The 288,358-nt window shown below is 36.9% G+C and overlaps 2 protein-coding genes and 2 long non-coding RNA genes across 8 annotated transcripts; 2 read left to right on the top strand and 2 right to left on the bottom strand.

Annotated features, from left to right (window-relative positions):
- Nucleotides 1–10,616: 10,616 nt before the first annotated feature.
- On the bottom strand, nucleotides 10,617–48,482 carry PJA2 (praja ring finger ubiquitin ligase 2). Of its 2 annotated transcripts, XM_062600080.1 has the most exons (11): nucleotides 48,435–48,482; nucleotides 35,235–35,341; nucleotides 34,562–34,773; nucleotides 30,899–31,099; nucleotides 27,709–28,768; nucleotides 23,303–23,488; nucleotides 21,551–21,736; nucleotides 20,112–20,223; nucleotides 13,169–13,283; nucleotides 12,702–12,823; nucleotides 10,617–11,339 (listed from the first exon to the last, which is right to left on the bottom strand). In XM_062600080.1, the coding sequence occupies exons 4-11, from the start codon at nucleotides 31,095–31,097 to the stop codon at nucleotides 11,208–11,210; spliced, it is 2,112 nt and encodes a 703-aa protein (XP_062456064.1). In that variant the 5' UTR covers nucleotides 31,098–31,099; nucleotides 34,562–34,773; nucleotides 35,235–35,341; nucleotides 48,435–48,482; the 3' UTR covers nucleotides 10,617–11,207. The 2 variants fall into 2 exon arrangements, with proteins under 2 accessions (XP_062456064.1, XP_062456065.1); XM_062600081.1 differs by lacking the exon at nucleotides 35,235–35,341 and having other exon boundaries at nucleotides 48,435–48,453.
- Nucleotides 48,483–59,162: 10,680 nt separating this feature from the next.
- LOC134153758 (uncharacterized) lies at nucleotides 59,163–94,236 on the top strand. 3 transcript variants are annotated; one of them, XR_009961218.1, is made up of 5 exons: nucleotides 59,163–59,575; nucleotides 59,689–59,808; nucleotides 61,211–61,307; nucleotides 64,388–64,524; nucleotides 92,152–94,236. It is a non-coding gene; the product is annotated as an uncharacterized LOC134153758 (long non-coding RNA). The 3 variants fall into 3 exon arrangements; XR_009961217.1 differs by lacking the exon at nucleotides 64,388–64,524; XR_009961216.1 differs by lacking the exon at nucleotides 92,152–94,236 and having other exon boundaries at nucleotides 64,388–67,564.
- On the bottom strand, nucleotides 63,682–141,833 carry LOC134153759 (uncharacterized). 2 transcript variants are annotated; one of them, XR_009961219.1, is made up of 6 exons: nucleotides 141,413–141,833; nucleotides 137,973–138,083; nucleotides 83,495–83,605; nucleotides 65,489–65,597; nucleotides 64,583–64,679; nucleotides 63,682–64,430 (listed from the first exon to the last, which is right to left on the bottom strand). It is a non-coding gene; the product is annotated as an uncharacterized LOC134153759 (long non-coding RNA). The 2 variants fall into 2 exon arrangements; XR_009961220.1 differs by lacking the exon at nucleotides 64,583–64,679.
- Nucleotides 141,834–142,475: 642 nt separating this feature from the next.
- Nucleotides 142,476–269,301, top strand: MAN2A1 (mannosidase alpha class 2A member 1). Its single transcript, XM_062600171.1, has 22 exons — nucleotides 142,476–142,628; nucleotides 155,532–155,792; nucleotides 165,958–166,102; nucleotides 177,340–177,511; nucleotides 179,288–179,415; nucleotides 180,964–181,137; nucleotides 185,195–185,381; nucleotides 191,668–191,845; nucleotides 198,317–198,519; nucleotides 204,583–204,768; nucleotides 206,195–206,309; nucleotides 209,664–209,731; nucleotides 227,825–227,990; nucleotides 229,326–229,562; nucleotides 229,677–229,799; nucleotides 237,305–237,419; nucleotides 240,420–240,553; nucleotides 241,588–241,729; nucleotides 246,058–246,191; nucleotides 261,495–261,689; nucleotides 265,452–265,562; nucleotides 266,444–269,301. Exons 1-22 carry the CDS (start codon nucleotides 142,494–142,496, stop codon nucleotides 266,594–266,596), a joined length of 3,462 nt encoding a protein of 1,153 aa, XP_062456155.1. The 5' UTR covers nucleotides 142,476–142,493; the 3' UTR covers nucleotides 266,597–269,301.
- The last annotated feature ends 19,057 nt before the right edge of the window (nucleotides 269,302–288,358 follow it).

The raw sequence follows: 288,358 nt of genomic DNA, 5'->3' as shown, positions 1-288,358 counted from the left end.
TAATTTATTAACATAATTTCTCAAAATATGTGTATACATGTGTGAAAGACAATTGCATTTAATAATTCTGATATGTAATGTTCATAAGAAATTGAATAGCCACCAATTTCTTAAATGATATCTCTACCGTGACTATGGTGGTTTGATTTTTATTTTTTTAGTACACAAAGTAAATAATCTGAGACACGTAAACACTGGTCACATTTAAAAAAATCTTAGTAACTCACAGTCAAGACATTCTAAGGCTGGATTGCAAACCTCGAGCATGTAACACTCTCCACCCCTCATTTGGTTTTCTTGGTAGCACAGAAAAAATGCAAATACTTGCGAGCAGATAAGCCTCTTTGCAATGAATATGTATTTTAGGATTTAAAACTGAACTTTCATAACATCTTTCAGCAACTTCTGCAATTCTACATCCTCTTATGATATTCCACAAAATTAGTCATTACCTCATATATCAATGGGGCATACATAGGAAGAACAAGAGATTTACTGTTGCTTGCAAGAAATACAGACAAAGGCTCAGCAACTTTTTTGCTCTTTCACTGCTCCATCTCAAAAAAAAAAAAAAAAAAGTAATTATCTGGATGAGGATCTATGTTACTTAACAGCAATGGTCTTCTGCGGTTAGGGATTGCAAATATATACTTGCATTTTATGCATGGAACAAGTGGCAAGGATTTTGAAGAATTAGATCTTCAAAACTTAGTTTGTGTCAAGCTAAAAGAGCTTTTGATAAAAATCATCAATGATAGCTCAAAGTTGCATGAGATTATTTCTAATTGCAAGGCAATATAAATGCATTTTTAAGAGATCTTTTTGTCAACCTAATGTAATATCAGCTCATAGTTTTTCAAAAACTTCTGCAATATTTGAGGTATTTTCACTTAGATAACACAGATGCTGAAAGGTTTTACAATTCCTCTTCTGATGAGCCAGAAATTTGCTGTCTGTTGTACATAATTGTAATTCTAATTTTAAAGGCAGGTTACTACTGGAAACAACTTTATTCAGATATTGTAATTTAATCTGGACCTGTGGTATTATCGTATCACTTAGTAGTCAGACTATTATGTGATGAGTGTTAAAATTATGCATCACAAACTATGGAAACCTGTTAATAAGCATCGTATTGAAGGAATATATATCCTTCTATATTCCTATATATCCTTTTTTTTTCTTTTAGAAAAAGTGTCCAAAATTCTTCTGATGAATTGCCACCATGCACTATAGTATCCTCCCTTAAGTTGCCATCTTCTGTTGCTCTAGAAGAGTTGGGATTAGCTAGCATCATCTAATATGTTCCAGAATGCAGTGTCACAAGGCAAGTAGTATGTTATTAATACACATTAGCAGATCACACTAATTTTCTGATAGCTTCAAAATACAGGTGGTGAGTGGGAAGAAATATAGCCATCTGCCTCAGAAGTGTAATGTCATGCATAACAAAGGATAGAAGGCTAGAAAAATAGCTAGAAAAACCCCCAGAAAAACAAAAAACCACCACTGCATAGCAAGTATAAGCCCCAAAAGGATGAAAAAAGAATTTATAACTGTTTAGAAATTTAATTGATATTTAAAGCAGCCTGAAGGAGCTGTGATATCTCCAGACAGAAACCCTTTGAGATGACGTGCCTCCTATGCACTGTATTAGATTGCCTTCAGCATCTCGCAGGGCACATACGCATCCTTCTCTTTCCTTCCTCCCCAAATGATTATTCCTCTCAAGCAGAAGAAGTCTCTGACGAGTCAAGTAAGATTTAGACCCAAAGAGTTTGGAACGTGTCACGGTGATAGTGTGCCACATTTCCCAGAGAGCTCAGAGCGCTGTGGTGCAGCTAGCGGCGTCCACGGAGCTCGAGCCGGGACAGGACTGGAAAAAGCACCACCGTGTAGCCTGCTCCTCTTTTGGCTCCCTTCCCCCCTCTCACTCGCAATTCCAGTTGGTCTTCACTGAAGGTAGGTTGCTTAGATTCATTGAAAAGGCTACGTTTCCTCTGCTCCCACTTCTCCTCTTCCACTGCCCCCTTTCAGAAGAAAACTGCACGAAGTGAAAGGACATGAAGGGCATTTCTTCATCGAAAGTTAAAAAAGCAGGAAATTCAAAACTTGAAAAGCTGAAAGCAGAAAACTTGCTGGGTTTTGTCTCACAGGGAGAAACAGCACTGAAAATGGACTGGGGCTCCCATGCCAGAAACAAGTACTGACAAAGATGATCTGGTTTTTTTGCATCACTTTCCTGTTTAAATGATACTATTCATTCTTATCCCAAATGCTCACAGTTCACTAACAAGCTCTTTATGTAGCTCTTGTTTTTATGTGTGATTTTATATTTGCTTTGAGTTGGTCTGATCTTTCATATTGCCAGAAAAAAAAAGGTGCTATGTTAAAAGATGCAATGAATTTGAAAAAGTAATTACAATGTTATATTGCTTAGTGCATAAAGTTGAAGAAATGCCTGGAGATACTCAGTTGCACAATATAATGTCTATAAATATAGGAAGTGCACTGAGGTGAGTCTCCTGTTTTGAACTCATACGTGTTTATTTTGAATTTCTCCTCATGCGTATCTAGTTTGCACTACCCTTGTGCAGAGTCTAGAAAGATAGGAAGAAAAATAAAAATTTAAGAGAACAGAAAAAGATAAATGGAGTCAGACAGATATTATGGAAAAGGAACCTGACAGAAACCCTCCTTTTTCTAGAAGTATCTCAAGAAACAAATGTAATGTACATAACATTACCTAAATAAAGACAGATTTATGTGCTTCACTGCAGATGAAAGAATGCTATAAAACCAGATCTTAGACTGAAAAATCAAAATTAAAATGACAATAAAAACAGAGGAAAGGGAAGGTCATTAATGTTAGTTTTGACACCAAATGCTGTCAGTTTATGTTTTCTTTCCCCAGATTTACCTCACTCTGATTTCTTTTTTTCTATTTAAATCCTTATTAACAGGCAGATAGAACAACGTATCTCACTATAAGCAGAGCAAAACCTACATATGAACAGTACCAAGTTTGTTATCTGGAACTAGCTTTCTTACCAGTACTGATTTTTATCTCTCCTTATTGCTCTCAGGCAAATAAGATGCATGGCATTATAAAATATGACTCTGAATTTATGAGCACTTACCTATAAGCTTATACTTTGTGTGTTGTTGAGTCAGTGTATTGCAGAGTATTCTCCTCTGCGAATGTTTTCAAGATTTAGACTTAGACTTAAGCATAACACAGGGAAAGTAATAACAACGCAGAAGCAAGGACTGATAAGATTATGATATTGCTTTGGTGAATCACACCAAACCTTGGAGATTCACATTTTTGAAACTACTTTGATTTATGAATTTCTATCGTTGCTAGAGGTCACAAGAGCAGATTCAAAAAAAGTAAAGTTGTGCTAGCCAAAAATGAATTTCCTTTCTTTGACACGATTCTTCTGTTTCCATCCACGCTGTTTTTTTTTTTTGTTTTTTTTTTTTCCCTACATAACTTCACTTTCTCACAAAGCTTTCTAGGGGGGAAAAAAAAGCTACATTTCTAGCTACTTAGCACTCAAACAATTAAAAATTCAGCATTTGGAATCCAGAGTCTCCAGGGTCAAAATAACTGATATAATTAATCAGGATGAAACCACTTTGTTAAATCTAATCTTTAAAGCAAAATTTTCTTCTTTCTCATGTTAACTTGTGATTCGAAGGCCTGTAAAGCAGATGAGGACAGACATACCTAAAGAACTGGTTCTATACAGGGTACAATGCATCTCACAACAACAGCTTAGGAGGACCCCATTTACTGCTAACAAGAACATCTTCCTTAACTAGCAAGTCAAAAAAAAGCACTTTAAAACAACATCCACCTACTAGCAAACTAACTAGCATATGCAAACAGTATTTTCAAATCTGTGTCAATGTTTCTGCAGCTAGTATCTTCCTACTGTAAAATTAAAGCAACATTAGAAAAGCATTTTGTGTATTTCTATTTTTAGGAAGAGGAAGGAATTTCACTTGCAGTCAGTGAAGCTTCTCTAACTACGGACAGATATCATTTTCCATGTTAGCAGGGCACAGTTACTCAAATTACAATGTAGTACTTTGTTTTAATTTTTTTTAATTCAGTAGTTTTCCTATCTCAGAGCTATCCACTACCAGCTGCTGCCTATTATTAATCAGTGTTGTCATTGTTTTCAATTTAAAAAACCTGACACAAAATACCCAACCTTAAAACTTAGAAAGTTTAGTCCTTCGCACCATATTAAGTATAACTGACTTCCTTGAGGCCTTTTTTAATGCTTCTGTTTAGCAAGCTGAAGGCAATTTTGTTTCACGCCTAAAAAATGAGCTTACTTTTATCTTGGTATAAAGATTGTTAAAGAAACATTGGACTGGAATCTTTTTATATTATCATGCCTTTATGTTATCTATTAATTCTTTACATCCACTTGAAAGCCTTTCCTGATGCCTCTAGAGGGCAAAAGGACTTTGATAAAAATGAAAGTCTTTATATTTTATCCTTCGCATTTCAGCCTAAGATGCCATTAAACCCTCATACTTATTTATTAGTAACTATCATTAGTTGTTTTGTCTGTCATTATATCATAATATTTCATAATGATAGACATATCACAATACATGCCTCACAGCTAGAGAGGAAACAAAACCCAATTATGAAGAATTTTAGGACATACCAAATCTGTAAGTATAGATTTTGTTTATCAGCATATGAAGAATAAAAGCATATTCTCCACAAAGAGATACTTCTTCTCTTGCCAAAATAATCATGCACCTTAGCTGTCTGCATGCGCCATATCAACAGTACTCAAGGACCACACAGCCAATGCATTTTCCTTTCTCTTTACCACTGAGAATGCCCTAAAGCATACATGAACACAAAACACGGGATAGAGTGCAGATTTCAAAAACAAGCAGATAGAATAGATTTTCAAGAACTCCAATTACTGTTTTTTCTTCCACCTTGGACAGCATCCAGGATAGAATACCTATAACAACAACGCTCAAATCACAGTATCAATTCAGCTGTGCGCTCACAAAGTTACTCTGTCACCACTGGGAGAGTGCCCTGCTAAAAAGAGAGCGTGAAACGGATTGCTAGTTGCATACATTTTTTTGAAATCATAAATGTAGCCCTGCTGCTGCTGCTTTAAAATGCGTCATTTATGGCAACAGTCTTAAATTAATTCACTGAAACACAATGGGCCTTTTCAGGATTGATGTCTTTGCAAGTTCAAAGCAAAAGATAATGCATCTGGAAATACACTTTGGGAGAGTATATGGAAATTACATCCATAAAGAATACATCATTCTCTCAGCAAAATATCCTCCTCTCCCTCCCCCTAAAATCATCTGACAGATTTTACTTTCAAAGCCAGAAAATTTTTTTAACATAATTCATATGCAACTTCAGAAAGAATATGGGTGAATGAGTTGATTTTTGCACAGAAATTTCAGGTGAACTTTTCTATTTGAAATACAGTGCATACGAGGAATCTGACATGACCTCATATTGCAGCCTTAACCTCCCTTGGTTCTGAGAAGCACCAAATTTAATTTTGAATAGTTTGGACAGGATTTAAATGGCAAGGTAGCACAATTTCCAGCAACAGACAGTGCCTCTTCAGGATTCCTGAACACGGATTTAATCTTCAGGATTAGTTCATATCTGTTAAGGCTACAGGAAGATGATCATCGCCTAGTTTTACCTCCTGTGTAACACTGGGCAATGAGCCTTATCCACTAGTATCTGCCAGCTGATCTCAAATTCCCTAGGAAAAAGACAACCACAATCATGCCTCAGTTTAAAGTAGGCTCTCGGTTTTCAATAAAACATCATTAAATTTGCTTCTACAAGAAGAGAAGCACAAAATTAGTACTTTCAAGGTAAAAGAACAGTCATGCAATGAAAGACACTATCTGGGGTGGGTGATCCTCTTCCTGGCTTTCTGAACAAGAATAAACTTACCAAAATAATATCATACCCCCATAAGTGACTACAGTTGCATCTTGTTAGTGGGTGAGAGCTTAAATAAATCTTCTCCATCTTTAACAACTAAAAAACTACAAACTGTAATTACATCCATAAGCTCTACAAATGTTTCCAATGATTAATATCAATTTTCACCTTTGAATTCCCTTCCTATTAAAATGGTGATGTACATGTTTCCACAAAATCTGAGTCTGCCATTAAGCCAGCCAGCCATTCCTGTCACACATCACTGAAAGGCTTGAGCAAACTCTTTGTTTAGCAGAGCTGTTTTCATGATTACCTAAATACTGGACTACAATCAACCCAAACGTAAGCAACAGAGACAGCTTGCTTGCTCTACTCACGTCGAGGAAAGAGCCCAGTTAGAAACCCCCTCGGTTTCTCCCTACAGCATAATATGGCTGCAACATATGAAAAGGTAATTCCCTTCTCTCAAGGCAGTCACTACACTCTTAACTGTAGCAATGAAGGGCAGCTATTTTCTTCTGGGACTTTTCTCTGGTGTCCTCGTCTATTCTCCCACCACCAGCTTTCAGGTTTGTAAATGCAGCTCAAGGCCTTTGCCACTTTTTTGCCTTTTCCTAGCAGCTGACAAGCCACATGAAGTGGCCAGTTTTCCCCGCTGCAGGGAAAACAGAAAAAGCTACATTTGGTGGGATGATGTTATAGTGAGGAAGGAGTGGGCATCTGCTGGTCCTGGAGCACAGCTGGAAGCTGGCTGAAGAGATCTGCAGAAAGGGGTAGGAGAAAGAGAGACCTATAAAAGAAATTCCTGTTCCCTTCAGTTTGCAGCTCCCTAGAATTCCACTGTTCTGCTTCTGGGAAGTCTGGAAAGCTTTCTCTGAACACGGATGCACTGGAACTGTATTTTGAGAGAGAATGACATAGCAATATCACGCACATGGAAAGCAAGCGACAGATTTACTTTAGGCGGAGAGTATGAAAATTGAAGGGAAGCGTTAGTGTCCCAGCAGCAGCACACGCTGAGGCTGTGATGCTATCAAACAAGCATCAGAGCTAATATCGCACTAAGTGCCAAACGAGATGTGAAATCAGTGGCCCGCAGTTCTGAAACAGCCCTGACTGATGAACTCATCAAGCAGACAAAAAATTGCCTGCGCCAAAAGAATTTCAGCTCAACACTTGCACTGCAAACCAAGGACAGAAAACTGGTGTCAGCTAGCAGGAAAAGAACGTGAAGAAATAAGCTGAGGAAATAAACTTCTTCAGACCCAACTCCCTGCTGTTTGTCTTGGCAGAGCCAGCGGAGAGCCAAATCCAACATTTCAAAGTCAAAGCAGAAGGAACACCACATTGAGTGATGTTGGCTTACCAGCACCTCAAAAGGCTACCGGACTTGTGAAGTCCCCTTTATCTCAGGCAAGAAACTAGAAGTCCAGACTGGAATCCAGCTAGCACTGATTTCTTTCCAGAAAACCACTTCCAGTTGCTCTGTTGCATGGACTTACCTTATATCTGCTTCCTGAGCATTCATTTAAACATCTGCTACAAGGGACAGGGAATGCAGAATTCAACTTATTGCATGACACTTCTGAAAGACAGTATAAAGTTTTCAAAAGTTTAAGCATCCTGTTAAAAATATTCTTGGTATAAACAGCTTATATGGCTTATAAGTAGTTATTTTTGTAGAAATAAACTGCATTTTACAGCTATTGTACATCAATGAAAAAGCAAATTTTTTTTTCTAGGTGTTCAATCAAGCATAAAATAAGGAAACACGGGGGAAAAATGCAGCTTTCTGTATTATATAGCAACGATGGAGTTGTTAGAGTTCTGAGTGTTAACAAACAGCTTTCTGAATCTTAACAGAAATCCTAAGACATATATGGTCCTGAGAACTTACTGAACTACCCTTCTGACCTAAGGGGAGGTTCCTTTCCTGTTAGATTACCTGCTTTCTGTATGGCTAAGAAAGAAAATTTGCTGCCTGTGTGTTAAATAGCTAAAGCAAATAATTTACCCTTTTATCCTTTTAGGCTGTCTTTCAAAATGTGCCAGAATCTCTAAACACACCTCAGTTGAATATAGGGGTAAGGAGGAAACAAAAATTAAAAACACTATGTTTTTTCTCACGAAAAAAGAAATGGCATTTTAGCTCTGGAATGAAAATGTTTTATTGAAATGTTAAAATGCATTCAGCTTACATCTTGCAGTTAGTTAAAAAAAAAATACTTTTTGCACAATGAATTTTATATTACTGAACTACCATTCAAAATAGGTTACTCTTCCATCCAATTTTTTGATTTTTTTTATTAGACTACTAAGTTAGAAGTCTCCAATATACTGATGCATGCAGAGATAACACAAACCTCTAAAAGAAACAAGCCTTTTTTACTCCCCATTTTTATTTCTTTTTTTCTGTTGAATGTTTTCTTTTTACCTAATGTTTGTTCTCTTTGAACATAGAAGAAAATTAACTTGTATTGTTCAAGAAGAAAACAATATTTTGCAGGGCCTTTTCGAGAACCAGGCACATTTTAATCAAACAATTTTAGATTAAAAGCAGGAACCACAGAATCTGCATGGCAATCTGGTATGACATAATTTACCAAAAAAATTAAATAAATCACAACAAACATGGACAGTGGATTCTCATTTGACTCGCCCTATTTTGTGCCATACACTTTGACTTAAAATCTTCTGGGTATGGTCCAGCACATGCTTTTTCAGATCGCTTGTTAGAGAGATCTTTCATTTGTTGAGAAGCCATGGAAGAAGATCTGCCAACAAGACCTTTATATCCAAGTTAAAAAAAAAAAAAAAAAAAAAAAAAAAAAAAAAAAAAAGCCCAAACACTCTTCTTTGAGACAACCATCTACCAGCTTTTTAGAAACAGAAAGCAGCAAGAGCTGAGGCCAGCAACACATAGCAAAGGAAGCAAAAGCCCAACAAAAGCTGCTTCAGCTCTTGAAGTTACCAGTTAAGTATGGAATCAAAAATTTAAAAAACTAGCAAGAGTGTTTCCAAATCTTGCCACAGAGGTTAAAGTAATTCTCTTTATAAAATACTGTTAGGAGATTAATGAAGGCAATCATTGTACTGTTCCAGAGAGAAACTGTATAGTAACGGCTGGCTAAAGTATCTGCGACAGCATTTGCTGCAGATGGGACCTACTGAAGAACAGAACTGCCCTACTAGCAAGCTTAATACTACCAAGCAATGTAGTCCAACCTTCTGCTATTTTTTCCTGCAAGGGATACGAATATCTTAATTCCTGCCTTCTCTTAAATCTACATATATCCCAGGATTCCACATAGACCTTGGATCAACTTTAAATTTTGACTGCATTCCTATTTTATTGTCTTGAGCAGCTGGTAGCCACAGATCAAGTACTTTATGACTCCACAGCAGTGGATGGTAGCAAAGATGTGGAAAAATACTGTTTTAGCATCAACTTCACCAATGAGTAACATATGCCCAGGAGCGTATGTTGCTTGTCACATTTCCCAAAGTCCTTCTGAGGCCTATTTCAGGGAAATGTGATGCAATGTTTTCCCACAGAAGAATAACCTATAAGGAGCTGTGCTAACCACATCTGCCACTTCTCACCAGTATCCTACTGTTTTGGTTTCCTTAGACACCAAAGTGTGGAATTACCTAATTGAAAACCCTCAGGAGTAGACTCATGTCAACTACCATCAATTCTTTGTTCTGCTCCAGTCCACAAGTTACACTGCAAAACAAGTCATGCAATTCAATATGCTCCTCCAAAATGAGTACTGTTTATCTTCTACTGCTGTTCAAAAGAACACAGGAATATTTGTAAAGGAATGAGATACTATGGTAGCAGCCATAATCATAATTGAGTAGCTGAAGAATCGCTACAAGAAGACAATTTAATTAATCACTTTTCCTTTTCAAGAGCTTAATTCAACTCTTAGTTACTGGAAAAACTGGAAAAAAAATGTTTTAGTAGGGTTTAGATTTGACCCTACATACACTGTTCTCATACAGCAACACTGTAGGAATCGCTTATCTATCCAGTGACCACAGAAAAGCTTTTGAGCAGCCATTAGTACACATATACACATCCGAATCTAAAATTCCTGTCCTGTAAGATTAACTTCAGTATGTGCAAAAACTTTAAGAGACATGAAATTATTTATAGAAACACATTTTAGAAACTACAGTCTTTTTTACTCTAAAATATTAAATGTAGCACAGCCCATTACAACCAGTGGAAATACTAAAAATATTCATTTTTATATTTCTGAAGTAAGTTTATCCTAATAACCAGTTTATTCCACCGCCATTTTCCTCTGCTGGCCTTGAGGAATCTTGTGACAACGTATTTCTCAATTAAGTGCACAAAGTTCTTACTACAGTTTTCAGACTTAAGACTCCAAAAGCCTAAAAATATTTTAACTATATCTGCATTAGGAAAACATCTCCACCTCAATATAAAAAAAAGAAAAAAACAAGAAAAGAATGTTAGAGTTGATCAGCAGAATGGAATTTCAACAAAAACTGAAGGAACCAGGTGTTCAGCTTTTATGGATTCAACTTCCTCGACAGGATATATGCTTAAAAATGATGCTAGCAATTATGAAAAGCCCAAACTGTCATGTCACCAGCAGTTTAACAGCACTTCTGACATCTGGAAAAAGTTTATTATGGAATAAATTCATAAGAAATATTGTTCCTTTATGCAATTTATTTCCAGTGAAACCAAATTCTGCTACTGCTGTGATCACAGAACATCTTCACATTTGATGCAAATATGAGAGATCAATTACAAAGTCACTCAGTGGCACTAACTTTGACAAAAACAAACAGTTTGGTTATACAATGTAAAACAGGTTATAAGCATAACTTTAATAATGCTCCAACTGCACTGCAGTTGCAAGAACTTGAACACATAAAGTGCCACATTAATTATCTTTTTGGACAAATTTATCATAATACAAGCTTTAGATATTATGGTTAACAGCAACATTCTACTGCAAAAAAAGGGTGCACATTTTTCCAACTTTCAGTTTGAAAATTTCAGTTATTGTTGTAAACCTAAATAGTTTAGAAAGTCTTACATCTTCTTTCTAAACTAAAATATATACTATATATATATATATATATATATAATATTTTACAGATAATATTTTATATTTAACTGTTTTCACATTGTAATTAAACAGGAGAAATTTACATTTTTATTTTGGTGGCCAAGACTTCGTTTCAGACCCTAGTTTGGAGTTCCTGTCGCACTGTGAACAGACGATGAGGAATCATGATCAGACAGAAAGGAGGCAGTGGCAGCTGCTGCTTCAGAAAGCATGGGTGCAAGCACATGACGACAAACAGGACATGTTCCCGACTGCAGAAAAAGAAAAAACAGGTAACTTTCACAGTTTGCACACAATTCCAAGTAAAAAAGATAAAGGTTTTGATTTACAAAGTATACCACATCTTAACAACAGCGCTACCTCAAGGTTAGATTTTGCTGAAGGAGCTTACTTGAATAGAGCTAAGAAACTTAATGTCATCACAAATGAAAGCAGCATTTTGCTTTTACATCACCCTCATCCTTAGTTACACAAAAGAAACATCATGCCCTTTACAAAGAGATAGGCTCTCTTCAAAAAAATAGTTTTTACAAGTGGGAGCTTTTTTTGAAGCAAGGAATAAATATAAACTAGGTACAGCCCAAAAGTAATATGAAATATTTTTCCTAGTAATTACGAAGCTTTGTCCTAGTTTTCAGCAAGAACAGTTACTACTATGACAGTAGAAAAATGCAAGACACACAACGCAAATAATACAAAGATAGAAATAACGCTATGAACGTAAAAAATGTTAAAACTCCCACCAACAACCATGCTGCAGGAGATCTAATCTTACTCCCCTGATCTGAATGAATAATCTTTCTCCTGTACCTCTGGAAGAAATGGCACATGAAACCTTAGTACTCTTCTAAAAGCTATTTAACAGCTATCAAATCTAGACTCATACTATATGTAAAGCTGAGTGCAAGAAGGAATTAAAAATACTAGTTAATCAATCCAGGTCTGTTACTCTAGCTTCAGTTCAAGCCTTTCTAACACATTTTGAAAAAAAAAACAGTAACTACAGGTGATAAAAATGAAGCCTAATTCAGTGTAGATTTCACAGAGGTAAGCTTTCTAAACTCCTCTGCCAGCACTCTAGCAGGTGTTTCTGTTCTCCTGCCTGTTCTCCACCATAAACAGACCTGGCAACTGGCACACGTTCTGGCAAAACACATTCTCGGTTTCTCTCAGAGAAAAATCAAGTCATCGTCTTTACTTCAGATATGAGTAAAGAAAACTTCTCTTTTTAACGAATTACAATTCATTATTACTGAACGCAGACCATGGAGTTTTCCCAAAAATGTTCTCCACCTCATTCAAGGAGAATGAAAAAAGCCTAAACCCTAAAACCAGGGTTCTCCTTACACAAATGAAAAGCATTCAGTTATTCAGTTTATTTATACCTACATATAATAAGCATACCTAACAACCAGGTTATTCCCTTTCAGGTTAGTACAGATAAAAATTACTTTCCTGACTTCAAATAGATTTTGGTTCCACAAACCATAAACATAATTTAACCTGTTTTTTAATAATATTTCAACCACATTTTTAAAAAGTTATAAACTGTCACTACCAGAAAAAAAAATGCTCAGAAAAAAAAAAAAAAAAAAAAAACTCGTAGTACTTACCTTCTGTAACCAAAGAGTTACACAAGGCTTGTGAAAGAAATGATGACAGGGTAGCTCTGTTATGATTTCATCTTTTACATATTCACTGCAACAAATAGCACAGCACTGGTCTTGGCCAACAGCTACGAAGAAGAAAAAGCTTTTTTATTATTATTTATATCTAAGATGAACTGAAATCAAATCAATGTATACTAACAATATCACAGAATCATAGAATATCAATAATGAATCATAGAATATCAATAATGATAAAATACAAATGACACCTACTCCATTAAAAATTAGTCTTCCAAACTGACTTAAACTTATACTCACAGACTGATTCAAGATGCAAAGGCTTACGAACATACCTCTTAGAACAGCATTGTCAGCTGCACAATAAGTGTACTTAAATACTTATCTATGCTGTTACAGAAAGTTAAAGTTGTTCTTTTAAACTTTGCAGAAATTAACTGTTTTTTCCATACCATTGTGGTCATCTGTGACAATAATCTGTGGCAGGCAGTCTATACTTTCTTTACTTGCTGGTGGATGAGCCTGTTCAACATCAACAGCCAGAGACTCCAAATGTGCCAGAGCAGTCTGAAAGGAGAGACCAAGTTCTTTTACTCACAAATGAACATTTCACATAAAAACAAACAAACAAACAAAAAACAAACAAACAAAAAAAGGAAACCAGGTCCAATCATATTACTTTCTCAAACAGAAGACTGAAGTGAGTTACATCCATCAGACTAGCCATTATATCATTTTTATCTTTGTGAGGAATGAGCTGAAACTCAAAGTCAAAACATTAACTGTTTGTTTTCTAATCTTTCTTAAAAAAAAAAAAAAAATCAGGTCAAAGTTGCAATTTATTCTCTAATGAACAGTTGCTCATACTATAAAGTGACAGGATAAAGTGGTCTGAAAAAAATACATTTAGAGAAGGCAGCAAGTCACAATCTAATGAAGCTTGTAAATACCAAAACTGTCATTACATTTCACTTTCTGAACATGAAAGCTTCATTGATGTTTTTTCTGGCTTCAGCTACAACATCACCTAGATGCTTAACTTTTCATTAAGTACCTGAGCTACACTGTCAATATAAATTTTCAGGGGAAAAAAAAAAAAAAAAAAAAAAAAAAAGTTTGGTCCACATAGGTCATTATACAGATAAGAAACATCTAAGGCATAGGGCTCTGTGAGAAGCTGTCACCTGCTTGAAACTTAAACTTAAGATCTTGATCATACAGAATGATTAAGAATCCAATGCCACAGCAAGCAGAATTGATGCCTAGATTATACGTTTGATCATACGAGAGGACCTAAAAGTAAAAAAAACCTTCAGTAAAAAATCACAACGCAGCAAATGTAACCAATCTGAACTCTAAGAAATGTAGGAGATGCACCTGGCTGTGTACTAGAAACACAAATTGAAACTGAAGAGCCAAAAAAACAGAAGCATTGAGTTCATATCCTGAATGAACTATATTCATACTCCTCATGAACTACTTCCTGTTCTAACCAATGTGCACTTTATTTATTCTAATGGCCAAAAAAAGCTTCTGTTGAGAAGTTTCAGATAACATGTTATTTTTGTAATCTTTGGGGAAAATATAAAGGACATTCCACCATCTAGTAACTAAAAAACCCCTACATATATACATATATATATATATATATATATATACACACACACATATATATATATACACTAGAGAAACATTTGATTACACATAAACCCCTTCAGTATTTTTCCCCATGATTTTTGGAGAAAGTTGTTTGAACGCTAGCCTGAGAATACGTCTGCACCCCTGGTGCGGTGGTACGGCAGCTCAGGCCGCCTTCCCACGACGGTTGTAACCCAGCAGCTCTACACCTGCGGTCCAGGATTTTGTGGCAGCGCAGAGATCAGCATGAGCTAGCAGACAAATATTTACAGGTTCTGCTAAGCTCACTTCTAGCACGAGTATTCTCATCTGTAAATCAGATGGTTTAAAAGTAACCATGTTACTTTTAACCATTTAAAGTAACTTTTAACCATTACAAAAGTTATCCATGGTGCAACATAGAAGTCTACTTGCAAGATAAATGCATTTCTCAAATTTAACAGCTTAAACTCAGTTAAGTCTTCTACAATAGACAATATTGCCCTAGTGACATTTAGCATTTACAATAGTATTCCTACCGCTGTGACGGACTGAGAGTAATTTGTAGGTTAAAAAAAAAAGACTGTTTAATTAGATCAGTTGCTTCAGCTGGTACTAGATAAGCTCTTGGGCACACAAAAGGTTACAAGATTACCTACAAACCCACAAAATATTATTCTACAAACCTCTGTGTCTATTTGCAGTATTAGTACTCTAAGACAGAAAATAGCAATATTTACAAAAGCATTGTGCTGTTTGCTTTTGAAAACAACATAAAAGAAACATCAGAGAAAAGAAGCCTCACAATGACTCCAGAGCTTGAAACCACATCTCTAAATCCAAAGCAGACCGAAGAAATGTCCATTCCACAACTCTGGCGTCAAGGTTTTTGAGATACCTTTACTATCATCCTCCTAATTACATGCGGTGACTGCTTATTGTTCCACGTACCACAAACTCAGTGCTGGATACAACTAAAACCAGGTTTTAAGTTCCTTAAATCTGTGAATCAGCACAGGGAATATCTATAAACAAACTCACTAACACTGCAAAGGCACCTGAGCTATTTTAGACTCCTACTGAGGTAACCAAACATTCCCAGTAAGTAATATCCTTAAAACAAATTGAAGTAGACAAAAGTCTCACACAGATGTTATTACATTTTCAGAACAGAAGCTACTTTAATAGGATCCCAGTGTCTTACAGAAAATAGCCGCTTCTTGTCCCCTCCAAATATCACAGTTAACTGTGACAAATTTGTCGTCTGTCTCTCACAGAGAGAAGATGCACCTGAATTTTGGAAGCACTATGTCACATCCCTTTCAAGAGTTGCACAGCTATAGCAAATTGGTTTTACTGGATAGAGAAATTTTTTGAAAGATCTCTGAGCTATAACAAATTGAATAAAATCATAGTCATTAGACAGGCTTTTAAGGATACTGTAGTTAAACTCAACCCAATCTGTTCCTCAAATCAAAATAATACTTACTAAAGCTAGTCAAAGTCTAGATTTCTATGTTACTAAACCTCTGGTGCAGAAGTACTTCTCATTGCCAGGAAGCAAACCGGTTACTTTTTAAACCTGAAGCCAAAGGAGAGGCCTGTCATACCCATAAAGCAGAACCAGACCAAGCAAGGTTTAATACCTTCTTGCCTTAAACCCAAACCTAAATACTAAAGTAGTGTAACTGGCAACTGCATTTTGTAACACTGTAACACCCGTGATAACATAACAAGCAACAACTATTCTCTAACAGAGGCAAGCATAAACATATAAATAATACAAAATCATAAAGGAGCAAAGAGGCTGGTGGTAGGGTTGTTCAAATAGGGTAAAGGGAAATGTGAAATCTGTAAGGCAAGTGCAAAAGATGTAGAACAAGCAGGAGAGGTGGCTAGTGAAACCAAATAGTCCTGCAGAATAAGCAACAAAAAGCCCTGAGAAAACCAGAACAAGCCCTGGTCCCCAAAATAAGATGAACTTTGTCAATGGCAGATGAAATTACTCTTTTTTTTTTCTTTCTTTCTTTTTTTTTTGGGGGGGGGGGGGTGGTGGTGTAGGGAGATGAGTATAAAACTCAATAATGCACTCAAAACTCAAAACTGCAATAATGAAGGGGAAGAGAAAAGACAGCTCACTTCAGTTCCAGCTTCCCCCAAAGTGCTCTCAAGCCTGATCACCTTGACCTTACTCCCTGGGATACTCTCCCTGCAATCTATACCTCCCTATTGAAACATGGACACATTTGGCTGCAACGAACCACAGCACAAAAATTTCCATCCTACAAACATTTTCTACGCTCCCTATAAATAGATGATCAGGATCTGCATTTTTCTAGTAGACAGAGAAGGTATTTTCAGGAATTTGTCTCTTATCTGAACTTAAAAAGACTCAAGTTTAGTTTGCTCTTGGCATCCTAAAATAAAACATTTTCTTAAAAATTTTATTTTTTCCTGAAAATGCTGTATTCCACATATCTGAGCAAGCATAGTGACCACAGTAGCAAAGATGAGGAAAGGCTTTGTAACATTATGACATATTTAAGTCATTTACTGTTCCTCTGAAAGATATTAGACTTTCAGGTTTGTAGAAAAGACTTTTACATCTTCATTCACAATTGGACAAACAGGGAAATTTTTAGTTAAAAGTTCGTCTGAAAGCAGTTCCAAGAACACAAGTTTCTAGTCCATGTTAAACCAGCGCGTAACAGGGCCACAGCATAAGTTATTAAAGCAGTGTTGTCGTATATATGGCATTAGCCATTCGTAATTCCTATTTTCAAGTAGGAAATATATTCTAATCCTGTCTACATCTTGCTGTGGTTGCTAAAAACATGTTCTCAGGGAAAAAAAGAATCAAGACGAATCCTAGACAGATGTCACCAGGCCTATTTTGGCCAGTTTTTCTCAACTTCCAGGAACACTTACAAGACTGCCTAAAAGAAATGCTGGATAATCCTTGCTCTTATTTTCTGAGCAATTGTAGCAGTTGCCTTCAACCTGATGATGGGTGCTCTATCTGTTCTGTTTGGGATGTGGGATGGGAACAAACATTTACAATCCTTACTCAAAACTTGTGCTGTTCATTTAGTCACATGTGTCCCTTTTATTACAGTTACTCTTTCTGCCATTTCTAAAAGGCAAGAATTACTAGGAAAACAATATTCCTAACAGCTTTCCAAGAGCATGCAGGCAGATACGGACATCAGTATACCTAAAAGGTAAAGCATAGAAACCTGAAATATCCAACAAGCACCAGAAAATAACTTTTTCTTGATGCATTCTGTAAGCAAACATAATAAAAGCCAATCTTTTAAACAGCAAGACAGTAGGTAATAACCCTCAATAGAAAGGATTTTAATTCACCTTAATCAGATTGGCGAAGTACAAAGAGCATAGCACTGATAAATACAAATTAAAATGATACCTTATATTGCTGTGTTCTAGAGGAGCAGATATATGAATCAGCTATCATATCTGACATCTAGCTGTTACATGCACCACTGATGTTTTGAAATTTCTTTCTGGGTATTTATTTACTGTCAACAACACAGAAATTAACAGACAGACAGCATCAATGCTCTTTCAGAAAGAGAGGTGGGAATGAAGTACCTCTGGACCAAACTGCAGCACTCAGGAAGGATCTACGGAAGCACGGCATCGATGGATCTCCCCATAACAACTCAGGTCTTGACACTGCTTATAAAGTAGCTCTTTACTGCTGACTAATTCCAGTTATGCCAGACTTCCTTGTCCATCATAAGTTTCAGACATCCAAGTGTGAATTTCAAACACTAATACTGGTTAGAAGAATTGGCTTTCCCTCTTGTACAATATCTATAGTAACTGGATGTAACCTGTACCATACTTGAAGAATAACTAACACCTTTGTGGCTATCTATCTGCTTGCTAAGTGGTTCAATAACACTCAGTTCCTGGTGACATTAATGTAATTACAGTGGCTTCTCTGTCAGCCATGCATATAATCACCTAGGATTGCTTTTACAGGTCAGCCTGACAAGAGTCTGCACATTTCATCTGGCAGAATAACTAGAGGCTTTTGTTACACAGCAGTGAGGAAAAAAAAAAAAAAAAAAAAAAAAACAAAAAAAAACCACAGAGCCTTAACACCCTTAGTCTCCTATTCATGTGTTAACATACAGATTCAAAAAAGAAAAAATGGGATTAGATTCCTCTCTCTACCCAGAACCTCTTGCTCTGGTGCAAAGGAGAAGGTGAACTGCTTCTGTAGTTCTGTCCCTTCTGTTGGGGTGAGCGAAACTGTAGCTATGAAAAGGGCATGGAATTTTTCCTATACAATTTCAAAATACTGGTTTTGTAATAAAGGTACCAATAGACCTCTTACACATTAAGAAGCAGTTTTGAAGTGTTTTCAGATGAGCAATGATCAGATCTTACATAGTTGGAGAAGACCCTTGGGACTTGCTCTTAAATAATGCTGACCTCCTATACCCCTTGGGGGAAGTAGGAGGGCTAGAAAACGAATCTTTGAATTTGATTCCTTTTCCCCTTAGAAAATGCTCATAAAGTTTATTTACAATTTTCCATCAAATCATTAACCTCCCAGATAGCCATGAGAAAAACAAAAAAAGATCTATGATTGTTCTACTGACAGTCAGCTTTAGAAAAAAATTTAAGAAGTCCTTGGTACCACGCCTGTGAGCACACTAGGACGTATAGTCTGCTCTGATCATCCCTTTAAGAGCTAATAATCAAGCAGCGGTGCCCTTCAAGTTATGTCATTTATGTATGAAACACTCAAGATAACTGTTGCAACACCGTATTATATACCTACACACCAGTTAACTCGTATTTTGGTAAATATCCTGCAGGAGAGGTTTCTGGCAATGCAAGAATTGTCAAGTCTCATCAAACTGAGTTCCACCTAGCTCCATACTCAGTGTGAGAGTGGCCAGTACCAGGCAATCCATGAAAAAGAAAAAAAAATATGAAAAACTATAGTAGTTCTTAATAACAAAAGCTGATTTATCTGAAGTTAGACAGATGAAATGAGATTTATCAAAGCCACGTTAAGTAAGAAGAAATGCTTTAAAAAAGTGAGAGAGAGAGAGAGAGAGAGAGAGAGAGTCAAGACAATCAAATCCAAACCAGTCTTGTATCAAGGAATAAAAAGATGAAACTTCTGTTCTATTTATATTTTTACAAAAACAAGTTGGGATAATCTCGGGACACAGATCCAGGTGCAAGCGAACATTATTTTGTTATGTAGGGAGTTAAGGATTAAATTCTTTAGAATAACTTAAATGGCACATGTTTATACTGGTAGAAATGAATATCTCTTTTCTAAGAGAAAATAAATATCGTATTCTAAAAACATTTGTGCTGATCAACGACATCTTGCACTATATCATTTAAAAGAATTTTAACATTTATTTTCAAGCTCACAAACCTGAAAGTTCAAGCTGAAATGAATGGGAAAGTCATTTTTTTCTGATTCTTGGTCAACTCCTGAATAAGGATTCAGTAATGAAAGCCTATGTCACAACATCACTGACACAATACCACTGAGAATATGTAGACTATTCTTATGTACTGCTGTAAAGCTGACTGGAATAAGACGTAAGCTCTTTTGTATTTAATGTTAACATATAAAAGATTTATTTTAATAATTAAATTAAAAAGGAGTCTATCTGAAATTCACAATGACTTGAATATTTGGCTATTAAAAAAAATCAACAAAATCTTAGTGTGCTTTGGTCTTATTTTACACAGAAGTCAATCATTATATTTTAATACCTCCATAGCTTGTGCTAAGCGTTCCTCTAACGCCATATATGTGAGAAATTGAGGGTCCACATATGAAATGGCTTGAGCAACTCCTAGGCCATCCCCAAATTCATCGAGTAGTCTGAAAAATATAAATTAGGTAATACAGTCTTCATTTCAGAGTTACTATTAACAACAGAAGGGCTGGATACATTAATTATTGTGTGTAATCTAACATCACCAGTAACATGTGTACTCTTAGAGGTGACATTCACAGCAAGTTTTTACTGTTAACTGCTTCAGAATAAAGGTCCGTGCAGTTACAGGAGTTTAGCCAATAAATTTCACATACATGTTATTAAGCTACTTTTAAAATTAGCATTAAGATTTTAGTTATGGTTTACAGCTCTTAGCTTAGCAGAAGCTGTAAATTCTGTTTTCAACATTCAGAGATCAAATTTCAAAATAGGCACAAGCAAAATCATGTACATATCTGTATATGCTGAGCAGACAAAACTTAACAGCCTGTTAGAGAAGTTTCTTCCTTCCCATTCTGATCACTTAAGAAAGTTTGCTGAGCCTAGCCTCCAGAACCAAAAACTGCCATTTGTCCATACCCTACTAAGAACCCTCCAATTTCCTTCGTAGCTTGTTGCAATAGTTAATTGCGTTGCACTGCAAGAATATGTACCCTTCTTTCAGCTTAAGCTTCCATGCATTACTCCTTGTTATGCTCTTTGTAAATATACCAAAGAGACTGGCATATTCTCCTTACTAAGGTACTTCTACACTGTAATTTAATTATTTTTAATAAGCATAAGCTTTAAGTCTCTCACTGGAAAGCATTCTCTCCAGCTCACATTAACATTCACTTTAAAATAAACACACTTTACTATTCTAGGATCAAGCTGTGCAAGTGGCTCTGCAATCCTCCTGCTGCTTGGAGGAATTTTCTAATAATTATCTTACAATATTCTTCAATAATCTAATAAAAGAAAATCAAGTGAAATATTCAAAATTATGGCAATATTAGGTTTCCACTTGGCATTACAAACACAGATAAAAGGGGTTTTATAAAGTCTAACTTACACCAATGGCAATGGAGGAAAAGTTACAAAATACCACCGACTTAAATGCTGATTACATTCATATTGCTATACTTTTATTATACTTCCACCATATTTAGCAGCCTGAAAATGAATTGAAAAATACACCTAATATCTCTGAAGTAACCATTCAGTATACCAGAATCTCCACCAATCACAGGCTGATTTAGTGAATTTATGTCCTTTTTCTCTTGTTAGAAGAAACACAGCACTTTAGCTTAAAACCTTATAATGTAGGATTACCAGTCCCTGAAGCAAGTGATACTGATGAACATCCACATCCCAATGTGTAACATAAAAATCAAACCAAAAAATAACTAAAAACCCCTCTGAAATCAAACCAGGAAACTATCACAGGCATACCTCCACTCCACATCCAGGTCTTCACTCATGCTGGAGTCATCCTCAAGGTTGTTGTTCCCATCCAACATAAAGAAGCCAGGATGCACAAAATGACTAACTGGATCATCTTCCTCATCACTGCTACTTTCTATTTCTTCATGGTACTGTAACCAAGGAATCTCTCCTTCCTCCAAAGGAGTCTGTTCCCTTCAAATAAATAAATAGATGAATGAAAAGCTAAAACTAGAAATTTGGAAGAATTTGCAGCTTCATAAAAGAACAGAAGCTAAACATATTACAACAAGAGCTGCAGCTGTATGTTTCTCAGACTACAAAGCCCTGGATTCTCAACTCAGCATTTGTTGTAAAAAACAAGAAATAGCTAGTTGTGTCAGCAGACCCATCCAGACCCAGAATCTTGTGACCCCATGGTTCTGTGGCAAAAGTGTTTGTCTAATGTTCAAGACCAGTGGTACAGTGAACAGCTTTCTTTGTGTTTCCCTTAGCATGTCTGTCAGGGCTAGCAACTTTGGTACTAAAGATTATCTTATTCCTGAAATTGTTAAAAAGAAAGGCTCTCCTGACAGTCTGAAAAGGCTTTCCAAAGGGAAGGGAAGCTCGGCTTCAAAGCAAAGAGATATGATTAGTGGAAAAAAAAGCTATATACATGAGAAAAAAAAAGAAAGATTCTTTTCCTTCCTGGATTTTCTAGAACAGCACAAGTCACCTGGATGTTTCTTACCACAGGTCTGCAAGACCCACTTTTCATAATGGAGGGCAAATAAACAGGAACCACATCAGAAATAGGTATACTTGCAGCTTGTTCAAATTAAAGAATGCTGAAGAGCAGACAGCTCTCCTACTGTTGTTCTGAAGCAGATGGATTTTTATAATGTTTTCATAAAGCCATGCTAATTCTTCAAAACTCAAGGAGACAATGATACAGACAAGGTAATGACACAGATTTGGACTGCTTGGTGTTAGCTAACTGTCTGCCTTAGTGTGAAAGAAGCAGACAGAAAGAAGCAGCATGACTTACTGCTAAATAAAGCCCCCAATTAAGAACACAAGTTTGATAATAGATGCTTAGAAAAAAAATCCCTTTACCTTATCCTTAGTTACTTCTATATACAAAGCTTGCCTTCCAACCAAGGCAGAAGTAATTAAAACAATGAACATCTGGAAAAATGAAATGAAAATAAAAAAATAAAAGAATGAAAAACTGAGACGAAAGCTTTCAGCAAGGAATTCCTTCTTCAAGTTTACTATAATCAATGATAGAGCTGCAGAAATACCTAAACAAAAGAGCGGCAGTCCCATTCACTAAAATATGAGAATCAAGGAAGCAAACAGAAAAAAAAAGCTTTGCACAGCGTACAAAGTAGTATCAGAAGATGAGTAGTGTATGTCTGTGGCTTAAAAAAGGACCGCTATTTACAATTCACCTGTATGTAAACAATATTGTAGCTAGTCTTGCTTTTAAGAGTAAACCCAGCCTACTAACCTACTGCTTTTTCTTATTATTAGAATGCCAACACTCTGAGTAGCTCTACTTCTTTCATAAAATAGTCAGCATTGTTGGCATGACATAACATTTTTCCCTATTCTAAATATTGGAAACTAGTGCGATTGTTCTGATGTAGGCAAATGATTATTGCTACTATAATAATTATTTTTAGAAGGGGTATTACCTCTCTATAGCGTTTTGCTGACACCATGCTACTGCTGATGTTACTATTTAATAGGAAGTAATTTAATGAAATACAGCCATACCCTCCTTGGAAACAGAAGTCTGTGTTCTCTTCTTCTAGGCCACTGCTGTTGCTCTGCACTTCAGGCTCATGTTCCTCCCTGCCTGGGAGAGTCTCCCAGCTCTCATCGCTGGAGGACTGGTCTTTATCGGTAGCAGCCAAATACGCAGGCAGAGACGCAGACCATTCTCCATCACTGCACTCCGAGCTGCAATTTAAACAAGGCAATGCAGTGTCAATTTGATCTGCTACTTTTCTGTGAACATAGCTCTCAACATGACTACGATAGATTCATTTTTTACTATTCTTTTTTTTTTTTTTTTTTTTTTTTTTTAACAGGGTAAGTATATAATTCAAAATTCACTCTTAAAAAAGAATCACGCCCATTCTACTTAGCAAAAAGGTTTTGCTCTCTTCCCTTCACATTTGCAGAGTACATGAAATACCTCAGGAATATAAGCCAAGACCAACTATACCATCACTCTGCAAAAAGAAAATAATACCAGTGACCCAAGAAGTGCCTGACAAACATAGCAAATATTGGTCTTCTCTCTTGGACAAACAAAACTTTGTAAGCAAGAGCCCTTATAACTTCTCAGCTATATACAGTGCTAATTTTTTAAAAATCAGACAAAGATACAACTGATGAATTACTGAAAAATTACTCAATTCACTAGCCCAAAAGGATGAATAGCAGAGGGGTTTTCAGAAGGAATTCATTTTTTCAGTTCCACCACAAGGTAGAAAAGAGCAGTAAATAATAAACTATGGGCAGCTTTAAAACAACAGTGATGCTAGCAGAATCTCCAGAAGAAACACAAACTTACCCATTGCTACCTTTGCTAATACACTTAGAAGACTCATTCAATACTAGCAGTGACAGAAGACACCTAGCAAAATAGAGCAGAGTCAACCAGCTATGTCCCTTCAAAAAGTTACAGGAAAAAATGGGTAAGTGAATGGAAAACACGCTTGATAGAGCACATCTTACTAATAACACAGCAATCCAGCACACCTGCAGCTCAGAATTTTTAATCTGGTAAAACCAATAAATCAGTGTGTATCAATGTTCTCACCTCTCCACCTTCAAACCCATTTTAAAGAAAAATCTCTCCTCCTGTGTAATGTTACAAACACATGCCAATAGAACTTGCTGTTTAATGATTTACCAGTACTTTTGAGAAATTGCATATTGTACACTTCAAGTTTTATAAGAATAAGGAAGATAAAGGTCAAAGATCTTTTGGAAATATTTTAATTTGAAACAGGAATATTTTTTTTCTTACAATTTTGAGGACTAGGGAAGGTGAAGGAAATGAGAATATACATGTCCTTGGGTCATTTCAAAGGAATTTCTTTTTTCTGTTAAAAAAGAAATCCTGATATTTTAATAGGTGAGACAGTCAGTACTGTCTAGTATATATGCTGTTCAATCCATCCTGTACATCACCAACTAAAGTTGAATCACTACCTTTTTAAAAAAACAAAAAAACAAAAAAACAAAAAGCCACTTTTTTTAAAGGCTATTCAAATATGCTATAAGATTAGCTCAGAGATTCACATTTCTTCATTTTACTTTTCCCTATCTTATAGCCCACTTATGATTTCCAATGCAGATTTTAATACAAACAACACTCCTATGTTGATAGTTAAATTTTCTCTAATATTCTGCCTTTAAAGTTCTGGCAATAAAGTTTATATAGATACAATGATTTGAAACAGTAAAGAGAATATATCTTAAGCCATTAATCCTGTACAAAGCAAGAACACTGAAAATACATATTTCAAAATGTACAATTTAATGGGGTCTAATTCTGCAGAGATACAGAACTTCATGTAATGGTTAGCGAGTTACAGACTTCCCACTTGCCAAAAGCACATGGTATTTCCTTAGCATCTGCACAAGGATTTTCCGGGAACAGTCCCTCCCCAGCTGAACTGGCCTGTACTTAGCTCCTTCAATTTAGTATCAAAGTAGATGAGGCAGTAATGGACGTGTTCCTCATCCATCACCCCAATCTGGGGAGCAACCACAACCCCTCGACCTCAGAGCAAATGTAGTTCTAACAACCACGTAAGACTCCTCACAGAGCTTTTTATTACATGCCAGCATCATAAGAGCTGGGCATTTCCTCACAGCAAAAAATGTGTAGTGGAGGCCCATGCTTCAGCAACCAGTAAAGTCAATTTTTCTCTGGGTTGGAAACAGGAGCAAGTAGAGTCACAGGATGCAGCATATGACAATTCTATTCTTCATGCAGCAATAGATATATATTTTTTTAAATGTGCAAATAATGACTAAACATTCAAACATATAACTTCATCTTTTGAGAACAGAAAAGCTTGTATTAGCCCTTTTTAGAGAGTAAACATTGACATGTACTTCATAAGGGTGTATCTTTTGAAGATTTAGAATATGAATTATATTTTTAAAGCTAAATCTGCAGGTGACAAAAACTTAATGCTTCCTGTTTAGTGGTTCTTTTATTTCTACCACAAAGAGCATAATCATTTTCAGATACATAAGCTATATTTCTCTTTTTTATCATTTGTCAGCAATCCATTACTTTGCATCATGGGAGCCAATGCTCTGGTTGCCTCCATTGCCTTTTAAATTTCCAGTGCAGCATTTCATCAGAAAAAAAATAAGTTAAACAGTAATAAAAACTTTTTAAAAGCAAACACTATGAGGAAGAAAAGGATTCTTCTAAAGTCCACCTACAGCTTTAATAAGGAAAAAAAAAAAAATCTACTAACCCATTTTACAAGGCCTTGAAGATTTTGCTTTCTCGTAATTGGGACTCTGCAATATTTTAATATCAAGATTTTATGAGGATTAATTTTCACACTGTACACTCCACAAAAGCAGTGGAAATAATGTAATAAGCAGGTTAAACTGTAAAGCATAATAGCAAAAAAAAAAAAAAAAAAAAAAAAAAAAAAGGCACATCAACATCCAGCTCAAGTTGGTCAAAATGCAGTGGAAACACAATCAACAAGGACAATGAAAGGCAAAGAGAAGAAAAAAATGCAGAAATTTAAACTAAACAACCACAAAAACTACTGCAATTGCCATGAATTAACATAAAGTTCATACAATCATACAAATTAGTTCATCTTTTGGATAGAGAGCCCAAAAGGGGACAAGCCTGATGCTGCCCCAGGGATCCACACTATAGCCAAGTAGATCTGAAACTGTGTTCATTCAGAGTTATTTTGGAAACATCTGCTATTCCAAAGAACTTCCATTAAAAACAGGATTATAGATGATCCAATCAAATTATTCTTCAGAGACGATGAAGAATAATTTCTTTTACAAAGTGTGAACGCAAGAATATAGGTAGGCTGACATGCATAATATTGAGATCTGAAAGCAAATAAGAAATTCTGAAAATAACAGTTCTTGAGGAGAATCTGTAATTTGCCAAAAAATCAAGCTGAGCAAGTTTTCCCTCTCTTCTGCATCCTCTCATTAAAAATATTAGTATTAGTTTGCATTACTAGATAATACACATAGATAAATACTAGAGTATTAGTGTGCTCTAACCCTAAACAAAATGAATTTTTTTTTTTTTTTTTTTTAGCAATTAGATAGCAGGCTCCCTGTGTATCAGGTTTTCACTGTATTTTTAAAAAGCTGCTTTGGCATCCCCAGCTCAGAAGCACTACAGACCACGAGTATTCTACTAATATAACATTTGAAAATAAAATAATGAAAAAAAAATGGTGACAAATGGCAATTTAAAAATCCTTACTTTTTTCCCCTCTCAGGTATTACGCCTACATTTTTGTTTAGCTTCAGATAACACTTCTATGGACTCCTACATTTTTTAATGCTCATTAAAATGTCTGAAGCAGTAAAATGGACATAAATATTTCCATATAACTATATTTTAAAGTTTCACTCATAGTCTAAGATATTTCTCTATAATGAACTTTCTTGAAAACAAGATGCTGTATATAACTACCAGGTTGTTGTATCATATAAAACAGACTTCAGAGTGAAAGTTGAAGTTCCAGATGACAAGAAGGTATGCTCGCACAACTACATCTGTACACAGTAATACTACAAGACAGTAACATTACATCTATATGGAAGTACTAGCAATCAGCATTCCAGTAACAACCTAATCCTTCCCTTCTCCAATTCCTATGAACCAAATTTCAGTGGTTTTGTTCAGAGAAGACAGACATAAAAATCATGACAGTGGATCAGAAAAATGTAAAGTACAATTTATTTTGATTGACTTGGGGAGGGATGAAGGAGAAGAGGAGAGAGGAAAAGTTAGCATTTTGTTATATAATCATATTCTGAAATTGCTTAATTTTTTTTTACTATGTCCCATACCATTTGCCAGCAAATTTTTTGGATTAGCATTTTATTTTACACATAAAATATGTAATACAGACAAAAGTGTCAAATCTTACCTGTCTTCATCTTTGTGGGACATTGAGAAGTGTCTGCTGCAGTCTTCAAACTCATCCCAGAAAGTGTTATCATCTAACACAGTTTTCCTTTCCTGAGCAGTCACATTTTTCCGTAGGTCTATTTTTGCATTTTTCTGTGCATCTTCATAGTCTCTTGGGTCAAAGAACATACTGGAACTCATTTTTTCTTTGCTGTTCTTCAAGGCACACTCTGCATGGCCATGATGGACTTCAGCAATTTCACTTCGCCTCCTAGAACTGCTCTTCTCTTCATCATCATTAGCGAGAAGCTTCTTCCTATCCAACTGATTTGTAGGATTTTGTTTTCTAATTTTGGGTCTCACTACCAGTTCAGGTGAATTCTCTTGATCAGTCTTTCCATCACTGACATTTAATTCATTACAAATAGGGGTCCTGATTCCAACATCCACTATATCTTTTGTCTGTTGTGTTTCACAACTGGCAATACTCAGGTTATTTTTCAGTATAGTCTGATCTTCAGCAGAAGATATTTTAAATGTCCGGTTGTTTTGATGGGCCAAATCTGAATCTCTGTTAGAACATTTCATTAAAGGCACTGGTCCCACTTCTTCACAACATTCCCTAGAAACACTGTGGTTAAGACTGGATAACCGGGACTGTAAGTCAGAAAAAGACCCTACACCTTTTTCTAACTCAGAAAGCATGTTATCTAGTGTTTCCTGAAATACACCTGCTTCTTCTTTTGCCAAGGAAAGATTACCTTGGCCATCATCATCCTCTCCATCACTGCTATCTGGCTCATAAGAGTCAATGTTTACAAAAGCAATTCCATTCTGGCTATTCAAATCACTACACTCTCCAGAAGCATATTCTGCAAGGTCCTCAGAAATTTTATCAGGATTCATAATGTTCCCTGAGATTTGGTTGCCTTCCAGACTGTAAGAGACTAGAGAAAATGAAGTGTTCGTCTCAAAAGTTTGGCTCGATACAGTTCGACAAACCGGTGCTCCAGTTCCAACATTTTCTAACAAAGGCTCATCCGATAAACCAGAACAAACTTGAACCAATGGACTGGAACCTTTATAGAAAGTTGTAAGAAAGAATACATTGGAACAATCAAACACAATAGCAATGTTCTCATTTCCAACATCTGCTCACGAAAAAAAGAAAAGTAATTTATTGGGCAATTTGATAGAGACATTTGGCAGAGATGCACTGATTCTTTGCTAATATATTACGTTATCATTTTTATAAACTAAGCCCATATAAACAGATTAAATGATTTAGCTCAGCCTGTGATAGCAGCAGCAAGAAATATTAAGGAAGGAACATGTTCAAGAGCAGTATCTCTAAGTAGTTTATATGAAAAGGAGTCTAAGATGAGAAAAGAAAACTTGAAAAAATGCTAAAAGATTAAAAAAGCTGCACCATTTCTTTCCATAACATAAAAATCAGACTACCCATTCAATAACTGGCTGAACTGTACCCTCCTGCCACAGTCCGATAAAGCCATTTATTGATACTGTAAATTACATACTAATAGCACTATATTTTGTACCTGTCGCTATGAATGCGACTCCTTATAAGGAGAAAATAATAACAGAAACGAATGTAGAATTTACAGTTGGCAGTTACTATCACTGCAAACTCAGTTTGCTTATTTTACAGTGGAATCTCTTGCATAAAGGGACAATAAATATCAAATCCAGCAAGAAGAGTTAAAAACGTACAGATTGCACAAAATTAATGCTTAGTGCAAGTCACCTGTTTACTCCTAATCCAAATTGTTTCCAAAAACACAATAGCTTGCTGAACTTGATGTAACTACTTATAAATTGGAGGCTGATATTAAGATATTTGAGAAATTTTTAATCACAAGAGAACAAAAGTTCTGAGCAGAAAAAAATTGAGATATGCAGGATAAATGAAGGCATTCCATAACACATATTTTAAAGAACAGCCAGAGGTAGGGAACCATATAAAATGAGTGTTCCATGTTTAAAAATAGCACCACAACCACAATAAAGCAAACAGTTTGCTAAGTGAACATCCCAAACAAATTCTTCAAATACACCTGGAAAACAGTGGTTGCATGGAGGATGTGTACATCATGACTGAAAACGGCTACACAGATAACTACTGCAGACCAAACCTTTGCTTCAAATTCAGCTTTTACTCTCATCTAAATGGTTAATCCATGTCTAGGTTGGTAAATTGATGGCACCGAACTTCGTAAACAAAAAACACGAGCTGTGCCTTTCAGCACTAGAAGTCTGGTTTGTAGAAGACAATATTGTGACATTACAAACACTTTATCTGATAAAAGTTGAGATAAGTTTTTTCTACCCATGTTCTGTGATTGTTTACACATATAAAAGATGTCACGTCAATTAGGAAGGAAATACGCAGAACATTTTGGTCAGTACCCACTCAGCAGAAAATAAGAATCAACTTGGAGGAAAAAATAATAATACAGCTGAGGAAGGAGGAATAATCAATCCAAAAACATTTCTCTCAAAATCTGGAAAGCTGTGATTAAAAAACACCCTCATACAAAGAGACTGGACTGTTTATAATCCAACAGGCCATTTTGTGTCCCTGTACAAAATTATTCTTTGAAAGCTAGAGTTCTAAAAAGACAGTTGAAATTAAAATTTAATGTTCAACATTCACAAAAAAAAAAAAAAAAAAAAAAGGAAGAAAGAAAGAAAAAAGGGAAATGGTAGATATAAACCAAAAAGAGATAATCTTTAAGAGGTTATATAGGATTCCTGCTCTAGCTTAACTAAGGTTGACAAAAGTACCTCAGAGAAAAACGTAGTGCACGATACGTAAAATATTTAGCAGCCTAGTTCTATTAGAACGTTAGAATAGGCATTTTCTTCCAAATGGGAATATGAAAGATTCATTTGATTTGAAGACAAAATAAAAAGAATTCTACAATGTTATAATTATTTAGCTGGTTAGGACATACTAAGTCTTTCAGGCATCTACTTCTTCAAGCAAAATTAAACAGCCTAAGATATTTCCTACTTTAATTTGCCTTCATGTGGCATTTCATTTTATGAAACTATCTGAAATGAAGTTTGCACGTATTAACTTACGTGACTATTCTCTTTTCCCTTCTACACCATTTTCTACACATCTCCCGCTCCCAAGCATCTCAGTCTGCAATTATATGGCACATAACACAAAGATATGCACGTACACAAAGACTTCTCTTTCTGAACATCGTCCAGCTCTAATCCTTCGCATTCTCCACCGAGTTGGTGTCCATTCCTGTCTTGGCTGGTCAAAGATGGTCTAAAACTGACATAAGCATGTCTTCTTCCATATCTTCTACCCGTAATAGTCTGATAGCCTCCTGCCGGTTTGGGCCAGGCAGGTTTGCCAGCTTCTTGACCCATTGCTACATGAGATGATAAAAAACAAACAAACAAAAAAGACAAAAAAAGTGTATTAGACAACAGTATCTCTTTAAAATTCACCTCCCCCCAACAATTCGATACAATTTTTAAAGCAAGGAATTTCCCAATTCTCTTCAGTAATGCTTTCAGATTCACTGACTTACAATTACTAAGAATCTGAAGTGCTCTGGGCTTAAATGGTATGAAAGTACATAATAATTGAAACTTTCCTCTGTAATAATCAGCCACTAACCACTGATTTCGTCTTCATCCTAACATGTTTGTAATAAGTAACAATAAAATAAAATATTGATTTAAAATAATGTTATTATTTTAAAACAATATTGAAAATAATCTTAAAATAACCTTGTTATTTTAAAATAATTATCTTAAAATATTTTTAAGATAAATTTTGGATGACACACAATCATTCTTTGAATGCGACACTCTTCATGGTGTGGGTCTGACATGCTACATATGGCAGCTTGCAATAAACTTTTGAAATAGTATAATGGGAAAAAGCCTCAGGATAATGCAGTGCAAGTCAGCTGGCCCTAGCTAGCTTATTTCTGTGACGGTAAAAGTACAATTAATCAAAGGTATGTTGCCAAACAAAAAATTCCAAGTGCCAAGGACCAATGTTTTATTCTTTACCTTTAGGAATATCCTCAGGCATGTCCATACAAGGTAATAACCCATGTATTGCTCCTATTACTGTAACAACATCCCATATTAACGGATCTTAATGCTTTTACCAAGAAAACACCAGGCAAAAATCACAAGAAAATTTGAAAAAGAGTGGGGGAGAGCTGCCAATACTGTAATGAAGAAAGATTATATTCCAGTGTTAATATCTGCTATAAATAAGCCAATACAAGAGTTCATGTCCAAAAGTTGTTGCTTGTGCAAATGCAATTAGAAGTTCAGTTTTTCAGATGTTCAGTGGCTTTTCTGTGTTCCTCTATGTCACTTTTAAACTTTACTAGATAGAGAATTAATATAGTAGTTTTATTACTTTTGAAAGTCACTGAACTGTGAAAAGTACAACCTAAAGCCAAGGAAAGTAAAGTTTGCAACTATGAACCCACAGCTTTCTGAAATTCAGGAAAATGAAAGGGAAGCTTTATTTTGCCTGGCTGTTAAACTGATCCTTTCACTACTTTTTAAGAGTGAATATTTATATACAAAAATGCCACTGATCAGCAGTTTCTTTACGCACCTTTGAACAGCATATCCACAATAACATGCGGACTGTCAAGAAAGGCACAACTGAATATGTACCAACTCTCTAAGAGTTTTTAATTTCTTTTTTGAAAACTAGCATCTCTGCTGAAGTTGGCATTTTGCATTTGACTGACATACAGGAAACCAACTTTGTTGTTTCCTGTTTAACACAAACCATTAAAAAATAGAAGGAAAAAATAAATGAAGTTTTTTTCTCAGGGCTGTGCTCAACAGAAATTGCATGATCTCTTAAAGTTTTAACTAAAAAAGCAAATAAAAAAACACTTATTGTACATTACAGCTTCTATTACAAGATACAATCTTAACAGCTTCAGGCACAAAAAACCTCCTACAAGAAAGCTTACAGAACCTGGCACAGCAATTTTGAAAATGTTTGCTAGAAATCTGCAGAGTGGACGTTCTAGAGGGAAAGTCTCAATACCTTCTGCCTGATCTTCCCTATATAAAAAATTGTTTATGTAAGCAAATCTCAAATCCTAAACTGAGCATAGGGTGCTCAAAATGGGGTGAGAAGAAACAGATATACTGCCTCTCTTCCCAATACTGTAACATGACATAAAGAAGCATGAACAGTGGAATGAGAAACAGTGGAAAGTGTAGGGCCAAAGAAAGAATACAGGCATCCAGGGAAAGCATTAAAAAAAACCCCAAAACTTGTTTTTTTGGCCTGATATAGGAAAAAAAATGCAGTAAATCAAACAAATTCATGTGTAAAATAAAATAACTGCAAAAGAGTCTAAAACATTACTGTTTCATTCCCACGTAAACTGACAGCAGCAATGAAGACATTTGCTATGTTTAAAAGTAAAAATCTCTCAAACATTTACAATTCAATTACTTAAAACTGTTATGTTTAAGTAAAGTAGAACACGAGTAGTGTTTTATCTAACATTGCCAAATTCACTTCTGTGATCATTAGCCAAATTATAATAAACTGTTACACATATTTTCTCTTATATCTCATCATGTTATATGTATTGCTCTAAATCTACCCTAAAACGTGCAATTCCAGTCATCTCTCATTTCCACTGCTCTTCGCACACCGGGAAGCTCTGCAAGCACAGCCCCCTTCCATGAACCCTGCAGGAGTCCAAATGTGTCCTTCACTACCTGCAGTTTGGTTATACTGTCTATTTGCACAGACCTGGGGTTCAACTCAATAGAACCTTTGCAGAAAAAAATAAACTAAAAATAGGTATCAGGGGCTTCTTCTCTCATGCAGTTTCAGATCATTTACATATAACCTTCATTTAGTATCTTGCCACATATTTGTCCATACTTGTCCAGCCCACATTAAACTACAGAAGCTAAAATTGGCAATTCACATTTAACTATACTATTCTTGCAATATTTTTCAAGTGCTGCTCCTTAAAAATATGAAGACTCTGCATCATCTTTGCCAAGAAACGGTCCTGCAATTAATGAAAAAAAAAAGTGTGTGTGTGTGTGTGTGCGCACGCGGAGGGGGGGAACAGAGTGGAGAAATTTTGACAATCAATTTTTTAAGTTACCCGGTGCATATTCTTACTAAATCAACCAATAAGTCATGTTTTTTCAAGCAAGCTCAGTCAATTCTTATCACACGGCTAGTTAGCAGACTGCCAGAGGCAGTTGACAAATAAAGTTGTCAATAAAGCAACAACATCCAAACAACTCTCAGAGCAGAATCTGACAGTTCAAACAAGTAAATCAGGACAGCAATAGAAATATTTGTCCTCAAAGATGCTGATACAACCAGTTGAAACAAAAAAAGGTAAAAATACAATTGCTTATACAATCCTTAATTTTAGTTTGTTCTCCAAACATGAGTATTGTTCACAAACAAATATAATAGATGTTCACTCAAGAGAGTCCAACTCACTAAATCTGAAAGTGTTATTTTTCAAATTGAGGTTTTCAGCATGCAAAGACTTTAAGGCAGGTGTGCAATGCACTACAGCTTTTTGTTCCAAATAAATCTTTCACATATAGACTACCTCATCTTGTAGTCAATTGCTTTAAAAAGATATTATGCAGCTATGTGCACTAAAAAAAAGCTCTGAATTTTTCTGCCGAGGAGGATTTATTAGATCTTTTTTTTTTTTTTTTTTTAAGAAAAAAAAGGTTCAACTTCTAGCAAAAGTTTAAATAGCACATTTGGATTAATAGAGACTTGAATTTTTATCCAGATACAAATCTCAAAATAAGAGAAGGAGCCACAAATCTGTTTGCCTACGTGCCTTAAGTGAGCAAAGTTTTGCCTCCTAAATCCAGAGGCCAGGCTACACGCAGTCGTTCAGGCAACCGTGTTCCCGCCGCATGTGAGACCCTCTCTCAGTTCTTTCTCCCTGGCTAACGCGTGCTGAGGAGCGGGCATTGCTCTACATGACAAGCAGTTCAGCAGGCCTGTCCAAACCACGCTCAACACCCGCTGGGAGGTAGAGAGCAGCTCCTAGAAGGCACAAAGCATAAGGCATAGGTTAAGCAGAGCCAGGCCTGGCCCCGGCCTTTCTGAGGCAACGCCATAATCACTGATGCACAGCACCATACTTCCTCTTTATCTCTACATATATTGCACTGTGGTTTCAGCTCCCTAGAGCCAGTAGCCTATAGGCTATAATGTCTAAAGCTTGGGAATTTAGGCTCAAATCCATTTGACTTGTATAACCAACTTGTCCCCTCGCTGGCCAAAAGAAAACATTTTTCTAGAAGTAGCCACATTAATATTAAAGGTTAACTGTAAATGTACATATACAAATGTTCACAGTTCACTGCTATAGCACAGATATTCATAGCTGATTCATTAACTTGATCACAATCCTATATATAAATCTCAAGTCTTTTTAATTTATAGATCCAGATTTAGGACCACTACATTCTCCTGTGCAGCAGTTGGTTAGTCCTCTGTCTTACCTCCAGTCCTCAAACAACGTCCACCTAAATCCTGACACCTGCACTTACTCTTCTCCTCATGATCTTTGATTCTCCTCTGTTCTCTTAATTCCTTCACATTCTAGAAACTAGAAAGAAGAAAAATAGTTTTCCAGGATCAAGAAATGTACACTTTATGTCTATGATACTTCTCAAATGATTAACCACCACCTGCACCAAAATAAGGTATCATTACAACCTCCACCTAACTTTTGAACGGGGCAGCTTGACTGCATCATACTTGGATAGCATCACTTCATCTGAGCAGCACAGAGTCTAGCCCATAGAAGCAATGGTGAAAATAACATTAGAAGAGCCCGATCTGGGAATAGAGACATCAAAAGGTCTAACTACTGGCTTTCCTCTATTGATATATATCCTGGCCACAGAATCCCTTAGTAACTTATGGACCTACCAAACTTTAATTAAGAAAATGAATGTACACTAACTACACAGAGAGCCTGTTATACACACTGTTCTCTCTGCAATTACAAAACATAATTGTGGATAATAGAGAAGACTTGCGAGGGTGGAGGCAGGACAACTCACAGGTTCAAGTCTGCAAATAATTAGTATTCAAATTAAAGACTAGATTTTGAAAAGACTCAAGGGTTCCATTTAGATACCTAATTAATGGTCAAGAGACTGCAAAGATCTCTTTGTAACACTTTTGGCTAGATGTAATCTTAAAGACTGGGCACTTGCTTTTTCTGATTAAAAAAAATCCCTTTTTAAAAAAAGTCTAATTTTTAAATGTCCAATTTAATTTCTTGTTATCATTCACAAATACAGTCACCTCCTAGGGCTATTATATGTGGACTATATTACATAATGGGAGGGCAGGTGGGTGTAGAGAGGGAGGGAGAGTGGAGAAGTGCCAAGCCTATATAAGGGAAAGGGAAGAAGCAGTGTAAAGTGTTGTCCATCCAAATTCACAGCTCCCTTGAAAGTGCAACTGCCCTGCAACACCAGCCCCTCCTTTACCCAGTCTCTTCATTTCCCACCTCAGGGGCTTTTCTCTATTTGAACTTTGAGGGTTTAACCAGAGGAAGAGCAGAACACACTTGTCTAGCATCTTATTTGATCCAAATCAACTGTCCACATGCATAACCTTGGCTCATAGCACCTGTGAATATGTTACGAATTAGATTAACACTCATTTATTGAAGCCCACAATGGTCAGAATTTTCTTTCCTGTAAGTGTTTCAAGGTTAATCAAGTCATCCCATATCTTCTTGCTGAAGAGCCCTTTCAGTGAGGATTAAATGGAAAAAGTAACTAAGAATCCAGACATGCTAAATTCAAGCCTGTACTCTATAATCACTAAACTATGTGGCTTCACCAATTTCTCCTGCTACATGTAACCCATTGCCTCGCCTCCACCAACTCAACAGTTTATTTCCATTAATCTTTGTTTGCTGAAGTGTCCAACTTTTCAAGGCATGTAACAGCACTGAGCAAAAGAATCTAAACTTTTTCTTACTTTTTTTTTTTTTTTTTTTTTTTGCTTAGCCTATAGTATGTCATACATGCAGTAAGGAAAATAAAAAATACAAATCCTTACTAGAATTGGTTCAATGTACTTAGCTTCACTCTTACAATGGGCTGATAAAAATAAAATCTATGTTTAAACAAATCATGTTTGAATTGCTACCTATTTCTACTTCAGAGGTGTAACTTCCTTCCCACTGGCCTTTAACATTTACCTTCCCATTACCGTCATCATTGAGCAACAGTACAAAAACGTGCATCTTTTACTCATAAAAAGCTGCAGATGCAGAACAGTTAAAGATATTAGAGCCTATTTTCAGCTCAGAATTGTGGATTGGTTGATGTCAGCTGCATGTTCAGACGACAAAACACACTTGCAAAATTCTACGGTTGGTTCATTTTTAGGGGAAAATTTTGGCTCCATTAATACTTTGAAAGACATGGAGAGATTCTCCAAAAGCATTTCATAAGAAAAAGAAATAAAGAAGAGTTTTTTTGACTAAGTGAGCCGGGGAGTAAACTACAGCATAAAAGAACCATAGCTGGTTTTCCTATTTAAAGAAAAAAAAAATAACGCCCTGCTACACTGACAGTTTTATCATACTAAAAGCAGGCAGAGAAGAAATCATTGTCACTTTTCACTGGCTTTTCCCTGTTCCCAGTCTTCTCGCTTCATGTCAAAATTCCCCAAGCACTTGTTACTGTGACAGCTCCCAGGGGTGACCATTATGATTGATCAAGACAAAATACACCACATTGCCTCCAAGAGCAGAAAGCCAAACATATATACCATGAAAAGGGGTGATTACATGATTTTTCACTGATTTGCAGCACTTTGTAATTAAAGAAACTACTGAAGTATCTAACCTAAACATCATCCACTCTTTACATCCCAATTCAACTATGTTATCTCTAAATTAAGCATAGTAATTGAGATTTAACAAAGAAAAACTATCTTGTGTTTTTGTCTTACTAAAATTGCAAAACCAAAACCCAGTATTAGCTAGCTGTAACTTGAGGACATGTAAAGATGGAGTAACTGCCACATTTCCTCAATAATTTTTTTGACAGTTAATCACTTTGTTAAAACAAAAAGAAAACCAAATCAAACCAAACAAAAAAGTCCTAAATCCAGGCTTAATTTTACATTCAAATTTGCCTGTTCTCAGATTCCAGCTATTCAGTGTACTAGAAAATGGAATAACAAAATCAAGAACATTTTAATGGCCACTATTTGCTGCTACAAAATGTATTTAATGTTTTTTTTAGAAAAGCAGTGACCTTCAAATGTGTCTGTATGAAAATATTTTCTTCAGTTCTTTAATAATTCATATTTTTGCCATACTTTCTCAATTTTTTCCAACATCCTTAAAAAAAAAAAAACAAACACATACATATTCAGGTCTCAATCTTACCAACACTTGTAGTAAAGAAGTAAAAACAATCTCCCCATTCCTACCGAGTGCTCTTTTTCCTGTCACATCTATTAACTACAGAAGCCATTTGCTGCCACAATGTAAGAACAGGAACTCATGCTCAAGATTTTAAAAGGAAACCCACGTAATACTGACACAGTTACTGTTTTCCACCTTACAGTCTTAAAAGGTTTACTTATGTTCTGAGAAGTATAACTATGTATTTATACTAGAAAGTATTTTGTTCAAATTGATGAAACTTAAAAACAGTTCAGGTTCTTGATACCCTCTCCTTCACCCAGCTAGTTCTGAGCCACCATTAAAGCATACTCCAAACAGTCCAGACAGAATCAGGTAAAAGAATCTTTACATTATCTCTGAAACTACACCAACCAATACCCTGCATCTGTACCCAATATTCCAGAACTCCTTCTTTCCTGGAGGTATTTTTGGAAGTCTCCAAGAGCAAATGAATTAAAAAGAAATTCGAATTAGCATAGAGAACTTCCAGTTTTGTAAGCATCAGTGCTCAGGAAGGTGGAGAGACTGCCAGTCTCCTTTGACAGGAGAAAGGCATGAAATAAGAGAAGTATTTCAATAATTTATAACAGCATATCTTTGCCATCATTTCCCTCCTCCCCCCACTATAGGCAGATTAACATCAAAATTCTTGGTATGTTTTATTATATTCACAAACTTCAAACTACATGTCCTGGCAGATTTGCACTAAGAACAATGACTCTTCAGTTAGAAGTTACCTTCATTGACCGAGATTTACCTAAGCCTTGGGGAACAATACTATAAGTAAATTAAATATTTTTCTAAGAAATATGATTTACTGATTTGAAAGTTCCTTCTCAAAAGCCTTTGGTCGAGCAGTGACTTTAGATCGCTCACTGGGTTATTTGAGAACCAAATATTGGTTCTTTCCATAAGTAGTATCAGCTCAGATGTATATTAACAAATGGCGTAGGCTTCATGGATTTATTTTTCAGACTTTACTTACTGCCTTTTTGTAAACCTTCCAGGTTATTCTGTAGTCTCCTTTAAGCATATGAATGCTTAAGGTCAATGCTTTTACTATAGCTCCTTACCTTTGCTTCAGGCTGAAAATAGCTTCTAGTCCAAGCTTAATAAGCTGGCAGGCTGGCCTTCCACTGAATTCATTTTAAATGAAAATAACCCCCCCTCTGGTGGTTTTTTTTTTTTTTTTTTTTTTTTTTTTTTTTTTCTGGTTTATCTCCCTGATTACAGAAACTACTTCATTATGACTGAAACAGCAGCTGGTTGCATCTTAGAGCAGAGTGCCTGATCTAGGTCTCTGGAACCTAAAAAGCTCTAAGCAGCCTTTCAGCAAACACAAACCATGTATTCTCCATCGAGGGCCTAGCTTCAGAAGCACAGCACAGACATTTTGAGATATCTGAATGTCTTTGTGGAGAAACAAGATGCTTGTTATCGCCTTGCCCACTTGAACTACAAAGATAATTCTGTGTTTAACATTATCTAGAGACCTAATAAAACTACTAATCACATAAAATTTGTACTTTATGAACTTGAAAATCATTGCTAGGCTCTTCACATTTAGAAGGGTGTTATTAAAGGGCAGGCTAACATGGATGACACTGTTGTGGGTGTTCACTACAGGCCCCCTGATGAGGGAGAGGAAGTGGAAGAGGCCTTCTACAGACCACTGGAAGCAGCCTCACAATCACAGGGCCTGGTTCTCATGGGGGACTCCAGCCACCCTGATATCTGTGAGAAAGACAACACAGCTGGGCACAAGCAGTACAGGAGACTCCTGCAGAGCATCGATGATAACTTTTTGAAATAGGTGGTGGAGGAGCCAAGAAGGAAAGGTGTATGGCTGGACCTTGTATTAACAAACAAGGAAGGACTGGTTGGAGATGTGAAAGCTGAGGACAGCTGTGGCTGCAGGGACCATGAGACAGTGGAGTTCAAGATCCTGCAAGGAAAAAGCAGGGCAATAAGTAAGATCACAACCCTGGACTTTAGCAGAGCAAATTCAGCCTCCTCAGGGACTTGGAGGAATCCCATGGGTTAGGGCCCTAGAAGGAAGGTGGATTCCAAGAGAGCTGGTTAATATTCAAGCATCACTTCCTCCGAGCTCAAGAGCAGTACATCCCTATGAGTAAGAAGTCAAGCAAAGGGGGTAGGAGACCTGCCTGGATGAGCAAGGAGCTCCTGGCAAAACTCAAACAGAAAAACGAAGTATCCAGAACGTGAGAAAAGGGACAGGGCACTTAGGGGAAGATAGAAACATTGTCAGAGTATATACGGATGCGATGAATAAGATTAAGGTCCGTTTGGAATTAAGGGATGTCAAGGACAAGAAGGGCTTGAAATACATCAGTAGCAAGAGGAAGACTAGGGAAACGTGGACCCGCTGCTGAATGGGATGGGTGCCCTGGTGATGAAGGATACAGAGAAGGCAGAGTTACTGAATGCCTTCTCTGCTTCAGTCTTTACTGCTGAGGCCAGCCCTAAGGAATCCCAGGTCCTTGAGACAAGAGAGAAAGTCTCTTGACTCTTGAAACAAGAGAGAAGACCTTCTCTTGGTCAAGAAGGATTGGGTTAGAGACCACTATACATACACATTTAGTATCAGCACATTTATACTTACCACATGCTACTGGCCCACTCCTATCTATTTTGAAATAACCAGAGTCAATGCTAGTGACAACAAAGTAACCATACCAGGTGGTCCTATGCCCTTGCACACACCCCCATTCCCATGCCCTTCCAGCCCTGTTCCCTAGAGCAAGGGCACACTATCTACACTATCTGCCTTTCAGCTCCAGCAGGAAGGCAAAGAAGTTAGAATCAGACTGTGCTTCTCCCTCTCCCTCCAGCCAGGCTGGAAATCACAGTTGCAGCACACACTAGAAACCAGGGAAAAGAAGGTGGTTGTGTATTTCTGGGGCTGAGGAGGTGGTGAGGGATTTGGTTCCAGTGCACCCTCCTACTGCAATTTTAATCATGGGCTAAAGTCCCAATCTCCAAAGAATATCAAACCCTAGATTAGTAGTAAGAGATTGTTCTTTGAAGAAGAGAGAAGGAGGTGAAAGCAATATGAGATCTCCAAACAGATCCCATCTCCCCCAAATTAAACAGCGTTTTAATGCTTAACTATAGTGTTTGAAGCCATACTGATTTATTTACTCACTAGTTGTGCCTTAAAATGAGTAATTATTCAGCAGTCAACACTTCAAAAGATAGAAATTCTGACATGCTGCTTCAAGGAAAAAAAAAAGTTTCCTATTCCATCAGAAGAAGTCTGAAGGATAAATTTGAAATAGGTTTGTTGTTTCTGTTTCTTCTTACTCATGAATACAATTTGTCTTACGTAGCTCAAGGCCATAAACATACTGAAGTGCCAGACTCCATTAACTTAGCTGACACTTCTGGTCTGCCTGAAAAGGTAATAAACAAATATAAAAACAGTTACTAATAACAAACAAATAAAAAGGTTCTCCACTTCCACTCATGTATATTTTAACATGCAACTCCCTCATTCTCAAAACCAAAATCTCTACAAAATATTCTGATAAGAAACTGAATCTCTTTCCAAATACCCGAAAAAAAGGAACAAACATCGATAGGTATTTAAACCAGCTTCCTTTCAGTTCAATACTAAACACAACTTCCATTTTTAATTTATGTAGGTATTTCTCCCACAGTTTTGTAGTTATGTTTACAGCACAAAATGCACATAGAAAACTTAAGTTCTAGGAACTAGGGAAAAAAAAAGAACTGACATATTTCCATCTAATAAGGCACAAATATAAAAAGCTAAATTTTCACATTTATTAGTGCATTAGTCAATATGCAAGTTAGAAAGACGACTATCAATATTCCGGGCATTGTTTGCATATCCCAATCTCAATTAATGACCTACTATAATCAGCAAATATAGTCACAACTCTATCCAAATCATGAGAGATTTTACCAAAGACTTCAAAGCGAACAGGTGCTGGCACCACATAAATGATTATCAGTTCAAATATATGCAGGAAAGAACTTAAACATTTTCCTTGAATGAAATATGTTAAAACAAATCAGAGCAATTAATATTTAGTAACATCCCTAAGAAAAGAAGAAAAAGATTTCCTTCGAGCCCAAAACTTCTTGTAAGTTGAGCCCAGGCAGCATCTCTCATGTAGAGGTATCTGATCAAGCGAGCTGGACAAACCAACATCTTGACACAGCCCCTCTCTATCTGTGAACGTCCCTCTACAGTTCAAGATCACACACGGTTCCTTGCTCTTCATCAAGCCTCCTATCCCTAACACGGGTTCGCAGAAAACACCTACACCGCGGTCTGCCACCTGTCCAACTCAGCCAAAGAGCCACGGTTGGGAGGACTTGCTCTGACGCAGCTTCAGCAGTGGATGCAACAGCCAGCAGTCAAGCTGTAAACTAGACTGAGTGAACTTACTCAGCTTTACCAAATCCGCTTCTTTGAGGGGCTAGTCCTATTTTTGTTTTCTAAAGCTAGATCAGCTCACTGGATAGCTGCATTAGCACAACCAAGGCAGTGGAACAGAGCCAAAAGCAAGCAGCCAGAGGCAGGATTCACTATGCAAACTCTGCTGACAGCCCCTGCATCCCTGAACCACAGACTCGTTCTTCACTCAGCACTGATCTGTCATTATTCTGGTGCTGATTTTTCGCTATCCTCCTATCACTTAGCAGCTCTAACCTCATATTAAGCTTCCGCATTATTTCTGCACTGACTTAATCTGATTTTAGTCTCTTCTTCCTAACTCTCTTTACTTTCTTGCACAAAACTGAAAATTGTTTAAATGCATCATTCTCCTCTACCTTGACCTTGACTCTACCTTGACTTAGGTAGGACAGGAAAATCTGTCCTATGAACTGTCAGCTCTGGCTTACCATAATAATTGCTCTTCCAGTTTTTATTCTGAGGAATATCTATGGCAGAAATTCTACAACAAGTCTCAGTTCAACAGAGAGGGAAGGTTAAATAACTGAAGTACTAAAAGCCTTTAATGTACTGTGTGTATGCAATATGTATTGACCAATTAAGAACAAGACCCATCTTCCCTCACTTTCCCTCAGAAAACAAGCCTTACAACTTTAAAAATAAAAAGGCTAACATAATTTTGCCAATGACCCTTATATGATGTGTTCTGTTAATACAGAAAACTACTAAAGATTGACCATCCTCCACCAAAACTTCCTATCTTTCTCCTTTCCCAATAACAAAATCTTTCTGTCTAAACATTTGTACTAAATTAAGGGCATGGAAGTAGTAATTTTTAACCAACTTCCTTTTAAAAGACATTCAGAAATTTCATCCTTATTTTCAGTAAAAGGTATACTTGTAGACTATCTACCTCCTTTCTTCCTCCCACTCTGATTACTACTCTACCAAAGAAACAAAAATAAAACCCCCCCAAATCTTTGTTTGCTCTTTTCCCTTTGCCTATTTTATTCATATTCTGGTTTTCATTTTCAATTTGAATTACTTTCTAGAGAATGACACATTTTCTTAAAGCCTAAGATGGCAAATAGAATTGAGTACTATAGAAAAGTTCAGTCATTTTATTTAGTTCAGTATGCAAGGTTCCATTCTATTTCTGCCAGTGCAAATGACCTAAACCTACTTCAAGATGTTAGAACAGTCACTTCCTTACCCTTGATAAATTCAGCAAATACTAGATGATAACATAATTTCAAAGTGGAAGTTCAGGTACTTTTAAGTACTCTTGCATGATAAAGAGATACAACGAAGCAAAAGATCACATCCAAGGACTTTGTAATTCATTATTCTCTCTCTCATCTTAAAATGTTAACCCAAAACATGTAATTAACTCTCAACCCCAACCAAAGAGTATGTTTTTTAAGATTTTTTTTCCTGAATAACAGTGAAAACTCACTGCTTTAAACACCTTTGTAAATATTATTTTTATATTGAATACAACAATAACAAAAGCCCCACCTCTGATCAGAGTGACAGACCAGAGGGCATCTATGACATTTAAGGACTGGGCCTCCAAGAATTTTAAAGCTTAGGAACAGGAAATAAAGTGATTTTAACATACCTGGGAGGAAAATGAGACAATTCCCAAAAGAGACATGCAAGATATTATTATGGGTAAAAATAAAGAACTGAGCAAATTACCAAAGGGGGAATAATCGGCTATGGTTGCTCTGCAGAAGGGCAGCTTAGGATTATACTGGACCATAAACCAAACACAAGAAATACTTCCACTCCCTTGTGTCAAAAGGCAACAGAGTGAGTTGCATTACAGTGAAGCCTACAAGACATGCAAGGAAACCCTTTTACTCCATTTGAGATTGTTGAAATTGGATCTAGAATAGCGCATACAGTTCCGAGTACCTTACTTTAGAAAAGAACAGTCTTAAATTGCAGCAAGGAAGATTTCCTCGGCATTTGGAAATTACACTGCAGAGATGTTTCTATCTGTAAGAATACCGTATCATTTAAACAGATTGCCTGGAAAGGCTGAAGAATCTCAGTCAGTGAAGCAGCCCACAGAATGGGATCCTAACAAACATGCAGCAGGAGAGTCATTGCAACTCGAGGTTGGTAGAAGGAAAAAGCTGGGTAACTTTAGGAGGACCCTCTCAGCTCTATTTTTGATGATTTAATTGTTCCCTAAACTAGCCCAATAGAATTTAATGATTTAAATGCTATAAGAAATCACATCAATTTTACTAGATGCAGCACAAACACTTGAATTTTTATCATCTCCTTTTAAAAACAACAATCTTTAGTTTTAAACCTCTTATTCCAATCTTGGAAACGCCATACAGGTCTATTACCTAGCAATTTAAATTACTCTTGTAGATCTCTGACTCAAAGAACTACTTAGTGTGTTTAGCTATTTTAACATATTTTGAAGGAAAAAGTGCTTTGATTTGCATTGCATATGTTTATCTACCATTTCAAATGGACAATGAAGTGTTTTCACTTCAACATTTTAGCAACAGACCCTAGCAAAGTCAGTGCTACAGCTAGCTGAACACACTAAGAAACCTAATTTATTTCTGTTTTCTGTGGTATTTTCTTACTGCAAATCAATATAAGACAATTTTTAAACCAAATACCTTTATACATTTTTTAAAAAAAATTACAGTATCACTTCTAAAATCAATTGCCCAACTTTTTTTGAAGCTATATTACCTAGCTACAAATACCTTATTTACCAAATACGTGATACAGATTCACCTATTATAAAGCCACTAACAAAGCAGGCCCATTTGGGGTTTTAACAATTTTTTAAAAATCATTTGAGTTATGGAAACTTATCCCTTGATTTTGTTAGAAATTTCACCTCTGATACCTGGCTGACAGGGAAGACTATTTTGGTGTAACTGATTATCAAGTAATCTCCTGAGCAAAATTCAAGACTACCGTCTACCACCAGGATCAGTACCCTTTCGCTGTATTCTTATTTTTCCAGAGTATCAACCAGCTGTCCCATTCCATACCAAATACAGTTATCATTGTATTATTCTTTTCCGCACAATATCTAGCACAGATAGATTGTAGATGTTAGAGCAAAACTCATGGGAGGTTTTTAGCATCTAGAAAACTTTTGGTACATGCTCTAATAATTGCACACAAATATGAAAAGAATATACACATATATGCAAACTGGAATTCTTTTAGCTTCATAGTCACACATTTAATTAGCTTAAACACTGCATAAGGGGCTAGTATCAAAACACCATACTTGAAGTTTATCAAATTTGAAAAGCTACTATAAAACTACTTAGAATGATCAACACCATAGGCAGCAGGGCCACTAAATATTTCCCTCCACTATGACACAAGCATTTAGCCACATGCTCCATCATCTTTGCAGTGCATTCAACTCATTACTAAAAGCTTGTTAGCAATTACCTCAATTTCCAATATAAGCAAGTAACAACGTGTTTCACAAATGCCACAAAAATAACCAAGCAGATGTGGCCTTTAAGGGAAGAAAGGTTCTTGCAAGAGCTACTGCATTTCACACTTCAGCAGCTCAAGTAAGTGCCCATGCCCATATATTAAATGGGTAAGCCATTACTCCAAACACTTCAGGACATTCCTGTGATAAACAGCATAAAGTTGTTTCATTCAAGTTAAGGCTATCAAAGACCACAGAAGTCAAAGTTTCAGACTTCAGACTTTCTGGTTGTGCTCAGGTTAATGTGTCAGGTCAGGATATTCAAAACACCATGTGCCTGCTGACACTATGAGCAGACCGCCAGGCCTAGCTAGCTTTCCCTTCCCACTACATTTTGGGCTTACCTATTTTTATCACTCATTAACATATCAGTGAAAACACAAATTAGAACAAATTTATTCCTGATACTTTTGGTTTGTTCAAAATATTACTTAGAAATACTATGATAAACCTTTATTGAAATATAAATCTTGTGCTCACAACTTCAATTACATTTGCAGCTCCAATTATCTCAGATGTCAAATAAACACTACTTACACTGCAAACTATCAGCCAGAGACTGTCTTTCTTAAAAATGTATTGTGCTGAGTACAATGAGTCTGTGGCCTCTACTGCTGTAGAACACAGTAATAATTTTTGTTTCATTCAAGCCTACAAAGGCATAAGAGACAAAGAACCAAACCAAACACAAGCCAGCAAGTACTACAGATTACATATGAGAGAAAGTACTTTCTAAAAATGGTAACAATGTCAGCTTAACTTTCCATTGCTAATATCCATCACAGTACTTACTGAATTAATCTAGTACATCATATCAATATTTTTCAATTGCTACGCTAAATTGCTTTTTACAGAAGTAAATATTTTCATGGGAGCAGCTAACCAACCAGGGCAATAATTCATAAACCTGTCCTATTTTGATGAAGATTTGATCTAGCAAGAACTTCTGCATGCTACTTTCATTGACTTGTAATTCACTGAATTAGCAATGAAAAAGAAAAAATAGACAAAAAAAATCACAAAAAGTGAAGCAAGTCTATTCTTACAGAAAGTTAAGTTTGATATGTAAGGCTTCCAAGATAAAGTTTCCTGATCTTATGTTTCAATGCCATTTCAAACGCATGATTTTCTAAACAATTTTTCCAGACACTTTCTTTAGTAGATGAGCGAGAGTGGGAAATCAATTCTGTGCAAGTCTGACACAGCTACAAATAAATACTCATCGCATACATATGCTTCAGGATGCCAGATACAGATGTAAATATGCACGTCTCTTAAATGAAAGTCACCTCCATAAAGTATGTATTCTTCATGACTTGTGTATTAGCAGAGAACAGTAACAGAATCTGAAAGCTCTTTATTGCTGTAGGATATCATTTATTTTTCCTAGACACAGTGTAGCATAATGTTTTCAAGAACTGTTCCCTTAAATCATGTAAGGATGCATACACATATGAGTGCAAATCAAGAACCACACCGAAACAAGTGTCAGAATATACTTAGAGTATAGACAAAGGCCCTAAACACACAAGTCCCTAAGTGTCCAAGGTGTCGATAAAGTACTCAGTATCGCAGTTATGATACCAGCTAGGCTTTTTATATCTTTCTGCACTATGAATATTCACACATTATGTAACAGCTATCTTCATAACAAAATGTTAATTCACTTTCAGCATCTAGCCAAGCGTCTTGAACACATCCGCAGTGCACAATACCTCCAAAGATCTTAGTTACACTGCAGTCAGCTCAACTGGACTGTGCCTATCCAAAGACAAGTCAGTTCAAGGGAACACACAAAAGGTGCAGTGTTAAAGTGCACGAACCAAACACCCGCAGGGCTAGTCTCATCCATGCACAAAACCCCTTCTGAGGGGTATAACTATAGGCTAGTACGTTTTCACTTCAGTATCTAAATTACACGTTTTTGGTGACATGTCTTAACAAAGCTCTGGAGGAGAGAGCAGATTCCTGTGGCCAAAGGGAGATTCAGATTCACCCCGTCCCCGAGAACGGCGGCGAGCCTGCTCCCGGCTCCTCTGGGCCGCCTCTGCCCCGGCCAAGGGGTGCCGTGGGGGCCCCCCAGGGGGCTCAGGCCAGGTGGGCCGCCACGCCCACCGCTCTGCTGCCAGGGCTGCTCCCGCCGGGCAGCCCAGCGCCGCGCGGCCCCCACCAGCCACCTCCACCCGCGCCGCGGGCAGCTCCCCCTCCGCCCCGGCAACCCGAGCCGCCTCCCCGCGGCTGCGGCAGAGGAAGGACCGCCGGGCCCCGGCTCACGCCGAGCGCCGCTCCGTGCCTGCGCGCCCACCTACCGCCTCGCCCCGCGCCGCCCCCCGCCACCGTCTGCGCCGGGCCGCGACCGCCACCCCCGGCCCGCAGGGGCCCGGCCCGGCCCGCGCCGCCAGCCCGCCCCGCAGGGCAGACCCAACCCGGCGGCTCGCGCGAGCCCCGGGCCCGCCCGCAGTCGGGGGCCGTGGCGAGGCCCGGCCCGGCCCGGCCCCAGCTGCTGCCCCCTCCCCGGGGCCGGGGCCGGGGCCGGGGCCGGGGCCGGGCCGGGCCCCCCGCGCGGGGCCCGCACTCACCCCTCCCGAGCCCGTCTCGCCCGCCTCCCCGCGGCGCGGCCCGGCTCCCCGCAACCGCCCCGCGGACGCCGGCCGAGCCAATCCTGTCTCGCTACGACACCGGCCGGCAGCCAATGCTCGGCCACGGTGAAGGCGGAGCGGCCAATCCCGGCCGGCCGGGGGCGGGAACGAGGCCAGGGCCGCGCCCTCCCGCCGGCGGGCGCTGAGGCGGTGCCGCCGCGGCGCGGCTGCCCCTCGCCCGGCGGGGCCTCCCCGCGGCCCACTGGCCCTGCGGCCTTGCTGGGCGCAGCGCGGCCGCGCCGCCGCCTGCGGAGCCGCGGAGAGCGGGCGCGGGCAGGGCCTGGGCCCGGGCGCGGGCCGAGCCGCGCAGGGCGGGCTGCGCCGCGCCGTGCCGCGCCGCGCCCGAGGTGCCCGCCGGGCTGCACGGCTCGGGGAGGTAGTTCCTCTGCACGTGTCACCGCACCGCGTTTTACCTCCGCGACAGTAAAGGCTGGGCCGTGGTGGTGCTTCGCCGGGCTCAGAAAGGCTGATGCGCGGACGCGGTGGTTTGAAGGGCAGAAGTACAGTTAGCCGCACGTACTCCCCGCGCCAGGCACGTGCAAGGGAACCCGAGGAGAGACACCTCCTCGGCGGCAGGTTGTATCCGTCTCTGAGATGCCCAGGGACACATCTTTTAGTTCGCCAATGCTTGTTACCACCATAAACCACTGCTGAGCTGAGCCGACCTGTTTGCTCACCTGCAGTGACATTTGTGGATTTCAGTTTTCTGGTGTTTGTTGTTGTTGTTGCTGAATAAGTTACTGTTAGCCTTTTAATCATTTAATCATGTGAGTTCATCCCTGGGCTGGTAATTTTTATCTCGGTTTAAAAGGCAATTTTACCATTCAGAGACAGGCAGAGAGCAGTTTTACATTTTGCAGTGGAAAAATGGGGAAGAGTGACATACAGGACAAAGATTTACACACAACACGGTGATATACATTGTACCAAAGAGGGAGATAAGCAAAAAGACATATCCTGTACAGAGCAAACAAAGACAGAGATAGAGCAAGGCAGAGGGAATGTTCTATGTGTACAGAAAGCAGGAAGACAAAGCCATAGTAATTTGGATACAGATGTGGCAAAGACTACACCAAGGCCAGGGAAAACGTGCTGCAGTCTGCCTAAAGCGGTGAAGCTTAGTTCAACTATTATGTTTATAAACCTTGAATATTTTTTTTTTATCAATTTGATTATTTCATTCCTCAGACAAATGTCTCATCAACTTTGTTTAGAATATTTTAACTAGCACACAATTATATTATTCAACACTTGTGTCAGCATAAGCATCCTTGCACACTGTTCCAATAACAAACAGAATAAGTACAAAAAGAACTGAAATAAAAAGTATTCCATATACTGGCATATCAGATATCCTGGATATACAGATATCCTGGCATGTTTGTAACTACAACCAAACTATTTTACTCATCCACTATTTTTCACTGTTTTGTACATGCAATACGGGCAAAACATAGTTAGAAATGAATCATTTACAAACAATGACATCTACTAGTTGAAACATAAACCCTAAGACTGAGAACAAACTTCAGCCCCAAGGAAGAAAAATAAGTTAATCTGTGAACACTGAACCTGACAAAATTTGGTTTCTATGAACGTATCCCACACTACTACTACTACTACTACCTAACAGCAATAATCCCTGGTCACCCATGTTCTTGCGGCCCTTTCCCTCCTGTCTTACAGTATCAGTTCAGTTCTTGCTCCTTGACTCCTCTGTCCTTCCTGTAAAATTTCCTGTAATTCTTTTCCATGTCTCTCCCTTCGTTTCAAGTGAAATGAGAGACAAAATACATTGTATAGAGCTTTATATGTGCTAATAGTTTAGCGAGTATGTGCATGCCAACTGCTAGCCAGGAAACCACATAAAACAGTTAACTGTAGAGTTCATGCTCAAAAGTGCTAATTTTGCTCCTTCCTCTGCATAACTGCCAATTTTCACAAAAATTAGAGCGATCTAATTAGCACTGAGTTCCCTCCTCCTGTCATTTTTTTGTTAAAAATACCTAAAGGTTCAAAGGTATTAGGAAGGAATGCTGCTAGCTATTTAGGCAGACAGACTGATTTGGACAGACAGTCCAAATTCAGGTATTTTGAGAGAACATGAGTTGTTCACGAAGACCAAGATAGGTTTGCAGATTGCCTCTACATGTGGTAGAGCCTGCATATCTCAGCAGAGGATACAGCTCTTCAAGTTAGGCTCATGTTGCAAATTACCCTGTATGGAGCCTTCCCCAACGCACCCACACATTAACATAAAAGGAAACAGGAGAAATCAGCTACCCGAAGGTAAAATTAATCTCTGAATATTTTTGGTGTAGCAACCCAGTGCTCCATGAAAATGTAAGAGTTTTGTCATATACTGCCATTGTGCAAACATCAGAGTTTGTAGCCTCTGTTGCCGAACAAGAGCAAATTCTTCCTGAAACTTTACTTTATTGATTGCTGCTTATATTTCACTAAAGACATAATCCAAAAATCTATCAAGCCTAACAGTTTATTTCTAATGAGTTTAAAGTGGTAAAATACGGCACCTCCACATCAAAGCATAGACTCTATCATTATTACTGCATTCAAAAAACTAAATAATATGGCAGATATAAAAATAAAAATATTTTTCATGTGAACAATATATAGTATATTTAAGGGAGAGGCATTTACAATACACATTCTGTTTTGCAATCTACTTTGTAGTATTTTTAATACGGGTAATATTCAGATCAAACTTTTCTCAGGAACCAAACTAGCTGGATGTATTGAAGCCCTATAAGAATATATCAAGGAGTATGACCTCTTTTCCTGGTTTTAAATTATTAGATTTTATAACGAGAGGAGTATTACAATCATCAGGTCCATTCTCTTTTATGGAAAAATTCAGTTAAAAGTACAAAAGAGTACTGAAAGGCTGTGATGGAAAAAAAAAATACAATAACTGATGTTTCTAAAACAACATTCTATTGAAAACCAGTAATAAGCTATCATACTTGTGTACACCCTTAGTCTATAAGTTTTGTCCAACAGTTCTCAAGGATTTTCTCTTTTTCCAGATGTTTAGTATTCTGGCAGCATGCATGAGTGATAGATTCAATTGAAACTACTGATGTATGTTAGGAAATATCACATATGTCCACATTTGCAATATGTTTGGTGACTTCTGTCTATTTCTGAGCAGATGGGATCTTATGTGTACTTCATAGCAGAGCTAATGTTTCTGAGAAGCATCAGAACTATTGTACACGTACTCTACAAGTGATTTGTTCTAGCACAGTAAGTCAGATGCATCGCCAAAACTCTAGATTTACAACAAAACAAGCTGCAATAACACAAGTAACAACATGAACTGCAGAATCTAAAAAAATATTTCAGATGGTTATAAATAAAGTATGGTGAGCTCTAATTAAAAACATAGAAGTTAATATAATTCCCATCATACTAAAATTCACCTGCCACTCAAGAAACCATTCAGTTTAAAAAAAAATGAAGGCAGAAAATGTTACATCAGTTAAAATTTTTTTATGACAGAGTATAAACTTACCCTAGGGAACTCATTGCTACAAGGTAGCATTATTACTAAGTATTACTATTTATAAGTACTGTTAGGAACAAGAGTTCAGCTGAATGCTGAGATGTTTATATAGACTGTTAATATTTAGGATTATAGTGGCAGAAGTAACAGATGCAGCCCAACACTTATGGAAAGAAGGATTATGAATCTGTGCTTTGAATTTGAGCAGGTAAAATAATTTTTAATCAATTACGATGATTTCTTAAGAAATCTAAAGTTTCCTTTCTCAAGATGAGTCAGGAGAACATCCTTTGTCAGGAAAGCACTTAAACAGATGCTTCAATGTCTGCATGCAAACAAGGCAATGGCTGCTAGCTCCCTAGATTCTTGTATTTCTTACACTTACGGTCAGCTTTGGAAATTGCTCCCTATACCTCCTTTCTAAATGACAGTATGTTTAAACAGAAGCAGCCAACTATTTCTGACATAAAAGTAAAACTGTTTAAAGACAATTAATTGCCTTCACACCTACTCTTCACCTTTAGCAGTTACAGCTGTACCTTTGAACTTGCTACATCCTAGGCATGCCATATGTTTTTAAAAATGTGTATGAAAGATGCTATATAAAGAGAGGTAAAAGCTTGTAACCAAGCAAAGCCAATTCCTCATCCCCCCTTCCCCCTGCCTCCAACTATTATAACTGAATTATAACATGATAAAATGCTGACTATGCATCCTGTAAGCACAGCAAAAATGGGCCATGCTGACCCCAGCCACCACCTCTGGCCCTGATCCTGACTTGCTGCTCCACATCCTGGCTCACCTTCTGTTGCAGTCTTGGTACATTGTTTTGGCAAAAATAAGCATTTTTAAAGTTTAAGACCAGCAATTTTTCATTTCTTTCAAAAGTTCAGAGACAAATAAATAAGTTGAATCTGTCAGGAGCCTAAAAAGTTAAGATGCCTGCTGTGTTAGCATTCTAAGTATCATGGTAATGATTAAATTAAAAAATAAATCTTGGACTAGTCAAGAAGAAAGTGGTATAACTTTGAAAAGCTCTATATCTCCTCAAAAGCTCAGCAGAAGTGTCTTCTGAATTTGCATGGTGTAAGAAATTTTGCTGCTCTGAGAAGATTACCATTCCCCAACAGAGATAATGGAAAAGGTGGCCATGTCTCAGAAACTCTGCCCACTCGGCATTTAGTTTAAACCATCAGAAAAGGGAGCTTGCCTTAGCCTCTTAGTGATCTGTCAGATGTATTTATAAATATTGACCCAAATACTGGTCTCAGTTGCAGAGATGCAGGTTCAAGAATAGACAATGTTGATACTTATTTATTTCTGACAATTATTTTAGCAAATACAATATGATCTTGGCTGTTATATTTGTGTAACTAAGAGCAAACTCTGGACTACTGTATTTTTCCAAGTTCCAAATGATTCTTTCAGCCTTTAATATTAACACTCTTGAACACACAACTGCTCAAGGTACTTCGTTCCCTTTTTCAAAATAATAAAAAAAATCTGACTTCAGAGAAGGCAGGTCTTTAAAACACTCCTTCAGTTACTAGATGCTATGGGAAAAGATTGAGTTCTAAACTGGAAATCATATGAATGAATCATATAGTTGCTGCGACCTTGTCTTTCAAACCCTTATGTGTAATAACAGTTCAAAAATTACTAGAAAAAATATCACTTTGAAATAAATACCACCCTTTGTGATATCACCCTTAGTGGGGACTTACATATGTGTGTCAACAGAGGGTTTTTTTTCCCTGAATAGGGTGAACTGAACTTTTTTTAGTTCATACTCCTTCGTTATGTTAAAAAATCCCTAGCTACAATGACACGGCTTTGTAGGGTTTTGATTCTACTTCTCATTACTTCAGCATGTTTTTCTTACTAATTTAGACACCATAAACAATTTTTTTAAATATGTCATCAATCACATGTACTAGATCCTGTCCTGACAAAGAGTGATAAACCCATATTAGATGATAACTACATCTATGGTAATCTCACACGTAAATGTTGTGCTAAACATTTTCAGACAAGCTAAAGTTACTGGTGTCTGTCCCTTTACCACCAGAATATCTACTTCTAACAGATTTTGGGCCTTCCTAACTTAGTCTGATTTTAAGAAAAACTGCACAGCCAATCTGCATCCTTACCCAGCAGTCTTCATACGAACACCTAAATAGGAATTTAGATGTCTCCTAATATACGGTCATTTGTAGAGTGGCTTGTGCCACCACATAGAAATTACAACAGCTGTCTAACACTGCTGTCATTGCTGCACAGAAAGGGTCACAGGGTCCTTCTTACTTAACACTTACTTAACACAGAGTGAACATATACTGGATACTCTGGACTAAGTTTTGGACAAAGTTTACAATCCTGGAGTGCTGGAAACAAAAATGAAGTAGATGGTTTTCCTTTGGTATTTTTTTTATCCCTTTATATCAAAGTAAGTGTAAGTATTAAAGAATACTGGACTGAAGCTGTCTAGAGTTAATCACTTAGCATTAGTAGCTAAATTTACTGAAGCCTGAGAGTACCACCAAGGCTGCAGCCAAGGTCACAGCCAAGGCCAGCTGGTACCTGCTTTTACAGAACAAAGAAATATTTTAACCATCACGTGTAACTGTCCCAGAGATAACCAAGACAAGCCCCTCCCAGCAACAGAGAGCACCAATGGACCATAGGGAAAATGAGTAAAGGAAATTGCAGATTGGTTAACAGGAGTCAGACTACGGGGAACGGGGTTTTGTGAGCGGGTTGTAACAGGTTAGGTAGAGCTAAGAATCAGTGGGGTAAGCCCCTCTTCAGAGGCATCCAGTCCAAGCTGCAATTACTGCACATGTACCATTAAAACTTATTTCACTCTGATTTGGATTCAAATTTCTGTCTCAGTGGAAACCTAGGGTTGGACCCTGTTGCGGTAGCCACCGAGCCTAATTTTCCGTAACAGTTAGGAAGATAAATATTGTTGTAACGAAAACTAATTCATGAAAAGGGTAACATCTGACAGTTGTCAGACACAGCTTTATTAAAAAGTGAACCGATTCAAAAACTGATACTGCCTACCTAGTATGATTTAAAATATCCAAGTCAGTGCTCAAATATATCATATCTGTATCTGATTTCCTAATGAATCAGACTACGTGTCTGAGTGCCTCACAGGTTTTAAGATTCTACAGGTTTCATAGGCAGTAAGCAGGACAGAGACCGCACTGAGAAAAGCCCATCCCAAGTCAGAGAAAACTCACATTACTTCAGTATCAGTTCCCTAATCCACAGGAGGCCAGACCTATAACTCTTCTCTTAATGGAACAACTGATTTTAAAATGGTGCAAACAATATAATTAACAAAGAATCTGAAAATTCAGACTGTAAACCTTTTGAATTAAGAAGAATGACATAATCCATTTGCTAGAGATTGATTTTTTCACCACTGAAAATGTGTATAGAAGTTGTTACAGGAATTATCTTGCTATTTATCTTAATTTTGTCTCACAAGCAGCACCTGTAATATTTTAATCAATGTAACCAGCAAACTAGCTGCAAATTTGCCTAATCTTGGGAAAAAAAAAGAGTAATTGATTTTTATATAGTCATTTTATATGTCACCTTGAAAATACTAAACTGCATATACATATTGACCTATATCCAATCAAGCCATCTTGTTATGTTCACTGATAATCAACTACACTATTGATTCGCTAGATACATCCATATACTCCAGAAACTGACTGCGGTAATATCTTTTATGTATAAAACTTAAGGAGATCATTGAATAAATTTGAAAGTTCTGCGTAACTTCTACCACCCTTTCAGAACATACTGGGAAAGCCAAGATTTTTTTAAACTCCATTACACATTTCAAACTAATTTGCTTCTTAGCAAAGAAAGTAGAATACATACGCAGTCTGAATTTTTCATATTTAGTGAGCTCATAATCCTCCTTGGTCAGTCAGATTGCTTATTCAAACTAAGTGAGTTAACAAGGAAAAAAACCACAATTATCTCAAAGCAATTGCTCTATTATGCAAAATTGCGGTCAACATTCTCTGTCCCTTTTTACTACTTCCCCACACTTTCAAATAAAATGTGTATATTTTCTCAATAACAATATTTTAATATATCATCTAGAAACTGAACAGTGAAAGAATGTCTTAATTGTAGTAACATCTTACCTAATTTCAAATAGGGAGGAAAAAAAAAGTCTACCAACAACCCTTCTACCCTTATAAGCATATAAGCTAAGAAAATTTCCCCTTACCAAATATACAGGAATGCTAGAATTAGCGGTCAGCTCTGATTAAGAAGTCGCACCAAAGGACAGATTTGAAGAGACGGCAGTCAGTCCTGTATGCCCTAGAGATAACACTAAGGAATGAAATCCAATACAATTGTCCATCAGAATAGAAAATAGATACGGTAGTACAAGTCTGGCTACCTGTCCTCAAAAGGAAGGCTTTAGAGGCAAACTAACCAACAATCCCACTGAAGACTGGCTTGCAGAATTGCCCACATCTTACTGTTTTTATTAAAATAAGTCATACAAAATATTGCAACCTACAATCTTACTATCTGTAAATACTCTACAAATTTCAGAAGGTCACTAATCCATGCATACCTAGAAAAATGAAGTCCATTTTTACAAAAAGAATTATAATAAAATTATGCATCTCAGAATATTTTCAAATCTTCCTAATTAAACTTGGAGTATCATTCCAGAAGGAAACCCTGGGGATCTACCTTGCCTGTAGAAACTCTAAGTCCTATCAGCAATTCCTTACACAGCTAAAAAAAGGAACTGGCATTCTGAATGGCTTGCAAATCAATGTGTGAGGTTTTTTTTCCCCTAACTTTTAGGGGTTTTATTGTACAAAATGTTAAAAAATGATACTGTATGTTTTTGAAAAAGAAAAAAGTTGAACATTGCTTTCCAAAATGATTGAAATTTAACATTTTCATTTTATGAAACCAATACCTTACATACTAATTTCTAAGTTGATCTTTCCTGAATGGAGAAATTTCTTGTGGAGGTTTTCACTTTGAAAAACTAGTATCTTTTCAATAGAGATCACTTTCAAGCATCTCTGATTGGCAAACATACACAAACCAGGAACTTCTTTGAGCTGTAAGAATCTGAAAATGTGACAGCACCAATGCAAATATTCATTATCTATTAATATCTATTATGTGGTTACTATTTTTCAGACAAAACAAAACAAAAGTTTGTCCCTATCCTGATGGGTTCACAGTCTAAACATATTGAGTCATGTAAAGAGAAAGCTTGCAGTATAAAAGAAGAATGTCAGCTCTTGACTGGTCACAAATGCTCAACAAAAAGTTACAGAAATACAGATATTTTTCAAGGAATTCGTTATGTAATGTATTCCTACAACTTGCCACTAATGGTCAGGTAGCTTCCTGCAGATATTAGTTCAAACTGCAGCCAATCATAATGCCAGAATATTCCCTCCTTTGCTCCTACTACAGATCTGTACAGAATTGAGAACCGAATTGCACCACTCTTTAATGGGCCTGTTAGCCAGCTATGTCAAGGGTCCCAGCAGAGTCTTTACATGCACGTTACCACTGCCACTTCCAAGAAGGAATGCTAATACTAAACAAAGGATAAAGCTAATTATCTCATGCAGCCTATGGATTATCATGATGTTCAGCTATTAAATGAGACAAACCTGAGAGTTTCCTGTCAAACGTGAAAACCCTTAGTAGCAGATACAGTTCTTAGGACTTAAGTTGTAAAGATGCAGAAACAATTTCAGCCGGCTACCTCCTAAATTGATTCTCTAAAGAGGCAACTTTAGTCAGTGTAAAACTACAGACATCTTTGCCTCAAGAGAAGAATAACCACATCTGGACACCTTAATATAGCTCAAGTTCAGAAAAGCTGACCTGTGGGTAAAGCTACACTGCAATCCCAGGACAAGGCGAATTAACCCTTGTGGAGCTCCCAGCTGCCATGGTTAGACCACAACCACCTGAACCAGCTAATTTAAAACTAGCTGAGGTATCTCCAAATCGCACTGTGGCTGTTTTCATGGCTTCTGCTGTACAACTCCTACTGCAGTGTGAAAGTAAGGTATGATGGTTAATCTCTAAATTGGGCTTCTGACTATTTAATACTTGAATTATACTTAAATCTTGAAAAACCCAACCCCACAAAGCCATCTAAGCACATAAAGAAAAGGCAACATTTTTACAATTTAAATGGCAAAGCTCAGACAAGGTGCAAGTCTCAGCCAAGACAAGGAAAATTGCTTTACATAGCAAGGGTCATTTAGTCAGAAAATGAAAAAAAACCAATGGCTGGGAACTTAAAGAACATTAAATTTGTCATTAATGAACATGATCGCGCCAGTGTAATGCAGGTCTCCGGCCTGGCCTCAGCCCTTCCTGGAGAGGCCGAAGTGGAAGCGGCCCGACCGCATGCCCGAAGCTCACCGCGAAGACTGTGCCGGGGCCGGCCGGCTCGGCGAAGCGACATGCGTGCTGCCACTCCCGACGGCGCTTGGCGGCTGCGGCGGGGCTAGGCGCCCCCATCTCCAGGAGGGCTGAGCGCGGCTGCCGCCGCCGGCGGAGGCGCTGATGCTCGCGGCCGAGGCCGCCGCCCGCCGCCCGCCGCCCGCGCGGGGTGCCGAGAGCGGGCGCGCCGCGCTGAGCGCCCCTGCGCCGCGCTGAGCGGCCCCCGCTCGGCAGCAGTCCCGCGCACAGCCCGCCCGCCCGCCAGGCGGCGCCGCTGCCGGGCGCCGGCGGCCGTTGGGCGGCGGCCGTTGGACAGGCGGCGCCGCCCCCCGCGAGGGGAAGCGGGCGGGTGGGGGCGGCTGCTGCCGCGGCCGTTACCGCGGTATAGTGATGTCCTCCCTCAAGGGGGCGAAGCGGGGGAGAGAAACTCATGGTGACCTCTAGAAGAACGGGGCGCGCGGGCATAACGGGGCGTCCCAAGAGGATATCGCCTCCGTGCCTTCGCGCTTGTCCCTCGGGGCGGTGGGGCGCCAGGAGCCCCCGGTCAGCCCCTGTGCGCGGTGCCGGCGCTGCTCGGGAGGGGGCCGGCGGGGGCGCGGAGGGCGGCGCCATGTTGGCAGCGCGGCGGCAGGGCGAAGCGTCCGCGCCGGCGTCCGTCAGCACCGCGCTGCGCGTCCTCGTCGGCGCTTACTGAGAGGAGCTTTCCAAAAGATAGAGAACAACTGCTAACAGTAGTTTTGTAGAAAAAGAAGAAAGCAAGAAAAGAGCGAAGGATAGAGGAAAAAGAAGAACTCTTTCGAGTGTTTAGGTATTTACGTAAAAAAGACAGCGCCCCCCCCCCCAAGGAGCTGATCATTTGTAAGCTGTATCCTTTTCTTCTTGTGGTGGTGAAATTTTTCTTTTTCTGTATTGTGATTTTAGGGGTACTGGCTGATACAATGCCAGGAAAAATGCTGCTAATGAAGAAATTTCTGTTCTGGAGCTTCACCTTCAAAGGGCATCATGTTTCTACAATTTCTTCAAGGGCAGGATTTGGAAAATGTAATTTATTCCAATAAATTTTTTTGGGAGCCAGAGAGTGGCCAAAGTATTATGATACAAACAGTTTAGTATGCAGTAGTTTCATGACACTACAGTGATTTAGCTGCCTTTTTTTGCTCTGAGAGCTGGGAATACTGTATCAGTCAACCAACTCATACGCTACGTCACAATTTAAAGAGGATTTCACATACAGATTACAGCTGTTTGTGTACCACATAAATATCTAACATAAGCAGTTTATATCAGAATTAGAACTGCTATTGAAGAACTAGGTGTTTGGATAATTCTGTGACTATCAAGTAGGTCAAGTTTACAATAGCTGGAACACATCATGGAGAGGAAATCCATGACGTGTTTGACTGCATGGATGTTTGTACTGCTGAGCTAGCAAAGGCAGTAACAATAGTGCGTGATGTCAGTTGTTATCTCTAAGGCTCCTGCAGTAATCCAATACTGTAATTGCTGTGGGATTGGGACATATGGTTAAAACCCATAAAGGCAACACTCCATAAGGTCAGCAGACACATGGCTAAAAGGCCAAAAAGTCAGTATGCTGGGAAGTCTGTAAACCTGGAAGCTGAAAATAAAATAAGTATCTGGTGTTTCCAAGAAGAGAGAACAGCCCTTTCTATAAGAGCAATTAGAAGCATCTTATTTCAAAAACTTTTTTGGTTTTTTGTTTTTTAATGTAGAACAAAGTTTTCGTATAATTCTTGAGCGGTAAATGTCGTTAAAGAAACAAAACAAAACACCAATCTTCTGAAGAGTGAGAGCTAGAAAGTAATTGCTTAGCTGTAGGACATACCTTAAGCCATTGCGTATTTATGCTGTTTCCAGGTTTCTTACTTCTGGATACTCCAAAGTACTTGACTTTGTGGGATGCACACAGTGAAAACATCTTTATTCAGAAGTATTGGGACTACTGTGTAAAATAGGAATGTACATAATATCCCAAAGTGATACTTTATATATAAATTTCTGCAATATATACCATATACTATGTATCATTACTGTATTCAGTGTGGAATGTTTTCTCCTTGGACTGGGAGAAAGACAAAGCATTTTAATCACAAGCAGTGCTTTGAGATGGAGGAACTTTTTGCTGAAGTGGCTGGCAGATGGCTCTGCACAGTACTCTGCTCATTTCACAGCTATCAAACCTGTCCATACCATCCACATTCTCCAAAAGTTGACTATTTTTTTACTGGGAGCACAGGTCAGGTAACAGCTGTGGTTCTCAGTGCTGCCACTATTCTGGAAGTCATAAATTACAGTCTGTAAATTACTGCTATCTGTAATGGACAAATGGATAGGAGTTAGAATGAATCAAGAAAGCAACAAAGTGCTGTCCTAAGATTCAGTGATTCAGTCCCTAATTGCCCTATGGATGTTTAATCTACAGGCATTCTCTTGACCATTTGGTTCCCACTGGGATTGCGTCTGTTCAGGACACACACGGGAGTGTATATGGCAAGTTTTTCCACAGAGAACCTCCAAGGGTAAGTTATTTTTTGAGTATTTTAGCCAGGAACAAAATGAAAGAGAATCACCTTCTTGGAGCAATTTTCTGTTTTACAGGACTACGGTTAAAGTAAAATTGCACTGTAAGTTAATCTCCAGTAGTTTGGTGATGTTTTGTATTATACCAGTGTTAGATGCAGTGCTATCTTCGAAAGAAAACACACCAGTAGCAATTCTTGTACTCATACTTTGCTACAGACATGGTCTAACAAATTCTCAGTTCCTAATACATTAAAAAGTCTTTTCTAACTTCTGTACTCATTTCATCATGGAAATATCCTCCTACTGGTATAGTTAGATTAATTCCCTCTAAATAATACTGCTCTGTTTAGGAATAGGAATAGTGGCAATTGCAAGCTAATAAGCTATTCATATTCTCAACTCCACAAATACATGAGGAATGATAGATTTTTAAAACTGTTGCTGCTGGCATCAGTTCTGCAGAATGAACACTATCTTTAATATTGGGGGAGTTAGTAGGACTTGCTTCAGGACTCTATATTTGATTTTGTAAATAAGATTTGCTTCCATTTTAGGTGAACATTAAGGAAAGGTAAGTGATGAAAGAGAAAACAGCATTATCTACTATTTGCTGCTGAAAAGGGGCATTTCATTTTCAGTCCTTGCAATAGGGATGTCCTTATGACTCAGCACCATTATGCTGGAAATAACTATAAAATTTTAAGCAGTGTGTGTGAAACACTGTTATGTTTATCAGAAATAGGCTTAACAAAATTATTGTCCTACAACAAATACAAAATTTAGCTTGTCCTTAATCTACTATAAACCTAACTTTTAAAGGAGGGCTATAAAAAAAATCAAAACAACCTGGGTTGTTTTGATATACTTCTGCTTGAAGAAAGAGTTGTGACCTGCGTTCTGTAGGAAGTGCACATATAACTGCAAAATTCTTTGCAGAAATAAACCCAATTATATAAAGATTAATATTTCACCTTTGTAATAACAGAAATTTTTTTGAGAAAGGTTTAGTTTAATCAGATAAAGGAGTTGAGTGATATCATACTTCAAAATATAAGGATTGTTAGCTTTTCAAAAAAGTTTTTAAAGTAATCTTAAGTAATTCCATTCCATTTCTCAGTATGTGTTAGCGAAACAGTTGCAAAGGGCTTATTTCCCCATGGATTTCCTGAAAATTATGCAATTTTTAAAGATATAGAACCTCCTCAAAAGAATATAAAAAACACAGGGTATACCATCATCATTTAGGCAGTCTGACAATTTGCAGCGCATTTGCTTATTTCTTTTCAACTAAGCTACAAGGTTACATTTAGACAAGAAAGAAATGTGTACAAGTAGGCTTGTGCCACTTATGGCTTCAGAAGATACAGAACAACATGTAAAAGTTACATTGGAAACTTAGAAGGCCTTTGACTAACTTCGCACATAGCCAAAGAAGATCAGGTTGTGCCGTAAGCTAGGAAGTTTCTTTGTTCATTTCATTTATTATTGATATTTTATTTATATGTGTATCACCTGTTGTACCAGTGTCTCTTCTAATTAGTGTACTCTAAAAATCTGCAGGAATGAAGCTTGGAGAGCAATTTTTTTCTCCCTCAAATGGTATTTCCTTTGTTAAGCCACCTAATTAAGCCCATCAGCTTGTAGGTAGTTTGTGAAATACATTTATCAAACGTTTATGAAATATAACCAACCTGAATGTGTTAAGAAAATTAAGGTCCTACACACTAAACCTATATATGTTCAAAAAACTGACTTTATAGTTTTGAAATATTTGAAAAACTATATGGAATTTGAAAAAAAATTGAGGTATACTTACACTATTATGTGTTATAGAGATGCCTAAATGAGCTTTATATGAGCCAACTTGGATATCTGAGGCAAGGCAGCTGAAGCCAAGCTTCAGATGGCCAATTTCCCTTTAAGAAATCTATTTAAAATGGACTCTGATAACTACACTTTTTCTTAGTTGAAAGATTTTTTTCAATTATGCCATTTTTTTTCAAATACTTGCTGCAGGAGTTTTTTTTTCTTTTTTTTTTCTTTTTTTTTTTTTCTTTTGAAGCAATTGATATTAACTTCTGTCAGAGCATGGCAGTTCCAGTGGAAAAGAACCACTTCTAATTTTTGTGTGTATCGAGGGCATTTGAGGTTATTATAATGCAACCTTAGAGAAAAAATAAACATTTTTCTGGTCCAGACAGAAGATGAGCTGAAATCGTTCACTGAGGTCAGATGTCATATAAGAGCTCTGACAAAACAAAATAGTATTTCATATGGTTCCTCACATTTTGCTTCTTATTTTTTTCTGTCATTATAAAAAAAGCACTGTACTTGGTCACTTGGTCTTTTTTTTTTTTAATAATCCTTCAGACAAGAAACACAATTATTCCATCTGGTGTATTGCAAGCACTTTAGAAAAAGTGATGCAAATTGTGATGTATCTCAAAAAAAAAAAAAAAAAAAAAAAAACTATGTAAATTACATAAGCACATGCACACATGCAAATCCTAGTTCATATCCCAAACAAGCTTATTCAGCACTCCAGCTGTCAGTGTGACAGTAGTTAAAACTCACATTAAACAAGAAACTTTATTTTAAAAGATGATGTCCTCTCTCCTCTATGAACCATTCTGTCCTTTCTCCATGCTTTCCTGCAGGACTTCTCTTTAGAGTTTTCCTGTCCTTTTCCTTATAGTTTCTTGGCACAGATATAAAAAGTACATAAATCTTCACCTACACTTGCTCCCTCAAAGGTGAATTGTAGGAATAGGAGTGACCTTCCAAAAGCAATGTGAGGGTCAACTCTCTCCATTAGTATTATTACATCCAAAGGTAGCATGAAAAAGAACACAAGGTAAACTTATTCAAAGTATTGTGTTTTGCCACCTGGCCCAGGAAGCCCACCAGACATTGGTGCTGTCTCTTGAAGGAGTGCATGTGCTGGATCACCTGAAGTAAAGATGTCATACAGCGCTCTGTACTAGCTGGGCAGATAGTATAATTGCTGTGTGCTCGGATATGAGGCAGTAGCTGAATGTGGAGTCCCTGGCTGCATTTCTTATTTTTTGCTGAGCAGGTCAGACGTTCATTTGATGATGCTGTAGTCTGCATTTCCAGTACTATGGGCACAGAAGAAAGATAATCATGTATTTCAAGGTTGGCAACAGAAGAGGAAAATATCAGAAACAATGCTGGATTTCTACTAGTTAGATGGTATGTAACAGACATTCACAAACATTCACATCCAAGTGACTTTAGCATTTCTTCTCACCTTTGGCTTTCCTCAGTTGTTGCAAGGGATCTCTTCTGGAATTTCCATTATCCACTAATCCTCTACACTTGGATTGCCTGTCAGCTGCTGCTGCCTCCTTAATACATTTAAGAGAGAAGTTTGACATTTGAACTAGTAGCTATGGTTGCAGGCAATCTGCTTTGTTCTTGGTCTAAAGGAGCCACAAATTAAGACAGCTTTGCAGCATCTGGATAAGCATTGTCTTTCCCTTATATGGAACATTCATCTTTACTGTGACCACATTTACTGGCTGCTGAACACATTGCGAATTTGCATGGATCAGGTGAAAATCTTTTGCCTTATTTATCTGTTCAAGGGATATTGTCTCACCCTTTGCACCCATATCTTATCCCTACTGTAATACTGGCTTGTGATGAGCATACAGACCCTTTACTTTTACACAAGTATGTACACAAAATGATCTTTTGAAATCATTCAGGCAATGGATATGTATCATGAATACTAGGTCTGAGTGTTTCTAACTACTTAAGATTTCTCTAAATTTGAGTGCAGAGTGTGCATCACTGAAAAAAACTAAAAGAGCAGTAAAATATTATATAATACTGGTTTTAACTCCTTTCTTATTAGTACCAATTTAGGTACCTCGTTTTGATCTTTCATTGAAATAAGCATGGACACCATATGGTTTAGTGAGCAAATAGTTTTGTTCCTTAACTGAACATAGGACCTTAAAGATTTTATAGAGCTAAAAGCAAAAGAAGAAAGGATATTTCATACAGTATCATAAGTTAAGAGAATGAAACACTGGTTTAAGTGACAGGAAACAGAAAAGGGGAGCAAGCATCTTTTAAGCATGCTTAGATATTAAGGTGATGTGAACTGTGCAAAAATTTCAAAAAGTGTTCCTTCTGTCCACACACTTACCCTTGAATTCCCATGCCTAATGCATGGCTACTTTTAAAATCTTGCTCCTCCTCTCCAGTCTTTGCTGAAATCTTTCCAGTATTAATTTCTGCAAATGTCCTGTCCTCATCTGAAATATAATCACACCCACCACATAAACAGGAATTATAGCCAGTTGAAACCTCAGAAGTCATGCTGTTATGAGAGATAGGTAACTTGGAAATAAGAAACAAGTCACAAATCACTGCTCTTTTTTTATGCCAACATCTTTCCATGGATCTTGAATAATTACACAACTGATGGAATTCATTCTGCCTTTCTGCCTGGACAGGCAAATTCTGCACCTAGCAGACTCCAAAGGTGTTTTTGTGCATTCAAACTCTAGAGTCTGTGCAGTCCTCGGGGGAGAATTTGAATGCTAACAGACATACATTAATGAATTAGGTTGTAGCCATCAGACTTCCATTTCACTTTAAAAGCCTAATTCTGTGTTTGTTTTTCCACTGACTGCTATGGAATTTTTGAGAGCAATGAGATGTATTTCAATTCCGTTTTTTTTCTTCTTGGCTTCATGGTGACACCTTTTTAATTCATGCTATTTTTCTACATATCTACATCAATATCATCAAATACATAATTTGGTCTTTTGTGTTGGTCTGTGTTGGTATGTTCATTTCTGTCTTGGATACCAAGTCAGGAGTTAGGTAATCTGATTTTTCGAGGATCCTGTTCCTGTAAGCAATGTGTATAATATTCTCTGGCACATTTTGACAAGGAATGCAAAGTACAACAAGGAATTTCTAATAAAATAACTTACTGCTTAATATTAAAATTTACTCTGTATGAGATTTACAGAACTCCTAGGTATACTCAAATTTTCTTGAATAAATCGTTGATAAAATAAGTAATCTCTTATATGAAAAAATGCCTGAATGTCGAGTGGGGAAACAGAAGCCTTATTTCACTAGGGTGTATCCAGATTGGTCTATATCTTACACTTAAGTTTATTAAGAATTATTCACAGAGTTACTGTTGTATTTAATGCTGATAACAAGCTTAATCCAGAATGAATTGAGAAAATGCACTTATAATTTCCATACCTACCTTATTGTCCTTAATTTGAATTGCAACCATTAGTTACGTCATATACAGTTTAAGAATTGAAATGATACCACCAAATCTTGTGGAAGAATATACATCAAAATATGCCATGAATATAATTCATTAGATTTTACAGGACAGCAAGGGGTATGTGTGAGTGTGTGTGCACAATCTGCCAAAGCTAAAAAAACAACTGCTTGATGAGTTTTTCTTCCTTTGTACCAGCCTACCCACTGAGCTGGTAATTATTCTTGCTTTTTATCTAATCATTAAAAGATAGAAAACAATCTTTTTTCAGCTCTTCTCCCTCACAAATCACAGATAGGCCATTAGAAAATCTCTGTATTCTGAATCCATTTTTAATTTTTCCCTATCCTTCACAATTTAAAATATTTTAGACAAATAATTACTGCTACTGAAGAAATAACACTATTTTCATGAGATAGATGGACTGATCTGCTCTTTCATGCTCTTAGACACAAGTCTGAATCAAAATCCATGGAAGTTAATAGAAGAATCTTGTGTTTTGAATCAAAGTGTGTCAGGAAGGTATTAATGAATAAGTGGCTAATCACTCAATTCCCTCAAATGGAACAAGTTCATTATACAAATAACATTGAAAGGGGTAATGACAACTCATTTTAGATTCATAACTGTGACATTTAATAAAATATGATTTTACAAATCACAAAGCTTGAATTTCAAAAGAGCCTACCTGAGTTGGAAGACTAAATCCCATTGAATTTCCATTTAAAAATATATTTCTAGAGTGCTTTGGTATGGACATTCTTTATTTATAAATCATCTTGAGTATATAAAATTTGTGTAAATATATACTGGAACATGTATACTTGAATGGAATGAATGTATTATAAGCTCTTCAAAACAAAGACTGTTTCTTTTCTGTATAGTTGTACAGGGCTCAATATTATCAGGACCCTCAAGCTCATTACACAAAAATAGTAACAGTAGTACAGGAATAATAATACTGTATTCTAAGACAAAATATTATATTTCTTCAAAATTTTATATTTTATATTTTACTAAATAAAATGTAAAGAATGTATCGATTGTATAAGACATATATCTTATTAATATATGTTCCAACAATTATTTTAGAATTAAATGCAATTCATTATTATTCCATTTAAATTGAAAAATGCCTGTGTGGCAGAAAACAACACAGGTATTTTTTGGCGATTTAAGAACTAATTCAGAAGAAAAATGATGTTGTGCATAGTTCAAAGTACTAAGAATCTGAGTGCCCCTGCTCCCAAAACACTGATTCAAGATGGTATTTTAGATGTGCATGCTTGCAGAATGTACTTATTTTTGGTTTCTCCTTGCAATATGAATGGAAATGGGAAAAAAAAGTGCTGTGGAATATTAAGAGAGTTTTATAACAACACAGATAAATGAAATGAAATAAAAAGAAATGTTTAGGAGAGAAAGGGGAAAAAAAAGAGGAAGGGGGAAGAGCAAAAGAGAGAAAGGTAGAAGGAGAGATGTACAGAAAAGGAAGAAAGCAAAACCGACTTAGTCCTTAGGATAAAGATTACTGTCTGAAGATTCTTCCAGACTATATCAGTCGGTAATGTATTATCCTTCTTATTTGACCTTTATCTCATGCAGCTATTGAAATCTTGCAGATTGTTACTGCCAGAATTTTTAAACACCTCTTGGGTTTGTCACAGACGTGTCTGTCTTACAGTAACCAATCATCATTCCTCCCATAGAAAATCAGTATTTTTCTTTAGTTGCCTACAAATCTTACAGTAATCAAATTTGATTTATCCTATTTAGATTGTTTGTATTTGGAAGATACTGAAAAAGCATTTCCAAAGTCTGTTAACAACACTGTCACAGTAACATCCTCTCTCCATTAAATCAGGATTGAATTGGTATTGCTAACATTCAAAGTTTCCTTAGAACATCTTGATTAAAAATAAATCGATTAATATCTTAATGACCAGTCATCACTTTTGAAGTAGAATTACGAACATTTTGCAATATTATACATCTAAAATAATGCCAAACCTGAACAACAGAATTAAAAGCCAGAATGAAATGAGTCATGAAGAAATGCTGAGAAAGAACAAAGCAAGCAACGTCCAGAAAGGAATCCAAGGAAACCACATGATTTGAAACAAAAGGAAAACTAACTGGGTAATGGAAGGCATGCTGTGCAGAACAAGCAAATACAAACAGCATAGAATAATGTACAGAAATGACTGAAGTAGGGTATAAAATACAAGAAAAGGGTTAATGAGGCAGACAGAAAAATGGGGTCCTGAAGTGCCTAATAATAATAATGAAAGGGGAGAAAGAAATGGAAGAATGGTATGGCTAAAGCAAATGTGTTGCACAAAACCCATAGTTTCACTGTTTTTACTTTGACATTTCTTTAAAATAATGGGAGTTTTGTCTAGGAGTCTAAACTTAGGCTGAGGTACAAATAAGGTTGAAAAAAAAGATCTCTTGCATCCTGTTACCCTTATGTAAAAGGAATCCAAAAGGAATATTGAGCTCTATCAATCTGAGAGCACCCACATTGCAGAAGTGTAGAATTATACAAGCATTTTTTTAACTGCTTTCTGTTGACAGTGTAGCATCAAGGCATCTGTTTGACATGAGAGAAGGATAAGGAGGAGGATGTAGAATAGTAAAAAAAAAAGGCATATTAAAGAGCTGTTCGGAGAAGCAGAATGCTACCAGGCTATTTTGAACAGCAGTTGCATTTTTCCAAACTGACTTCTAGAAAAATGGTGTCAAGCATATTTCTCACCAGCCCAGATTGCAAGAAAAATCAGCAGGCTCCAGCAGAATGATGGCTATAAAAGGTGTAAGGAAGTGGCCAAATAGACCCTGGAAGTTTATAAATTGCTGGCATGAAAATAATGAATGATTAATTGCAGAAGCTTTAACACAGATTTAGAAGACATAGGACAAGAATTTTGGGGGAAAATTAAAATCTTCAATCAATGATAAACAGGTCACTGAATCCAGTAGAAATTTTATACTTTAGTCCCCATTTTTGTTGTCCATGAATTTTTAGCAAATTCAAACTTTGAGTTACTCTATGGGCCAGTGCTTTTAAAGTAATAGGTTAGAACCTGCAGCAGTACAGATCTGCTAGGCCTAAGGCTATTAACATATTCACATAGACTGATGTAGATGTCAGCACTTCGTGATTTATCTCTTCTTAGAGAAGGGTCTAGAATGACCAGCTAGGCAGAAAATGAAGAAGCAAGTATTGGTAAGAGTCATGTTAACATCCTGATGACAGTGAAGAAATAAAAGAGCAAGTCTTTGTTTTATTTCTTTATTGCTAATGATAGAGGTTACTCTGAAGGAAAAGTGAGACATATGTCCCTGGGACGTGGTCTGGACTGGCAAGGTGCATGGCCAAGCATGCAGAGCTCAGGCAGAAAATGAGGGCCTGAGCTTGAAATTATGCTAACATGAATGTTTTGAAAGGCTAAAAAGGTATCCGAAATAAAGAAGTAAAGGGCCAAGAAGAAGGCACCTGCTGCAAAGATAAAGGCAGCTGTTCGGGCATGGTCTGAGATATCTGAGGAAGGTCAACAGCATTTTCATAGCTGGATAGTGTGGAGATCCCTTGAGAGACCACCTGTGAATGAAAGAAATGGAATCCCTGTCATACGTCATCAGCTTTTAGGTAAATGCATGGGGCATTGCTTTTCTTACCCTCTAGTTGTGTCTTAGCATGGCCAGAATTTTACATTGTCACATCCTCAGTATTTGAGTCATGATCTGTGATCCAAAATGATTCCTCTCAATAATGGAGGAAATAGTTCTACCGTTTCATTTTTTAAAAAAACTATGACTATACAGAATCCACAGTGGGAATAGTATGTTTTATTGTAGGACTAATCTGCAAGTATCCCTTCAGAACTGCACATCCAAATGGATCATTACATCTATCCATTATCACATGCAAGTACTAAATGTGCCATTAACACAGCTGTAGCAAACCTAAGTTTCATAAGAATGAAGCCGAGAATAAGCAGCCAGAGTCTATGTTGCCACTAGCAAAGCCAATGAAAACAAAAAATGGTAGACTGGAAAAGCTGTTCTTTTCTGAAAGTCTTAGTGGAACTGATTTCATGTTTAAATTTCCCTCTCTTCATTTTAATTCTATTGTTTTTCATTAATGGAGATTATTTATAATATTTGTAACAAACTTTGAGGATCTTTTCATTCAAATTAACTAAATCTATCACTTACAGTCACGATCGTTCTTTGTGGAAGTGCAACATTTTTTGTTAATATCAAACACTCCAAATGCTTTGTAACTTCAAGTAGGCAGTATGTATCACTTGGCTGTTCAGTTTATAATGCAGGCTCATTACCATACTTATTATTGTGAATTACAGAAGTTGCTTGGCTGGCCTTCATTAACCATCTGGCAGTTAAACACTGATTTGTGTTTATAAAGTTAATTTTACAGAAGCACCTGAACATCCACTGGAAAGGTGGCTGTAATCTGCTTCTCAGTATTTCTGCTAAACCTCAATGACTGTTCCAAATGCATATTTTGCTTTACCTTTATTATTTTATTCATATACATGGATAACATCATGCAATTGCATGCATACAATAACAGAAAGAATATATTTTCCTTCTTCTGCTATCTATTCAGCAAAATGATTGTTTTCTCTGTCTGAGTCAGAGGCTGATTTTCTGAGGCCTTGACCAGTATTAGCTTTTCAGAATATGCTTTTCACAAGCCAGTAGTTTGGTCCCAAAACTTTACAGCTTGGCTTTACTGCTTCAGATAAGTTTGCAATTTTCTTTTTTAAGTAGCTTCTGAAACATTTGGGAAAATACATTTCAAAAAGTACAATATTTCAGTAATTCCATTCTAGTGCTCATAAGGCACTAGAATCTAGTCCTAAAGGATCTAAAGAAGAATTAATGCAGACTGGAAATAACTTCTTTTTCCCTTTGACTTCTGTAAGATTGCTTTTCCTTCTATGAATTGATCATTCACAATCTTAAGTGGAAATAAAATCATTTATAATTACTCCATTATCATTATCAAATATGTTAAATCATCAAGGTTTCCAAACAGCCATTTTTAAATATTACGAAGATATATTATAAATATTGTATTATGTTAAAAGCTCAAAAACCTCTGTAATGTCAGAATCACTCTCTAAAACTCTTGGGAAATCTATTAACCTCAAATTACAATGTCTGCATCTTCAACAGTCTTTATCATTTTCAGTTGTATATTTCTTCACATTATTTGCCTGAGCCTAGAGACTAATATTTTTTCATCAGCTTTTCCAGCTGAATGGTTGCTTTACCTAACTCATGGCCTTGTGCTTCTGTGCCATTAACAAAATTCAACCTAGCAAAGACAATGTATATAGTTCCCTCTGGACAGCAAAGCGCCATATGATGAAACTCAGATGAATCATTCGTTCCTGAAGGTTTCCACAAAAGAGGACCCTGAACAGGCTCTATGTGACCAAGAAAAGTCATAGATCCATTTAGCCACTTTTCAGCACAAGTTAATGAACTGAGATACCAGAGCCCCATGGAATTGGGACAGACAATTCAGGGAACAAGCTGGGCCTTGAGGCAGGCTAGATTCAAGGAAAGTTTTATATGCCTAAGGTGAGACTTAAAGTGGGGGGAAGTTAAGTGCCTAAATCTAAAATTAGGGTAATGAAAAGTGATCCTGAACTGCTGCCTAATCCTGGATGAACCTAATGGCAAGAAGCTGCTTACCTTCGGACTGTGACACAGATGCTTCAAACAGTGCCTCTGACATACCTGTGGCTGCCCTTTACAGACCAATCCAGGACAAATTCTCAGAGCCGTTTCAGAGCACTCACACTATTCTGAAATGATCCATGGTGTTCTGTTTTCATATTAAGTTCTGCTCACAGCCTCAAAAGATGTAAACACACGTTATGTCTTTCTTAAGAGTTTGCCATGTATAGGTTGCTGCGATTAGACAAGAAGACAGTAGGGAAAACTGCTGAAGTTGTGCCACTGTGCAGCAGAAAGTGAGACAGACATGTACCATTACATAAAATAGAAGTTGGAGAACTCATATGGGAACATAGCTTCAGGTCTTTTCTCACAAGATGTCTCGCTGAGGCTATCCTATAAAAGGCTCACAGCCAAACCCTCTCAGCACACGCACACAACAAACACACACACTTCCTAAGTTTGTGTTTAGAAAAGAAAAGATAGAGCCCTCCTAAGAGCTTTTAAAGAAGGACCACTGGCATCCTTCAGGAGCTGATCCTAGCCAAAGGTGGTGCCTCTGCAGGTCAGGATATCATTTTCATCAATGACCTCAGCATATCCCGTTGATCAGCTCTGTGTAGCTCCCTGATCAGTGCATTGTCTATTTTTGAATCCAAGTCTCCCCTCAAGCTGAACATAGACTTGCATGCGTGACAATGGATTCTGGATTTCATTCCCAGGGTCAGACAGCTAACCTAGCTTCTACTTCGCCGAGTTACTAACAGTAAGAATGGTTTCTTTTTCCATAGTGCAAACACTTTCTCCATTCATTTCCCCTTCCCCTTCCCCTTCCCCTTCCCCTTCCCCTTCCCCTTCCCCTTCCCCTTCCCCTTCCCTTCCCTTCCCTTCCCTTCCCTTCCCTTCCCTTCCCTTCCCTTCCCTTCCCTTCCCCCTTCCCTTCCCCCTTCCCTTCCCTTCCCTTCCCTTCCCTTCCCTTCCCTTCCCTTCCCTTCCCTTCCCTTCCCTTCCCTTCCCTTCCCTTCCCTTCCCTTCCCTTCCCTTCCCTTCCCTTCCCTTCCCTTCCCTTCTTCCATTTCCGTCTCCTAAATAGCACACGGGGATACATTTGAGGCATGTATTTCTAGAGCAGAATGCTGTCCAAAGGAACAAAAGGAGAGTGTGAAGCTATCAGCATAAAAGGCTTATTGTAATGGTGTATCAGAGAGCAGTGGTTCAATAGTAAATCATATACTTGGTATATATGAGAAGTAGGTAAATTCTATATTGACCATGTTTAAAGAAGATAAACTTCACTTGTCTGTATTTTCCCTTAACTACACTATCAAGTAAATGTAACCATTTTTCCACTGGGAACATGCAATTTATCTAGGAAGTTACTGATTGATTACTTTGGCCTGAACCTACAAGGTAAATGAAATAGATATTCAAACATTAGGCTGCTATAGTCAGACTATCAGTACTGTCGGGAAGGCTGACAGTAAAGTAATCATAATATAATTAAATAGTGTACTGCAGACACCCTACAAAAGCTTCTTTTTAAATTACATTACCATTGAGATGCTATATTAGTGATCTCAGTAGATTTACTCTATTAACTAGGATTAGGACCACTGCTAGAATCGTTATGTAAGAGTAAATGATAAGACTAGTATGTTAGTTGAGAACCTGTAAACAAACCCTGGGTTTTCTGACACTTAGTAAGTTGTCTAGGACTCTGAGCTCCTCATCAAGGAATACTATTCACCATCCTCACCAAAGGTGACTAGGAATTTGTTCCTAATGAGTACAGAAAGGTCTACAAAATCTGTGTGAACTTATTTTAATTTTTAGAAAATAGCTATAAGTGTTCTGTAGACATTTGACTGATAAAATCAAGCTCTAATGTTTAATCTTATCTTTACACTGACACCTCCCCACAAATATTGTTCACTAAAAATAATTATTCTGTGCAGATGCTGCCTGCCTCTTAGGCATTTTTTATAGTATTTTAATTCTCATGCTCTGTTCTAAGAAATCCGCTAGAGGCTATTGACTATAAAGATGCTACTGGCAGGGAGCAGCAGGAGCAAGCTGCTCTGCAAGGGCAGGGCCCATCCCACAGCCCAGTGGGGCGAGCAGGCAGGCCTGGCGCTGGTAGTGGGATCAGCCGGGAATGCAGATCGCCAGAGAGGCTGCAGTAATTGGGGAGGGGCGGGCAAATCCGGCCGGTGGCTCAGGGTCCAGATCAGCAAGGTCTGTGGCTGGGCACGGCACTGCTGCCGCCCAGCTCAGGCGGAAGGCAAGGGCTCAGCTTCAATGTGTCCTGAGACTGAAGCGAGAGGCCCCACTTCTCACAGCTCTTTCTTGTGCTGCTCTGTCTCGGCAGTGACAGCCAGCCCGCACCATAGCGCAGCACCGCTGGCCTTGAGCACGGGCAGCCCCAGCCCTGCGCCGGGGACGTGCAGGGTCCCGCAGCTGCCCCTGGCTCAGAAGTCTCCAAAGCCAAAACTGTTGGAGGCCTAGAGAGCCTTTAGGGCAAATGTCAGTATATGGCTCTGATTGTATACCCTTCTCCAGGTGTCTGCTTTTGGCCTCCATTAGAGGTCAGATAATGGTCCAGATGAGCCCTGAGAGATCCATTATGGCTGGTTTTTATGTCCTTGTGCGTCAGTGCTTTCTGCATACAGAAGGGAACTGTGCTTATTTCTTACTTAAATAACATAATTTTAACTAAAGCTTTCATTATCTACTTTCTGATTTTAAGTTCCCTCTTGTTAGATTCTACTGACAGCAGGAATAATACAAAGAGCATACTTCCTGGATTCACTGTTTGTCAAAATTATCTTATTTAAAATAAGGCTAAATATAATCAGTTCATTGCAATAGACAGAATAGATTTCCTTTCACAATAACATATAATGATTTTTTTGTGCAAGCTTCATTATTTTTTAGCCCTTGTTCTGCCTTGAGATTCTCAGAAGTCAATGTTTCAAATAAAAGATTCCAGCTATTTGCTGAACTAATACAATTAAACTTAGAGGTTAATAGGTCTTCAAATTGTGATGGAATCAATTAGCTATGCTATTCCTTTGGGTAAATTGTCAGTATGATAGAAGCACACTGATAGAAAATAGAGAATTGTTTGCTTAAATGAAAATATGCTTCTCCATCTTGTATTATTATTAGTAGTGCTAGTCATAGCTGTGGAGTAGTAGTAGTAATTATTGTAGGAGTAGGTGTATTTATTTAACAACAATTGAAAAATCAGCTTACATGTAGTCAGTGGTGACATACGATTTCAGACCAGCAAACAGCTAACCTATAATGAGGATTGCCATAACATTCTGTCTAAATTACTCTGTTTCTCTTAATACAATATTCATTATTTCTTAAGTCTTCTTAAATATAATACAAATTTTCATATAATCAGCACTGAACAATTATTAATTTAAGCACCTTTGAAACATGAATTGCCATTTGGAATAACTATAGCATTTTCCAAAGAATTAAGCCCCTAATGTAGGAATACACAGAACTTTCAATTACATTTTATAGTGCCTATTGCAAACCATTTTGTTCTACTAGAAAATCACATTCATTTCTGAACTGTACTGGCTCTTTTATTGATCTTTATTGCTTTAGTCACTGCTACCATACCCCTCCCCACCTTGTTTAACAGCCAATATCAGCATAGCCCTCTCCTTTGAAAGAAGCCATTGTATTTTATCAGAGGTTAAGGCTGTTTTTGTATAAACAGTTGTTACTACTTCTGTAAAACTTGCTTGTTTGGAGCCTGACCAGTCGTGCACATATTTGATCTGAAGCATGCATACATTTTCCATGAAACATTGTTATTGCATGGATAAACTTCAAATTAATTTAACTATTACGCTGTGCAGCTGCATATTGTGAGTAGCTGATATAAGCCAGTAATCACTGGCTCAGCGCTACTCAGTGTATTTTGGAATATCTTTTTTTGACAATATTTGTGAGTCATTAGAGCAAATATCTGTGGAGAGATACTTTTGACTAGGTGCCTTAGTCTTTGCCTCAACTGTTGATTTATACAATGCTTTTCATGCTGTCTTGGCTGCAAGTTCTTGGAGAATGGCTATTTATTTATATCTTTTATGTAAGCAGTAGCGGAGGAGCAATCCCCGGAGAACAGTATTATCACTGCTGAGTGAGATTTGCCTTTGCATAATTACCTATGTGTTCTTCTTTTTGGATACACTCGTTCTGTTTAATTTTGCATTGCTGGCCAACAGCAGTTAAAAGACTAGTGGTGTGTTGTGTAGTCACTGTGCTGGCTGTGCACAGAATTCCCACTGAGTCACAAAAGCTGTCGCTCAGCGTTTTAAAATCTTATCTTGGTCTTGCCATGGCACCACTAGCTTTGTGTGCACTTCATTTGCTCATATTCCAAATGAACTTCATGCTGTTGAAAGTCAGGAGGTTAACTTCCACCTCCAATATGTGAGCATATCTCAGAATGAATCACTCAGAAGTGCACTGGATTGCAGAATAGAGACCGTACAGCAAAAGTTTGAACCAGGTCATCTGTAGGAAAGAGTTTCATTTGTTTGAGTTATAGATAACTAGTGACTATGGCAGGAGTATAGATCACAAGTTGCACTGCTTTTTCTAGCTTTTTTTAAAATCTATTTAGCAAAATATATATATGTATGTGGTAATCCAATTTTAATCTAGCATTCCTTTCAGTTATCTGAATGTAATATGATTATAGTGGGCATTGTTATCTTCAGACAAATTATTCCATCTTTTTTGGATGTTTTGCAAATTACATACATATACTTAATGTACTTCATCATTATGTTATACAACCTTTGATCAAATATAGAGCCAGCTGAAACTAAATTGCATCAGAAAACTTTCCATAATTACACAAGACAGTATACTTAGATATCTCATGCATTATAAAATGAGTGACTCTTTTGCAGCTCAGTAGATTGGACTGGCCTTTAGGTTTCATTTACAATAATGATGCAGAATGCAGTAATTAACTTGCAGAGCCTGTCCTGAATATACAGTTGGAAGTATCTGCGCTATTTTGAGGAAAGCAGATTTAAAGGGAAGAGAGCATGGAAAAGGGCACATTCATTTTTCTGTCATGTTTTGATAGCCCAAAATATCCAGTGAGATTGCTTTTGTATATGGACAAATACATTTACACTTAAGAAAGTCTGCCATATGGATGCTGAATAGTTGGGAAAGGACATCTGTCGATACACTATTTCAACAGATTAATAACTACTTTTTCTTACCAGTGCTATTTCATAGTAGTGGTATGAGAAGCTAATTTTCAAAGTTTTCTATAAACTTCTTAAGTTCAGCTTTCACTTTCAAAGCTGTATTTCTTGAGTTTTTCATTTTTTTTATCTGGGAAAAGGTTTTATGAGTGCCAAGATCCAGTATTTTAATACCTCTCCCCCTCCCCCCAGCAGATCTGTCTTGAAGCTTGATTTTGCAAGGTACAGAGGAATATGGTGGCCCTGAACCAACAAAATTCTTAAACACATGCTAAACTGTCACTAAACCAATGGGATATTAATTTGTTTAAGTGCTCTGCCAAAAAGAGACCTTTTGTGGAAACAGAATTTGAATGCAGCATTATTGGTAACAATTTAATTCCATCTTCTTTTACTTATACAAAAAGTTTTATTTACTCACCATATTGTCTATCCTCCTGCAAAAAAGTCATTAAAAGCTTGTTTTTACAGATTGTTTAAGTAATGATATGAGTAATGAGACAATAAAAAACAAGAGCTACACATATCACCATCCACTCTTGAGAGCATAAGAGATAATTAGAAAACCTTGAAACTTTGAAAATGGTGAAAACTGAACTAAAAGACAGAAACTGCCACCGAAATAAGGCATTTTTTTGTGTGGATAGCTGTCAGAGACAGTGAACTCAACATGTACTAACAATGGATGGTGATTATGATGATAGTATATTTCTTTAAGTGTCATCCGCAGTCATGAGAGCACAGATAAGCACTCCAAGAGTCATTTAACTGAGGAAAAAACTATTTAAAGTCTTCAGTCCTCTTATTCACTGTTTTGCTGAATATGGGGTAGATCAGATTCCAGTGATGGCCCTGGGACAAAACCAATCGGGTTGTTTGTTGAAAATTTTCCATTTGAACTAGGACAATGGGTACAAAGAAAAGAAAGAGGCAGGTGTGGGAAAAGCTCTGGTTACCTGTGACCTAAGGAAAACAGCTCACTTGCTGTGGTTATGGATTGATAATCTACTTTGGTGAGGAGAAGTTAAAAGGTAATCTATTTCTCACAAATTTAAAATAAAATAGTGCTAGAATTTGCTTCTATCCTGGGACACTCAAATATAACAATGTGCTGAACCCAATAGGTTGATGTAGCTTAGAAAATAAAATATTCTGATTTTATTGAATTGAAAATTACTAACTCAGTAGAACCACTGTTTTTGTGCTGCATTAGAATTTTTCCTGCAAGCCATCACCAGCCAATTACTCACCCTCACCTGGCCCTGATACCAAAGACTTATCTCTCCTTTCCTCCAAGTACTAATGACCATCACATCTTTCCTTTTGCTAATAAGCTAAAAAGTTCCTTTGCTTCTTTATGTCAGCAAGTGCCTCTCTTTTTCCAGTAGTCTAACTGACTAAAGGAACTAGTTTAAATTCATAGCAGTTGTCCCCTGCCTGAAGAGAAACCTGTTGTTTCTCTTTTAGACTTGAAGAATGGATATATGCCTGGTAGCCTGTTTTCTGCAACAGTGTCAGTAAAATACAGGATATAACCTCTCCCAGCTAGTCCACAGGGACTTTAAAACTCTTTCCAGTACACTTGCTGAATTATGAGCGTTGTGCCTGTAAGACACAGATGGACACTTGCATTGTTTGTTTTTAGAATTATTGCTGTGTCTAATGGCAGTCAGTCACTGGGCAGACACTGTCTGCACTGACAGATAGATGAGAAAGCTTAAAAAATTGTATAGACATTAATATTGTTATGGGTAGCAAGAACCTGTCAACTCACTGTATTTGGAGACATGTTGCTAAAAAAATGGCCAGCATGAGAATCATAAAGCCATTTGGCCATGTAAACCAGGAGATAAACCGTCGCAAACAGATTTTTATGTTTAGCAGTCACACATCCATTATAAAATATGGAGGTCTCATTTGTGGTTGGTCAACAGCATTAGTTGTACAGAGCTTATGTTTTTAAGATTCCTGTACAAGGCAAAGACTATTAATCTAATTATTTTTTTAAAACGAAATATTACAAAGCCTTCAATTGATGTAAAACATATTCTTCAAAAAAGGCAACAATAAGCATCTTGATTTACTGTTCGAAAGGAACTGAAGGCTAAAAAAAGGAAAAACACATTAAAAAGTAGCCTCCATGTTGTAGCCAAATGCATTCTGTAACACTTTGTGGCTCTTGCTTTTCATAGCCAACAAACTAGGTATGTAAACCATTCACTATAAAAATAGCTTATCATATGAGTGATTGGACCAATTACAAACATTAGAAAGTCATGGCCACAGTTTTTTTTCCTGCTTTTTACTGGGAAATCCTGTTCTACCAGTCTATCGTTAAGAAGATTTATTATGCTACATTTTAATTCCAAAAGTAATTAAAAGGAAAGCAGAGCTCTTGTGTCATGCCCTTCACTTCTTTTAGTTCTTATATGAGGGTAAGGGCTACTACTTTTTTTTTTTTTTTTTTTTAATTTTCTTCTGCTAATCATAACCCAAATAGCAGTACACTTAAAGCCGTACTTTGAAACCTAGTTGGCTAAGAATTCCAAATCTGCACTGTATTTTTATAACAGTCTGTATGTACAGACTGTATAACAGTCTTTTCCATGAATGTGCTTAGAACTCAAATATTTGCACATGCAAATCTAGTAAATCTAGTAACTGCCTGAGCAAATATGAGCACAGTAATGAAACTTCCCATGAGCTTTCTTAAGAAAATTTGACATAAGAAACTTATCCAAGTCTAACTTTAGGTTACAAAATACTTAAAATCCATAAAGACCAAAATCAACACTGTGTTACACTTATTCAGAGGCTTTATTGATAGGTATTGGTATTCACTATTGTATTATTTATCATATATTTAATTGTTATACATTCGAGTGAATAGTATATTATTGTCTCACTAGTGCCCAGTCACATTCTCCTTATTATTCCATACAGACCAGTCCTTTTCCAGTCTTCTCAGATCTTTCCCTTCCTCTTCTCCAGCTACCCTTGAGCCTTGCCCTGTACTCTTAGCCTATTTCCACCTCATCTGTGAAAAGCTTTTGATTCTGCTGCTAGCAGAAGGAAAGAGGAAATTCAGCAGATCAGGCATGCACCTCTCAGCCTCTTTAAAAATACTGACAGCCTTCCCTTTCTCCTTCCCTTTCCTTTCTCCTGGGGGTGGCAGGCAACTATTAACCAGTTCATATTTTTGTCTCCTTCAAGTGTGTGGGCCCTTTCACTAAAGAACCTGCATACTTCCAGGAGTTTTGGAAATACAGGAGAAGAGAAGGTAGTAACTTTGCATGACTGACTCTCTACTGATCAATAAGCATCATGTGTTTAGCAAGCTTTAGGCTTGTAGCCAGAACTGCTAATAGTCCTTTTGGTATTCCACAAATACCAGAACTTCTGAAACATCATGTTGAAAGATGCCATATTCTGAAACAGTATGGCCCAGAAGACTGGTGAGCTATTGCTTGTATGTCCCAAACTGATAAACAGCACAGATTCTAGGTGATAAATGTGACATGATATTTTATGTACTGCAAACTGACAATATTGCTGTAATGAGGAATGACATATTTTTAACATCCTACAATTCCTCAGGGCTAACTCCCTAACAGTGATATTCGCAACATGTGACATAACCAATATTCCTTCTGGTAGACAGAAAACCTTGCTGTTACAAGTCAGGAATTCCTGGCAATTGGATGATTAGCACTTAAGCTGATGTGCTAGCACTGATGTCCACAGAATGAGTTCCTTGTTTGGATTAGGGTGGGGAATACAGAGGGGGGAGGAAAATAACCCATGTGTGTGTGTGTGTGTGTGCGCGTGTGCGCACGCGCACGAGTGTGTGCACATATGACTGTGTCTAGAGGGATTCATTCAGTCACAAAAAATTCTCATATGTTCAAGTTATTTAAAACATGTATTTTCTTAATAGTCTACAGAAAGTACAGTAGCCAACACTACAAGAATCCTGCATGGTAATCAGCCATGGAAGTTTTTGATTTCTTATTTTTGAACAAGTCATTTAATCATTAAGGTGTTTTGTTTGAATAAAAATGATTTTTGCAAGCATAATCAGAAAAGGCTATAGGGTACTTAATTACTATTATTACTATTATTTCCTGCTATTGTATTTATATATAGTAATACTAGAAATATGTAGAAATAAGGATGAAGACTCTCTTATGTTAGACAGCTCTATATTAGTCATTAGGTCCTTTATTTACACTATGCTTGGACTAGTCCTACTAGCATTTACAACATAACAGTGTCTGTTAGATGTTACAGATTCACAACAGGATTTTGAATTGATATGGTTAAGACTCTGAAGAAAATTAATCTCTTTTATTGCAAAGACATTTATGCTTGCTTGTAATAATTCTTGAATCTGACTGGAAAGAAGACTAACAAGGGCATCTGAAGTTAAAAAAATTGTTATGATGTGGTTTCATTTTTCCTCCTTAGCTTCTGATATACTGATAGAAAAGTAACTTGCCTTAAGAAAAGATCACAGACTATGCAAATAAAGTTATGAAACATCCAGCCCTGCATGTATTTATAGTTTTATATTCTGCAAAGCATATTTCTAGAGAGCTCCTAAAAAGCAAGGGAAATATCAGTGAGTACACCACTTGATACTACCACATCTTGGGTAGTAATCAGCCAGGGCTTTTTGTCATTTCTTATTTTGTGAACAGGCTACTTAATGATAGAAGTATTTTAAACAAAAGTTTTAACAAAGATGTTGACAGACACTTCCCATATTAATATATGTATGCATACAGATGTATAGCTACACATATTTATAGATGTACAGGTATGTGTATGCGTATGTTTTTGAATATAAAGAGGAGACTACACAAACACAAATGTTTGCATCCTATATATGGGTCTGTAGCGTTCGTTCATAGTCATGTATGAACTCTTGATTTGGGTGTTTTCCTAATCAAAATGTTTGTTTTTAATTTACAGAGAAGGCACTAAAAATAATTTCAGAAATAATCTTACAAACTTTTTATAACTTGAATAATTTTATAATCATACTTTAGACCATGACCCTGAAAAACTTTTACATCTGTGAAGTCTACTGAAGAACTGAATGATAAATATACTGCACATTGGAGACAGAAGAGCTACGAACTCTTCAAATGCTTTGACTGTAAAGTGATTTGTCAGAAACAATAAAAGACTTAAATATGTCATCCAACATGAAGCCGTTGCTCTCTGGGTGAACTTTTCTAAAAATCACACTTAGATTGTGCTAAATTAATCCATGGGATTTCAAGAAAATAACACTAGAGGTGAATATGACCTGGTGTATCTAAAGCTGTGATTTACCCAAGCCCCTAAACATACAGTCTTGAGACTCATACTGTCAATTTTCAAAATCAAAAAATTTTTAACACTGTTTCTGATAGTTAACTGAAGTTAAATATGTTATGAAAGAGAAAATACAGATAACCAAAAGCTTTTCTTGGTAAGTGCAAGGATGTAATGCTTTATTTTTTACGTTATTTTAGATAATGTAATAATCATTTATGTTCCTTTATTCACAAAAATAACTTTATATATATATGTATGTATGTATAATTTTATATGATAAAAAGTTAGTTCAACAGTTCTGTTTAATTATGTTAGATTTGGACACATTTCCTCTTATTTCCTAAACTTCAAGTGCTCAAATCTACACAAAGAAAACTTCTCTTTCCCTGGAAGTTTCTGGCTTCCTGACTTGCAAAGCATCAGAGGCAGGGACCATATGCTTGGGAATTATCACTGTGTAGTTGTCCTGTTCTTCTATGTTTCTCTAGACATCTGCTATAAGCCACTGCCTCAGACAGGATACTGGGTTAAATGGGCAGGATACTTTGGTCTGATTCATTATGACTGTTCTAATTTTATGTTATCATAGTCCATTTGAACTCACCTGAGCCCACATAGAGTATAGCTCTTCAGGGAGACAGTTGCAGTTAATTACTCCATTTCATGCAGATCTGGGGGAAATTAGACTTGCCGAAGTGAGTTTTAACTTGAACCACTGCAAGAAAAGGCAGTAACAGAATCTATTACTCATTGCATTGTCACACTCCAGTATTCTTCCTCAATATCAGAGGATTCATAGAGGCCATGTCCTTTTGACAAGCTTAATGAGAACTGTGTGAGCAAAAAGACGGTGATTTCTCTTCAGTTTATGTCTGTCTAGTTCAGAAGGTTGGACTTAATAAGTCAAAGTTCCATAGTATATCCTTAACAGCTGAAAAATATATTCCTTACTCTTCTAAAATATACCCATATTTCCTTACTTTATACTTGTAGATATGTGATTATATTTCTGAAAACATTTTCCTAACATTCTATCAGCAATAAGTGATTACTTTTATTTTTTTTTATAAATGCTTTCAGAAGCCCCAGTCATGACTTCATTACTATGGGCATAGTACACATCCTAGATATTTTGCCTTTGCTACACCGAACCTACTTTTGATGGGAAGTCCCTCTAAAGCTAATGGGGCTTCTTGTGGGTTAAGGCACTGTTCACTGTGAAGAGAAGCACTGATCTGAGAATACTATGGATAGAAATAGGAATGCAAGCAAATGAAAAAAAAATTTGAAGATTATACAAAGTGATTATTAAAATTAGATAAAGTTTGTGGATCTGCCATCATAAATTGACTGACATTGTACAAACTTTGCAGGAATTGTAAACCTAAATGAAAACCTATACATTTAGCTTTGCATAGGAGTAAGAAGTTTGGGGGGAATTTGTATTCATATTCTTGCACAAATAATAGAAAGTAACCATCATCATTATCAGGTAGGAGTATGGTTGAAAAGAGTGGTCAATCTTGAAGTCTGTCAACAAAAGACATGTATGAAAGTACATGAACAATAGTTCTTGCAAAATAAGTAACTGAAGATGTCGCACACTAGGTAGGCATTTGTGTTCAAATGCTAGTTAGGTAGGTATTGATTTGTGTGTTCAAAGCTGTAATTCTTATCCAATTTTGACATATGTATCCTGATGTCTACCTGCTAAAAATTGATTCTTAAAGATTATTTCAGAAAAACCATCAAACAGTGTCTTGGTCCATAGAATCATATGGCTAGAACATGCTGAACTCTCCATTTTATACTTATCTTTTCTGTGGGAATTTCTCATGAGTGCAGGATACAGTACAATAGTTCTTTAAAAATAACCTTGTAGTTCTGCCAAAAGAGAAGGAAGAATAAATGCTGTGAGAGACAGAGGAACTAGCTATAGAAGCAGGGTTATATCTGCCCAGTATATTCTACTGGTAAGCCTAAAGACTATCCAGTCCTATGTCCAGAAGGCATAAGGGCTGTCATCTCCATCTCCAGACAGACATATGGATGGCAGCACTCTGAAGAATATGGTTAAATCCTTTTTCCTTTTATAAACCTTGCAGTAATCCTACTTGAACTCAAAGAAATAATGTCAAAGCACACTTCGCTAAAAGACCCGTTTTGTAAAACAGATTTTTACAAACTCTCAAAGAAGGAAAAATGTTTCCTTGTCATTTTTGCTTTCTTTCATTTCTTACTAGGGTTAGGACTGATTCTTGCAAACATGACCCTTTGCAATGTTCACATCCTAGCTAATACAACTCTGTACTGGCATACAAAAATGTGATGGAACTATTTGTTAATAATAGTTACTAGAAAATAACTATCAGCTTAGTGGCTATAACCACCTTCATTATTTAGATTAAAAAAAAATACAGAATACATTCAGGAAGGATAAACAACATGCACTTTGAATTTTTACTTTTATTCCAGTTTTACAATCTGAAGTACTTCTGTTATCACACGAACTACCAGGCTCCAAGAGAACATGAAATACATGACAACCAATTTTATAGAAAAAAGGAAGACGAAAAACAAAGAAACTCAATGTTCTATTCCTATGTAAGTCTGAGAATTCCAAAATCTCAGAAGTTATGCATTCCTACACTTGAACTGGAGCTGGTGAGCCAAGAGTCTTTGATTAACCAGTGAAGAGAAAGCAGGCTCGCACAAAATACTTAAACGTTCAGGCCCTGAGATTGCATCTCTCCAGCTACCTCTGGTTTGCTCTTGCTGGAATAGAAAATTCTATTCTCTTCTATGAAAGCTAAAGGTACATATTTTCTAGAGAAAAGAGAGCCATCTGCATTACATTTTTGCATGGAATTAGTTGCAATTTATTGTAGAATAACAGCTTTTAAGGTACTTTTTAATAAACTGACATACAGGAACTATGCTAAGATTAGGCACAAGTCTTATCATTATTTATATAAAACAGCTGGCGCACACAAACTGCTGTAAGTCCCATGTTTGGGATATTTGTGATCCTAAAAGAGCAAATCTCTTTCAACATGTTTACTTAGAAGAACTGATCATGAACCCAAGTTGCTTAGGACAAAAGGCCCAGTGAAATTAAAGGGAAAGCACAGCAGTTAGATTCTATTTACATTTCAAACCGAAAAGGAATCCACAAAGGATTATCAAAGCATTATGCCATGTAGGTGGAAATATTTTATGCATGCAGATGGTCTATGGTACTTGGCTTGTTATTACAGAGAAAACAGGTAGTTACATAATGATATCTTATATAAACATGTTGTTGTTTAATCATTTACAGTTGTTCTGCTTTCTTCTGTCACTATAATGCATCAGTTAAAAAATACATTTAAGCAACAGGTCAATTCAGTCATTGAGTAAATTCTGTCCTACTATCTGAAGTATTCAGTACTTAGGAAATATTTTCTGAAGCTGTTAAAAAATGAAAACGTTATTACATTCTCCAAGGGAGATATTACAATTTCCTAAACAGGTATGTTGCATAGAGCCTGAACTCAAAATAAGATGTGGATCTTTCTAAAAATAGTACGGTTAGGACGTAGTGAGGTACATATACAAACTCCTTCCTGTAGCAGTCACCTATACTCCATATCTGATAAAGAGTATATTACCCAGATATTTCCGTTACCCACTAACTGATGATGATAAATATCTCATTCTGAAATGCTAACTATTAACCTGTTGGTATAATAATGATTTGGGGATAATGTTGGCATTCGCTTCCCTTCAATTCTAAGCAGTCTTGGGAATATTTTTTCACTATAAAGCTGTGTTTATAATTCCTTCTCATTGACTAATTGTAGTCTGCGCACTGAAAGAATAATATGTGTATGGTCTTCTCTTACTTGTTTTGATGCAACAACAGGGGAAGACTTAGGGGAAAAAGGAAGAGTGTGAATGTTGTAACTTTGCAAACTCTCCATCTTATAGGCCAGTCTTGTGATTTCTGCAGTTCTAGTGCTTGTAGGAAAGAAGTCTTTCTGCTTTGCCCTACACTATTGAGTATATTAAAGACCTAGAAGCTCTTACCCAGCTAGAGTTTCTAACATTGTTGGTGGGGAGGCAGAGAGGAGGGGTGGTCTAGCCATTAAAGAGAAATGTTGTAAGAACAACACAACACAAATACAGTCTGATTCTTATCACAAATACTGAATTAATCATTCTAAGCCACTTGGCACTAATATGCAAGAAGACTACATTCAGCTTTAGTGAGAAAAAGGGAAAGCTGAGGGGAAAGAATGGTGAAATAATATTTTATAATTACCCTTCCCAAAGAAAGAGACAATAATGAAAGAAGGTAATTAGGTCACTAATTCCACTCGCATCAAACCTACAGTTATTTATTTTTTATAAATTATTTCAAATATTCTGTCATCTACCATACACATTCCTCTTCGCTCCATATAAAATATATGGAGCTCCATATAAAGTACATGGATTCAGCTCCATATAAAGATTATGAAACCACATAGCATGTGATATAGAGAGCTCCTCAAAGCAGATGGAGAAGGACCATGGAGAATCTCCCATATGTAAAGGAAATACTCATGTAAAATTCACTATAGAGGGCAGGGTGATTTATGAGGAGACTGAAGCTTTTCTATTGACACATCCCCTGCTGAGCAGGGAGGTTGGACTAGATGATCTCCAGAGGTCCCTTCCAACCTTACTGATTCTATGATTCTATGATCCCATGATCCTATGAGGCACATGCTCTGCATCACCTGATGTGAAGGTGACTGCACCAGATTTCATCCCTTCTATCAGCATTCTGGCTTTGTCGCCACTTAGTTTGTTCTCTCATCTCTGGAGAGAAGTGTGTTAACTAGAATGTCTTTCCGAGGTGGTATTTTTTGTTCTTTCTGTTTCTTGTATTTTTAAAAGTTGACATAACAGAATTCCCCATTTTCAAACAAATCTTTCTCAAACTGATAATTTGCAAGTATTATTATTATTGCTTATACATATACCATTTCTGCATTCTCCTCTGATTTCATGTGTGTGGTAGTCTTGATCTTTTCATGCCACAGCTCTAAAGTTATATCTTCCCTGTTATCTGACTGAACATCTATTTATCTTTAGACATCTAAATTTGCCTATAATCTTCTTTTGTTTTACTCTGTGTAAGTTGCTGTGTGGTACATATCCTTTAGTTATCTTAATACTAGTGCAAGAGAGACATGAACATGCCCATTTGTATAATGCTACTGTATATTTGTATATTTGTATAATATCATGGAGCTAAGTGGTTTCTGCAGTAACTGTTAGAAAATAAGATTTGTTTGACTCATTTTTATCATCTCTATTCTATGAAGTTACTGTAATAATAATAATTTCCACAGATTTGGATTATTTCTAAATTATTTTCTATTATTTCTATTTACTGTGTTACTTTATATACATATACAATTCCTTTAGCTATGTTTCTGAGTTCATCTACTATAGGCAATGCTTAAAATCTATCATTAAAAAAACTTAAAATCCTAATCCCATAAAGACTTTGAAATTCAGATATATTTTTTCCACAAAGCACTCAGGCATGAATGACAAAATGTAACAATTCAATTTATTTTTGTATAATGACATTCATACAAAATTTCATAAAATGCTTCTGAGAGACAAGTGTAATAGCAAGATAAGACCTTGCAGAACTGACAACAGTGACTTTGGTGCAGGCAGAAAGTGACAATGAAGTGCTGCGATAGATTAGAGAGAAATGAAAGTTAAAATATAAAAGAGAGAAGTGAGCATTTTGTAGTTGAGTGAATGGAGTAATTATTATCAGGAGGAAATAAACAACTGGAGAAGGCGAGTGTGGTCCATGTTACCTGTGGCTGATATGAACAGACAGTTAAGGGGGATATAAAAAAAGGAAAGTGGCAAAAGGGCCACAAAGAAAGTGCAGTCCCATGCAGTCACAGGAGGACCAAGAAGAAACCAAGACAAGGGAACTAGATGGCTATTGATTGCCAAGACTGATATGGAGGAAATTGGTAGGGAATTTTGTATTAAGAAGGGAAAATGTGTATTTGTTGTGAAGACAGGAAATTCCCTGTGATATGCCACTCTTCGAAAGAAGAGTGATGTAGCTTCAATAGTATGAACTCTTTAAATTTAGGGATTAATTTAGGATAAATTAAGATAGAAACTACTGAAATACTGAAATATACTACTGACAGAAATACAAACCTAGCCCTGTGATGAGAGAGGATTGTTGTTCTCAAAATAATTATGTTCAAGGATTTAGGACAGAGGAGGAAGAAAGGGGGAGCAGAAAGGGGATGCAATCACGGCTGTAATCTGCATGAGGAAGTCTCAGAAATTCTTGACTGGAATTTGCTGGCTGAGGTTTATAAGTGGCACAGGCAGGTATGAAATTGCATGAATTATAGCACTGCAATAATATAAGAAGGGCAAAAAAAGCCAGAGTTGATAGGCAGAGAAAGTGCTCTTAGAAGCATGAATGAAAACAATGGAAAAGGACCTCTGGAAGAGCTCAGGAAGGAAGAAAATATCAAGAAGAGTTTTTAAAGCTTATGATAGTCAGTAATGAAAAAAAAAGTGTAACTCTTGGAGAAAAGTGTGTTAGAAGTGATGGAAAAAAAGAGAAGAAAAAAAGAACTTCTGGAACTGAAGGAACAGAAAGTGAGTTGTCCAGGCCCTCTGGAGATACAGTGATGAAGGAGGTGCAGAGATGGCTGACTGCTTAACAGTGGAGTTTCATGAGGAACAGAAGCAAGAGGTGGAAATGAAAGATATGCACATTATTTTGTGTATCAACCATTCTGGAGAAAAGTGATTACCACTAGTATATACTTTATTTAATCTTTGTATCTAGAATATGTTTCACAGATTTTTATATATGTCTGCTTTTTGGTATATGGATTTACTTCTTGAAACAGAGCGGATTTCCCCCACTGTGGTGAAGTGGGGTGTTTGGATACACATGCAATGCATATTTATGTGTTCACTTATCTGAAAATATTGTAGCTTGTTTTGCAAGATAATGTACTGAAATCCAGCATATCCATTTCAAAAGATGGAATTTGTCAAATTAGAATTATATAAATGCACACTAGACAAAAACAAACATTCTGTATCAAAATGATCTCAAAATATAATGGAATAGATGATTACAGTTTAGCTTTCATTACTTCTTAATATTTGTAGCATACCCTTAAAATTTGTGTGCAATATTTTGCAAATATAATACCATTCCAGAACTAGATTGTAATCTCTTTAATTACATGAATACTTCCATTGATTTATATGAGATAGTTCATATAAATAACCATTAAGAAATGCTTGTCTATTCCCCATGCTCACATTCTAGCTTCTAGTTTTATAAGGTTATGGTAGTATAAAGTGTTTGATATTAAATCTTCACTGACAAATGAGGAGAAGGTTTATTTTATTGACCAAATTTCAATGTGTGCAGATTAATAAAGTATGACTTAGTGGGTTCCATGTCATGTGTGCATGGGAGCAGGGAGAATTTATGTAATTGTGTAAGGGGGATGCTGTGCTCTGAACAAGTTTATGAGTCCTCATCAAGTGGAAATGCATAAGTTATGAGCTTCTCTTTAAAATACTGCTATTTGCAGTTGTAAAAATGGCCAACTTCCCTGACTGTATGAGTTTCATACCCTATATTCTGGAGAGCTGAGACAGATAAGGGTCCAGAGCTGCTATTGAGGGGGACCTACACAGGCTGGAAGAATGGGCTAACAGGAACCTTATGAGACATTCATCATGGCTGACTCTGCTGTGGGCAGGATGTTGGCCTAGACATCTCCTGAGGTCTGTTCCAGACTGAATGTTTTGTGATTCTGTGATTCTTGATGGCTCCCAAGTGGCCACTGCTCCACTAAGAAGGGAGGTTGGTCAGGATGTGTACCTGCATCCTAGGGAATCTACATGAAAGATATCAGCAGCTCTTTATTGCTCATTTTTTGCCATAAAGAAGGATGTGGATTACCTAACAGCCTCACATCACGATTCATCCTATGCAATAGCCCTGGTGTGACTGACACCACTGCATTGATTAAGAGCCACAGCCTTGCTATCTCCGTGCTACAGCTTATCATACAAATGAAAGAAAATATGTAGTAGTTGAGATGGAAAGACTTGTGCATCTTCTATAGTGCAAAAAGAGGGAGGGGAATACAGTTTTTCAAAAACTACTTAATGATGTGAGAAGCATGGAGGCTGAACATTGTCCCTCAGTCAGAGAAACATAAAGCTGGATAACTGGTATGGCGGGAGAAAAGATCACAAGCCTGGGACCAATGTGTATTCTGGGCCCAAGCCTGTAAAACTTCTATTAGCAATATGACAAGGCTTTATGTCACCATTTCCTAGGGGAAATGTCCTAGTTATACTCACCAACAGACAAGACGGTGCAGTAAATTAGTTACTGTTCTGCCTTCGGCTTTGTTAATTTTACTTTGCCTTTTTGAACTAGGATCCAAAGGTGGCACTAAAAAGTAGGGGGGAATTTATTATCGCTTAAAAACAACAATAATACACCACAAGTGTTAACAAGCTTTGCAATTCAAAGGAAGCAGTACCATTATGTTTCTCTTCTATTGACTCTTTCACGGCTCTTTTTTATTTTGCTCCCATCAACCTTGTACAGTGCACAGGGAGGTGGGAAAAGGAGTAAAGAAAAGAAACCACTGAAGATGATTAAAAATTTAGACACAGGTATGATGACAGCAAAGTGAAAATATTATTGAAGAGGTGATAGGAAAACTTAGCAAAACCAGCAAAGGAATTAGAAAGTGATTTAAGAGGTAAAATAAAGAATCATTAAGTTTACAACAGCTGTGCATTCTCAAAAGATGATCTTGGAATATATATAGCCTAGACACTAGAGTTCAGATTCTTTTATCAACACTGCATATATCATTATCGTTTCTGTGCTTTTTATCAGTTGACATGAGGGGTATGGCAACTCCCTCATTCTTTGTCATAAAAAATCCGAATTCTAGGTGATCTGTAGAAGTACAAGAAAGGTCATAGTATATAGCTGCATAGAACATAGCCTGAGAAAACACAAGTATTTAATGCTAGCAATTGATGCTTCTTCTTGGTGCTTGTCTATATTACTAAACTCTTGTCTATTCAAAAACAATGTTTAGAATTTGTAAGGTAGGTGGCTATATAAATACCTGAACTTGTATTTAAGCACTTAATCCCCCTTGATTTTCTGCTTTCTAGATAAGAGGAGAATGCTCCTGAGGATCTTTGTTGGAAGAAGTGATTTGGGGAAGAAAATAGAGAGGAATGTTGTTTGACTAACTGGAAGACAAAGGTTACAACTGGAAAAACTTTGGATGAGATTTCAACCATCAAATTGTACTTATGAAATAAGTATGTGGAAGCCATGCCCAGAAAGACTCCTTACATTTCTCATACTTTTTTGGTACATGCTATTACCATGTTTTAAGAGATACCTGTTTTAAGGAATAACTGAAAAATAAAGCATAGCTATTAATCTTACCAATATTAAATTAAGATTCCTGTCTCCTTGGACAGGAATATGCTTCAAGTACTCTTTTCCAAACTAGCTGATGTGAAAATAATGTGAATCTATGAATGAGATAGTTTGATGTTGTTGCCTGGTGGTTTCATAAGAAGCAGTGACAGTGCAAAATAAAATACAGCTCAGAATAAAAAGTAGGTAAAAGTTTTGCCTGGCAACTAGTGATGTTGTCTGGCCCAGATCACATTTTTTTAATCTATTAAGAGAGGATATAAGGATTCTGTAAATCATGGCAGAGCCTCATGTGGAAAATACCTGTTCAAGGGCTGCACACATTTCTTTATAAAAAATGGATGTTCCTCCTTTCTGGTTGATGTAAAACATAATTGGGATACTATTGACCGCCATGAGCTGAGGGCAGTCCTCTTATTATTGCAAAGGGTTAATCAAGTTCCTAAGTCTCTATTAGCTGTAGGAATCAAAAGCATAGGTTAACTTTTAAGTTCCCTGTGCTAAAATGAAGGTATCCGTGACCAGTGGATAGTAATGGTAGAGAAGCAGAAGCTCCTCTGCAGCGTGCTAGCAGATCCTTATACCAAGTGAATGCCAGGAATTCTGGAGAGATGGCAGCCTTATGATTTATGGATGTTCGCTGAGCAGATACACAAATTTCAGAACTGTTTCATACTCTGTACAGTTATTTTAACTAACACTGTATGTTTGATGAACTATTTATACCTTGTGATTGATACTGAAATCAGATCCTGTGCCAGATCTCAGGCACAGGTGACCTTCCCCTTTTATGCCCTGTGAGGGAAGGCCCAAGGGCATCTAGAGCTCAACATTTTCTTCACAGACTATAGCTGGCCAAATAGGTACAAGCATGAATGCCTGGGGCACCTGGGCACCAAGAATATAGACTATACATGGACAAGCCCCTTCATAGCCACCAGAGTGGCTCTTACGAGCAAGCAATAAAACAGCTTAAAACATCGTTGCAATATTCATGCAACCAAGAGCTAACAAACCAAAGAAATAATGGAAACATACATTAAGATAAGCCTATGGCAAACCTCAGCTGCACTGTTAAAGAGCTCTTATTCAATTCAGTCCCAACTGCTACTCTAGTGGGCTTGCGTGAAATAGTACTTACTCTCTGCTTGCTATATGGTGTACTACCAACATTCCAATTTCCAAATATATAACATTGAAAATAGCATCAGTATTAACAAAAAATGCTGCTCTATGCATCATTCAAAATTGGTAAAACATGATGGGATATAAATAAAATATGCTCTCCAGCATATTTAGTAGACTGAAGAACAGTCTCAGAGCATACCAGCAGGCACAGTAAAAAACCTATTAATAAGTTCTGATCAATTTTGCCCTCTCAAGTAAAATGTGATTCTTGCTCCAGTGGAGCATTTCCTGGAAAGAAGTTAATACAACACTCTTTGCCAGAAAAAGTTACACTGTAATGAATAGAAAATGTTTCAACAGTAATCCAGTTACTCAATGATTTTTAGTTAAAAATTGGAATAATCAATTCAAGGAAAATCTCTGCCCATTTTCTTTTATTATAGTTAATGGTTAAGCTAGAGCTGTTATTTAGTCATTCTAAATAATATGTCTGAAGACCACTACATGAATAAAATTATACAAAAAGAACTGATTAATTGTGTACCTCTTCCTGCTTTCATAATCTTTGTCAAGTGAATGGAATAATTTGTGCCATTTGTATTTCTTATTAAAGTATTTGTCATTAGAATGAGGTGTCAGGAAGCATTAAGACTGTCTCAAATTTTATGAATTAAAATAATGTGCCAAATTGTTGTGACCTTTTTAATATTCTGTATTTTCCTCTTTTCTGTGGTGTTCCTCTCTTTCTCTGCCTGTCTTCTCCATTCTGTTATGGAAAAGATGAACTTAGAGGCAAAGTATGAAGAAACGAGAGGAACAAAACAGTATTTCTCATGAAAATAATTCAAAAATGAGAATGGCCATCTAGCGTGATGTGATATTGCAAGGTGTAGACCTTGCATCAAAATGAGGTTACAGATACGTCAACAGCACTGATAGATCGATATTGCGCAGCACAGTGCTGTAAGAATAGACTGTAATTAGGAGGTAGAACTAGTTGCCATAGGATGTGAAGGGTACACAGAAATATTGCACATTTATATACCTATCAAGTCTATAGTACAGTTATAAAAATGATTGCTAGCAAATTTTAGAAAGGTTAAAAAATCTCTTTCTTTGAGGTTTAAACTAGTGTCTGTTTCTCTATGAGAAATTAGGATGAGATCTTTGGGGAGGTAATTTATCTCACACTGGCTCAGTAAAAGATTCTTTTGCATTGAAGTACCTGGTACATGCCAGTCTGGGAGACAATATTAGATATCTGAACTCTAGTTTTAATTCCCACATGCAGCTAACAGGAAAGTAGAGCGTCTATCACTGCAGCTGAGTCAAACTGCATACATACAGATCGCAGCCCATCCATGACACTATTAAGAGTAAAAAGATCTGAACAAGTGGCATAGTAGATTATGTAACTGCTAACAGTATTTCTTTAATTTATATATAATTTAAAATACAGCCTGAAAACTGACAATATGCTTGTCTCACCTGTCCTTTCCTTCACAGATGGATGACGATGGAACGAGATCATAAGTATGCTTAATACAATTTAAAGCTTCTTGATTAAAAAATACATTAGCTGACTGACAGCAAGATGCTCTAGCAAATTCCAAATATTTCCATCTACTCTTTAGACATCAGAATGGGCTTTTCCTACAATATGGATAGTACAAGAGATACAAACCTACTATTTCAAAGGAAATACAAAGAACTCCTATACTTTAGCTAATATCATCAAGGTATTTATTAGAACAAAATATTAACTATGGCTCCATTCTAGTGGTCCAGACTGGATGACTGAGCTGAAATCATTTTAAGCTTGTGTTTTGAATCAGTCTCACAATGAGAGCTGAATGAGCTGAACACCATTTTTTCATATTCAGCATGAGAAAACTTGCAATTGATACCATAAGCCCACTTCATCATGTTCTTCTTGATGGCCACCATAACAGGTTACTTAAATGGTCACAATTAGCATTTATCATGTGTTATCATGAATCTGTATCACAAGTCTCCCACAGTAGGAGAAAGATGATACATACAAGACTAAGAGTAGCTAGACGACTGATGCCTAGTCCTGAAGTATACAAACAACTTGAAATAAGATAAAACAGTCTAATGGGAACAGTAAAACTGCAAAGTATAGGGTATCACCATGCTGAGAAAAGCAAGATTTGAAGTGTTCTCTCTGCCCTGACAGCAGAGCAAGGCAAAGGGCAGGAGTATGATTAATGGTGTATAAATGGAGTCGACTGATGGATAAGGGAAGAAGAGGTGCATGAGATTCTCTGTTTCATAGGAGAGAAAATGAAAGCAAGTGTTGGGAAGCCTTTGAGTACACTGTTATTGTGCCTTTCTCCCTTGCAGATTAGATATATAACAGTTTTTGTTACTCTTCAAAGCAAAATTTTTACATAGCTCTATTAATTCTCCTTCCCCGTCTGCTGAATCTCCTTTAATTTTACAATATGCTGTTTGAATCGTACATACTAAATACACTAAAAGCAGACTAAATAACTACCAATATGTTTATCTAAATTAAATGGAAATATTTAAAAAAGAAAAGAATTAAAAATTAAATGCAAAAATATTTCCATCTATGTTAAGGCCTAAAACTACTAGAACCTGGACAATCTCTTTTAATAGATTATATTATATGGTACATCTATGACCTTCCCTAAATATGAAAGTTAAAGGCTGCATAACTATATAAATTACTGCATTAACTATTTACTTAATTATTATTTATTTATATTACTGCATTAAATATTGCATTAACTCAAACTTATGAATGTATCCCAGCATAATATATTTCCTGAGAATCTATATTGTTTTCAATATTTCCAGTGCAGCAAATATTGGCATTTGTTTCTCATCAAAACCTAATCTTTTTGGATCCTCATGTGTAGAAAATGTTCTGCCAGTACTTTTGCTCTAGTTAACCCAACATCTTCATGTTAGCATTTTCAGAATTCTTGTTTTCTACTTCTAGACTACGAAATGAAGAGCTATGCTCTTGCCACAAGGGCACAGCACTGACTCCTGTTCCATGTGCCCACCAGGACCTACAGATCCTTCTCTGCAGAGCTGCTCCCTACCCAGTCAGTCCCCAATCCCTGTTGCGTTGGGTTATTCCACGATACATGTAAAACTTAGTATTTTTCTTTATTGAACTTTACAGATTTCTTTTTGGTCCTCCATTCCTGCAGTTTGGCTAACAGAATACTCTAGGAGACTGTACAAAAAGCCTTGCTTAAATAAAGATAATGGCATCCACTTTTCTCCGCTTGTACACAGAGCCAGACATTTCAGACTAGGAGGCGATCAGCTTGGTCAAGCACAAATTCCACTTTGCAAATCCATACTGACTGTTCCCAACCACTTTTTTGTCCTTTTTTTGTCCTTCTTGTGCTTGAAAATGGATTCCAGGACAACTTGCTCCATAATACTTCCATGAACTAAGGTGAGAGGACTTGTTCTGTTGTCTCCCAGATCCTCCTGCTTGCCTTTTTCCAGTTATTGGCTCTTTTTCAATCTTTTTTTTATTAGTTTAGTTTTTAAAAGGCAGCTTTCTTTTTAAAATGTATTCATTTCCAGTGGCTTTTTTAGACTAACATAAACAAAATACTTTTGGTTAATTTAAATTAAATTCCAATTTCAATCCAAATGTAACTTGACCCAGTGTCCGAATATTATAAAAAAAATAATAAGGACATGATAAAGAATATGAGAACGTAATAAATATAGGTGAATTGCTGATCATTTTCTAGACAATGAAAAAATGAAAATTGTGAATAAATATCTACAAAGCTAATCATTTAATTAAATAATTATAGATATAAGTTGTCCTAATTTTTTAGCAAAGAAAGACACTGATTGATTGTAAAGGTTAAGTTTCCTTGCAAAACTGTATGTTTTAATGTTTGTATGAGTCAATGAGAACAAAGAGCTATTTAGGACAATTAGTAAAGTACAAGTGCAGAACTTGATTGTACAAAAGTTTCTTGTTTGTTGTTATAAATGAATGTTACAATGAATGATTTCAATTTTTTGCTTAATCAGCAGCACACCAAGTAAGCATCTGCTTCAATTTGTTTAGCAGAAGATAGTTTCTCTGCATTCTTTATCACATCTCATATTTGCATCTATTTCCTTCTCTGTTTACAGCTTCTCATTGTAGGGATGTCCAGAGTAATGCCCATATCCTTGTGAGTTAATGCAGTTAATTTAGACTTAATACATATAAGTAGTTTATTTTTTCCCCTTCTGTGTACATTATTGTTGCATTTATCATCACTGAACTGCCTCTGTCCTTTTTATTTCCAGTCCACTTTATAGTCCCCATGAAATATCTTACGGTCTTCTCTGACTTAACTAAATAATTTTGTTACCTCACTATCTCTATACTGAACAAAATCAGGATTTAATATAGATCTGCTTTTATGTTTCTGTTATAAAGAAGAGTTGCCTTTTATTTTTTACTGTCTTATCTCTTTCCTACCTAGCTTTTGTTCAAGATAGTAATTTGTATTTCTTCTCCTGACTACTTAGTTTCTTTACTATTCATTTGTGAGAGATCTTGTTAATTTACTTCTAAAAATGTAAGTTAATTATGTTAACTGTGCTTTTATTCAATTTTGACACATTTAAATTGTTTCAATAGGTTAGTGAAAAGTATCTGGAAATACTGGATTAGTTACTTCTTATATCATAATTGCCCAGTCATTCTGATGATAGTCTATTTTAAAGTTACTTCAGTCTGTTTCCCTAGAACCTATGTCCTATGTACCTATGCACAAGCATAAGTTTCTGTATCTTGAGCAAACGATTAACTCTGTTACTACTGTTCTTCATCATTATGCATATAACAGAGACAAAAATGATTCATCACTATTTTTTTTCCAGAGACTCTTATTTATGATCACAATCATATTTTAGCATATTTTAGCACCAGTGGTTTATGTAGATGTGGCTGTGGAAGGGATAGGTTGGCCTATTCCTATGTTCCCAACATTGGTAGAGACACAGAAGTAATTATAAACAAACTTGGCATGGACATTGATCTTTTTATAACCTACTTTCAGATTTGCTGAAATTTTAGATTTACAATATTCTAGATTCATTATAAAATGTAGACCATCATAGCTACAATATTTGTACAGAGAATGTTGTGATAATATATGTAGTCAGAATTTGTCATAGCCATGTTGCAAGTAATGAAAACCATAGAATCATAGAATCTGTAAGGTTGGAAGGGACCTATGGAGATCATCTAGTCCAACCTCCCTGCTCAAGCAGGGTCACCTAGAGCATGGTAGACAGGATCGCATCCAGGCAGGCCTTGAAGATCTCCAGAGAAGGAGACTCCACAGCCTCTCTGGGCAACCTGTGCCAGTGCTCCATCACTCTCACAGGGAAGAAATTCCCCCTCACGCTCAGGCAGAACTGCCTGTGCTTCAGTTTCTGCCCATTGCCTCTTGTCCTGTCACATGGGACAACTGAAAAGAGTTTGTCCCCGTCCCCCTGACACCCTCCCTTCAGGTACTTGTACACATTGATAAGATCCCCCCTCAGTCTGCTCTTCCCCAGGCTGAAGAGGCCCAGCTCTCGCCCTGTTCCTCACAGGGCAGGTGCTCCAGCCCTCTGATCATCCTCGTAGCCCTACGCTGGACTCTCTCCAGTAGCTCCAGGTCTCTCTCGTACTGGGGAGCCCACAACTGGACACAGTACTCGAGGTGAGGCCTCACCAGGGCTGAGAAAAGGGTCGGGATCACCTCCCTCGACTTGCAGGCAACACTCTTCCCAATGCACCCCAGGATAACATTGGCTTTCTTGGCCACAAGGGCACAGTGCTGGCTCAGGGTCAACTTGTCATCCACCAGCACTCCAGATTCCTTCTCTGCAGAGCTGCTCTCCAGCAGGTCAGCCCCCAGCTTGTACTGGTGCCAAGGGTTATTTCTCCCTAGGTGCAGGACTCTGAACTCGCCCTTGTTGAACCTCAGGAGGTTCCTCTCCGCCCAGCTCTCCAGCCCAGACAAGTCTCTCTGAAAGGTAGTACAGCCCTCTGGTGTGTCAGCCACTCCTCCCAGCTTGGTATCATCAGCAAACTTGCTGAGGAGGCACTCTGTCCCCTCATCCAGGTCATTGATGAAGAGGTTGAACAGGATGGGACCCAGTACTGAGCCCGGGAGGACGCCAGTAGCCACAAGCCTCCAACTAGACTCCACGCCACTGATGACGACCCTCTGAGCTCTGCCTTTCAGCCAGTTCTCAATCCACCTCTCAATCCTGTCTAACCCACACTTCCTGAGCTTCTCTAGGAGGATGTTATGGGAGACAGTGTCAAAAGCCTTGCTGAAGTCAAGGTACACAACATCCACTGCTCTCCCCTCATGTACCCAGCCAGTCATTCCATCAGAGAAGGCTATCGGATTGGTCAAGCAGCATTTCCCCTTGGTGAATCCATGCTGGCTACTCATGATCACCTTCTTTTCCTCCATGTGTCTGGAGATGACATCCAGAATGAGCTGTTCCATCACCTTTCCAGAGATGGAGGTGAGGCTGACAAGCCTATAGCTGCCTGGGTCCTCCTTCTTGCCCTTCTTGAAGACTGGAGTGACACTGGCTTTCTTCCAGTCCTCAGGCACCTCTCCAGTTCTCCAGGACCTTTCAGAGATGGTGGAGAGCGGCCTGGCAACAACATCCGCCAGCTCCCTCACTACCCGTGGGGGCATCCCATCCGGGCCCATGGATTTGTGGATGTCTAGCTTGCCCAGAAGGTCTCTAATCCTATCCTCCTCAACCAAAAGAAAGTCTTCCCTTCTCCAGACCTTCTCCCTCACATCCAGGCTGCAGGATTCATGGGGGCTGCCCTTAGCAGTGAAGACTGAAGCACAGAAGGCATTCAGTAATTCTGCCTTCTCTGCATCCCTTGTCCCCCAGGGCCCCCGCCCCAGTCAGTAGCGCGCCCACATTTTCCCTAGTCCTCCTCTTGCTGCTGATGTATTTGAAGAAGCCCTTCCTGTTGTCCTTGACATTCCTTGCCAGACTCAGTTCCAACTGGGCCTTAGCCTTCCTCCCCGCATCTCCACATACTCTGACTGTATTCCTATAATTCTCCAAAACTTGACTGAATTATCATTCTAAATGAATGCAGATCATAACTTTAGATCACATTTAAACTGTCAGATTTATGTATGTTTGCAAGTGTGTACATATACAGGTAAAATTTTTATTTAAAATTTCAATAATTTTAAATAACATTAACAACCAATACATTTATAATTATTTTTGCATACTTTCATGTAGCCAAAATTAGCTACATGTAAAAAATGACAGAACTTAGACAGAGCCAAGTATTCATTTTTAAGATACTATTTTAATATATGAAAATAAAATACTACAATCTTATTTCTGCTATATTTAGGAAACAGTTTCCTAGTTGTTGTCATTACTATACTAAGATCAATGTTAACATCATATCTATTTTTAGAATACTGGCTACTAATTAATCATATTAAAAAAAAACTAAATTGGGAAAAGTAAATATTAAGAACTGATAGGCAGATCTTGAAAGTGGGCTTAAGACATCTTATGTGCATGCAATTTGCATGTTTCTTTCTTTCAAGGAAAAATGTGTGTCAATGAAACATATAAACTCTTGTGGAGAATCTGAGACCTACCATGATGAAACTCACTAACTAGTATTTTAAACATCTACTTTATTCACTCTTATTGATTTCTTTAGCATTTGTCTTTCAGTATGTCTATTTTGCTTGATTCCCTTTCAAATGTTGCCCTAGGGGAAACTGACTATGCAAATCTGCTGTTTCTTTGATGTTGTTATCTTTTTGTTTATGTGGAATGTACCTAATGTATCCTTTCCCTAAATACAGTAGAAACAAACAGCAACAGAAGAAAAAGTCCATATTAATAATATTTCTTTCCTTGTTGTCAATAGCCTTAAATAGGGATCTTTATAGTGATAATGTAATGACATCTAGAATAATAACAGGACATCATGTGAAACTGAATTGTATACAGCTTCAACTCCCTTGCAACAGCTGAGTCTTCACCTAGGAAACTACAGCCTGAATCCCTTTGGTTGTAGTTCTCCCCAAATAAACATTTGAATCATCAGGTTCCCCATGTGACCTAATGGTTATTACTACATAAAAAAGTATTTATTTTTGCTCATTCCCCTCAAATTTAATCTACCTATAAGCTATGTCCAGCTCTGTGACTCATGGCTGCAATTAACATTTTCCAGTATAAAAGTAGCATGCAACATATTACATGATTTTATGCTTTTATGCTTGAAAGAAAAATCCAATTACTGAAAATATCATCAGAGGAATGTATCTTTTCATTTTCTTTTTTTTTTTTAGATTTACTGAATGATTAACACTTATATATGAATGCTAGTGATCCTAAAGCTGTATTTTTATCACTTACTAGTCCTGTTTTAGAACATACACCAGTGAGATGGGCCAAATTAGGAACCACTTCAGTTAGGTGTAGCCACACCTTTGTGAAACAGTCACTGAGGAAGGAAATACTTTGGATTTTTAACTGAGAAGATTAAACAACAAAGAGTAGAAACTCTGAAAGTGGACTTGAAAGTCTCTGACACTCATTAGTAAGCTTTTAAAATAATCCAATATTTTCTGTGCCATTTGTCTGCAGAGAATGATTTCCCAATTTCTCATTATGTATGAATGCCAGTGCACTGTGCAGCTCCAATGCACAGTTGATTAATAAGGTCTGAATTAGAAACTGAGAGCTTTCCTTTTCTTAGCATCTACTGCAATTTTCCCTAAACAAGATATTCTTTGCACATTTTCTATGAACTAGAAAATAGAAGCTACTGGAATAGAACCTATGAATTTTATCATGTGAAGCCCTGATCACTGGCCTTCAACAGCTTTTTACAAATATTATGCATTAGATTTTTAATAGTTCATATTAGATTCTACTAAACAGTATAAAATATTTTAGAAAATTATATTCATTTTCTAGAGAGACTTTTTTCAGCAGATACTGAATAACTGTATATTCAGAAAAGCATTTTGGTTTCAGAAAGATAAATCTTGGCTTTATCTGAATTATGAAAAAAGCAACTCAGTATCTTTCCAGTGTCACAATGTCATCAATCCAGTGGGACTGAATTTTTTTTCACACAGTGATTAAAGCTGTGAATTTCAAACTAATTAAGAAATTATTTTTGCTGGTTACAAATTACACAATCATCTTCTTTCCACCATTGCAGCCGTGCTTTTGCATGTGTACTTAAATCTTTATCCAAATATATTTTTATGAGCATATTTCCATAAGCATATTCTGGGATATTCATTAACTCTCCCATATAAAAGCTTGTGTCAAGGTTTACAATATATATTTTTCAGATTCCTCCTTTTTTACTAGTTGTAGCAGCTGATCTTATGATAGTACCTAGTCTGGTACTTCCAGCTGTTTCATCTTTAAGCACATAAAATTTTTGATTCAATCAACTTCACAAAAAGCAAGCTTAAAACTGTAACAGCCCAACCAGGCCAGCACATAAAATAAAGTGGAAGTAAATGAACAGGGTATTATCCATCCATGTCATCAAATGAACCTATAGGGAAAGAAGAATTTGGGGGATCACAGACTCACAGAAAAGTTTGTTGGAAGAACCTATAGAGATCACTAAGTCTCCTTCCCTGCTAGAAGCAAGATTATTGTGAACAAAGAATCAGGTCAGCTGTGATTTGTCTGGTTGACTTTGGAAAATTTAAGGATGCAGGTTTCTCAGTCTCTCTAGATACCCCATTCCAGTGCTGCATTGCTCTCTCAGTGAAGAAATTTATCCTAATGTCACACAGAACTTCCAAGTTGCAAATAGTGACTGTTGCTCCTTGTTTTTCTGTCTGCCACTGTAGGGAAAATTTTGGTTCTCTCATCTTTAAAGCATCTTTTCAGGTAGCTGCAGGCAGCTATTAGCTTGCCTCTTAACCTTTGCCAATTTAAACAAGCCCAGCTCTCTCAATTGTTCCTCCTTGGTCATATACTATAGGCCAATTTGGAAGCTCTCCAGTGGACTCCCTTGAGTCCTTTTTTCAAGAGAGATGCTGAGAAACTTCTCAACAAGGGGCCCAAATCGCTCACAGTATGCTAGCTGCAGCCTCACCTGAGCAAAGTAGAAGAGAACTTCCATTGATCTGCTGGACCAGGCTCTTCCAGGATGTGGTGACATTTTTTGTATTTGCAAAGACAGTACACTGCTTGTTCATATTCAACTCGGTATCTGTTGTAACTGCCAGGAACCTTTTCACCTGGACTACAACTCAACGAGCTCGTTCGCAGTCTTCACTGATGAAAGAGGTTATTCTGTCCTGGGTACAGATTGTTGCCCTTCTACTTGTTTAACCAATCAATTTTTGGCCCAATCCTTAAGTTTCTCAAGGTGCATCTGGAATGAAGCTCTACTGTTTGTTTTGTTAGCCATTTCCCCTAATGTAGTATCATCCACAAATTTGTTGATGATGCATCCTACCTCTTATCCAGGGCTCTGATGAAGTTTTTAACAATATGGACCTCAGTACAGACTGCTGGCTGAGCAGGTATTCCAGCCAGATACCAACCTACTGATTATTTCCCTTTGAGCCTGGTTGTCCAGCCAATTTCCAATCTATCTAACACTCTGTTTGTCCCGTCTATCCTAACTCAGTTTCCAGATGAGAATGCTGTGGAAGATAGTGTCAAAAGCATTACTAAATTCAAGATGTATTACATCCACTACTCTTCCTTCATCCACCTAGCCAGTCCTTGCAATGAAAAATTACTGTATTAGATCAGCTGTTCCCACAGATAAGAGAGTTACTGCAATAGTTTGGAAACTGGCAAAGAAGACTGACTACTGAACTTTGCAACTGATCTTTGGACCATATGAGGATACAATACATTAATGATGTAGCCAAGTAAGTGCTAATCAGTGTGGTTAAATAAAAACCCTTAAATAACAAGGAGTTTGGAATCAGCTGCAGAGATGCTTCACCAAAGACATATCTTCCAAAAATACTGCAGTACAACTTGGGATCTGGGCAACTGGTTAACTACTTGAATCATTTTCTTTGTGTCTTCATTTATTATGACTGTAAGATGTGTAATTCATTTTAATGCACCTTTCTGTATGCTATTCCCACAGCTATATATTCCCTGGTTGTCTCTAACATTAACTGCTTAAACCAGGTGGTCCACAGTTGTTATTAAACTAAAATATATGGGAACAAAAAATCATTTTAAAGTATTACTACCTTGCAGGCTTTCAGGTAGATACACGATATTAGAGCAAAAAGGGGAAGATGCACAACACATTTTGATGTGTAATCTAACATTCCTGATGGCTTAACAGCCATCATTTTCTGTAATACCACTAAGAATAGGGAAAACAGACCTCTCTGTTGTTGAATAATCCAGGTTTCTGATATACTTAAATCTGTTTGTTGGATTTACCATAGACTGAGTTAACAGAAAAGGCTGAGTATGTTAAGTCTGAAAGTTATTTCTAAAATTAGATAAAAAATCAAATCAGCTACAAGGTAAAAAAATATCCTTTCTACTCTACCTAAATATATGGGCCCAGACTTTTCTGGGTATCAATATCTTCTCCTCAAGATGCTGAGGAAATACTTTTCCCATATTAATTTGTTCATCTAGTTCAAACTAAAGACAGTTCTTTCACAATTGCAACAGCAACTGGGAATTTAAATGACAAACAAACTTTTTTCCTTTCCCAACACATATGATGAAGGTGCAAAGATTTGTTAGTTTTAAAATCTTTTGGGGAATACGGACTGTTTCTGTTCAATAACTATAGGTAATAATTTGTTTTCATTGTATCAGTCTAATATACAACCTGTTAGGATATTAGATGTCTATGTTATATAGATTACTTGTAAAGGCATCTTCATCATTAATGTAAGTAAAAATGTTGCTTTATGCACATTTAAAATTCCACCTCATTTTCTACATTTCCATATTTTATCCAAAAAAAGCGCGTCTTAAACAAAGACAAGTAACCTACCGTTCATTAGGAAAGTAGAAGGGAAAAATTTTCTAATTAATAAAACAAGAAAGTTTAAATGTAGATAAAATTTATGTTAAATTGTATAGTTGCTTAGACAAATTTTACAGATTGCTGTTGATAATAAAAAGTATCATATATAGTATAAAGCCTATACAAGCTGTAAACAAGCTGCACAAGAGGTTTAACAATTAATGAGAATCAGTCTTTTTTTGTGAAAGTAACTATGAAGCACACGTGAAAAACAAGATAATAAGGTTCATTAAAGCAAGATTTCCTGTTTACTGATTTAAACTACTATTAAAATGATTCAAATTGCTCCACCTTGCTTCTTTCCTTACCAGGTTCTGCTATTACCATTGCAAATATGGGGAGCAATAAGTGCTCAATATATATTTCTTAAACTCCTGTGAGATTTCCTGGAGGCTATTTGAAAGTCCTACTACATTTCAAACTTAAAATAACTAATTATTGCTGTAACCAAGGAAAAATACAGCTAGAAAAAATGATTTGTCTCATGGACCAGGAACACATGGAAAGAATAAGCTTTTGGCCTTTGATTGGGAACTCTTAAGCAGAGCAAGAAAGAAGTCGCAACTGTGGAGTATCACAGATGTGTTACCAACTCCTACCCCTGCTCTGTCTATGTCACTTTGACAAACAGTCAAAAAGACATTGTACAATACTGGAATTTGGCAACTTCTCACTCCTTTTTTCTTTTTTGCTTCCGTTGTTCATTTCAGTTGAATTCCTTGCTATTTATTAAGATGAGTACATTCTAGCTGACAGCTCAATCCAGCTCTTCAAAGGAAGGCTAGGTTCTCTATTGATACTGCAGATGTTCACAAAATATTTCACCTTATTCTAAAGAAAATTCAAAGGTTATTTTTCTTTACTGTTGTGAGCAATCTACTGAACCTCCCATCTTGCAAGGTGATCATATCCCCTCAAAGCAGCTTATGATTGCACTTGCCAGAATTAAACTCACCTTGGATATGACTTTCATTCCAGGTGGTAAGCTAGGTCTTAGCTTTCCCTCAGGGTAAACATATTGTCCTGACTTTTATTTAGCAAAGAGGTAATAGATTAAATTCTTCAGCTTGCAGTGTTTACTTATTTACAGAAGAGCGTGAATGGAGCAAAGCAAAGTGTAGAATTTTTAACAAGGGTGGCTTATACAGACACTCAGCATTGTGGCCACTGACCTCTCAAAGCATTAGCAGCATGCCAGGCACATAATTGCTTAGAGGTAAGTGCTACATGCATTTTAGGTACCTGTAATTACTCAGATGTGTGACTGAAGAGAAATGGACTTTTTCCAAGGGATAACAGAAAGGGAAGGGATGCAAATACCACAGGCTTTCTGTAAGTGGAGACATTTGAAGACATAGTGATTCCCAGAAGAACTAAAGGCTCTTCATGCCTCGAGCCTAGCACACCCTCTCCAGCTCAGCTCTAGTGGCTGTGCTGATATAAGCATTTCTGTTTGTCTCAGGTGTGCACTTTTGAAGTGTATGTTCCAATTGTCCCACTTAACCATGCTCTGGTTCACACTGCAGAGTGCACACACTGGATCCGTTTCTGATGAAGCTAAAGCAGAGGTGCAGTCCAGGACAGCAGCTTGCGTAGTGCAACAGCTAACAGGTACTCAGACCACCACTAATCTGAAGTAAAACCCTCTCAAATGCATATAGAGTAAAGTGAAGATAGGAAAATACATTTAAATTTTCTTAAACAATCAAGATCATGATGCAAATCCTGTATCACTGATATGCTTGTATATTTTCATATTTACTTTATTCCCTTGAGTCAAAGGTTACAATTTACTCAGGAAAAAAAATACCAATTCAATCTTTAAACCCCTGTTGCATTAAAAATACCAAATCTCCCCAAATTATTACCAGATCCTACATGTAGCCATTCAGATTTCATTGCTTTGGCTATGAAATACATCAAAGGAACACTCATTTTTATTTGTTCTTTTTATTTAGTGCACAGAGGACTAGCTGGGATTTTCATTACATGCTTAATACTCCATTGTGTCATGTTCCTTTGGTAGCTGATTAGTCAGGATGTTTTAACTGTGCATTCCTTTTAGCTGTGAATGTTCATTATCAGTATGTTAAATATTTGATTGTGTTGGTATTACATATGCAGTAGACCCTTAATACAACACAAAAAGCAGTTATAAAGCACATTATTCTAGGCAAGTTTGACAGAGACAGAGGAATAGGCAGTCCTTAAATCATATTGACATAAGTCCAGTTATCTATAACAGAAACTTAAATTAGTGTTTAAATACAAAACACATATTCAGGTGGACAAGTTGATGAACAAGTGCTTTAATTTTATTAAATATATAAGTTTAATTGAGAAATATAGCCACGGGATTGCAGTCTCAAGGACAAAATAATGGTTTATATGATTTTAGTTTTCACAGAATTTTGCTGAAATTATAAAATTACTGTAACCAATATGCAGTATGATGTAAAACATAAGAAAACCACACTGATTTCACAGGGTTACTTCATTATTTTTTGTTATAAATATCAGTGTTATCATATACTAAAGATCAAAAGTCAAAAGCATATGGTTGATTTATATTGCAGTGTAGCACCTTTTACATGATCAGAAACAAATACAACAAATACGTTCTCCCTGTAAAGAAAGTAGAAAAAGTATGTCCACAAATAGTGTGGTTTTCATCTGTTAGTCTTTTGTTTGATCTGATTTCAGATTTCCAGTTTTCTGGAGCAATTTTCTGGATTGAAGGTAACCCCAAGAGTCATTTTAGATTTTGCATATAGGAAATATGATGTGGCAATTTTGCCTCTTAAGTTTTGTGTAGAAATTTATTTTTATGTTACAATTTACCTTACAGATTTTTACTTTTTATAGCAAAAAATTGTGCACTCAAATGCTTTGTTTTTAACTTACAAAATTGAAATGATCGGAACACTTCAGCATAATATCCATATAAACAATGCTTAAAAAGAAGCAAAAATCAATTCTATACATTAATATTCTTTGTGTATATTAATTCAAAATTAAATAATTCAACATTGTTCATTAAAATCAAAATTTCAAGTGTCTAGTTAAAAATCAGAGCTATAAAGTATATACTTGATCAAATAAAATTTAAAAAATTCTTGAAAGAATCACAGAGTGGCACAGGTTTGTTTCCCAAACAGAAAAAAAGTACTGTCCTATGTTCAGCTACTGAAATAAAAAACACTGGTAAGTTTCTTGACCAATTTATCATGCTCAGGGAAAGATTTTAAGTGTAAATATGAGCACACTTTTGTGCATGGATTGCCGAAGGCTCTGATATTTAACTAATAATATAATCAGTAATTGATAACGTATTAGTCAATTATTAAAAATAATATTATAATATTTTACTCTTGAGCATATCTATATCTATCTATCAGGCAACATGAGCTCTTTATTTGATGGAGAGCAGTATTATTAATCAGTGCTTTTCACAGTCGGAAACATAGCAGGCATTGGTAAGAAGACTAGATTGTCATTCTAATTCCTGTGTAGCATAGCTGAATTTCAGTGAAAAAAATCAAATTAAAAATTAATAGAGTAATAGAAAATATTTCATGCTTATTTTACACTAATCATTAAGTATATTTATTTTATTTTCAGACTTAATTTTCTACAATAAATCACAGCTTTAGATAGGTATATGTAGAGAGCAAAATGCCAAGTAGAGTTTACAAGCATTAGCAAAAATCTATTAGATTTTAATTCAAACAATACCATGATACATATGGTCCATATGAAATAAGCAATGTAGCCTGACTTTTTATAGATATAATCTAGTAACTTTTTATAAAAGACGTATCACATAATAGGTTGGATACATTCTTACTCTGTGGGTCATAATCCAAAAGATATTAAGTTGATTAATTTACGGAGTGTTCTAGTTCTTTAATTCCAGAAGTTAACAAAGGTCTTTTCCGAAATGGGCCGCTTTGACAATCCCACTGTGAAATAAAGCTTGGTTTGAACCAACCGTACGTCAGCTGTGGATGTACATGTTCTCTGCAGGATGTGTTGCTCACACTACTGAAACTGTGTCTTCATGAGGCCCTTAAGGATTTTTAAATATGGTGATTTATCAAACAGGGCAACAAAAATTTGCATGCATGCACACAGTTATGAAGTAGTCACATGAAAGAACTAAAACAAAATCAACAGTGAAGTGGGAGAGTTTCCAGACAATATTGTGCTTTACTTTAGAGTAGAGTACATGATCAATTGAAATACCACAAAGACAGTGCCCAGCAGCTACCTGACAGCCTGACCAGAACCGTTACTTCTGCTCCAGACTGTATACCCTCTCCTTATCAGGTCCTTGTCCTCTCAAAGGAGCATTTCTTTTGCTTAAATTTAACAGATAGGAATGAGCGGCACTGTGAAAAAATGTTCTGACAGTCCCTATTAAGCTGTGCCTAGGCTATCAACTCCACAGTCCACAACCTGGCATCAATCCATCTCACAGATCTTGATAAACCAGGCCAAAGTAGAGTGGAAATAAGGCCACGACAATAAGCTTGAGAGGTGATTGACATCATGAGTGACAGCAAAGAGGCTGGGAGGGCAGGAAACACAATAGTAATGGGAGACTTAAATTACTCCCCTGTAGTTTGAATAGATGTCCTATCAGGCCATGAAGCTGAGAGCAAATCCTTAGGTACCATCAGTGACAGTTTTGTGGAACAGTTAGACAGGAAATCTCAATAGGAGAAGTAACATCTGAGCTTGTCCAGAGCAGTATGCAAGACCTTGTTCATAACGCTACTATAAAATGCTACAGTGAACACAGGGTACTCACACTCAATATCCTTCGCAGAATCTACTAAATGAAAAAATTCTATGCTTAATTTCAAAGAGAAGAAATTACATAAAAATGAGATTTATTAAAAAAGGATACATTAAAAATCTTTTCAAGTGACATACAATTTAAAAACAACATAATGGAGGCTCAGACCAAATGCTTACTACTTATCAGAAAAAGACTTTAGAAAGACCATAAGAAGGCCTGCATGGCTGAACAACAGAGGTAGTTACGTATTCATACACGAAAAGCAGAAAGGATTTTAAGTTCTTGTAAGTTCAAGGTAAGAACATAAGATAGGTCATGAAAGAACTTAAGAAATAACTTGCAAAACTAATAATAGGCAGAGGATTAGTAGATGAGGTTACAGAACATATGAGCAAAATGGACCAAAAAGGACAATAACAGATTGCCAGGACCAGATGGTATTCACTCATCAGGTTCCACAAGGACAAAAGGAACTGCCAGCCACACAAAGCAACCTCTTGCTTAACACTGCCTCTACTGGAAGGACTGGAAGGCAGAACAAAAAGATATGTACATGGATATATCTAACATTGGGGAAGACTCAACACAGCTTTGTAAAGAGAATTCATGCTTCACAAAACTACTGAAGTTCTCTGAAGGTACTAAGGGTCAAAAGGAGATGGAAGTTCTAGCATCACAGGCACTTAAAGGAAGCAAGCTGTCATAAAAGAAAAAGGAGGACTTGCACACAGTTAGAAGGTAGGAAACTAAAGGTTAGAATAAATGCTTAGTTTTCACAGATGCAAAATGGAAATCCTTCTTCATACATCATTCACTTAAGCTTGCAGAACTTACTGCACCAGAATATTGCACATAATAAAAATCTCCTTGAGTTCAAAAAGCTATTAGAAAAATCTGTAATACTTAGATATACTTGCAGTTTGGGCAAAATCTCTCTTGTTTTAGAAATGCAAATAAAAAAACCTGTTTCAAAAATCAGACTTCACATGGATAGAGCTTCTGAGTTTCCATATCCATAAAATGGGACTACGAGGCTGAGGGAAGTGAAGGATATGAAGATTAATTATTTACTGTTTACACAGTACTTAGAAGATTTTAAGTGCTCGATTTGAAACAGACCAACAACAACAACAAAAAGAATTTTATAATGATGTTTTTCTTAATAAGTTTATGAATTCTTTATGGGCTTCAATCAGTGCTCATCTTTGCCTAGCAATCAAATTCAGATGCAATTAGTGACAAATCTTATCTTCCTAGAGCCATCAAAAACTCTAATGGGATTTTTGTATGTCTACGAAGTCAAGAACAATACCTCATTTTTTTGAAAGATCATAGATTTTTCTTGAGATTTCATATTCATATGTAACTACCTTTCAAGATCAGATATTCCATGCTCTTCAAAAGAAGTAAGACTTCATGAAAGAAGGAAAAATTAAAAGGTCTAGATGACCAGCAAGAAGCAGCAAAGCAAAATCAGTACTGATCAGACAATGCACTCTTGCTTTCTCACTTTACATGCTGAAGCATATAGGAGCCAGGGCTCGGGCTCATTGAACTGAGGAGAAGGCATTCACCAAGAAAGTTCCAAACTGTTGGTCAGATTACACTTTAAAAGGGTTGCCATCTAGGCTACGGTCTTTTTGGAGAAGATGATTTCAGCAGCACAGGCTGCTCCGTCAGCGTAACGCCTGTACATGTGCATGGTGAGGTGGTCAGAACACCAGGTACTTTCATCACAGTCTCTAAATGTGAGGAGATGGCTGGAAATACCTTTCTTCTTATGAGTAAGTGCAGTCAGCACTGATAGACTGAAGCTATCCACAGGGGGAATCCACAAATCTGGTCCTTGCAGCTCTTATGACTGCACTAGACTGCAAAGGATGCTCCTTCTGTCTTCACAGAGCTTTGCAAGGGGCAGGAACATCCAATCAAATGAGAAAATTGTAGAATTTCTAGGGAATAGTAAATAGCCTGAAATTTGAGGTATAACGCAATAGATTCTATATAAGGATTAAAATCTTCTCTCCCTTCTTTTTGTAATCCATCAAGATGAAAGATTAACAGTACTCAACTGTACAACTAAAAGGATTCAAAAAATGTCTATTTTACTATTTTTCCAATGAGAAAATAGTAATTTTCTAAATTTCTCATTGAGAAATTGTTTTTTCCGTATGCAAAAACAACAGAAGTGTGACAATACTATATGCTGAGAACAATTAGCTTCACACTTTCTTACTTGTTTAAGGTGGCTGAATCAATATTTGAAATGAAAGAAAGAATTCTAAGTCCTAAATAGGTCATCACCTAAATACCAGGTCTTGTAACTAAGGAGCTGAGGGAAAAATCATGTTTAGAATGATAAATATTGAAAAATGTGTAAAGATGCTCAATTGTTTGCACAGAGTCAATATCACTGAGGCAAAGTGCACATAGAAGATTTATGGGACTGTAGTAGGAAGTTAAACCTAAATTGATTCAACAAATTACTGCACATAAGGACAAGTTGAATAATTTAAAAGATCAGTATGAATAATTTGAGTAATTGAAGGGTACAGAAGAAAAGTGTTGCATACGTTAACGTTTATTGTGTATCTATTTAGTGAATATCTTGAAGCAAGAACTGTTGAATTAAAGTATGAATATCAGATATATTTAGGTATATAAGATGGGGAAGGACAAAAAGCAGGGGCAATAGTTTCCATCTTGCTATCTGAAAATTGTGCTGCACATTTCTAATATTCAGTCTAAACATTTGAAGAAGAATCCGGTTAATACAATTACAGTAGGGTTAAGTCCCTTACTATTTTTCATGTTACTTCCGTGCAATGAAAGAAACTTGGTAAATATAAACAAATAAATGCGCTGGGATGAAAGCTTATCTGAATTTAAAAACTGTTGTACTCAAACCAGGTACTAGTATAATTTTAGTAGCAAAGATGTACAAAAATCTATTCTAACAATGAATACACTATTTTTTGTAAAAATGGAAATTACTCATGTGTATTTTAGGATTCAACTGCAGAATGGGAAAAAGAAAAGGAACAAAATGAGACCCATTAAAAAAATATTCCTTTTTTCCTCAGGAACTGAAAAGACATCTATAACGCTTAGGAAAACATTCATTTTGATTATTATGGATTTTAGAAAATATTTAAAAACTATGGTTTACTGTTATAAAGTGGTACTTAGTTAGGTCCAAACTTTATATTAGCAATGATTGCTTCTTTTTTCTAATGTTATTTCTTCAGGATTAGCTAAAGGCCATGTAGGATGGACTGCTGTAGCATAGGCACACTCAGATTGACTTAAATCATTGATGTATGTGGGTTTTGCACTCAAACAAACAGCTAATTCAGGGTTTGTTGTATATCCTTATCATAATTTAAGGGCTAAAATCATCACTTCTGTCAAAATGGTCAGAAGGAAGAAAATGTTGTGGTCATGAAATAAGGGAAAAATCAAGTCAAATTGTCATTCCCAATTCCTACTACACTCTGGAGATAACTCTACATGGAATTTGTATGTGCTGCAATCTTAGTTTTAGGAAAGGGCAAATAATTAGGAAGTTTTATGACAATAGAAAATCCCCAAATGCAGGCTGATGTACAGTGAAAATGGTCCATTACAAAGAGCTGTAGGTGGGCTACAGCAGTTACTCTGTTTAATCAAAATAATGAAAACCAAGCAAACTACAAGCCTGTGGACTTGACTACATTATTTGGAAGATAATAGAAACAATGAAAAAGTTAAAAAAATGTATACAAAAAGCTTCAGTCCTCAATAGGAATATACTAATGCAGATTTTGAATGGAATCTTGTTCTTTGCAGATGTAATAGTCCACACAGGCACATCTGTTCATGTACCACTACGCTCTAATTTATTAATGAACATTTATTACAAATTCCTGAAGGGGAAGAAAAGATGTCTCACTGTTGCGCTTGAATTCTTTAATTATCTTGCTGATTTAGTGAAAAATGTCTATCTATAATTCATTAAAGCATTTGATTCCATACTTAAGAACAGAATCATATTCAACAAATACCAGAATACAACACAGAAAGGTAGAACAAATTGAATTAAAATACAAATAATTGAAATGACATACAGTAAAAGATATGTCTACAGTATCTTTAGAGGGCAACTTGAAGGTTGTCTACCAGACTAGAGTCACAGTTCATGCAGACAGCAAAGCTGTGATAATTATCCTGAATATATCCAAAAAGCACCTTTGAGAGCAAGCTCGACTCTGAATATACTGAGCATACTACACAGGTTAACGAACTTCCAGGCATGTTCATACAGTCTGTCCAAAGGCTAGACTTCCAAGCAGCTGTGTGTATAGGTGGCAAATGACAGGCAGAACACATACAGACACCCATAGTGTGTCAATAAAATGCAATAAACAATTCAGGATTGGGAGAAACAATAAGCTTGAATTATTTGCTATAATTTGTTCTTTCTGATAATTAATAATATCTTAATCTTATAAAACTCATTAGTCAACCTCAGAGCACTTTAGAGTAGAGGCCGGTATCTATATGGTGACATGAGAAGAAACTGAAGCTGAAGAGAAGCGAACTGAGTTGCTGCAGGCACTGGGCAGGCTGGCAGCAAAGCTCTGCAGAGTCCCTTTTCCCAGATTGGCCTCCTGTTCTGCAGCCACGAGGAAGGCAACAAAGTACAGATGTAGCCTGAGAGGCCTCTGGACTAGGCTCCACACACTCACTGACAGAAAACAGTAGGAATGTAGTGATAAAAATAATTCTTCACAGAAATAATTTGGCAAGCCATGTGCTAGCCCAGAAGGAATTCTTTTACAAATCCATTTTCACTAGTACAGCAAAAAAGAGAAAAAATAGAGTTAAAAAACACAGTTAAATTCATGTTTTTTTATGACATCTGTTTTAGAAAAGACTGAGAAAGCCAACTTTTAAAAGATGTTTGGGGTAAATTTTATTTTCCACGAACAGTATTTCTACATGAAAATGCTTTGTTTCTAAAGAAGTTACACAGAGTAAGAATTCTACAGTCTAAATAGGGCAGTCAGGACTCAGCACTTCAGGGTGAAATGTTAGTTATTTCTTTGGACATCTGTCCCCTGCTTGCAAAGCTTCTTTTTCCACAAAAACATGTCTCTATTGGGAATCCATTATTCAAGATGCTCCCTGGACATGGTGGCATGTCTACATGGAGTAGACAACGATATCCATCTTTAATAACATTTATCTCCCTGAATGTCCTTTCAGTTTGACCTCTCCTCCCTGCTGTTTGGCCAATCTCCACTCCTTTTGCCTTTCTGGCCTACCATGCAGGGAAAAAGAAAATAACTGCGTTGAGGAGGTGGAGATAGTAATTTCTCTGAAAATTGAACCTCTTTGATGTCATTATACAAAAGCTATATAACTGGCTCTCCCAATGATCTTCTGTCATGAAAAGATAGCTTTCCAAATGTGCTCTTGCTTTAAAATAAGCCATGTAAGGACATTAATATATTATTGCTTTACTAAAGATAGGTTAAAGGTTGTGAGAGAAAGCAATAAAAAGAAAGAAAATCACAAACAAGACTGAAACATACCAGATGCCTTTTTAAATTAAGCAGAACAAAATGCCACCTGAGCAGCTTTTTAATGTATTGTTTTGTACTTTGGTATTGTAGGACATGCAAGGTACATTTCAACTGTAAGTGAATTTCATTAGTTTTATTATATCTCATTAATATTCTTTTTGCAGGTTTCTTTGTGGACATAAATAACCTCAAAGTGCATATGTAATTTCAAATGTACCCAGATTCACTGATAACGCTATGTTGAGCTTAACCACTAAATAAAGAAGAGAACCAAGCTTCTGAAAATTATACAAGGCTTAAAAGCTGATAAAATAGCTCATGCAGCCCAGTGTAGAGAAGTGTAAGATAACGAGACAAGGTGTTAGAAACAATCACATCTTACACACTAAAATGATGTATGGTTCAGAACTTGAAACGAAGAGACTATTTAAGAGATTCTGATGGTAATTAAGACTGTATTTTTACAATTTTACATGTTTACTTCCAGCTCTTTTTAGTTTTTTTGAAAACACATGAAGAACATGGGCCAAGATCACATTCCATAAATAAGATCAAAGACTAGGTATGAAAACATTGGATCTAAGTGCTCGATTATTCATTTAGTTTTCTTTCACTGGATGAAACAATTTCCAGATTCATTTGAAACTGCACAGTCTGCTCCAGCAGCAACAAGACATGAATTTGCCCTCAAAAAAGTGTAACGGACTTGATCCTTCAAAAGTCATTAAATCTGACCTAGTAAAAGGAGGGAATATTTCTAGTGTGCTTGTCATAATTTCAAAGTAACTTTTGATTCTACAGCTGTACAATTGGTATTGTGGTAAAAATATCCACTATGCTCAGCTATTGTTACTATTTATATTGTCCCTCTTAGGAGTCCTAGTCATGAACCAGACTCAGTTTGTCATGCACTAGATAAACACCCGTGTAAACTGCAAATGTTCTATTAGAGTACATTTAATTTAACTGTGTACTTTTCAATGATGAGGAAGGCCTGAAGATAACTCATTTTTTTATCAAATAAGAAATGCTGCTGCAATACTGCCAGTGCTCTTTGCCTCAGAGTGAAGTTATACAAGACAGATGAAATGATTTAACATTCTGAGGGGAAGAAGTCCTGTTACCTCTCCCTCCTGCCTCTACTTCCTATGCCCAAGCTCTTGGCCAGAGGCTCTTCCGGGGGGTAGTCACTTGATGATTAGAACTGTTTTTTGTTGTTTTGGGAAACTGAACTGGCATAGCACAGGGTGGAGAAGTGCCAGAGGTGGCACAAGGTGGGTGCAAGGGAAGGAAGGATGCAGCCAGAATCAGGGTGGGGAACAGCTGAGTGTGGAAAATTGTTCCATTGCCTCAGGCCATACTGGATAACTGCACTCAAAGTCTATTTTCCAGTTTTTGTGTGCAAGAGTTTGTATGTACCAAAGAAATGTGATGCTGCACAATATCAGAGAATACATGGCAATATTATACCTCCTGATAAAAAATAAAGTTTCTTAATAAAAGGGTCTCAAGTATTAGTGCTTCTGCTAGAGCAGGCTGCCCTGTTCCCTTGGGGGCGCTGGGATGGGCCTGGGCTGCCAGGCCCATGGGGCTGCCCCATGGGGAGCTCCCATGGATACTGGTCCCCTAGAGCAGCCAACCTCACAGCATCCTGACAGACAGCTCCCCGAGCCTGCCTGTCTTTGCTGCTTCTTTCTCCTTCTCACATATGCTGCATGGTTCCTGGCTTGTCCCACGCCCTGCAGCCTGAGGCGTTTCCAGCCTGAACACCTACTTAACTTTCAGTAAGGGATCTCCGCATATCCACAGTTCCGTACTGGCTCTGTGCGCACTCTCAGTGCAGCCTGTTCCCTCTGGCACAATGGAAACGTGGTATGATTTATGTGGCTGCTGGAGATGGAAGAATTTTCAGCACTGACAGACATGGAGAGAAAGAAACAGGAAAGGAGAGGCAAAAGGATGATTTTTTACAGGGTTTCCCATGTCTCCCACACTCAGAATACATTTCAGCTTGATAAACTTTACCATGCACTTTGGTATTTATTAGATGAGAACAGGAATAAGATTAGAATTCATATTTGTTGTGGCAGGTGTTTAAAGTCATGTAAATCCAGGTGAATTCTCCTTTTATAATTTAATACAAGATTATGCCTGAATGCACAGCTTACATTGAATCACCCAGACTTGTTGCATGGTGACCTATCACAGTTTTGAATATCTGGGAGGGGACCTGACAAACTGCCTGAGAGTACAAGAAAAATAAGCAAACGGGTATAGAATGGATCTGCAAGTGGGTTCACTGCAGAATGCATCAAGACATTGACTACTCAACTTAAAAATATTGGCAGCTTTATATTTTGAAGAAAATGTGAAGAAAGATCAAAAGAATATACTTTCATAGATTTATTAGACATGTTAAAAAAGGGGGCAGATTGAAGATCAACTTTGAAATACAGACAAATAACTTTTAAAACAAGACAAGTACATACTTCTTCAAAGGCTATTAAAAAGTTTTGAATATAATTTGAGGAATTCAAACTGAACATAGTTAGTAGCATTTTCCCATAAAATAATGATAAAACAGTGTTAAATAAAAACAATCAGCAGTTTTCCTTTTCCAATTTGTAAAACGATAACATACTTGGCTAGTGAAATAGAAAGTTCAGTTCCAATGGATTCTCATTTTGAGAGTACTGTTACTCATTTTAATTTTAATATTTTCTTTACAAATGTTTTATCATAAAATTTAAACAACTTTCATTTCATAAACAAATGTTCATACAAAATATGTGTAAATTACAACAAAAATAGAAGAAAATAAAATACAAATAATAAAAAAGTCAAATTATAAACAATAAAGTGAAGAGTGAACAATTTTTCTCAATAGCAAAGAATGAGCAATTTTGGATTGCAGTTTTGAAGCAAGATTAGGCCCATGAACCCCGCACACTAAGCCTACCCTTGCTATGCTTGCAGTCTGTGATGACAAAAGTCTAGCTGCATCCCAACCCTCAGAAAACTGCAGTGGCAAAGTACTGAGTCCTTCTGCCCTTACTCTAATAAGGTCAGTGAAAGGGTGGGATGGCTCAAGAAGATCTGAATGTATCCCAGCATAGAAAGTATGCTGTGCCTTGCCTGTTGAGATATGCCTCTCGTTTACAGGCAAGGAAGAATGCTATACAGGCGTGGGCAAAGGGAATGGGGAAGGGAGGACTAGAGCTATGAGAGACTCCCTATATTTCTGAGCCTGATCTGTGTGGATAGTGGCTTGAACATCTGGAAAGTGGAGTACATTTTTCAGAGGAGTCTTGGTATGCTTGGTTATTAGCTGTGTTTCACATCATTTAGCCTGCCTGAAGCTAACACCCAGCACATGGTTGCTGTTCAGCATCACCCAGATTCATAGAGGGTAATGAGCACTTGCCATGCTGCTGCCCCTCCAGATCCAGAGGGGATATGGCAGAGGGTGCTAACCCAGCTCTGGCTGGGGTGCTTCAGTTACTGTTGGTGGCCCCTGTTGTTACATTACCAGAAAGAGTGCAGGAATCTATCAGCATCCCTCACTAAAGGTGATGGACACCTGCGGAGGTGGGGGGCATCATAAACACTAGAAAACTAGGAGCCAGGGAAACCTTAATTACATAGTGGAGTTATGCGCACCTATTTCTTCTCATGCATCTCAAGCCTGCCCTATCTGAGGAGCTATACAGTGCCCACACTGCTCTACAATAATTGATCAGACATTGACTATCCCTTACTGGCATGGTAGGCAGCTATAGGCCTCATCAGGCATGGACACGGCTGTCTGTGAAGTGGGGTGGATATTGGGGCTGTAGAAGTGCCAGGTAGAGGTGAGGAGAGGAAGCTGCTGGCTTTGTATGTAGTAGCCCTGAGCTTGCATTAAGAAAAATGGTTGGAACAGTAGAAAAGAGTCACAGCAAAGGAAAACTGGTACATCTCCAAGGGTCAGGTAAATCAGATACATTCTTTTTTTGTCAGCTGTGTGTGTTGCTTTCAGGGATGCATAGAAATAACTTGTGCTATGGATGGAGTATCCCATGCCATTTTTACGAGCCCTATCATGTCCTTTGCTCTGAAGAGGCAGAGGAAAGAGGGACTGGATCATTTAGTATGTGTGCACATTAATGGACATATGAAAATGCTTGCCAGGTTCAGGCTTGCTTGGGAGGCAAGTAGGCTTAGTTGTGTTTACTCAAATTGCACTGGCCAAGATCTGGTGGCAGGGTCCTCAGTGATTTAACTGGCAGCTAAGGAGAGATACCTCTCAGCAGCTGGTGCTTGTCTGCTACTGTTGCTGTGGGAGGCTACCAGTAGAAGAGCTCTAAGATTTTATTTCCCTCCTCCCACAAGGCACATTCCCACATGTCCCATGGGGGCTCTGTGCATATAACCTGTCATAGGAGGATGCCATCCTTACTCCTTCCACTCCTGCTCCTGAAGACTCGATGTTCATTCATCAGAGGATGAGGATTCCTGGACAGAAATACACTGGACCTGATGGCACTAGCAATGATGGCAGCAACAGATACAGTTGTTCCTCTCCTGAGTTCCTTCATCCATTGCTAAGGTGCGCTTGCTACAAGCTAACACCTCGGAGTATAAGACAGGCATCCTAAAGTGCAGTCCTTTGACTCTCAGGCCTTGATCATCATTTGGGAGGCTTTACAGTGCCTCCTTCTGAAGATCAGTTCAGCATAACTTAGTGCAGGTAACTATGCTGACCTGTGTTGTATCTATAGTTCTGACACTTAACCTCAACAAAGGCCATCTTTAATTTCTTTAATATATCTAAGCATGCTCTGAAATGCTGACACTTTCACTCATCTGAAGATCTTAAAATAACAGAGAGGGGGAGCTAGCTAATACCCTAGCTGAATGCTTTTGATCCTGGCCTAGCTCCTCAAGGGAGACAGTGGTCTACAGTTCATGACATATCTTTCTTTGTGAAAGGGACTGCTTTGCAGTAGACTATAGCACAATGCTGAAGCATAGCCTGCATGGTTGTGAAATAGTAGAAGGACTGTATAAGAGAAACTGGCAGATCAAAAATGCCCAAATGGTATAGGCTCATCCAGAACAGTGCAAGCAAATATTCCCTTGAAGTTGTTAAATTATGCGAGGGAATTATTTAGAAAGTGTACTACCAGAAATAGGCCAAATCTGTGCCAGAAAAAATAATAAAAGTTTATTATCACAGATTACTGCATCCAGTTGCTGGGAAAAGTTCCCCAAAATACTAAATTTGGAGGGAAGAAGGAAGATAAAACCAACTTGATTCTGAACCACTCTGAATAAACTGAAGGATAATAACACAGGAGTCTTGGACTAACACATTATTTCAGCATCGTTTCTATTGCTATTACATTTATGAAAATATAGAATGGATTAACTAAGGCTATTGTTAAATAATCTGAAATCTACAGGTTTAGAATGAGATCTGCACATAAGTGGTGAAAAAATAAACACAAAGCATAAATAAAACAAGGGCTAAATCTGAGCCCAGGACTCTGGATAAAAAGGCACTCAGCCTCCAGCAAGAGGAAGAAAGACACATTTTGCCTCCTTAAGGAGCCTTCTTTCCTGCCACCGTCCTTTTTCCTCAACTGAATAGGAGGCCTGCTACTCCTGAGAGCTGGTAACCCAACTAAACCCTTCTAAAAAGAAGGAAGGAGCTGTGGGCACCTTCTGACCATAGACCTCATTCTGAGTACCCCCGAATCCTGACCTGGTATTGCTGTATTCTTCCTTTTCCAAACCTTAACTGTAGCACAACTGGGGTGAAAGGACATTGTTAGTCCTTTTTATTATTCAGTGCCTGTGTCTTGATAGTTCACCTGGCTCCTGAAGAATGATCAGCATGTGTAATGTTCTAAGTTTTTTCTTGTGATGATTTTCCCTTATTTTGTGCTATATCATATGACAAAAATGGATCTAGTGGAAATTGCTTGCCATAGCTTCTACTCTATGTAGTCTCCATTTCGTCACACATATCACTAAACATTTATGAATATGCTGGCCTCCACTACTGATCCTTTTGCTCAGTCTGAATGGGAGCCTCATTTATTTTTAATTACTTGAAGAACATATTGGCATTTTGGTAAGGTTAGGATTTAAGAAAGGCTTAAGTGTATTTTGCTGCCTTCTTGTAACACTTGTAACACTTAAAATAGCTGTAGAATCACAGAATCATAGAATTGGTAAGGTTAGAAGGGACCTCTGGAGATCATCTAGTCCAGCCCCAAATGAGTGGGATCAAACCCGTGACCTTGGCATTAAAAAAATTTAATAACTATCACTTTCATTATACCGCTCAAAAACTGGATTAAGCCACCTGTAGAAAAAAAAAGTGTTAAGCATCAATGCTCATGCAGTCCTAACTAGGTCAATTCTAATTGTGTGAGTCTCTTACTGTTCAATAACCACTGCTCCATCATTCTTCTACCAGCTTTACATGGTATCATAGAATGGAAAGGTTGGAAGGGACCTCTGGAGATCATCTAGTCCAACCCTCAGCAGAGCCCATACGGGGATTGAATCCATGACTGTGGCATTAGCAGCACCATGCTCTAACCAACTGAGCTACACCTGCCCCCATACTTCTCTTTCCTATTAGGAAAGAGTATTCCTAACCCTGACTGAAACTCTTACTATGTACGTGATAGATGTCTGAGTTGGTCTTTGTACGTCAGAGTTCGTTTATTGTTAAAGTAGAGTAAAGCTATAGAGAGAAGAGAATCAGCACCAAATGGAATGAAGGTCTGAATTAACTTCCTCTGAAAAATTCCCATTCTCTTTGGATTTGGAATCAAATTCTAAAAAAAGGAAGTATTCACTCAGGTATGTTTGACAGAACTTACCTCTAATGGGGAAAAAATTAAGAACATATTCTTTCATGCTCTATTATACTAATTTCTGTGAAAGATCTGCATGAGCAAGTTGCTGATGACATTCTCTAAGGACTTGTGTGCAAATGTACCCTAAGAATGGTCTGAATTACACAAACTGGCTGAATTACTACAGTCAGTGTCATTCTGATTACCAGTACATATAAGATGCTCACTCTGGTAAAATTAAAGAAATTCATATCTTTTAGTATCCAGCTTAACATTTTTGATGCTTTCTAAATAATGAGTGTTTAGATTTAATATGCCATGCAACACTCATCAGAACATGAAAGAATTTGTTCTATAATTGCATGAGTCATATTAGACAAATTGATGATAACACCATTCATAAAAACAAGAATAAATTTTTCGTCTTATGTTTAGATCCATATCATCGATATTATGTTACCAATAATAAATGCGGTGTAAAGAAAATAAATTCAGCATGAGCAATAACAATAGCACTGCTAGTAAAAATGTACTTACAAGAAAAAATGGCTAACGCCTTTCTGGTTTTCATTTTGTTTTCCAGAGGACAAGAGCAAAATGGGATGAAAGACAGAAGTTGTTTTCTATATTTGGAGGAAGAGGGACCCAAGACCCCTGTATTTTTTAGTTCAGATCTATGAAACCTGATGGAAGGTTAGACCTCTTTTTTCACATTTCCATCTGTGGAAGCCCAGCTTATTTACAAAGTACTGAATGGGCCTTTCTTTATTATCTACTTTCTTAGTAAATAGTTCTTGATAACTGGACAAAAAGGAAAACAAACGGGCAAGAAAACTGCAATTCATTAAGCAAGATCTAGAAAATACACGAAAGTAACTCAGGTCAATGCAGTATGTTAAGATATTATTTATCATGTTATAAAGTCAGTGTATCTGGATAATATCCAAAAGTCTAAATTGGAAAACACAGCCATTTCTGTCTACCTTTTAAAATACACTGTAGTTTTTAGAAGTTAATTCAAATGTATAAAAGCTTAATATCATAGTGAATTATGCTGCTGCAGCAGAGGCACAAACACATTGGATTGTGATTAGTCTCTAAACGCAAACATGATATAGTCCTCTGATAATTTTCCTTCCACAGCCTCAGTTACAAACCTTAAATACCAGTAGAGTCTTTCTTCCTATATCACTTCTCTCAAAGACACTCTTCCTGATTCAAAACCTCAGCCTTTCAGAAAGATAAATATGCTAATTCATACCTTCTTAGAAACTTGCTTTAGGTATTAAGTAACTAGGTGATTAAATTTGCTTTTAACAGGATTTTTATTAAGGCAAACCCACAACTTGTTTAGGTTCATCAGATAGTATGATTTCATTGGCATGCTTTCAGAACAAGCATCACAAAACCAATGAAGAAATGAAGGAAATTTAGCAATAGCCTAATAGTTCCAACTTTTTACTTCTGTCAACTGATTTTCGCCACTGGTGACAAGTGGAAAGAATCTCAAAGATTCATATTCTTTCTCCCAGAGAGGTTCATTTTCCAATGCTGCCTGCATAATATACATCAGTCTAAGAAAAGCTTGTCTATTTTCTAGGAGGTTTGACTAGCAGATACAGTTAAGCCAATACAGTTCTTCTGGTGGAGTGTAATCAGAGCTGGCTGCCTTTCTCAGATTCATCAGGCAGCCCTGATAGGAAAAGACTATGGCAAAAGGGATATGACTTTGGACTAGGGTCTCTTTATGTGTCGCAGGACAGCATGTGATACAATATCCTATGGCTTTTCTTTCCTTTGTATTTTAGGGTTGGTATAATGTATAGCATAGCACCACCAAATCTGTCAGAGTACTTCAGCAAAATTCAAAAGAAATCCTTCTGTTTCCATTCTTTTAAGTGCCACTTTTCTTTCTTAACATGTCTTGCTGCCAGTAACATGAATGCTGTATTGATCAGTGGAACTATCTCATATATACTGAGAGAGCGAGAGATACTTTTTTATTTGCAGAATGACAGCATCAGGAAAGACAATAAGCATTTTCATAATGAAATTTAACTATCACCTGATTCAGGTGATAGTTACACATCATAGGTTACACATACTGCAGGTTCTAGTATGTGTCTTTGGAAAACAGAAGAATGGCTAGAGAAGGCTTATAGGACAGTTATTATTACAGAAAATATCCCCAAAGCTATTACTGCATGATTGTGTTTTGTAACATTTGTGAGGCCCGGGGGACACTCTACTGCCAAAGCTGATGGTAAGATGTTCAATTTGCCTGCTGACTTCGTGTAATCTGAAATATGCCAATATACTGCTATGGGGCCAACAAAAGCTTAGAAAGGATAGTTTGACAGAATGCAATAGCCTTACAGTGCGAAAAAGGACAATTGTTTTGGAAAACTTTGAGATCTGCATGTGTCATAGGGACAAATAAACTACATTAGAATTTCTTGAGTTATAATTTTCTGGAAAATAGCATTAAAATAGACGAAGTATTAACATGCAACATTTTCAGAGTATGCAGGAAATGATAAAAGATCAAGACCAAGGCACAGGCTGTCACATCAACTGGTCTGACTGCACTGAAATTAGGACTGGAGGTAAGGGCAGTAGTCACAAAAGCCTAAGGTCAAGAATCAAAAGTCAAATGAAAGGCAAGGCAGGAGCATGCTCTCCACCCAGATTAACTGCCAGTAATCCTGGAAGTTTAATATCCTAAGGCAGGCCCTGAGATAGCTTGAAAGACAGCGATGAAAAAGCTAGAGACAGATCAGTGCAGGAGACATGACCAACCAACTGAGAGGCCACCAGGAGCCCCAGCAAAGGGACTGCTGCATTTATGTTCCAGGAGCAAAGCAGCACACTGAGTAATAGAGTAACAGTGGAACTGCCTCAGATACCTAAATTGTGTCGGATTAATAGCCAGCCTTCAGTTCCTGTACAGTTTGGTCAGGTTATCAAGATGTAGGAGACTGACTTCTGCAAGATTGCTGTCTGTTGTTTGATAGTCCAAGCTGAGCATAATTACAACCGACAGTAACTTTATTCATAGCGCTTCTTATTACTGTCTGCCAGAGGTAGATGATAGGTATACCTCTTCCAGGAAGACTGAAAACCCTGATGAAGGGTTTTATATAACCCTGGACAGAAGTAATTTTTGTCTGTATTGTCAACTGGCTACTGTGTTGTAAGCCTGCTGGAATTTTGATCAATAGCACACTCCTGACATTTAAGTCTGTTGCTCTGAAAGATGCTGGATCTCTTTGGGTACCTTAGATCTATCTTTCCTACCCAGTTTTAGAGTATAATATAAAAGAGCTACTTAGCAAACACCTCTGCAAAACATAGCTCATTTTTAACTACTATCAGGTATCATGTTATAATGAAAAAAAAATGTCCAAATTCAAACAAGAAAGCACATACCACTATCATTTTGAGAAGACGGTGGAAAAAGGATTTTGGAGAAAATAAGCTGTCTATATTCATGAAGCAGCCACTTCTGCATCACATCTACACAAATTCCTTTTATTGTATCCAGAGGCATTTCCAAATATTTAACTCTTGCTCTTAACATCATTTGCATTTACTGCTTTATCACTGCCTTCCATGGGCCCTATCGTAAGGACATGTTTCAGTTCAGATCAGGTAACTGTCCATTATTACTCACAGGAAAGAACCAGGCTTCCAATGTAACATATCAAAGACGAATACAATAAAAAAGCATATCTTGGTATGCTTTTTATATCAGACTTATCTTTTTCTTTCTTACTCTTGGTAAATCTTTTGAATTTCCTTTCTCTTTCACAGGCATTGACTCAATTCTGCTGTACCTTTGGCCTTCTTCCCTTCCATTCCTGCAAAAATTCCACATTATTGCTGGTCCAATTTTCTCCTATATATATTAAAGAAATAGAAGATTTTCCCTAAAGTATGTAACAGTATAAAAGTGAGGTGGAGCAGGCATTGTTCCCGGAAAGCTCTGCTGGGAGTTGGCAGCCAGGCGTTCAACCACGCTGTGTCCCAGGAAGCAGAATTAAAACGTTGGACCAAAGAAGTTACTGCTGCAGGAATGGCTGTACTGCCAGCTTGTTGGTGGAGAACTGTTTACACAATGATACCATTCTTCGTCCACTTAGGCATTGCGTAAGTGAAAGTATATTAACAAAACTCTTGTTTGAGGAACAGGTTTATTTTCACTGGTAAATGTATGAGTATTACTTGGAGGACTGAATGCATATATACAGACTGTGTTAAAAGAACCAAGTTTCATTGATCAGCCATTGTAGTAATGACCAGGTTGATGGCAACACTTTGATGGGAAACATTATTTGGATTCTATAATCTTTAATTCTGCTGAAGTTTGGAGCAAGCATGTCAATTGTGATGGGTAAATAGATTTTTTTTCTCTTTCTTTTTTTACCGTAGACAAACTGTAAGACTACAGTTTTAAATAATTCACTGTAGAAATGTAACATAGCTGTGACATTTAGTTTTAGCGAGCAAAGAGGGATTCAGACTAACAGCTGAGATGTGGAAAAGAACTAGAATAATAATAATAGGATAGCAATAATCACTTTATCTATTCAGATTTCATTTTTCAACCTGTTGATACTCCCTAAAAGATCTCCATTCTGCTTCACTCTATTATCAACAAAAAAAATTGTAATTGTAAAGCTATCCTGTACTGTATTTTAAACATAAAAATTCCTAATTCCCACAAAGTTGGGAATGCAGTATACACCCTTTTGCTGACCATATCTTTGCTAACATTTACAAATATATTTTTAAATATTTCTAGATGCATGCAATGTTATTTCCATAACTGAAGAATAATTTAATTTTACAAGGCATTGTATTTCACAAAACATCCTAAACTGTTCATAAAATGTGAAGTAATGTTTTAGTTAAAAAACAGTATATGCATAATGTGAGTGATGGGTATCAAGACCTTTGCTTTATTTGTCTAGATTTTGAATCATATCAAAGTTCTCCAGATCATTTCCATTAAAAAAGAGAAATCAAGAATAGAATGGGATAGAATCTAGTTTCTTTATTTATTTACAAGGAATGCACAAAGTCATTTTGCAGAACTTGGGAGGAATCCAACAATTGAAAATTGCTTTGGTCACAGCTCTGTTCCATCTGTAGGAAAATCTGGCTCAAAAGTTTTTTCTCTCTTTTATTTTTCCTTTGAGTTAAAAGACTAATATTTTTGTGGCTGTTTATTCACTTGAATGCTAGAAAGAGCCTAGGCAAAGCAGCATGCCCAGGCAAGAACAGTAAAGCAGTCCTGTGTGTGCTATTTAAGACTGTGTTTTGGGTGGTACTTATTGTTCAGCTATTTTTTCATAGAAAGAACTTAATAGCTTCTTTCATTCACCAAATTAAAGGTGACTGCTCCATGCACAAAATTCCATTAAGATTTAATCTAGGTCATGACAACAGGTAGTAGTAATCCAATTTCAAAATTTTGCTCTTTTATTGACACATCACTGAAAACAGTGTCAGAAGAATAATGTTCCTAAGATTTGTCAGATTTGTCGCTTTTTATTAGAAGTTGAATAGTTTCAGAACAAATATTGTACATACCTTTTCAGACACCTGGGCTACACACAAGGTCAGGAAGTAGCCTTTCAACTTCTAGGTGAAAAGAGAAATAATCTGCTCCTACTACTTCTAACAGCATTTTCTCTTCTTGAAAATGTATTTTGATTAATTCTTTCAATTTCAAAATTCAAGTTGTATGAAGACAAGTTCTCCAGTTTCACTGAGTTTCACTAAGTCCTGTATTTGTTTGGTAGTTGGGCAGAAGATTTTTACATACATAAATTCTGTGAGAGCAGAACAATCCTGTTATCCAATGTGATATTCAGTTTCCTTCAACTTATTTTGGAAGCCTTACAGTGTATTGTCTCCCTTTGAAAGAAATAATATAACTCCAGAAATATCTTGCTACAGTCAGCCATTACAGCACTTTGAAATAATATTCACATTGTTTCTTTCATTGGGCCTGCAGAAGTTGGTCCCAGAAGTGCCTACAGAGTATCTCAGCTTTGGAGAGGTAGGCTTTTAGCTGGCCATCCTCTTATTTAATAACCCAGCAAATCCAGAAACTAGTAATAATACTGTCTTGCTTGTTTGATTTTTACACACAATTCAGAAACACCCAAAATTCAGATCACTGTCTCCCTGGGTTAAAACTATAAATAAATTTATCTTTGCTTTCTAATTAAGGTGCTCTGCAATTAAAGGTGCTGTTTAATATCCAGTTTAAACAAATATAAATGTGTTGCATTCCTGTAATCTCCCTTATGCCAGCAGAAGCATGTCTGCAATCAAAAAGACAGTCAGATTCAGGAACTTATCTGGAGGGATTTTTTTTTTAACCTTAGATCTCTCTTTGCTGCCTTGATCAGTTGCCTTATTGTTTGACCATGCACCGTTATAACCTGTAGTGCTGCAGAATAAGGCAGGTAACAGAAATGCAGGAATGAAACAAGCAGTAAGACTGATTCTGTTAGCCCCAGTGCAGACTTAAGTAACCCTAAATAGCACCCTTAAAGACCTGACTTCCCACTCTGTATTAGCTATATTTCAGTAAACCTTAATTAAGTTTCATCCTGTTGAAATTCTGTAAAGACATTCACAGAGGTGAATAGTCCTTAAATATCAGTTAAGATATTGGTTATCATTAACACTAGTAGAAATAAAATACGCAAAAAGAAAGCAGGAAGTATCCTAAAAAAACAGGAAAAGAGAATTGCTCTGTCAAGAAACACATCTAGCCAAAGATATGCTGCCTCAGCTTAACTGTGAAAGCAGTTCTGTAATAAGGCTATGCTTTCTCATCTAAGAAACTGTTTTAGAGACAGTATCACTAACAATTCATCTGTAATGACAGTAAAAAAGAGAGGTCCTTCCTTCTAAGTGAGAAAAACTTCAAAAACACTAGTTCGTTACCATATAAGATTAATCAGTATCCTTTGTCAAAAATTTATGAAAAGATTTAGCAAATGTCAAAAAAAAAACCCTGGAAGTTTATTACTATATCATTTAGTAAAGGATAGTGGCAGATTGTTTATGGTTTCTAAAAATGGAAACAAATGCAACTTGATTTTTACTACAGAAGAATATTCAAATATTTCCTTTCTAGCTTAGTGTTGATGTAACTGAAATAACACTTTAAATCTACTTCAAATCCTAAAAAAGATCTTGATTTAAAGCTACAAAGTGAAATTCCAAACTTACCTCCACATGCTGTGTACCACAAAGAACTCAGATTACTAAACTAATAATCTGCTGTAAAATGTATACCTAACAAAACATACTAAGAAAAGAACAAATATGTTAATGATACTTTGTCATTATGATTTACTAAATTATATGTTACACAGTTTCATCAAGTTAGTGTCCATGTGTCCATTGTCTCAGTGTCAACAAATTTCAACAACAGCAAAGAGGAGTCTTTAATTTGTAAGACACACATAAGCTGCATATTAAATAAAAAGAAATAGTCACAGTATAACACGAAACATCAAAATACTCCATGGGCCACCATAACTCAGCCCAACAGTTTAAACACCTAAGTGTGCATATTCTTTTAATGCTTATCTGTAATTCCATCACAAAACTTCCATTCCAAAGTATTCTCAGAAAAGCTCTTAAGTGTTGTGACACTTGTTGAAGGTACATTCTCTGACTGTTCTTCACTTTTTTGGCACATATTTAAAATCTTTCTTATTCAGTAGACACATATCAAGATAAAACTTCATCCAAAGGGCAGCAAGGGTTTTCTAGGCTTCCTGAAAATACAGCAAGCATGAGCTGCTAAAACCATTGCGCCAAACAAAATTTTCTAAAATCTATCTGATCCGAAGTCTTCTTTGCTAGTCTTCACTGAGCAATGTTTTTAAGACTATTATTGGTTTTCCCATACGAACAGATTGGCATTAATATGCTGGGCAAGGTCCTCATAAAAAATTCGTAATTTATTTCACAGCATGGAAAAGATCTGGGCTTGTGCCTGATCATCCCAAATTTTATATCATTAAGAGGTCTCAATTTTTGTAGAGATCTTACATCTGATCTGTATATGCATGCTAACATGCTCCTATTCAGTTGCTATAATACTTTATCAAGCCATTCCATTTCCATTTTCTCTGTTTGTTAAGTAAGCTCTGCAATTTCTGCCATTGCTTTCTAGCAGTAAAATGAATAAAATTATGAAACACAAAATTAAATAACAACTCCTCAAAAATGATTTCCCTTCTGAAAATGCGATCTTGGTCCTAATAATTATGGTGATGAAGTTCATACCTTCAGCATGTGGCCTCTATGAAATGACTTTTGGAGACTTGAACTGTTTCCATCTGTGATGATAAGCATGAACAGGCACATCAACTCTAGGTCTTACAAATGCAAGAATAAAATGATGGAAATTTCAGTACACAAACCTAACACCTGTATTACTGTCATCATCACAGAGAGTGGCAACTGAGTCTTGTAAGTATCTTGCTGACATTAGCAATGTGGTCATGGAGTCGACATAGTCATGTTGACAGGCATGTGATGCAGTTAGCATGCCATAAGGAAAAAGCTATAGAAGCCAATCCTCTCCCTGTTGCCTCCAACAGAGAGGAGAGTGAGAGATAAGTTCCTCCTCATCATTCACACACTTTTCCTCACAGGAGGAAGAAAGAGATGAAATAGCTAAGGGGCTAATTAATCACTGACTAAAGAAATGCAACATCAACAACAGAAAATCCAAGGTACAGTGTCAGGATGTTATCATAACTACCTACTGATTCCTATTTAATGCCATTTGAGAAAGCCTAAAGCCACTGTCTAAAGCCACTGAAGTTGAGGAGAGTTGCAGTACTTGATAGTATACATTTTTATTAGGAGTTATTCCTAGTTTTCTATGCTGAGGTGGTAGAATACATTACATTTATTATTAAATTTTTATATCACAGAGTGATATTTTTTCAAAAAATCTCAGTACAGTTCTTTATATAGCCTGATTCTTTTAAAAAATAAAAGACTGTAATCAGAGAGTTCGTGTGTGTCATATCATTCTGTTCCATAGTTCTTAAATATACTGGCAAACATCAATCAAATCTGACAGAGAAACAAAAATAACAAAGATATAATGGCCCTACAAAATTAATGAAAATGAGCAGCCAGATAGAAGACAGACACCTGACCAATTCCCTTCTGATAGAGAAGTTCCAGGCTGAGCTTAACTCCTATTTAAAGATCTAAGATAGGCTAATAAATGCCAAAGCCAGGAGAAAATGCTGCTTACCCTTTACTAAATCACAGGAAATCAAAGAAGAAGGAGTAAACTGATAAGAAATTAAGTCTTACTTGTTCTGCTCCCAGTAGAACAGCCCCTCTTTCTCTGCATCCTCCTAGCTTTCACTTCCTGCTTTCAAACTAAAATTCAAACTATTAGTACTTACATTATGCTGCAAAATCCTTGCTTTCTGTGTCTCCCACAGGAACTGTGGGGCCCTCCTCATTAGAACTTCATAAATCATACTGAAACCTTTCTTTTTCTTTCTGAATAGTGACATGATGTGGTGGAATAATGCAATGGAGTACTGTGCCTTTCTACAATGTGGGTAACTACAAGAATCACACAAACCTGTTACAACATGTAGCACGTGTCCACATAGTGTTTTTTTTTTTTTTTTTTAAACTAACACTTTAACAGGTTACAGAGTTCTTGTGCAGGGGTGTTCCTGCACAGTGGCCTTTAGTAGGACAGGTATTTCCCTGCTGACAAGGAGATGTGGCAACTGAAGCAAAACATGAAAAGGGGCCAGCAGGAGGAAGCTGTAAAGTTCTTTACAGGGAAATGTCTATTTTTTCTATTTTCTGACATATAACAACTTAATATTCTCATCCTGTTAGTATTATTTTAACAATCCATACCGTTTTGTAAGTTATGGTTCTAAGTGTACACTGCATTATGCTGCACACATGAATACACACACATTCATAACAAAAGCTTCTGTTGAAATTTCAGTCAGCTAAGAAGCATTATGGCTGCCACTGCCGCCTTCAACACCAAACAGCGTACAGCATTAGCCAGTGACTGCAGAAAGCACTCCTTTTCTGTAGGGGGTACAGGGACATGTGGAGACATGCTTTCCATCCTTTCAGTTAGTCTAATATTTTGTTTGGTTTGTTCACTTAGAATCAATCATTAGTACATTTGTGAGATGGGCAGGATAAAAAGTAGGTATTCTAGGGTTTTTTAGGTAGATTTTGGAAAGCAAAAAGGATTAGCTTGGTTTGAAAAATTGTACTCAGTGAAATCTGTACTTCTGAGATGTTTGTTAGTTTTCATCAAGTTTTGTTTGTCTTCTCCTTTTAGAGTTGTATGGGCTTTTTAAGGCAGATCTACCCATACAATTTGTTTTGTACAGAGCCTCACACATTAATGACAAATTTTCACAACCTTCCTGCCTATAGACTGTTTACAGTGAAAAGCAGTAACCAAGAGAAAAAGGTATTTCTCACAAAGAGAAGTTGATTTGCAATATTCTTTTCACAATGTATATTTCAAGTGAACTGAAAAGAGATCAAAAGAAAAAGTAAGAATGAGAATATCATCTGAAAGTATTCCGTACTACAGTCCTACAGTTTGAAGCTTTGTTTTCAATAGGCAATAAGCAACAATAGACATAAAATATACAAATTTTGTTCCATATTGTCAACATTATTCCAAGAAAAGTAAATTTGTAGATATATGCAGTGATTTAACTAGTTTGTTAAAAATATCTGACATGTTCTTAGGGATGTTTGCATTTAAAGTTACAGTGAATTATCTCTTTCTCTAAATACAGACTTGGACTTTCTGCAGACATGAACAGTTATTTTCTGCCAAAGTGGGCCAAGAAATAACATATTCTTATATACCCACAAGGCATTGCTCCAAAGCATAGCAAAATACTCAGTCCCAAATATACTTCCAACCCATCCTGGCTACTGAACCTATTACTGCATAATGTGAGAGGGAGTTGTGGATATGTTCAACTTCTCTTTTATAACACATAGTATAAACTCTGTGGATTCAAAATATTCATAAGAGCTTATGTTCCAAATAAATGTTCAGAAAGCCTCTAGAAAGCACACTCCACAATCTACTAAGGGAGTCAAACTCCTTAAAATCACTTTATAGTAGCAATACACATATCCAGTACATTTAACCTTTACATGAACATAGATGACTGTGATATTTGACCCATTTTTGTACACTAGGGACTAAGTCAGATGGTCAAGATTGTACTGTTAGTATTTCATGGACAAACATAAGCTAAGCTTGGTTCATCGCACTTGCATCTGTTATTAGACTTACAACGATAACACAGACTTACTGAAGTAGATAGTACAAATTTCACACTTGTAGCTGTCATTTTTAACAAGTACATCATTTGCTGCTCTGATAAACATTTTTGTAACTACTTGCTTTTTAATATTCATTAAATATGAGTTAATTAAAAATCCAAAATGATATTTCTATGTGATTTCTTATAATATGCCTGAGACATTGCTCTTTACTTTGATGTTGCTAATACAGAATATTATCTCCACCTATTAGTTGTTGCTTTATTCCCTTTAAACTATGCTTGCACTTAAAGATTTGCAATTCCCATAATGGTTTCCTAGTTGCAGATAATTCTGAGAATTCTTCCTTCTTCAACACAGTAGAAATTAATACTTTGTATCTAGTGTTTTTTTTTTCTCGCTATTTCAACATCTGATCAAAAGTTAATAATGTAAACTTCATCTTTCATTAAATATTGCCTTTCTGTTGTGCTGTCTAGAGATGATGCTTATTACCTGCATTTAGAGCTGTAGGTGACAGATTATTTCTATTTTGGAGATGTAACCCTAGCTCTGATTATTATTTTTCCTGAGAACTCAATGACACCAGAAAAGCTCCCCACTTTCACTTTGTAAAAATAAATGCATGTATTGTATAACAGTTAGAGCCATCATTAATGAACTGGCTTGTCTAACAACAAATATTTTGTCATTTAAAATTTTATGTTGAGTGTTCCCTGCAATAGAATGACATACCATTACTCTATAAAAACCTTAATATGCTTTCATGTGGTTCACATACATTCAGCCAGACTTACGGACATATGGCTTGTCCTGGCTTACTTTCAGATATTTGAATGTACTTTTCTGATTTTTGTCATGCTGTGCTCTTTAAATTACCACTTGTTGCAAAGCTATCTGCCCTCAAAAGTCTAGCTGTTTTGACTCAGTCCAAGGAAGATTAAGGAGGACTTTTCAGTTCAAGGCTCAATGGTAAGAAAAGCCCTTATTACAGTTAGTGGACAGACTGTCCATATACTAGTAAAAGAGAAATTCAACACTAATGGCAAACATCTTTTACACAGGTTAAGATATATGGTTCATGAAAAAGCTTAGAAAAAGCTGTCAGGCAAGACAACTGGTGAAAATAATCCTATATAGTTCTAATTTGATCTATAAGAATGGTCTGCATAGCTATTTTGAGATGTCAGACTAGATAAACACTTAGCAAAGGTTTATTCCATGTCTTTGCAGTTCAGGCTGATCTATAATAGATTAATATAATGATTGAGTTACTTAGCCTATCACGATAACAGAACAGAAGTAACTGATTGTCAGCCTCCGCGTTAACCTTGTGCTTAGATACAGTTTCAAAATCCTAATATTAATGAAAAGTTCCACAGTACTTTTTTCCTCTCCAAATAAAATATTGTTAAATAAAGAAGGAAATTCTAAACATGTAATTTAAATCCCGCTCTCTAAAAGCAGCTGAAAAACAACCAGAGACACCTAAACACTTCATAAAAATTAAATTTCTGTAGCAATTCACTTCAGACTTGTTAACAAGTGTGTGCCAACAGATTATACAAAGCTTCTTCAAAGAAATGTAGTTTTTGCAAATAGATTTCAAAAAAAAAATTTTGTATTACAAAAATTTAAAGAACAAAATAGACCATGTACCTATATTTCTCATTTGTGTTTACAAAAATCTGCAGAATTTTTAAAAAATGAATATTTATATGTCTCCTACTAGAACTCTTCTGAAAGCATAATTTTCTAATTCTCACCTGCTCACTGCTAATTCTCCTGTTCTCACCTCTAGTATATAGTGTTTCAAGATCTCTGCTAGACCAATTCAGACCAATTCTAAAGCCATCAAAATTTAAAATATATATATGTGTACTAATGATGTGCTTAAAATCACTAAGATTCTAGCCTTAGATTCAATCAAGTGATCAAATACAGTGTTCAAAAGTTATATAGCACAATAAGCAAAGAAATTTGATGGGACTGAAAGCAAAGCCTCATTTTCCTTCACTAATTACTAATATTTTAGAGAAAAATGACCTGCCTATTTGGAAGGGTGATTGATTTTTGCAGTTTGAAGCCTTACACTTTCAATAAATGCAAGGAATGGCAAGTACTTCTACATGATACTAATAGTAGGTAATGAGGCACCGCTAAACTGTTTCCTGGTTGATTTTTCATTTAGGTTTAAATAAAAGTGATTGATCTGACATTCAGAAAACATCAAATGAAAATAAAATAGGCAGGCAGGAATGTTAGCGTTTGCTCATGTAAAAAAGGGAAGGGGAAGGGAAAGGCAGAGGGAAGCTTGCAATAATTCTAACCACATCTAGTTACTCTATGAACAACTAAGGGAGCATGGCTTTTTACAGATTTGTGTCCTAAATCCTAAACATCTCCTTCCACAATAATCTCATCTTGTTTCCCCTTCATGTCCCCTCTGTTTTTCATACTTTTATTTCCTAAAATATTTCCAGTTCACTCCTCCTCTACATATGTTTTTTTAGTTACCTTTCTTCCTACTGTGTCTCCACTTCTGCTCCATGGCTTCCTTTTGGGCAAAGACAGTATAAGCTGTACATGCTCCGTGCAACGCATGTTCTTGGACAGGTCACTAGGTATGCACCTTTGCCACCTACTGTATCCCAGCCACCACTTCTCGTTACATGTCTGGGAAAATTAGGTTTTTTTAAGACTCTATCCTGTAAAATGTAATTTACTTCACTCACAGGTTGAAAAGTTACTAGCGTGGGGATGGGAAGAGGGAATGCCTGTTCAGGAAAGCTAAGTTTCTGAAGAAAATGAAACTAAGAACTGTCCCTCCCTCTGTCCATTTCCACCAAATCTACATTATAAGAATAGATATTTTTAACACTGGTAGAAAAAAGCAAAGAAGTGTCAGAAGGATCTCAAATCTTGCGGACAGCTTACAATAAAGGTGAATTTTTCTCACTTAAGCACTTTGTTTCTATGTATGATATATCAAAATATACTCTCTGTAACTATTACACATTTTAGGTTCCTCCAATATTCCTATGTTTTTATAAACCACTCACGAAAAGATAAGTTAGTGTAAAAGAGAGCTTTAGAAATGATTTCTGAACACCTACAACAGTTTAAGAATGTATAATATCAATAATGAGTTACATCTCCAATAAGAAAAACCTTTGGCAAACTAAAAATGTTCTAGTCCTCTTTCCCGTGCTCAGGAATAAAAGTATCCCTCAAACACAATATGCTGTGGTTTTAAGCAACTGTCTCTTCTCTTATTTTGCAACAGTTGCTAACAAGGATGTACATTAATGCATAAACATTTAGTTTAAGAAACAGTGAAAAATGTTAATTACTTGAAGGTGAACTGTAAAGGTTGCCAAATTTCTATGTTCCATACAAAATACCTGAGTAGTTAGTGTTTTCAAACAAGTGACTATTGATTACTTATTGTCCAAACCAACAATAATGAATTTTTATCATGATGATACACTCATATTACCCCAACTGAAATATTTTGTCTCTACAAACTGAAGAAAAAGAGGCTATATATATCTTAAAATAGAAATATTGTCTCTAATTTCATGACTTAATACTTGTTAACTTGGTGTGGAAACAAACTTTTGTCAGTAAACACTTTCATAGAAGCTTTTCACAATACTATTAGCTACAAAATATACAGCTTTATAAACTCTTATGAGTTAGCATACAGTTAAGAGAGTTATAAAAGTTATACCTGTATAACATTTTTGCTGTTTTCTTCCTTGTTTGGATGGCAGATCCTTTCAGGTACAGCGTTTACTTGATTGCACAGTTTCTTAATAGCCAGAGATAAAGTTTCCATAGTCTGTAGTGAAAAATGTAATTTAGATATTATCAGCCTGGTCAGTACAAAAGTAATACTGAAAAATTAGTTTCCTCTGTTTGCTGTTAGAGGCTAGATCCAGAAAACAAATTTGGCATCTAAAGAAAGGCTTAGACAGACTTTAGGTGCCCAAATCCAAAACTGAGATCTAAAAAATCAAAATCACTCAGCAGCTGCCTACAGCTTAAGACACATCTGTATTTAAGATGAAACTTCCTTATATGACTTTATATGGCTGCAGTTCCGGTCCTGCACTACTTTGGTTTAACCCTGCCTCAGTACCCAGGTTCCCATCTAACCCTAAATGGGTAGAAAAAACACATGCATAACTCTCAGGCTATACCAAGAAGACTGCATCCCTCGCAAAATGCAGTTAATTAAAAAAAAAGTACTTAATTAAAAAAGGGGATGTTAGAAACACTATTGTGTTCATCTTTTATATTGTAGCCTAGCGCATAGGTTACTGGCATGGCAAATGGAAGACTAAGGTTCAAAGAGTGTATTCTGACAAGTACCTAAGTATTTTGATATATAAAATGTGTGTGTATACACCTGTATATAATATTGACGTATTTGTCGCATATGTACACACACAAATATATAAGAATATTCATATATGTGTTTTTATTTATAGCTACATTTACACACAGATATGGACATACAGCCATAAGTAAACATGGCTAGGTCATAAAAGCGGTCAGTACCACCAATTCTTCCATTATCCACACTTTAAAAGTGGAAACATCAATTATTCCCTTGAAAAATAAACTGTGAACATCTATACTCAAGAGAAGATTCAAACTTACAGAGCCTGAGTAGATGAAAATACACATTTCCAGTCCCTGATTAACATGCCTAAAGTCTGGGAAAGGGCTAGGTTTTAGACACAGGAGTGTCTTCAGTGTTTCCTATTGATTGTCATAGATAGCTCTTCGAACAGCTTTTGAGTTATATACCCGAAGCAAATATTTCACCTCATCCCCTACAAAACACAATTCAGGCATTTAACAAAGGAATCTGAACTCTACTTGAGGAAATTTTTTCTGCATCTGGCACTATATCTCCACGTGAATCTGAACTCTATATTGATTTTAATACTGCATTGCACTGATATTCTTTTTCCATTCAGTGTGGAAAAACAAAGCAGATTCTACTGATACTAGATTATATTGATGCTAGATTAAACATTTTAGTATTAGACCACTTTAGTAGAGTTCCTCATTCCACCAAAAATATACTCGTATTTATCAGCTATTAATCATTAGACTACTACAGTGTATCTAATGTAAATATAACATCTAACAATATCTAATATTAAGTGTAATCTCACAAAAATCTCACACCACAAGAATAGGAAAGGTTGCAAAATGAAACACTCGGAAAATGTCAAGATGTTGCCCAGAAAACCTCCTTTTGCCCCCCCCCCCCACATATATGTTAGGAGACAGCTCTAAAGTATGAGATCACATACTACTTTCCACATGATCCCTGATTCTTTAAGGGCACTCAGCAGACTGCAGTTACTGAAGTGATTACTTTCAGTACATAGTTTTAGGTCTCATCCTAAATTGTGACCTCTCATATTACTTGATATACATCATTCAAACAATGAACTTAAAATAGGATCATTAATTTCCTTTGTTTTTAAGGGTGTTTTACAAAATCTTAGTTTATTATAAGTATTATTGATTTTATCTGCACAAAATCCTTGTGAGGAAAGTCTGAAGTCATTGCTTTCATTGGCCTCAGTTGCAAATGTATTCTGCAAATTTCTGCAGTTTATATCACACATGTCTCAGAACAGGAACCTGGAAAACACAGAATCCCTACCAGCTTTCTGAGGATATTTTGGTTTGTGTGACTTGATATCACGCTTTAATAGAGATCAGAACAGAATGTGATTGTCTAAGGCAACATTTGTTGTCTCAGCCATCTGACCATTGCTGTCTGCAGGACTCTTGTCTCATTCATCAAGCAGCTTCTGATTTTTTTAACAACAGAAACAGCTGCTTTGTTAACAATCCTGCTTTTTTTCTTCTAGGAACCACATTCTCTGTTCAATGAATGAGCCAAATATTCCACACAGAAAGAGCAAAAATAATACGACCGATCATACAACTAATATTTACTATAAGCAAAAACATAAAAAGATGAATAGAGGCTTCATAGACAACTGTAAGAATATCAGATAGTAAATCCTAATGCCATTTTAGTAAACTTAGTGTTATTTTGTTGGAAATACAATTTCCTTCTTAAGGAAAAGGAATTTAGAAATGACATCTTACACAGATTACTGCAAAGTTGGATTTTTGGATTCAAAAGTATCTAAATGTCCACTAACAAAATAATAAATGGGAAAAGCAGCTTTTTATTTCCTATGTAGATCTGCCGCTAGAGGGGGAATAGAACAAGTGTGAAAAGGTAACATCAGTGTGTTTACAGCTCTTTGCTAAACCTCACACCAATGTTACCTTTCAGAGCTCCTGTGTTTTGTTGCAGATTCTGTAGGCAGCCCTTCTGCATCTTCCCTCTCTTGCCTGTCATCCACCATTGTGCCTTCCCTTCCAGTGTCATTCATTCCCCTAATCTACTTCATCTCTCCTTCCTGTGTTCCTGTTTTCTATCCCTTTCTGTTCTTATGCTAACCCCTACCTTTTTGTCCTTCCCCAAGTTGTTCCCTGTACTGTCCTCACTGCTCAGTTTCCTCTTCTCCTTAGCCTCTGCTTCCTACTCCTCTGCGTTAAGAATCCTGAACTTAAATGCAATCAATATGGGGAGCACAATGCACTACAGAAGCAGTTTTTCTGCTCTCAGCATTTCACACTATAGTGGCTCATAACATCTAAACCCAGCAACTGCAAAGAGTCCCCTTTGAAATCCCAGAATTAAACACTTAACTTTTCTGGGGGGTGCAAGGAAGGGAGAAGATATTAGTAATCAAGCCCTCAATCAGGTGTAAGATTCTGGAACAGACTCCTAACATGGAAATCTTAGCAAAGACATAAGCTTCCTGGCTTCCACAGAATTTGACAGAATTTCACTGGCCAAATCTTTTTTGAGTACTACAGTTTAAACACCACTGGGGGAATTTTCATGCAACAAGAGAAAAAAAAGCAGTGACTCTAACACATACATCCCTGCTTCACTGGAATGCCAGAGCTTCCCAATAAAAGTTATTAGAGAAGAATCATACACACACTGGTAGAATATACCTTCTTTATTTCTACAATTCTCAGTAACAACTAATGCTTCCTAACTATTTCCCCAAAATATCAGTCAGAAGCAGACACCAGGCATGAAAAATTTCAGACCTGAGCAGATGATGTCTGTGAAAATTAAGAGCCAAGTATCACAACGGAGGAGTGGACAACCTGAATGACCAGTTGCTGGCTGGCCTGTCTGCAACGGCTGCGACCCCTTGCTATGCGCACCTGAGGTGCCTTTCGAGAATACCGCTTGTCCAGGCGTGAAAAAGACTAACCCAAACTGGAGGCTGACGGCAGCCCACAAATACGTTCAGCATCCTTACAGGGCTGTGGAAGGCGAGACCCGCGAGTGGACAGGTCTCGGCCAGCCGCCCCGGCTGGGCCCGGGGGCGCCTCCTCCCCTCCACCTCGCCCGCACTCGCGGCCAGGCGAGGGGCAGCGGGGGCCCGGTGCAGCGCTCTTACTTCCCTTTACAGCCTCCTCGCCCCGCGCGGCGCCGGCTGCCTCGCGCCGCCTGCCTCGGCGCGTCCCCGGCGCGCGGGCGACCGTTGCGGGCGACCGTTAGCGGCACCCCGGAGGCCGCGAGACCCCGCCCCGCCCCGCCCCGCCCCGCCACCAACGGCCGGGGGCGCCGCGGCGGGGCGGGGCGTGGGCGGCTCCGGGCGCGTGTCACGGGCGCGGCCCCGCCCCGCCGCCCCGGCGCGCGCGGGGGGCGGAGCGCGCGGCGCTCCGGCGGCGGCAGCGCTCTCGGCGGGGGGCGGAGGAGGAGGTGCCAGACTCCTGCGCCGCTTGCCGGCAGCGAGGAGGAGCGGAGCGGCTGGCGAGGCGGCCGGAGGAGGACGGGAAGGGAAGGGAAAGGGGGGAGCGGCGGCGGCGCTGGGTTGGCCCCGCGACGCTGACGCTGCCACTTCCCCGCTCGGTGCTCGCCAGCCGGGGAACCTGATCCGCTCCCGGAAACTCTCGGCTCGTCTCTCGCGGCGGCGGCGCGGGCGGCAACTTCTCGCACTTCTCCGGAGGAGAGTTGGGGCTGCCCCGCGCCGGGGGCCGCCGGCGGAGGACCGCGGGCGGCGCCGGCTGCCGCCGCCCGGCCCGCGAGGAGAACTTCCCGAGCGCGGAGCGCGGGGCGGTGAGCGGGGCCGGGGCCGGGGCCGGGGCCGGGCGGTGCGCGGCGGCGGCGGCCGCCGAGATGAAGCTGAGCCGGCAGTTCACGGTGTTCGGCAGCGCGATCTTCTGCGTGGTGATCTTCTCCCTCTACCTGATGCTGGACCGGGGCCACTTCGACCACCCGAAGAGCCCGCGGCGGGAGGGCACCTTCCCCAAGGTGAGCGCGGCGCGGGGGAGGGCGCCTCGCGGCCCCGAGGTGGCGGGGGCGAGCTCCCGCCGCCGCTCCCCGCGGGGCAGCGGGCGCCGCTTCCCGCTCGGCTCCCCGCCGCGGGGGCAGGGGCGGCGGCGGGGAGCCGACGGCCTCCCCGCGGGGGCAGCGGCTCGCCGCGCTCCGCGCTCCTGGCCCGGCGGCCGTTGGTGCCGGCGCGGGCGGCCGTTAGGGCAGGGACCGAGGCGCCGCCGCCTCCGGGCGGCGCTGCTGCCGGCCCGGTTCGGCCCGGCCCGGCCGGGCCCGGCGCGGGCGGCGGGCGCAGCCCCGCGGGAGGGGGCGCTGGCGGCGGCGCTCCGCTAGCGCCGTGCGGGCGGCTGCCGGGGGGCAGCGCGGGGCTGGCGCTGCGCTTGGGAAACGCTGCTGAGTACAAACGGGAGCTGCAGCTGAGGGTAACCCTCAGCAAGGGCATCAACAGGTAGGTGTGGAGAAACGCCGAGTTTGTTGGTGCTTTCGTTTTCGCTAAGCGTTACTTTGGAGCTGTTGGTGGCTTATATTGGCTGTACTGCAGGGTTAAACGAGGCATTTATGTTCCCTTGTGGTCGGGGGTGCGGGGAGAAATGTTAAAAGCTGTTTATCATGGTACAGTTGATATGCGGAATATTTATCTACGACCCGAAAAAACATTTTGGAGAGCGCATACTATGCTATCGTGGAATACTGGTTAATAGTGTCAATACTTCTGTTTTCTTAAAATAGTAGATCAAAATAAGTTACAGAAAATCAAGTAGTAAAGATGTAATTTAGTTATGCTTGCACCATGTTTACTGTCTTGGGGAAGTAAAACAAATGAAAGTGCCTATTAGTGCAGCTGTGAGGCTTCAAGGGAGTATAAGAACTCAAAAGGCTTATTTAAAAAGTAAATCTTATTTCTGTGATAGTATGTCACTAATTCTTTGCTCAATGCAAAAGTAATAGTTATTGATACCATTTTATTTCTGTTTAATCTTAAAAACATTGGCTTAAGTGTAAAGAGAGAGCACAGACCTATTCTGCCTTTCTTGCTTCAAGTTAGAGTTCAGAAGTTGTCTAGCAGTTTTCAGAGAAACTAAGAGAATAGGAAAAAAAGATCAGAAGAAGAAAGCAAGCCCAGACAACTGCAGCTGTCTGTTCAGTATATAGCTTCAGTAGAAGAGTAGTACTGCGTGTCATACTTTATTTCTTTTTTTAAGAGGGGGGTGCAGAGGAAGGTGTAAATACTTGTTTGGTGATATGGTTAGTATCTGACATTGGTAAATCATGTCTTTATTCCATAAGCTGAACTGAATCCAGCCAAAGAATAGCACAGGAAAACTTGTACATGGATGTTCTCTTCTCTTCTGTTAAGTGCCAGGAGTTGGTTGAAAACCCTTAAGGGAATATAGAAGATCCATTATAAAATTTTGTTTTCCACTGTGAACATGTTGTCACTGAAAGTTCTACCAGTGTCCTGTACTGCAACATCAGTCTCTTCATCTATTACCGGCCTTTGGCTCTGTACCTTAATCTGATATAACATCTCTTCCTTCTACGCAGTGAACCCCACCAAAGACAGATGTGTCGCCTTCTCCCCCACTCCCTCCTCTTTATCTTCTAGAACATTCTGTCAACTGCACAGAGAGATGGGGATTTTTTCTTCCTTCTTCCCCTCCCCACTTTCCATATCTGAATTTCTTTGAGGCTGCCCCTCCTTACTGGAGAATCTGCTGCTTGTCGTTCATTTTGAGTTGGGGTGAATAGTTGCACTTTTCCTTCATATTATTTTATCTTTTCAGGAAGTTACAGATGAAATAAATTTTGTCGTTTCCTTTTGCTGCCCATAGTGTTCTGAATAGAAATTTTTTACTTTGTTACAACTGCAAAACCTCTGGAACTTAGCAAACACCTTGAGCTCTGTAACATATTCTCTTTCTTATGAAAGATAAGAAGTAGAAGTCATCACTAATATTTGAAAACAACAGCTTTAATTCTACCTCAGCTGATGAAAAACTTTTTGTCAGTGCAGTGTTGCCAGATCTCAGTGTAGTGTAAGCGAAACTAGCCACAAATGTAACAGTTTCAAGCTGTTGCTTATAAAAAGCTGTGGTAGCAGTAGATTGTCCATATCTGTAGATGTAAGAAGGCAGTATTGCTTTGTAGATTCTTATTTTCACGAGGGTCAGAATTTTTTTCTTAAAAAAAAATAAATGCTTACAAGTTAATGGATCGATTCACTTCATTACTTTTTCTGTTCTAACAATGTGCTAATCTTTCAACTTCGCTATTCCTGTGTCCTTAACAACATACTTCACGTTTCATGTCCTGGAAGTTGATTAGTCTTCTCCTTCCAATCTATGTGGCATACACTGAGTTATGGAAAGAGCTTGTAAGTGCTTGTCTGTCTAGGCTTTGCTATAAATGAAATCAAGATCAGAGCTGGGATTTCTTAGCTCTCAGTGTCCGGCTGGTCTACATTCACCTAAAGAATAATTGTACCTCACACAGCAGTACAATAAAAGGTTAGAATTGGCACTACACTTCCTTTCCAGAATGTTTGGTTTCATACCAGGGGGAAGAAGCTGAATCTTTGTTTTTCTAGGATTATTCTTTTTTGATGTTGTAGTTGTTAATCTGTACTTGTATAAAATAGCTAAGTCTTGGAACTTTTCCACAGTTTCTTCCAGCCAACTTCTTTTTTCTTGCTCTCAGGCTTGAGAATTCATCTTCTCCCAGGTTTGTTTGCCAGTGTGGTCAAGAATTACCCTTCTTGAGCTTCTATCCAGTTTGAGAGTTCAGGTAGTTGTATAAGGATGTCAACAGAAATGTCCTGAGGAAGTAATTTTTGGAGAAAATACCTCAAGATGAGTAAATATCTGTAGACAGACGCCTTCACTTACTTTCCAACCAAATGTGTTAAATGCTTTTCACTGCTGTGTTAAAGAGAATCCGTTGTCTGGCTTGGGAGGCAGCGATAATATTGTCAAGTATATAACCTGTGTCTTTTCAGGTCTCTTTGCAGAAGCTAGCATCAGTTTTCGCTCTTAAAGTGAATGTTGTCCACACTATCCATAGTAAGATAGTGTCTGTAATAGAACTTGAGCTAATGAAGCGATTTTTAGTGTTGTCGTCATTAGTGTTGATAATTGTTTAAAATACATGATGTCAGAAGACCTGTAGGTTGCCATAGAGCTGGAGTTGCCGTTAATTTTCAAAAATCAGGTACTACAATACATGAAGATTAAGATTTATTACCCTCTGTCCTGTAATAGTTATTCTTACATCAAAATCTATACTTTATAGATCCTGCCTGGCTGTCAGATATGTTATCCTTAAGGTTTCTGGCATATCAGAAGCTCTGTCTTTCTCCCAGAGCTTGTTTCTAGCCATTGTAGGATCTCTTCCTCCTAGAGTATATCATGGACTCTGATACTATTCCATGGAGCCTCTTCCATGTCCCTCCCCCTCCCCCCCGAATCCTTCACTGTTTTTCCGTGTTCTTTCAGCATGGCTCTGAGGTGGATCTCTGAAGCTCTTGCAGAGAGTGTGTCTCAGGACAAGAACGCTCAGAAAGAGCCTTTGAAGCAGTGAGCACAGAATCTCCTCAGAGGAGTCACCAACCTTTAGGGAGGACCTGCTCAAGGACTTGTAGGCCTTGACATCTACTTCATTTTGCCATTCTCAGCTTAGGCAGTGTTGCTAGAATGGTTATGTTTCTAAACTGAATGATACTGAATATGAGGATGATACCACTGGATCAGACTAAAGGTCCATTTAGCTTGGTATCCTGTCTCGGGACGGGATGCAATGCGTGCAGTGACAGGATCAAGGTATAGGAATAGCCTTAGATCCTTGAGTAATTATTGTGCCAGTTGTCATATGGATTGTTATTTAAGAGTCCTCTGAGAAATCTTAATACTATACAGTGGGGAGAGACTTGATGTGGTGGTTAGTCCTGCATTGCCTTGTGTGCCCTGAGTTTGAGGCACAAATAATTCATGGACTAAACTGATCTTGATAAATGAAAACTTAATTCCAAACAAGTCTAAAGTAGAATGTCCATAGGTAGCTTATCTTGAAGAACTTGTGTTACTGTATACAGACAAATACTAAATACTGATAAGCACAGATGAATCTATTCTGTATTTTGGACCCAAATAGGAAAAATCATTAACCTAACTTGCCTTGTTTTCTCAACTAACTTTACTTTGAATTAGAACAGACTCATAAAAGCTATTCATTTACAGAAGTTGGTAAAATATTCTCTTTGAGTTGCATATTCTAATATTTTGTATTTCTTTTGAATTCTATTTTTTCTTGATTTAACCTAAATATGCATGGGATACTCTTAGGACCAAGAAAGAGATTATAAATCCAAGTTTTCATAATTAAAGAGGAGGATTTCTTTGTAGTATTTTTTGGAATATCTTGCTTAAGAAATATATGGCCTTTATGTAGCCTTCATATCAAAATTCATGCTCAGTGAAATTTCTGCCTGAGGAAGGCAACACAGCAACACATCATCATCTGTCACTGCCTGATAGGTGGTGCTTTGGAACTCAGCTTTTTCTTCTAAACACTTTCACACAGCTTGTTTTGGCTTTTATGGGAAATATCCTTACACTGTACAAAGCTATTTCTGCACATACATTTTTAAAACTAATCTCTACTATGATTCCTGTTGATAAAGAGAACAGGACCAAGTGATTGCTCTTTTCCATTTTTAGTCTTTCCTTTGCCCCTCAAAGCACAAACCTCTCCATGTTAGCAGCACAGTTTTGGTTTTACATGTAACAATATCCATACTTAGTGATTTGATTTTTTTTAAAAACACATTTTATTTGACACTCTCAGCCTCTAAAGCCTTTGACCACCATTACTGAAACCTTGCTCTGATCTTCTGATGTATGGTAAATATTGCATTGCATTAAAGAGATGCTCAAGTATGATTCCTTTAAAAGCAGCTGGCTTGTTTGTTTGTTTCCTCTCCTTGTCCTTCCAGCAAAGCATTAAGGGCTGGCTGTTGATGCTACTGCTAAAGCTTTTTTTCTGGCTTCTGGTTTTCAATAAATCTACATGATAAGTCAAATACTTCTGCGTAAGTGGCACCAGCAGTAATTGTTGCAGTATAGAGTATTACTTCATCTGAGCTTGCCAATAATTTCAAACTAGGACCAGCTGGCCAAAAAGAGATGACTCATGGTAGGGTGGAGCAATAGTAATATGAAATTAGGACTAAATATATGTCAGTGCTGAGTCTGTGTATTAAACAATGTGATCTTGTCAGCTTTGTACTCTGGAGTACAGCTGAGGTAGTACTTCCATTACTGTAAGGAAGCCCTGCATTTGGTTTGTGCTCCCTCAGTGAGGCAGCTGTAGCTACAATGTATCAGCTTATGCTTAGTAGTTGTTAAGCCTCAATTCCATGCAGCACAGCGCACAGGTCTGCTCTGTTCAGCGTCAGTGAGTCTGTAAACTTCCTGTTTTCTAAGTCACTTCTTGTATACTATAAATACCTTCTCCCACTATACTTTTGCTAGGTGCATAGCCATAGTGAGGTAGCTGAAATCAGTGGCTAACATCCATTAGTAAATATTTGCTTTTTGTTGTTGCATATTCTTAGTAATTGGTATATTTTTAGGATCTCATCTGTGAGCTTCCCTAACCTTTGCATGTAAAAAAAAAAAAAAATACAGCACTTCTGCATAACAAAATATAGGAAGTTATATGATCAGGTATTTGGAAAATGTTTTTTATTACTCCAAAATTTGAATAGTTGGAATTAAGATTGTACTTAACTTTGAAGTTGTTGTTTTTTGACTTCTGAACACTGAAAAAGTGCAAGCATAGTGACTTTTGGTAGTGTTTTTATAGCTTTTTTGTCAGAATATTGAACATTAATTGAAGAAATCCAGTAAAGGAATCATCACTTACCTGAATTTGAAACAAGACTTGTTTTAAAACGAAAACTTACTATAACTACACTGAAGTCCACAATCTGAAAGACTTTAAGTATCACGAGAATATTCTTGTGATACAAGATAAGGAGAACTTAAGATTTCTTCTGTTGAACCTTTAGTCCATTGTAAAGGAAGAGGCTCAAACATACTTACAGGACAGCAAGAATTCCTCATACTTCCTAGTATTCATAGAGTGCATTTGTCTCTGTTGCTTGTGTACTTTATTAAAACTTTAGTTTTGGGTAAGCAGTAATATTAGCCAAACAGAGGCTAATAGCCTTCTTCAATTGCAGTCTTAAATTTGGTGCAAAATGTGTTCTTTTGGAAGGGTAGCAACAAGCCTTATAAGAGAAAACAACTACCTCTGCTACTTAAGATCAATGCCTAACCTAAACTCTGTAAATTAAATGGAAAGAGAAAGGTTCCTAGTTTTCTTTTTCTTTTTTCTTTTCTTTTTTTTTTTCCTGGCAATGCTTTGATTTTTTATTTGATCAAGTCAGAACTTTTAAAAAAAATTACTAAAATGCCCATACTGTTAATGCCATTTTTGCCATTTTTGTACAGCTAGTCATTTAAATAAAGACTGAAAATAGGATAGAGAGGGGAATCAAAATAGGAAGTGAACCTGAAAAATACCAGCCTGAGTAAGTACAGAACAGAGAATATTTTTAGGTCTGTCTCCATTCCCCTCTTCTTTCTCCCTGCCCCCAAATCAGGTGAAGCTAAGTATCTAATTAGTCACTAACAGCATGTCATATTTCACTCTCTGTAAATCACATGAAACTTAAATCTAGAATAATAGTATATTGAATACTTTCTGTTATCTCTAACTCTGGTAAAGCAGAACGTAGAAGTTCATCAGCTTCTTAGAATCTTTGTCAGATTGCTTCATCTTTAGAACAGAATGTTTTCACTGCAAGAGAGAAGGCCTTTGTTTTGTAGTTCGGTTAATACTGGTGAATCCCAGTGTCTCCCCAAAGGGGGGCTGCTTTTGAATGGTGCTTTAAAGGTAGGGTTTCACTATGGAGTTTTTAACAGGGTTGTTTGTGTAGGTTTCACTACCACAAAGGCACATAAGCCTTCTGCCTAGATTAATACAGGCTTTAAACCTTGACTTGTCCTCTGGACTGATGTATTGGATGCTTGGTTTTTTATTCTGACTCTATCCTACTTTGCAGTATGAATACCTGATGAAATTTAGAGAATTAAATAAGAAGTTTCTTGCTCTATCAGGCTGTTCTTTTAGCTTTTACAAGCTTGCTTTTTCTGTACGGGAGATGCCTATTTAAATTCTACATTTAGTATGTTCTGTTTATTGCACAGTGCTTTAACAGTGAGCAGAGAATGTTTTCTGGTCTTGTCATCCTAATATGCTGCCATCTGTTCAGAGGCTTGTTGCAAGATTTTAGTTAACTTCTAGTGAGAGCATCGTATATGATTTGTGGAGATGTACCTGGAAATAGTTATTGACAAGAGACTAGTGGAAAAGGTGATTAGGATGGCTGCAATTCAGTGCAGCCAGAAAGTAAGACTTCTTGAGTCCTGTTTCCTCAATACTTACTGCTGTAAATCTATATAGGTGACAACCTTGGCTTGATGTCCATGTCGCCTTGAGAACTCTATTCAGTGCAATACTCTTTTCTTCACTACAGCTCCTCTGTGCTCCGGAGCCTCTCAAGCAGGACACTGCCTGTCCGCTGCAGTCTCCGGCTCATTTTTCTGGGCAAGAAGAACGGATGCTGCCTGCTTTTGAATTAAGCACTAGGTGATTGCCGGCTGACTCAAGATACATAATAACCAAGTTCTAGCTGACAGAAGTCTCTAATGCCTGCTTATTCTCATGAGATTTTCTGATTTGTTGGCCTCTCATATTCCCAGTTTAATTATTTAGGCTAGATGCCTTTTTCCTGATGGACTGATCGTTAAATGCAGTTGCTTTCAACAGGCTTATAAAGAAGCAAATGTTCACTGAGAAAGTGAAAGTTGCGGCTGAAGCCTTCTCTGCAATGTAGAATGCTTAAGTGGGAGAAAGCATCCCTTCCCACCTTCCTGGAATGGAGTAGCCTGATCTTTCGTTGTGTTACTGAATTTTCCTCCCTGTGCTGGGCTGCTCTGCCCTCCTCCTGGTGAGAGTCCTAGACTTGCGACAGATCAGACCGGTTTCAGAAGCAAATGGAGAAGGAGAAGTACAGGACAGTGGCAAAAAGCTATTATGGAATATTTGGGGCATGAAAACTGCTGAAGGGTTAAGACTGAAGCAGAAGGAACTGTTTATGTAGCTGATTCATGTGGTGGTAGCAGCCGGTTGCCCAGTGCAGCTAGCCTGTATGGACTGTCTTTGTTCCAAACGGATGGAGAATGAGCTGATCTGTGCTGTTCTCAAATGAAAAGGTACATGGAAAGATTCAGTCTAACTCTGTGTAACCATGGGAATTGCAAACAGATAGGCTGCTCGCATGATGCCATTCTTTTACTTGGGAAGCTATACCTATTTTCACTACTGGATTGGTTGGTCCTTTGTGCCGCTTTATATAGTAGTATTTGTTATCTCTGTGGAGTAACAGCAAGGTTGCCATTCTTATGTTTTGAATAAAACCTTTCATTTGTGTAACCCATTAATATATAAGGGCAGAGAGATATGGAAGAAAAAAGTTTAAACCCAAGTGATAAAAACAAATTAACTGATTGTATAGGTCAGGTGATTCACATAATTTTACATTGTATTTCCTTATGTAAAACAAGTATGTAGATTCACAGATCATCCTTTAATGATTTCCACTTGAATTCAGCCCTGCTTGCCCAAAAAGCTCCCTTCCGGTTTTCTGTGCTGTTAGGTAGGACTTGCAATCTTAGGTCAGAATTGCTTCTTTTCTGGGAAGAATCAATGCTGTAAACTCGGGGAAGTCTGAAGACAGTTATAAATTACGTAGTTAACCAAATCTTGCTCTCCAGTATCTACAATGCCATGTAGATTACAAGAGTTTGGGTGGAATTTGTTAAGGTAAAATTGATGCATCTCTGGTGTAGATTTAAAAAGCAAATGCAAAAAAACCTGATGTGTGGAAAATTTTCAAACTTTAATTTCAAACAAAATTAGCTAGAGTATCGTTTTATTCATGAATAGGGCTCCTAATTTTTGTTTCTTTTATTCTACATTTATGTTTTAATTAGGACCAATTTGGGTCTCCCGTAAAATGTTTCTAATAGAATTTACTAGTAAAATCTATGTACATTACTAGCACATAATGAATCAGTAAAAACTTCACTGTTGTGTACTATTTGCCCTTGATAATTTGTGTGAGATGGTGCAGTTCAGTCACCTGCCTTTAAAAAGGGTGGCATTGAATTTGTTTTGTTTCACTGTGTTAATTTCATTGTCTTGAAGACTTGGAATATTTTTCATGTTTTAAGGAGCTTTAATGTTGAATGCTTCTTTCTAAGCATTATCTACTACCTATTTAAAATGAGTAAAGAGAAAAACTGAGTGTGGAATGTAAAAAGCAGGTAGATCTTTGCATACTCTGGATCTACCTGAAATTTTAAAATTTCATATGGAAGTAATTAAAAAATCTAAAATAGAGCTGTTTGTTGGTTTTAACTTGGGTGCTATATGAGGCCATAAGTTTGCTCTTAACTGTAGCTTTTCAATTGTTTTGCATTCAGGCTGAGTTGGTAGATGGCATGTTTAAATGCTTTGTAAAAGGGGTGCCAGGCATCTCTGCCTTCAGAGAGGATAGGAGAATAGCTCTAATCGGTGTCCTTGGTTAATTTCAGAATGAGAAGACTTTGTAAGGATTTCCACCCCAAATAACAGTATCCACCTTCAAGGTTAAAATCAGTTCTGCATTTAGCATTCTTTTAAGAATTGCTGCTCTTCAGAATCCTAAGTAGACATTCCATCTTAGAAAATAAATTACTGATGGAAGGATATGGTAGTCTAAAATGATTACTGCTTGAAGATGAGCAGGGGACAAATTAATATTTCTAATAACACAAGAAGCATGGAACTCAGTTACATGGCTTAAAGTTAAAAAGAAAAAAATCTCACATAATACACAATAAAATGGTAGGACATATTATCCTAGCATATTTGGGGTTTTAAAGTGTGATAAATTCAAGGAAGGATCTACCTAGAGACATTTAATATGATGTGACCTCCAATTTTGAAAATCCTGGAAGTTGGAAGCGTGTGTAAAAGGAACAATTTAAGTGTGTCTGTTTTTACTGTGTTGTTTTTCTCTGCATTTGTTGCTGGCTGCTGTTGGGGAGAGAATACTTGGCTAGATAACATGGGGCACCTCAGTAGTCAAATATATGACTAGGTAGATAATAGTGTGTCACTGAACAGTGTGTAATTGTTATCTTGTAGGAAGATGTAGAATATTTCAAGGAATGTGAACGGGAATATAAATTTTAACAGTTGTCTGATTTTTATGGTTGTGAAGGCAAGGTGTAGAGTTGTGGATAGGTGTGAACAGCATTTTAGTTGTTTATGTATTTGGTAACTTTGAACCATAACCATATGTAGCGAAGCAGGTAATAACTTGTGTAGATGCAGCTATATTTTAGCTTCTTAGGAAATTAAAAGATCAAAGGTTATGCTGGGCAGCCTGTAAAGAAGCCTCAACTGGTATTTTATTTATTTATATACATATACATATACATATATATATATATATATATGTGTGTGTGTGTGTGTGTGTGTATATATGAACATATATATTCATAAAAGTGGCAAAACTGGCTATTAATTGTCTGAGTGGAAGGAATCTTTCATTTTTTAGATTTCATAGACACTGAAAGGGAAAATACTAATTTTAGAAATACATATAGGGCCTTAAATGTAATAGTTGAAAATTTTTCATCTCAGTTGCTTCTTATGTGCCACCAGGGGGCATGGGACTACAGTTATTTTTGTTTCTTTCCAGTACCCAATCATCTGCATATTGATTTCCTGTTTCTTTACTATTCATATGTTTGAAAGACTTTTAGTATTTGTCTTTAAACTGTTTAGACTCTAAGATACTGACACTACATATCAATTAGTTTAATCTGAGTCTATTGCCAAAATGTATTTTTGTCTTTTGGGAGACAGTAATTGTTTAATTGTTACCTGAGTGGAGACTTGTTATTGCTTTCAGGATTTATTAAACAAGGCAAAAAAAAAAAAAAAAAAAAAAAAAAAAAAAAAAAAAAAAAAGTCAGCACTTTCCACTGTCCAGAAAATAGAGACAAATTTTCAAACTCTGAAGCTTCAAAAATAATAAAACATATCTTTTATAGAACTGCAGAGGCCTGCTGTGGAGATGGAATTGTAGGAATGTTTTTTTTTATAAGGGATGTTTTTTGTTCTTGCAGACTTCTCAAAGTGAACATAATTCAAAAGAAAGTACAAATTTTGTTTAAATCACAATTTAAACAGAAGGCTTAATCCTTTGCAAACTGAACTACAAAAGTTGAAACTAATTTGACTTTTGAGGAAAACAGCTTGTACCTTTAAAAAAGTGCAAAAACTTGTCTCAAGGGAACTGTTGTAACAGGGAAAAACTCATTTACTGAGGCTGTTGCTAATACTACTCTATAATACGAATATATGCTAATATAATAAGGCAGTGGTGCAAGAAAAAGTTTAACTGGTCATTAAAAAGCATAGATCATGGAACTGCCTTCTACTGAACCAGTGTTGCGTATGCTTATTTAATAGATAAAGTGTAAATGTCTGAATCTGCAGAAGGTTTTGTTGCCGTAACACTTTTTTTTTTGACAAAATGTAGTGGTATGTTGCATACTTTGGGATCTGTTCACAATTTTAATAACATTAAGTAACTGGGTTTCTGTTCTCTTCTTCCTTTCCTCAGACTGATATCAATCTGACAATAAGAGAAAAAGGTAATTACTCTTGAGCCAAAATAACCTTAGAAACCCAGTAAGTGGTCTGGCCTCCTGTGATTCTATAAACTCTAATACATTTGTGTCTGAAAAGTTTCACCTCCTCAGTTAAAAGAGCTGGTTCAAATACATGAGAGCTAGGGCAGTAGCACATTCGGATACTTTGTTCTTCTCCTGTGCTGATTCTGTGTTCTCCTGAATCCAAGAGTTGGGTAATTAGATGCTGTCAAGTTTCTCTGTGTTGTCTGTGTCTTCTCCCTCCCAAGCTGGGAATGGATTGATTTCTTTCACTTCGTACTGATGTTATTCTCTATCCTTCCTCTTCTGGTGTATGCTAGAACAAACCACAAAATCTCTGTTCAGTATGGAATGACCTTCTGATTGACAGAGCTGTAAGTTTAAGCTGTCTTTTACAGGATTATTTTAATGCTTGTAAATGTCCATTTACCCAGATTACTGGTATGGTTAGGCAGTTAAGGGACGTTTTTTCTTCGTTAAATGCTTTTATTAACTCTTCTCTCTTTCATCAAATATAAGAAACTCAGTATTCTACATAGATATGTTTAAAATCTGTGGAGTTTCATAATGAAATATAATTTTATGTACAGGAAAACATTAAAAAGTGTATGTCTTATTAATCTTATTTCATGAGATGCAGCTGCTTTGTAAAAAAAAAAAAAAGTGGCTTTCCCTGATATGATAAATGAATAGACTAGATTTTTGCAAATCTTTCAACATAAAAAAAAGTTGAAGTTGGAGTAATTGGTACTTGAAACTGTGTGACCTTTTAAGAACATCTCTGTATCACTGATTAGATCTTGCGCTATAAATTCAAATTCATAATGGAAAATGTCCTTTGTTGCTTTCTCTTGTTCTGAAAGTAGAAGGTTTCATGTGTTGATTCAATTTCTTGTATAGCTTGTCTTTGTGCAAAAAACAGAAAAAAGAATTTTTGTGGGGGGTGTGGGGATACACTACAGTGGAACTGAAATTAAAAAACTGTGTGAAGAATGGACCTTACAGCTTTTTTTGTATTTTTGTTTTACAGGGCCAGCTTTCAATATTACAAGAAAAAATAGACCATTTAGAACGCTTGTTGGCAGAAAATAATGAGATTATTTCAAACATACGGGATTCTGTGATTAATCTGAGTGAATCGGTAAAGGATGGTCAAAGAAATCCTGAGGCTATAAACTTCAGTCAAGGATCTCTCTCTGAGCTCCTTCCTTCTGCTTCAGTTTCACTTGCAGTTGATTCTGAGGATTGTTTATTTGCTTCGAAAAGTAGAAATCAAGTTTCAGGAGTACAGGTAAGCAATACATCTTATTATCCTCACTGGAGCCCTAGCTGTCATTACCTTATGTAATGCTGAAAACATCTAGCTAGTAGTAAAACTTGCTCATAAGCACCATTGCTGCAATATAAGACCTAACAGAATTATTCCGGTGTCTGTTGTGCATAACTGAAAATTCTGTGAAACTCTTCCTTCTTATTTTTACTAAACTGAATAGAAATTGAATTTGTGATTATGATGACTTGACGTTTCAGCATGCTTCTCCTCAGTTTTTAAAGAAATGATTAAAATGAGATTATTGACCAGTACTATCAGAAGCTCTTTGGAAAGAATTTCTTTATTTGACAGTCTCTGTCAGCCTCCCAAAATTCTTCTAAAACTGATCTCAAATAAGCTAGAAATAGAAAAAAGTCTTTAGGGATGTATGTGTATGTGTGTCTTGAGGGACTGACAAAGCATGCTTAAGAAATAACCATAACAAAATATCAAGTACTGTGTCCCCTTTTGAATATTGCTTCTGTATATTGGTATCCTAGTATAGGCACTTTGATTTGACTTAATCATCAGGAATAAAGAATGTTTACCACTTACTGTGTTGGCTTGTTGGCATAAACTGGGGTGATTTTTAAAGTCAAATACTTCAAGTTGAATTTATTTTGCTTTTTGAGGCTTGTGAGTTCATTGACTCTTACATATTCAATTTTAATGGAGTGTTTCAGTTAGTGAGCTGTACTGTTTTGGGGAGTCTTGTGGGAGTGTTATGAATATGCATAGTACTCTAATGCAAAGATTAAATTTTGAAGTCCAGCTTTCTCAATTTAGAAGTTGATATATTTTTACTGTAGGAGAAAGTGCACTCAAGACAAATAAATATTGATATTACAGCAATTGTAAGGTCTGATATATTTTTTATAATACTTTTAAGGTGTTCAGGGATAGGCGGGTATAGTTCTCACTGTATTAATATGTCATTTACTAGAACAACTAGGAGAAACTAGTTATTTAAAGGCAGTAATATCTGACTGTTTGTAATATACATTAGAAGTTCTGTGCAGAAAAGTTAGTGTCAACATATGATTGCAGATGTTGAAGTTACTGTATTTTAACATATTATCCCCTCACAAAGTCTGTTACCACTTCAGCTAATGTAGCTTTTTAGGTATACTAGAAATAAATTAGGAGTAAATGTGAACTGTTGTGAATTTAGAAGTGAATTTTTTTGGCTTAAATTGCTGGACATGTTGTAAGCCTATTATGAATGTGAAGTAAAACATGTTTCTTTAAACTGCCCTTATGGTTTGCTTCACATTTACAGCACTTCATAAATTTGATTGTCTCATTTTAGTTAGGCTGGCAGTTAGTGACTCGTTAGATTGTAATGTCTAAGCTGCCGACCATTTCTTGTATTTCTAAGGTTATATGTTAATAACAAGTATAGCAGGGAATATTCTTAATGTTTTTCTGCTCACACTTGATGTTTTCTTGCTTTGCACAAGAAAGGAAGGTTCTAACGTTCTTCATGTTATTGGATTGGTATCTTGTGCTCATCAGGTTATCCACCATGATCATTCAGTTACTTCAGTACTGCTTCCTTGTACAGTTTCTCATCCTGCAATCTAATTCTTCCTGGAATCTAAGCCCACGACTTCAGTAGAATTCCTCTAACAGCAACTTAACTAACTGATCTAAATTACTGTGTTTGAATATAGCTTGACTGTTCAACACTTCATCAAGGCTGATGTCTTATGCAAGCTCAGTTAACTTATTTTTTTAGATCTTCTATAAAGACAGAGAAGTTCTGAGTAGATTGTCTGAAGGATATTAAAAAAAAAAAAAAGTCACATGCTGGTTCCAAATTTACAAATAGTTAAACAGCTAACAAGTGTTAATTACCTGCTATTCACAAACATCAACTTACAACTACAAATTTTGACCTTCCTTTTTCCCTGTTTCTTTAGAGTGGGTGTATGAGAATGAAGTGAGAAACTAGAAAGAAATAAGGGAGAACATAAGTGAGACAGAATGTGTTTGGATAAAAAATCACTTTGGAGAATGAAGGTAAAAGGCTTTACTGAATAAATTCTGGGAATCTATTATTACGTTTTCTCCACAGTGTAGAGACTATTGCAAGAATGGATTCAAATATCCATTAAAAAACATTGGTAGTTTTTCAGTGAGAAATATTGCCAGGAGTTGTTACTTAGAAACATTTTCTAACTGATAGATTCTTTTTCTTTTCCATGAACAAACTGTAAAACGAGAAATGATACTATGTTACATGTGACATTTGTTAGTAGGAAGGATATTATGTTGAATTGAGAACTGATATTGTTCAAATTAAATAGAAGTGTAATGTGTACCATTTTCAAAAGATGAAAATGTCATACTCAAAGGAAACTGGGTAGTAAAATCAAAAAAAATGAAGAACTGGCTCTAATACGGACGTGACCTGACATTTCTTTAGGTCAATAGTCTGAACAGTATCTGGAGTTTGTGTTTAAAGAAGATAGGACTCAATAGCCATCACACGGAGCTCTAGGATTTCTTAAGTCAATGGGATATGTGCCACATATCTTCTTTTCTACCTCAGTTACTAAAGCATCAAACAATGTGCCTACTCATATTGCCATGTTTAAAAATAGAGAGCATAAATCACATGGCCAGAAGAGGTGTGAACAGTACTTTCTTCTGTGTATCCCAGTGTTCACTGGGCAAGTTTTGTGGCACTAGCCCAAGACATAACCTTAAGCTTACCTCAACTATTTAAGCCCCTAAGTACAGAGAAAGAATAAGCCAATGTAGAAGAGAGACAGTTTATGCTCAGTTTTCAGATGTTTTAATTGAAAAACTTGTAATAATTTGACTGCCTTTTAAGCAGCTGTAAGGGAGGTAGGCAGCATCCCTTTGGAACTTATATTTGTTGTCTGTTTTTACAGTCTCCTTGCATACTATACCAATATTTTATAATTAGAAATGAAATTTAAATAGCTCAAGGAAGTATTTATCTTTAACCTCTTTTACTTTTCACTGACACAGAACCTTACAATCTTTCAGTCATGTAACCTGATCAAATGATATAATTTGTAATTAATGTATTGAGCAATTCCTATAGGGGATGGTATTATACAAGAAATGAAAATGGTTTAACATCTCTTTTGGATGTCTTGGCATAACTGTGGTGATTTCAAGTTGATCTGGCCTGTGTTGATTGCAGTGGATTTCTGGAGTCCTAATTTTTTCTTGGCTTTTTTTTTTCCTTTTTCTTTCTTTTCTTTTTCTTTTTCTTTTTTTTTTTTTTTAAACTCTCAGTGATGATTCCAAGATCTTTCCTGAGTAGTAACTCCTGGCTCTTGAGCTCAAAATCATATAAGCATGGTTTTAGATTACTTTTCCCTAGCATATGTTAACTTATACTTACCTCTACTGTGGACTGTTAAAATCAAGATCTTGAAGTCTGCAAAAACCAGTATGTGAAAGCCTTGAATGTGAAATTCAGACCCCATCCATGAGTCAAATTCATAGGAATGTGTGCAGTCTTATGAACCATTGCTTTTAAACAAGTGTATTTTCATTCTTGAAATAACAAGATAGAGTTGGAAGGGACCTCTGGAGATCATCAGGTCCAGTTTTCCACTGAAATACTGCTTTTGAGAGAGAGTTAGATAATTCGTGAGTGCTGCTCTTTTACGTTGTTTTTAATAGAATTAAGTTTAAGTTGAAATATCAGGGGAATGTACTATTGCTAACATGATCAGCTCAAGAAATCAGAAGAGCTGGTGTATTAAAATTTCCTGCCTTTTTGTGATTTCTCAAATGCTTAAAGTTACAGCAAAGCTAGTTTTCCCTTTTTTTTCATTGTCTGCAACATCTGAGCTCTGCTGTCATTAGCAGCTTATCCTTCTTTCTTTATCCATTTAAAATTTTTTTTTTAGAAGGGGGTAGCACATGAAAAACAGCTCCCACTATGTTTGTGCCCTCAGTTGTTGGTATCTGATACTGTAATAGCTTTCGGAGTGACAAGAGCTGCATGTCACTTCTACACATAACCTTCATAGTTTATTTCCTTCTTCCACTTGATGTGTACTTGATTTGGCTTCGTCTCTAACACTTGTTAGATTGTTTATAAGCTGATTTAGTTTACTAACTCAGTAGAATTTTTTTTATCATTACTTTTTTTTGTGAATTAGTGATGTGAACCAACTTGGATGTCTTGGGGTGGAGGACACAAGCTGGCACCAAGTAAGAGGTGGAATTGGGAGTGAAACAGTACCTTCCTCCGTTTCCTTGAAGTGATGAGTTACTGCAGTTGTCTCATGCTATATCATTGAGCCTCATCATTATTCTTCAGTGAAGCCAGCCTATATATAGAATAGTCTTTCACAGAATCACAGAAGGGTTGAGATTGGAAGGGACCTCTGGAGATCATCTAGTCCACCCCCCTGCTCAGGCAGGGTTACCTAAAGCATGTTGCACAGGATCACATCCAGGCAGGTTGTGAATATCTCCAGGAAAGGAGACTCTCCAACCTCTCTGAGCAACCTGTTCCAGTGCTCTGTCACTCTCACAGTAAAGAAGTTTTTTCCCTCATATTCAGGTGAAACTTCCTATGTTTCAGTTTTTGCCCATTGGCTCTTGTCTGGTCACTGGGCTCCACTGAAAAGTCTTCTCCAGGCTGAACAGGCCCTGCTCTCTCGGACTTTCCTCCTGTGAGAGATGCTCCACTCCCATAATTGTCTTCATAGCCCTACACTGGACTCTCTCCAGTAGCTCCAGGTCTCTCTTGTACTGGGGAGCTCACAACTGGATGCAGTACTCCAGGTGAGGCCTCACCAGGGCTGAGGAGAGGGGCAGGATCACCTCCCTCCACCTGCTGGCAACACTCTTCCCAATGCATCTCAGGATACCATTGGCATTCTTGGCCACAAGGGCATGTTTCTAGTTGTCCACCAGAGCTCCCAGGTCCTTCTCTGCAGAGCTGCTCTCCAGCAGGTCAACCCCCAGCCTGTCCTGGTGCCTAGGGTTATCTCTCCCCACGTGCAGGACTCTGCCCTTGCCCTTGCTGAACCTCATAAGGTTCCTCTCTGCCCAGCTCTCCAGCCTGTCCAGGTCTCTCTGAACGGCAGCACAGCCCTCGGGTGTGTCAGCCACTCCTCCCAGCTTGGTATCATCAGCAAACTTGCTGAGGAGGCACTCTGTCCCCTCATCCAGGTCATTGATGAAGAAGTTGAACAAGACTGGATGCAGTACTGAGCCCGGGGGGACGCTACTAGCTACAGGCCACCAATGAGACTGTGCTGCTGATGACAACCCTCTGAGCTCTTCCTTTCAGTCAGTTCTCAATCCACCCCACTGTTCTCATCTAACCTGAGCTTCCTGAGCTTCTCTAGGAGGATGTTATGGGAGACAGTGTCAAAAGCCTTGCTGAAGTCAAGGTACACAATGTCCACTGCTCTCCCCTCATCTACCCAGCCAGTCATGCTATCATAGAAGGCTTTCAGATTAGTTAAGTATGATTTCCCCTTGGTGAGTCCCTGCTGTCTGCTCCTGATCACCTGATGTCCAGAATGAGTTGTTTCATCACTTTTTCAGAGGTGGAGGAGAGACTTGTAGTTTCCTGGGTCTTCCTCCTTGCCCTTTTTGAAGACAGGAGTGGCATTGGCTTTCTCCCAGTCCTCAGGCCCCTCTCTAGTTTTCCATGACTTTTCAAAGATGATGGAGAGTGGTCTGGCAATAACATCTGCCAGCAACCTCAGCACGCGTTGGTGCTTCCCATCAAGGCCCATGGATCTATGGGTGTCAGATTTGCCTAAATGGTCTCTAACCCAATCCTTTTCGACCAAGAGAATGTCTTCCTTTCTCCAGACTTTTTTGTCTCCAGGGTCTGGTATTCCTGAGGGCTGCCCTTAGCAGTGAAGACTGAAGCAGAGAAGGCAGTCAGTAACTCTGCCTTCTCTGTGTCATTCATCACCAGGGCACATACCCCACTCAGCAGTGGGCCCACATTTTCCCTAGTCTTCTTTTTACTAGAGATGTTTCAGGCTTTTGTAGAGTGGTCTGAGGTTTTTCTCTTGTGAAAGTCTTGTAGGGGAATTTATTGAGAGTGTTGCTCAGAAGAGGGAATTTTTTTGATCTCAGTAGATGTGCCTGCCTTGCCCTTTAAATATGAGGATGTAGGAATTTACAGTGAAAGCACATGCTTGTTGCACAATTCCTTGTTCCAGTTTCAGGAGCAATGTGACTTATGTCTTTAGTGTTTTTCTACTGATTATACAATAAAACAAGCTTTTAAAGATATTTGCACAGCTGGGTTAATACAGAAGTTATGTACCTCCAAGTGAGTAGATCAGTTTAGAGATTTTGAGATGAAGGGATAACGGGGAATAGGTCTGCTTTTTACCTGAAATGGAGTGCGGGAGATCCAAGGCTATCTTGAGACAGTGGGGGAGGAGAGCTTAAGATATTTCTAAAGGGGACCTTCACGTACAATCAGTGTGCATGTTCATTGAGAAGTACATAACATTGTGTGCTTATTTCTTGTGCTACTGCCTCTCCTATACTACCACTTCAGATTGCCTTTTCTCCATAAATTATTCTGCTTTCTTCTCTCCCACTTGCAATTATTTCCACATACAATCTTCTTTTAGTGAACAGTGTGCTTTAAATATTTAAATTACGTTTCTCCCAAGTAGATGCCTCTTTATTGTTCAGATTTTCTCCCAAGATGGAGGTCAAATTCAATGGTTAACTGAGTTGCTTTTTCAAACATGTGAAAACCAGCTATTCCAAAAGCTTGCCTAATAATTTTTTTTCCTCACTCATTCATGAAAAATGCTGTAATTTTAGAATTTGGGTTATAGGATCAGTTTTAGGAGTCTACTGAAAGAGTAAGACTTTCCTAACTGCTGTGTTTTATTTTGTTCTACTTTTGGGAGCATCCAGTAAATGTCATTACCACTGTTTTGAGCAGTTAAATCTATGGTTTGATAGTTTGCTTTTTTAATAGTTTTTTTTTTTTTTTTTTTTTTTTTTTGGACCTGAGGTGACTTGAGTATATCAGAAGACAGCTTTTGAAACTGATGTTCTTGCCAGCAATGCTGAATTGAAGTGATTAGGGGAAAAGTTGGGATCATCTATGCACCCCTGTGCAAATAAAATAGATGAGGAATACATGCATCTGATCTGTACTTTGAAAATACTGAATAAAAAGACTTCTAAAAATCCCATGATCTGAAAGCCCAAAGCACAACAAGAGAAAATATAGAAAACACTTCACAGCTTGAAAAAAGTTAAAGGTCCATTTTTCCTGTTTAAAGGAACTGGCTGATGGTCGTCTCAGGGTAACTAATCACTGCTTTCAACACTAGCATGTGGAAGAAACTAGTTAATAACAGAGCGGGAATGTTAAATGTTTTGACCTTTTTACAGTTACTACTGTATGACAACATGATCCTATGAAAATATATGCAATATAAATGATATATCTCTTTGATTTTTTTTATATGCCCCTTGTACTTATGGCACAAAAACACAATAGCCAAAGCTTTTAGAAACTGAAAATTCTTTGTCCTAAGAATTATGCTTGGCCATACTGTCCTCCTTGCTGACATGCATGTTTATGGATGAGACATGCTGTAAATACACAGTTGTTCTTGGTTTCTTAGTGAGGGGAAGGAATGTGCTGATGTAATTTTTGCAAACTTTGTTTCCTTTACTTTTTAAACTTAGTTTCTAAAGTAGTCACTGAATGCTCTGATATATTGACTTCTTCAGCTAAGAGCTCTCTCTTGTCTTTTCCAGTACCTTAAGTGACAGCTGCAGGGCTGTGGAAGGCAATAAAATAGACTGCAACTTCAGGAACAAAGGATCCTTTCTCCTATTCACCCACTGCATATTTTACTTTGAAATAAACTTTAGTTTCAGCAGATCCTATTCAAGACATCCCTAACTTTTTTTCTTTAAGTTTTTTTTTCAAGCTTTGCACGGCAAATGGGAAATTTTGTACCTGATGACTACAGTAAGCAGTATTATTGATGCATGATTAAGCAATCTGTTTACATTGACAGTCTCTTAACGCTGTGTTTTAGAAAATATCAGCTTTCAATAAAGGACCTGAAATGAGCGTACACAGATCCTTTTTATCCTTTTGGGTCAGTGGCACTGAAAAACACCAAAATAAGTATTTAATTTTGTGGGAATTTTAAAATGTTCTCTCTAGTCTCTTGGGTAAATTTAACTTACTCTTGCTGGAGCTGTTTTTTAGCAATATTATCTTCAACTTGGCATTGCAAGTGTCTGATACTGTTACTTTCTTCAATAGCTTTTGTTGGATCTCACCATTTCCAGAGCTTGCATCTCTTCTATGAAATGTAGTCTTTGATTAATTACTAGCTGAAATTCTTTGCTGCTTTGAGGATTCATGAGTAACTTCCATCTTTAAGGCTATTTGTTAGCCCCAAAGAAGAAAACTGTTTTTGCTCCTTTCTTTATATGTTCCACTTGCTTTCTGTCCACATTCTGTTGGATGTGGTGCTCTTCCACTTGTTCCTTCCCCTTCCTCGGAGAAGTCTCCTCTGCCTGGAGGAAACTTCGGTGTGTTTTCTGTATTTATAATAACATTTTATGTATGCATCAGGGCCTGATATGAACGTGCCCTGTGTTGGGCAAAAAGTCTTATTTCTCATGTTTTGTGGAAACACCTTCAAGCACTAGGGACTATATAGGAGATCATGTGCTGGAAGAGTTGCAGTGATCTTCCTTTCTACACCTTTATTGTGAGGTAAAAGTTGATTCTAAAATTGGAAAATACAGTTGTGGTTCATTTCCCCTCTTTTCCTTTTCTGGATTATAAAAATCACCAAATTTGTGTGTGTGTGTGTGGGGGGGGGGAAATTGTTTTTCAATTGTAGTGAAATTGGACTGAAATTATCAGATCATTTCATCTTCTGAACATATCTTTTAGGCTTTTAATCATCACATGCTTAGGTCTGGAAGGAAATTCTAGGTTCCTTTATTATTACAGATGACCATATTGTAAAACTGCTTTGAAGATGATGAATGTTTAAGGCTAGTTACTTCAGTGATTTTTTTTTTTTTTTTTTTAGCTTTGCTCATTTTGGAAAGTTGTTTCCAGAATTTCACTGTTGTTTTAGAAATAGTTGTTTTCTGTAGACTCATGCATTGTGCATTTATAGCTGCTACTTCTGTTTAGGTTTTAAATTACCTTTCTAATTTGTTCTTTTCTGGTAGTTTTAATTTCAGGAAAATGTGTGTAAAGTGAAATTGCTCTTTGTAAATGTGCTCACATAATTCAAAAAAATAGTAAATTTTAAAAATGTGCAAGAGGACTATGTTTTCAAAATTGGCTAGAAAGTGAAAAGCTTGCCCAGTTCATAATTTTTGTTCAGGAAATTCAGTGTATTTTTAGGAAACAAGGCAAAACCTTACCAAAAAAGAAAGTTGGATATGGTAACTTTATTCTAAATTTACATTAGAAAAATCTCTTTGAAGCTGTCTGTTGGTATATAAGCTTCACAAGCACTTGTTAGTTATTTTATTTGCCTGTAAGCTTATCTGCATACACAAATATGTCTGTCTTTGAATAAATGATATACTGGGCAGTGGTAGCTATAAAAGGAGCTTTATCATAGCAGTTGATTATAGTTCTGAACTTTTTTCTTTGACAGTTTCTTTCAGTTCCTTTCTGTCAGTTTGACTTTTGACTTAATCTGTCTTATGTTGTCCTCTTTTATTATTGATTGTTCAATTTGTGCTCTTCCTTTTCTACATTCTCCTATGTAGTATATTCTCCTATTTTTGTATAATGTTCTCCCTGGGTAAGCTCCAGTCCCCCAATGCCGTTATGAGCTATCATCCTTTTGGTTGCTTCTTTCAGATCTCTTTCTGACTCTGTATCTTATCAGTTTAGTTATAGTTTTCTCAGAATGAAGCCTGTCAAATGCTTTTCTTTACTTGCTAGTGCTTTGGTTGCCCTAGTGGGACTTGAAACTTTTTTGTGAACTTTCTGCTCATTTGACAATTAATCTCTCCTTGTGTCATGAACAAGCAAATCCATTATTATTACTGGATTTTGATGAAAACTTTGGTTTTAATGCCAGATTTTTTTTTTTTTTTGTGCGTGTGTGTGTGAATTTATGTTGTATATTCCTTTCACCTTTTTTAGATGTTGGATGTCTATGACATTCTTCCTTTCGATAATCCAGATGGTGGTGTTTGGAAACAAGGATTTGATATCACATACAATGAAAATGAATGGGACAGTGAACCGCTTCAAGTTTTTGTTGTACCTCACTCTCATAATGACCCAGGTAATATTTTAACCATGTTGATTTGGGTATCTAGAGGCTTGAATTATATAATGCCATCTCTGTTAAGATTTGGGTTTTTCTGAAATCTGCTACTTAGTGTATTAGGCTTAAGTCTAGCAAAACAGTTAAGCAGATACATTGTCTTCAAGGGACAACTGTTACAATAAAAGCTATACATGCCTGTATTTATTAGAATATAACTTAAGTACTGGTATAATTTGTTTATGTATCCTGCTGTTACGCCCAGGTAGTTTGTTCATTGTTTCATTAAATATAGTCTGTTCTTCTTTGGACTTTTTAGATTTAGATATTTATCTCTCCTAGGGTCTTAGGGTGCACTTTTTAAAAGAGGTAAATTGGCAAATCTGAGATTCTGACTCCAACACTGGTTTTCTTTTTACCCCTTTTCTGTTTGCCTTCCCCCTCACAATTTTCCAAAAGAAAAAATCTACAGTGGGATAACATAAAGTCTGAATTTAAATGGAAGTCTAAATATACTTGCATAATTCCACTTCATCCTCCCAAAGGGATTTTTACTGTGTAATATATTAAGTGGGAAAGTGTCACTTCATTTAAAAATGATTGTTTAATGTTTTAACATGACTGAGATCACCACAAAGCAGTGAATTATGCTGCTGTAGCATAGTGCTGCCAAGCTGTGTGTAGACAGGCCATGAGAAGTTGGTGAAGCTGCACGTTACTGTGCAAAGCCACAATTTCAGTGATTTCAAACTTTCCGTGTAGTGTACTGTAACAATTTAAATTGTACTGTGCAGTACCTATTGCAGGCTGAGACTGCTCAAAGGCAATGTGAAGCTATAGTGTAACTCCTGTATAGGAAATATGTTTACCAATTAATGGAGCTGGTAAAGATGCAACTTCCTTAGCTCTAAAAACCTGAAGTGGTCATTTTATTTTATTTTTTTGTTTTCCTATTTGAGACTAATTTTTCACTTAACTAGTTATGCTAGTGAATATTTGGAGCTCAAAGGTAAAAAAAACTGCCTTGAAACAGAATCTGTGAGGAAAGGGAGAAGGTGGTCTTATGTTCCAAGCTGTATTCCTGGGGGTGACATGCACCCTGGAGGTCTTACTGTTACTAAATTCTACTAAATCCAAGTTAACTGGCTTTATTTAAATTCTTTCAGGATTTATGAATTTGGGGTCTCTGTATTCTTTCCTTTAGTGGCTATGTATTGGAAAAACAGGTATGAGAATGATCTCTCTCAAATTTTTGATTGGTGGCAACCATAATTGTCTCTCTCAGTTTCTGGCAATTAATGAGGATTAGATCTTCTCATTATCGTCTCTGATTTGAGCCTGGGGGATGACTCAGTGCAAATTAATCTCAAGTCATGGATAGATGTTCACTTTACAAATGACTGTGCAGGTTGAGGTTATTGCCACCATAGATGATGGCATTCCTTCCTGAAGCAGATTAAGGAATGATCATATAACCTGCTGTGCTGGCAAAGTCCTTGTCTCCTCTCGTGTGCTTCAACAGCTGTTTCGTGTGACTTTGCCTGAGGTGCATTAGGCAGCTGAACTCCTGAAGACAGAACTCTGCTTAGGGACAGTGATACTGTCAACCAGCACAACTGGATTTGAAAGATGATACTCATCTATGACCATAGGAGCCAAAAGACTTCAAAGATTACTGTCCAGCCCCCCTGGCATTTATTGCTCCTAGCTGGCAATGGTGATCTTGGTAATGATTTTTCATTTGATTGTTTATTTAAGAATTTTGATTTGTGGATGTGTGTCTGTACTAGGTCAGATTATATTGTTGGATGTGATTATTACAGATGTAGTACAAGAAGCTCTTAAGTGCAATTGAAAGAGACTAAAATAGACTCCCCCCAGCTCAGAAATTTCTGTCCAAGTGAAAATGTACCTATATGCATGGCAGGTCTAAATATTACTTTTAAAAACTTAATAAATTATCTATAACTTGGGTAACATTACAATGCTAACACTTACATTAGCCCTTTTTTATTACTTAAAGCCATCTCCATTTTTCAGGTGGAAATCTTTTTAGCCTTAGAAGTTAATTGTGGTGTTGAGATAAAAGAAAAATTAAGCACAGAAGTTTGATACTGTTAATATGCTGTGCAGTTTCAAGTTTGTTTTCTATTGGCCAGATCTAGGTATGTTTTTCAAATGATTTCTTAGGTTTCTTCACATGTTTGGTTCAGTGGACCACTAAATTTATACTGTTGTCCTGACCCACTATAAAAATTACTATCCATAAGAATAGGGTAGTATAAAGCCAGAACAAAAATGAAGAATGTTAGTTGAATTCAATCAGAGCTTTTCCTTTAAATGATTTCAGATTATGGGCCATGAAATCAGAAGTTCACTGATTAGTATAGTCATGTTCCATTTAGTAGGAAGATTAAAACACAGTTGCTGTATCTGTGCCAAGAATTTGTTTTCCTCCTTAAAAATGACAAGAACATATTGTTTTTTCCCTAGAAACAAAACTATATGTATGTAAGATATATATTCAGTGTATACATTGAATGATGAGCAGTTAATTTTTCCACTGCATAGGAAAAAGAGCTTTAGGAATAGAATAAGAAGATGGCCAGCTCAAACTCTTCTTGTCATGAATTCTAGAAATCTGAGTTGTATTTCTGGCTCATTTATCAATATTTCTGTGGTTGCAGGTGAAGTAGTAGGTAACTCCTAGGGAGATATTTCTTTTCAGACAAAGCAAAGAAAGAAAGAAAGAAAGAAAGAAACAAACAAGATTCAAGCAGTTCTGAAACTGTTGCAGAGAGTACACTCTTAAATTCTTGATCAGTACAAACTTTCTTCCCATCTTAGTTATGAGAATAACTGGCTTCATTTGTGCAAAGCAGAAGTTGATCTTGCACTATGTAAGCCTAACGTGTAAGAAGTCTCATGAGAATTTTTGAAGCATTTCTTTTATTACAGATTTTGGTTTGTTTAAGTGTGCATTCAAGTGGTTAGATATGCTTAGGAAATTATGTTGTAGTGGATACATTATGGAATGATTCTCCTAGTCTTTTGAATAGAGATCTTTTACCAGTTAAAGTATGTCTTTGGAAAAGTAAACATACTGTCCTACATTTTTAGTAGCTCTTCCCAGCTAAATTACATTATTTGGGAGAATCTGGGGGGAGTAAGGGGTCGTGTTTTGTTTATCTTCTGTTGTATCAGAATGAATGCTGCAGGACAGTCATGTTCCAGGTGGATTTCTCTCTTAGTCTGATTTATTTTATGTCGAATAGAAAAATGGAAAGTAACTATCTTGGGAGACTGCTTTTAATTTTAATTCTGAGGTAACCTTATCTCAGAGACAGCGTGTTTCTAGAGGCTTTCTTTTCATGTTCTTGGCCAATGAGCCCATTAACCACTGGATAATTTATCTTTACTTTTTTTTTTGTGAAGTTAGTTTTGAGGTTTTATGTCAGAAACAATTCTAAAATAGCTACTAGTTAATTTGCATACGTTAGTTTTGACATGAGATGATATCATGGGATTTCTAAATTAAGAATTGTTATATAGATTCTGTGTATTAAGGGAATTTTTTTTATTCCTGAATCTACAAAGGACCTAATTAAAAAATCTGCCCACGTCTAGTTGTTCTTATTAAAATGTAAATTAAACCTTGAGCTTTGGATTTTATTTATTTCTAGTATTTGCATTAATGTGGATTAATGTCATTACTATATGCCTGTATGTGGTCAGACACACATACCACACTGAAATTCTCTGAAACACAGATAAAAACTCAGGGCTTATGTATCTGTTAATCTATTATTATTGGAATTTTTACTGTTGAGGCTGCACATGTTACTTAGAGCATGAGTGTAATTATTAAAGACTAAGACATCCTCTTTCAGTTTATGATACTATTTGGCTTTCTTGGCTATCAAGACAATGTATTTAATGGCTGTCTTCTAGGAATGAGTTGCACTGAGTAGTGCTTTCCTCTTGTATCGTTTTAGACATAATTTTATGAAAAAAATATATACAGTTTTACTAATTCATTTGTACACTTAATTTTAAAATTTAAAATTTGAAGTGCCACCTCTTGTTGAAGAGTTGTTGTAGTTTTCTGGAAAGTTTTATAATGCTTGCTGAAATGACATTGCTTTACTTCCATAAAACAAAATCATGAATAAATTGAGCTCCTTTCATTGCAGGAAGCAGGACTGATCTGTGAATTCTGGAGCCAGTGAAACTGATTTTGAGCTACTATAAATTAATGCATTCCTTTTGTGGGCAGTCTACATCTTTCTTTAGTGTAATAAGTAACAGTGTTCTAGCTATTTTTGAGGTCTGCGTCCTTGTTGACCATGGAACATGGTCTGAAGATCAACAGCTATTGGGGAGAGATGGGATTCACCTCACGAAGCGGGGCACATTTGCCTTTGCAAACAGGTTAGCCAGCCTAGTAATGAGGGCTTTAAACTAGGTAGGAAGAGGGGAGAGGGGGGTGTCATACAGACAGGGTAGAGAACAAAACACAAGTTGGGTTGGGGGGCCTCCAATGGGTGCATGCAGCTGGGGATACGCGTTTGGAACATGGCTACGGATGACCCCCTGTACACCCTTCCTGGGAAACCTGCAGGCATGAAATGCCTGTACACCAATGCACACAGCATGGGGAACAAACAGGAGGAGCTGGAGATCTGTGTGAGATCACAGGGCCAAGATCTCATTGCAATCATGGAGACATGGTGGGATAGCTCACATGACTGGAATGCTGCCATGGATGGCTATGTACTTTTTAGGAAAGACAGGCCAGGAAGGCGAGGTGATGGAGTTGCTCTTTATGTGAGAGAGCAACTGGAATGCATCGAACTCTGCCTAGGGGTGCAGGAGGAGGAGGCAGTTGAGAGCTTATGGGTAAAGATCAAAGGGCAGCCTAGCATGGGGGACACTGTTGTGGGTATCTGCTACAGGCTACCTGACCAGGAAGAGAAAGTCGATGAGGACTATCATGCTTCCAGCTATGGACAGCTGGAAGTAACCTCAAGATCACAGACCCTGGTTGTCATGGGGGACTTCAACCACCCTGACGTCTGCTGGAGGGACTACACAGCAAGGCACAAACAGTCCAGGAGGCTCCTGCAGTGCATTGATGATAACTTCTTGTCACAAATGGTGGAGGAGCCTATGAGGAAGGGTGTCCTGCTGGACCTTGTCCTTACCAACAGAGAGGGACTGGTTAGATATGTGAAGGTTGGGGGTAGCCTTGGCTGCAGTGACCATGAGATGGTAGAGTTCAGGATCCTGCAGGAAAGAAGTATGGAAACAAGCAGGATTGCAACCCTGGACTTCAGGAGAGCAGACTTTGGGCTCTTCAGAGACCTAATTGGTGGAGTCTCATGGGTTAAAGCCCTAGAAGGAAGCGGGATCCAGGAGTGCTGGCTAGTATTCGAACATCACTTCCTCCAAGCTCAAAAGCGGTACATCCCTATTATGAAGAAGTGCAGCAAAAGGGGCAGGAGACCTGCATGGGTGAGCTGGGAGCTCTTGGCCAAATTCAGACAGAAGAAGAAAATACACAGAATGGAAGAAGGGTCAGGCTACTTGAGAGAATTACAGGAATGCAGTCAGAGTCTGTAGAGATGCTGTGAGGAAGGCTAAGGCCCAGTTGGAATTGAGTCTGGCAAGGGATGTCAAGGACAACAGGAAGGGCTTCTTCAAATACATCAGCAGCAAGAGGAGGACTAGGGAAAATGTGGACGCGCTACTGACTGGGGCGGGGGCCCTGGGGGACAAGGGATGCAGAGAAGGCAGAATTACTGAATGCCTTCTTTGATTCCGCCTTCACTGCTACGGGCAGCCCCCATGAATCCAGCAGCCTGGATGTGAGGGAGAAAGTCCAGAGAAGGGAAGACTTTCCTTTGGTTGAGGAGGATAGGATTAGAGACCTTCTGGGCAAGCTAGACATCCACAAATCCATGGGCCCGGATGGGATGCCCCCACGGGTAGTGAGGGAGCTGGCGGATGTTGTTGCCAGGCCGCTCTCCACCATCTCTGAAAGGTCCTGGAGAACTGGAGAGGTGCCTGAGGACTGGAAGAAAGCCAGTGTCACTCCAGTCTTCAAGAAGGGCAAGGAGGAGGACCCAGGCAGCTATAGGCTTGTCAGCCTCACCTCCATCCCTGGAAAGGTGATGGAACAGCTCATTCTGGATGTCATCTCCAGACACATGGAGGAAAAGAAGGTGATCATGAGTAGCCAGCATGGATTCACCAAGGGGAAATGCTGCTTGACCAATCCGATAGCCTTCTCTGATGGAATGACTGGCTGGGTAGATGAGGGGAGAGCAGTGGACATTGTGTACCTTGACTTCAGCAAGGCTTTTGACACTGTCTCCCATAACATCCTCCTAGAGAAGCTCAGGAAGTGTGGGTTGGACGAGTGGACAGCGAGGTGGATTGAGAACTGACTGAAAGGCAGAGCTCAGAGGGTTGTCATCCGTGGCGTGGAGTCTAGTTGGAGGCCTGTGGCTACTGGCGTCCCCCCGGGCTCAGTGCTGGCTCCCATCCTGTTCAACCTCTTCATCAATGACCTGGATGAGGGGACAGAGTGCCTCCTCAGCAAGTTTGCTGATGATACCAAGCTGGGAGGAGTGGCTGACACACCAGAGGGCTGTGCTGCCGTTCAGAGAGACCTGGACAGGCTGGAGAGCTGGGTGCAGAGGAACCTCTTCAGGTTCAACAAGCACAGGTGCAGAGTCCTGCACCTAGGGAAAAATAACCCTAGGCACCAGGACAGGCTGGGGGCTGGCCTTCTGGAGAGCAGCTCTGCAGAGAAGGACCTGGGAGTGCTGGTGGATGACAAGTTGACCCTGAGCCAGCACTGTGCCCTTGTGGCCAAGAAAGCCAATGGTCTCCTGGGGTGCATTAGGAAGAGTGTTGCCCGCAAGTCGAGGGAGGTGATCCTGCCCCTCTCCTCAGCCCTGGAGAGGCCTCACCTGGAGTACTGTGTGCAGTTGTGAGCTCCCCAGTACAAGAGAGACCTGGAGCTACTGGAGAGAGTCCAGCGTAGGGCTATGAGGATGATCAGAGGGCTGGAGCACCTGCCCTGTGAGGAACGGCTGCGAGAGCTGGGCCTCTTCAGCCTGGGGAAGAGCAGACTGAGGGGGGGTCTTATCAGTGTGTACAAGTACCTGAAGGGAAGGTGTCAAGGGGACGGGGACAAACTCTTTTCAGTTGTCCCGTGTGACAGGACAAGAGGCAATGGGCAGAAACTGAAGCACAGGCAGTTCTGCCTGAGCGTGAGGGGGGAATTTCTTCCCTGTGAGAGTGACGGAGCACTGGCACAGGTTGCCCAGAGAGGCTGTGGAGTCTCCTTCTCTGGAGATGTTCAAGGCCCGTCTGGATGCAACCCTGTCTAACATGTTCTAGGTGACCCTGCTGAGCAGGGAGGTTGGACTAGATGATCTCCATAGGTCCCTTCCAACCTTATTGATTCTATGATTGAACCAAGTTTTGTTAGGAGCTAGAAATCTTCTCAAGGACACATTTACTCTTAAGCGTTGGAGTGTGGCTTACAGTAGTAGCCAATTCAAAAGCGTATATGTTTGTTTATGGTCAACATACTACTCTTGTCTTTTGATTTAAAATTAACCACTGATACAGAAGTTATGTATGTGTCTGCATGACTTTGTATGCACTGCTCAAATGGCATTGGTAATAGTGGTTCCATGTTTTTGGAGTTGATGTATGATTCTTGTTGTGATGAGATTGTAAAGTGCTTTTACTTAGGTAAAAGCACTTTTTTTTTTTTTTTTTTAATTTCTTGACTCCTGTTCTGCTTTTGACCTGAAATTTTGCCTGTAGCTCAGTCTCTGTGTCTTAACTATATTAAGAAGGACGCAAAAATGCCTTTCTCTTTTGTGAAGAGATGGTACAGCTTGAAGAAGGAAATTGGACTGGAAATTTTAGACAGGCCTAATGGTGAATCTGTTAATGAGATGCTTTAGGGATTTTTGCACAGCAGTGGATTGTACTGACATTTTGACATGATCCTTGAAGTCTACAGTCTATCAGGAAATTTACTTTAACATTAAAAAAAGGAAAAAAAAAAGCAGGGATGGGATGGGGAAAGATGCACAGAAAACTGCCTTATGATAACCTCTGTGTGTGTGTGTGTGGGGGGGGGGGGTGTGGAATAAGTTTCCACAGTTTTTTCCACATTCTGCATAATGGTACTAAGGAGTGAGTAATTGTTCTTTCCTTATTTATATTTTTTTTATATTGGCAAGAGTTCTAGTGTAGGCTTAAACTGGCAAGTGTTCTTTTGCTGATAGGGTATATTTTGTTTTGGTAACTACTGCTTTAAACTATTGTACTTTTTGCACGTGTGGACTGTACTTGGATTCAGAGTTTCCTGGTCTAAATACACTGGTGAAACTTTTATTTCATCCTGGAATAAGTTTGTAGTTTATGGATAAGAATAAGAATGAACTTCAGCTGTACAAAACTTACATAATATTAGGAATGAAGATGGTTCCTAGTGTAAATGGTAAATGTAAGGTGGTAGTCTTATGGATAGTAACTGTAAATGAATTTATTCATTGTTAATTTGTGAGTAACTTGTTAAGAACTATTGAGTAGAACTATATAGATTAAGTGCGATATACCAGAAGCATGGTAATTAAATTTTAGAGGACTTTTTCAGGTAACTTACAACTGATTCTGTGAACATTTATAAATATTTCTGGGAATTTCTTATTTGGTGTATTATCCATATTATACCCTTCTTATGTAGATCAATAAACTGAGTTTAGAAAAAGACTCTAACTATACCACTGCTTTTCCTTCATCACAATGTATTTTTATACTGTTTTGTTATTTTTCTCTGTGATTCTTTTTTGAAAAACTTGATTAATAACCTAATGCAAACAATGTTTAAAAAATTAATTCAGTGTAAATTCTTTTATTGCTACAGCACAGTAGGATAACAAAAGCACATGCTTAAATGATTTTATTATGGTACATTTCTGTAGAAGAAAAAATAGGATGCAGTTTCAGTTCATTCTTCATTCTCAGACAAAGCTATAAATTTGCAGCCTGCTACTTGTGCATCTTCTTACATAAATATCTGTGAAATAGTTCTTTCATTTGTTAAAAGTTAACTGAGTATTGAAAAAGATGAATTCATCCTATGATCCCAGTTCTTTCAATGAAAGCTTCTGTAACAAAGCACTCATCGAAATACAGAGATCAAAACAAGTTTTGATAAAAACAGCATAAAAGGAAAATAAATTCAGCATGTTCACTGCCTCTTCCCTCTTCAACCTTCCTGAAACTATTGAGAAATAGTAATATTTTGTCAACATTTGTATTACTATTTCCAGGCCTCTAAAGACAGTGTGATTTACATCTAGATCTTATGCCCTTTTTATTAACCTTCTTCAGGAAAATACAACTTCGAGATATTAAATTAGATCTTAACTGTTTTAGCTGTACAACAGCTTGTATGAAGTATGATGGATATGAGTATGAAGGATACTGAGCTAGCACTTTTCCTCAGAAGTGTTAAAATTTTTGATTTTCTTATTTGGACAGTGGTGTTTCTTGTTCCTTTTTGAATACTTTGGGAAGGCCAAATTTAACTTGGCTCATACTCTCTAGTGACTGTTGCTAACTACACGATTCTGTATCCAAAATGTGGTTGATGTTTTGATATGCAAGTTGGAGAAGAATAGGCATGTTGTCAAGTTACATTGGCTTTGCAACTTCAGCTATGGTTAACTCCATCTATCCATCCATCCATTCATCTCTTTCTCTCTCTTTTTTTCTCTCTCTCTAATGCTCAAGTAGAGATGAGAGTCTGAATATTGTCTCAGGATATACTCAGTAATATAACTTTTTTCTTTTGTTAGACTAAAAATGAATTGTTTTATACTAAGATCTTTTGTATTCTTCTACTTACCTTGAAGCAATAATAATTTATTCCAAAGCAGACTAGCAATGTTGTCTTAAAAGTTCACTTAAAGTTGACTTTAGTTGACTAAAGTTGTCTTAAAAGCAGATTAGCATTGGGTGAGAGTGGCAGTGCCTCCATAGGATGGAACTGAGCACACTGGTAACTCAGACTGGAATCGCTAGAGGAAGATTTGTCTAGAGAACAGTCCTCATACTATATGGAAGCTTTCACAAAATCTTAAAATGTGGATGCTACAGGAATGATTTGTATCATCACTTGTTTGTTTCAGTAGACTATTCTGCTGTATCTGATACTTTCTTAAACTCAACTGCTGAGTCCCTGTTTGCAGCACTCAGTAACACTTGTGTATGATGAGCTAGTAGAAAGAATATGAATATGCTGCTGGTGTGTTAAGTAGACAGACTTATCTGCTTCCTTTTCCCAATTACATCTACAGAAGGAGCACAACCCCTCCAGGCTCAGGGAAGGAAGATGCGTGTGCTTTCTTGCACAAGATTTTGGGGAGAGGTTAAAGAGTTTTTGTGGAAGGCTCTGCACTGTGAAGTCCGAGTATGTGCTTAAACTTGCAGCCTCCCATTTTCTTTCACTCTGCGTCTCCGAGCTGATACCTTTTCTAATGAGGCATTGCAAGCACAACATGACCTTTTTCCTGTCATTGCTGACAAGTATTCAGTAGTGATGTTGATTACATGCTGCTCGTTTTTCCTCCGTTTTTATATATTTAGTCTCTAGGTCTGTGGGATTACTATTACTGGCTCTTTGTTGTCTTCTCAAGATGTGAATGAAAAGTGCTGTTAGTGGTGATCTTAGTTTAGTTACTTTACATAGACTGGAGTGGTGGGATGCTTTATGACTTAAAAGGAAAGATAAAGAAGAAATGTCCTGTTAATAGATGTTGCAGTCCTTATATTGTGAGAGCTGAGGAAACCTAATGGAAGTTGTCAAGAAAGATCAATTTGCAGATATTTACTACCACTTCTTCAACTATTTAATTTCTGGTTAAATCAATTTTTCCTCTCCAGTTTTAAACAGTGTTTTCCCCACAGTGTTATCTTAGCTGATCAAATTAGAATGCTTAGTACTCCATACATCTGTATTTTTAGGAAATACAATGTCTAAATTTTATAAAAACAAACTCTCACAGAATTCAGCATTGTGATCCATCCACAGCATGTAAAATTTGGCTTTTTAAATAGATGTGTAACTTAACTTTTTTTGCAGGGGGCAGGAGGGATGTGGGTCTGTAAAGACTATAGAGAACAGCTTAAGTTTCACATGTTCTTATTTCTTTACTTAGGTTGGCTGAAGACTTTTGAGGACTACTTCAGAGATCAGACACAGCATATCTTAAATAACATGGTTATAAAACTACAAGAAGACAACCGAAGAAAATTTTTGTGGTCTGAGATTTCTTACTTTTCAAAATGGTGGGATGGAATAGATAGCCAAAAAAAGGATGCTGTTAAAAGGTTTGAACATCTATACAATTTGTATTGTACTTTTTGCAGAATATTCTGAATCTTTGTGTATTTGACTACACTGTCAACTTGATTTCAATTGCAATGTGGTAAAATGAGAATAATCACACTATTAAAGTTCTAGCTTTGAGTATTTGGTTATCTTTTTTAAATTAAAAACCAAAACTCTATTTAGAGAAATGGAGCCAAGTTACTGAGTTGCTGGGAAAAAAAAATGGCTGAAAGTATCCTTGCCCAACCATTAAGATGTTTTTTTAAATTGTGCGTGCTGTGATTAAAAATTGAACTACTATGTTTGAAGTGGCATAAAAGTTTTGGCAGTGAGATGAAGATAATCGTTCATATTAGCTATTTTTTTAAGGTAATTTTTTCCTCAGTTATGATAGTTATAAAATGAGATGTTTTAATGAGATGTTTAAACTGTTTAATAAATATGCGGCTATGTAAATGTTCAATAAGTGCATACTCTTCACACTTTCAGTTCTTTTTTTAATTACAGATAATGAAGTAATACAAAAATAAAATTTAACTAGATATTGAGACAGGAAACATACCGCTTGGGTAACTGCTAAGTAAGAATCTAGTTTTGAGATGCTACCCTTGTTAAAAAAAAAAAAACTGCTATATATGCTATATATATATATAGTATACTACTTGTATTTAGTGCTTATATATTTTGTGTATTTAAACTAAGATGCCTCAAGACAGAATCCAACAGTTGGATGAGGGGCATCCCTTCAAGGTACACTGGGTGCAGCTAAAGCTGCAACATACATTAAAGTTATGAGAGCCTCAAAGCTGCAAAGCTTTGATATCCCTGGAAATCTTGGGAGTAACATAGGAAACTCTCTGTTTAAACAGTTATGCACACTCTGTAGAGCACATAGAGCACATTAGAGCACATTGTAGCATTTCAAGATGATAAAATCTCTTGGAACACAAAAAGCAGTAAACAATATTCACTAGGGAACTGTGTACTTCTTGCTTCAGGTAAATTGGATATTGGTTAAACTGCTCTTTAGTTATAGAAGAGTTACAGAGCATACACAGGAGGTTATTTTACTGTATGTTCTCATTAGTTCTATGAGCATTATTTATGGTATGAGTAAATGCTGGTATGCTTATTGTATTTCTTTACTGTATATCTGATTAATGAATTCAAGAATGTACAATGTAAGTGCTGAAATTACTTTGTTTGATTATAAGGATCATCGTATACTGGAAGCATGATTGTTAGGTCTGTGGGCATCTTAAAAGGGAGCCTGGATCATTCTGTGGTCTGTTTCAATGAGATGGTTTAAAGTCTTATATATATAAAACTTAGAAACTCCATCAGCTTTCTAAAATAATAAAAAGAATGTTAGATCAAGGGTGGAAAATATTAGTAGTGCTTGGAGTGCAGAATATCTGGGCATCTCACTCAGTTGTCCTTCTGTACTGTCGCACGTGCACTGTTTTATTTTTATAGTCTTTACAGGAAATAGCCATCTTCCTGAATTAAAAAAAAAAAAAAAACAAATATTCTATGGCACGTGCAGAAGAGCAGATAGTCGTGCTTGCACAGAGTTACGAAGAATTTCACTGTTCATGTATTCATTTTTTCCTCTTTTCAGTTAAAAAAAATGTAGTCCGGTATTGGAACTAGGATAATCAATTTAGATTTTGGCATTGCTTCCCCAGTAAATCTCTTGTGTGTTCAGAAGTTGATTTTTAACAGTATATTTTTACAATGAGTTTCTGAACACAATTTCCATGTTTTTCTTCCAGGTTAATAAAAGATGGTCAATTTGAAATAGTAACAGGAGGATGGGTTATGCCTGATGAAGCCTCTTCTCACTACTTTGCTTTAATTGACCAACTGATAGAAGGACATCAGTGGCTAGAAAGGAATCTAGGTATGTAGCTTGATTTAAAATTTTGCTATGTTAGTACAGGAAGTCAATTAACAATTCTTCTTTGTATTTCTCAGGTACTTAGAAGGCTTTTTTTACTCTGCTTTCCCAAAACATTAAATCAAACCACTTACTGAAAACTGCAGGATCGAGCCTAGTATTTGCAATTTTTATTTACAGATGAAGGTTCTTGGAGAAAGTGTATTTAATCAAAGTGTTTGGACAGGGAAAAAGTTTAATGGAAGATGTGCATAATATATGAACATGATAAAACACAAGACTAAATCATGCTAAACTGTAGTTCACATGCTGCTGGTATCACAAACAGTTTTCAGGATTACTATTTCTGTCTTGGAAATCATGAATAAGGCCTTAAAATCGTTTGATTAAAAAATTTAAATGCCTTCCATATGTTTGAGTTTATTCTGAAGGCTGGGTATTAGATTCTTTTGGGTAAGCTTTTCAAAAAGCAAATATGAAACTTACTAGTAATGGTAAGACCTAACCCCTCTGTAATCTGTTAGAATCATTTACATTAAATTAAAAAGAGTTCATATTTGCTTTTGAAACTTTGAAGAAAGACAAACAACTCCAGAATCAGTGGATTTACTAAGTGCCTGCAATAAGGCTGACTAAATTATTTTGGTGGCTTTGGGAGATTTTCTGGTTTAGTTCCTTAATTAGAGATAATATTTTTTTTTTAATTAACTCTTTCCTTGTGTGTAAAATATTTGTACAGAGATCTAATAACAGCATTATTTCATTTAATTGAAATTATTTTGTAAAGCTATTTCATTATATTTTTCTTGGATTGCAATTCTCATAAATACTGTTTGACATAATTATGATTTAGAAAAAAAGCCTAGTAAGGGTAATGGATTGTCTACCTTTTTGGGGGAGGAGGAGAGGAAAAGGAAAAAATTGAGATATTTATTGAATCAGATAAACCAAAGTTAGATATGGCTTTTTAATTTGCTGATATGGAAATCAGTGGAAAGACAATAGTAATGAACTGGATTTTAATGACTGCTAGCCAAGTAAATCAATTAGTTTTTGAAAAAAAAGTTAATCCTAATGCCAGCAGAGGTTAAAATTATTTATATTACAGTGAAAATTCACTGACTTATAGCATCTTGCCATCTGCATCTGTTCATTTTCTTTCAATTTTTCTTTTCTAATTGTGACATCTGGAAAAATTCTGAAATGAAAGAGGGGATGTATATCATTATGATTCCATATAAGGTTAAATATTTGAGACAAAAGTTGAAACAGTGTAACAGTATAGTGCCCTAATCCCAGGGGGTTTTATGTAATTAGCCTGACTGCCCTGCTTCTAAGACATTTGATTCTACAGAATCAAATCTATTTAATTCTAGAATGTTAATTGCAAAGTGTGTTCTTAGGGAGACTTAATTGCCTATATTTTTCATTTACCTTCTTGAAAACTTTGTCCTTAGAGATCTGATTTAAATTATATTGGTAATGTTTGCTTTATTGGGTGAAAAGTAAAAACATTTTTTTTCCTCCTTCTACTCTTCCTTTTATCAACAGGAGTAAAACCAAAGTCTGGCTGGGCCATTGATCCCTTTGGGCATTCCCCGACAATGGCTTACCTTTTGAAACGCACAGGATTTTCCAACATGCTTATACAGAGAGTTCACTACTCAGTTAAAAAACACTTTGCAACTCAGAAGACACTAGAATTTTTTTGGAGACAGAACTGGGGTATGTTTTTTTTCCTTTGTCTCAATTTACTTTATTTGTTGCTTTATTATTTAAAAAATAAAGAAAGCTTGAATAAATACTATGAAAATCTCTACAGGAGCAGCTTAGCTTATTTGTAGAAGTTAGTCAAGTCTTCAGAATTTTAAACTATTTTTTTTTTGGTAAAAAACCTTTCATTTTGTTTAAAAATTTCTAGGAATTTTTTTTAATAACAAAAAAAAGTAAGTATATATGTTGAGGAAGGGGTTAAATATAAAAACTGTAGCGTTGTCATTGTTCCTCTGATCTTTTTACTTCATTTTCAGTTCTATTTTAACTTTTTCTCATTTCTCTTCTCTAACCCTCCTTAGAAAATATTTATAGGAGAACCAGGAAAAGCAGAGGTTACAGACTTTAGTTCACTTTTCTATTTCCCATTTAAAACTGTAAACACAGGATTCATCTTCCTTTCAAACATATGTTTGAAATGTCTCTTCAGAGAGACCTGGACAGGCTGGAGAGCTGGGCAGACAGGAACCTCGTGAGATTCAACAAGGTCAAGTGCAGAGTCCTGCACCTAAGGAGAAATAACTCTTGGCACCAGCACAAGCTGGGGGCTGACCTGCTGGAGAGCAGCTCTGCAGAGAAGGACCTGGGAGTGCTGGTGGATGACAAGTTGACCCTGAGCCAGCACTGTGCCCTTGTGGCCAAGAAAGCCAATGGTCTCCTGGGGTGCATTGGGAAGAGTGTTGCCCGCAAGTCGAGGGAGGTGATCCTGCCCCTCTCCTCAGCCCTGGGGAGGCCTCACCTGGAGTACTGTGTACAGTTGTGAGCTCCCCAGTACAAGAGAGACCTGGAGCTACTGGAGAGAGTCCAGCGTAGGGCTACGAAGATGATCAGAGGGCTGGAGCACCTGCCCTGTGAGGAACGGCTGCGAGAGCTGGGCCTCTTCAGCCTGGGGAAGAGCAGACTGAGGGGGGGTCTTATCAGTGTGTACCTGTACCTGAAGGGAGGGTGTCAAGGGGACGGGGACAAACTCTTTTCAGTTGTCCCATGTGACAGGACAAGAGGCAATGGGCAGAAACTGAAGCACAGGCAGTTCTGCCTGAGCGTGAGGGGGGAATTTCTTCCCTGTGAGAGTGACGGAGCACTGGCACAGGTTGCCCAGAGAGGCTGTGGAGTCTCCTTCTCTGGAGATCTTCAAGGCCTGCCTGGATGCAACCCTGTCTACCATGCTGTAGGTGACCCTGCTGAGCAGGGAGGTTGGACTAGATGATCTCCATAGGTCCCTTCCAACCTCACAGACTCTATGATTCTATGATGTTTTTTAAAAAAGTAAACAGAGATATTCTTTTTTCTTTTTCTCATGTCTTTCTTTTCCTCCTACTCCCATTATCTTCTGATTAGAGATCATATTTAGTGAGGAGAGGAAATAAAGTGTAGGTGGGAAGGAACATTTTCCTTAAATGATAACCAAAGTGTGAATATTGGTTGAAGATAAAGGGTCTTGTTTCCATTCTTACTATGAGAAAAACTTTGAGGCAACCAGTGGATGGTTGGATGATGTGACAAATTAGTCTCATAAGTTTCAGCAGCTTTCTGTAGACTTGAAATATGTAGGTTATCTTTCATCAGAAAAATTGATTATTAATGTTTCTCCATTTCAATTTGCAATGAAATTCTCAACCTTTTTAGAATAAGGATAAGTGCTTTCTTGATATTATTTATACATTATAGAGAATGAAAGAGCAGTTAAATAATGTAGCAATTTTATCTCAGCAGACTAGTAAGTGTCTGAAAATGCCTTTACTTTCTTATATGAATATTGAGTTTTGCTTTGCACTGTACCAGCATTCCAATAAGTATAACAAATATGTGCAAATGTATTTTGGACTTGCAATTTTAAAAAATAAGCTGATATGTCACTGCTTTATCAATAGAGGGTCAAATAAATCCATTTTATAATTAGCGATGAAAGGTAGTGATGATTATAAAGTTTTTCAGCTCCTATACCTTTTTCACAGGATGCTAAGGGGGAGGAGGAAATTCAAAAAATGCCGTCTGCTGCACAAGCAAATTTTACTGTAGGAAAAACATAGCACTATTCAAGGTGATGTCTATTACTGATGTTTTAGAGTTTTTTTTTTTTTTTTTTTAATGTTAGCATATGCCCCTCAGTGTACATCAAGTAAGTATGTATACTTGATGTGACTTTTTCTAAATGGTTACAAGGCTAAACTCTTACATGGTCTAATGTTTGAGCTTCCAAACAGAGTAGCATGGCCTTTGGAATCAGTTTTGAACTCAGATGCTTTCACAGATGTTTCACCTACAGTTTAACCTTGTAGTCTTAATTTAAAGCAATGAAAGTTCATTATTATTTTTAACTGAAAAACAAAACATAATTGTGATCTGTTGTTTTATTACAGTTCTTTTAGGATGAAATTCTTTTGAGATCACAGTTTGTTTGGACAGCTGGTTGGCCTCTCTTCTCTTGCTAGTCTTTGCTTCAATCCTATTTGTTATTTTTCCTTGAGCAAAATCTCCACTATAGCAGTCTGTATCTCTCCCCATCCCCTTTGTTCATGATGTGGTTCGTGATTAGGAGACTAGAAGCTGTAAAATTAGGTGGTGTACATAGAGTAAATTCTGATGTTGGTTGAAATAGCTGCTTTAAAAAAAGCCTATTCTTGCAATGTGATATCATTAACAATTTGCCTTGATTTTTACTGATTTTTTTTGGGGGGGAGGAAATGCATGGTTAAAAGGAAATCTCTCTATTATTATTATAATTTTCCTTCTCGCAGTACAACAACCTTAAAACCTTGCTTCTGAAAACTTCTGATTCTGGAATGGCAGTTGTGTAACTTGCGTTCATTAAGCTGTCTTGAAACCATTTTCACTATGATTCACATTTCACAATGTTCTAGAAACAATATACTTTGATGTATGTTATAGGAAGCAAAATTTTCTAGGACTTTTTATTTAGAAATTGTGAATATACTGGGAAACACTGTATAAGCATTGGAGTAAAAAAGTGTGACAGCCTCCAAGATTGTACTATCAAAGATAAGAGCACATTCATCTAGCATAATATGCAAAGCTCGTTCCAGATAAGAGAGTTCCCACAGTTGAAAGGTAAATGCATGTATTTATGGATTATTAACTGTTAAGTAATAAGATAAGAGTTCCTTTAGAAAAGATGTAGAGTGGTGCTGTGAGGACTCATCTTCTTATGGCCTTTGAAGAACATTCTCATATGTATTGTTGGCATACTTTTTTTGGGAGCCAGGTGCTGTGGCACGTCGAGCATGTTTGTTTCTTATTTCCTTATAAAATTTTTTTGTGTACGTAGTGCTGGAAATAAATAGTTGACATTCATGGTGTGTTAAAAGATGAGTAAAATTAAGGCTTCCTTTAAAGTGAAGTTTTGAAAGACCTTTCTAAAGGCTTTGTCGTCGTCTTTTTTTTTTTTTTTTTTTTTTTTTTTTAATAAATGTAGATCTATTTGAACTAAAAATTCAGCTCTAGCTCCTGGAGAGAAAGCACATACTTCAGGGAATGGTCTGACTAGATGGAAAAGTTAGGATTACAAAGGTGGTCTGAAAACTCTGATAAGTGCATAAAATCATGTTGTTAATGTATTGAAGTTATTAGTATTTATGAAATTACAATATTGTTTATACTAATTCAGATATACTAATGAAGTAATGACAACACTTTTTATTCCACTGAAAATGTAAAACATGGCTTTCTTCATCTCTAAAATTCTAGAAATAATGAGATTTATGTGGGTAAGAAAGACCTAGTATTTTGTTCTTATCTCTCCAAATCAGGAGGTACTTGGTAAAGACATCTCAATCTGTGTTAGCTCTATTTTTGATGTGCTTTATATAAGGCAGATAAGAAGAAAAATTTATCTCATCTACATAGACTCCAGGTATGGATCTTCAGAGCATGAATGGTCTTGGTCTGATGTTTTTAATAAGGTTCTTGGATTAAGACCATGAAACTGATTTAGCTTTAGCAAACTTGAGAAGGTTTATTTTAAAGGTGTGCTCTATGTATTTAATTACAGATTTGGGATCCAGTACAGATATCCTTTGTCATATGATGCCTTTCTATAGCTATGATGTTCCTCATACTTGTGGTCCAGATCCAAAAATCTGTTGCCAATTTGATTTTAAACGTCTTCCTGGAGGAAGAGTAAGTTGTCCATGGAGAATTCCGCCAGAGGCCATTCATGCTGGGAATGTTCAACACAGGTACATTTTTGTATATTTTGGAAGTGAATAACTTAATGTTTTCCTTCTAGATTGTCTAGCTATGCTAGGCGAGTTTTTATATAGCTCTTGAAACTGGCTGCAGGAAAATAATACCTATAACTTGCCTTACATTTGCACTTAAGTTTAGAAAGCAATAGTGAAATTTATAAATAGGTTATGACTGAGAAAGATGCATTTAATTTTTTTTTCCATTCATGATGCATAAGTGTCTCAAATATCCTGGGTGAATACCACACTGTACATAGTCATTCATTTGGTTACAGTCTTGTCAAATTCCTTTTACTTTCTCATGCAGTTGAACCTTGCTGAGCATTTACTGTAGCACATCCACTAAAAGTGTTTTTTTTTTTTTTTTTTTTTTTTTTTAATATCAGCAGGAGGAAAAAACAAGCATTCTCCAGAAATCTGTTGTGGAATATTGCTTAGACTCATCTGACTGTTTCTAATGCTTTATCTTTTTATTTTTTTCTTCCTCTGATTTTGCCTGCTTACCCACCTCAAGAATCCAAACAGTTTTTTTTTCCCCCAAAGTATTTTTAGCATATGTGTATTTCATTTGAAAATTGTCTTGAAAGAATTCTTTATTGGTTTAGAGTTTTTTTTCATTACATTTTACATGTTACAATTTTTACATTTACTTTTCTGGCTTTTTTTAGGGGGGGGGCGGGGAGGGGGTAAGGGGGGTACTGATCAGAGAGTTCTTACCTAACTTGACATAGCTAAAGGATCTATGTTTGATCAAGTCAGTACTGTTAGTATCATTAAGCATCTAACTGCTCTAAAATACAAATATAATGCAAGTTGAAATATATAAGTGGCTGTCAGTGCAGGTGGCTTATTTTACAGCTACAGCATTAGAATAGTTTGAAGTTCTTGCAGCTAAGCTCTAGAAGTTCTTTGAAGCTTTCTGAAGTACGTACACAAAGCAGAAGAAACAACATGCATGGAGTTAGTAACTTGCATCTTTACCAGATGCCTTTACTGTTCTCTATTATAGTTGTTCTCACAACTTTGGCATGGCTTGGGTCCACAATTTAAGTGCTTTTTACAGTATTTAAGTTAATATAGTAAATACAAAAAAATTATTCTGTCACTTATTTTAGGAAGTTTTCTTAAGGGAGATTGTCCATAAGTCTCCAGTTGCAAACTTTGGTTACATCTGTACTGAGTAAAAGGTGAAAGCAGTATGGAATTGAAAAAAAAAAATCCCTCATTTCTGTCATTATATGTAACATTATAATTGAGTGGTACTATCCTCTCCACAGCTGTGTGCTTGATTTTGATTAATCCACTGAAAACAAGCTTCAAATAAATTCAAAATACAGTTGTTACATATCTAACTGATAGATTACTGTAATTTTTTGAGAGTTCTATGCATAGCCAGTGATCTGTTTCCTGTCAGTGGTCAGTTGAAGACTTCCAGAACATAGTTTAACAGTGTAGTTATACTATGCACTAATCGCAATATAGTCGGATGCTTACTATGGTATATCCTCACAGCTTCTGATAATCTCTAGCCTATCTTCCTGAAGTGGACGCTTTAACTGAGTCTGTGTCCTATGTCTTCAGATTCACTTCTCTTCGTTTTTTTCAAGTAAAAATGCCAACTTGTTATGCCACTGGTAAGGATCAAGTTTTACAATTTTACAAAACTACCTTATAATTTTGAAAAAAAATTCTTGAAAGATTAAACTATTAAAGCTTTTTTTCCACCCTCCCCGCCCCGAAGGAGGTTCATTCTAAGGCCTTGATGTTGAGATTTTAAAGTGAACAGTTGTTGTCAAAATGTGATTTGATGCAGTATCAGATTCATATGATGCACATACCAAGTCTTCGTACCCATTTTTTCTGAGTAGACTAATATGAATTTTGTCAAGAATTTTGAAAATTTGCTTTTGTCAATAAAATTTAATTACAAGACTATTGAAGATAAAAGCAAAATGCATCACAATTGTCTTATTTTAGATTGAACTTGGAATACTGATGGGAAAAAATGTCATTTTCTTTAAAAATAAACAAAAATTGAAGGTGACAGCAGTAGAGCTAATAGCAGAATCATTTTGGCACAGCTGGGTCCTTATCAAAGGAAAAGGACCTTTGTAAAGAAAAAGCTGATGTTTCTTTCGGTCAGACTTATTTTTTAAAAAAAAAATCTTGAATTTGCATCATGATTATTTGAGGCAAATAAATAGAAGAGCAACAATTCTAGTTAGCCCTGAGGAATATGTAGAGAACCTGCTGGAACGCTTTTTAAGATTTTTAAATTTTTTAATCAGATCTTAATTTATCCCTGCACTTCCAAGATACAGCTTTTGCATAACAATTTAAATTAGACTTTGTAGAAGAAGTGAAAAAAATTCTAAATGATTCTTTAATCATGTGAAATAAAACCAAGAAAAGAAAATGGGCCAAGTATGCAGTGAAGGTATGGTCAATTTTAAGGATGATATGTTTCCCAAAGCTGAATCAATCCTTCACATCAGTTTTCAGTAGCTATAGCATCTAACGGGGAGTGTAACAGCAAGGTGGTAGATAATACTTAGGGAGAAAGTAAAACTAACACATTGTCTTTTAATTCAGAGAGCTGGATCATTTACAACCAGAACATGAAAAGAGTATACACATTTCCTCTTTGATAGTGTAGTTTCAAATAAATCCATTAAAACATAGGAAGTGCTGTGTTGCTGAAGAATACGAAAACCATTACTTGTATTTTAAGCAAAAGTGGGAATACTGTATACAACCAAAACCTTTTCTGGTCTGACTTGTGTAACAAAACAACTTACACAACTCTTATGAAGAGGAGATTAGAGAGAGACAGAAGTAATTGGAAAATATATCATTATATCACAAGTTTACAGATTTAAAGATTTGTCTCTGCTCTCTAATTGCCTTATTTTTTAAGACTGGAAAAATATATGGTATCTATACTGTGTGGATCTGAATAAAGCATTTGATACACATTTCATCAATTCAGTGGCAAGATTTAAATTGCTGACCTTTCCTCAATGATAAAGTTGCACTGAAATTAAAACAAAACAATAACAACAAAAAAAACCCACATAGGTCTGTTTAGCTGGGATTATGGTTTTTCATTCTAGTACTCTTATGATCATAGCAATATAAGGAAGAAATATAAAGCTGAAAAATCAAGACTAATAGCTGCTGGATTTATAATTGCCCTGCAACTTTAATTGTGATTTGATAGGCATGAATGAAACACCAGTCTTATTAAAAGCTTATACTTGTTTAATAATGAACTTAGTTACACTCTATAACAGTTTAAGTTATAAAGATTGTTATTGCATGTGTCCAGTCCTCCAGCTGCGTCCTTACGACATCCTCAGGTTTATATGCTGAAGTTCTAGATTTTCAGGAAAATCTGTTTAATACTTGAATTATGAGATTAGTCACATTAGCAAGAAACAACAGCTGTTTAATGATTATGAGTTGCTTTTCTAATGGAAGCATAACTTTTGGTGTATGTCTTTTCCCATGCATGAAAATGGGAGAAGATTCTGTACTGCAGGTTATATACTACAGAGAAGAGCTCCCCCTCCCTCCCCAATATTGTGGAAGCACCCAATTTGATCCTGCTTTCTTTTCATCTCTTGTTTTGTTCACAGAGCTTTCAGCTTCTTTTCCTATATGTTTGGTCATACTGTACAACATGCAGCTGGCATGCAGGTTACATGGCTGATGTGGTGCTAGTGATTCTAGTTTGCAGTTGGCCTTGAACCCTTGTGTGGTTCACTCTTATGAAGTACTATCTTGTGTGTGTACACCAAATCACCTGAATAGCAAACTGCAAATCAACTGACCGATATTCTTTCCTAATTATGGAGCAAGGAGCTAGCCCTTAGTGCTTCATGTGCTGCACAGCAGAGACTATGAAGCCATGACCACCATCAGACCTGTCGCATAAGATTTGCTACAGGCTGCCACAGCCTGTGATTCTCACAGACTCCGAGTAGCCACTATTCCTCCTCCTTTTACAATGTAAGGAGTGAACATAGCCCTGTATTAATTGATGCCTTTTAGCCAAACTTTTGAAATTTTTGAGTTATGAAAAGACACAATATGAAAGTGTTTTTCCTCATCTGTCAAAGGTCTTTGTTAATCTGAAAGCTTCTCAAAGAGTTTTTTTTTTAAAAAAAGTCTTCAAGTAAAGTTGTTACATACTTGATATATTAATACTATTTTCATATAAGTCCAGTGTTGCTAAGAGTGTAGTTAGGATTATTCTGTATATTGAGAACTACATAATACATCCTTATACAATTCTGAGAACTTTTGATTGGATAAAAACAAAATGTTTATATAAAAAAAGCCATTAAAATTGTAATTGCTGCTGGTAATATAGATCCATAATTATAGGGCTGGAAAAGTTTAAACACTGTATTATTAAACTTTTTAGTTTTCCAATTTTTATTTAGGTAGACGAGATAAATATCAAAACACACCTAATACTGTGTTTACTGGGGAGTCAGAGGAAAACGTTTTTGACCATCAGTGGAATCTCAAGCCTTTTCTGCAGAAGTATTTTGCATCTCCAGCAAATCCTATCTGAGGGCTTTTGCTCATTCTTTTTTTCTCTCCTCTCTCAAACAGTATTTTAAAAAGCTCTTTGAGAGCAACTTCAATCTTTTCAAGTAACAGGTTTTTTTTTGCAGAGTGTATACATAGTTTTGAGACATCTTACTTGCTTTGGTGTTTTGTAATTGAAAATGATTTGCAGTGGAAGGAAGATACTGCTACCTCATTACAAGCACCTAAGAATTCTGTAGTAAAAGGTGATTTGGGGACAGGGAGAGCAGCAACATTGAATTTTGCAGTAGATTCATAAAGAAACTTTGAGGAGAGATGCCACAGACAAGTATCCTATTAGCAGTAACCTTTCCTGAAGTCCTGTATTTCTCAAAAGGCTCTAAAATATTTTTCTAACCATAGACTGCATATGGGAAATTTGAGTTAGTCTGACTTTTTAAAAGGGAGAATTACCAAGTCTTCTGTTGTGCCAATTGTAGTAGTTCTATAGAGAGAAAAACTTTGTTAAAGTCAGGATGCCATTGGAAGTCACGGAAAAAAATTTCAGGCATACGTATGTAGTAATTTGAACCACAAGTTCAATTATAGACAAAGGTGAAGGGGGGAAGCTGCTAGATTAGTCTAAATGCTAGTCTCAGCAGAGCTATGTAGATCCTTAACTAAAGATCCGTGCCACCGCCTACCCCAGTATATTCAGATCTTGTGTTTACTCAACTCTATTTAAAGCAGTTAAAAAGCAAACATCCTGACTTGTTGATTGGACTGGAAATCCATATTTCTTTATGAAACTTGTTTAAATTCTCACAGAAATGTTTGTGCAAGTATTAAAAATCTTCAAGAGTATGAAGTAAAAGTAGATGGTGGAGGTAAGCCGCATTTGTAGAAACAAAAAGCCCACTGGAATCTGGGATTTGCAGTTGTTTTCTTTTTAAACCTTTCTTGTTTACAAATACATCACTGCAGTTTATATTCCCTGCTAAAATTATTTTCACAGCTTTAGAGAGGATCACTACCTGAAATCTTCAATACTGATTGAGGGCTTTGAGGAGGGTAAGGGAAGAAACGGGCATTTTCATTAATCCAGATATCAGACCTGTAACTTTAATTGTATTGCTGCTTAATGAGAGGACTTGCCAAAGCTTAAGAAGACTGTAAGAAGCTGGCTGAAGGGAGAGCAATGATTGTAGGCCTTGCAAAAGATTTCTGGTGAAGATTATTACTGGAGTTCCTCAAAGATTAATTTATGGGCATTTTTTGTGTCAAGGACATGAAGCTATAAAGCTAAGTGTCAAAGGGAATTACCAGAGGGGACAAGGAGAGCTAGCTTGCTTGTTTTTGTAAATAAAGGCTGGGGGGGATTAGGATTGTTATCTAAATCTAAAGCAGGTAAACGTAATTTAAATGAGAGGTTAGTTTTGGCAAAGGATCAAATTGATGCAGGCTGACCTGCTGTTCAAGATGGACCTTGATAAGTTTATGGGAGGATTTAATTGACACGGTGTCTGCAACAGTGGTAGGTTGGATGTGATGTCTCAGTGGAGAATTGCATCCAGATTTTTGTCACTAAAAGGAATTGAGAAAAATACTGTGCGTCTTATTTAAAGTCAACCCATTACACAGTTTAGTATCTAAAAATTTTATCAAGTACTGACCTTTATTCTGCTGTTTTATAAATTGTGGGGTTTTTTTTTGTTTTTTTTGTTTTTTTCCTCCTAAGGGCTTGGATGATTTTGGATCAATACAGAAAGAAGTCGAAGCTTTTCCGTACTAAAGTTCTATTGGCTCCTCTAGGGGATGATTTCCGCTATACTGAGAGCTCAGAATGGGATCAACAGTACCAGAATTATCAGAAGCTGTTTGATTATATGAACTCTCATCCTGAGTTTCATGTTAAGGTAAATACAACATTTTCTTTTCTAGTTTACGGACAAAACTGCTTTTCTAGGTACACTGAGACTCCATTGGGGGTGTGTGTGTAATTTTGACAGGTGTGGAGCTTTACTCTGCAAATTATTTTACAGCAAATTGGTTAGGCTGATTTTTAAAAAACAAAACAATCTATCTTTTCCACCTATTTTCCTTCCAAAGCAAAATGAAAACTTTGCTCTAAATATCATCTGGTTGAAAAGTATAAATAATACCCAAATGAGATTACTTTAAGAAAAACTTAAACCCAAAAGTTATTTACTAGTACTGCTGTTTTCACAGACTTCAGGGTTGTGGGGTTTCTTTGTTTTTAAATTCATACATTTTGCTTCCAGCTCCTACACAGTAAAATTTTTTGGTGCACTTAGTCATCATCCTTTTATTTTGAAGTATTTATTAAGAAGTTATACTAGAAGAGCATGCAGATACAATCAGCTTACATTTTTTACACTTTCTGATGTTAATTTGAATTCTTTGTTATTTCTCACATACCTAACGGTTTGTCACTTTAAAAGTGATTATATAAATTTCTTTATTAGAACTTTGGGAATTGTATTACTTTCCTTGGATCCTTTTGGTTTTATTTATTTTAAGAGGAACAAAACAAAATATCAAGAGATGCCATTGCTGGCATGGGTTATCAAAGAGGATAAAATCCAACAAAGTGACTTGGCTATGAAAGGACTGAATATACTAGCGCAAGGATACTGAGGATAGGATTAGAGACCTTCTGGGCAGGCTAGACATCCACAAGTCCATGGACCCAGATGGGATGCCCCCATGGGTAGTGAGGGAGCTGGCGGATGTTGTTGCCAGGCCGCTCTCCACCGTCTTTGAAAGGTCCTGGAGAACTGGAGAGGTGCCTGAGGACTGGAAGAAAGCCAATGTCACTCCAGTCTTCAGAAAGGGCAAGGAGGAGGACCCAGGCAACTGTAGGCCAGTCAGCCTCACCTCCATCTCTGGAAAGGTGATGGAACAGCTCATTCTGGATGTCATCTCCAGACACATGGAGGAAAAGAAGGTGATCATGAGTAGCCAGCATGGATTCACCAAGGGGAAATGCTGCTTGACCAATCTGATAGCCTTCTCTGATGGAATGACTGGCTGGGTAGATGAGGGGAGAGCAGTGGACATTGTGTACCTTGACTTCAGCAAGGCTTTTGACACTGTCTCCCATAACATCCTCCTAGAGAAGCTCAGGAAGTGTGGGTTAGACAGGATTGAGAGGTGGATTGAGAACTGGCTGAAAGGCAGAGCTCAGAGGGTCGTCATCAGTGGCGTGGAGTCTAGTTGGAGGCCTGTGGCTACTGGCGTCCCCCCGGGCTCAGTGCTGGCTCCCATCCTGTTCAACCTCTTCATCAATGACCTGGATGAGGGGACAGAGTGCCTCCTCAGCAAGTTTGCTGATGATACCAAGTTGGGAGGAGTGGCTGATATACCAGAGGGCTGTGCTGCCATTCAGAGAGACCTGTCTGGGCTGGAGAGCTGGGCAGAGAGGAACCTCATGAGGTTTGACAAGGGCGAGTGCAGAGTCCTGCACCTGGGGAGAGATAACCCTGGGCACCAGTACAGGCTGGGGGCTGACCTGCTGGAGAGCAGCTCTGCAGAGAAGGACCTGGGAGTGCTGGTGGATGACAAGTTGACCCTGAGCCAGCACTGTGCCCTTGTGGCCAAGAAAGCCAATGGTCTCCTGGAGTGCATTAGGAGGAGTGTTGCCAGCAGGTGGAGGGAGGTGATCCTGCCTCTCTCCTCAGCCCTGGAGAGGCCTCACCTCGAGTACTGTGTACAGTTGTGAGCTCCCCAGTACAAGAGAGACCTGGAGCTACTGGAGAGAGTCCAGCGTAGGGCTATGAGGATGATCAGAGGGCTGGAGCACCTGCCCTGTGAGGAACGGCTGCGAGAGCTGGGCCTCTTCAGCCTGGGGAAGAGCAGACTGAGGGGGGGTCTTATCAGTGTGTACAAGTACCTGAAGGGAAGGTGTCAAGGAGAGGGGGCCAAACTCTTTTCAGTTGTCCCATGTGACAGGTCAAGAGGCAATGGGCAGAAACTGAAGCACAGGCAGTTCTGCCTGAGCGAGAGGGGGAATTTCTTCCCTGTGAGAGTGACGGAGCCCTGGCACAGGTTGCCCAGAGAGGCTGTGGAGTCTCCTTCTCTGGAGATCTTCAAGGCCTGCCTGGATGCGATCCTGTCTACCATGCTGTAGGTGACCCTGCTGAGCAGGGAGGTTGGAGTAGATGATCTCCATAGGTCCCTTCCAACCTTACTGATTCTATGATTCTAATTCTCCAATGAGATAACGTTTTAAACTAGTAATTACGTTTGAGTGTCAGTATGCACTTTCATATGTTCTAATGCATCAATTGAGAACTTCAGAGACTTGTACAATAGATAATATTTGTGCTCAGACACATTTTCGTCATCTTTCAGTATGAGAATAAGAGATAATGGGCCACAACCTTGTTTGTTCTCTAGTATTGGGTGAGAGGGAACACTACTGGGAATTTCATTTTCTGGCTTTTTAAATCTAGTCTGCATTTTTCTTATTTTTTCATACTTTTTTCAGTTTTTGTGCACAAGCCTTTCCCCCCAGCTTTTCTAGGAATTCCCCCATTCCTTGCTCTGCAGATTTAGTTAGCTTCTGTAGTGCTCTTTCTGCTGACTCCTGGCCTTTTGTTCTGCAGAAGAAAGATCTCTTGATAATTTTCAGCTTCTCTGAGCTGGATTTTACCTCAATGTCCTATGGGATATGGATGACATATGATATACCTGAGTGCCTGTTATGTCTTAGTTGGAGGGAGAGAGAGAGATCTGAAGAGTACTCTTTGCAAATATTTTAAATCTAAAGCATGTTGTGATCACTAGCTTCATTTTCCAAAATAATGTATATGGTGTGCAGTTAGTTAATCTTTGGACGGTTACAGTAGTACACTCTCCACAGTATCCATTTCTGCTAGCCTGCACTGGTTGATTTCTGGGGTAAAATCTGAAGGCTCTAGCTCTGATGTGGTTCTTCAAGAGCATCTGTTATGCTTAGATGTCAGAAGGATTCTCATCTAAAGGGTTATGCATAGTCATTGTCAAGGTGTCCAGGAGTCTACTTCATCAGCCTTGGCTTTCCCCACCTGAATTAAAGCCTAGTAATCAAAGCAGCCTTTGGGGCTCTCTTAAAAACATCCAGACCTTTTCTAGTTCTTAATACCAGGACATGATATAATATGGAATCCTCTAATTCAGCCTCTTCATGTCTAGATTGCTTTGTTTTGTTGGCAAACTAAACTATTTGCCTGGCAGACTAAAACTGTTGGCACTGTTTTAGTGTTTTGGGTTTTTTTTTGTTTGTTTTTTCTTTTCACCAGTGTCGTTCATCCTTGGAAATAAGAGCTTAGCAGTAGAGCTTTCTGCCTGTGCTGCGCTTCCCCTGTAGATTCTAATTCCTCAGGCGAGAGGTCAGGCTTAGCTTCCTGAAAACCTAGATTAAATAAGGGACGAGTTCACATTTCTGCCTTAGGAAATGCTGTAATGGCTAGGATATTACTACTTACACAAGGGGCTGCTTACTCTGAGCTTCTGATCTTATCAGAGGTTTACCCTTCCAGAGACAAATTTGAGACTAGGCTGTTTATTCAGTGGATACCTCTGTTGTCTTTGGGACTCTCTTGCCATTAGCTTTCCTAGGATCCTAAAACTATCTGTTAGATTGTTATGAAGAATATCTATTCTGCACTTTAGAGAGGGTATAACATCCCTTTTGGAGATCTTTACACTTATTCTGGAAAAATTAAGCTGAGACTTTTTATATGCTGGTAGTCTCTTCTACCAGCCTTTTTTTCACTATTTTTCCACCAAATGAAGTTTATTGGGTTTTCTTCAGTTTTGCCTGGGTGCTATGGTGAGTTTCCTTCCTCTGGTGTTATGCAGCACACAGAAGAGAGGTCTTAAATACCTGATTTTTCTTGGTCCGTTGATATTTGTTTTCCTCCTTCTGAATTATCTATTATAGGCAGCTATGATCATGAGGGAAAGGCCAACTGTCCTAGAAGAACCTGCTAAGGCAAGATTCACTAATATTGGGATTTCTGTGGCAGTATGCTTATTTCTCTGCTTTGCTGCAGTTCAAACTGGCATGTTAAGAGACTTCCTTCATCTGACAAGTCCTTGGATCTTCTGAATGATTTTAAGTGACTTTTTTTTTTTTTTTTTTTTTTTTTTTTTTTAAACATCTTTCAGCTGGAGTTTGGTCTCACTTAAAGAATTGGTATGTCTGTTCATTGTGCACCACATGGCAATCTGTGCTTGCATAGCCCAATGACAGGGTTCACCTCTCAGAGCTTCAAATGTTATGCTCTATCTGATTTCCCAGTCTCTGCCCTTTCACTAAGAGGGAGACTGATCTAGATGGTGTCTCCATCCCACAAGGGAACAGGAACTCTGTTTCACCACCAGCATGATGTTCTAATCTTATTTGTCAAATTCAGAACAGTCATAAAAGATATTTCCTTGTTTTAGAGGGGTGCACCAGGACATTAAATTTCATGGTCAGAGAAGGAGAGGGTGGTCTTACATCAGCTCAGCTCAAAGAACCATTATCAAGAGTAACATCGAAATTTTCATTCTGAACAAGCAGAGGTAGTTCATATCTTTCACTTTCATCAAGAAGTGGCAGGGTTGGAATCGGAAGTGACATACTGGGCAGTCAGTAAATTCACTTGGACTGCTGAACATCTTGATGACCAGTTCTAGCTGTTTCAGACTGTCAGAGCATGACTGCAAATCCATTGTCCTGCTTGTCATTTTAAAAACTGGGTGCGTATGGTCTAAGATAGTTCTCTCTGCTGCTGACTCTTAAAAGAAAATGCCTGGTATTCTTTCATTAAACATAAAGGTATTGCATTCTTTTTTTTCTTTTTTGCTGTAGCTGTGTCTGGTTTGAGTGATTGTGATGTATTAAGAAAGTATAAATGTGTATGAACAATTTACCTTGAAGAATTCCAGCTACCAGTACATAATTTCATTTTTAGTAATACATTGAATTCCCTATATCTCTGACCTCTGAACCTTGTAAATCATGTTGTAGTTCTAATTTGTTATATATGTATGTATATATGTGTGCCTGAATTTTATATACTCATATATATTTTATATTTGTAAAAGCATAAATGACATGTAAAGGAGAAGAAATTGTAACCCACATAGGAAATTGTTAAAATCATGAGGGTTGAATTGATAATAGAAGTATGTTCTACCCTTCGGAAATTATATCTTTATTTTTGTTTTGAATTTACTGAAGGACAACAGAAGATATCATTATAAATTTTAAATATTAAGAATAGTAAAGATAACATTAAAATTCTTTCATTTTGTGATTTTTTTAAAAAAAATACTGAAATAGGGCATCCTTAGTGTCAGAATAATACACCTTATTACAAGTCACTTAAAATTTTTTAATTAACATCTTTTTTTCTCCTGTTTTAAATTATAAAATATTGTATGTTTAATATTATAACTAAAAAGGGATTGTGACTTAATTGTATAATGATTATTCTTCAAATTAAAATTCACAGCTTATTATAGGGTTAATAGTCTTCTGAGCTCTCTCCATTAATTATTTTCCCGTCTTGTTCAGTTTCTCAATATTGACAACACTGACAATATTTCTCCCTTCTATTCCATTTTTTTTTTTCAGTTTTTGTATCTCAAACCTGGGGGTACCATATTTTGACTTACTTTGTAAAGGGCTAAAGTTCTTGTGTTTCTTTTTTCCTTAGTATGTTTTTGAAATCACCACAAGACAATTAATTTTGTTTGTTTTTCTTTTCTGTGCAGTATTACATCTGAATAAACACAATTTAATTGTATATAATAACTATAGAGAAAGCTTTGGAGAGCAAACACTAGTTTATTTGATCAGCAGTCATTTTAGGTGAAAAATATGTAGGAGATTCTGGAGTATAATGGTGTTAATACTGAACAAACTTTTTTGCTGCATTATGTTAAGTTTCTTTATCTTTAATTTTTTATCTTTATTAGCCCAGACATCTACCTAAGCTGGATTGCTAGACTTCATTGGTCATGGGGAAGAAAAAGAATTTAGGGTGTTTTCCTCACTACTGAAATATTAGTTTGCTCAGATATTAGAAACTTTCTCATAAGAAGAAAAGCTTACTTTCTGTTCAGCTGTTGAAATTGCAGCTTTTATTTTAGATACAGATTTATTCTTGGAGGCAAAACTATTTCATATCACATGAACTAGAAGTGATTTTGGAAGAGCTAGTAATTTTGCCTGAAAAGTGAGCAGGGAGATTTTAAAGCTCTTTAAACAATAGGATTTCTGCTATAACTCAGCAGATAGGCATATTTCTAAAATGTGTATGAAAGCAAGCATGTTCCTTCTCAAAATCAAGAAAGTGAACTGTGTTATAGTCACTTGAATTTTCTTCCAGGCTCAGTTTGGAACGTTATCAGACTACTTTGAAGCTTTGCGCAAAGAAAGCAATTTGGGTGAAAAGAATAGCAATTCATTTTTCCCTGTTTTAAGTGGAGACTTTTTCACATATGCAGACAGAGATCATCATTACTGGAGTGGATACTTTACATCACGACCATTCTATAAGCGACTAGATAGGGTTCTGGAATCTTATCTGAGGTAAGTACAGCCATCCTGTAAATGGATAACATGTCTGAAGTGTATTAAATGCGCTTGACAGATGGAAAAGTAATTTCAAAATGCACGTTTTAAACTTACGTCAGCTATTACACTAAGGCTGACCTAAATGATGTCTAAATGTAGATTTTTGTTACAATGATTAATATGTGTGTGTGTTATTTTAATAGACGGACAGTAATATTGATGTTTTTTTTCCATCCAATTAAATAACAGTTGTTTTAAAATACTATTCAAGTCACCAGTGATTCCTGATTTCATGAAAAATAGCAGGTATATTTTATATTGAGAGAAATAGCTTCAGCTATGTTTCATCTTTGGAAAATGATCAATGCATCTGTACACATACTGAAAGCTTCTGAAATTGATGCTCTGATGTTTCGTGTTTTTTTTTTTTTCCTAGAAGTTGTTTAGTATTGATGTGAAGTGTTTTCAATGTTGGTTTAATGTTTTCTTCTTACTGTCTGTGATCATCTAGCATGGCCTGCCTGCTCGCCAGTTGATTTGACTCTTGCCCTCTTTAATGTGAGCCTTTCGTTCTGTCTGTGCTGCTTTTCTGAACATCTTGTACACATTCTTTTTTTTTTTTAAATCTCATTGGAAATGCACCATTTTATCTGCCTACAGACTCACAGTTTTTCAAACTTTGCAAGACTGTGGATGTTGCTAAAATTTAAGGAGCAATATTTGTACTTGGGTGCAAAAATGTTTTTCATAGCATATGGATTGCTTGTAAGGAGTGTGCACTATGAAATTAGATTTATTTTTATTCTTTATGTACCTAGAGTTTTTTAAATATTTGTACAAGTGACATCAAGTGTGCTTGCAGTCTTAATTATGTTGTCAGGAAATAATAACATTTAAAAACAAATCTTTTTGAGGAAAGGGAATATCAGTCTGAGTGACCTGACTGATAGATGCTTTTTAGCAGAAGAGGATGGTTACTTATAGGTTTCAGATCAGAGCTTAAAAATTTAATAAAACAAAAAGACCCCACTTCTTCCTTTCTTCTCATTATAGATTTTTTTTCTTAATGATATTTTAGTATATTGAAAAAAGTTTGTATCCAGTTCTGAAAAATGAAATGTCAGCAGTGTAGCAAAATGTTAAATTGATACAAATTTGGAATGGTACAACAGTGAACTTTATTTTCTGCAAAAATATTTCTAAATGGCATTCCTGGGATAATTAAAAATATTTTTATATGTTACCAAATGTATTTAGCCAAATAATAGCAAATAACAAAAGACGTTATCAACAAAATTTAGCAAGCTTTTTGGAAGCAGCTGTGAATCAGACTAGATCTACTCCATTCACAGCAATTACTAGTGCCTAAAGTAGATAAACATTCCATTTGCTTTGTCCATGTTCTTATGTTTTACTCAATCCTAATACAAACCAAAAAACTTTGGCTGTTTGGGTGGCAAGTCTTCGAGAGAAAAAGTTGCTATGTGAGTCTTTGGCCTTCTGTGAAACATGCTTAAAAATACTCTTCGAATTAGGTACATGGGTTGGCACAGGTTTCAATAATTACTTCTTCCTCTTACGAAAAGCAGTTTCAATGTCTCTAAGATGCTTAGTATTTTATTGTTTTGTCAGGGATAGCAGGTTTTAAAAGACTGAGGATAGGAGGGAGGTCAGAAGTCCCCATTTGCGCTTGTCAGATAGCTCTTTTTAGATTTTGCAGAATACTTACAAATTACAGATCTAGTCTTTGTTATGCCCAGTGATTTTGTTAAAAATATGCTGCTAATGCTGCTCAGTATTTCTTAGCAGTCTGTAGCATGCCACATGATCAACCCTCTGCAAAAAAAAATGCAGAAAAAAAGATGTCTGTTTATTGGCATGTGGTCTATTAATGCTTTTGCTCTAATCTCTGAAAGCTGGAGTTTTTTTTTTTAAAAAAAGCTAAATTTTGTTACAACTTAAATTTTAAAATTAGGTATGTCATGCATATGCGGAGTGTAAAATGTGTTGAGCCTAGTCATAATTACAAAAACCTTTAGTAGGTGTTATTCCATAGTAACATACTGTGTTTATTGAAAGCTTAGGGAGCTTAAGTACAAAATTGTTAGTCACCTTTTTATATCTAGATGGCACAGTGCAGGTGATACCTGGCTATATGAATTTATTTTTATATATATATCAGAATATTTAAAACATCTATGAAAAGAATTTTGAAAATCAGCTTTAGCAGAGGGAATAAATCTTAGAGCAGTTTCGCTATGTAGCTCCACTAAAATAGCTGTTTGGATTTGAAAAATACATGTGGTTATAACTTAACAAGATAACACTGGGAATAATAATACACTGTATTATTTAAATGTTTTATAGCTTTAAATGTTTCATAAGAAAATATGTTGAGCACTGAGGGTGAGTTGTGCAAAAAAACACCCCATTAAAACCATTTAAAACTTTTAATCATAACTTTGGAATTTTAGAACTGTTATGCTGAAGTTTTGTACAAGAATGTTGGAAAACTACAAAGTCAAGGAAAACTATTGATTTTGAGGTTTTTTAGTATATTTAAGAGGGCATACTTATGGTTAATACTAGTTTGAAAGTTTGACAACTATTCAGAAAGAGTATCAGACTTCACTGGAAACGATTTTCTCAGAGCCTTTTTATTTTTTAATTATTGATGTTATAAGTGCAAATTAGTTCAGTTCTCATTAGCTTTTTTATCATGAGAGCCTTTGTTTAATTTTCAGTAAAAACAGCTGTGTTTAATACCACTATTGGAAAAGAAAGATATGTGGAAAACTGCATTGATGATGTTCCTATACAGTGAATTTCCTGATTTTTTTTTCTAAATTCTTTTCTTTTTGTTAGTGAAATCAGGGATTTCATTTTCTTTTCATTTTACCCTAGTTTTATATTCTCAAGCTTTTTAAGTGTTTTTTATTTATTGTTATCTTTGCTTTTCCTAGTTATATTTCACGACATGTTTTATGAATTGATTTCAAGTTTGTTTTTACTATTTGCTACTTTTAACTTTTCACTATTAATATAGTCCTTCATTTGGAATAAATGCAGTTAACAACATCTTGAGTAGCTGTTAAACCTACCAGTAAAGAGTATCTGAAAAAAAACTAAATTTCTGATTTATTTTTCTGATTATTTAAACCAAGGCATGTTTATTAATAATGTACTTTGGAGGAGAGAAAAAAAAAAAAAAAGGAAAAGAAAAAATCAAAACCAAAAAACCCCACTGTTCTCTGTTAACCTCTATGAATAATGTGTAAAGAACAACATGGATAAATGTCAGTTTAATGTAGCTTTGCTATCAGAGACCTGGAGAAGCTTCAAGGATAACCTAATAGCTGTGAGCTTTGAAAACAGCAGAATTTGAAATTTTCTATTCTTTTTCTTTAAAATTAAAGAAAATATATTCTGACCTTGTTTAATTAATAAAGCCCTCTGCTTAATTAAATTTTCCCTAGTTCTTTCTGAGCTCACTTATATGTATGTCCTGTTCTTGGTTTATGCCCCTTCTTTTCATCAGGATTAACACTGCTACTTAATAGCCAGGAAACTGCAGTGCAGTGTTGTACCTCAAGTCCTGCCAAGAAGAATGCCTATTTAAGCAAGAAAAATGTTGTTTTTTGTGTATTTGTATTTTGTTTTGCCTGTTGTTTTTAAGTTTCGGCTTTGTGCGTTGTGAAAGTTTATCAGTTTTACAGTGGAGATTGAATAACTGCTGATTTGAGACAGAATTAACTTCTTAATACGATTTGAGAGGAGATGGATGGGTTGAAATAGCTGGTGAAGGTCCATGAAGTCAGTGATCTGAAGTTTGTTTAATGTGATAATGGAAGGATGCAAAGAAAATCAGCATTTTTGGAGGCAACTTAGGAAAACAGCCTGCAATTTCATTCTTAGTAGGTGTAATCAGGGCAAAATTGCTAAGACTGCAAAAAAAGGTTGTTGAAATAATTCAGATGCAGAATTAGATTCTTGGCAATAGTTTTAGCTGCATAAGTAGATAGAAAAGGCCACACCTTGGAATTCAGAAATATTTGATAAACTTAGACTGCTTATGAAGTGGACATAAAGATAACACAGTGTAGGCTTTGAGCAATCAGTGAAGCAGTTTTTGATCCATTTTTTCAGGTTGAGATACAGGGACAAATTACAACAATGTGGATAATCTGTGGTAACTGCTTTATGCACCTTCTAATCTATAATAGTTTGAAACAGGAGTGATAAATAGCAAGGGTTTTTGCAGCTTTTTTTGGTGATATATTAGAGGGAGATAATGGCTTGCTTTTAATTTGAAGTGTTCTGTAGCAGAGTGTTTCACTTCTGGATGTCTTTGACCATTGAACCACTGCAATGTTTAGAATAATATTGAGACTTGAAAGAAAAATTCTACATCAAAGAGACTGAGGTATTAGTTAGATCTGTAAAATGGAATCAGTTTATTTTTATGAAATGCGAAAGTGTGTATTCTTCTAAAGAAAATAGCTTTACCATGAAGTTGCAGAAGCAATATGGACTGAAAATGTAGACCTATTAAATGGCCATTGCGAGATTTCTGGATACCAAGAGACCAAGTGGCAGATTAGGTGGAGTGACCCTGGTGGAACAAAGTGTGGGTTTTTTATGGCAAAGCTAGTTTTGATAGGAGGTGGAGGTAAAACAGCAGCAGAAGTCATCGTCTATTCTGAATTGTCACTGGGGCACAAAAATCAACTCTTTGAGAATGTGGCAAAGAAATTTGATTCATACACACAGGATTTCCTCATTCTGTTGCTCAAATACTGACAATATAAAAATGAATTGGATTATTATATGTGCAACGTACCTTTCAGTTTAGTTTGACACAGGTCCGTCATGGATATTTGAGATAAATGACCTTTTTCAGTATTGCTTTAAATATGACTTGCCACATGCTACTGAATCCAAAGGCATTTAAACATCTTAACAATTAATATCCATGCACAGTCTAAAAACCCAAGTTGAGATGAATTTTAAATTCTTTTGAGACCTAATTTAAATTTTAACATGTACTCACTGACTACATGGGCAACTGTGAAAGTTAAGGTATTTTCCATTTTTGTTGCATGTTTAGAAGCTAGTTGTACATTTGCTTCAAGGACATATGTTGTTTTTGCTTTCTTTGCTTTTTATAACCTTAATCTATTTTCTTGTTTTTTCTCAAACTTCTGGAAAAAATCATTAAGCTAAAATAAAGTTTGAAAAGAACCTGACACTATCTTAATTTGTAAAAACAAAAATGTAACATTTTAGGAAGAAGAGCTAGAAAAAAGTTGACAGATGGTTTTCTAAGAATTTCTACAGGCATCTTTTTGTTAGTTAGGTATGATTGGCAATTAACGTTTTTGAAAAATAAACCTAGATTCTCATAAAACCTGTGAAAACATAATGTTTTAATGCTAGAACCATTTGCATTTCTTAATGGGAGAGGAGGACTCTGTTATATTCAGTCTAAGGGGTTTTGAATCTTATATTTCCATGTTTCAGCCAAATGTTTTAGTAGGCAGGTGAATGAACTGCCTATGTCTTTTAGAGAATTTATTCTGCTTGAAGTACAAAAGATAAACTAGACAGTCTGTAGATTTCATAGACTAATATATTTACCTTTAAGATAATGTTGCTGGTTTAGTAAGGGCTTTTTTTTGTTTTTTTTTTTTTGTTTTTTTTGTTTTTTTTTTTTTTGAAATGTGAATTGTACATCTCTAAGTTTATCCTTAGCGCATCATTCTAAAGTCTGATCTGTATACCTCACATTTGTGAAAGTGGTATGTTATTTTTGTATTGACATTTTTAGTTTATGGCTGTATTTCCCATCACTGAAGTCTTTCAGGAAACTAATGAGGTTATTTATGATGATAAGGTGCCACAGGGATTTTAATTGTTTAAAGCTAACAGTAGGCTAAAAATTATAAGATTGATGTTTAGAGAACTCATGGAACTAGGTACAAGGAAAATTGTGCCAACTTCAGGTTTTTTCTTTAGGTAAAATATATATTGCTTTTTGCTTTCTAAGAAAATAGATTTTTTTTTCCTCTGCAATTCCAGGGCAGCTGAGATCCTCTACTCCTTGGCTTTGGTACAGTCCAATAAATTTGACAAGATGAGCCTGTTTCCTTCAGTGGATCACTATAAATTGCTGACAGAGGCTAGGAGGAACCTTGGACTCTTTCAGCATCATGATGCCATTACAGGGACGTCTAAAGATTGGGTAGTTGTGGATTATGGCACAAGGTAATTTATCATAAATATATAAATGTAAATTCTATTTTTCATTTTTGTTAAAGTATTTACTTCAAACACATACGTATTTGCTACATCTAGCAGCATACTCTGTACACTAGCAAGTGCATTATCACTTACTGTAGTTACTGTAGTGCATTTCATGTGATTATCTCATGGTATTTTTAGAAGAACAGTGGATTTGATTCACTGTGCTCCTATGAGTCGGGACATATTTTCCTACTCCATAGAGTAAGAGTTTGAAGTCCAAACAAAATTTCTCTAGGGTTTCAAAAGAAGTTGTTCTTTAATTATAAGGGTGTTATTTTGGGTACTAACTGTTGTATAGACCATTGTATATTTGCATAGGCAGATATACAATGATCAAATATTGCTTGAGAAATCCTACGCCCTGTAACCTTCCCACCTTCAGCCTCGGAAAGCTTTCTCATAACATCAGTCTTCTACTTCCTTTATATGCTTTTCCTCATTCATATTATATTGTTGAGGTGGGTTGCTTTCTCAGTATTGAGTATTGCCAAAATATTCCACTAACTATGTAGTGAAATTATTTTTGAAAAGATATGTAAATTATATATGGCTGTCAGTGTAGCTATATACTTTTAAGGTAATCATGCTTTTGTTTAGGGAATTTTTACATATTGGATCTTAAGTACTGCTAGACTTGATGAAGTGGTGTCATAATGGTAGAGAATATCCATTAAATAAGTCATTATCTAAAATATCTTTAGCATACTGTGTTTTTCTGTTCTAAGCCGCTGTATTTGTGGCGAGTATTTTTAAATTCCATAAATGTGTTATGTTTTTTTATATCTATTAAAGCATATAGTCAAGGTAATGTGCAGTGCACTTATCTGTCTAGGGGAGAACAAAATAATGTTTTTTCATTTTATGAAATAATATGCAGCTGTATATTCTTGCGAATTCAAAAACCTCGTATCAGTTGAATCAATGGAAATGCCGATTATCACTTAAATGTATTATTTCTGTGTTTGTGGTGGCTTCTCTGATCCTAATAATAAGCAATCTTGACTCTGATCAAATTTTCAGGCCTGTTGTCTCCAGTATGGAAATTGGAAATCAAACATAAAACACAAACATTCTGAAGGTTAACATTTTGAAAAAATACTTGGTATCCTGGGGGGCATATGTTTCATAGCATAGCAGCGGGGTGGAGATGCATCTCATTTTCAGGATTCAAGGAAGGAATATAATGAAAGTTCAGTGTATTTCCACATTTTGCAATCTGGGCAGCAATTATAAATAGCTGTTCTTAAGCTGATGCTTCATTAGTATGGAAAATTACATTTTTCTTTCTGTAACTTGTATTTTTATATTTCTGTATCTTTTTGAAGGTTTGTTGTCACTCTGAATAAACAACTTCCAAAAACTAATGATACTTTAAAAATTTTAACAGGCTTTTCCATTCTTTAATGAACTTGAAGAATGTGATAATTGACTGTGTTCATATTCTTATCCTAAAGGATAAAGATACTTATAATTACGATGCATCAACTCCGTTCCTTAAGATGGTGAGTTATCTTTCTTTTTTTTTCTTTCCAAAAATAAAATTTAATAACTGTCTTTTCAAATACAATTTGAATGGACTGGGATTTTCAGTCAGACTGAAATTTACCAATAGTATGTGCTCAAAAATGTGGTACTTATCACTGTTAGTGTCATTTGAAGATGATGGAAATCTTAATTGAAACCTATTTTTGTAAGGAGCTGAGGAAACCACACAGCTAAAGGAAATGGTCTCCTCCTGTTCCAGTTTGTGCCTCACATAGTAAAGCCAGGTGTTTTAATCTTCATGCATGTGTAAATTTGTTGGTGATTTCGGCAACATGCACGATGAATATGTGACTGTGTCACTGTATACAGCCCTGCAATTTTACTTTGCTTGTTGCTTAAGAAATACCGGAGGAAGAAAATTTTCTCCTTGATTGAATATGAGCCCACGATTTTCAAGACCGATATAGATGGGACCTTGACTTTTTTTCTTTAACTGAGATTATTTGAAATGGGAATCTACAGAGAACAAAATCAGTGACAGATCCCCATATGTCATTTTGAGATCTGTTTTACAGAGGAGAGCACATTAAAGAAGCACACTTACTAATATTGTTACCTATCAAAATTCCTCATTTTTTCCACTTTACAATCAAAAGCAGCCTACTGTGATAGCTAGGTAATCTTATAAAGACCTACACCTAGAATAGATAGGAAATGAGATCCTTTAATGCTTTTGTGCTTAAATATAGCAAGATTAAGACAGTCATTGGTATACGATTGTGTGGCGCTTTAATTAAAGGTAGTATGCTAATGTATATTCTGCTGACCAAGATATGTCTGTGTGATATGTTAAGTTAGTCTTTCAGTCATATATACTGAAAAAAAACAGTCAAAGTAGTCCTTTATGCAGTCTTTGACTTCAATACGATACTTATTTTTTCATCCTGATTTATATTTTTTTTATCTTGATTGGAAAAAAGCTAACAAAATGAATATGAAGTTTCGTAAAACAAAATATTTTGAGGCCATTCATGGAAAAAAGTAAAGCTTTCAGTTTAAATATCTACTCTGAATTATGTTGGGGGGGTTTTGTGATGTTGCATTTTATTGAACTTTCTTTATTGCTGTGCTGTATGAGTCTGTAGATTACTACTGGGTTATGGAGTAGTAAATTCATGTTTAAATTGTGTAACCACTTAGGAGCGTACTAATAGTCGAGAACACCATTTAACTACCATTGTGAAAGCACCGATCAGAAAGATGGTGCTTATTTCAATGAATTTATAATCTCTGTATAAGATGGAAAAAAACCAACTGATTATCTGTTTGTACAGTAACTGCAAAATACCAGAAGCCTAATACTTTCACAGTTTTGTAGATATCATGACAAAAAGATTTTTAGGGGATGATCAAAGAATATTAGTGGGGGAACTTTCAGGATAGTTATAAAAAGCTATTTAAGCACCTTGAGCAAGTAGAAAGTCCAAAGATGCTTGTTTCAAAATATTGGTCAAAGCAGCTGAAAGAAGCTGATACCATGGACTGACCAGAGATGGGCATTGAGAATGAATGCAAAGGAAGAAACAAGGATGACAAATGAATGGCTTTAAGGTTAGAAGCAGGTATTGCCTGTGACAGGAGAAGAAGGCAAAGAGATGTGAAGGAACAGAGCAGTAGACTGTAGCAGCATTCCAGTAGATATACCCAGGGAGAAATGGCATTTCTTGATGAGAGAGGAAAAGAGATTGCAAACAATACACAATAGAAGGATCCTAGAAGAGCATGGTCTGCCCTGTTTTCATCTGTTCTTAATTGTTAGTTACATATGAAAGCATTATGGCTTTCTCAGCTAATATTTAGTGCCTAGCAGAATGCTAGGTACATTATACAGTTTTTACGGATTTAAATTAGTAAACAAATGCGACCTATATTACTTAGAAGAGGATATCCTGAAAAAGAAAGTATCACTTAAGAGATCCGAGATCCAACTATTACATGTAATGGTGCCACCAATTGCACTAGTTTGATGTATTCTATTGTTTTGAGTGGCACTAAGAAAACTTTAAAGTGAGTGGACGATGGTTGGATTAAAAAGAGGGCTTTGAGGATGTTTTGAGGAACTGGGAGCGTTGCGCTCTGCTTGCCATGTCTACAGTTATCACTGTTATATGAACCCATAGGAATACAACAGTGCACTGACAACTGAACTTTCTTTTAAACTTGTTTGTGTTGTAGGTTCAATTTTATTTCAAGATAGAGATTTGAAAGTAGGACTATGCTCAGAGTTTTAGATTGCATAATTAATTATTGCTAGTAAACTCGGTATGGGCCTGGGACAAACATGTTGTTAAGCTAAGCATTAATGTACTCACTATGCCCAGTGCCTGTACCAAATCTGTGTTAGCCAGGCAGGTTGGGCAACATTGGCTTTTATTGCTCCGTGGAGAGGATTGAATCTCAGTTTTGCTGAGGTGCTGTTTTCTTGCTCTTCACAGCCTTTCCTAAGACTTTTCTATCTTTTGATGTTGGTGTTTCTTTTCTATAATCTCTTATCTTACTTTGCTTTAAACTTTAATAATGATTGTCGATTTAGGAATCTCACCTCTGTATTCCCATGTTTCTGCTTTATCATCCATAGTTTAGTAGTCTACATGTTCTCTTGCTTAGAGACTAAGGTAACAGTGACAGCAATGGTGCATTGTAATCTCAGCAGAACTGAGCTCTGGTCACAGTGTGCTTAAGAGTACTAAATAATAAATATTTTTCAGTGCTGTAACACAATTCTTAAATTAGTTTATACCACGTTAAAAAAACATACAAGCCCTGCAAATTGTTTTAAAAAATGTTATGTACAGTAGAAGGCAATAATGAGATCTGATAAAGACTAAACTGTAGGACCTCGTGATAAAAATATAGGAGTGTAGGATTTCAGTGAATAAATTTATAGCGAAACTAGAAGCATTATGAGCTGTTTGCAAGAGAAAGCAAGCTGCTTGTAAAATGTAAAGGAAGTTTATAATTATGATGTCTAGTATACCGCAATGAAAATGCGGGCTGACAGTTTGATAATGGTGCATAATATTAAATGATATTAATGAAAGCAAACAATTCCCAATGAACTAGTAAAAATAAGATTTTTTGCTTGTTTCAATCTGAAATCCTTGGTTTAAGTCTTTGTGGATTTTTGTATAACATACAAAAACGAAAGAAAATTTTCTGAATAAGGTGAGATCGACATCCTATGTAAAATGGTAATGTAGACTTTTGTTTATGATGTGACTAGCATGGTTTTGTATTTCCTAAAGCTCATGTGTATTTAATATACATTAATCATTGTATTCAAAAGCAAATTCAAAGATGTTCTGTTGCAGGATGATATTCAGTCCTCACAAGAGTCTCTGCCACTCAAGATGGTTATAAAGCTCACTTCACAACCGAGGTAAATGAGTACATATTACTGAGCATCTGAGATTGTGTTCTGTTCATTACTTGATACTTGCTATACCATCTTGCTGTTTTCTAACTTTTCACTCAAAATAATGATAACATGTAATTTAGCATAATATACTGAATTACAGCGTGTCTATTTTGAAATAGGGCACTGAACTTTCAAAATACAAAGTTTCTCACTTACTGCTAATTCAGTTGCAGCAAGTATAGGAATCTTACTGTGTGCTTTTGCAATATCATAGTACTTGATAAATAGAAGACTTTAACTGAACATAATTACAGCTGACTGAATTAATGTTGTGAGGGAAACCTTGTTTTTTGTAAGTCCTAAAGTTACAATGTAGATTTTGTATTATCTTTTAAATTCAAGTAGAAAATCAATTAGGGAGATATTTTCTGGTAACTTTCTGTTGTATTAAGAGCACTTATTAATATGTAGTTCTAGAGCTTTCAGTCACTTGTGGATGAAATGTTCCCTAGAAACATTTGCTATCCAGCCTGTAGTAACTTAAACATTCATTAAAAACCACCTCAGCAAGTTGCTGGTGACATCCAAATGAAGTAAATAAGATGTATGGATATGAGAGCTGTTGTGTGTATGTAAATTAAGTAATACAAGGGCTTTTTGTTCTTTTACAGGAAAAAAAATAAGATTTATTTTTAAAAATAAGCATTATTTTTGCTGAGGTTTATATTTAATTTCTATATTTCTAGCAAGTTGCAAGGTAATAAACCCTACTGGCTGAACTCATGAAGCTTGCCATCTATTAGAAACCTGTTACTTTTCAACAGTATTAATCAAATTCTTTAAAGAAAAAGAGCAGAGCTTGGGGTGTGTGTGTGGGTGAGTGTATAAAATAAAAGTGTATAAGCTTGTCTCTAGGAAAATCATGTAAACATACATGCTGATTTCCTTTTTTAAAAGGAATTTTATTTTTTTATTTGAGTGAATTCAAATACTTTCAGATTATTTTGCCGGTTGTCCAAGATAGTCTTGGATAATGTGATGATTTGACTAAAACTTTTTAACTTTTTCAAAACATTCCTCCTGCGAGCTTCACTAGGAGAGAATTGTATAAACTGCTGATAACTGGAAACAAATTACAATGTAGAATCTTTTTCTTCGATTTTAGGGTAGTTCCAGTGCTTCTGCTGTCCCTGTCTAACTTTGACTGTTGAAAGGGTTTTGTCCCTGCCAACCCCTAATGTGTCTTTCATTTGCATCCACTGTGCCCATTATCTCTCTGCATAGTATATTAAGTAAGCTTTTTCCTTACTGGTATTTATGCATTTCAAGCATTTGCTTGTTTTACCTCATAGTTGTACATTAAGCAGAGGTACATATTCTGCGTTTTAATCTTAAAGTTCATATTATCCTGGGAGCCTTTTTTGCATTGTTCTCTGAACTTTTCTTAACTTACTAAGAAGATAACATTGGTAAATAATTGCTAACTAGTTTTTCTCGCATTCTGAAAATACCATGCAGTCTCATAATATGTAGTTCCTGTGTCAAAGTGTATAATCAGAATTCCAGGAGATAAAATGATGAGGAAGAAGCTTTGGGGGTGAAGGAGAAATGTAGGAAGAGAATCTTTTTATAAAGCTGTCTAAAAGCCTGCTTTTTGTAATAACTTTTCATTTTTTTTTTTTAAAAAAAAAAGAGAAAAAAAACGCTTTTAAAGCAACGTTTAAGTGTACACTACTGCATGTGTCCTTTGTTGTTAGGATTTTCATTTGAATACCTGTATGTTGAACTATTTGTTTCCATTTAAAGATGAACCTAGTTTTTGTAGGTCTCTGAATGTCTCTCTGGTTGTTTGTATCCTGAATCTCAGCTAACATTATCACCCGTGGAAAAGGTGATGCATAAGCTGAGACTGCAATTTTATGAGCATGCATCTGATTTTTCTAAGTAGCAGAAAAAGATGTGAAATTTAATTTCAGTAGAATATTGAACACAACTTGATAAATTGTCATTAATAATTACTATGTTTAACCTTGAGTTAAACAAGTTTCTAAGACAGGAATTGATTTTTTCAAATAGAAGATTGAAGCATCAGCAGGTTTAAAATACTGCCTGATTCTCTTCAAAAGTTTTATCTTTTGGTTATAATTTATTGTTCATGCCCATAGTGTGAAATTTCTAGATTTCTTTCTGTTAATATATTCTAATATATTATTATGAGGGATAGAAGCTAGACCAACGCAATTGTGACAAGATTAGTTTTCTTTAATTGATTGAATATTTAGTATTTTGTAGTTTGGCATCTTTGTGTGAAGATTTAAAAAAAAGAAAAAGAGTTAAATTGATTGTTTCTATAAAATACTGATCCATATTATCCAGAAGTTTAGAATTACAAGCCACTGATGTGAAGCTCATAAGAGTATTTTCTTTTGAATCTGATTAATAACTTAATCATTTTCCTTTTTTTGAAAGTTGACTAAATTAATTAACTTCTCAACAGATGAGTAATTTGCAGTATTCTTCTGTCTGTGGTTGAACTGTGATATTCTTTTCTTAGTTTTTTAGTGAAGTGTTCATTTTGCTGCTTGTGAAAGTTGCAGTCAATAGTGAAAGCTGATTGAACTGTACAGAGTAGCTAATGCAATTTGATTATATGGAAAATAAGGAGAAAGAGACGGTTTATTTCTCAGTTATCGTTCTTCCAGTACATAGTATCTCCAAGACTGTTGTGTAGTTGAGAAGTGCAGATAGGTATCACTTAAAATATTTGGTATAATTTTTCCCCACCTATGCATCTCATCTGTCTGTAGTGCTCTGTTGCAATCTTTTGCTGAAGCTACAATTTTTTAAAAAAGGTAGTATGTTCATTTTAATAGAATTAATATGTGGAGTGTTGAAAGTCATATTGTGATTCTGCCACCTTATAACTAAACAGTCTTACCAGGCTTTGAGTGCTGAAGTTTTGGCCTATTTAATTACATTAAAACCCTTTTAACTCCTTAATGAAGTGGAATCCCCCACTGCCAACAAACCTTAAAACACTCTTTAAATACAAGGTATTAATAAGACCTCATTTTAACAATATCTCTTTATTACCTTTAGCCATATAATTCTTTGTATAATTAAGCCTACCAGACTAGTGGTCTGTGAAGAATGTTACTTGGAGGAGAATTAAGTTGAAAAGGGCTGAAACTCCTGGCTGTTGCTGTTAATCCAGTACTGTTGCTTCTAAACAAAGGAATCTTGAGGAGGAGAAATCATGAGGAATTCATAGAGTGACTTGTGGCTTATGTTGTTCCTTTCCCCCTCTTTTTTTGAGGGACCAGGTACCATGATGAGAGAACTGGCAGAGACTCAGGAATTCAAGGGAAGGCAGTTAAGTTGTGACACTTAGTTTCCCAGAACGTACAGAGACCAGTTTCATAAAGGAAATTCTATTGTTTTTCATCCTTCAAGGAATCCTTCAGCTTTGTGAATGTTATTTTTAATAAGCAGCTGGAACTGAAGTACGGTAATACTTTGCTAGGTGTTGGAGACTTGCTGTGGTTTAATGCATGAAAGGAAAGAATTTTTGTGCGTGTGTGTGTATATATATATATTGATCACGTTCAGCTTAAAAAAAAAACTAAGCTTTCACAAGTCATTATTCAGCTAGCTGAGGAACTACTTTTGCACTGTTCTGAAATAGTTCTGGAATTAACAAGGTCTGGTAGCAAGAGTATGTACAAGTGTTACCTTTTATTACAGTGTATCTCGGAAACAGAAGCTATGTGTTGGGCTAATGAAGTTGGATACTCCATCATAATTGTGTGAGAGCACTCTGTCCCTTGATATAATCCTTGCTTCTTGGGGATAGTATGCCAGAGGTCGTGCTTCTCAGGTGGCAAGAGACCTGCACTCCCTGGACTTGGAGGGAGTTTGAACCTCTCACCATTCAGTTTAACCTGACAGCTTATGGACAGTGCCAGTGGCAAGATTGCCCAGCTATTTGTCAGCAACGTTTGCTGGAGACAGCACTGGAGAAGAGTGAGGTACATGACCAAATACCTGACCTAGCTGCCTGTACACCAACTTGGATTTTGTAGTAGTATTGTTTGACACAACATGGTGAACCCAGCACCGAATAAGACTTAGTATCCGGCATCAGACATGGATTTTTTTTTGCCTCTGAACTCTCCTGTAGCTCTCTGAGGGGTTTCATGTGCTCCATTGTACAGTGCAAACGTAGTGTAAGGCATCTTATTTGATCTGAAGTCAACTGTGGTGTTCAAAGAGAAGTAGAGAATATTTCTAAAAATTGTTGATTTAGGATTTTTAGTGTCAAACTAACAGTAATTAAATTTCACCCACAAGTCAGTTCTCTGCAAATCATAGAGGAATGGTATGATATCCTTTTTTTCTCAGGCTAGTTTAGTAGCTTAGCAGGCACCTTTTGCCTTAGCTGAAATATTCAGGTTGCTTAGGGGATTAATTCTGAACAGAATACACAGTAATCAATGGCTTCTTTAAAAATCTGTCAAAGCAATGAGTGGTTTAATGACGTTCATCTCATGAGAAAAAAGTTCATTTTTCCAATTTTAGGAGGGGACAAGATAACCTGTATTATCCTTACTTCATTATCTATGAGCAGCTGCAAGGCTTTGGCATAAATTGTCTTTAGCTTGTTAGGGCCAAAATCTGCAATTCTTTTAGAGGTAAAATTATATTTTTCTTATGAGATTTTACAAGGGCAAGTTGGTTACCCTTCCAAGAAATCACTTGACAAGTGGTGCTTACTGCTTCTTTTTGAACACAGCGTAATAATCCGTAATTAAAACTATGTTGTTATGTGGAATATATGATAAAGAGTACATGTACAAAGACTGAAAATTCTTAGCAGAGCCTTGTGTATGTAATTGTATTTAGCTGGAAGATGACAGGAAAGATGGGTAGACTGAGAAGGAAACTTGGTATGAGATGTTGAAAAGGAAGGCTGTCCTGATCAGGTGAAGCGATTGATAAAAGATTTAGACAAGAAGAATAGTATCTTGCAGAGCTAAAATGAATACAGTGGATCAGGGTAATGTTAATATTATCATTTGGCAACTTTAACTTTTTTTAGTATGTGTTGCACATATTGGTGGAAAATCAATTTAAACAACTGTTCATGTAGTAGTAACATGAGTTCTGAGGTAAATGATACTTTTGTATATAATTATGCACTAAAGCAGCAAAAAGACAGTTGAAGCAAGGCTGTTTTGAACTTTCAATGAATTTCTTTTAATTTAAAAAGAAGAAAAGGATGACACACTAGCATTTAAAATGAGGCCAGACATATTTGTGGCAGTTCATACATTTACTTCCCAGAAGAAAGTACCCTTTTAGCTTTAAACATGTTTAATTAGATGAAACAGCATATGCAAAAGTTTTGTTTTCCTTGAGGAGAAAACTCTATATTATCAAATTTGAAGGAGACAGACAAGATGAATGGCCATTCAATCAAACATTAAGACTTTTCTTCTATTAAAAAGCAGAACCCTTAATCAAACACTTCTGTTCTCGGCACAGTAGGCCAGGTAGTTTAGAAATTAGGAAAAACCTGTCACATTGCATACAAGTAACTGTATCTTTGGTTTCCAACGTCCTGGCAGCTTGGGCTGAATAAACTTTTTAAATTAATTTTTTTAATTTTAACTCAGTGTTTAGCTGCCTGATTTACTGTGTTTCAGATGACCCGTGGTAACTGCCATGAACATGTGCTGTCCGTAGTGAATTCAAGGTTATTTTGACTGAATTAGATGTGTAGTTAAAAATTACTTTCCCTCTTGATTTTCGTGAAGGAAGAACTGTTGCAAAGACAAGCTTGGCTAGCAAGTGTTAGCTCGGGCATCTTGACTCCTGAAACATCGATTGATATGAACAGGAAATAAACGTTTAAGTAAAAATCATTCTGCCAAAATGGTGACTTGAAAATAAGCAAAATCCAAATCCCTCTGCTTGTAGGTGGTCGATGGCTGTGGAACTAACTTTGTGACCAAATGAGCAAATTCTACATTAGCAGGTTTTAATGGGAGACGGGGTGGGGGTGTAGGAGAGTTAACAGCGAATTAATATCTTATTCCTCTTCTTTTTTTGTGAACTTAAAGCTATTTTTCAGAGAAGTTTCTGCTTTATGAGTATGAATTTTGTTAATTCTTGCATTAGTAATGCTTAGTCTTGTCTCAAAACTGGCTCCCTGTTAACTGCAAGAACAGTTGGCATTTCATTGAAAGTTTATTTGGGAAATCTGAAAATAAAGCAACAAATAATCTGAGGGATAAACATCTGTTTAGATATAAAGGATAACTCTTAAACTGAAGACTCGTTTGTTTTTGAGTGACATTTATCATTTATCAAGAAGAAAATAGCTTTGATTTGCAGTTAATTGCACTCTAAAGCTTTCTGTGAACTTAACCTGTTTCTCAAAACTCAGTTTTGACTATCCTTCTAATTTCAAATACTTCTAAAAATTGTGGCTTTTTAGACTTGTAATTAAAAGTGCTTAAAAATTCTTTAAGTTACGGGTCGGTCTTGTTGATAAACTAGTGATAGTCTATGCTAAGTATTTTTATATTTATGGGATTCTTAATAGACTTTCTTTTGAAGCTGTGATTGAAAAATTACACAAATTAGTTAAAACAATTTTAAAATATTTTCTTTGCAGTTTCTCAAAATTGCACAAATTCAGGATTTTCAGTTCAGTGTGCAGTATTTTTACAGGTTTTGGGGATTGCAGAAACAGTGCATACATATTGGGAAGCCATCCTTATCAGATGCTTGTATTCGGTGCTTCTGTTGCAATAAAAATTTCTAACTCTAAAATGAAGAAACTTGCAATGAGGCATCAATTAAAAGAAATGTCTGCATTCCTGTGGAAAAATTGATGTTTGTAATAGAAGTGTTATAAGAAATGCAAAAGAATATGTAAAAAATTGTTTTGCTTTCAAAAAACAACGTTCATTTTGAAGGAAAATACTAGAAAAAAATGAGTACAGCTGAAAACTGAGTTGTACTCATGTACTTGTTGAAGCAATTCTGGAAGAAGATGCATCTTTTCAGTATATTGGTATACTTGTATATTATTTCTTTTTTTTTCTTTCTTTTTTTTCTTTTTTTTTCCAGGCACTGGCTATCCCTTTCAGCCTTTTTATTGGAGTTGCTTTGAGGCAATACTGTAGTTAGTCCAAGGCTGTCAAGGCACAAACTGAAGTGATATGGCATACTTAAAGTTTTTCTGTTCTTCTGAACCAGATTTTTTTTCCCTTCTAAATGCAGATTAATAAAGCCTGCACTACAAGAGGAACAAGGAAAGGATTTTAGTGAAGGCACTTCCCGATCCTGAAAAAGTCAGGGGGCTTCAAGCCCATCTTGGACTTCAGAACACCTCACAACTTTGTGGTAAAAGAAAAATTTAAAATAGTGCCTTTGGACTTGATCCTTTTATCCTTAATTGGAGAGTAGTTTTGTGCTCCAGAATAGGATATATGTGCCACTAGAAATCCATAGAAGTCATAGGAAGTATGTGTATCTGGAATATGTAGTAGGTACATAATATTTTTAAAAAAGTCTTGTCTTAGGTTGATGTTGGTTTTCTGTGTTATCAGAATTTATAGTTCTTGCTGTGGTGTTGTCTGTGTTTTGTGAATGCTGTTTTCTTGAGGGTTTTACGTGGTTTATTTCTGAGGAAGCCACACAAAGATCCTATTTCCTGTGAGAGTGGAGGGATGAATTACATGTGTATACCCTACCTAATTTTCTATCTCTTCCTTTTGAATGAGCTATGGTTATAATAAAGATGTATCTGGACAGTTGGAGGAGAGAACTGATAGGCATTTATGAGTTCTTTTATTACAGATATGAAGAGTTTTGACTGTAGGTCGGTCATTAGGAAGGGCGTTGCTGGAGTGATACAGAATTCTTAGAATGTCAACCAAGGATAATCGACTATTTTCTTAATTGTGCAATCATTGTTTTTAATTGCTTATGTTAATCAGAATTATCAGTCATTACTGCTTTTAGAAAGAATTAATAATTTTAAGATTATAGATCTATTTCTAAATCAAGTATTTAGCCTCTTTTTTAAGTACTATTGTGATTGCAGCATAATTTCATCTTGTGTTGGTCGAACCCCCACAATAAGTACAATAAACTTATACTACGAGTTTATTGTTTCTATTTTCAATTTCTTGATGCTACAAATTTGATTTTTATAATGAAGAAACTGATTTGTCTAACAGCTTCTATTTCCACCTCTATGAAAGCAACACAATTATCAATTTTTATTTATAGTTTCAAATTGATATTAAATTTCTACTAATTCTTCTGCAAGACATTGTTCATAAACTGGAAAAGCTGCCTTGTTTAGGAAGAGGTTTAAAAAAAAGAAAAAGCTAATCTGTGTTCATAATATTCTGCTATATAAGAAACAATTTAATTAACTTGTAAGAATTGTTACCAAGATGTAAACTCCTTTTTTCTTACAACTGTGACAGCATTGATAGCTGGTCTCAGTTCTGATTCTTAAATCTACAGCGAATTTAGCCATATGGAGAGGACCATATTTGCATCATTTAGCTTACCAGTTAAGTAAGCTAAATAGTCTCCTTAGATTTCATACAGTCAGAGACCATTGAGAAGGTATCATAATTTCCTTTTGGGAAAAACTTACTTTTTATCCGGCTACGTAGAGGAAGACTGTTTGCTTATCTTGAATTTTTATCAAACCATCCGTATGCCCACTGCCTTAAATTATGTTTACATCTGAAAATATATCTAAGACTGTAGCTCTTTGAATGTAAGATATTTCTCACAAAGGACCTTCCCATTTAATTAAATGTCTAGAATTGAATAGATGTGAATGCTAGTAGTTTCAGCACCTACTAGTATCTCAGAGGAGATGATTAAATCTCTAGCAATTATTGCAACTAAATATTATAATTAGATATGTAGATCCAGTTGAAAGCACACTTTCAATATAATTTATCATTTGGTGTTTTGAGCTTAAATTGATACAGCATTTTGTCAAACTTCATTTTCTTAATATGCCTGTTAAAATTATTTAAAATTTTTTTTAAACAGTCACATAAGCAAATAAAATTAAATTAGGCTAATAAATTGTCTTACTGATTTTTTTTAAAATGTTGAACATTCAATATAGGTCCTATCAAATATAGGAGGACAGCATAGCTTTTTTTTAGCTAGCGTAATCCTAACATAACAAGGCATTATCAAACTTAATAGATCTCAATATTGCTTTGTTCCTTCTCTAGCCCAACATAGACATCTGTTAGACATTATGCTTGTTGCATTTAACGATTGAGAATTAAAGTTTCTTAGTATATAAACACATGATACTGAACATAAAAATGTAAATGCATGTGTTCTTTTGGTGAATTACTTAACATGAGGTTGCTTCAGCTGTTTATCAAGTATTCAATATGGTCTTTCCTCAAAATCTTGGAAGCATTAGCCAGATGCTGTCGCCCCAAATGTGCGTTTCAGTTTTACTACCCCTTCTCCTCCTCTGCACCCCTCTGGAAAAGACCGTCCCGTCACTAAGCCCAACAGGAATATTAAAGGAGATCTGTTCCTCTTTAATGAAAATAGGAAAGCAGAAAGAAAGATTTCTGCTTTACAGCATGTAAAGTAGAAGCATTCCAGAATTTTATTCAATTTCAGGTCAGTGAAACTAGTGTTTGCCAGTGTTAACCTGACTCAGGCAATTGACAGACTTCCTTGTTAACTAGCAATTACTTAAATGTTCACTGCTGAATGTTGGATAGTGCCTATTATTCAACTTGTATTCTTTGTTATCAATCTGAGGAGGGCAGAGGTTTGTGTATGTACAAAGTGAAGCCAAAGCAAGCAAGGAATTTTTTTGACCAGATCATTGCTTTCTGTTGTAGCAATCATTTGCTAATGGAATATAATGCAAATAAAATATATAGAATAAATAGAATATAAAATTTGAAGTCATACTGGGAACAGTCTACAGTAGAGGATTAGAATTAAGCTATCTGAATAACCTGGAGCTAGTATTTCCTTGTCAAATAAATGAAATGCAACAAGCAAATGGAAGAATTACAGTCCTATGGAAAAATAATGTGGGGACTCACCAACCGGATACTATGAATCAGGAAAAGACAACATTACAGAAGATCACAAATTCAGAGAGTCACACTTGTGTGGTGCCACAGAGGCAAATTTATTTTGGATTAATTAAACAGAAAAATATTCTATGTAAAAAGGCAGGTAGTGTATGCTACTTAATCTGAAGCGATAAAGGCCTCAGCAAAAATACGGGATCTAGTTTTGGAAAATAAGCTTCAGGAAAGATGAAGAAATGGAAAGGCTTAAGAGGAAACTAGCCTCAAAGAAGAGATGTTGAAAGATTAGCATCTCAGAGGACTAGTCAACATAAGTCTTCAAATTCATACAATTTTGTTATGAAGAGAATTGGGTGTTTTAGTTGCAGTGGAAAAAAGTGAAAGAAGTAATAGGAAGAAATGTTTTTGTTGTTAAATAACAAAAATTGTACACTAGCAAAAAATGGGTGCTTGAGCTGCAATTTTGGAAGTTTTCAAGAACAGTGAATGCAGCACTTCTTAAATGTGTCCCCATTGAACTGTAATTCTGGTTATGGAGTTGAGCTAGAGCAACTTTTCTGTCCATTACTTCTATGCTATCTGATTTCTGAATTTGGCTTTTGTATCTTTAAGATGGTCTTGAGGGTCATAATAAATCAATATATTCTGGTGCAGCCATAATGGCCTGAGGTTATAGGCCAGTGTGTTTTGTACATAGTGTGTTCTATTAGAGCAACTGGCAAACTGCAAAAAGTAGGTTGTTTCGAGGCATGTGAGATCTTCCAATGATCTGAAAACGTTTACCTGATTTCTTTATGTAATGACTAGCTGCCCTAATAAAAGAACAATTTTACCTGCATCAGCAAAAGCATCAGAAAAATGATTTCTTCTAGTTTTTTGTACAGAAAAAGGAATTTTTTGTTCAGTATAAATATTTTTTTTTCCTTTGACAAATTTTATTTTGGACTTTGCAGATGTTTCCTCTGTTAAAGGGTGAGTGTTTCTATATCATTTTATATGAAAAAACTGCATGGATGCTACCTAGATGTTGTAACTTGTTTGATGTTTTTAATGTGTTAAATGTTTGCAGTGTAATGCATTAAAAAATTTACAGTATGGGTAGGTTTCTGATCATGTGTGAACAATTGAGTAGAGCAAGAATTTACTGAGATTAGTGCTAGTGTATCAGTTCTCTCTACGAATGTACAAGTCAAGATATTTCTTAAAATTAGAAAAATTGGAGTCGTATGTATGTATGTGTGTTTGTTTATACATATATATTTATGTACATACAAAATATCCTGAGTCTTGAAAATCAGGTATCTCCAAAGTGACTGGTACAGTTTGACATGGATTTTTTTTTTCCTTGAGGGTGCTCTGATGCTGATGTGCTCTATCTATGAATTTTACCTGGTTTGCTTCCTTTCTGAATATGATTTAGGAAGAAAATTATTTTTAAATTTGTAATGAAACATTATTGGACCAAGCATAGGTCTGCGCAAATAATCTGCATATTATTTTTTTCTTTTTCTCAAAGAATCTCTTGCCAAATGGCATTTAAGATAGAGCAGAAACTTAGACTTCATAATATCTTGAATAGTATTCTATTCTGTATGTATTAGAAGAAAAGTGCAATTTGAATGGAATCAGAACGGCTTTTTTTCCAAAAATAATCACTCATATGGAGGAAGGAGGATTGCATTAAATATCCTCAAAGTCAAATTTTCTATGAAACAAAGCATGAATCAGGTTTGAATAACTTAAGAAACAGGATTGAATGTATGATTTTTCATGTATGAAACTTCGATTTCCTCCAAAACTTTTCTTTTTCTAACTTTCTCATTAAATCAATTTTGAGTAGGACTGAAAGGGTATCTTGAAATTTCAAGAAACTTTTTTTGTTAAAGCGCATGTTAGTAACTGATAAAAGAATTGTAGAAAAAAATACTAAACCTCTTTAGAAGAACATCATGATCATGAGCTTTCACAGTTTACTGTTCATTAATTTCAGTCCTAAAGGAATATTAAGAGCAGACTTCTTGGATTAAGGTGTTATGAAATGTATAATTTTTGAATAACCACAGGAGTGATGTGACTGGATGATTTCAGATGATAATCTGAATTTCCCTCCCCTTTTTATGCCATTTATTTTCAGAACAATTTTTCCTAGACTATCTGGCTTTAGAAATACATAGCAGTAATGTGTGCAAACTTGGCCAGGTATGGAGAAAAAGGGCTGAGGGAATCACTTCAGCTATGCTTTTGGCTAAGGAGGTTGTAACCCTAACATGAGGGACCATGAGAGCTTTGAACAGAACCCCTACTATTAAAATAGTGGTACCCAGTGGCAGGGCAAGAGGCAATGGGCACAAAATGAAACACAGGAAGTTGTCCAGGGAAGTTGTGGCATCTCCATCCTTGCAGATACTCAAAACCCAACTTGCCACAGTCCTGAGCAACTTGCACTGTTGACTCTGCTTGAAAAGAGGAATTGAACTAGATGACCTCCAGAGGTCTAAGACCAGGAGAAAGGTGTTTTTTTGTTTTTTGTTTTTGTTTTTAATGATTTTTGCAATCCAGTTGTTTTTGTTTTATTCTATATTAAAAATTCAGAAAAATAAGTATCTATTATATGCTTTCATGGGCTTCTGGGAGAGATTTCTCAAAATGCCTTCTTCAGGGGAAATAATGTTTGCAATGTAGAAATAAACACCTGTTTCAAGAAGATGGTCTTTGTTCTGTTTGTTCCCTTCATGACCATCCCAAAACGTGGACAATTCCAGGCCTGAATAATGTCAATTCATGGATATTTTTTTTCTTTTTAAGAATTCTAAGCTTCCAAGATATTACACAAATCACATAATTTATTTTTTATGGTGTTTTGGCAGCTACCGTGGCAAATGGCACAGTATGCTGTTTAAATGTTAATTCCTAATTTCTTTCCTTTTGTGCACTTTAGTGTTTACTAACCAGGTGATGTTACTTCTTACATCTTTTAATTTTTTTCTTGTGCTTTTTCAGATAAGGACCAGTTCTGATTCTTTCTTAGTCCCTCTTTTGATATCTATTATTGCTTTATCATTCCATTGAGATAAGTTTTGTTTAGGCAGCTTCAGTTTTGTTTCAAATTCTTATGCCTCAAATGCCATTTTATTCCCGAAACCTATGAATACCTTTCCTGTTGTAGTCTGGTTTCTACCCACTAGTTCTTCTGATGCATTTTTTGAGTTTAAACATATATAGAGATACTTCATTTCCTTTCCTTGAGGGCTCTGAGCATTTTAATGTGTGATTGCAATCTTCCTTTGCTTTCACTTTCTTCTCCTTTTTGACATTTAAGTAAAGCTTACATGCTGCTGTTTGTTACTTCTTAGTCTTCAGTATGAGACTGCTGATGTAGTATATTGTTTGGTTTCTTGGCTTGTGATTTTGCAATGAAAGTAGGTGTCCTAAGCTATTTTGTGTCCATGTGTATTGAAGAGGTGGTATTCTGGATAATCCTATGTCACTGATAATCCTTCGACATTTATTTGTAGTGAGCACTGATTTCTCACATCACTTGACGCCATCACTTAAAGTCAGCATTGAATGAACTTTAAAAGGAGAAGATACTGCCAGATGCTATTGGTGAATTTGTGTGTGTGTGTGTGTGTGTATTTATATCTATATGTGAATATATGTATGTGTGTTAGGGAAACAAAAGAAAAATAGTCTGCAATACTGTAACTCTTCATAGTTTAAGAAACAGCTTGCAATACTGTTCTGTAATTCTAATATCAAGGCCATTGGAGGTCTGAATCAACTCTTTTTTTTAACTTTTTGCTTGTGAATGTAGCTAAACTCGTATATGTTTTATTGATAATTTGTTAAAGAAGTTATTTGAAATAAGAACAAGAGATGGTAATTTTTTTTAGCTCTGCTGAAAAAAGTTAGACGAGTGAAATTTTTACTATGTGATAAACTAGCCAAAATACTCTATCTTCGACGCTTGAATCTACGTGCTTAGTTGAAGAGTTTATTAATGCCATATGCTAGGTTATTTAAGAAAGATTATAAAGTTTATATGAATAAAAATAGTCATTCTGGTTTTCAGATATTTAAATGAGTATGGTGTCAAAAACATTGAGGTGTATCTTTCTAAAAGTATCTGAAAGGCAGGTGGTAGGATTTGCTCTTCTGAAATTGCAACTGTTAGTGCATCCAAGTTACATCCCATTTAGTAATGAGAGCTCAGATCTACACCTGTTTCTCATTTATTTCTGTCAAATAGATGAAATGATGGCTTAGGCTCAGCCAAACTGGTGCTTCTAAAGTAAAAATATGTTGAGTAAAATTTTTGGGGGGAATCTTACAGGTGGGCATCAACATTTTTCTCTTCCCTTCCCTTCCCCTGAGTTTTGATTGTTTTCTTTTTGCTGTTGCCAAAGACCAGTGGTTTAAATAGTGATAGAAAAATAACTACTTGCTGCTTCTGAAAGAGTATTATTTTTACCTTGCGTTCTAGAATAAAAATTCCTCTAAATATTGTCAAATTGCTTCTCTGTAATGTAACCACAGTATATTAAGCAGCTGTACTCCACATTTGTGGATGACATTCTTTGTAATTTTATAGCTTAAATGAAGTGTAGTCCTTTTGTTTCATGATGAATTTAAAGTATTTTTTTTAATTATAATGGGGTGTTATTTAAGGGTAGGAGTTGAATGGTACTTCAGGAGTAACATGATTTAATTGCGTTAGTCAGTGCTTTTGTGTATACATAATTATATCTTACTGAGTATAAGTACTTCAGTTCTACTGAAGTAAAATCTGGAAACAAAATATTGACATTTAGACAAAGTTCTAAAGTCTTTACTGTCAGAAATCTGGCCCATCATTACCTTCATCTGACTACCATATTACTAGCACATGCATAATACACTTATAATACGTTGATTCAAGAACGTATTAAGGATATGTACCTTGACACAACTAGAGCTTTGCTTTAGGCTAATATCAAAGAGAAATACTCTGGTCATGTATATTGATAATATGAAGTCTGGGATTTTTGTTATGGCTAGGTTTGTCACACCACTAATTAAATTTGTGAAGCACGTTTGTATCAATGGGAAGATGAATAAAGTTCCTGGAAGATGAACAAGTATTCCTGGGAATATGTTCAGCTGAATATGTTCCTTGGCAGATAATTAAAATTTAATGAAGGCATATATCATTATTAAAAATGAACTGAATCCATAAGCCTTGTATTTCACACAGAGGTATAAGAATTGACGATTTTTACTGCATAGAGTAAACAAAACATATTTTTGTAATGTTATATCCATGAATGAAGAGATGATTTTGATTTATTCTTACCTTTTGTATTGGATCGTCTCATAGGACAATATCGAATCTGACACAACCCTCTTTTTTTTCAAAGTATAGGAGTAGTTCTTAAATATATTTCACTACTGTTATTTTTTAATCTTGCTACTTCCTAAAGGTCTGGACTAAGAGCAGTATTCTAGTTTGATTTTGATTCTACAACAATGATAAAAATGTTAACACCTAAATTAACATTTTATTTGAAGAAGGAGGAAAAGCTTACAGTAAAATAGAAGAGTAAATATGACTAACACAATCTCGGGAGGCTCTCACAAACTCTTAAAAATTTGTTAAAGACTTTGAAAGCTAGAATACTGTTAACTATTTATATTGCCTAGTAGTCTAGGAGTCCTCAGTGTAAAAGTGGATAAAAAGAGAGCCTCCCAAAGTGCTCTTAATTGTGCTAGTAAATAATTGATAACAGTTGGATGTGCACAGATATACAAGGAAAATAGTTGTTATTTATAACAGTCATGACAATAGTTCAGCCCTGAAAGTTTTAAAGAAGGGATTTAAAGGGAGAAAATAATTTTTATGGAAAGCTCATTCAAGCTGTAAAAGATGGTTTGAAGATTTAGTAGAAAACTCTGATAGCGCCTATGATCTTAGTTTATTCAACTATTGAGAAGTTGGAGTTGACCTTTCCTACTGATTGTGAGGTGATAAGGTGGCTGTGAAGGACTATGAAGTGGAAGATGAACATCAAGTTTGATGCAGAAGAGCAGAAGGAGCTGGTGAAAGGATAATGAGAAAATAGTGTCCTGGTCAGTGTTGATAAGGATTCTGGGTGTCAATAGAGCAAAACTGCATTTGTTAAAACTGGAGAAATGTTTCACCAAAAAAAAGTGCGGGATGAAAGAGTAGTAACTGAGACTTTTCAGCTGAATGGAGAGAAAGAAAAGATGTTATCCTTGGTGTTTGTATTGCATTCATAGTTGACTAGTGCATTAAGTTATCAGTTTGACTTTACACTGAAATTGTGTTGAAGTTGTATCTCTCAGAAAAAGAAGTTTAATTTGCTCTTCCTTATTAACTATGAGCATTCTGCTACTACCCCTCAGCCCTGAAACTTTCATTATGTCCAAAGCAAAATCACAGCACCTCTTTCTCTACTGCTGACCAGACTTCATCTTAAAAGTAGATCAGAGGTGCCAGAGGAGCTCATTCTCCTCTGGCATTTGCTTGGAGAAAGACCTCCTGTCTGCATTTAGAGCTAACAGAAGAAAAGAGAAAATAATAGGTCAAAGGGTTTAACTACACAGGTGATTTATTAGCTGGGCCATAACATCGTACCCAGGTGCCAGGCTAACTAATGATGAATCTGGAAGACTTACAGTCAGGATGTGAGATTTTTGGAAAGAGGTTCAAATTACAGGTGACATTCAAGATAGAGACCTCAGAGACAGAGAGAGATTTCTAGTTTGGATAGCAAGAGACAATTCTAGATCAAGTAGTTTGATCTGTGAAGGTGGTAATTGAATTTGAAGGTTAAAGTGTGGAAGGAAGAGAAAGAAAACCACTAATAAACACCTGAGGCATCTTCTGCCCAGAAGAATTGGGCAGAGAATGAAGAGAATCTGCTGGAAGAAATGCTGAAGGAGTGATATGATAAGTAGTAGGTGGATGTTATGGGAACTGATGATGATGAAAGACAGGATTTCATGAAGAGGTAAACTGTGCCCTACAATGGGAAGAGTCAAGAGGTTGAAGGTAGAATATTGGTTCAGCTGGCAAAGGCATTTTTCATTGTGAAAGACACGTAATCGTTTGTTTATTTATTTTAAAGGAGTAAATGGCAAAGTTCAGAGACTAGTTGTACATAGTGCATTCTTTGACCTTGGAAATGAAAAGGAGCAAGGAAATAGAATAGTAGTCCCAGAGATGCATGAGGCACGAATGTTTTGATATCATTTTCTTTTTCTATACCTAACAGCAAACAGAATTATAAGACATAGATAGGCTAACAAAGCTACTTTTTTGTGTTTCAAGACCAATTCCTTTGGCTAGTGATCTAATTGTGCTGAAATGAAAGAATAGGTATAAGTTAATATAAAAATTACTATTCCATATGCGTCCAGTTAAATAGACTTGGCTTTGTATGTGATAGTTGTGACAGGGAATTTTGATAAGATTTTGTATTTAAACAATTATGGACTTTCCCTTATAGCAGAGAGAAACTAGTTGCTTCAAAGAATGTGCATCCGATATATATGTATGTACACAAAGTTTTGTTCACTACTTCATTGTTTCTAAATTATGTTTCAAATGAAGAGAAAACAATTGTGGATAACAATTTAATAATTAATCCTGAAAAACCCATTTAGATTAATCTGAATACCTGATTTGTGCTTGTAATTATACATGGCAATTCTTGAGTAGTTAAAATGTGAAAATGTTGTATTTTTATTGTATGGTATTTTCAAAATTCCTTTTGTTTGAAGCATTTGAAAAATAACAGCATAAGAAAAGACCTGCCAAGAATTGATGTTAAATATCCATTGTTTTCTGATTGTTTTGCATACCTATTTGTTGTGGTATGTACCTGTTGTTTTAACATTGTTTTAACACTTTGTTTGTATAATTTCTGTGAAACAATATTAAACCTGAAGTAGTTTGTTTCACAAAGATAATTTGGCAAATGTATTCTGGCAGGTACCTTCTCATATATAATCCTGTGGAACAAGAGCGATTTTCAGTGGTTTCAGTCAATGTGAATTCACCCAGAGTTACGTTGTTATCTCCTTTGGGAAAACCTGTTACTGTCCAGATTAGTGGTGTTTGGGATGGATCAACTACAGTATCACATGAAGCGTATCAGGTATGCTATTTTAAGTAAAAGGCAATAAATTATTTATTTGAGAGGTACTGTAGCTTCACATTAGAACAAAATGACACACTGATGAAAAGTACAGGTCGAATACTGACACTTCTGTAGATGCTGTCACTAATTCAGTCATTTTAAGGATAAAAGAAGCATATATATTTAACATAAATTTATAAAGTTTCTTAAAGTGATTAGTTATTGAATTTTCATAATATGGTGCATTATGGTGAAAGGGTCAATTATAGCTGCATGAAAATAAAATGTTTAATGTGTTTTTTCTTCATAAAACTGCAGTTCTAAAACTACTTTTTCCTTCAAGTAGTTATCCATATGCACAATCACACACTTTGTATGTGCTCAAGCACTCTGACTGAAAGACTTCTTAAGGCTTAAGCTGTTAGGTTCTGAATTTTTGTCTTCCAGAAAGGGAAGCTGGATTGTGATCTCTGTTCCTTTGTACTCAAGCTCAACATATGGCTTTGATTCCACCTCTTATTTCTGATTCTAAACAATGTTGCTGAAAATTTTTGAATTACAGCTCATTGTAGAAGATTGTCCCCAATTATCATGCATCAGAAACTTTTTTTTTTTTTCCTTATAGTTACAAAAATACTGCATTAGATCTCTGTTCTTACTCTTCTAGCCCTATACTCTTAGTCGTGTTCTTTTTGACTTGGGAGCTAGGTTGAGTTTGCTTCAGGATCATATGTTTGTGAAGGTTATTCAATCAGTGTTCCTCAGGCTTTCTCCAAAGGGGTAATTATTGATAATTAACATTGTGTGGGAGTTGAAGGAGGAGAAGGAATATTACATACCTGTAACTCCAATTCCAAGCAGGAGTTTTCCTCTTGGAAATCTGCCTTCTATATTACTCTTCTGTGCAGATTGTTTTATACCTCCTAAATAAGCAGAAACTAAAAGTGGGACAACTTCCTTATATATTCCTATTTTAAATTTGTGGATTTTTTAAAGGTGATCTATAAGGTTCCCCATACGCTACATACATCTTTAATGCTTAGTAAATATGCTTACAGTTGCAAACTGCAGATGACATTCCTTTTTAAGGAGATTGAAAACTGTTTCTGTATTAATGTAACATGATCATGATTCTGATCAAGTTAGTAGCAAGCATTTATTTGCTAATTTTTATTCATGTGCTTCAGCTATTAATTTTGGAATGTTTATGATTTTGTATTTATTGGTGGAAAATGGGAAAAATTTAACTGTTCTATAATCATGGAAGCAAAAGGAGTCACACTGAGCATGAATCTAGTGCAACAAGTTGATTTTCCATTTTATAATAAAAACCTGCTTCTATACTCCCGACAGATCTCTTTCTTGGCACATCTACCACCTTTGGGGCTTGCAGTTTACCAGCTTCTGGAGGTTCAGAGTTCAGAAACAGATTTAACTGGTTATACTATATATACAAGTGGAAGGAATAATATGCAGGTGAAGCCAGACAGGATTTTCAAGATAAAAGAGATGCAGAATTCTGTGGATAATATAATTTTAGAGAACTCCTATATGAAACTGTGGTTCTCTGGAATGTCTGGACTACTGGAGGTATGTTGCCTTATGTTTTGAAACACTTCCATTTTACTTTCTCAGGAACTTTTGCTCTTGTTCATGGAAATCTAAGTGTAGTGAGCCATTTCAAATGTGATTCTCTGTCCTTAGAAAATAAATACAAAAGAAGACGGTAAAAACCATCAAATGAAGGTGGAGTTTGCATGGTATGGAACTACAAGTAACCGGGATAAGAGCGGCGCTTATCTCTTCTTGCCTGATGGAGATGCCAAGGTACGTCTTCTGTTTGCATAGGGTTTCTAATCTTGAAATATCGTAAAGCACTCTGCAAATACAGCTTGGAAGAACTAGTTTTCCCCAACACTGCGATATAGCTGTGTGACTGAAAATAATGATGTTAGTTATTGAAATGATTGGCAGAACTTCATATTTTTTTAACCCTAGATATGGATAAAAATACAGTATTAATTTGAAAGTGCGAGTGGGTAAAGAATATTAATGGTTCACCAAAGATTTTAAGATGCTAACCTTGCAAGAAATACATGGAGATGGGACTTTTTGCTATTGTTAAAACAAGTCCACTCCAACTTCTTATGGAGCTCTTTATTTTGAACAAAGTGTTTCAAGTTCTAGCTGGGTTTACCATATGCTGTTTAATACAGTAGTTAAGATCCCAGTTGGGTCCCAGTTGATGAATGTGCGCACAGAGTACTAAGCAATTGTTTCTGATTTAGTTTTCTAGTGTGGTCAGTATTTTTAGCAGAGTAATAGGAGTATGCTGTTTCTCCCCAATAATTAGTTTTCAGATTGGAAATTCAGAAATAGTACAGTTCTTATGTTTTATTACCAACAAGAATCTGTTCAACCATTTTGGAACCAAAAAGCTAGTATTTCAGAAAGGGGATGATGTAATAATAAACAGTTTAAAGAAGTCAGCTAGTACGTAGTGTATTTTTTCTGCCCATTTTCTCCTGGGAGAACTTAAGTTGCATATATATATATATATACGGCAAACAGTGTTCTTTATGATTACTCCGGAAAAGAGGTAAGTGCCACCATTCTACTTTTTGTTACTTAGTTACATGTGCAAATAAGTCTAGAAGTGAACAGAAGCATTTCCTTTCCTTTTAGAAGTCTCTCCTAGAAGCATGCTTTTCGAGATCTGTCTGTTGGAAAATTTAAATTGTTTTAAACTGTTTTGAACTATAGCTCATAATTAATATTTTTGCATCAGTTATGTTCACCAGGGCTCACTTATTCTTAATTTTTAAATGTCAAGATTGTATTTGATCTGTGAATACCTGGACAATGTCTTTCCCGCTCCTCTTCCTCACCCCCAGCACCTTTCCTCAGCTACATGTTCAAGCTTTATTGGTTTTATTTTAGATGATACTATGTCTTCTACTTAGAAAAGCAAAATCAGTAAATCTAATGGTTTTCACTACACTGAATTACTTGTTTTATAAAAATAACCTGGAGAATTTTCTATATACAGAAATGTTTTTTGTTTAAACAAAAAACGTATCACATAAGTACAAACATAGTTAAAAGAAAGATGTATGTTGAGCTTTTAAGAATGAACACAATATGGTGAAATTACAGGTATATTTTTTGCCTTAATATTAAACATTTAAGGGTGGTATGTTCAAATTTTTTAACTTTATTCAGTACAAATGAAATCAGAATACTTTTAAATTTCTGCCTCATTAATTTACCGTAGGGCTCATTTGGCTTGCATTTTAATAGCATGAATTAGTGTCCCACTGGGAATAACAATGTAATTCTAGTAGTAGTTTTAAAAAACACTTTCAACTAATGATTTCAAGGGGAGGGGAGGGGAGGGGAGGAGGAGGAAAGGAGCCATCTGTTTCTTTTCAGTATTCTCAGGGTGAGCTGGGTTGACTATACTTTCTAAATCCTTACAGGAAATGGCAGTAGGATAGAGTGCAGGTAGGGGGTTTCCCCTTTTCCCTCTTTTGTTTTTTTTCCTCCTTTTTTTTCCCCCCTTGTCCTCCATTGCCCTTCATATCTGTGCCAGACTTGCAAAGAATTGTGTTAGGCCATATTCCTCTGGTGTCAATAAGGTTGTATGTTTCTTTGCCTTTGTTACCCAGTTATTTTATCACCTGATAAAGTCTTTGGATTCTTTTTAGTTCGATAGTACTCAGGAATCATTATTCTTCATCTAATATAACAATCTGTTTTCCTATAGTACTTATGTAGCCTTTCTGCTTGTAGAGTCTTCTACCAGTTTTTGGAAATTTCATGCTATAACTTGTTAGCTTTGCAGACCACCACTTAAAACTATATGATTATAGAAAATTCAGAAAATTTGATATATACAGTGCAGCTTGGTCATCACTAGACTGTTATGGATGTCAGGTGTTATGAGTATAGCCAGTAATACTTTTTGTCACTGCTACAGAAGGAAAACTTTGGTCAATCAAGGCGGAATAGAATATGTATTTGCTCTAAGAATTCGTTGTGTTATCAGAAGAATGGTCCTATTCTTTAGTGACCCTAGTAGAATAGAGCCTTGCAAAGAAAACTAAAGTCTCTTTCAGTGTCTCCTTTGTATTATTTGAAGCTTTGAAACTTTCATTCGATGTTACTGTTTCCAGCTTACAAATCTACTTACGAAAGCCGGAGCCCCAAAGGAGCTGGAAAAAACACCTCTTTCCTAAGTAAGAGTAGTCTAAGGTGTTGTCTACTGCCTTAGACTAAACAAGCACTTTGAGATTTTCAGTTTATATCCTAGTGATATTTTTTTTTCCTCAAATGCATGTTTATATACTATTTACTTGGTATTTTGGCCTAACTTTCCTTGCTTGTCTGCTTTAGGAAATCCACAATGGCTGCTTTCAAATACTTGGTGATGCATCAGTAAATGCAGGATCTCAGTCACTCAGTGCTTATACCTGTAGCATCTTACAACAGCTTCTCTTCATAGTGTCAGCTTTGGAAAAGGAATTCCGTCATGCCTGTTTATTATTGCCAAAGAAATATAGAGGCAGATACAGTCACATAAACATGGTTCAACAGGGCTTTTCCATGGCACCCAGTGGGTACATCTGGCCTTTTTGTGGCTCCATCAAGTAATGTATTGCATTGCTGTCAGTCTTCCTTAAAGCAACGTCACCTCTGAGTAAGCCATCAACTTGGAGAACAGGCACAGCAATAAGGAAAGTGGCTGATAGATCTCGAGTGAATGTTCCTAGGGAACCAACCCCATCTGGTGGTATCAGGTACACTTAGGGCTCTACAGCAGTGTGGCCAGCATTGTTATGCAGCTAGACAATCCCATTGAGGACAGGGCTGCTGTTCTGGGAGCTGGGGCATGCAATTCAGACCCTGTCCGTGCTATCTCTGTGAGGTATGGAAGTTGTTCAGTGTCAACTTCAGAACAGGAATGTCACTGCAAAATTCAGGATGGTGACACAGAGCAGAGGCTCTGTGCTGCAGGTCTGGAGAGATGACTGTGCTTCTCCCATGTCTTTGCATTTTCTACTTCTGGAATAGAAGGAAAGCACAAGGTTAACTTGGCCAGTATTTTAGTTTGGAAACTGTAAGTGCTACTTAACTGACTAGATGATGTGGAACTTCTTATCATACCTCACAACAAATATAAATTATTGCATCCTGACTATGATGGAAAACCTGTTTGGATCGCCTGTGCTTTTCTGAAAGAGGGCCAACTCTGTAAATCTGTTAGATCTGGGGAAGGACTTCAGTAGTCCATAAGCAGGTTAGATTTCAAAACAGTTCAATGTTTGTGTTTTCTTCTATCTATTTAAGACAATTCAGATATCAGTAGGGGGTAGGAAAAAGCAGATATTTCCGAAGAGTCGGGTGCTACTTGTCTATGGGATCAGTGTACTGGTTCATTCTCTTGCTTTACAAAACAATGTTTCAGAATCTAAATTAACTTTTTTCATTAAACCCACACTGAGAAATTGCGGTTCCCTTTCAGGTGGCAATGTCTAAGCATGCATGTATGTACTAATTACTGTGGGTACTTATTTATTAGTAGTATTAACAGAGATTTCTTATCTTGTGCTAGTGATTTTCTCTAGGCCCTTGTTTATGCTTGGTCTCCATGGTTGGACTTCCTTTACTGAATATGATCTTGTTGACCTGCGTAGCTGCAGCTGCTGCTCCTAGCTTTAAGAAATATTTTTCACGACAGACCCTGTTTTTTAAATCTAACAGACATACCTATTGTCTCTCCTGGATGGGAGAAGGACATGTATCTAAGTTATCTGACTGCTTGGCCTTTAAGCCGCCACAAAAAAGAAAAAAATGTATCTTTCTCCATTTTTATTGGCAAGATTGGGATGTTCTGTTGTCCAGAATGATTGCGACTACACATTTAGGGCATTGCACTGTATCAGTCTTCAAATTTTTTGCTTCAGAAAGTCAGAAGACATTCTTCAGGCATAAGTTCCTTTCTTTTGGTGGTTCCTCTAGCTTTGCATTCCTGATAAAAGGAAAAGACAAGCATGCAGATGCTATTACTGGAGGGTGTTCACAATACTCAGGAATCTGCTGTCTTTGAAGTGGCTCTTATTTCCTTGGTGCTTTCTATTTCCTTCAGGCATCACATCTACCATCTAAAGATCTGCCTCGTGTTTGTTTCTGAAGATAAATGTATTAGAGTGACTACTGTCTCTCCTCTGCCACGTAGTTCTCAAAACACAGCTCTCTGGAGACCATGGCGTTTGATCTTTTCCAAACCCTAGCCTAATCTCAAACTCTGCTATTGAGAGGCAAGTTATCTTGAAGAGGGTCTTGAGTTTTTTTTAAATCACAAATATCTTGAGAGCAATTCAGTCTGTTGGAATACTCTCCTTTGGACATAGGGGTTTTTGTTTGGCTTCCACACCAACGATGTATTGCACTGCCAAAAATTTCTAGGCCGTGCTAAGATGGTTAGTAGTGCTTCAGCTGACTGCAAGGGGAAAGGCTGCTTATTGGACATACTTTGTGCCCTCAGCCTGCAATATGCTATGCCAGCTTCTATGCAAGCCTGTAAACCTTTAAGTGTAGGCAACTCTCCAATCATCTCTGCCTCTTGGCACCTCGGCATCCCAATTTGTGCAAAGTTATGTGTTTCAAGATACCCCAGGGAGCTATGGAATACTATTTTGCTCCCAAAAATCTCCCTTAACGTTTCTAGCTTGACTTTTTTTCCCCTCACTTCTAAGACAGATGGTCTTATTTTTCTTAAATGTGAGTGACTACTGAAAAACAGATTCTGAAGCCTATGACCCATAGTTCTATTATCCAGTTTCTTAAAATACTGCTTTCTAGTCTTGCTAGAAACCTGTTATGAAAGGCTACTGAATTGAAAGTACAATAAAACCAATTCTGGTGGAGCTGAGGGGGGCAACTATTCATTTTAATTATTTAAGAAATTGAGCCTTGAGACTACCACTGGGTACGAGATCCAAATATTTTTATTCTGAATTCAAGAGCTGAGTAATCATAGATTCCTTCACACTGGAGAAGATCCACTGTCTTGAGGAACCTCCTACTCAAAGCAATGTCCACACTACATTCAGACCAAGGCTTCATCTAGTCAGTCTTGGAAATAGCTCTGTCATTGTTCCTCCTTTTTAGAAGGGAAAGTGTGTTTTTTTCTGAGCAGCAAGAAACCCATTTCTGCATTTTGGTCAGACTTTTGCATGAGAAATACTTTTAGTTTGTGAGAGGCTGCGACCAGAGGCAGTGAACCAGAGTTCAGAGGCCTTTCTGTCCATCTCACCAAGGATCTTTTACAGTGGTAATAGACTAATTGCCTGTTTAATGCATAGAGATGTTCTTCTGCTTAAAAGCGTGGTTTGTATTTTCAGTGTGGCAAACCTGGTCATTATCACTTTACAAGTTCTGAATTCAGTATGTTTCTAAAGACTATCAAGAAATCACTTTTATGAATTTTAGGCACTATATATGAGTTAAGAAAATTGCCTGTACTCTCAGTACCAAAATTACTTTGTTTCTCTTGTTTCTCCAGCAATCAGGATGCAATGGGCATCCCTGAGGACACTTGGCATACATCAGATCTTTACTCTTTGTATCACAAAACTTATCTAACCATGAAAACCAAAACCAGCATGTGGTTTTGTAACTCTCCTTATTTGTACTCTTTTCTTCCTCCCACAGTGTCTGAATGAGAAACTTGCAAGCTTGGTTTTGATCCGTTTCTCTCAATGCATGTGCTAGTGGAATCTAATTATTGTAAAAAAATTTCTTTAGTTCTGCAAAATGACGCTTCATTCCCCTCTTTTCCTCTCCCTTTCTCTTTCCCCATAGTTCAGAATGGTAAGTACAGATGTCTTCGTCTTGAGTTGGGAGAACTGATTTGCGTACGTGCATGGCTTGAGAAATGGTGGAGTGCAAGCACATTTTATGTAGCAATATCCTGGAATTTGAGAGCTGCTAAATATGTCTGTTTTGGCTTTCTACTTGTATTGGGATGACGTATTTTGATAGTTGTTGTCAATATCACTATCATGCTTTATAGTAACAAGTGAGGAGACACAGCGTTCATCCAGCAGTTTCTAAGTTTTTGTTTTTTAAAAAACGTATTCTAAGTAATTTTGGTTTTTGTAATTAGATGCACAGGCTTTTGCATTCATCTCACTCATCAAACATCTCTCCATTTCACTGCTTTGGTCCTGGCTAGCTCTCAGAGCTAGAATGGACAAGTTCTTTGCTAGTGAGGAAGAAGCTCCTTCTTATGACTGTGCTGTATACAGAAAAAGGGCAGCCACCTTCTAAGAACTTTGTCCTTGGATCCCTATAAATCAAGTATTTTTGTTCGTATTTGTTTTTTCTTTAATGAAGTTTTAATTTAATACTGTTGCCTTACAGTAGATTTGCATGGGTTTTTTGTTTTCTGGTGGGTTTTTGTTTTGCTTTGTATATCCTTAATATTAAACCCATTTTCATATTTGTATTCATCCATACCCTTCTACATAGTGCGTACAGTTCAGTTTGGGATTGACTGTTTTAAAAAATCAAAATTTGCTTAGCTGAGACTCAACTACATGTATGCCTATGAAAACCATTTTCTTCATCTCTTAGGTTTGACTGTAGATAAGCTTTTTTGCTTTAGACAGGCCTTTGAGAGGCACTGGTAAGCAGCCGATCCCCTCCTTGTGGTTTACCTGTTCCCTGCTTTACCCTGCATTCTAGATGGCTCTCTAACGGAAGCTACTTTTGCTGAGGAAAACTTACCCTTTCTTTTGCTTTCCAAAGGGTATGCAAACTGATCCACAAGATAGTATAGAGGCAGCTTTCCTCATACAGTATATACCGCTGATAAAGTAAACTGTTAACAAACAAAGCAGACTGTTAAACCATCTGTCACTCATTATGAAACTACAGTATTTGATTACCTATTAGCAAGTATAATTTTGCTCACAGAAGCTGACTTCAGATGTTTGCAATAATAATGCATTACAGTATGTGTCTGTAGGTCTTATCTCAAGTATTTCATGAGGATTAATGGAGATATGTAATGATGGTTATGCTAATTTTAGCTAAAGAAAAGGTGAGGTTTTTAAGAAAACTTGTTGAATTTCAGATTAGGAGTAACAATTCTTGAATTCCTATTTTTATGCTAGGTTTAGTTATAGTAGAATAGATACAGTGTTACATAGGTATAAAAAATTAAAAATGCCTATTTAACATTTATTAAAATACTTTCATTTATTGAGATTATTATTAAGCAGAATTTTAAAATACTTGTTCTGACTTTCTGGGTTTTTTTGTAGCCTTATATTTTTACAGATCCACCTACCGTAAGAGTTGCTCATGGAAGGATTTTCTCAGAAGTTGTATGTTTTTTTCCTCATGTGACTCATACCATGCGACTCTATAAAGTCCAGGGTAAGAACTGTGAAACCTGACAGTAGATTCTCGCTGTTAATTTTCCATCACTACAGTCGTGGACCTTACCAGTACTTTCAATGTTTAAATGCACTTCTAAACTGGTAGAACAACTTCAGGCTGAACTCTTTACAGGGTTTAAAGACAATGTGATTCTGTTCTGAGCCTCACTTAGCCAATCAGTAAGCTAAGAGCAAATATAAATTTAACGTATGTTGGAGTAATCTCTCAGCACTGGGAAATATTTACAGTATAAATTATACGCAGGGAGTTCCCCAAACTTTACTGGGTTTTTAGGGTTTTGGCAAAACACTACTTTTCTTGCTCTCGGCTTCAGACTTCTTGCTTGGTTGGCCTATTGGAGCAGGGAGTCCTGTGGCTTGATGATTCTTTTAAGTAATTGACCACTGAGTGAAATTTAACTTTTTCTGTGCTTTTATCAACATCTGTTGTTGACAGTAGCATAATTTTTTTTAAAAAAATCTTTATCAGAGGCAATGTTTCATTAAAATCAATAACTTCATTTTTGTGTTAACTCAAATTATGCAGTAGAGAAGAGCTGAGAGTAATCAATGCCTTAGCCATTTTAAGATTGTAAAGATTGAATCCTTGCTCAATATACTCATGCGTTTTAATTGTCCTTCTTTAAAATAAGTGGAAAATATGTAACTAAGAACATAGTGGAGCCTAGAGATCCACTTTTTACAGATTGGATCTGGAGAAGATGATATCTTCTGATACTGAATAAGTTGCCTTTAGATATAACGGTCATATATTAATGATACAATAGTCACTGGTAAATGTTAACATTGTAACATGCTAGTAATGCTGCAAGTGGAGTTCATATTTTTAAAAGGCAAGGAAACAAATACAAAGCTTGACATCCTTTTCATTCAAGATTTCAGGTGGTAAAATCACAAACCTGTCTGCATTTTGCATAGCAAAAGCAGCATGAAAACTGAAGCAGTAGACAAACGCTTTTAGCATTCCCTTGTTCAAAGATCCAGAGTGGTTTAGAATTCAGAAAGTAAAGGTGGTCTTAAAGCTATTGCAACATACTGTCAAAATGAATGGCTAACTAAATTTGAAAATAGTGTGTATGTGTCTGTATATGTATGTATATATGTGTGTATATGTACACACCCATGTGTGTTTATACGTGTGTGTGTATATATATTTGTACACACATCTATAACATTTATATGAAAAAATACTATCAAATACTTAAAAATTTGACTGCTGTAAAGATTTAGGTGTTAAAGTAATCTATCACGAAAATGAGTATATTAAAAAATAGAGAATTGGCTCAACATCAGAAATAAAGGTAGTAAAGCATAATTTGTTGATGTAGTGAATTTTTAATACCTCTATTAACCTCAGGTATATTAACTACCAAAGTTTAAGCTGGACAGTGTCAGCTGGATGCAGAGAATAAACAGAAGTAAAACATGTTTTTTCACAATTTACAAATTTTTGCATACGTTTCAGATCATTGTAATGAAAATAGCTGCATTAATATATTGTTTTATAATACCTAATATACCACCTATTTTGTATGTTAGTGAGGGCATGCATGGTGTGGGAGTTCATGGGTTGTATTAGACACTTGTAGAGTACAGGTGCAGTTTGGAAATGTGATTTTCAGGAGTTTATATTAATAACATTTTTAATCAGGAGGAAAGTGTGACTGTTCTCATGATAGCGTCATGAGTTAGAATTACATTAAAGGTAAATACTACAGAACTGATATGTTTTTGACCAAAAATCTTGTAGAAATTAAACATTCAGCCTTATTCCATTCTCTCTGCTAGCTTTTTAAAAGCAATTATTTAAAGAGGTAATTTAATATAGGGGAAGAAAAAAATGGATTAGTAACAATCCTAGAAAACCAAACAAACTTCTGTGGCTTGAGGAAAGAAGGACAAACAACAAGTTGTCTGTCTGTGTGTTCAGGTATCTCAGAATTTTATATGAAGATCTTCTGTCTATGTGGGTAAGATTCCAGTGTTTAGAAACCTGAATTGTGATGAGCATGTCTTTAGGTCTTGTGTGATAAGACATATTGAGCTGTTGGTAAAAGTTTTAAAACTATCTTTAAATTTTAAATGACTAAGACAGTTGATAAGTCCCTCTCAGTCACTCAACTTCTACCATCCAATGTTTACAGTCTATCAGGCAAACATAGTATAATTTCATTACTACAAAGAGAAATTTCACTTCTTTGTTCTATTTGGCATGTTTTTTGACAATTGTTAGTCCCATTAGACTACAGAAAGAGGTGATAATAGTGAACGGCAGTTTAATTCCATTTCAAGCTATGTATCAGTATATATGAAAGGGCCACATTATTAAAGATACTCAGTTTTCAACAGGAAGCACTATTGAAAAATCTCAAGGAACCATCTGTCTTCATCTTCAGACCCTTAATTTTTATTTTATGAAAATGGGCATCTGTTCTCTGTTAACAAAGACTTATTTCCTGGTTGTGCTCATATGAGTGTGTAGTTTCTTAATTCATTGTCCTTAAGGCGGGTTCTCTCTGTTTCAGTTAAAACAGCTCACCAGTCTGCTGCTTAGTAAGAACAGTTGCTGTGTCAGAGGCCGGTAACTTTACTGTTGCCTGTGAACAGCAGCATAAGGTGAGCAGTGAATACCAGAGCCTGTTCCAGAGTATGAGCTGTTGCTAAAGACAGCAGTTAAAAGTGATATAGTGTTTTCTACTGATTTATAGGAACCCACATTGTTTCTTGTCATGAATATTTTGAATTGTAATTCTGTTTCTGGTCTACTTCAGTGAAGGTTTCAGAATGACTGGCCAATGAGTACTGAATTAGAAGCACTGCTATATTATATAGTACCTAACTGCACCAGCTTCAAATATCTGAGTAGACAGAAAAAGGGAAAATTAGATCACTGTATGCTGGGAATGCCATTGTTCTAGTATATGTGATGATGGTTTTTGAAAATGAGAGATTTTCTTAAATGCTTCTTTTTCTATAGGTTTGGAAGGCCAGTCTCTCGAGGTTTCCAATATTGTGGATATTAGAGGAGAATATAATCGTGAGCTTGCAATGAGAATTTCATCTGACATAAACAGCCAAAATAGATTCTATACTGATCTTAATGGATATCAGGTACTTACTAATTATCAGGTCTATTAATCATAATAGCCTAGGATCTCAGTTTTCAAATGCCTTAATACATCTAATTGTAAGGAATTTGTATTTTTTCTTCTTCATCTTACAAGAGATCTGCAAAGTTTGTTATACATTCCTCTCTATTCCTTTTACCACAAGAATTGCAGTACAGCAAGCTATCACAAGCCATCATGCAGTTGCTTGTATACCTGCATGCCTTTTTTCCCCTTGTCTTGTCTGTTTGGTTTGAGCCCTTTGAGTTATCTAACTCCAGTCATTTATAATATTGAACAACTAACAACTTAGACATTTACTTGCTGCTCTGATAGAAGTAAGAAAATGAGTTAATTTTTTGGAGTGTAATAAATTACTCTATTTAATGCATATGATGAAATAGAGTTACAACTATTTTTCTTAACTTTGTTGGATCTACAGCATGGATGAAAGTAAAAATAAATTTTTTCCTTACTGTTGCTACAAATGATACTGCAAATACTCAACAGGTATTGTTTTAAATGTAAGAGATTACATTTTTGCTATTTTTCTTTGCGTAGTACTTTGTTTTGCTAAGGACAACAAAGCAAGTATTTAAACATGAAAATAATTTTAATACTATTATTCATTTGTCATGTATTGTTCAAGAATTCCACCAGCATGTTAATTTAAAGTTCCCATTATAAACTAAGGAATTCGTTTCCTGCTACCTTGAATATATTCACAGCTTGCTCTCTGGAGGAGAAAAAATTCTCTCATTCTACAACTGTAATTATTCTTTTTTTTGCAGGTTCCCTTGATGAATCTTTCAGTTTTTTAAAAATGTTCTTTGATCTAGAAGCACATTGAAGTTATTTCCAAAGTGGTAGTTTTAGCCACAAATCTCCAAAAAGCTAAATAATACAGCTGAGTGAATGCTTTGGTGCCAGTTGTCAATCATTGCTTCTAAAGCACATGGGATAAATGTCTGAAAAGGTCTTTGAAATTTAAATGCATAAAAAGAATGTATTTTATTGAAGTTCATGTTCATAATGTAGATTCAGCCCAGACTGACGATGAGCAAATTGCCCCTTCAAGCAAATATCTATCCTATGACTACGATGGCTTATATCCAAGATGCTGGCTTTCGTTTAACACTTCATTCAGCTCAGTCTCTAGGTGTTGCAAGCTTGAAAAATGGTAAGTATAACATGATAAATATTTTAAAGTTCTGTCCTTCATGATGATCTGAAATATTTAATTCATCCAGATTGCTATACTAATTGATATTTAAAGAAAAGAAATGTGTTCTCCACCTCTGACAAGTTTTAGAATAGGGAGGAGGTTGCATTTGTTCATACACAAGATCCCTTAATCTTCATTGAGAGATTTGTCTCAAATCACCAAATTGCTTGGGAAGAGGTTCTGAAGAAGACAAAGCAAATAATAACCAGGTAGTATGCAGCCAAGAATTCTGATGGAACTGGAAGATGAAACAGCAGAACTGAATGACTTATCTTTGGTACCGCTTTGGTAGCGGACGGCTGAATATGGATAACGTAATGCTGATTGTGTATGTTTTTTAAATTTATTATCTTTATTTTTTATTTGTTTTATTATTAAGATAGAGAGTGGACTTAACTACCAGAGTACATAGCTTACTATCCCTATCAAGCAAACTAGTAGCAGCTATTTTAAAGAGCAGAATTAATGGATTAGAGGATAAATATGACCCTAGGTAAGAGACTGAACTGGAATCATACCTCACAAAATCAACGGAGTTCTTTGAAAGAGTTGACGAATATGTTGACAAGAAAAATCTAGTTGATAGCAAGAATGCCAAAAGGGACTCAGCTCAGTCCCTTGTAGCAGAGAAGGATATTTCTCAGAATGGCTTAGAGAGAGTGAACTAGAGGTCAGTTGTTCACTGTCTGTTCCACTACCAGAGCAAGGAGACATCAAATGATGTTAGCAAGTGACAGACAAAATAAAGCATGTAATGCATAATTTAAGTTGTGTGAGTCCTTGTTGTAAGAAGTCGTGAATTTAAAATTATATTGGTTTGAAAAGCAGCTAATTAAGAGGAAGGAATTAAGACAGTTGGAAAACTGCCCCTGAATTTCAGAATGCTAAATTTTTATTCAAAAATTTAAATTCTCTGTAGTAATTCTGCCTCTTCAGGGAGGGAAGGAAGCTTCATACCTGTTTCCCCTGTGAAATTCCGCATTTCACATCAGAAGCCCATCTGTTTTCCTGTGACGCATGACCATTTCTTGTTCTGAGACCTACTGTTTGACCTTAGCATGATACTGATGATCCTCATAAAGACCTTGGCCTTTATCAATGAGAAAGTAGTAGTAGTTTGCCTGCTCGAATCATTGAAGGAGAAGGGAAATATACCATGTAAATGCTTTGAGTGCTCTGAGATGTATTCTGAGCTGTCTTGATTGTCTGAAGCTCAAAATAATGTAATATAAATCCCATAATCAATTCATAAGAACTCATGATAGCAGTCTTGGACTTTCTTGTAGTACCTGACAACTTTTCAGGTGTTGGTAGAGCTCCTGAGACAATTTAATTTGTATCTAACAACTCAAGTGAGAATAAGCTTCACCATTCTTCAACACATCGTTGACCCCAGATGTGGTAGCTACACCTGCACTACATACAAATGTTATTCTCTTTACTTACCAAACTGCTACCTGATAGCCCTGAGAAAAGCAGATTTTTAGCTACTAATGTCTTAAAACTTCCATCACTGTGACTTGTGCCAGCCAAGTAAGAGAACTTCAGGAGTATTTGCATGATCAAGCAAAGGGACTGTACTGTTGTTCTTGCATATTATTTAAAAAATAGGATTTTATGATCATAAAAATATAAATTTCATGAGCCAAAGCCTAACCTATGCTAAAGTATTCTGATATAAGAAAATGCCATTTTTTTCCCATGCAGAAAATGAAACCTAAAAGCTTCAGTAACTTAAAATAGTATTATAGTTGGGAATTACTTGTTTATCCATCCATCATCAAATTCTGTCCTATAACAACCCTGTCTTTTTGAGAGGATCAACTTTGAGTTGTTCCAAGGATTTCAATACAGCTCTTTACAGGGAGGAAGGGGTGTGTGTGTCGGGGGAAGACCTTGAACAGTGTTTATTTGTATCATACACTGCCATTTCTGTTGAGCTATAGACCTGCCTTGGAAAGCTGTTCTATGCTTGGATGGGTTAATCTGCCTGTGTACTAAAAGGAGTGTACCTTTTAGGTATCTATATCCTTTTTGTCATGGAGCAGCAATGATATCTCTGAATATCCCCAGGATATGTATTTTTTAGACTGACTTGACGTATTTTGTCATAGAGTGCATATCGTATAGCTCTTATGACCCTTTGTCAAAGGGCTGTGAGCAGCAATAAAGGGAATGCAGAATACCGGCATTCACTGCATCCTGTAACCTGATAACTACACTGAGTTATGAAGTAATTGATTTGCCACACCAGCCTATTCTTTATTTCGGTCAGTGTATGTACACTGCCATGTGTGTTTCAGGAAAGAGCTCTCTGTCAATCATACTAGAGATAAATACATCCACACGTAGTTACTCAGTGTGGCTTTCTTGCATCTTCACTGCTGCTGTAGAAGGTAGAGGCATATTAAGTTGCAGACTCAATTAACTCTAGCATATAAACTTATGCTTTACTGGAAAATAGCTACCTTTTGTTCTAAGATGACCCAATAATAATACTTAAAACACACATTCTCCTGTTTACTGTTACAGGAAATCAAACTCCCTTTGGTCTGATCTTGTTAATGAACTTGATGGGCCTGACTTTTACAGATTCTAGTTAACTAGGTAGTGGAGATTGATTAAGGTGCAGAGGCTCAGTTACCTTGTAATAGTATCTGTGTGTGCTCTTTAAAAATTCCAGTCCCTGCATTGCAGAATGACATAACAGCTAAGTCCACAGAGAGGCTACTTTCTGAGTCAGGGAAGTATGGCTGATGTTGTCAGAAATATTGCAGTTAACTGTTGTGGAGAAACTGACTTTCTGTGAGCACTGTTTCAGTCCGGACAGGGGCATTAGATGTTTTTTAGAAACATTTAGATGTTTTTTTCCCTACCCCAGTTACATCACAGATAATAAGATGTATACTATATCTCTTAATGGCATTATTATTACTTTTATTATTTTTTTTTTTTACTATGTCGCTCTTTGGAAATGCTGTTGTGCCACTCGAGGCTCAGGAGGTAGTTGACAACATTAATACCTTCTCCCCTCTTTTTCTTACTGGGTGCAGAATAAATGTTTAATCTGACTCATTATCTTTAGGTAACATCTTATGAAATGTTGAGTTTGCCACACTTGTCTTGAGGACACATTGAACTGCTTAATAAAGAACCAAAATGAAGCTGAAATTTCTGAGGCTGTTGGAAACTACACTCTTCTCAACCCTCCTAGTGATGATCCTTCAGTATCTCATAAGAATCCTGGTAGAAAAGTCAAAAGCATCACAGCTTAGGCAGGTGCCTTTGGTAGCAGATTGATCTGTGTTTCAAGGCATAACTGACTATCTAAGGTTTATCAGGACAGGTGATTATTTCTTACCTGTCATTCTTGACTTGAGATAGGTTCTCCCTATCAGTAGCTGGTTAGCCTTCATGCTGTCAGGTAATCTCAGCAGTATGGGGAAGGATTTCTCACTGTATGTCATTAGAATCTTCAATATCAGCCTCTAAGATACTTGATCAAGAACTGTAAAACATGTATGCAACAGCTTTATTCCTTCTTTCCTGTCCCTCTCCCCATTTGCAGAATTTGATGTATAATTGTTTTTTAATGCTAGATGCTGGACTTCTCCATCTTAAAATTTCCAACTGATTCTGTACTAGCTCACTTCATAGTGGTTTATTCTCCATGCTGCAATATATTCTGAACTAAGAACTTCTTACTCAATAGTTCGTGCAAAGTTCTTTTCTCCCACAAAAGAAGATACCCTCACAGGAGGAGTGATTGTTAGTATTTATTCTTCATACTGCCTATTTACTATTCCTTCTTGTGTCAGCTTAAAATTACGTGGAAAAGAATGTTTTGAAGGCGCACTTACATGTAGCGTAGGATAAAGACAGTTCCTTACGGAAAGTCTCTTCAGTACAGATGCAGCTATTCAGGGTGCTTCTCAACTTTAAAGACTGAGTATCACTGTTATAAATAATAGTTATCATCAGTAATAACTTTTAATGCTAAATTTGAATTTCTAGATTCTTATCTTAAAATTTTGCAAGTACAAAATTTGATGAAGGATATGTAAAAATTTTGGGAGGTTATAAACAACCAAAATGCAAAGGCTTTAACTATTTTCTTAATCTGACCTAACAATACAGATTCATTATTACTCTTTTGTCTGTAAGAGAACAATTTGCATCCTTTACAATCACTATTTTAGGAGAAGACATTGTTTGATATTTAATAAAGCTTAGCATTTTCCTATTATCAGTATAATCCTTGTATTGCTTTATTGCTTTTTCAGGTCAGTTGGAAGTAATCATGGATCGTCGACTTATGCAGGATGACAACCGTGGCCTTGGACAAGGTGTTCAAGATAACAAGATTACAGCTAATGTCTTCCGACTTCTTCTGGAAAGAAGACACGGAACAGATTTGGTAAGAATGATTGTCTAGACTTTTATGGATAATTAATTATATGATGTTTTTCTTTTGCAGCAGCAGTGAACTTGGTAAAGAAGGTATTCCATGAGCAGTAGCTTCCCATGGAGTTTTGTCAGATCTCTTGCATTATCTCACCGTAACAACTTCCTCTTCCCCTGTATCTCACGCAAATACCTACAGTCTCTCCTTTCTTCACCTTGTCTCCTTCACATATTTATCACCTGGTGGTGTGCGTTATGTATGTTTTGAAGATAATGTGTATGCTCCCTGCATCACTAGCAGGTCAAACAAAACAAGTAACTTAAACTCGCATTGCATCACATTACTGGAGTACTATTTTGGAAGTCTCTTTAACTTTTTTTTTCTTGTAACTTTTAAGAAATTGATGACTAGTGAGAAATAATCTTGTCAATCAAAGTTGACTGAAACTGGGCAAAGGTTGAAAAATTATTTAAGATGAATAGAGAGAACATGAAAACAACATGATCCTATAAGATTTTTTCCTTAGGAAATAAGATATCACTGGAAGTATTTAGATACCAAACATATAAACATTTTCATTTCATTATCAGGGAAGATTGAGATTATTTTACTGTAAGGAGGATTTTTGCACAGTTTATCTTGATTCTTTTTATTTTTTATCTTTTGAATAACTCTCCATCTTCCCTCTATTCTTTGCATTTTTCCTCTTTACTGCTATCTTTGTTGAGAAGGGCAAAAGGAGGAGTTCATCTTCATACAGAGGCAGTAGAGTCATGATGACAGTAGTGAATAGATTTTAAAATCATCACACAGCTAAAGATAAGAGGTTGTATACTAAGCTACTAATGAATATGCAGATAAATGGGAATTAATTCTGTTTTGTAATGAATATCATTAACCACTGGTGAGAGGATGATATCAAGCTTAAAGCTAATTTCCACTATTTAATGATTGACAGTTTTTTTTTAAAGTTGTACATGTCATCATGATTTTCTTGTTTCTCATCTCGCATAGCATCAGCAATATGTTAACTGCAGTTGTCAGCATGGTGTGGAAATATCTGAACCAACTTGAAACAAGCTAGCTTTAATCCTGGAAGCAGTGTAGCTATGACAGCTGTGACCATTGCACAGGTTAATCTACCCTGGCAAGAACAGACCTGCAGAGAGATCTGTGTTGCCATGACAAACTCTTTTTAGTACTAAGGATCATTTGTGTTGTATTAAATTAGCGTACTGAGCTGCCAAATTAAACTATTGGCTATGGAAGACTGTGTTTGCATTAGAAAGTAATTTGGAGCAACAGGAGCAGATCAAACCAGTTAGCACTATGGTGCTTGCATCTACACTGTGTGCTGTGTGGATGTTTTCCAGCAAATCAAGAAAATTTAGACTGGAAGGGACCACTTGAGGTCCTATTCCTCCTAGTCCAATCTCTGCTCAAAGCAGGTCTGTTTTTATGTCAGAATCTACTTAAAACTCTCCAAAGGATCAATGTTGATTGATACCCTAATGGAGACACGAAAGTTTAGAACATAATTGGTGTGTACCTGCAGGGGAGCTTCTGGTTAATTTCTTCCAAAAGAAAACTTGTCCATACACACGTGCAATTGCTCTGCAAACTGAAACAGTGCTTAGTAAGCGGGGCTGACAAAAAGTTTCGTTTAGAAAACCAAAGCAGTGATGTGGAAAGTAATTTGAGGCTACCTCTATATTAGAACAAAGGCAGACTTAGCAGCTGCTTTGGGGATTTTCTGGTTAGTAGAATGTTTTTCATATATATTTATCAGATTGTTTGGAGATCTCATTCAGACATCACTGTAGCTGCCTTTTCTTATTTAAAAGCTGCTTCTCCTGCATTTTTTAATTTGTGGAGTATTTTGGTTATTTTTGTGGGAGTTTTTATGTTTTGATTGTCTGTCATAGGTCTTTGAGGTTTTTTGGGATACCTATGTTCCAGCATCTACTCTCCTGCGCCCAACCCTTCCTGCTGAGCTTGTAAGGGTTTTAAATGCCTGCAGAGTCACCCAGTAAGGGCAATGAGTACTTGTACACTCTTGCAGGGACTAGAAAAGAAGGTGGATAAGTGATGAGGAGGAGTAGATGCAAAAAGGTTAGCCCAACTGCTTTGCTCTCTAGCATAGTGTGCACATCGCGCAAGGGTGAAGCACTTCAGGTGTGTTGAGTAAAGATATGTTATCTTTCTGGTACTACATTGGGAATTCCACTTTGCTAAATTCTCAGACTGTTCCAGCACTCTGTTTTTCAAAATATGTCTGTCTGAATATCAGTAACATTTCCTGATCCGTGTAATTATTTGAGATGTATTAAAATAAGGAAGCGTAGTACTTGCTTATTCTGTTTGTTAAATTTAAATATATATATATATATATATTATTGCATTGTTACTCAGAATGTAGTTGTTATAATAGTTTTATAATATCCCTGTCAGAAGAACTGTGAAGAAATTATATGCAGTTTATTCTATAATGGGCTGCAGAGTGTGATTCATACAGTGACCTTAATTTTATTGTAAAGACCTATTTTATAATTGACTTAAGGAGCCACAGAAATAACAGGAGAGGCTTTTGATTGCTTTGGCTGCATCTTTGCCAGCACAAGCTTTTTCTGCAGTGCCTCTCAAAATATTTTATTCTGTCTCTTCTCAAACTTTTCTGGAGAACAGGATTTTTGTGCTCCTTTGGAAAGTTTCTCATAAAAGATGAGACTGTGAAGTCTAGGATGTTCAATTCTTTAAGGATGAATTAAAATAAGCATGCATCACTTTGGAGTAATTCCTGTGGGTTTTTTGGTTATGGCAATATCGATCAAAATTTTCTTACGTCTCTGCAATGCCTTTTTTTCTTTTCCCTTCTCCCCACCTCTGCCCTGAATAGTACATTTCAATGACAGAGTTAAGCAACATGCGTGTGTTTAGGCATATGATTGACCCATCCAGTGTGAAGGCAGACTTTGTAATAATCACTAGCATATTCAGGTAACCTACGTTCTACTAAGTCCTTAATCCTCATGTTTCCTGTTTAGCTTTTCAATTTTAGCAGCAGCTGGCCAATAATAAGAATTCACGCTGATTTCACCTCTGTGCTTACCACTTCAGATTGATTTACTTTGTGGATTTTTTGTCCCTGAAACTGTGAATACTACAAAAGGTGAATTCACTGATAGTATTGTTCCTTAATATATATATTTTTTAAAATGAGCTATATATAATAAGAGCTGAGCAAATCTTATTTCATGTTAGATTTTGCTAATCTGATTCCTTATCATTCATATTCCTCAGACTTCTGTTGATATTTTTACTATGTTTAGATACTATTTCTGTCTACATCTTTTTCTCCTACTATTAGATGCAAGTAATTGTGATTATATGTTCATCTTTGTCCTTGCAAGCATTGATTTGCTCTGCATATCCTTTTGATTTCTCTCCTAGTATCCATTCCTTTTTTTTCCTCAAGTTGGTGAGCAAAAACTCTATTGTTTTTTCCTTTTTTAGTCAAAGGGATTATTGTTCAGCTGAAAATGAAACTGAGTGCAATTATCAGTGCTTGCTTGTCAGAATAGTGAGCATGCCTATATTTTTGAAAATATGGAATCTTTAATAAGGTTTATGATAAACCTTGTTAAAGATGAGCAGTGATGCATTTTTTTACTTCCTGGACCTTGAAATGTGGTGTATTAGTGTTGCAACAATAATGATCTAAGAGTATGAATAACATAGGATTTGTAAGAAGTGGTAATGTGTTTTTCACCAATGATAAAGCTGGAGAAAATGATGCAATTCCACACACCCACTCTCTTCCTCAGGTTTCTATTTCATACTTTGTCTTGACTTGCTTAATTCATATAACAGAATTTATGGGTCAGTCTCAAGCAAAGAACCGGTAGTCACTAGCTTCTGTGCTTTGGGGGAGGATGTTTAGAGAAAAGATGATACAGGCAGATAAAATCACAAACATGTGACAATACAACTAATACAGCTAATACAACTTTTCTTTCACTGCATTAAGAGTATTCTTTTTTTCTTACTAAATATGTCAGTAACCATTTTCTCTGAAACTACATGCTTGATGAAATAGCCATTTCTGTCTGATGATTGAATTGCGTTTGCCACCTGTGGTGTGCATTTTTATAATGTATATGTATGTTCCAGGTAGTAGTAATGTATGCTTGCTAAGGTAGAGTAACAATCAACTGCTAATTAACCTGATGTCTCAAAGAAGCAGAAACCTGTCACTCTCTTAACCACTTCCAGTGAGAAGCATTTTCAGGTCCGTGTGTGACAGCCTCCAGTATAATGGTCAGATTTTAGTTACGACTACCATAGCAAAATCTTCACATGTATACAAAATCTTGAACTTTAAAATTTTGACAGTTGTTTTTTGCTGACTACAGAATAAGAAATTCATATCCTTCCTCCCCTGCCCCCAGACAAAATGCATCATCTATAGGGCCTTGCCACATAAATTTAGGAAGAAACATACACCTATTGTTTGTATTTCATTGGAAGAGAGATTCAGGTTTGTGACAGTTCTTTGCAACTTTTCTTAAAAACTATAGCTACATTATTATTATCACCGCTACATGGATGATATCGTATTTCTTATGTTGGAAGTTTGTCTGGTGCTTGAGAACTCCTTCACACTGCGATCATCTCATTTATCTGCAAATGCTACCTGTTTTCAGGCCAACACCTTCCTCATTTTTATGCCAGTGAACCTTACATCTTAACTTTTTCAAAGTGTTTTTCTCTGACACTATGGTAAAGATGTGTTGCAGAGAGGTTCTAATTAAAGACAAATTTATTTCTAAGCTGCAGTTATGTGATATTGGTCAAAGCCATAAGAAGCAAATATTCTTATTTTGTAACAGGACTGCAGCCACTCAATATAGATGGCTCATAGTGAAATAGATAGTAAAGAGGACTGCATTACTCTGATTTCTGTCCTTGTAGTTGTGTCTCAGTTTTTTTGTACATCTCTCCAGTGGATTACCTTTTTCCTTTGTTGGCTTTTATTTGTCTTCATATTGTGTGCACTTGTCTGCCAGTTCTGTTTATATGGAAAATAATTTACTTCACCTAGTATGCTTAGTATTCAAGCTTGGTCTCATCTACTTTTAGCCTGCATAATTGACTAAAATGGGAAAGTATGCTTCTCTTAGGTCTTTCAATAACTTAACTGAGTTTGTGCAGTTTGAGACCTTGATTCTAAACTGTACTGTGTCATCACTTCATCTTGAAGGCCTCATCATTCCTCCTGCAAGCTCTAGCAGTAGAATGGAGTCCTTGAAGGATGGGTAAGGACCCCAAGCAGGTTTTTTCTCCTTGTATTCTGCAGTGAAGTAACTCCTAAAGGGATAATCTCCTTGAATATGGAAAAAACAATTTCCCTCTGAAGCAAGGGACTTTTGATGCAGATAGCCTCTCTGGGCTCATCTGTAGCAGAAAAAAATTGGAGATACTGTGTAGCCTCTGTCTTTATCATTATTTCTTTGAGCTACTTCCTGATCTAAGCAGTGCTCCAGAAAATTTCTGATGCCTGAGTTCTGTGATGATTCAGGGCAGCTTAAGTTCTTCCTAGTCAACAAGGTTTATATGTCAGGGAAGGAGAAACAGGAAGCCTAGCATCTGTCCCTTCCCCAATGCTTATAGCATTGGTTTTTTATTTGGACATCAAGTCTCTCCTCCTTTTTCCTGCACCATTATTAACAATGTAAACACTGTAAGAAGAAACAGAGGAGAAAAAAATGATAGAGGCTAGATCTAAAATAAAATACTTTTATCACAGAGAAAAATGTACTGATGTTCACCTACTTTTGATCCTTTTCATCCAGCTGTACTGATGGCTGCATATTTATCAAGCTCAATAAGTACAGGAGTATGTTAATGGTCATGATGGCCAGTTACTTTCATTGCTATTTATACTCTTCTGTAGAACAACAAATCTCCATACAGTTGATTTATAGAACATCACCTTTATGGAATCTGGCTAAATGTTAATTAAATTTGACACAAGAACATGACAGTGATAAAAGGAATAATGGGTCCCTCCATCTGTCAAGTAAGCTAACCAGGGAGGAATGGAACCAACTGAGTTGGCTATGCCTGAGACCATCAAAGGAGAAAAATTAGATTGTCCTTGGTGTTCAGCCCAACAGGATGTCTCAAAAGAAAAGACTTTATGTAGACTGGGGGGGGGGGGAAGGGTTTATTGCCTAAAGCGGCCTAAAGTCTCCTCATGACTTGCTATGAGGAGAGAATTTTGTTATGAGATGTTCAGGGGAAGGGACACAGGGAAGGATCAAGGTATATCAAGGAGCAACAAGTATAGGAAAACAAAGAGGAAAGGAGAAAATAGGTCTGGTCACATGTAAGAAGCCTGCTGGTAGGCATAATTTTCTGACTGAGTCCTGTGCTTGATTACCAGAGTTTATCCTATATTTTTGTTAAATTCTATTTCTGTGCAAGTGCTCTGCCTTTTCTGAGCTAGCACAAGCCATTTAGCCAACATACATCAGACTAGCAAGCACGCAGAATGATAGCTCTGGATGTCAACTACTGGAAAAAGAGACCATCTGAGGGACCTGTGGGACTGGATACTCTTTGTTGGAGGCACCACTCTGTGCCCGCAGAGGCACGAATGTGTGTGTTAACCGCAAGCAAACTTCAGTTTGACAAGTAGGAGGCCAGCACCTGGAAGGACCCAAAGTCTGAACTGGTGACTGGTTAAGGGGCCGAAGGTCCAGGCCTGGATATCAGATGAATTTAAAGTCTACACTAATATCTGAGGGATCAGTGAATGTTGAGCGCTCTGTGTGTGGATGTGGGAAGGGTGCTAGTAAAAGCATTGCTCTCTGTGTGTATGTGCGGGTGCATGTGCGCCTCTTGGGAATACGTGCTGAGCCTTGTGGACATGGGAACACAGAACTGCAGCAGCCTCTCATCTGTGAGAGTGGGATGAGAGGAATCTCCAGGTCTTAGAGACCCCCAAACTCGGTTTGTGTGTACTAAGAAGGAAAACTCCCCTGTGTCCGAAGTCCACTGGATTTGACCATCTCTAACAGTTGCAGGTTGCTTCACTTGCAGTCTCAGTGCCAGCCAAGAATCTACAGACAGTACAGAAACCTCAAAGCGACTGCAGAGTTACTCTGAACTAACTCAACTTTGTGGATATTTTACAATGCCTAAGAGATTTTATTTCGTATGTAATGAACCCTTTCACTTAGCATGTCAGAAGCATCTCTTGTGTAACAGCCTCCAAATGAATTGATAGAAAATACCGCATTCCCAGAGGAGATCAATTTTTTGTCTTCTCATCTGAGTCTTCCTTTGCTGGTCACTTCAGCAACTATCAAAAAAGCTGAGCAATCCAGATCATGATTTTCAAAAAAGAACTTGAAACGTATTGCTGAAACACTTCATGCTTTGATATGCAAAACTGTAAAATAAGTGATGAATATTTCAATCTTGACAAAATATATACACGACCTGTTCAGGCAGATCTAAACAAATTTTTTGTTTTTCCAGGTTTTTTGCCCCAGGATTTCGGGAAAGACTTTGATGCTTTGCTATAACAGAAAATAACTTGGCATCAGTATTTGTGTTTATAGCCTTAAGATTTTAGGATAGCTGCCTGTTCAGTCACATTTGTGGCTGATATTTCTTGCTGCACTTTTGCCAGGCTTCCCTGAGTCAGATTCATTGTAGAGGACTTGCTCTCTTAAAAAGGGTTCTTCAGACTTTCATAAAGAAGATAATTCCGCTGAAAATTCTTGTGCAGTTTCGGGGTTTTAAGTGCTCTGAATTGCACTGCTCATAGACGGCTTGCCCATCACCGTATTTCATTTCTGTTCAATCTTAGTGTTCCCCGACAACCACTAGCCAGTATGAAAGCTACTTGGAGAGACGGGACAGTGTTTTCTTTGACACTTGGTTATGTCAGTATTGCAGTCTTGAGAGAATTAGTCACTTCAGAAGAAAAAAAGCTGTTACTATTAATGCTTCCTGTTTATGTAAAAGGCTGGAAATTTGTAGATTTATTAGAGATTGAAGGAGCTCTAAATCCTTTTTCAAAAAAAATTAAATTCCTAACTGTGACTTTAGTGTGAATAATTCCATTGCTTCTGAAGGAGGATTGGTTTAAATGCTTTCAAACCTGTAAGAGCCTTTCTTCCAGTCTGTCTCAGTATATAACTGGTATTTGTTTCATTATGGGTGTAAATCCCCACTGTCTAGTATCCATTTGCCTTCTCAAAAATGTCAAAGTTTCTGGCTCCAGAGACTGACATCAGCTGAAAGGGATTAATAGTGTATCCTTACCTGGAGGATCTTCTAGTGAAGGAGTCATAATCTCAGAAACTTTGAGACTTGATCATGGTTTTTGTATTAGAACATATAATTAGCCAAATTTGATGTCATACAAATGATGTATAACTCAGGCAGTCTTGCATGTAAAGATTGCAACAGAGTTGAAACAGTCTACTACTTGATGTCTGTGCAATTGTACATTGTACAATTATTGTACAATTTTCTTACTGTCTGCCTATCTACGGACATCAGCTTTCCCAAGAGGAGAATTCTCTACATGGTTAAGGATTCAACAGTTGCTCTTTGGGAGGAATATATATGTATTTTAAAGCTAAGGCTCCCTTACATGTCATGTGTTTTTGTCTTGTGTTGTAGGACAGCATATTCACATAGTTGTTGTGAGCCATTATGTTTCTCACCTATAAGTAGGCTAGCGCGGTGTCGTATTAGCAACATCTCCTTGAATATACAGACACGTTGTCAATCTTTGGATCTTAGGAAGAGAACTGAATTTACCTTTCTAGATCTGTTTTTTTGGAAGCTTTAAGTTCCTTGACTGACAATCTCACTTGCTGTCAGTTGCTAGATTATGACTGGGAGAGGTTTAATAATGTTGCCGCTCTGTGCTTTGGGACTGGAGATGCTCTGAAGAGTTGGAGCTTACTCCAGAGATTAGAATTTTTAGTCCAGAAGTGCTCTTCCTCTGAAAGTGGTGCCAGCTGGTTTTCTGAACCTATGATTGATAAAATTTACAAACATGTTTCTTTTGAGTCTTTTGTCACACAGCATAAGAGGAAGTGAAAAACTGTCTTCCTTCAGGACTAGTTCAGATGATTTAGTATCAGAATCTCTTGATCTACGTCCCTTGATATAGCAGGCCCAGAAATGCATCGTTTTCCAGATTTTGTTTGAATGTCCTGAGATCCAAAGTAATCATCCACGTTATAGCATGTTTGATCAGATAGCTTTTGAATGGTGGTGGGCTTTTGGAGTAATAATTAAATTTCTTTTCTGACTGGGGCTGTTTTGCTTCATAGCAGAAAATTATCTAGAGAAGGGCTAAACTGTCAAGATATGTTATCTAATGTTCATATCTGCCCCAATTTCCTATCCTTACTTCTGTATTGGAAACTTCAGACTACTTGTATATGTTGAAAAGCTAATTGTTTCTCTATTAGCTCGATTAAAGTCCAGTTATCAGCTGTTTCACCTTTACTTTCTTCTCTACAATGTTTTCCGTTTCTTTCTCCCATTCTGCTACCAAATGATTTCTGAAGAGTCTAATTAGTGTTTTTTCCTCTAATTAAGGAATCCTGGTTCTCAATTTAGATTCTTACCAAAAAAACCCGTTCAGTGTTTTTTTCAGTGTGTTCTATCTTCTATTTATCAATAAAATAGCTCTTCTGCTACAAGGGCAAAGGAAATTCAAGCCCATATGCCATATTCTTCTAGGGCATTCTTTGTATTTGTTTTTGGGATCCCCCCCAAGACTGAAAGTTCAGAGTTACTCACTTTTGATAATAAGGAAAGCTTCTATATGAAGATATGTTTACATCTATTGCACAGGGGGTTGCATTTCAACACGGAGCATTTCCAGTTGGATAACTAACTATATGAGTGTGCTATAAGATAGTTTAAAAAGGAACTGTGTGCTTTGATTAGAGCTCATTATGCTAACACTCAGCTATATCACTGGCATCTGTCAGAATCTTGCCAATATGTAGTGTTTGTAAGGCTGCCAGTAGAGCTCCATTCACGCTTTTAGTGCTAAACACTCACTGAAATTGAGGAAATGATTCTTCTTTGAGAGAGCAGTACTTTGATTAGATGGAGACTGTGGGACTCTGTCTTCTCTCTTAGCAACAGCAAGGTACTGCTGAAAGCCGCCCACATAGTGAATGTACATACAGTCTTAACTGTTCTATCAAATGTGTTGTCTATACATTCAGAACCTTTCCTTCTATTTCTCCCCAGAGTCCCGTTTAAATTCTGGATCCCGTGACTATGGGGGGAAAGGCAGTGCTTGCCAGTCCTTTTTATGGCTGTGATGTATGTAGGAGGAGAGTGGGATTTGAAACGTTCCTTCTGAATCTTCTGTATTAGCGTTGTCTTTGCAATATTTGCAAAAACTAGCTTTCCCATTTTGAGTTTCTGGCAGCTTTTGGCACATACTTGAGTCTGTTGAGGTGCCTGCTATTATTACAGATGTAGATTCTCTGAATTACCTCCCCTGGGAAGAGATGACTGCATTTTTTCTGTTGGCGCAGACATCCAAAAGTTGACTCTAATTCTGGGCCTGAGAATACTAGATTCAAGATAAAATCTCCACCTAAGTCTTAGTGCACCTTTTCAAAGTCTCAATTTTGGATAACACTCAAGAAGAATAATTATACCTGTAATAAAGTTGCACATCTAAACACAGCAGGAACAAAGATGTGTCTGAGCAGAGTTGAATCAGTTCTGATTCTGGCATTTGCAAAAGTCCTTCATGACTCCATTTCCCTACAATCCTTAACTACTTTCAGAATTGAAGAACTGAGGAGCCATTTTTTATAGTTCTACTGTGGGTTATCTGAGAGTTTCATCCCTTTGCTGGTCAACTGAAAATGATTTTCTCCCATCCAAACTTCTGCTTTGAGATTTCCAGTTTTTTTCCTTAAGTCTTGGTTATGGTTTCTCTGTTGCAACATACATTACTGCATCTCTCTATAAAAAGTACCTTTTTACTCAAATTACTTCTGCTAGCCTAGAAAAAGCTTTGAAAGATGCAGTCCTAGAAGACTGTCCTGCCCTGTGTTATCTTTCTCCTAGAGAAGCATGAGGACTCATATTTTTATTACTTTCTTGTGGGCCAAGATACAAACATGTTTGCATTTTTTTTTTTACTGTGCTTTTGGTCTCTGCAGAGTTTAAGTAGGTTTTGCATCTAGGATATTATGCTTGTACTAGGTATAGTGTATTTTTTTGTAAATGGAACACAACTTTCAGAAAAACTTCACTTCTGTTCATCTCATGCAACCTTCATGGTATCTTCTGAGGAATACCTGTTTTTGAAATTTTGTGGGTATCTAAACAAGTTCTGTTTGTTTTCTAGTGCTGTAGTTCCAGCCATAAAGCTGCACTTGGTAGAAGTGACTACTAAATTTTTGAGATATTTACAGTGCCATCCACAGTGATAATTAGCATGTAGATAAAAACCTGTCAAAGGAAAAAAGGAGTTGTTTCTGTGAATGCTCACCGTTCTTCCTCTTTCCATCTCCTTGGAGCCCCTTAATTTTGAGAACTGTGGAGTCAAGGCGTACAGTGATGGATGTGGAGCTCTTACTTGCACGTGTTTTTGGAGTGTGTGTGTTTAGGGATGACTGAAGAGGGAGAGGAAATATATTAACTCAGATAGTATTTAGACAGAGTCTCTGATCTTAAATGCTTTGGGAGTATGTGTGCCCACAGTGTAAAAGTGCATATGAAGAACTGATCTCAAATAATTATAGTTGCTGGACAGTAATTTTATTTTCTCCTGCTTCTTAGGTCACACTCTGAGAATTAGGAACCAGCTGCAAGGGGTTTTGATAAATCTTTCATTTTGAATCTTATAACAGAATGAATATATTCTTTGACTGACTCACAGTATAATTTGTAACGTTCTAGGAGAGCATTTTAAGTTGTTAGATGCAAGCAATCAGCTTGTTTTACGGAAAAATGATTAAAAAATATAAAGGAAACCACATATGTTCTGACTTTAGAGCACTTATGGCAACAGTGTAAACACTCGCTGTTTCTTTTGGGGTGAAATGGTGAATTCTTTGAAGGAACATATATGTATGTTCCTGCTGTGGTCAGGCATGCCTACAGTCATTTGAACTGAAACCTTGCTGGTACTTTACCTGGAAAACTGGAAAATAGTGACAAGAAATGCTGAATTATGCAGATAGTAAACATTGAGGCTAACTAAAGCGTTGCAGGAGGACTTAAGACTGAGTGAGCATGCAGTAAAATGGCAGATGGAATTCATTGTAGCTAAACGTAGTGCTGCACATGGGGAGCAATCCTATACTTTGCAACTATTATCATCATTTTGGAAAGTAATTTTGGAATCATAATAGATCTATGAAAATATTAGCCTCAGTGCTTAGTAGCTGCCAAAGAAGCAAACACTGTCAGTCACTACTAAGAAAGGAACTGAGAACAAAACAGAAATTACCATCTTGCATCAGTTCAGTTCTGGCATATTTTCGATTGCTAGACATTCAAATGTGTTTCATGTTATTGTAGAATTATAAATACACACACGCACGCATATCCCAAACCACAAATTTTAGTAACTTTATTATGATTGATTGTTATGAACTGATAAATAATCCTCTCCTTTGCTTTTATATATCTCCCATTTATTTTTTAACACCATATTTTTAGCCTATCATAAAATGCAAGCTTAATTTTGGCAAAGCTTAAGATATTATGTTTTCAGTAATTTAACCCTGCCAAGTTTTCATTAGAAACCACTTATTTAACTATAAATAAGTCAGATTTTATTTGATTAAGTACGCAAAGAAAAATGAGAACAAAAATAAGTTTCCACACACTTCTATCTTATCTTTTTAGTGACATTTTAAAACTATTTATTCCGTTATAAAATTAATCTGTTTTCTGACTTCTGTGGTTCTTTAATGAGTTATTACTAGTTAAAGTCAGTAATACTTGTACTTAGTAATTTCAGATTTGTGACATAACTTCTGCAGCCGAATAAAAGCACAATTCTGCAAAAGATGGAGAAAGTCTCTTGAGTTCCTGCTGCCATGATGTTGAAATACAGCTGCTAAAGCAATCTTTATGCAGTTGAGAGTGACAAAGATGCTAGTTGCGTTATACTACTTCCACAAAGCAATTTTAAGAAATTAAATTTAAAGGGAAGGTGAGGGAGGGGAAGAGGATACATGTCAGATGAATCTGAAAAAAGTAGGAAATACAGGATAGATTTATGTAGAAGAAGCAGCCTGCAAAGGACTATGGCTGGCTATCAGTGTTTAGGTAGATAGTGAACAGACAGGAGCAATTTTTTTCTTTTCTGACTTGAGTGTTTAATGTTAATTTCCTTAGAAGCCTATACAAATCTACGATATGTAGATTTTAGCAAAGGGAAACCTACAAGTGGGAAGAGGATGGAGTCATAAAGCTGCTTGATCAAGAATTTTCTCAACCTTAAATAGATGGAGGTTTCCAATGTTGTGAAAGATCTTCAGGCTAATATATGAAAGAGAATTTGCAGTAGTGTTATTCAACTTTAAAATATTCTTTTAAATAATTTTATTATATCAAAAGCCCTATATTTTGTGCATTCTTCAATCAATGTTCAAGATTTTCAAATAAATATTTCACAGGATAAGTTTAACTTTCAAATAAATTGTTCATCACACTTAGCCTCTGATCTACAAATTCATGGATTTATTGACACATAGCAGATATTTATTGCCCTTTTTATTGTTAATTCCTTATGAATTTTCTAATTCAACTAATGTGACAGGTAGATGAAATAAACAGTTAAACTACAAAAGCCTGAAACATTCACCTGTTTATTATTCTATGTGTGGTGAACAATTTTTTTGAAAATTAAACCTGTGAAATATTTGAAAATCTTGAGTTGCTTCCTCTTACGTTGTGATTTTGATGAGAGAACTCTATGCAGAGGTCAGTTTAGATTTTTTTTATATTATATTCTAATTTTGAGTGACAATTTTTCTAAACAGGTTTAGGTCTAGGTAACAGAACTGTTATGCAGGAATTCTGCTTGTGAGAAAAGAGATAAAATGGTGATATCTGCCCACAGAGCTGTACTATATGATGCTGAATTTCAGGTTGCAGCTGAGCAGAACGCTCTTTTGAAAGCAGCAGTCACAGGAATTTTTGTTTTGGTCTCAGAATGTACCGATCACTTCTGCCGGCTCTGTTCAAATCATGCTGGTAGGCACAACCAGGGCTGAGATGCCTCAACATGCACAAGCACTGTTTTGAGGTTATAGTAGTGAAGCTTACTATTGTCTGATGAGGGTAGCGTTGTTGCCGAAAGTCATTTTCCCTTAAGCTACCAAATGTACTGAAAACGATAGCTTAGTTTTCCATATGGAAACCAAAAGCATTATTAAATTGTTTTCTATTTCATATTACTATTTTGTTCAGAGCATTTTCAGTGATAGAAGCTGGTAGAATATACGCAGGATTTCAGAATACCCACAACGAGAGGCTCTTTATGCTCTGAAGCTGTTTAGAAAAGATGACGTTCTTGACAAGCACACTGCTAACATCAAGAGTGAATCTGATAATTTTTTTTCACTGAGCAGCTAGATGAGGCTTTAAGTCTCCAGCTCAGTGACAGTTATTCTACCCCTCTGAACAGAAGCTCAAGAATTGCAGGGCCAGTGAAGAGGGAATTTCTGATTCTTTTCTTAAAGTTTGTCAAATATACTAGATTTCAAGCAAGATACTTCAGCAGCACCACCACTACCACCCCGCTTCAACCTTCCCTAAAGTCAGCCTTCCGTTTTCAAACAGTAGATCCCACTGGCAAATTTCCAGCCTCATTGAAGACAAATAGTTTGACAGCACAAAGCAAGAGGGGAGTGAGGAGTAGGGGCTAACAATAAATGTTGATAAGTAACCCGTTACAGATAGCTTTTGATTAGGAGGCTGGAGGGCAAGGATGTTTTCTAGGTTACATATTTGAGGTATAACACTGAAAACTGAGCAATGTTATAAATGGAGGTATGTTCTCAGGATCATTTTGAAAGATGTAGTAATGATTTGTAAAAACAATAGATACTTGTAGTACTGGAAAAGACAATTAATGGATGATCAGAGGTTTCCAGAAGTAATTAAACAATCAGTCTATAAATTATTGTGTTACGTTAATAAAATTATATGTAAAGTAAATGGATTTAGAAATTTAGACATGTTGATGTATTTGATTTTACAAATATTTTCTCTTGTATTTCACAGAATGAAGAGAAGTCCTCAGTCAGTTTTCCATCACTCCTTAGCCATCTAACTTCTGCTTTCATAAATCATCCTGTAATTCCAATGACAATTTATGCGGATTCAGGTGTCCCTGAGATGTTAAATACTTTTTCTCCACTCATGTCATCTATGCCTTGTGACATGCATATAGTAAATCTGAGGACAATCCAATCAAAGGTAAGTCACATTATTAACAAGCTGTACCATATGCTTGCTAATTAAAATAATATAGTCCAGTAAAATATTTTACTCGTATGCAAAATTTAAAAATTACCTTCCTAAACTACAGTGTAATGACTAGCTTTTGTAATTCTGCAAGCAGTGAAAATTTGCACCTCCATGCTGGTCATTGTCTGAGTGTCACGACAACTGTTGAGTTTGCAATACTAGTTTGTGCACTTCAAAGGGAAAATTACTAGTAGTTGTACACCAGGAGAGCTATCGCTATAGTCAAAAACAGTTCTTTTCCACAGCAGAAATGGTGACATGCCCTGTAGTGAATTTCTTTCATGCCAAAATGACCACCTTAGTGTTCTCCTTAATTCCTGCTTCCTTTATTCATCTCCCAAGAGTGAGTGGCAAATATCATAATTTTTATTAATTGATACATTTTTTCAGAGAAAAGTAAAATTCTACACTGCTTTAGCTGTTGGAACTGATATTTTTAAGAAATTATATAACTAAAATTTCATAGAAAAAGGATATCAAAGAATATTAAATTTAAAGTCAGGAATCAGAATTGCAGAATAGGTAAGGTTGGAAGGGACCTCTGGAGACCATCTAGTCCAACCCCCCTGCTCAGCAGGGTCACCTAGAGCATGTTAGACAGGGTTGCATCCAGGCAGGCCTTGAAGATCTCCAGAGAAGGAGACTCCACAGCCTCTCTGGGCAACCTGGTCCAGTGCTCTGTCACTCTCACAGGGAAGAAATTCCCCCTCACAGTCAGGCGGAACTTCCTGTGCTTCGATTTCTGCCCATTGACTCTTGTCCTGTCACACGGGACAACTGAGAAGAGTTTGTCCCCGTCCCCTTGACACCCTCCCTTCAGGTACTTGTACACACTGATAAGACCCCCCCTCAGTCTGCTCTTCCCCAGGCTGAAGAGGCCCAGCTCTCGCAGCCGTTCCTCACAGGGCAGGTGCTCCAGCCCTCTGGTCATCTTCGTAGCCCTACGCTGGACTCTCTGCAGTAGCTCCAATGCGTGAGAGTACATTAAAGCATAAATGAGGGAAAAATATAAGGGAATTCCGTGTTTCCATTTAAATTGTTCCCCTCAGAGAGGAGAAAATTACTACTATTTTTAAATAAGTGATCCTGTCATGGAAGAGTGCAGTACCTTGGGAAGATGAAAAATAAAGATGTTTTTAACAAAACCCTAATTTTTAAGTTGACTGACACAAATTTTACCTACCATAAATATACTAGGCTTCAACGTTTAAAAATTGACTTCATTTGTTCTTTTATACTATGTTTAAATGGTTTTGTCATCAAAACCTTAGCAATGTTGCCCTGAGATGCTGCTTATGAGACAGCCTAGCAAAAATTTTTTTTTCATCTAGGAGCCCGATGTGAGGACAGTATTAAACTTTTCAGAGATCAAAATCAAATCAAGCTTTGGCAGCTGTTCTGAGAAAGGCAGTCAGAGATTTGATTGTACAGTAGTTCGGGAATTTTTGTCATATGATATTGCTGTGAAGTTTTACAGGATTAAGGATATTGACGTTTGTTGAAAATTGAGAAAAGTGATATAGGTTTTCATATGGTTATAGCCAAGTTTAGAAGGTATACGTGACCTAAATTAGGTTCATACTTACTTAGACATTCCCTTAGGCCTGCATGAGCTTAATCTAATTTACCTAGAGATGGTATAAAAAGAGGTAAGTTAAAGCAGATACAGAGGCTATGGTAACTTGTTATTTCGTACATCTCCTTTTAGAGTAAGTTAAAACAGCATAATTCTTTACATGTGGGTTTTATGTGCATGATAAAGTCCTGGGAAATCTAAATGGTTGAGTGCTATATCACAGGTGGTTATACTTAGCAAAGCTCTATTCCTAAACATTTTGTTAATTATTTAATAACTTCCTATTTTAAACATTCTGAATCTTAATTGGGATAATATTTAATTTTGAAAAACTTAACAGTTGAAGTAGTCATGCTGTCATTTGAAATGCATTTATTATGCAGATGACTACAAGATAATTCCACTGGATGTAGAGAAAGTGTTGATATCCATGACTGGCTTGTCATTTCTAGCATCGCTTTACCCCTGTAGGAAGTCAGGCTTTTGCAGTATGAATTTTGATACTTCACTAATCTGATGTTGTAGGCAGACAGTATTATTTTGTGTGCATAAAAACATCTATTTTTAAGTGCAGTTCTTTATTTCAACTATATGTCACATCAATGACAATTAAAACTAAGCCTGATATTTCATAGTTGAAAACCGAAGCTAATTTTGTTACATTATCATAATTACATTATTCATTAGTGCTACTGTTCCAATAAACAATATAGCAAATTTTTAACCTTCAAGGATATAAAGTGGTATAAACCAGTAGCTATGCTGATGATGGACTCAAGTCACTAATGAAGAACTTGATTATGAGGTTATTTTAACCATTTTGTTTGAAAAAACCTTCTCAAACCAAACTGAGAATCATTCATGCCTTGCAAACTTTGCAAAGTTTTCAGCAGCCAATGATTTAAATATCTCATGTCAAGCCTAAATACAATTGAGCACATTTTTGTTATTTTTGAAATGATGAACTTAATAAAACAGAAATGTTAAGTTTATCAGCATGATATTTACTATTATCTCAATGAGTGATTAATACTGTGAATTTGTAGTACAGTGAAACTGTGTCATACTGGTTTTGGTTCCACAGCCTCCTTTATTAGGAGGAGATGAGACTGGACATGAAGCGTATTTGATTAAGACATCTCTCATTTAACTTCCAAGAATTAAAGCATAATAAAAAGCTTAATGCTTATTAACATAGTTTGCATTGGAAAACTGACAGTTTTCTCCCAGGTGTGATGTGAAATTATTTTTTTTTTTCCTTAAGCACTGGCTACTGTTTATGGAAAGGATTACATATTTGCAATGGAAACATACGCAACGAGAAGAACAACTTCTTTTCTGCTACTTTACCTGTACACTTGATTTCTTATCCCTTTTTGTCTCTTTGTATAAACAAACAATTTTTATAAAAATTAAACAGCTTCCTAGCCAGTTCCAGGATCTGACTTTTTCTGAAGTACGCATCAAAACAAGATGCCGTTGTTAATATGATAGCATATCCTGTGACCATTTAGGCCTAGGTGATTTTAGTGTTTTGGTCCGAACTACGAAGTTGAGATTGTGGATTACTGTATGATGCTAATTGAGGCTCCAGGGCAACATACATTTTATCCATAAACATAAGTTTGTTTAATATTTGTATATTAACTGTAGACCTTCAGTTGAGTAAGATTTTAAAGAATAGATAAGCAAATTGAAAATTTGATAGAAGATAGTCACTATGAATAGTTAAAGCTTGCTATTGCAATTACCATACACTTTCTACTTTGTTCTGTTCTTACCTTGTAATTTATCTAGGAAACCAATTAATACAACTACACTAAACAACTTAAGCTACACTTAAATTATGTCTGTGTTTATGTATACATCTATCAGACTTTGAATTCCCTAGTCAACAATTTTAAGTTTATATTCTGTAGTAATTTGTATCTCTCAAGTAGCTTTACTGTTCAGTTTTTTTTTATGTTCAGCCTTATAACATTAGAAGAAGTATGACTATTCAATCTGGGCTGAATATTATTTAAGGCATAAGCAGCTCTATCAATGTAAGCTTATAATTAGCTTATGATGTTCGAAAATGTCTTGCTTGCTATGCTACTTTATGAGTAACTTTTGTTTCTTTTGTTTATTTGCAGGCAGATTTTGAGCCATCTGATGAAGCTGCTCTGATCCTTCACAGGAAGGGATTTGATTGTAGATTTTCAAACAGAGATGTGGGTCTATTCTGTTCTACTACTCAGGGAAAGGTATAGTGACATTTTATGGATATTTTTGAAGAGACATTGATATTAAAGTCAAATTGTTGTTGAAATCTTAGTAGCTATTTCTCAAGAGTGATAATTTCTGGCTATTAGTTATGTTTCTCTCAAAAGCAGAATATAGTTCTTTCCTTTGATAAAGGAAACTTGTGTGTAAATTATCACATAATATCAGCAAGCAAATGTCTAGATTGGAGTTCTAATCTTGTTTTCTGTAAATATTTTTTTCGAGTAACTGATAAGTATTTCTCAATTTTCAAATAGTGGAATGTAAACAAGTTTATCAAAGAGTTGAACTACAAATTCTTAAATGTGTTGTCTGAGTAGTGTTACTTAACATATTCACAAGTTATGTGACTGCTATTTTGAAAACTGTTACCTCTTACAGCATATTTTTGTCTACTCCTACTCACTTGTATGACCTACATCACTGCAAATATCTGAGCATGTTGTGTATGCCATTAAATTATTATATGTAACTGCTGTAACTATACTGCTTGTTTCTAAAGGTTACAGATCTTGGACTGGATAGTTGTGCATCTGTAGGATTTTCATAATCAAATCTTGAAGTAGACTTGGGATTTTTGTTAACAGAAGACTGTTGTTGTGATTAGAAACAGGAAGAGTTTTAATCCAAATATTTCCAACAATTCTTTTGTATATTAATTTAAGCTTAACTTAGTTGCTTTGAAATGTGACAAGTGAACACTGCCTAAAATGGCTTTTTCTAGTATATAATATTTGATACATGGTATGTAGAAATATTTGGTGTCTGCAAGAAATGTATGATTTGAATCATTGCTAAAGATTAGGGTAAAGTCAATTTTAAAGTATGTATTTTATTTTCTAAATATATGTATTTTTTCCAGATAAAGGTGCATAAACTCTTTAACAAATTCAGCGTGGAAAGTCTTACACCCACATCTTTATCTTTGATGCATTCACCTCCAGATGCCAGAAATATAAGTGAAATAAATATGAGTTCTATGGAGATAAATACGTTCCGGATTCGGCTAAGATGAAATCAGCTGAATACTCAGCTATAGAAGAGGAATCTGCAATTTTATCTCCTCCAAGTTTCACGTGCAATAAGAAGCACATTATTATTATTCCAGCTTCTGGATACTGTGAGAAAAAACATACATTCTATAGTTTTTTGACCAACACAATGAAAAGCCATGTTGCAAGCAACATTTTTTTTTTCATGAAATACCAACATCAGTATAAGTTAATGCAACAAGTGAAGAAATTTCAAAGGATGTTAACCTCTCAACAGATCTCAGGTTAAATGCTAACTAATAGTGTATCTAGTGTTCTTATTTTAGCTTTCATAGGGAAGGAGGTGGATTTTAAACAGTCTGTTTTGCTGATCCTTCATGAATTTATGTACAAATAATTCTGTGTAGAAATCCCTGATGCAGCTTGGAATTAAAAAGGAATAAAATGTTCTTGGGTAGTAGCTAATGTCCAAATATTTGCAATCATTTGTATAAATGACAATAATTTCATTTTATTCCACAATTAATTTCAATTTATTCAATAGAAAAAAGGTTTTTAAATTGTGGTAGAATGAAAGTTAGCGGTCTTTGTGATAAGTGATGGTAGATTTTAATGCTTCTACCATTTGCTTGAGCTATGTAATTAGGAAAACATGAATCTGCAAAACAATTTTGCATTGAAAATCTTTAATAAAACTCCCATTTTGTTACTTGACATTCTGGGATATGTGCAATTATTCCATTATCATATATGATGAGAAATGTCAGTAATTGTCATGAATACAAGATATTTTACAAAACTCATTTGGATATTGATGCTCTCTGAAATGAGTTTTCTATTTCAAGATTACCATATCAAGATAAATGTGCCTTATTTTTTGATACGTCTTGTTACAATTTTGGTGTCTACGTTAATGTTTTTGGGGAAGGGTAGTTTATATAACGCTTAAACTGTGTATCTCCTATTTGACAATGCTGGCCACACTCTGATCTACGTCCTCCTGCACCAAGTTTGTGCTATCTTACTCTGAACATTTTGACTATTTGAATGTATTAAAATGATGTCATATCACAAAATAAAACAAATCAAGAATTACTGTAAAATCTAAATTCAGCTGCTTTCAAGGAAATTGCAACTTGATGCAGAGATTTGATAGTAAGACATAGTTTGCAATCCCATCATGAGTTGTGCTTGCGTGTCACAGATTGTAGTGACCTGTGCATTCAGAATCATGTGCCTATATTTTAAACATCATTTCTCAAACTTGCAACCTCACTTAACATCACCAGTGTTCACATTACTGAAGAGTAGATTCTTATTCTTTTTGCTTTGTTTTCATGTATTAACTAACTCATGTTTAGTGCCGAAGCCATTTGTGTGGAAAATATTTCCCTACATAGAACTGCTGTTTACAGTTAAAACGTATAAACATGCATTTGAACGTGATCCGCTTTACTGAGCTTTCTTTGTCTTCATACCTCTTATTTCTATCTCTTGCTAAAAGGAAAGATTTTTCCATATGTCACTTTTTCTTTAATAATAATGCATGAAAAGTCAATTGGTAAAAAGATGTGCTATTTTCTAACTCTTCATACTGTCCACTGTACTTGATTTGATCAATATCATTCCATGGTGTATCAAATTATATCTTGTAGCTACAGGCAATCTTAAAATGAAAGTAAAATTTTAATTTCATGCATTGGCATGGCTGGATCTCTGTCAGGATTGCATAGATTTCCCTACTTAATCTACTGTATGTTTTGTAATTAATGGAATATTTAGCAGGATCTGGTGCAAGTTATCTCAAGAACATGAGAACCACTAACCACTAAATGGAAGAATCAGATGGATCCAATAAATGGATGTTTTCATGCAATAAACATGTACTGTAAGTTTTCTTAGTTATAGTATTTGAAAATATAATTCTTTGTTGGAACTTACAGCTTGGTAGACTTGCCAGCAGAAGGTTCTAATAACATTTATTTTGTTGCATCTTAAGAATTCAGAGACTTGTGTTCTGTGCAAGAGAGCTTTCAGAATTCTATTTTAAGTTTTGTTAAATGGAGAAGTAAAATTTTGATGCAATAAAGTTTTAAAGTATTTTGCCTGTTGGATTTGCTTCCAAAAGACGTTTCATAGCATTGTATCTTTTTGGTTTATCATCAGCTGTACAATCGCGATGCCTGAATCTTCCTTAACCAGCACATTTAGTCTTTGTTTCTGTTTTTTCTTGAGGGGAAGGGGAATTTTTTGTTGTTGTTGTTTCTTTTTTTGTTAATGCAACAACAGAACAACCTTCAATTTGAGGTCCTTTCCTAAAACCTTCAACTAAGTTAAAACTCCAAAGTCTGATAGGAGATTTTACCATAATTGGTTCAGGATGTGGCCGTTGATGCTTTTCAACAGCTCTTATGAATTCTTTCTCTGTACTTACATTAGAGATTTCAAGTTCTTGTTTTTCTGTGCATTTGTCATCTAATTTCATCATATTTACTTTTTTTTCTATTTTTATAGCTGCTGTTTTTTTAACTACTGGTTAAGAGAACCAAGCATCCTTACTTTCAACCAATATTGTTTTAAAGACAATGCTGTATAAGAAAAAGTTTAAAACCTTGTAATTACTCTTCATATCAGAGTTGTACCTGTATTGAGATTTTTTTACATCCCTTAATCTGAAATGTCTTTGTTTTTACTTCCTCATATTGTCTCTGAAAAAAAAAAATGATTTAAATTGAAGGGTTTTGATATTTTCTCTTGGAAGGTTTTATATCTTTGGGGGAAATGTAATATAAGATCTCTAATAAAAGATAATCTTATTGTGAGATGTGTTCAGTGTCATCAATGCTAATTTAAAAAAATAGCGAACGTGTGATTTCTTTAAAAAGGCTGATATATCTAGTAATATTTAGGAATAAGGATTTGCTGTAGTGAAATACGCTGCTGATGAAAGATGCCATCTTACTTCACAGGTGCTAAACAGATGAAGATAGATACTGAGTGCAGAGACCTTAACATATGGGAATACAAGACATGAAGGGAATGGGTACCTCTTCTTTTGCAAAAGAAATCTGATGCTAAAATAATAGAAAATTGTGGTGTTTTACACCCTCTGTTATAGTTTTTTTTACTGTCTTGAATTATTCTTTTTGTGTGTATTTTAGAGTAATAAAATGGAAGCTATTCTTGTAACTTCGCTAGGCAAATTAACAAATAGGCTATTAGAAAACAGGCAAAACAACAGTACAGCCATAAATGGACTGAATGCTTTTAAGTACATAATACTAATATACCATGATGTAATTACATGTGACAAGTTGAACAGTCAGATACTTCACAGATTTGTTTCTCAAAGTGCTGATAGAACTTCATAATGAGTACCAATGACAATTAGTATAAATTTCGGTCTGGGACTAGTTGATGATGGACCAAATAGTTGTAGCTAGAAGATATGTAAATACATACATTGCTTAAAGTCCCATAATCTTAAAGCTGAAATTTAAAGGAAAAGAATGAAAGTAAATAACGTGCATCTGAAGCAGGCAGTAATAGATATGGATCCATTTTGATGAACACCTTTCTAAGGTCATCCTTCTCCAGAATTCATTAATGGTGACAGTAAGTGTGACAATCTGGACAGTTACCATTTCACTAATTATAGCTACTGGTAAAATAATTTTTCTTTTTTGAAATGTAATTAGCTGTATTTGATCTATATCTGGGTACCTCATGTTTTAAAGTGACAGCTACCACATCTTTCTATGCATATCTTTATTATTAATTTCTATAATAAGTACTACCTGATACATTTTGCAATATGTCTACTGGAGGTAATATTCAAAGAGATGATGGTTCTTAAATGACTACTTTGACTTGTATTTTTGCACACTAAAAAATGATGTAGAGTAAAGGATCTAGCAAATTATCTGACTTGTGATAAGTAGGTTTATATGGGACAGTTCAGAATTATATAAAAAGATAGAGATTCAATTTTTCTTATTCATTTTAGAGTAACTGCTCTGCTCTTGTAATATTTGATTATATTTTAAGAATTATATTTAAGAATTTGCAACAACAAATTTTAGCAAAAGGTATTTTCTTTTTTAAAAGAGAAAATATACAAAAAGACTTAATACAGGATCTAGAATAAACTTAATTCTTTGGAAAAAATACTGGAATTTTCAGACAGGCAAACTATAAATTACAGTCCTAAATTGTGGATCTGTCTGTCTTTTAATATACAGGTTTTATGAATTAATAAGTACCTATGATATATGTTTTATCACTAGCTTTTGTCTACTAGAATTTATATGTAGTGGCAATAATGTATTATTTAGATTACTCTTTTATATGAATTATTTACACTGTGGATAATGAGAAAATGAAATAATTTTCTTTATTGAAGGTAAACTTGGTGCTATTTGAACTATAAAGATGAGGGGTATTTTGTAATTCGTTTCAGAGCTTTAGATTCATAATGTAAGAGACACTATATAGTAGGAAGAATGTGTTAAAGGGATGCACTTTGATTAATAGTGTATAAACTCATTTGTGTTCCGAGTATAACTAAACTAGAGAATTTTTAAGCACTAATGGTATCTACCCTGCTTATTTCTGCCACCTCCTGTGCATCACACACTGCCAGGGTATGGGAAGGAATGTACTTCGGTTCTTTGCAAATCATGACCCAATAAGTACCTTGTGGTCTTCGCAGATGTCTAGTCTATTTTTATTTCTATTTCTAACTTGGCCATTCCTTGTGTACTGATTTCTTCTTTCTTTGCATGCCAACTAAATGCCTTTTTTTTTTCTTTTTTCCCCTCTCTTTAGTGATTTAATTGCTAGCAAAAGTTCTGCCCTGACTTTTGCCTATGGAACAAGAGGATCATGTCCGTAAATGGTTGTGCGTGTTGCTATTACTGCTTGGAAGAGAGCACATCCCTACCAAGGACAGGACTGTTGTTTTGGACCATCTCCCAGCTTCTCTTTTGAATTTGAGGTCCATCAGCTTGAAGCTTTTTTCAGCTGAGCTCCAAAACTCTTATCATAGAATCAGTAAGGTTGGAAGGGACCTCTAGAGATCTAGTCCAAACCCCTTGCTCAGCAGGGTCACCTAGAGCATGTTAGACAGGGTTGCATCCAGGTGGGCCTTGAATATCTCCAGAGAAGGAGACTCCACAACCTCTCTGGGCATGCCTCAGCTTTCTTTCAGTAAGGAATAGCATAGACTTAAAGAAACCTCCAGTTTAAGTAACCTATCAGTACAATTTTCTGCAGTATGAATGATAATACAGTCCAACTAATTTTGAAGTTAATTGTTGTACCTTTTTAGAACTTAAATCTCTTTAAACCATATGCTTTGAACCCAAAGAACTTCAAGAAAGCAATGAAACAAAAATAATTTACAAAGTCTTAATTTTTTAGTAAATATGAGCTTCCAGTCAAATTCAAAGATTTCTATATGTAGCAATTGTCCTATAGCATTGCGAAAAGCAAGCAGTATCTCTAGACCAGTCTTTTGAACCAAATGCTATAGTATGTACTATATATGTATTATTGTAGGCAAAATACGGTCTGTAACTGCTAGATTTGAATATCTCTGCCATCTTTTAAGACCATACAAATAGCTAAGCTCTTAATGAAACAAGAAAGAGAGCTGGACGATTTCCAGGAAAAATAGAAAAATGGCTTGCAAGCACAGATAAAGTCTTTGTTGGAAGAAATGATTTAGGCATATTGAAAAACTTGGCCATAAAATGACCAGTCAAGTTGCATTAAAGAGACTATCAGCAATTTGATCTTGCTGGATCAGAAAGTTCCATATAAAATAGAAGATATTAAAGTGTTGGCCGACTTGGAATTTAATAACAGAAAAGAGTTTCAAAGACTTAAGGAGTAAAGCAGCCTCATGATGGAAATTGAGCACTTCCAGATGACAGTGAAGGCTGACTTCTTAATGATTAAATGTCGTTAGTAATACTGTACCTTTGCAGCAGTTCTTCTGAAGGCCCATAAGGACAAGGAGGAAAAAGCAGATTGTTCTGATGCAACTCATACAGAAGTCTTGTGTCTTTGAGAAAATGCCTTGGGGACATATTTGGCTTAGTTCAGTGTCGTGGCCCAAAGGAATAGCTGGGAAAATGAGCAAGGAAGTCAAGACAGGACTGGTAGCCATGTGGCATGTTCCTTTCTGCTGGTGCTGCAGGGCCTGCTGCTTTGAGGGGGAAGGAAGACTTTGTTAGATGCCCACACCTTGTACAAGATCCAGATGTGTTTGAAGATGTGAGGCCAAAGACTATTCAGCTAATGCTGAATATTGACAGAAAGAACCACCTTTATCTGAAATGTTCTTCCTGAGGTACTGTGCAGCACTGAATGTTTCCAGAGAAAACTGGAGGCAGGCACATTTCTAAATGAATTTGGACTTGAAGTTTAAATTGTCTAATGGAGACAGAATACACCTTAAGTAAGCTATACTATATGGATCACTTGACACAGTGAACCGAGAGAAGCAGCTTTTTAACAGAAAGGTGTGACTTGTCAGTGTGATCTTTGTTCCCATAGCTCTTTGTTTAATATCTGTGATAATAAAGAGGAATATAATTTTTGTTCAATGTATTTTGAACTATTTCAGTTTGTCATTCATTGCCATTTTAGAAAAACAATACGAGTCTAATGGAAGTGATTTAGACCGACAAGTATTGCAGCAAAAGATTGAGAACAGTTGTTATAAATGTGTAAATTCCAAAAGCAAGAAGCTAGTAGAAGTTCTTCAGATAAAGAAATAAAGTCTGCACACCAGAAGGAAATGGTCCATTTTGACTGCAAAAATCAGTCTCATTCCTTTTGTTTATTCACTCATTCCTTTTGCTTATTATCAGTAATCACTAACAGAAACTTGGCTATTGGGTGTGGGATAGGATCTGTGAAATCTCTGGAAAGACACTGGCTCAAATATAAGTCTAAGGCAGGCATATTTAAATGGTTTTGGCATAGAGGATCCACAACCTATCCACGTAATTAGTCTCAAAATAGGGCAAATGAATTGTGAATTTTCATTCATCAAAATTGGTCCTCTGGAACGTAAGCCAAGATGCTGATAATTGGGTTGAATTAGGTTTTATTATGGCTAATAAATGTATAATTGCTGCTAGAAGAGGTGCCTTACAAATTGCATTTGTGGAGGTTCCTTTTTAAAGATATGGTTTTTGTGAAACTCCATGATTTGTGGGCAATTGGTAGCTTTCCAGTACGGAATATGTGAGGAGTAGCTGAAACACAGAACCTCCAACTTGGGTGATTTTTAGCTGACAAAGCTCTGCAGATCTGGATCAGAAATGGTTTCTTGTTTATTTTGTGAATGTTTTTGACAAGTAGTAACCAGTCTTGGGTGGGAGGGAAGGATATTTTTAGTGTATAAAATACAAAGCAGTGAACCAAGTGAATGCTAGCCTAGAAGAAAAGGCAGCTGTAGATTCATTCTTCAGTGGCAATATACATTTAAGTAGGGAAGACCAGAAAGTTGTTCCCACCTAGGAACTAAGAGTTTGCTTTTAAAACCAAGAAAAAGATTAGTTCTGGCTCAGTGGTCTAGCATGAGAATGATATCGGGGGTAAATGTTAAATTGCCATCACCTCAATGTCTATGAGTAGTAAAGAAAGAGGCACTGAGACTGCCCTCCTCAGGGCTTTATGGAAATCCGTAAGGAGTCTTCCGTCAGTCCTTGTCTTCCCCACGTTTTGATTAAAAACACAAAACAAAATACACAGGCATTCACACACCCTGACGCAACATGCACAGATTCTGTGTGGTCTCCAGAAAATTTATAGTGTCTGTGTCACAGTTTCTAAAATTTTAGAAGGTAAGCTCTATAAAAGTCCAGTTCACCTTTGCATTGCAAACTGCGGTCAAAGTATGAATTTCACTAGGCTGCCTGGGTTCCTTCTCAAGACTGTCCTGAAAAACACGAGCTGAAATAAGAACTCAAGAGTGTAAGCTGGTGCTTCAGGTATGCTAATCAGATGGGCATGAGGAGCTACAGCCTGCTGGTTGTCTTGGTAAACCTCTCTCTCACCAGGTTTTTTCTGAATGTTTGTAGACGCATCTCCTTTCATTTTGGCACTGCTGAAGGCCTAAGTCCCCCAGTGCGTTGTGGCTGCTAACCAGGTTTAGAAAGATACTGGCTGGGGTGTAATGGAAGCGGTAATGCATGCGGTGAGGGGGGAGCTTGCAGTTACTACAAAAGTGAGAGTCATCACCAGTGCAACACTACTTTAGGTTTGGATCAAGCTGGTAACTGAACTTCAAAGAATTTTTACTGACTGGCATTAATACACAATAACTTGGTGCCTATATTAGGTTTAATTTTATATGTTACATTTGGCTTTAAAAGTAGGTATTGACAAGTGGAAGCTAATCCAAAGGGCAAAGGAACAATGTTTCCATGGTCCTACTGGACCTGTGGTAATAAAAAGTGATGGTTCTTGTCCTGCATAGTGCCTCAAACCATGTTTGGAGGCTAATGCTTGTTTGCTGAAAGTTGGTATCTTGCTAAATAATACAGTCTTTGAACCAGAACCAATATATTTACAACTGGCCTGTGAAAACAGAAGATCGTCAGTCTGAAATTGACCCTGAGGAAATGTGAATCCTTTCAAAAAGGAGTAATATATCACAGCTATGCAATCCGCAAAGGGATATTTCCATGGGCAGAAAGAAAGCTGAGATTGCTCAGAACTGGCTAACTTCCCGGACAGCCATAGATGGACAGAATTTTGTTGGACTCTGCTCTTAATTTTTATCATTTGCTTGTGGATTTGCCAGTGTTTCAGAACTACTGCATGGATTAGGTATGAAACAGTAAATTGCAACTCTAGTGGTCAAAGCTGGAAAAGTTGGGGTGCCTGTTCCTATGCTGATCAACCTATGCTGCCTTTCATACACGTAGGACGCAGGTTTAGGGACACAAAAGTTTTGAAAGGCTGGTGTCCATACTAGAACAAAACCTGAAGTCCCCTTTAAGAACTTGCTGGGAGAATTAAGTATATAGATACTTTCCCTACTGTTTGTATCACTCTTAGTGTGGAAGTCTGCAAGTCTGCAGTTACTGTAGAGATATCTGGTCTAATGCAAAGAACAAACTTCTATGTGATTGGAAAATCTGAAATTAATCTGCGATTATATTAATCCAGTGTTCATGCTTTGTTGAATCATTGCTCTTTGGGAAAACAGCAATATATTTGTTGTTGATAAGCTCCGCTATGCCCTTGAAGATATTTACATCTACGTTCTAATAATTAATGGGAGTACAAATATTCCTGCTTCCACTACTGAGAAATGGGTAGCAGACCAGCACTCAAGAGCAACCTGTCTTTAAAGTAAAAATTTGGATGTATAAATATAATGAGCTGCAAAATCAACAGGCAAATACAGAATCCTAAGAATATCATTCACCTTCAAGTCTGCAGTAAATCGTTCACTGGTCACGGAGGGAACACTTGGTTTTCAAAGGTTAAGTGCTCTGTGAGAGAAGAAAGCCAGCAGATGATCAGTATTTATATTTCTCCACTCTTCATGCCAAGAAGAGGAAGGTTTTGAGATTATGTAATTATTTTAAAATGTTTGGATGTTCTGTAGTTCTAAAAACTTTAGTCAAGGTAAGAGAGAATTTATGTGGGTAAAAATTTGGCAGTGGAAAACTGGTGCAGAAAATGGGACTGAGAGCGCTTCTAGCCAGGACTCTCTCCCAGGGACACTAATGAAGTATATTGCTGTTTATGTATTTAGGACTTGGCCTGGTGACTATGAATTATGAAACTTAGCAGTTAGAAGCAAAAGTTTCTGTTGAATGCACATTTGTTTGCATCTGTGACAGACCTACAGCGTTTTGGCAAGCTGAGATTTTTGATATCCAAAGATTCTTATTTTCTCCAGAAACATGCGGTCTGATGAGATGGTGGCAGACTTCTATAGGTTTTGGAGGGCACGATGGGAACTGGTATGGCTACTTTTGTGGGTGTCGCTAGGAAGGTGAGCGCAACGTACTGCGTCTGCGGGCACAACAGCAGTCAATGTCAGCCTGACTGGAGCGCTGCAGTATTTCTTGTAGCTAGGCATCAGCAAACAACCCTACAAAATTATGTTTGGAGGTCTTGGAAAGAACAAATGGATTTCTATCATTTTGACACTGTACATATCTTGAAAACTCAAACTGCTAATCGTTTTAGCTTGAGTAGAGAAAAAGTGAGGGTAACTTCTGACAAGTCAATAAAGCCAAATGGAGAAGCCCCCCCCCCCCCCTTTTTTTTTTTTTAAAAAAAAAAAAAAAAAGTAGTGGATGTTTGGCTTGATCCTGCACTCTGAGAAGAATGAACAGTGTAAGCCCCTGTCTGAAAAAGGGACAGATTCTACAACTGTACTGACCCAGAAAACAGGAGGACGTGTGAAAATTGCATTTAGGTCCTGAGGGTACACCTAAGTTCCTTCATTAAAGTCTGCCTAAGGAGTTTTCTATGATAAGGGCAATGCTACTGAAATTGTCAATTTTGAGATTACAGTTGTGGAAATACTCTTTAAAATATAGTAAAAATACTGTAATGTAGACACAAACACCCAGCATTCTTCAGGTTTATTTTGAAAGACAGCTTTCTTTAGTGGCTGAAGACAAAAAGAGCAGAGAAAATTTTACAAACAGCAGTTATTGTGAATGTAAGTAACTATCTCATCTTACTTCTGCACACAGGAAAAGAGCAAGTGCAGCAAGATTTTTTGATGGACTAGAACTTTTTTTAGATGTAGTAGGCCAGATTGCAAGAAGCATCTTACATTTGAAATCTGAGGTTTCTGAGAGTCTTTATTTCACGCACAAATTTATCGTTCAGTCTTGTTCTAATCTCCATAGGTGTTTAAACATTTAATCATGACTGAAAGTCTAAGTTTCTTACTACTGTCATGTTCCCATGGAAATAGTTTATTTAGACATTTGTTCTATTCCAGGTCAAGGATTTTGAGAACAGAAATCTCGAACGTGCGTCCCTATCTTAGAAGGGACCAGAGCGTATAACAGAGCCTGTGCTCTGATGAGCTTGCGGTGCAGGACTTTGGTGTGAAGCACGGGTACCAAAAGCGTTTGTCAGTCTTGTATAGCACGCGCTGGGGCAGAGCAGAGAGGAAAGGCAAAATTTGCCACCTCTTGTGCGATGCCATCTTCGATCAACAGGTCAAACAGGAAGGTATATTGGTCTTCTAGCAAAAAGAATATGGCAAAAGCAAGTTTCTGTACATACTGCAATATGGTAATTTAGCGTCAGTGCAGATTGTGGGACGAGTGGTAAAATGCAGGCCATGTTGACTGTGACAGTGTATACGTAACTCCTGGCACAGGAGGCTGGCTGTGCCTGAAAAGTCCCGGCTCAGGTGACTTTCTTTGTCCATTAACACTGCCTCCCTCTTGTAGCTGGACTGAATCACAGTTTTTCATCCAGCAGCCGCTTTAAACAAAGCATGGGAATATTTTGGTGATTATCACCCATGATAATCGGTGAGAAGGGTGACTATCACCTGCCTAATGCTAGCTATATTGAATCACCAGATGCTCCATAGGCCGTATGCTGGCTCACACTGCGGGAGAAACACTCTTGTAACATTCGGTGGCCAACAGGACCCCATGACGGGGATTCACGTAACTACTTGGCAAGTTTCTTTCTCCAGGAGAAAAAAAATCCAGCCTTGGCTTAGATACCTGCTGCCTTCTCAGGAAAACACAGATGTAGAGACTGGCCTGGCTGACAAAGACAAACGCTAGGGAGACGGCCGAGCGGATGCCGGCACTCTCGCGCTTGGGCCACCGCGGCGGCGGTGACGGGAGGACGTGAGGGCGCTGCTCAGGCTCTGGAAAGCAGATCGCTGGATCGGGCAGATGGTGTTGCGTGCGACTTGCTGAGGAACAAAAGATTTGATACTAGCCAAAAGTTAGCTAGCACTGGCATGTTTGAGATGGAAGGCTAACAAAATTGTGTCACGTTAGAAATGGGAGAAAAGATGCTTTCCCTTAGACATAGTGTGGTACTGTTAGTAACTCCTATCAGCAAAGACACAGCTGACAGAGTATCCCAGCTTTTGCCTGAATGCTTCTTCAGACCTTCTAATACTTCCTGAGTATTTAATGTGTTAAATACTTGGCATATAATGTTTGAATGTATTTAATGTATTCTGCAAATATAGGAGGATTATACTGCAGTATCAGTGGATCTGTGCTCTTTGAAGGCCATTTCAAACGTGTGCAATTTTTTTAACATAAAAATGAAAACTCACTTAAGAATGATGCACTTTCTAGATTGCTTATTGAAGTGATTGCAATGACTTCATTTCAATGTATTTTTTATGCTCTCATGTGCAGATTATATATTGTATTTTGAATGTTAGGAAATAATTTCATTTCTTTTGGAGCTACTATTTGGAAAATTGAAACTTTCTCTCAATATAAAATGCTAAGAGACAAATGTTGGGAATGGACATATTCTCTGAAGAACTTATTTTCTATACAATAGCTATATGGTATTCCACATTCTAGAAAGTGATGTATTTAACTTAATCTATATACAAACCTGTTTTTCTGAATCTTTTTCTTTGCAACTTATATGAACCAGGCTGTAATTTGGTGATGCAGTGTTTAACCAGAAATACTGCACCTCCAATTTAGAAGTAGGGTTTTGGCTTTTTTTTCTAACCTATCTACTAGAATATAGGCAACAGCAGCATTCTCATCTGATTCTTGTTGCCATGACAATGGCTTTGGTCTCTCTTTTCTGCTTCGAGGAGCTTTCCTTCCTTCCCCAAGCCTGGTGCTAAGCTTGCTCTTCCTGCTCCAAATTCCTCACATGAAGAAAAGATAAGATAAGGTTAATAGAAGACTAACAACAAACAAGATAAGAATACATGTTTGATTGTAAGTATGTCTTCAAATACAAAAGAGGCAATGTTGTGAATGCAGAATACCTTAAAATCTAGGTCTACGCATGGCCAAGCCTGTCTTAATGTACATCTCTGCTTTTATGAAAAGTGTGGAATAGTTTAGTGGAGGATAGGGGAGTTCTGATGTGCTTCTCGCCGTAATTTAGGATGTGATGAGGTCTGTGTCTGAACCCAGTGGGCCAGATTAAAGCCTCATTTACATTCCTGAAACTCTGCTAAAGCTGGTGTCCTAGTAATGACTCTTCAAACAGCAAAGACAGCTTTGCCATTGCAGCTCACCTTTTCCACCCTACATTATTTAAACACTTCTGTTCAACAGAATGAGAAATTAGCTACAGCAGTGCTATCTTCACCTTTATCTAAACAACAGCGACTCCAATTCTTCCCCTGCTAGTCACTCCAAGCCTCTAAACACAACTGTGAATTTAGCACAGAAAGTGTGTTACCATTTCTGCCTCACTGACAGACTGACTTAAGAATTTTTACTACTGTGTAATTTACCTCTTAGTGTACTAGTTCAATGGCAAAAAATCCCACTCTCCTGCAGAGCACCATTCGGTACGTGCATCGTTGTTGCAAGCCTTTCTGTGGTGAATAACAGCAATTTCTGTAAATGCAGACCATACGCACAGCTTGTTCTCCAGCAGTTACTTCACTAATATTTATATACCTGGTAAGTCCAACATTTTATCAGCACTTGACAAAACTTTCTTGAGAATGTTGCACAGAGTAAACCACCTACCTCAAAAATTCTCTCCTAATTTTCATGTAAAATACCCAAGTCTAAGAATAATAATCAGCACTTGTGGCTATCACAACGTGATGCAAGTCGTGGGATCCACAGGGATGTAGAGGGGATACATAGTCCAGAGGCAACACTACTAACACTATTCTGTTCGCATCCAGTAACACTGGCATTTGCAGAAGAATCTTGCTTCCAAATCACTTTAATATTGTTGTATCTGACTTCTTAGCTGTACAGATATCGCTAAAGGCCATAGTTTGCAATAACAAAGCCAGAGTGGCTGTATGTGTATGGGATCATAGCCACTTCCATTGTAACAAGTCAGCCTGATTCGAAGAAAGCTGGGAACGTTGCTGCATCCATTCAGTACATTGCAAACATCTCTGTTATTTTGGACAAATGGTACGTTGAGATGGCTACCTTGAGCTTTTCTTTCCAAAATTAAGTTTGCTCTAAGAGGTTACAAGCTCAGTGGAATGGGAACGTGCTGTCCCTCAAAGAAATTAGATACTGATCTTATTTCTATCAGCATGAGAAGACTCTTGGCCACTGCTGAATTTAGACCAAGTTAGTTAAGTCTCACAGGTGCCCTTCTCCAAGGACAACGTAACCCCCTGTTGCTAGCTTTGCTACATGCGTTTTAAAACTGCCTGTGCACTGACTTGGGCAGCTGTGCTGGAGATTGCACTGCATGTTAGTTAGGTCATTACGCAAGCAGCCCAGAGAGAATAGGTTTGCTTGCTTCCTCTTATCCTAAAGAGCGTCTACTGTATGTTTTCTCTGAGAAGCCTCAGGACACTTTCCAGGGAGCTCTGTCAGTTTGCTATTCACATCAGACGGTAATGAGCATAAATCATAAATGTTCAGCTATTTCAATGCCTCTTTTTTGAGGTTAGGATTCTGCAACTGCAGACTGACAGTGTGGTCTGACCTGGTCTTGAAACAGTCTTGAGCTTCTGCTCCAAACACCTCCAGGGATTTCTAGGGATTCAGAACTTGGATGTGCCACTGTTAAGTTCAAGGGATATGGGGGTAAGAAAACCTTTATCTCCAGAAATTTAGTTAATCCCTCCCATAAACTTCATCCTCTTTAGCAGTTCAACTTTCCTAAAATGTCCTCTTCAGTGACTCCGATTCTGCTAATCTCCCTTATGAACACTGAGGGAAATGACACTGGAAGAGTGGTCTAGGGCTTTTCTAAAGGAATACCAACAGAATCTTTCCAGCAGAAAAAGACCATTTTTCTAGAAAATCACAGCATTATGTATTATATTCAGAATATGTGCAGTCAACAGTAGTTACCTGGTTAACATTCTTGGGTGTTAATATATTTTAAGATACACCAGATGGGAGCAATGTGACGTGTGCTGGTAATGATTCCCAGGAAGCCTGTTTCCAGTCAGCCAGTGCTATTAGGAGAAAGGATGTCAGACTGTGCATTTTAAGAGACGTTCCTGCCTTATATGTGCCAGAAACCACACTGTGCCTATTCCAGTACACAACAGTATGCAAAGCTCCTCCAGCTCTGTCACCCTTCTCTACTGCAAAAGTCCAACTCTACCAAACTTCATGTCTTCTGGAGACTCAATTTACTCTTGCACTATTTTACAGATTTGCCATACTTTCTAAAAGCAAAACAACTAATGACTCTTCAGAACCCGAAGTATATGGGTACCTATGGGGACCCTTGGCCTTTTTTCTCATTACCTCTGTATATAATGTCCATTTATAACAAGCTGTTAGACGGTGGAGCTTTAATTTTTTATCAGTGCAAGTATGTTGCCTATTGTACACCGTAAACCACATCTGTTTCTTAGCTGGGTATGCATAGCTTTGCGCTAGAGTTGTTTGTGGAGGAAATAGGATAATATTGTGAACAACTATATATATGTGTCAGAAATATTGGAGCCATTTTGGCCTAAGTGGCTAAGTCAGAAATTCAAATTTGCAAATTTTGTTTCATCCAGATGAATATTCAAAGAAGATACTTGTCTCAAGAATGTTTCCCCAGGATCAAAGTTTAAAACTATATACAAATACTTGTCTTCAAGCCCTGCCCTGACTTCATTTTAATATTTTCCTGTGGCATTTGAAAATGATCAATTGCGAAAAGTGATACAGAAATAGCACTCTGCCGTATGACACTCGGAAAGGCTTTTATTCAATATTAAGATAGCATTAAAAACTCTGTTACATGATAATTTGTGCTGACCTAACAGGATGAGCATGGAGGAGCATGGGAAATAGTTCATATGTTAGAAAATGGACATATGCTAACGTGTGTGTTATCACTGTAGGTAGGTGTGTGCTACGGTGTGAACCGTAAGCTGAAGAACTTTACCAGTATTCAATGATGTGCTGCCTCTCCCTCCAGCACAGTTCATGTTTTAATAAAAAGGGTGCAGTTCTCCCCCTCTGTGTTACCTGCAGTTACTTGGAAACTGGAAAATCTCAAGCTCCTTGAAGAGTTTCTGTCCCTTTACTGAGATTTACAGTGATACAGTGAACCACTGGTGCCTGCGATATGGTGATAGCCATATAAAATATATGCCCTGGTACTGGAGGAACCAGACAGAATTGCTGGCCTCTGAATAGAGGCTGTTTTCATGATTCGCCCTCTCTCTTGGCATCCTAAGCGTTTGTCTGAATTTAAGGGTTATTCGTACTGTAGGTGCGTTGTTTACCAAAGGTACCATTCCCATTTTGTGTCTTCAGTTCCCAAATGCAGGTATCTGGGATGATGACAGAAACTCAAGATGGGATATTAAGATATATAATGGGTAATTCTTAGCTACCTAGAAATTATTTTCTATGAGACTGATTATTCCAGTTTCTCCCATAGAAAGGTAAAAATTGCAGAATATGACTAGTCTGTGACTATTAAGGGGTTTCATCCTAGAAAGGCTTACGGCTCATGACTTACCCATGCTGTCTGATTTGATAGCATGCTTGAACTTTGCCGAAAAAGATCATGCTCTAATTCACTAAAACATGGGTTACCCCCTTCAAGTGACATCTCTGATGCTGCTAGCGAGTGCATTTTATCCTGATGTGTCAGGGGCACGACCATCACCCGGAAGAGGACTGACAGGTATCAGCCAGGTATCGGCCACCTTGACTGCTGATCTGCTTTGTTCTATAGTTTGCAAAATTTGAAGGTGCCCGCATGCACGGTGGCATTCCTCAGTTCCCCTCAGCTGCTTGGCTGAAACGCTCTCTGCTACCAGTATGAAAGCTGACTGCTTGCTTGCTTCGTTTTCTTCAGGTTTTTCTATCTTTTAAATGTAATTTCTTGGGGTTTCTTGGTTTATTTTTTGTTTTTTTTTTTTTTTTCTATGAGGTTGGATTGAGTTTTATGCTTGACCTTGGCCTTTTATATTGGATAATCTCATCACTGTGACCAAGCTTTTGAAGACATGCTGGATATCATGAACGTTTGTCTACTTTTCAACTCTGAGAGCCAGCACAGCCCTCTCTGCATAACGCTTTCTTGGAGGCAATCCAGGACTCCCAACAAACGAGTTTTCAAAGCCATAGGTGGTGGCCAGTCCCCGCAGAAGTCTTTTGGGAACTTTCCCCCGTGTGAATATTTCCAGGGTCGATCGCTAAAAGGGAAAAAGTGGGTTTCTTACCAAAAACTGTTCTTTCTCTAGAAATGTTTCCAGCCTGTACATTCGTAACGGACCTTCCCGTCTCTCTCACTCGCAGCCCTTCAGGCTGCAGAGTTTTGGACTGAAAGGAAGCAGCCGGGAGAGCCCAGTTATTACTACAGTTCTTACTGTTACTGTTATTATTAAAAGCCCTCTTATTATCATACAAATTGAAGGTGAGAGCAGGATGCTTGGGCTGCTCCACTGTGGATAATAACAGTGTAAAAATCTTTGCCTAACAGGGTCAATACATTTGTACTCATGACACGAATTTATATAAATGGATACAAATACAATACCTGGCTTATCTTAACAGTAAGAACAAAGCACAAAGACTTAAAAAGAGAGACTGTTCTATATACCTCTACCCTGCTGTTCCCTGGGGAGGCACATAGCATCTTCAGATGTTCCTAATGGGTGTTTGTGCACTTACCTAGTCTGTTTGAAAAGCTCCCAGAACAGCTAACCCCTTCTCCTGAAACTATGGCCTTTAGAGAACAGAAAAGAATTGCAAAAGTCTTTCTGATCTGTTATTTCATCAGCCTTTTCCTTTCATAGAATTGTTCCTTAACTCCTTATTGCTAATGGGTTGCAAAGAAGTTATTTTGAGTTATTTTTTTCTTTCTTTTCCCTGCCTTTTTCCCTTCCTGTGTTCCTCTCCTACTCACCATTAGACTAAACCTATATATTCAAAAAGAAAACACACTAGTACCAGATTAATCCTATTCATAAATTATTAGAGAGCAGTTCTATTTCTGTTAAATTCATGACTGGTTGTTTCCAAATTCATCATTTTTAGCTCATAAATAAGCAATAATACTTGTCCATTAGTGATCTATAACCTAGCAAAATTTATCTACTAATTTTATTTTGGAGGCATGTAGACAGTAATGAGTGCTGGAAAAAAAATTGAAGGAAAAGAGAAGGCGATACCTTATTTACCGTATGAAATATTAATTTTTCCAAAAGCTTACTACATAATTCATGTCAGTATTTGTGTCTCATGACCAACACAGAGTATACAAAGTTATTTGTTCCTAGTATGTTATGCTTGCTCTTTGGTATGGAAAGTAATGGTTCGATTTTAATTGATCTCTTGTGATTCTAATCTATTTGAAAAATTTTTAATGTTCATTTAAACTAGCTTATGTGATCTAAGGTAGTGCTCTAAACCCTCTTAAATATCTTACCTCTAAGGAATATTTTTTTTGTCAAGAATAAATTATTATTCCAGGCCTTCCAAATCTCTTCACCTATCCGTAGTGAGACGAATGTGATGCAATGGGCATGTGCTCTCTCGTACGGAGAGAAAAATGTCGCCTCACAGCACTTCTTGTTCTAGGTACTGTGTTTCCTGGGACGGAAAAATTATCAGAAGAAACATATGGAGCGAAGAGTAGTGGAAAACATCCTTTCCTCATTTTTCTGGTTTGGTGATATTTCTTCGGTATCAATTATCTTTGGCTTCACTGTTCTCTGTCTTCGGTAGTTTCAGGACTGCATAAAGAATAAATTCCTGTTAATATTTTCAAGTCTCTGGATGTCTTTGTGACCAGAATTTTTTCTGTGAAATAATTCTAGCATTTAATATAACACTTCATTCAGAACACAAAAATATTTCCATGGGTCAATACATCAGAATCTTCAGTAGGAAGAAAATAAAATACCTGAAAAATGCAGAGATACAAGATTTCTTGTCACTCTTCAGCGCCTAAAAGCAATTGTTTGTCTTCCTGTAGAATTGTGTTGGAAAAGAGAGAGGAGATCACCTTCTTCCACCAGTTTTTAGACTATTCATAATTTTAAACTTGTAAACCTGAAAACAGTATTCTGAAAAACTAGCTAATATGTTATTCTTGGGTCCTCAAAGATCATCGACGTTTGAAATCCTACGAGTTTAGAAACAGAAAGAAGAGGAAAGTTACATTTGCCGTAAGGCTGGAATACTTCAAAAGCACACAAAAGGTGCTTAGCCTTAAAACACATTATTGAAGACAGACCTGCACGGTGTTCTTGTTCTTTTTCGGACTCGTGTAACAAGGAGAAACCCTTATCGAACTATGCAGATAGACCACTGCGTGACTCAAAAGAAAAGCTGCTCCAAGAGAGATTGCAATTGTATACTGTATATTCCCTTTATGTTGAAGAAAGGCCATCGAAAAGTTCTACGGATTCAAGGGTATTAGTCATTCACAAAGAATATTCCTCGGCAGGATATCTGGGTTATTCACACTTTGCTTCCCCCAAAGCCTTTTTAGTTATCTGGGCTGAAGAAGAGATCCATATGGCCTTCCTTGTATCGTAACGGGAATCTAGCAATCTAGCCATGACCTGATAAAATGGGGATACATGGCACTGGTAGGTTGTATTAGCATGCTCTACCCTGTTTGCCAAGGTCAGAGATGAAAATATTTAAATACCATCTATCCTAAAACCAATACTTGAAGAACTCCCTCACTGCCCTCCTCCAGCCCAGCAGCTCCTCCTTCGTCGCAGCTCCGTGCCGTGTCCCTTTCAGGCAGTTCCTCAACCACTTTCTAAATTCTTATATTAATTCTCAGTGCTTGCTAGTATTGTATACTTTCAGGCTGTTTAATTTCATCAATTATACATGTTTAGCTACCTGTATTTATTTCTTTATATCTCCAAATGATGATAAAAGCTTTCTTGTGTCATGCCAAGTCACAAGACTCTCATGATGCTTGAGCCCTTGCATCAGGAGATTTGGCTCAAATTAATATGACCCTTAGTAATGGCTGAGAAAAAAAAACACAGCTAGTGAAATAAACAGCAGAAAAGTAAAAATTCGATACCATTATTCAGGTGAAAGGAAATTCACGTGGCGTAGTAAACCACAGGTGATGAAATGACCTGCTTGCTGCAACATAGCCAAGATTAGGGACGGGGAATTCAAATCCCGAGGCTCGAGCCATCCGAATGACTTTGTGGGCAAGGTCGAGCGAACGGGATCGAATCCCTTCCGCCCGCGTGCTGGCGCGCAGCACTCCGCTGTATCGGGGCGGATTTCCACCTCCGCCTCAGCCCGTGGCATCTGCGCGTGCAAGAAACAGTGCGAACGTGAGCTTGAGCTGCTCCGGGGTGCCTGAAGGGCTTTGGGTAGCGCGCACCCGGGAGAAGACGCTTCCCTACGGGATGAGCGCCGCAGGTCAGGATTTCTGCTGCTCCTCGCGTGCTGGTTCAGCAGCTACGTCACCGCTCTGTGAGCGGCCGGCGCTCTGCGTCCGTGTTGCGGGGGAGGATTCACAGCCTCGCTGCAGCTGCTCTCGTAATCAGGATTTGATACTGTGCATGTTGTTGCTTTTATTCGTTCATTTTGCTTTACAGCTCCCGGAGCCTTAATCTGAGCTGTGCGCTGCACAAGCCTTTCACAAAAGATTTGTTGAAAGTCGCTGAAGGTGAACGCGAAGCCTGCAATTTTATTCCGATTGAGGAGTACTGACCGTGTGGGTGTTTCACCAGTGCTGTACGAAACCAAATTGCCTTGGAAAACCAGAAAACTTGAAACAGGGCCCTAACGCCGGCTGGATTTGGTCAGGTACTCCCAGAAGGCTCAGAGGTGAAGTTCAGATTCATTTCGAGTAACTGCACGACACATGTATTGTTTTGCTTGGTCAAAATATATTTGCTGCGTATATAAAACATCCGTGAAATATATATATGAACAAACATATTACAGAGCTCCCTATCTGTTCTTTCTGTGTGCTTACCATGGAGAAATAATCCTTTGCTGTTGGTTTTCTGTCCCTCTTTGCCAGCAGGTCAGACCTGCCAACCTAGAGCAATAATGTGTTTCAACATATTACAGCACAGCACGTGGTAACAACATTCCTACCACAGTGAGGGAGAAATTCTGTATTTATGGAGAACGCTGTTATTTTTTTCTTTGTACCAAATGGAGGAGAGGTCTTCATGTTTATAAATGCAGTTGAAATCAAAGTACTACTGAGCAGAAGCAGAACAGCTATGGATTTGGAAAATATCACCATTTCATAAAAGTGCAACAGAAGCACCATGTCATCAAAAAAATTAACTTTAATTCTCCCACCAGCAAGAGAAGAACAAGTTCAAGATTAGTTATTCATTAAACAATCAATTCATGGGGACTAATTGAGGAAGGAAGACCTTGAAATGGAAGTCATGCAAAAAAGGAAACGGATCAGTCTTTGCATTAAGGTTTCTGCTCAGTAGCATTCACATTTTTGTCGTTCGTCTAATGCAGAACTGGAAGTCCCAAGCTGAAATTCAAGGAGTCATGAATGGCTTTCTGCTAGAAATTACGTGGTGAAAATACCTCTGCGTACGTACGTATGTATGTAGGACTACGTAGAGCTGTGGCTGTAAGCGACGCTATGCCAAAACCACCTCCGCTTTGCTGCTGGTTGTGCAGTTTGGGCCAAAA

The sequence above is a fragment of the Rhea pennata genome, chromosome Z (assembly GCF_028389875.1).
Source record: "Rhea pennata isolate bPtePen1 chromosome Z, bPtePen1.pri, whole genome shotgun sequence".
Lineage (NCBI taxonomy): Eukaryota > Metazoa > Chordata > Aves > Rheiformes > Rheidae > Rhea > Rhea pennata.
Note: the sequence above shows the minus strand (reverse complement) of the source record. Positions and strands in the feature narration are given on the sequence as shown.

Bases quoted from the DNA above. Each gene is read 5' to 3' on its own strand.
- PJA2 (XM_062600080.1), bottom strand. From the start codon at position 31,097: ATGGGTCAAGAAGCTGGCAAACCTGCCTGGCCCAAACCGGCAGGAGGC. The intron at 13,284-20,111 runs GTATTAAAATAT...CTCTCCTTTCAG, and splicing joins GCTTAGCACAAGCTATGGAG to ACTGCTCTGGCACATTTGGA. The intron at 11,340-12,701 runs GTAAGTACTACG...CTTTTTCTGCAG, and splicing joins TAACTCTTTGGTTACAGAAG to TCGGGAACATGTCCTGTTTG.
- MAN2A1 (XM_062600171.1), top strand. From the start codon at position 142,494: ATGAAGCTGAGCCGGCAGTTCACGGTGTTCGGCAGCGCGATCTTCTGC. The intron at 227,991-229,325 runs GTATGCTATTTT...TACTCCCGACAG, and splicing joins TATCACATGAAGCGTATCAG to ATCTCTTTCTTGGCACATCT. The intron at 240,554-241,587 runs GTACTTACTAAT...TTCATAATGTAG, and splicing joins CTGATCTTAATGGATATCAG to ATTCAGCCCAGACTGACGAT.